At 41.7% G+C, this 273,810-nt stretch overlaps 1 protein-coding gene and 1 pseudogene across 3 annotated transcripts; both read right to left on the bottom strand.

The window, feature by feature from the left end:
- Window positions 1–41,306: 41,306 nt before the first annotated feature.
- On the bottom strand, window positions 41,307–43,813 carry LOC114205844 (small ribosomal subunit protein uS13 pseudogene; annotated as a pseudogene).
- Window positions 43,814–59,432: 15,619 nt separating this feature from the next.
- LCLAT1 (lysocardiolipin acyltransferase 1) lies at window positions 59,433–245,208 on the bottom strand. Of its 3 annotated transcripts, none has more exons than XM_028099439.2 (6): window positions 245,071–245,208; window positions 178,372–178,540; window positions 171,137–171,335; window positions 138,343–138,489; window positions 132,933–133,049; window positions 59,433–64,314 (listed from the first exon to the last, which is right to left on the bottom strand). In XM_028099439.2, the coding sequence occupies exons 2-6, from the start codon at window positions 178,534–178,536 to the stop codon at window positions 63,812–63,814; spliced, it is 1,131 nt and encodes a 376-aa protein (XP_027955240.1). In that variant the 5' UTR covers window positions 178,537–178,540; window positions 245,071–245,208; the 3' UTR covers window positions 59,433–63,811. The 3 variants fall into 3 exon arrangements, with proteins under 3 accessions (XP_027955240.1, XP_027955239.1, XP_087882509.1); XM_028099438.2 differs by lacking the exon at window positions 245,071–245,208 and adding an exon at window positions 236,963–237,053; XM_088026383.1 differs by lacking the exon at window positions 245,071–245,208 and adding an exon at window positions 188,988–189,128.
- Window positions 245,209–273,810: the final 28,602 nt, after the last annotated feature.

The raw sequence follows: 273,810 nt of genomic DNA, 5'->3' as shown, positions 1-273,810 counted from the left end.
ATGTAGATCTACCCTCAATATGATATCAAAGTGCCTTACTCTAACAAAGTCATTATTTATAACAATTTACCACCATTTGGAAGTAAACTGTCCTGAGGAATGGGCCACTTTCTCCCACTCAGCTTGGAAGGTGACACATGAGCAGCAGTGGTCCTAGTCTTGCTGACCTACCAACAGCAGTTTTCTCCCATCCTAGGAAATCCGCCTCTCCTATCCTGCAGATCAAAGACATTCTTTTTGAGAGTTGGGAGTCTGGATTTGCCTCTAGAGGGGCGAAACTCCCTACTTGCTTTAGCCAACATACACCTGGTGACTACTATAGAACCCAGGGTATCCAGCCTTCCAGATATGGCTTTTAAAGAGAACTGTATCCAACTAGAAAAACTGACTTGGGTACTCCAAGGGCATAAACCAAGAAGGAGGAAGAGTTGGCATCCAGGAAACAAGATCCAGCACTGGATCTTCCCTTCGCTAGCTAGGGAAGCTAGGGAAGCCCCGCAGAAAGAGGAAGAAGACCAACAGGGAGCAGGAAGAGTAATCTTTGGGAAAAATGGAACCAGTAGTTTATCTGATTGCTTAATCATGGGTAAAATTGTGCTCAGAAGGACTTTAAAATTTTGCTGGAGAGTTTTGGAAGAATTATTAGGATAATGACATAGACTAAGCAGATTTTTTAAATGAGGCAATTATTAACTCCTGGAAGAACAAAGAGTTATAGAAGAAAAAAAAAGGAGAAGTGATCCTAGAGTATTTTTTCACTCAGCAGTGAACAGTACATACATAATCATAATAAAATAAAAATTGAATATTGATTTAACAAAAAAGATGTGACATAAATATATTGGAGAAAGGAGGAGAGAAGTGCAGGTATGGAATGTGTTAGGAGCATGCCAGCCCTATCTTCCAGCATAAGAAGTCAGGCATTTAACATTGACAAGTCCAGAGATAACTGTGCAGGCACATCACTTGGAAATATGGGGGTAGACATCAAAAGAAAGAATCTGGAGAGAGGAATTTAGGGCATGAATGGGACAGGAGACTGCTGTTTTTTCTTCCAGCCTTGTTATCCTATTCAAGTTTTTAAATTTTATATATTAGGCTGGACTTTTATGAAAAATAAGCAAACTAGTAAATAGAGTAAGACAAGAGTTTAAGACTCAAGAGAAGAGGAGGGAGATAAAGAAGAAGAATTAAGTCTTTACCTCGTGGCCGGGAAAGTTAGCTGATTATAGTTGTAGAAAAAAATGTCCATGCAAGAATATCACTTGAATCCAAGAGATGTGCACTTGAAAAAAGCCACCCTTCTACAGGAATCCACAGCCAGCAGACCAGCACTCTGCTGGAACAGGGGACAGAGCTGTTGTCATTCTAGCTGCTCCTGGTCTCAGCCCTTACAACCTGCCCAGGGGGTCAGAAGAACATCTCCCAAACTTACCCCCTACTTTGCCACAGGCATTCAGGTGCTCAACGGGCTGCAGTTTGGACTAAGGGCAGAGTAAGTGTGTAGGCTGCCTCAGAAGAATTTTGGAGAATGAGGTGGAGATATTCCTGTCCACTGGGGAACAATGGGTGTGATGGAACTGGTCACGCTTCCTCTGTTGTCTGCGGGTCCCAAACTGTATGCGTGGGAATGGGTCCAGGTCTCTGTGGTCCCTCAAAGGAAGGAAAGGAAAAGCTTCTTTACTCTCCTCTGGCCTTCTGCATTTGAGCATCTGTGTCTTTCTCTAGGACAAGCTCCCAGTGATCACTCAAGAATCTGGCTCTCCTTGCAACGGGCAGTGCCGCCCCCATGACTGGCATACATTAAAACCTGGCCAGCCTAAAATGTAGTCAAAGCTGCCTTTGAGGAACCTGGGCCAGGTCCTCAGCTGGGTCAGGCTCAAGTAAGCCCAACGTCACAGAGCAAGTCCTCTGACCACTTCGGGACACCAGCCTGGGACGCTTTGGAAGATGAAGCAGGAGATGTTCCACTGTAGGAAAGAAGGGGAGAAGCTTCATCTTGGTCCCCTCCCTCCAATCCAATTCATTTCTAGGAAAAGCCAGAATGAACCAGTCTGCCCACCCACAGGGTGCTGGGGGTGACCTGGGAGCGGTCCTCTGGGTGTTGCAAAATAATCATACTTCCCACTGTCTGTATCCTGATTGTTTCATAGCCAAATGGCAAAATAAAACACGGTTCCCATAAAGGTCTTGGACTCTGTGATAAGTAGGATCATAATTCTGGATTTAAAAAAAAAATATTTGGGGAAGGAGAAATCCAGCCAGCAAGGCAGGTATCTCCCTCCCTCTTTATCCATAAAGGTATCTCCAGAAGAGCATGGTCCCCTACAGCATAGAAGAGTTTCCAGAGAGTGACCAGGCCAGATGCCACTCAGGAGAATTTGTGGTTTCAGAACGCATTCCCGGAAGCATACCCCAGTGGGAGAATCCTTACAAATACGTGTGTCAAGAGGACAGTAGGGTGGAGACTTTCTGAGCGGACCCCATCAGAAGGCAGATGGTATGGGGCGGGGGTACGCCATTGCAAACACCTGTGCTTGGGAACAAGGTCAGCCTTTGGAAGTGGACACATCCTGGCAAGAAGAACAAAGGCAGCCAACTAACCTGTGTCCCACAGGGACTGCTGCGAAGGGTTTATGATAATTTCAGCAACTGTAGCAGGGACAGACCACACAGCAAACCTTGGGCCAGGTCATTTTGCCTCCGGGCCCTCTGCTTAGTTAACCAGGATGGATGGCCACGATGCTCAGCATGGACTTAGGAGGCAGACACAGAGAATGCCTGAGGACCCGGAGTCCTGGGCTGTCAGCCTGCTCTCTCACGTAAGGTTTTCTGCATGCAAGACACTGGTACCAACAGATCAACACAGACTCTGCTAAAAAAGAAACGGGGTAGGGGGGACTGGTGCCCAGAGGAATGAATGAGCCCCCTCTCGCAGGAATTCACCTGAACGTCCAGGTGGAAAACCCAGCAGACCTGCCTACTTTGCTGGCCCAACTGAATCACTCCAGACTTCTTCCGGAAGGAATTTTGCAGCCCTAGGCTTGGTGGCGAGCAGCCCAGGGGCGGGCGTGGTCCCTCAGCACTGCTGGAGAGCTGTCCACAGGATGCAGAGTAGTCTCCTCCCTCACAGTGCTTTGCTCAAGAATCAGTCTTTAATTTTCTCTTTAACAGGATAGAAGGGGAGAGTTGACTCAATTGATTAATTGAAAAGCTGGCCCTCACGGCCACACCGGGGCTGGAGGGCTTTCATGGCCTCCTTTCTGCGTGGAGCTGGGGGGACTTTGTCCCCATCTCCCCATGGGAGGGAAGGGCCTGGATCCTTAGCCCCGGCTCAGGGCAGACCAGGCTGCTTGTCCCCAGGCTGTACCTTCTCAGGGTCCCCCACATCCTTCAGCCAAGGTCAAGAAAGTCCCCCCCCCCGGGGGCGCCTGGGTGGCTCAGTCGTTAAGCGTCTGCCTTCGGCTCAGGTCATGATCCCAGGGTCCTGGGATCGAGCCCCGCATCAGGCTCCCTGCTCGGCGGGAAGCCTGCTTCTCCCTCTCCCACTCCCCCTGCTTGTGTTCCCTCTTTCTCTGTGTCTCTCTCTGTCAAATAAATAAATAAAATCCTAAAAAAAAAAAAAAAAGTCCCTCACCCCCCTCCAAGCAGGGCTGAAGACATCCTGGCTCTTCTAGCTTCTCCCCGTGGGTCCTGGGAGCAGGTTAGGTTGGTTCTGGAGACGCAGCAGTGGGCATGGAGCCCAGCTGGGGCCAGACAGAGGGCCAGGGAGGGGCGGAAGCCCTCAGGGAACGAATGGGGTGGCCTCCGACTCCCAGAGCCTCCACAGTGGCAGCCACTCGGTGAGAGAAGCAGTGTGGCCAGGCTCTCCTTGCCATTCCATAGATGAGACCCCCGAGGCCCAGAGAAGAGGTATCCGCCCTGTTGCAGGGGGCAGATACCAGACTGAAACCCTCGTCCCTCCACTCAGCGGCTGTGCCCGCGGCAACAGCTGGGCCAGGGCTGGTCCGGCCTGTCGGGGGAGGACAGCCTGGCTCCTCGGTGCTGGGGCTTAGCCCAGTGAGGGGGCACACTGGACTGTGGGTGCATGTGCGTGCGCACACACACACACACCAGGGACGCCCAGCCCCAGAAAGCAGCTCCTCACGCACACCCAGTGGCTTGGGGTGGTGTCAACCTTGCTTCTATCTAGAGCAGAAATGGGCCCCTTTGCCGACTTGCTTCTTGCCACCTCCAGGCCCCAGGGGGACAGAGGCAGGATTTAGGGCGGGAACTCACAGGGGACTTGTCATGGCTGTGCTCTGCCTCTTCCCCGCCCTGCTCCTTCCCTGTTGCTCCCTCAAGGGCCCTGAACTCCTCAGATAGAATCCTTGGAGAAGCTCCGATTTCGGCAGCTCAGTTCAGTGGGGAGTTCTCGACCTTGAATGGTCAACTTGCCCATGTTTGACAGTAAGAATGGAAATAATATAACTTATCCAGAACTAAGCATTTTAAACTTTCCATTCCATAGACCAGCCGGTTGGGGGGGAAGGGGTGGGACTAGGAAAAGGCGCGAGGCCTGGAATAGAGGTTAAATGGCAAGAACAGAGTGTAACAGGCGGCGTCAAGCAGGAAAAGGGGAACCAGTCTGTTCCTGTTTTAACAGGATTTAACCCAGGGACGGAGGTGCTCACAAAGCTGCTGGAGTGGCCAGAGGAGCAATGACCAGAGAAGGGGGCCAGTGACTCCCAGGCTTACCACTGGCTCTCAGTGCACGGGGACCTGCTGCCGCCCCCGGAGCCAGACACGGCAGGGAACGGCTGCCCACAGCCCTCGGTGGGGGACTTGCCCAACAGAAGCTCACATCTCCCGAAGCCTGCGTGCCTGCCCGCCCTGCTGGAGGCAGAGGAATAAACTTCTGCCCCTCCTCTGCCTTCCAAATGGCACATAAGTGCATCTCACTGGGGGGACTTGACATGTCTCAGGACCTCTCACGCTTCCAGCCCCTTCCAGACAGGAGAGGATACAGAAGCGGGTGTAAGGAGTGCAGGCACCAACAGAAGAGAGAGATGGGAGGAGAGAAGAAAGACCAGCGGATGGATATGGAGAGCTGGCAGAAGACGGGCGATTCCGGGAGTGGAGCCGACGGAGGGGGCGTGGCAGGAAGCGATAGTGACAGCTGAGTGAGATGGGGGAGGCAGAGGGCAAGACAGAAATCGGGAGGTTAGAACAAAGGACGAGGACCAGGGCGCACGGTTGCGGACGGGGGTGTGGACGGAGGTGTGGACCGATGGAGCCCAGTCACTGGAAGCCGACTACCAGCAGAAAGGACTTGCCTAATACTGATCAGCGTTAGGCCTGTAACTCTCAAACTTTATTGTGCATAGAAATCACCTGGAGTAACTCTGTTTAAAAAAGATTTATTTGAGAGAAAGAGAGAGTGCAAGCAGGGGGAGGGGCAGAGGGAGAGGGAATCTCAAGCAGGCTCTGCGCTGAGCACAGAGCCGGAGGCAGGGCTTGATCCCACGACCCCAAAATCACAACTGAAAGTCACTTAACCGACTGTGCCACCCAGGCGCCCCACCTGGAATAAATTTTTTAAAAAGCTTCAGAGATTCTGATCCAGAAAGTCTGGGGCTAGGCCTGGGAATCTGCTTTTATTGAAAGCTCCCAGAGCGACGATGCCTGTGGTCCTTGGACGACCCTTCAGATGTCACTGCTTTTGTGACAAGTGCTCTTGGCCACATCATCTGCGGTATAGCTGTGAGATGCCTCATGAATCCCAGCTTCAGAGCTCCCCCTTGCAACACCCCAGCCACACTCTGCACCCCGGGTATCTGCCGGAGGCCTTCCTCCCCGAGTCCTTCCTCCCCTTCCTCCCCGCTCCCAGAGAACTGAAGTCCTGGATTATTTTTACCTCCAAACAAGCTAATTAAGCAATAATCCTAGAAGAATCCATCACTCTGACAGGGTTGTTGATTAACCATCCCCCAGCCAAGCCAAAAGTGCTTAATATCCCCGCGGAATGGTCAATAATGGTAGGGCAGCCCCGGGCTGCCTCAGAGCAGGTCATGGCTGAATCTGAGAAGACAGAGGCAGACGGGCAATTGGACCCGACTTTGCAGCCTGGAGACGCTCAGAGGAGAGGCAGGGGGACTGGCTTGACGCTCCACAGGCTGGGGCATCGCTAACAAGATTCCATGCCATTCTTTCTGAGACCGCCAAATGCCCCCAGAGGGTGCCTCGGGTTATGAACAACTCTGGACCACGGGAGAAGAGCCTGCGGAAAGGGAGTTGGACCCCCGAGACATAATTCTCCAGCTTTAGAGCCGTGTCAAATGTAAAGCTGCGGGCGTGAGACCAGAGACAGGCAGAACGATGAAATCACTTTGAGAGATCATTTCAAGTCCAGACGATATATCTTACTCTTTTCCACACTTAGACTCTTATTGTAAACACCCCTCTCTTCCCCTAAAAGATTCACTTTCTTCCATCCTGGGAAAATAGGCTCTCTGCCGGCCCAGGAGGTGATGAAACACTGCCCCCTGGCGGCCACAGTGGTCGCAGCGTCTAAGCATCCACCTTACAAAGGCTCTTTCCCACCCAAGCGGCCGCGCCGGGCCTGCAGCCAGCCCCACCCGAGCAGGCATCACCTGCGTGAGCTGCCACATCTGTGGACTGCGTCTGTCCGACTCCGTTTTTGTCTGAATTCTGGTCTCCTTTCGGCCGTGTTTTGCAAAAAGGGTAGATGATGTTGGCAAATTCTCTGGACCAAGGGGAAGGAAACGACCCCCAGCTGGGCCACCCTGCTTTAGTCACTGACATGCCAGGTCATCTTACATCTTTAAGGGTATCCAGTTCTGTTCAGCCACAAAAAAAAAAAGAAAAAGAGAAAAGGAAAGAAAGAAGAAAGAAAGAAAAAGAAAGAAAGAAAGAAAGAAAAGAGAGAAAGAAAGAAGGAAGGAAATAACATCTAGTAAGTGCTCAGTAAATGCTAAAGAGAATGAACAAGTGAGCCTATGTAAAGACATGGAGGGTAGTGGAGGGGACAGAGCACTGGAAAAGGAATCCCGAGTGTAAGGCTCCCGGTTCAGCCTCCAGCCAGCTGTGTGTGTCTGTGTGCTTCAGGGAATGGCCTTCTCTTTCTGGGCCTCCTTCTCTAAAGTGAAGGACCTGAAGCTGGAGGTCTCTAAGGTCCCTTCCACATCACAGACTCAAGGACCCGGGTCCTAAGGATTCCAATCCATCATCATCTTTCAGGGGGCAGCAAATAGCCAGGAAAAAAGAGGCCCCAGCAGCAACAGCTTTTCCTGGGACACACCCTCTGGAGAAAGAAACCCAACAGTGCTCTCCTCCATCGGCCTGGGAGTCACTGCTCTTCTGACAACTTGGTGAGCATGGACATTCAAGAACCCCTTCTCCCACCCCGCGTTGGCCATTGACCTTGGTATTGTTCTGGACAGGTAGAATCAGGCCCCAGTGGGGCCGCTGATGGTGGTGGAATGGTGACACCCGGTGGCCAACTCCAGGACTCACAGCCCGGGTCTGCAGCTCAGCACTTGCCAAATCCCCACCTCTAAATGGGCAGCAGTGACCCCCAGCGTGAGTAGAGCAATGCCCCTGAACTGTCTCTCCATCTGACCTTAGTCAGAAGTTTGGCCTTTACGTCCTTCTTCCAACACTCTTGTCCTCTGAGACTGAGACCCCATGGCTATGGCTTATACTCAGGGATCCCAGGCCCCCCGTGATGGGCAGGCCATCCCCACTGGCAAGGCACAGCCCAGAGTTCACCACTGGAACCCTGGAGCTCCATCCGCGTGGTCATGCCCAGTCCTGCCACACACCCACCTCCATCCCCAGCCATGAGATAGGACAGCACAACCAGGCTGCAGATGCTCCGTGCCCAGGACTTCTCCATCCCGACCTGCAGCTGCCGAGGTGAGGGATAGTAACAGAACCAGCCAGAAGGAAGCTTCACTGAGCTCACTTTCTTTCCTGTTGGGGCTGGAGGGCAGTTCAGCTGGCTTTGCCCACTTTGGGTGCCAGAATCTTGCCCTATTGGTGGGGTCCATAAGGGTCATGTATCCCCAAAGAACAATGCAGATGGGTTTTTTTTTAACACACCTTCCTCCCTACACTAACTCCACAGTCCACAAAGAGCAGGAAGTGCGTTGTGTGCAGAGACACTCCGCAGGGCCCAGGTGTCACCCCATTGGGGCACGGCTGAGGACAATGAGACTGAGCTGGTTGGGTCTTTCCTGAGTCCCATATCATTCTGGTCCTGAAAGAGCTAGGCTCCCTGCCTCTTGAGTCATGGCCCTTAATCACCCATTTTTGGTCTTTGGTTTATTCGTTTTTCTCAAAGTATAATCTTTAAGTGGTACATGATTTCCACAGAAGACCTTGGGTTTTTTTTTTTTTTTTTTCGATATGCAAACTGCAAAAATGCTGGACGAGGCTGTCCCTTTACTCCTCGTGGTTTCCCCCATGCCGTCCCCAGGAAGTATAATGTGGTAGCACTCCACAGTCCTTAGAAGAAGGAAGTTCACATTGGGGATGCAATTTCTAGGGTTGTCACAGCTTCTGGTGGTGTGTGGTAATCTTCCCTTGTCACGTAAAAACGCTTTGTTGGAGATGGAGAGCAGACGAACTGTCATTTTACGACACCTACTTCTAGATATTAGTCAGGGTCCAGTCAGGAGACAAAAATCACACCAGCTGTTTGCATAGGGAAAACTTAATACAGCGAATTATTAGCTAGTGAAAGGTGGTTAACTACTAACAGGGACCACAGAGCTCTAAGGAAGACAGGTGTCGAAGATGCAGGAATCAGCTGCCGCCTCCAGGGCTGAGGGACAGTACCCAAAGAAGGAACGAACAAGTTGGATGAGATTCAGACCATGTTGGAGAGAGTGCAGCCCATTGGGTGGTGAAGTTCACCGGGGCACCAGCGTGCCGGAGTGGAGCGCAGGAGGCCCCCCTGCTGGGTGGCGGGAAAACTCGGTGGAGAGAGCACCTCTGGGTGTGGGAGCCCAGATGCCACCTGCAGTCATCCCGGAAGGAAGAGAAAGGCAGAAGGGGGAGCTCTTGCTCCGTATGCCTTGCAGTGTCCCTCTATCACCCTCTTCTGGCCATGACTGGCATTGCACCAGCTGACAAAGAAGACACCTTTTAGAGAGTCCAGAGTTACGAAGTAGGGCCAAGAAGCTGGGATTTGGAGTTAAACACCTACTCTGTGCCAGGCCCCTGTGTTGTGCATTTCCCTCAGGAACTTCATATACTCTCAAGCATAATTCCTTGAAATAGATATTATCATTCCTATGTTAATGTTGAAGGCACTAAAAGCTAGGAGGAATCTGAGAAGGATATGCTCCCAGCATAGGTGTGGGAGCTGGTGTTTAACCTGATGTGTGTGTGGTTCTGGAGTCTGTGTTTCTCCACCACGCTAACAGGACCTGTTTCTGTAAAGGGTAACGGACCGTAAGATCCTGTTCTCCTCCTCCATGAGCTCACCTCGCAGCCATTGCTTCTCCGACTGTCTCCTTAGGGAGGCAGGTGCCCAGCGGATGCTCTGAGGCAGAGATTCCCAAACCGGAGACACGGGGAGGGCTGGTAAGAATGGAGGCTCTAGGACCTACCTCTGCACTTTCCAATTTAATAGACTGGGGGAGGCTGGACTCTACAGCCAGCGAACTCCCCGGAAGTCCGATGCAGTCCAAGAGAGGAGCGCCACCTCCACTGGGCTGGAGGGGGAAAGAGAGGAACTGCCTGGCCTTTGATGGGGTGGGGGGGCCTTCATGCTAACAAGCTCCTCCCAGCCCCAGCACCCCGTGGAGAGGTCACTACTGATACCTCGTTTCTGAAATGAAAATCAAATACCGCTCATGGATCCGCGGCATAGGTGATGGAGTTGTCATCGGCTGTAACCAAGACGGAATTGATTCCGATTTGTCAGCTGGATAATTGAAGGCCGGGCTCCGGGCCCCCTTGGCCCCTTTGTCTAGCAGCCCCTTTGGGCATCTTTTCTAGACAGGAGGTATTTCAGAGCTAGAGCTGGCCAGAGGTATCCCATCTGGCTCGGGAATAGGACCACCGGCTTTGGAGCACCTGCCGCCTGCCGGGAACTCTGCACCACCACCTCCCATCCTTACGCCTGGCTGGGAGGAGCAATGCCACAACAGTCGGCTGGGAGACCGGAACGTCTCGCCCAAGGCCACATGGACACAAGAGGCAGGGCTGAGATTGAGACGCTGGGGGGGTGTCACTCCAGAGCCGTGCTCTTTCCGTGGACTCACCTGGCCTCGGGAGAGGAGGCAGCTCCGGGGTCGGGGTCCTGCGGGGCGGGGCGGGTGGGGGGGTGAGCCAGGCCAGTCCCAAGAGGGGGCCGAGTGTTTGCTGCCCTGGGAAGGCTGGTCCGGGCCACTGCAGGAGGCCCGGAAGTACCCCAGTGGGGAGAAGGGAGGCCTACCCAGACACCCCGGCAGTGAAAGAGGTGGAGAGGAAGCTGGGGAAGGAGGCTCCTTAGGGAACAGTAACTCAGTTCAGCAGAAAGTGGGGCCCATGGATGTTACATCTGGTCGGTCCTTCTGAGTCACTGTAGAAATGGCCACCTGTGGAATCACCTCCAGGAAGGGGGACAGTTCAGACACATCTCAGGTGCCAGCCTGTTGAATCCCACAAAAGGGTGAGAACAGCTTAAACCCGACCGCGTCACACTGCCCTACCAGTGAGATAAAAGAAACTCAGTATGGGCTGACTGAGGTCTTGTGACTGCAAGGAAGGCTAGCTTTGGTGCCTCTGGGGCTCCCCCCTCCCATCTCCTTCCCCTCCTTCCCTCCCCCACCCCTTCCCCACCAGCTCAGCCTGCTTTGGAGCTCCCCCTGCTCAGGCTTCTCGCCAGTGGCCGGCTCTGCCACACAGCAGCTCTCTGCAAGAAGTCCTGTGGCCCCGTATCGAGTGGGACAGACCAGGCCCAGATTCCTGAGGCCTCTCGTCTATGCGGCCTGACCCTCACTCTCTGGGCCCAGCTGCCCTCCTCTGGAAACAGGTGCTCACAAGTACCACCTCTGGTCCAAACTCAGAATGAACGACACCAAGAGTGGACCCTCATGTCAACCTTGGACCCTGGGGGATGATGACACATCAGGGTAGGTTCCTCGACCGTAACAAAGGTCCCACTCTGGTGGGGGGTGTTGCCGGTGGGGAGGAGGGGCGCACATGGGGCAAGGGTATGGGGGAACTCTCTGTACTTCCCCTTCAATTTTCCTGTGAACCTAAAGCTGCTCAAAAAACTGAAGTCTGTTTGAAAGGGGGGAAAAAATACTTCCCCTTAAGCCTGTGGTAAGAATGAAGTAAGGTAGTGACGTCGGAGGGTACGGACCGTGGGGCCCACAGTGGGGTGAAGCCTGAAGTCCGGTGCAGACCAGGAGGACCCTGATGCTCATCTCCGTCACCCCCTCAGCTCCCTCGGGGAGCCCTCCGGGGGCTGGGGACAGGTGTAGGAATCGAGAACCAGATTGGGCCAAATGACCTTGTTAATAAATCAGGAAACAGAGCAGCAAGTGTAGCCCAGGGCTGGACCTAATGACAGGCCCGGGCCCTAGGATTTGTAAGATCAGTTCCTCCCTCCCTCTCGCCTGAAAAAGTTTTCTCATAGCCAAATGAAAGAACAGGAAAGGACTTGGCTATCTGGCAAAAGCATAGTTCTGGCTGGCTACTCCACTGCTCTAAAACCCTCACTTGCTCCCTAGTGCCTTCGCCTGGCACACCAGCCTTCCCTCCACCTGCTTGACCCTGCGTCCACTCTGGGTACCATTCAGGGGGTGGAAAGAGAACGGGCAGGTATCAGGAGACCCAACTCTGTGGTAGCTCTGTGACCTTGGAAACATCTCTCTCCCTCTCTGCGCCTCAGTTTCCCTGGATCCCTTCCTTCCTTCTTTCACTGAACACACTACTGAGTGCTGACTCTCAGCCAATCTCTGAGGTCTTTGCTGGTGGTATTATTTTCCATATGATGCCGTTCAGATGCTCTGGGAGAAATATCACACACAGAGAGACACAAAGCATAAACAGGAAAACTAAAAGGTTTCCTTAATCACGGTTCCCGGAGATGTGCATTTCTTTCCAGGCTGTGCCTTGGAATCCACATTTCTGTGCCCACCGTGTGTACTTGGGATGCTTGTTTGGAAACTGCCCCGCTGACTTTGGAGATTGTAGGGCTGTGACCTCGAGCTCAGTCTCTGTCCAGGGCTGATCGCGGACAAAAGCAGATGCTTCCCGACCACAGCTCTTGAATCCCCTTGAGTCTCTATCATGGTGGGACCTGTCCTCCCTGCCAGACCCCCCGCCCGCCTGGCCTAGAGCCCGCGAGAGGATCAGGAGACTCTCTGGGGAAAGCATGCGGCGCCCAAACAAACATGAGCTTGGCTCCAAACAGAGAATGGTGCTGGTCCTAGCTCTGCCATTTCCTTGCTGTGTGATCTTAGGAAGTTACTTAACATCTCTGAACCTTGCTGCCCTGTCTTTGGTGGAGAGACTAAATCTTTACCCGACAGGGTTGTAGTGAGGATTAAGTAAAAGAACAAGAGTGATGTTTCTGGCCACAAATAGCAGCACTTTATTCGCTATGAGATGTTGGGGGTCTTGTCCTCAGACGAGATGCTCGTGGAAAGCATTATGGGATGGTGTGCAGGGGGGAGCTCCACATCTGATAGCCTTATCATTTCATCCTCTTGGATCACCGTCATGGCCTTCCCTGTGACCACCAGGTGGCAGCATGGGGTCGCGGAACCTCAGGCTGTCCCTTCCCAGAGTGTGTGCGGCAGCCTTGACAACAGTCACGACAGGGCTGTTGATTGAGCTCTTACCGTGCTGGGCGCAGGGGAGCCGAAGGGACACATGGAGGGGCACAGGTGTCTGCCTCGCGCAGAGAGGGGACAGTGGGCGCAGGTGGGGGGGTCTGCAACGGGGGCCGAGCTGGGGGCAGACGAGCGCTGTGAGGCTCAAGGAGGGAAGGGAAGAGGAGCCAGGGCCCCGACGCCCCGAAGGTGCCCTGTGCGCAGAGCCCCGTCTCCAGCAAGTGTCAAGGCTCCCACTGCCCTGAGGCCCAGCCTGGGCCCCGTGAGGGGTGCTGAGGACCCCAGGAAAGCAATGTCCTCTTGTCTCTGACCCATCCAACAAGACCTCTTCCGATCCCCGAGTCATCTTTGCCACCGGCAGCCGCAGTGATTTGTGGGAAACTTCCTCCCAATCCCCAGCTAATCCTCCTTTGACTGAACTCCTTTAGCAATTACATTTGGGCTGGGCTGCCTCTAATCCCTTCGTCCCCAAATGTCCCCGGGAAGGCACGTGTGCAGACGTGTGTCCTGCTGGGGCCTGGTGGCCAGTGCGTCTGGGCCAGAGCATGCCTGGGGCCACCAGCTTGCCCCCCACAGAGTCTACCTTCTTTCCTCCCTCCTGTGGCCCAGTTGACAGCAGACTGAGGAGAAGCCGCATGTGCCTGTGGTGTCTGGACTGGGCAGCAGCCGAGAAGCCGGGCCCCCCACCCTCCACGCTGAGCGACTGTCAGGGAGATGCTCTTGTTTGAAGTTAGGGCCTCGGTTTCCTCCTCTCTGACATGGGACTGAAAACAGTCCTGCCTCGTAGGGATGCTTATGACGACTTACTAAGGTCATTTACGTAATGAGCTTAAATCAGAGCCTGGAGCCCAACGGACGATCAGAACTAGTTAGCTCTGGTTGACCCGGGGTGTCCACCTGCCACCCCACCCCCTTCAGGGACGACCCCGGCCCTTGTCTCTTCCCCGCCGCTGGAGGTGTGGACCCCAGAGGGACAGCAGGTCTTCACAGAGCCACCAACATGGGAAACCTCTTTCCGTTGATCAGGAAAAAGTCTCTGAAACATATATTGCCAGGTGCAAACAGCAAAACAATAGAGCGGTATTGCAGAATGCATTATCACTTGTGCAACAACGAGCAGGGAAAGAGTAGAGTCATTCTCTTGGGGTCACATAAAATACTCCTGAAAGGTTGTAACACTGGCTTCCTAGAGAGAGAATTTGAGTGGGGGCAAGGAGGATAGGGAAGGGAGGGAGACTTGTTATTGTCTGCTACTGAAGAGTGACCCACAGGGTAGTGTATCCTATTCAGAACTGAAATTAAGTAGCTATACAAGAACAAAGAACAAAACGAAAACAGTCGCATGAGATAAAAGCTAAGACCTGTACTGGTTTATTGCTTTAACGACACAGAGAGAGATTTGTACTCTTGAAGAACACAAAACATCCAGTCATCCATTCCATTTTTAAAAGATCTCCCCACATCACTCAACAAATTAAACTTCTAGCCTCTTAATCTCAAAAGGCTGGAGGAGTGCTGGCTTTTGCTTAGGGTCAGAATTCTGCAAAGCGCATCGGTCTGACCCTTATCAAAAGAAAGGCCAGATACTCTCTAAGATGACCCCTTTCCTTGAACTCATCCAGGAGCTGAGGTGGAGGACAATACACTAAGCTGGAATCTTAGGGAAAGCACGTCCCTCTGAGAGACAACACGGGTACTCGCTTACCTGGTACAGGTGTTGGACACCACACGAGTGGGAAAGAAGAATCCAACCAAACTTCTGAGCAGATTGCTAAAGGCCAAGTGTGGGGCCTGCAGGAGGGTGCAGCCCCGTTGCGCGGTGCAGACAGGAAGCCAGTACAGAGCTGCAGGCACTTCCTTCGCCCTGGACCACCCCGGGCGCCACAAGAAGGACTGGGGGGAGCGGGGGGGCGGCAAGCAAACCTCCTGCCCCATCTGGGGCAGGAATGGTTCCTTTAGGAAAAGCACAAAGCCTGCCCAGATCCTTCTCCCTGTCTCCCTTAGAGGAAGAATATAGGCCATTGGGAAAAGGACAGCAAGCACTGTTGCCCTTGGGGCACAGGTGAGGACCCCCTGCAGCTGGGAGAAGGGAAAGTAAACCCTGGGGAGAGGGTGGAAACACAGGGACCAGTAATCTCTGCTGGGGGACGGGCAGGGTCACGGAAGCAGCCCCCCTCCAAGACAGGGATGCGGCACCTGCCTAAGGCTGAGCTGAGCAGAGCAGAGAACATCTCCCCATCTCCACCGGCAGCCTTAGAAGTGGTGAATACCAACCAACAGCAAGCAATTGTGAGGGGGGATCAAGAGCAGGAAGAGAAACTTTCTCTGAGATACAGGCAGGAGGAGAAGTCCAAAGGTGGGGGTTTGTGAAGATGGTGGATCACCCCAAGACGATGTGTAGGTTTAATGCAATTTCAGTAAGAACCCCCCCTGCAAAATTGTAACTATAGATGGACAAGCTAATGCTAACATTTCTATGGGAACACAAAGGAACTTGAATGGCCAAACCAATTTTGAACAAGAAAAGCAAAGTTGGAGAAAACACATGATCTGGTTTCAAGGCTTCCTAGACTTACCGTAAAGCTACAGCAATGGGAAATAGGATATCCTGTTGAATGCATGAGGCTGAAACAATGGAATATCCATATGCAGGGAAAAAAAAAGAGCAAACCTCAAGCCAAAGCTCCCACTTTATGCAAAAATCCCCTCAAAATGGATCAGAGACCTAAGTGTAAAACCAAAAATTTTAAGACTTCTAGAAGGAACGGAGAAGAAAACCTCGTGACTTCGCTCTCCGGAGACAGCACCCCGGACCAGTCCACGATGTAGCTACAGAAGCTGGATCATGTGTCCAGGCTCCTACCTCCCTGATTTACTTCCTGGTTGTTGGTTATTTGAATTTAAAAGCAGAACTGAAGGTGTCACCCTTATAACAGGGCAACATTGTATTTCTCAAGCTAGCTGGGCCATCCTGGGTCTTCCTGCAGATTTCTCACTCAGTGCTTGGCTTTGGGTCAGCTGCAAGCGTGGGACATCCGTCTGCTCAGCAGCCTCACCGAAGCCAGAAAGCGAATTGCTCACTGAGACCTGACGCCTCCTGCCTGCCTTACCCCATCCCCTACCCCCCAGCCTGACAGGTGGCTCTTGGGGCCTTCTCTCCTGCCCTTGGCCCATTTCCCTCATCCTGAGTGAGTGTGCAGTCAAGTTGGAAGAAACAAATAAATTAATGATCAAACCCACAATTTTTCCCATGCTTTTCTCTCCATTCCGTCTCTCTGCCTTTCTGTCTGTCATGCTAGATAGGCATGAGTCAACCACAGAGAGTCCTAGGATAGTAGTTGTTGAACCAAGGGTCTGCGTTTCTCGTGTGTGTGTGTGTGTGTGTGTGTGTGTGTGCGCGCGCGCGCGTGTGTCTGGGGGCAAGCATATCCGTGTGTGCATGTATGTGTTTATACAGAAGTGTGCGAGAAGCAGAGGCAGAGAGAGATGAATAGGAATGAGAACTTTCTTTTTGAGGGAAAGAGCCAGAAATGACATCCACTCAAAAATATCCCGTCTCTCTCACCGATAAATGTAGCCCCACGAGTCGATGTGTCACCAGACGCAACTTTCCGAACAGATCCTTGAAGAGACTACCAGGGCTGGCTGCCCCCTCCTTGCCCAGGGCTTCCTGGGGGCAGGGACACCTGTGCCCGGCCTCCCCGAGCGTTCTGGCAAAGTGGAGGAGCAGGAACAATGTGCTCTTTTCTAAAGGGCTGCTGGCCAGAGATCCCCACGGCGAGGAACCTCTCGAGAGGCTACGTCTCTTGTTGGAGGGGGATGGAGGCTCAGCACGGCAGGGAAGGCCCACGGAGGCACATGTACCAGCTGTTGTGGCTGGAGCAGGTAATTGGAGCTAAGATCATGTGACTTGGACCCTCCACTTGGGTGCCATCAGGATCATTTGGCCACCGGTACAACAGAGGCACCAACCAGCCGGAATGGACTCCGGCGCCTGACAAAAGGAGGCCCAAGGCCACAGGACTGCACACCAGCTGCGACTCGGCTCCCCTTCGACCCACGTGCAACCGGCCCTTCCGGCAGCCCTGGGTACACATTGTCTTCCCGTTTTTCCGACCACGAAGCTGAGGACAGGCGCCCCTGGGTGATTTATCCCAGGTCCCGTGGTTGGCCACGCAGAGCCGGGCTTTGCTCTTTGGAGAGTGTCAGGGAGGGCCACCGTGCTTCTCGGCTGTTCCAGAAGCCGTGCTGTTGGCCCCTGCAGCCAGCACTGGGCACGGTGGGGCAGCACCTGAGTCCTAATCCCTGTGGGAACACAGAGTTGCAAGTCCCCTAGGAGGGCACTACTGGAAGTTGGGAGCGTCTCTGGTCTAACAGCGTCTCACATCCTGACTCAGCCTGGAGCCCCCTCCAGGGCCTCAAGCATCTGTCCCTCCACCTCGGCTGCAGGCCCGGCCGCCTCCCTGACCTGGCCAAGCAAGAGCCCCTTCGGCTCCTGGGCTCCAGCCTGTGATGAAGAGTTTCTTGGCATCTTTTGAACCTGCGGAGACAGACAGACCTGGATTCAAATGCCACCTCTGCCACTTCCAGCTCTGTGGCCTGGGGGAAGGCAATGCCTTGTAGGTTCTCGTTTTTTATTGCTACTGAAACAAATGACCTCAAACTTTGTGCCTTCAACAACACAAACGCATCACCTGATAGTTCTAGAGGAAAGGCATCAAAATCAGTCTCAATGGGCTAAGATCAAGGTGTCTGCAGGACTGTGGTCCTTCTGGCCTTAGGGGACGATCCATTTCCGTGTCTTCTCCTGCTTCTAGAGGCTGCCCATGTTCCCTGGCTGGTGGCCTGGCATCACGGGGACATCTGTTTCCATCACTGAGCCTCTCCCTCTGACTCTGGCCTCCTGCCTCCCTCTTATAAGGATGCCTGTGATGCCATGGGGTCCATCTGTATAATCCAGGATAATCTCCCCATCCTGAAATCCTTCATCACGGACGCAAAGCACCTTTTGCTAAGTGTGGGAAACTATTCACAGGTTTCGTGGATTAAGACATGGACATCTTTGAGGGGAGGGAGCATTATTCAGCCTTCTGCACCTCAGCTTCTTCATTTGTAAAACAGGGCGACGATCTGTACCTCGAGGGTCTGCTGGAGGACCAGTCGTGTTGCAAAGTGTCAGCTCCATCCCTGACAGCAACGGTGGCCTCTGCCCTTCCCGCCGGAGTGTCGGCTTTCTGTGGGACCCCCGGTGTCTGTCCCCAGGCCTGACTCTCAGTGGGGACTCAAAGAATCCCTGTTGAAATAAACCCCCCGTCGGTGGATGGCTCTGACCTCCCCGATGCTGGGCAGGGCAGCTTGCAGAGATAGAGGCTTCAGGCAGCCAGAGAAGGATTTGAGCAGAGACATGGAACCGTATGTTCAGGGACATAAATTCCAAGTGGTTTTTGTTGGGAAAGCTGAACTGAAAACCATTCCATCTGCTCTCACCGTCAACTGCTGTCCCGCATTGGTTCGTCTGAGACACCTTCCGGCCACCGAGCTCCTCTCCCTGGGGGCTGAGTGAGGCTCTCCTCGAGGGAGCGGGCTAGCCTGAGAGCTCCGTGCCCACTCACCGCCCGGGCCTGGGAGGGCGACGACTCTGCTGACAGGGGCTGGAGCCCAGACTGAGCGTCCCCATCTTCTGGGAAGGCAGTCAGAGCATGGGGGAGGGGGCTGTGTCCTTCACGGGAAAGGCGTGAGGCAGGGAGGGGAGCAGATGCCCGGGAAGCCCTCCTAGCATTCCCTCCAGCAGGAGGCTGTCACTCAGTGCAGTTTAAACCCATCTTCATTCAATACTCTCATTCCTGAAACATCTTGCAGCATGCCCTCCCATAAATGCATATTTATTTCTAAATTAGATGGCATAAATTCCTGTACAAATCACTTATGCACATCCAAACTTCCAGGAAGTAGAAACAGTGAAGTAAAAGGCTATAAATACACATAAATGGAAAAGCAACATTTTGCTCCCACATCGTAGAACAAACGAACAGGTGGACACACGTGCTCTGGAGGCTGCCAGTAACAGAGAGGACACTCCCACGAGCTGCTCTTCTTTCTTTTTGAATCTTGTTTATTCATGTGTCTGATTCAGTGAGCACATCCCCTGCCAGGCAGGGCTGGTATCCTGCTTCTCTACCTGGCTTATAGAGCTGCCAAAGACAGGACATTTATGCTTTAGACGGTGCAGAGTGCATGGTACACAGCTGGTGCGTAATAAAGTCATCCAATCAATATTTTCTTAACACCTACTTTGAGCCCAGCTCTGTGGCATGTGCAGGGGGTTCAAAGAGCCGGACGGGGTCCCGCCCTCGTGGAGGGAGCCCAACAGAGTAGCCGGTGTTTGAACCAGGCTGGGGATGGCTAGGCCATTTGAGGCAGATGAGCAAAGGAACAGCATTGAGCCGGGGAGGCGTGTGTGTGAAGGCCCACAGTCCTGCAGGGGCCTGGTGTGCCGGGGCGGGGGGGGGGGGGGACTGTCGCTGGGCAGTTATGGCCAGAACCCCTGAGGGAACGAATGGAATGGTGAGTGAAGAGGCGAGGAACTGGGAGGAGGTGGGTCTGGAAGCTTCTAGGTGGGAAGTGTGCGGTCAGTCTTGCCTCTCTGGCTTTCCCACCTGGGGGCCCACTCGAAGCACACTTCCTGCCATGTATCTCCAGCCCAAGAGGAAGAGGACCGGATGGCTGGTGCGGAGGCATCTGGAACCACATAGGAAGGGAGAGGGCCAACCCTCTGTCCTCACCCAGTGCAAAGGCAGGCGTGGACCCAGGCCAAGGCCAGAGGATCTGGAGGTCAGGGCTTCATTCGGAGCCCGGCCCACAGCCTCCACAAAGCCTCCACTCACTACCCTGTGAAGCCGCCAGGCCTCTAGGTTTGAACGTGGGGCTTTGTGTGGCTCTAGTAGGGGTTTCCCTCATGGAAGGCCTGCTTCAGGGCCAGTGAGCCCCACCCCCCACCCTCTGGTGAGTCCATGGCTCCAAACCCCTTCCCTGCTCCCCAAGGTTGGGGGCTTATGTTCTTTCCATTTTCCTCAGACCCCTGGGCAGCCTCCCAGAGCCGGGGGAGCTCCGAGCACAGCTGGTCATGTCTGCTTTGGGCGAGGGAGCTTTAAATGCTTTCCTGGGAACAAATCTCACAGGCCAGGGGGGCGGTGTGTAGATACTGGACGTCTAGAGTTGGTGGTTGGGGGTTGCATAAGGGAAAGATCCATAAAGAGGGAGTCAGGGGCGTCACACAATCCTCCCTGACACAGTACATGGCCTTGGGCCTGGAGAACTTGTGTGACCACCCGCCGCAGGCCCCAGACCTCAGTGGTTTCAGGCCTCAGAGTCCGGACGTGTGGCCGGAAGTGGACATGAGGCATCAGACTGAGCCTCACTCCAGAGGCTGGGGGGAGTTGGGAGAAAGGTGGTTTACTCTCTACTCCCACGTGTCCATGCAGAGTCTGGAGGAGCATGGAGAGGGCAGGAGAGGAGGTCTGGAGGAGCCGCCAGGGTGGTCAGTATAAGCAGCCGGTTCTGGTCTCAGGGAGCTGAGCAGACTTGCAGACATTTGCAGGTGGCCCAAAATGGAGGGCTGGAGAAGGAGGTCTTGTTTGAGAGCCATCTGGAGCCAGGGTCGGTATGATCCACGCAAACTCAAAGAACACAGGACGGTGGGGCCCATGCTGGACACCCCCAAACTATAAAGCCCCCGGGCAAAGTCACCTTGGCAGTGGGGGTGGTTTGGGCACTGGCTCTGGCCGGTGCTGGGACAGGGTGGGAGCGCCTCTGGCATGACCACAGGAAGACCGTTACTCCAGCACCGGCCCCGGCACCTGAGGCAGGGAGAGCTGAGGGCTAGAGGTCTGTGGCCCCTGTACTGAGAGCCTCAGGGTGAGCGGGAGCTACTACACAGCCCAGAGGGTTCGCACAGCCCTCGGGGGTGGGAGCCACCAGACGATCGGGCCAGGTCAGGCCAGAGGAGAGGGCGTCAAGGCTGCCAGTGTTGGCTCTGCCCGTGACCCACCGGCACCCAGCTTCCGACTTATCTGGTCAACGAGGAGAGTGCAGCCCTCTGGGATTCCTTCCAAGTCTGCCATTCTTGACACCAGCTGGGCTTCTCCAGGCCCTGCTCGGCCCTTTTCCATCTTCCAGCCTGAGCCACAGCCCGTCGAATGGTGGGCCACCCTCTGGTGTATCCGGCACTACCGTGGGTTTTCCAAGAAACTGCTAACAACTGGCAGTTTCCTTCCTGAGAAGTAGGGGAAACATGCGGAACCCTGTTCCCCTACCTCACCCTACCACGGGCCCTGGGGAGGAGGCACCACCCCTCCTTGACTTCTGAGGCCCCTGTGGCGTTCTGTGAATGAGCCTGGAAACAAACCGTCAGAGGAGAGAAAATAAGCCACTCATCACAAAATAGCTCCCCGAAGCTCTGCCGGCTGTCTAACCCCACGCCTTTGCAGCAGAGGTGTTCTGGTATTTTGATAGAGCAGAGAGGGCCCACCTGATGGATCCTTCTGGAGTCTCTCTCTCATGGGGAATGAGTTTGCGGTGTGTGCGTGAAAACAGGCTAGGGCAGGAGTGAGTGTTCTGGTCTTGGGGCGATGGGTCAAGTTCCGCAGACCTCTCGCAGCTTTCCCTGGTGGAGAGACGGATTAAGGGGCAGGCTCAGGGCCAGAGGCATGCGGATCAGAATCCAGGGAGGAAAAGTTGGAGAAATGTTCCTCCGCACTGGTCACTAGGGCTTTGAGCACAGAGTAAGCACTAAGGGCCCAGCTGAGCCAGAAGAAAATACCAACCCCCCCACACCCCATAATTAAGGGTAAGAATTTGAATAGCTAACATATCCTGTGCTGACAGGTTTACTTCAGGGCCCATGGGCAGAATTCAAAGAGTCGGTGAATTTGGGTGGGAAAGGTTTTTACATCTTTATTTTCACTAACTCAGCCAAAATGTAGCTTTCCCTGCTGTTATGAAGGTTCGCAAGGGACCTCAGACATTTTAGCAGCGTCTAGGATTTGTCACCAGTAGAAATCCCAGAGACAAGTACCCTTGTTGCAGATAGCTGAAATGATTGTTTAAGCTCATCATGGCTTCAGAATTACGGCGGTTGCTAGACCTGTCACTCAATCTTGCTGACGTGTTAACAAAGAAGCACGTGTGATACAGTATCACAGATTTGAGGTTTTAAAAAATATTTTGATAACTGCATTTCAATATAATCGGTTTCCTTTGTAATCTGATGTATTCTCTTCTATGCATTTAAAAATTTGACTCTGCAGAGGGGTTCATAAACTTCACCAGATTGCCTTAAGAAAGAAGCTAAGGACCTACTTCCCCCAGATAACCTGGCATCACCCTCCCACCCAACCAGCCAGTGTGGTGGGTGCAGGGCTGATAGGACCCACATGGATGTACAAATGTTTTGGGGGCACAGAACCCTCTATTCAAACTAAAGTGTGTCAGAAAACCCAGGCCATCCTGTGAGGGTGGAGCTAGCTGCTGGATTGGATTGGAGGGAGGTTTCTTGAGCTGCCTTCCATCCACCCCTCATCGGCATGTGTCCTTCCTTTCCTTTCCCTGTTCCAGAAAGCTCCTTGGACATCCTAGGTTTGCACAGAGCACACCTGCAAACCATCACCCTCATGCAACCTCTCTCTGGAGGCCAGAAGAACATCACTACGGTGTCGTCTTGTGGGTGGCATGCGCACCTCGTCCTGCCATACTGCCCTGCCCAATGGAAGTCCTGCCTGAAGGCAAGTCTGGGGTGCAGTCGGGGGGTGTCATTTATCAATGCCAAGTGAGGACTCTGCGCGCACGCATGCATGAAAGAAACAGGAGAGAGAGGGCATCCTATCCCAGGGCGCTCTGGGATGGAACACAGGCTCCACCCCTTACTAGCCGTGGGGTCGCAGTATTCACATGGTAATCAGTAATAATAACCCCCACTTTATTTTTTTAATTGTTTTTTAAAGATTTTATTTATTTATTTGACAGAGAGACACAGCGAGAGAGGGAACACAAGCAGGGGGAGTGGGAGAGGGAGAAGCAGGCTTCCCGCTGAGCAAGGAGCCCCATGCGGGGCTCGATCCCAGGACCCTGGGATCATGACCTGAGCCGAAGGCAGATGCCTAACGACTGAGCCACCCACGTGCCCCAATAACCCTCACTTTAAAAGGTTGTTTGGGGATTAGAGGAAGCAATGCATGCAAAGAGCTGAGCTGGCTCCATAAACTCCCACCGCTATGCTTTCTCTGGGGAAGAGGTCTGTACCTGCCCTGGTCTCCTCCAGCCATGGCCACAGCCTCCTCCAGCCATGGCCACGGCCTCCTCTGGCCACAGCCACAGCCTCCCTCCCTTCCTCTGCCTCTGAGGCAGCTCCCTGACCGTAGTGAGCTCAGAGCTGGTTTTTACTATCCAGGCCCGAAACCCTTCGTTCTCCCCCTCTTTGCACGCCCGTCCCTTGGCCTCCCCGGGTGTTCTGGCGGTGGCCAGGCTCACCCAAAAAGCACACACTGGCGCCACTGTCTTATCATCTAATAATTGGTTTGACATGTAGAATGGTCCTTGAGGGCTCTGGGATGATGGTGCTGTTTTCAAATGCAAAGATACTGTAATTTTGCATCTGTGCTAGGCAAGATGCAAGCAGAAAGGTAAAGGGAGACAATGAAGTCTCATCGCAGGGGACCACATCGCAGTCCCCTGTTTTCTGTGAAATTTGCAAGAGTAATACATGTTTTCCATAAAGACACTCTTCAAAATTGTATAAATTTCAGGCTCCACAAAACCTAACCCAGCCCTGGGTTCTCCCCTGGGTCTGTCCTGCCTGGAAGTGGACCTCTCCTACTGTTGCCATTCGGGACTGGCAGATAGATTTGGGGGTGAAAGTCACAGAGAGCATTGCACTTTGGGTGAAGGAATTTGATGATTTGCTGGAGCAGAAGGGGGCGCCATCCTCAGGGGAGCAGAGTTTCCCTCCCTGCTCTGCCTGTGGCTCTGAGCCTAGGAGTACCCCCTCTGTAGAATGCCGCTGAGAAGCCTGACCCACCCACAGCGCACAAGATGGGTAGAAAGAGCAAAATGTACCCATTATCTGTCAGTGTGCTGAGGTGCCAATGTCCGTGATGATTGCAAAAACACACAAGACATTAATTTAAGGATGAAAAGGCCAGAGGTGAATCCCCCACCTCAGCCCCTGACAAATCATGGAACAAGGTGCGCAGCCTGTGTGTGCTTCACTCAATTAAGAAATAAAACGGGGAAACATGCAACAGGTCCCTCATGGTTATCAGTGAGAGTCCAGGGGCTGGGAGGGGAAAACAGTCATCTCCCGTTTCTGCAGGCTCAGACCTCTTGGAGTAGCGCCTGGAACAGATGACCAGGGAAGAGCATGTGGGCTCAGGCAGGACATGGAGGAGAAAGGTGAGAAGTGAAGGACAGCTCCCTCAGCAACAAGGCTGGGCTTTGTCATTACTTCTGTCCGTGGCCCAATGTCCCATCTGGGCTCACACCCCACAGCCCTCTGACACATTCCCTTCTTTGTTCCGCACATCTAATCAGTTGTTAAAATCTAAAATCCCTACCCTCGATCTGCTCTGCGTGGTCCCCTGCTCCTACATCCTACAGGCCACCATTCTTTCTTATCTGGACAAGCGCCACAGACATCTCATGCAGGGCTTCCAAACAAACGGGCCACGGGTATGCTGTGAGTTCCATCTCCTCAGCCCTCAGGGTGCCCGACCAGGGCTGGGAAGACAAGAGCCTCCAGACCAGTACTTTACAGCCACAGGAAATCTCATTTGTTAATCTCACTGTGCAATTCGAATGTTGTCGTTTTTTTGTGTGTGTTGCTTCCATGGGGGGAAACCGGGGGAAGCATCCATCTCCCAAGGGCTTCCCTCTGCCCACTCAGACCCACGCTTGGCACTGTGGTCAGATTCATTCATCTCTGTGGGGTCCAACTTCAATAGCGTAGCTTGCCTTCAGCGTGGCCATCAAGATTCTGAACGATATGAAAGTTATTGAAAGCTACAAGAGTGGGCCAGAAGACCCAACCCCAGCTTGAGATGTGTGGAGAAAGGCAGCCTGGGAGGACATTTGGAAAGGTCACACCTGCTCCTTCAACTGGGATGGTAGTTCTCAGACTCCACAGTGTACAGGTATCGCCTGCTCTACCTGTGAAAAATGCAGATTGCAAGGCCTCCTCCTGCCCCACCAGAATTTTCATTCATTGTATTTGCAACCAGACCCAGAGGTCTGCATTTTTAGAAAGCACGCTGATTGTGCACACAGGGGTTGCACAGACCTTACTTTGAGAAACCGAATGGTCTCAGCTAACCGACACACTTCACCCAGTCAGCTCATATGTAAGATAAAACAATAGCATATGGGCAGGAATTCGTAGTAAAAACCTGGGTTTCAGCCTAAAACCCCAAATCAAATGTATCACTTTGAAAATATATATGTATATATATATATCTACGAATAAGGGATCATTAAAATATGGAAAGCAGTTGAAAGGAAGACCATCTGGGCAAACCAAAGTTACTCATCCCTGAGAACATTCTCCCAGAAAGGCAAACTGCATGGAAAATATTAAATGTAAACCCAAAGAAAAAAGAAAGTCTTGCAATTCTGGAAAGAAATTTTTTATCATCTATAACTCAGGCACCCATCGGGCAGATGAACACCGTAAAGTGCTCTCTAAAAGGTACCAACACGGAAGTTGTACCAAAGACAAGGAGTACGTATGTGGCTGAAAGCTGGCTGGGGGGACGTGCACATGTTCCTTTAGGTTTCCAGAACGGAGAGAACTTTCTTCATGGCATCATTATCTTCAGCGTGGGTGATGCCGCAGGAACAGTTCCAGCCAGCTCAGGAACCTGTCCCCTCACTCAGCTGGATGGTTCTACAGGTCGTCATGACTTTTTCTGATTCCCAGATGGAGGCATGGTAAGGCTTATAAGCATGCCAGGAACTCATCAGGCAAGTGGCACCGAATGTTTGAAATCCAGACGGACTTGAAAACATAGCTTGCCTTGTCACCATGATTTTGGAGAGAGGTTTGGATTTTTCCACCCCTGCTGCCTCCTCTGCCTCCTTGGCATACCTCTAAAACCATTTCCTGACAGGTCAAGACTCTGCTTAGAGTATGGAGTGGAGCGGAAGACTCAGGAACTATTCTGAGTTGCTGATAGGTGATGGTAAAATCAAGACCCGGGAGTCACTGCTGGCTTCCTTCACCCAGGACAAGAGGTGTGGTCCTTCCTCTTTGCTGGAGGAAGACAAGGAGGTGGTTCTGGATGGGGCAGCATCATCTGGCTTCATAGACCTGATTTGGGCTGGCTGGACAGCAAAGGAACAGGCACCCGCGACTGTTTCCCCAGAGGAAGCGTGGGATTTCTTGGCTTGCCCCTCCAAGAGATCTCGGTGAACTGGCTCAGGGATGATGATTCAGGAGGAGGCTGAGAACCAGCGTGAGGAAGTGCTCAGAGAAGAAGCCTGTTCTCAGCTCTTGTGTGAAGAGCTATTTTTAACTGGGGTAAAATATCTGTCAAGGAAAGAAACACAAAAGGCTCAATTAGATCCTTTTAGAGGTGCCCCGCATCCTCATCTTGGCCAAATGCAGAATGGCCAAGTATTAAAAACATTGAGCTGGGGCCAAGTGTTGCCATTATAAATACCCTGTGGGATACAATCACAAATAGGAAATGTTATTTTAAATGTGTAATTGGTGCTGTGCTTTTGTTACAAAAAGCGTTTAATGTCCAGATTTCTAGTTTGACTCTAGAGGGCAGGAACAGCAATGCGGCCGCGCCGTCTGCTGCAAGATGACTCTGACCTTCACACTGTGATGCCCACTTAAAACCCTCAGCAGACACACTCGTCGGAGCCCGTGATGGCCATGTCGGCCGGCCTGCCGAGCTAGCCTTTTTCTTCACCTTTAACTGGCGAAGGACAATTCCTCTTCCAACTCCTGGATGTAAAGAAGTCTCAACCAGGACTTCTTGAAAAATTCATGGTACATACAAAATTAAATATCAAAAATTTAATTAATGGAGCTTTTAAGGGCTAATTTGTTTATTATTTTACCAAAGAATTCTACCAGGATTAGAATTGTAATCTGATCTACTATTCTGCCTTGTGTTGTTAGTGTATTTGTTCAAAGGGCTCTACAGGTGGCCACAATCAGATCCACCAGTCAAGATCATTTCACCACGTGGGGACTCAGGGAGGGGCAGAGGGTGAGGCCTCAGGGGTCAGTCCTGCGAGGGCTTGGAGCACAGAGCCCAGCCCCCAGGGGGCTGCCTGCCACTGAGCGGGCCTTCGGCACCCACTTGCTGAATGGCTCACTGGCTAAGTGAATGAATAAGTTAAGGAATGGAAAGAGATACGAGCAGGAGCCAAGGGAAGAGGGGTCTGCACGTGAAGGCTATGCATGCACTAGGTAAGGTGAGGTCAAGGGGCAGACCTAGAGCCGGCAGGAGGATAAGGGCAATGCTGTTGGGAAGCCAGGATGCATACGGAGAAGACAGGACAGGAGGGAGGCTGTGACAGGGCAGTGTGGCCACAGGTGGGGGGTGAGTCAGCGTCCTGGTAGGCAGGTCAGTAGGCATCCCGAGAGCAGGAGACATGGGCCTCGAGAGCAGTACTCCCTCCAGGCCCCAGCCAGGGTGAGTTGTAGAAGGAACAGAACTTGGGCCAGCTGTCAAGACCCAGAGCCCCCAGATGGCACCTAGACCAGGAGCTGGAGGCAGGGCTTGGCCACGGGAAGACAGCCTGTTAGTAGACCTGAGACCCAGGCCAGCAGAGGAACCTGGCCAGGCCGGCTCCAGGGCAAATCCCCTGAGCCACTCAGCTTTCATTTCTCCCCAACTTAGGAAAGAATCCACCAAGGGAGCACCGCAGGGATGGGCCCACACAAAGGTGATCCAGCGTTCCCGGGGAAGGAGTCTGGGAGGCTAGAAAAGCAAGGAGCCAACAGGCCACGGCACTCCGCAGAGAAGGTAAGCCTAAGCTTTGCAAGTTACTTTAGGCTTTGATTTGAACATGTGACCGGCTGTCCTGAGCCCCGAATGCTTTAACTGATAATCAACGGACCAACAGTGATTTGGTGAGACCTGCAAGGTGGCTAGCTTTGTGCTTCCCCTGTTAGGGGACTGGAGGCGTGAAACAGTCATGGAACGGATGAGTGTATACTAAGTAGGCATAGTATGTCGCCATACACAGAGAAGGAAACAAGGGTGCAAGAGGGTTACAAAAAATGCCGCAGATGAGCATGATCAGGGAGAGCTTTCGGGAGGAGGTGCTGGTGCCTTGGGCCTGCACTGGCTGAATTCCATTTTGCAGGTGAAAACCCTGAGGCACAACAAGGTCAGGGCTAGGAGCATCCAATGAGCGAGGGCAAGCCAATCCTGGAGGCCCCAGGATCTTTCCTAACACAAAAGAGCTGCATTCCTTTCTCCTGCTAATTGGAGAGCTGGCTTTGGCTTTAGGGTGAAGGTTTTAGTTAGTTGGGTTTGTTTGGGCTTTTCCTTTGTTTTGTTTTGTAGGGGTTACAGAAGGAAGGAAAGGGGAGGAGATGACTTTTCTTCCTTCAGTGGTAGGACCGGTTCTGTGCTTAGGCACCGCATGAGAAGGCCCGGCTCTGGGCCATGCCAGTGAGCAGGGCGAGACAGGTAGCCTCTGGCTGTGCCCCTCCCCACAGGCCAACACGGCGTGACGGTGGTACCGGTTTCCTGTGGCTCTAGCCCGTGGTCGCAACTCAGTGCCTGCAACTGACGCAGATTTATCGTCTTAGATCCTAGGCCAGAGTCTGACTGGGTGTCGACAGGGCTGTGTTCCTTTCTGGAGGCTCACAGGGAGAATCTGTTTCCTTGCCTTCTCCAGCTTCTAAGGGCCACCAACGTCCCCAGAGCCAATAGCAGCCGGTCGGGTGTTTCTCACGCGGCACCACTCTGCCTTTCCCTTCTGAGGACCCTGTGGCCCCACGGGGCCCACCAGATCATCTATCCTACAGTCTCCCTGTCCTAAAGTCAGCTCGTGAGCAACCTTAACTCTGTCTGCAACACTGATGCAACTAACCTGTTCCCCGGTTTCTGGGATTCAAACGTGGGCCTCTTCGGAGAGCCACTGTTCCGCCTCCACCTTGCCAAGGTCAGAGGATCGAATATATTCTATTTCACAATCTGCTGGCTGGGCTTATAATTGTCAGTATCTGGAGATCTGGTGTGTGTCGGCTTCTGTTCGTGCTCTTCTCCTGGCCCCAAACACCAGTCCTGCTCTGGGGGAAGCGGTAGCTGTCTGAGGCCCTCAGCGCCCAGGGGAAGCACCCAGTACACCCAGTACTTGCCTCTGGCCGGCGGCCGGCAGCCGCCCCCCTCCCCCGGGGGCACAGCGTCCAAGCCCCGCCCCCTCCCCCCCCGCCCCCGCCTGTGAGTCTCCAGGGAAATGCGTCACCTTCCTCATCTTACCTCTGAATCCCAACACTGCTCTCCTTACAAAAGCATTCCTCCCAGCACAGCTCAATCTCCAGCTCTTTCTGCCTTTTACATAAGAAGGGCAGAAGCAAGGGAAGCAACCTCCTAATCATCTGGGCTCCAGGAGCAGACACATCAAAGGACTCCAAGCCCTCAGGAAACAGGAGCGGAGCCCCGCTTACATCATCCTGCAGCACATCGCTAAGCAACTGTGGGATCCACACCGGTTTCCATGGAGATGTCACTTCATCGCCATTCTCCAGGCCAAGCGGAGAAGTGCATCCAGGGGGAATGAGTACGCTGGGCTGGACCAGAGAAGGACAAAATCTGGTAGCACAAACCTATCAAGGTGGAAGGTTGATGCGAGAGAGCTCTTCAATGAGAAGAGGAAGGAGGATGAGCACCGGATGGGTCCTGGAATCAGCCCCCGGTGCACCTCACCTGGCCCACCCCTCTCAGCACAGGCAGCAGCCGAGAGAGGCCCTAGACTCCTGCCCAGTCCTGCACAGTGGTTCAGAGGCCAAGCTGAGGCCAGAACCCAAGCCTCCCCGTGCAGGGCCCAGCCTCCATGAAGGAAGGCACCAGGGAGCAGGAATAGCCTTTCTCTTGTTGGCTCAGGCAAGCAAAGATGGTCTTGCCCCTTCTGCTTCCTGTCTAGCTCTGGCCTGCCTAGCACCGACCGTGGCTTCCAGGGACACGGCCCCCCTCAGCAAACCCTAAGGCTGCGAGGGGTGGCCGTGGGAAATGACCACAGTGGAGGGGAGCGGGAGGGAATTCATGTTGACTGAGCGCTCACCGTGCGCCAGGCTTGCGCCTCGTGCTTCTTCTGGGCAACCCCCGCTAACGCTCAGATTCCACCCATGGAGCGGGAGAGCCGCCTTCACAGTTCGGGGCGGTGGGGTGGCTTATTCAATGTGATGATAAGAGCAGACTTTCAGAAGCCACTTACTGCGTGCCAGGCATTGTTTTAAGTTCTTTGTAAATATTAACTCATTTTGTCCTTATACCAAACCTAGCGGGGACGGGGGCAGATGATTATCTACCGGCTAATAAGTGACAGAGCCAGGCTCTGAAGCCTGGGGTGGCGTTTCCACTGCGTGTGTGACCCCACTATTGACACTAAAGGTAACAGTTCAGGAGGTGCAGGGGCAAGCACGCAGAGATGAGCCGGCCATAGATGGGTTGCTGAAACAGGATGCCCAGGGGGATTTGTCTTCATGTTCCAGAATTGCAGCCGAAGGCCAATGCCAAGGGTAAAAGGCACTAAGGATCCCATGTTCTCGGGTCAGAAATCCACCTGCAGTGGTGCCAACCCCTCCCTCAGACTCGGGGACAGAACTGTCTCCCACCAAACACCAAGTGCTCTGCCCACCCAACCTGCTGGAGGTTCCAGAAGGTGTAGGAAGAGGCCTGGGGGAGGACAGGGGAGGCAGGGCCTCTGGGGGTGGGCGGAGGAACCTCATGGTGAGAGTTTCCTCTCCTGCAACCTGGCGAGAGGATTGTCAGACACTCCCTGGTTCCTTGAGTGTCTGCGTCAAGGGGAGGATGCTGGCCTGTTCCGAGGCTGGGCTGATGCTCGCTGAGCTGCAGATCCCAAGCCATCCCTGACTCTGCTGCTGGAGTCCTGCAACAAGAGGAGTGTTGGGCTGTGTTCTGGGAACACTTGTCCGATGTAGATCCTCCCCTACTGTGGGGGAGCAGGAGGGTGCATGGCAGGTTACTCTTACCCCCAAGATTAGTGCCAACCTTTGTCAAGATTTCCAAAGGCAGAGTCCTTGTAACTTTCAAAGTTTCCCCATTCTACTTTGTAATTCCTCCTCCCTGCCTTCCCTAATTCCTATCTCCAAGAACATTTCCCCATTGATCTGTTTTTTTAATCACTATACATTTAGCTTGTGCTTTCTAGAATTTTTTGTAAATGTAGTCATAGATTGTATACTTGATATTGTTTAGCTTCTTTCATTCCACATAATTATTTTGAGATACACTCATATCTGTTCCTTTTCCTTGCTGAGTAGTAGTCCATCATGTGGATATACTTTCCTTATCCATTCACTTGTTGATGGGCATTTATTACAAATAAAGCCACTGTACATATTTGTATACAAGTCTTTGTTGTGGACATATGTCTTAATTTCTCTTGCTAAGCACCTGAAAGTAAAATGGTTGAATCACATAGTAACTGTAGGTTTAACATCCTAAGAAACTGTCGAACTGTTTTCCAAAGTAGTTATACTCTCTTATATTCCTACTACTAGTATCCCAGTTTCTCCATTTTTTCACCAAAACTTGATATGATCAGTCTTTTTTTCTTTTCAGCCGTTTGAATAGATGTGTAGTAGTTTCTTGGTGTAGTGGTTTTCATTTCCATTTTAATGTAGTTTTAATTTTCATTTACCTAATGACTTATGATGTTGAACACGTCTTCATGTGTTTATTTGCCCTCCATGTGTCTTCTTTGTTGAAGTGTGCAAGTCTCTAGCCCATTTTTAAATTAGGTTGTTTGTTTTCTTATTACTGGTTTTGAGAGTTCTTTTCATATTTTGTATACAAGTCCTTTATCAGATCTATGCTTTGCAAATATTTTCTCCCAGTCTTTGGTTTGCCTTTTTAGTCTCTTAACAGTATTTGATTTTGATGAAGTCAAATGTATCAATTCTTTTGTTCATGGGTCGTGTTTTTAGTGTCATATTTTTAAAAATTTTTGCCAAAGGCGCCTGGGTGGCTCAGTCGTTAAGCGTCTGCCTTCGGCTCAGGTCATGATCCCAGGTTCCTGGGATCGAGTCCCACATGGGGCTCCCTGCTCCGCGGGAAGCCTGCTTCTCCCTCTCCCACTCCCCCTGCTTGTGTTCCTGCTCTCGCTATCTCTCTCTGTCAAATAAATAAAATCTTTAAAAAAAAAAAAAATTTTTGCCAAACCCAAATTTACAAAGATTTCCTCCTGTTTTCCTCTAGAAACACAACAGTTTTAGGTTTTAGTTTAGTTCTATGATCTATTTTGAGTTAATTTTCAGATACAGTATGGATTAGAGTTTGTTTTCTGCATATGGATATCTGATTATTCCAACACCATTGAAAAATAGAGTCTTTATTCTGTATTTAATCTTGTATACTTTCTATTGCTAAGTCTTGAAGTACTCACATGCTCTTTACCATGACCCTCCACTGGCTGCTTTCAGAAAGACTAGGGGGCAGGCAGAAGACCTTATGTTGGTAGCAATAGGCTTGAAACCCAGGTAATCTGCTGCTGCCATAGAGGACTGGCACGAAACCCCATTCTTATCCTGGACTCTTTTACAAGGAGAGAGCCTTAAGCCACTGGAAAGGCAGGTAACTAAATATTCTAGGCAAAAAATCCATGACCTTTGGAAGAAGATAGAAACAAAGCCATTTGACATTGGAGAAAGGGTAGGAAAACTGTCTTTCCCCTGTCTAGTGCTGGTGAGTAGCAAGAGACCACTGAGTTCCAGGACCCTGCTGTCAGTGGGGGTGGGGCAAGGGGTGGGTGACGCAGGAAGCCCTTCCCTGCCCAAGATGTCCCACAAGTACAGGCAGGGTTTGGTTTCCACAAAAGTGAGAGGCAGCAATACTGAGGGCCAAAGGCACACAGTCTGCCAAGGACAAAGGCAAGATCAGAAACCTGGGAATGCCATCTGCCCCAACAGGAGCCTCACACCCAGCACTGAGGAATTACCGTCTATAGCTGGGGAAGAATGTAGAGAGTCTCCCTCTATGATTCAGGCATGCAGGACCCCCTGAGATATTGGCTGGTAGGAACACTGAGAACAAGTTTATAGCACACAGACATCCTACTAAATGCAAGGTAGCAGGTGGTCCACCACTGGAGGAATTTGAAGTCTGTGCAGCAATGAGGTAAACTATAACAATTACAAAACTAAAACTCAACACAACTGCTGATTATAATTGGTTCACCCTCCCACACACACTAACAGCCTGACAGAAAAAGAGGGACACCTACTTCCTGTCATAAATTCTGTTTACCTTGGTCTTTACTGTTACTCGATACAGTGTTTGAAATACATTTAAAAATTATAAATGCACACACACATAATTATGAGACACAAAAGCCAGAAAAAGATACCAGCCTATTATCAAGAGGTAATAATAATAATTCACAGAAGCAGACGCTAAGATGACACTAAAGTTGGGACTATCAGAGGCTTTAAAGTAATTATGATTATTTTGTGGAAAAATATCTAGTAGAAAAGGTGGATAACATATGTGAACAAATGGAGAATTCCAGGAGAAAGATATAAATTATAAATAAATAGAGTCCAACAGAAATATTAAAAAAAAGATGAAGAATTCCTCTGGTAGCTTATAATGGGACTATATATGATAAAGGAAAGAAACAGTGAACTTAAAGAACTTAAAGATAGCTCAATCAATAGATATTATCCAAACTGAAACACAAATTAGCAAAATAATGGAAACAACAAATGAGGAAAGCATCCAACAGCTGTGGGCAATGTCAATATCAATGATTCAAAATCGGTGTTTCAGAAGAGAGAGAAAATGGGGCAGAAGAGGTATTTGAATATATAATGTCCAAGGATTTTCCTAAATTAGGTAAAAGCAACAAACCATAGTTCATAATTCTGTGAAACTCAGAGAACAAATGGCTAAATTTAAAAACAAAACAAAATGAACAACAACAACAACAACAAACACCTAAGCCCATCAGTCAAACTGCTGAAACCCAAAGATAAAGAGAAAATGGTGTAGGCAAACACAGGGGAGACATACAACACATACAGGAGGGGAAGATTCAAATTACAGCTGACTTGTCTTCATAAATTCTGCAAAACCAGAGGCTGGTAAACCATCTTCAAAGTAGTGGGTCGGCGGGCGGGGGGTGGGCACCTGAGTGGCTCAGTCAATTGAGCCTCCGGCTCTTGGTTTCAGCTCCGGTCATGATCTCAGGGTTGTGAGATGGAGTCCCACATCAGACTCTGTGCTGGGCATAGAGTGTGATTAAGATTCTCTCCCTTCCTCTCCCTCCGCTCCTCCCCCATCTCTCTCTAAAAAGAAAAAAATAATAAAGTACTGGGTGGGGAACAGAAACTGTCAACTCATAATTTTATATCAGTGAAAATATCTTTTGAAAACTAAGGCAAAATAAAGACTCTTTGAGGCAAACTTGAGCAAGTTCATTATCAGCAGATCTACACTACAAAAAACGTTTAAGGAAGATTCACAGATCGAAGAAATATGATATCAGATGGAAGTTTACATCTCAATAAATAAATGAAGATTCCTGGGAGTGGTGAAAACAAGGGTAAATACAAAAGACTTTCAGTTCTCATTTTTAATATCTTCACAACAAGTAACATGCATGAGAACAATAGCACAAGGATGGGAAAGGGGAAAGAAAGTATCCTGTGACCCTCTACACTCTATGTGTAATGCTGTGTTACTTGAAAGCTATTTATGATAAACCCTAGAGCAATCGCTATTTCACAAAACTGGAGATATGAGTCAAAAATCAAAATTTAAGTAATACATACCCAATATACAGCTGATATGATTATTTTAAGTAAAGGGGAAGGGTTCAAAAGACTGAAAGAGTAAGTTTGCTCATAGCCTCCTCTGTCACCTGTGGTCAGTAGAAGTCTGTGCATAATGAACGTGGCAAAGATAAATTCAAAAAGATACTTTTAAAACTCCACTCCTGGGGATATACTCAAAGGAAACCAAAACACCAACTTAAAGAGAAATCTGCACCCCCGTGTTCATAGCAGCATTATTTACAAGAGCCAAGACGTGTGGAACAACCTAGGTGTCCACTGATGGATGAATGGATAAAGAAGTTGTGGTTTATAAATACAATGAGGGGCGCCTGGGTGGCTCAGTCGGTGAAGAGTCTGTCTTCGGCTCAAGTCGTGATCCCAGGGTCCTGGGATCGAGCCCCAAGATGGGCTTCCTGCTCAGCGGGGAGCCTGCTTTTCCTTCTCCCTCTGCCCCTTCCCCTGCCCGTGCTGTCTCTTCTCTCGCTTGCTCTCAAATAAATAAATAAAATCTTCAAAAAAAAGAAAAAAGAAATACAATGAAATATTATTCAGACTTTAAAAAACAAGGACATCCTACCATTTGCAACAACATGGATGGACCTTGAAGGCATTACACGAAGTAAAATAAGTCAAACAGAAAAAGACAAATCCCATACAGTCACTATTATATATGGAACCTAATTAAAGAAAAAAGACCAGACTTGGGATTCCTGGAGGTGGAGGTTGGGAAAAGAGGAAACTGGAGGAAGGTGGCCCAAAGGAACACACTTCCAGTTACAAGACGAAGAAGCATCAGGGCTAAGACGTAGCACCCGATGAGCACTAGACACCACAGCTGTTAAGAGATTCAATCCTAAGAGTTCTCATCATGAGGAGAACTTTATTTACTTATTTTTTCTTTCTATTGCATCTATATGAGATGATGGATGCTAATTAACTAAACCCATTGTGGCATCATTTCACAATATGTGTAAATTAAACCATCATGCTGTACGCCTTCTCCAATGATGTGTGTCAGTCATTTCTCAATAAAACTGGGGGGATGATGCTCTTTTTAAAGATTTTATTTTATTTATTTGTCAGGGGGAGAGAGAGCATAAGCAGGAGGGAGCTGTGGGCAGAGGGAGAAGCAGGCTCCTCGCTGAACAAGGAGCCGGACACGTGACTCGATCCCAGGACCCTGTGATCATGACCTGAGCCGAAGGAAGACACTTAACCGACTGAGCCACCCAAGTGCCCCAGGAAGATGCTCTTATTAACCAATGCAGTGTGGCAGAGGAAAGGGAGGGTGGGAAGGAAGAGGAAGCCTGATGGTTTTGTTCTTGTTTATAGAAGTAGATTAATATATTCTGTCTAAAGAAAGCTAAGGAAGTTATATAAAGTTTTAATCATAAAGATAAACACTAGAGAAACAAATCACCTTTCTTACGTGAGAAGAATGACACAGAAAAAAAACAAGGCCAAGAAAAAAAAGGAAGCTAGTGTGTGAAAGACCAGAAGATAGATAAATAAAATGGAAAAGAAAAAATGAGAAATGTGACATAAAATTGCATGACAAAACTTGGAGCAATTATATTGTCATGTCCATAAAAGCAAACACACTAAATTCACCTCTTAAAAATATTTTCAAATAGGTGCACAAAACAAAACCCAATTCGGTGCCACATACAGAAGACACACCTAAAACAAAGTGGTTCCGGAAGGCTGAAAACAAAAAAATGGGTGATGTTATGCCAGGCACATGCCAATATGAAGAAATCAAGAGTCACAAAGCCAAAACAAAGGTCAAATAAATCATCAAATAAGTCAAGAAAGCCAGTTCATAATGCTAAAGGTTATAATTCACTCAGATTAATTATGAATATTTATATGCTAGTCCACATACCAGAAAATTTCATACAGAAAAACTCACAGAGACTAGGAGAAATTGACAACAACACAGGAGGATATTTTTATCTCAATCCTGGGCAGATTAAGAAAACAATGAAAAGAAATAGATCCAGTTACAGTCAACCTTAGGTAAATAATAGGGCAAACTCTGTACCCTGATAATAGAGAACAGACCTTCTTTTCCGATACTCAAGCAAGTATGAACACTCATGAAAATCTTACATAAAGCCACAAACATCAATATATAGAATAGGTGATATTCTCTAATCCCAGTGTAACAAAACTAAGAATTTATAGCAATATCAGGAAAAAAATCCTTTTCATCTGGAAATTCACAAACTCCTTTTAAAACTACTCGGAGGTTAAAGGTGAAAATACAAATGGAATTTCTATAAAAGCCATGAAAAAGCACATTTATTAAATCCAATGGAGTCACAAATAGAGCAGATCTCTGCTCACTCAAACAATGAATAATGTTTGATCGATATACCAGTTAAAAATAATTAAAATAGATGAATTAAGAGCCAACTCAGAAAGAGAAAAAGAATAAAAGATAAAGCAGAAGAAAGGAAAATCTAAAAACCTGAAAGTAATTTGATGACAGAGAAACATAGAACTCATCCATGAATCCAAAAGTTGGTGTTTTGAAAAGAACAAATGAAATACATAAGTATTAGCTAACCTAATTGCAAAATTAAAAAGAAGGCACAAAAAAGCAAAAAAGAAAGATGGTAATAAATATAGAAGAGAATATTAAAACAATCATGTGAAACTGCTTTGCATAACTATTAAGTAAATATGTCTTAAAACTTTGTAAAATGGAAGTCGGCTCTGGCTTGGAGGGATTGCGTGAGTAACGGGTAGAGCGAAAATGGTCCCCCAGTCTTGTGACTCCCAAGTCAGGGCTTTGTTAACACATCCACTGCCCCCTGCCTCCTACTTGGAACTCTTGGGCCAGAGGCTGTCCAGCCTCTGCAGGAGGGACGATTGGCAGGAAGGGGTGGCTCTGGATTTGTAGAGCCAGTGAAATAAAATCATGCATTATTGTCCCAGGGGACCCAAAGACCCAGCCAGGCAGGGTCCCCCTTCTTTATGGCAGCCCCAGTCCTGTCCACTAGGATCAGCCAGCACGCTGGCAATAGAAGACGCCACAGGTCACAGTGCACCCCGTCTGACAGCCTTCACTGCATCCTCCCTCTGCCTGGGGTCCTCCCTCAGGCACAGCCCTCACCCTGCTACTTCCTCCGGCCTCCCACTTCGAGGGTTAGGTCCCAGCTGGCTGCCAGGCAGACCTTGGTCTCCCCCAAGAACCGGACCCAATAGGTGAGGGGTGAGGGGTCCCACCAGCATTCCCAAATCCAGTGTGGAGTCCACCCCACAGACAGCAGGCTCCAAGAGAGCCTGGATCAAGGCTGTGTAGACAGACACCAAACATGTTCCCCATATGTTACTCCGTGGAAGGGAAAGCTGGAATAATGTGATTAAGATGACCCGCTTTGTAAACTCTTCTCCCGCTCCTTGTAAAAGCAAAATGGGGAGAGAGACACTGAGGAGGGAGAGAAATAAAAGTATAAAGTGAAAATGAATTTTCTTATCACCCCAGGTTCCTATCCCCAGCCCGTGTGTCCAGGAAGCAAGCTCTTGTATGAATGTCGCATGTGTCCTCACTTTTTCCAAAGATATTCCATACATAAAACAGCATGTACACTTATATCAACAGGTTACACACAGAGAGACACATTCTATTAAGTGTTAACACCAAATGGAGCCATTCATTCATTCATTCATTCATTCATTCATTCATTCATTCATTCATTCATTTCAAGCAGATGAGATGCTAAGGATACTGCGTGCCCAAAACCAGCCCAGCCCCTGGCTGTCACAGAGTCCAGGCGCTAATGCACACAATCCCCAAATAACCATGCAAATAAAGGCATGATTAGGAACTAAGACCCAACGAGGAAATGCACATGATGACTGAACTGAGAAGCCCCGCAGGTGACAGCCACGGCTGTCATTGTTTAAGGGACGGTCACCAGCGAGCTGGACGCCCGGACCTGGCCGCGGGCACATTCTCTTCAGGGCTCTACTACGCTTCCGATTAAGAAGCAGAGCTGTGACTCACTGCCCTTGGCCATCTGCTGCGCAGGACTCACATGACTCATGCCCCTGTCCCACCCTGTCCCCCAGGAGTGCTGCAGAGGGGACAAGAGACAGAATTATTCCATGTGACTCAGGCAGAGAAAGGCACAGCCTGTCCTGGCTCCCGCCCACTGCTCCCTCCCTGCCTGGGAAAAAAACAAAAAAACAAAAAAACTGGGCAGTGGGCATTGCTCTGCCTGGGCCTCCCAGTGACACGTTTTCCGCATGGTGCTGATGGAGGGACCGTCCCATCCCAGCAGGGGTCCTCAGAACGCAGGTCGTGATGAGTTTTCCAGCCCCGGAGCTGATCTGGCCGGGAGAGAAGGGAGGGATCCTGGCTCCCGGCCACCTCCTGCCGCTGCAGGACCTTCCCTGGACCACGCCCTTCAGCCGAGAGTCCCCCATCTGGGGCTCGGCTCTGCTGGCCCGCCAGGCCCAGGCTGGTGCAGCCGTGCGTTTTCACCGGACTGCCCCTGCCCCAGCACCTCAAACTCCAGACACCCCAGCAGAGCTCACCATCCTCTCCTCTGCCTCCTGCCTTACTCCACCTTCCGTCCCGGATCCTGGGTCCTGCACGTACCTCCTCACTCCCTCACTCCCGGTCAGCCCTTCCTCCCATTCTCCTGCTTCTGCCCTCGTTCGTGCCCTGCCCTCTCCATGGACTCTTTCAGGAGCCCCCTCACTGACTCCAGGCTACAGACTTCTCTTTGCTGGCCTCAACATACTTTCCTGAACACATTCGGTGGCAATCCCCCACCCTCCACTGGCAGGCAGGTCACACGGGAGGGAAGCGGACAAAGGGCCACACGGTAGGGAGTGGTGAGGACTGGGGCAGACAGGAGAATACTTGTCCTGGTGAGGGGCAGCCACCACCCAGTCATAGGTAAACGTGGCCACAAGAGAGCCAAGGTTTCAAGATACCAGACCTTCCAGGCTTTCATGAGAACCCAGATTTGCTCATGAAATCCCTGGATTTATCAAAGTTGGTACCTAAATAACATTTGAAACACTCTTAATGATTTGCCTATTCCTGTACTTCAGACCTTCCTCTGTCTTGGTCCCACCTACTCGTCCAGAACCATCTCCCATGGCGGCTGTCCTCCCTGCTCATGGAACAACCATACCGTGCTCCAAGACGCGCCTTGCCCGTCACACCAACGCTGTTCCTCACGTTGTCGTCTGCTTCCCCTTTGCTGTCCATCCTAAACCTCTCCACCTAGGAAGGCCAGCTTGTTGCCACCCCTTAGCAGAGTCTGATGACTCTGTCCCTCTCTGCTTTGGTGTCTCCCCTGCGTGTTATAGCTCCGTCCTTGCATAAGACAAGTGTTACCTGTGTTACCAGCTGTGTGTACATCCATCGTCCACCAGATTCACAATTTTCCGATATAGACATGGTCCCAGTCACAGAACCAGTATGCGTCAGGCGCAGAGAGACGTTTCAGGAACTGTGACAATTAGAAGTGACGGACAACATAATGTGGGTCTGGGCATTTGGGGATTCGGTGTCCTAAACCCATTGCACACCCAGGGTCTCCTTCCTTGGCACAACGTCCTGGGCACACACCCAGTTTCTCTGAGGCCTCGCGGCCTTAGCCCCAGCCTTGAGCTTGAGCGTGGAGGCCTTGTCATTAGTAACCTGCACACACCTTGCTTTGCCATCCCCCGAGTTTATGGCGAAAAACATCTTATGAAAACGGGCCTCTCCAGAGTGTTTGCTCCTGCTCCCCACCCCTCCTCCTGCACCGGAAGTCCCGGTCCCCTTCGGGCTGTTTACAACTGCTTGCTGTGGCCCAGGAGGGAGCAGGTGCAGAGGAACAGGGAGAGCACATGAGTCCCTGCAAGTCAAAGAGCCTACTTCTCGTTCTGACCCTGAGGAGGAGCGGAGAACGTGGGCCCGAGCAGCCAAGGGAGGATGTGGAACACAATAAAATGTGGGCTGGTTTACCAGGAGGTGTGAGCTGGATGTGAAATGGCCTCCAGATGTGGGTCTGAGAGGTCCCCTGAAGTTTGCAGCAGGGCTTTCAGCAGTCTCCCTTCGGGGAACCAGAGAGCCCTCAAGAAGCAGCAGCTTTGTTTCTTTGTGCACAGACCAGGTGCCACGCTCTCCGCTGTTGTGTGCCGCTGCCGGGCCCTGAGTCCTCGCCATTCACACAGGCCTTGGTCTTTGAGACACTGGCATCTAGAAGGACACAGAGACGTCCCACCCCCCCCCATCAGCTCCCCTGCAGGGGTCCCTTTTGCCCCTGGGTTTGGTTCACATTGACATTAGAGAAAAGATGGTGTGGGGACCAAGTGAAAGGCTTGATGGGCACTGGGGGCCACTGTTTCTTTTTTCTTTTCTTTTCTTTCCTTTTTTCTTTTTTTAGGTGTATAAACTATTTTATTAACAGACAAGGCCTACAGATTTATTTCTTCTTGGACACACCCATGGTGCGGCCACGGCGCCCTGTGGTCTTGGTGTGCTGGCCTCGGACACGAAGTCCCCAGAAGTGGCGCAGACCTCTGTGGGCCCTAATTTTCTTCAGTCTCTCCAGGTCTTCACGAAGTTTGTTGTCCAGACCATTGGCCAGGACCTGGCTGTACTTTCCATCCTTCACGTCCTTTTGTCTGTTCAAAAACCAGTCTGGGATCTTATACTGGCAAAGATTCCGCATAATGGTGATCACACGTTCCACCTCATCGTCAGTGAGCTCTCCGGCCCTTTTGGTGAGATCGATGTCTGCTTTCCTCAACACTACATGAGCATATCTTCACCCCACACCCTTAATTGCAGTGATGGCAAAGGCTATTTTCCGCCGCCCATCGATATTGGTGTTGAGTACTCGCAAAATGTGCTGGAACTTCTCAGGGATCACTAGAGACACGGCGGCGGCCCCAGCGGCGGCGTGTAGGCCTCCTATGGAAGAGAGCTTCTTTGCTTTTTTTTTTTAAGATTTTATTTATTTGTTTATTTAATTGACAGAGAGAGAGAGAGAGAGACAGTGAGAGAGGGAACACAAGCAGGGAGAGGGTCAGAGGGAGAAGCAGGCTTCCCGCTGAGCAGGGAGCCCGATGTGGGGCTCGATCCCAGGACCCTGAGATCATGACCTGAGCTGAAGGCAGCCGCTTAACCAACTGAGCCACCCAGGTGCCCCTGGGGCCACTGTTTCTTATTGGTGGTGTTATTCATAGGCCAAGGAGCTACCAAGGAGAGAAAGGGACCAGGGCCCACTAGCAAACGCTCTTATTCCAAGTAGTATTCAGATCTTTCACTCAACAGGCTCTTTTCAAGTTGCTCCTGCATGCTAAGCCCAGTACTAAGCTCTGCAGGAGACAAGGTACCAGCCAGGGTCCTCATCCTAGGTGCTTACAATCCCTTAGGGGAGATAAACCGGACACATCACTGCAAGTGCTGCAGGCCCTAAGAGAACTCAGGGTGGGGAGGAGAGTATCTACAAGGACGGCAGACACAGAGTTGGAGCCTCATGTGCAGGTGCTGGGCAGGGGTGCCAGCAAGCAGGGTGCCCAATGGCAGGGGGTAGGATGGGAACAGAGGTTGAGCACATGAAAAAGGCCCTGAGAAGTCTGCCTTTTCAAGCCCACCTGGCCAGTGGCTTTGTCTCTTTGGGAACTGGGAGGAGTCCTGCTTTGTGGGGTTCCCTGAATAGTCACAGGAGCTTGTGGTCAGTAGAGTTGGTTGATGAAAATGGGGGTCTCCTTCTTTCGGGCCAAGAGGCCGTTTCATTGTTACCATGAAATCACAACCCAGTCATGGGCAAACGAAGGACTCCAGTCCCACCAGGAATATCTGCTCTAGGACTCCAACACCATCAGTCCCTTGAGACCAGGGCACTGAGATCAAGGCAAGGCCCTGCAGCTTTCTCCTTAAGGAGATGCTCAGCTGCCAGGCTCTGCTCCCACGACTTTGGCCCCAACATTGCCGGTTCTTTCTGCTTTAAGAGGAAGGTTTTCCCTCCAAGCAAATAATCCCCTGGTCTCCATAGTTAGAGCCTCTGTAACTTCACAGAGTCATACCCTTCCTATATGGGAACTGTGCATCTGCCTGGATTGTTTCAAGGTCAAGGCTTTAGTTACACAATAAGGACTTAATCAATTTCTTATTGGTAGTTAGGAGTCATTACCTTGAACAAGGGGAGACACTTGTCTTTAGCTATGCCCCACTCCCCACACCCTCACACCTTCATGGTAAGTTCCTTGTCTTTTCTGAAGTACTCTTTCCCCAGATGTTGAGGGGCTAACTTCTGTTGGGGGTAGGTGGGGATTCCTAATCATGACATTAGAGGGCTTGATTACTGCTTCAAAGGCTCCTTACCATGAGTTCCCATAAGGCCTAGGAGGTTTATGCAAATTTGCTCTCCCTCCAATTCCCAGCCCTCACCACATGCCAGAGTCCTCAGGCAGGTTGGCAGATCAGGTGTGACTCTGACCCAAGGCCACATGTCTAAGGAGGAGTAGCTTCATGATTCAAACAGCATTTGTGTTCCTTGACTTAATGTCTCCCAGCCAGGCTAATAAAAGCTCTACCCAAAGAGGAGCCTCACGTGTCCTGAACTCACTCACCCAGCACAACAACTATCAGGTCAGAGGAAGACGATATTCTATGCAGATTTCTTACTTCAAGCTAACAATATTCTAGATCTTGATTAGCTGCTTTTGTTATCAACTGCATACTTTAGCGCAAGCTCTCAGTGGGAGTGATTAACTGCATGGAGCGTTCACATCAGAGGGAAGCCAGGTGTTTTTCAGAACAATCCCTCCTACCTTCAGGGAGGTGAGTAACATTAAGGTCTGTGCCCCACATAGAGCTGTGAATGACCAAGATTCTGGGAGGGTCAGCATGCCGCCCATGACCATTGCATGAGCCAAAGGAGTCATGGACATCATCAGCCACACCTCTCCGCCTTCTTGCCATTTCGTATTCTTTGCCAGGTGCCCTTTTTCAGATCTGGAGCTGTACTACAATTCCATTAAACCAGGACCATAGATTAAAAGAACCGCAGGCCTGGGCTGGACCTTTCTTTGGAAGGATACCAAAGGATGATTGTCAAACACCGTGGGGCCTCAAATAAAAGGAGTTGTTCCTCATTTCTTTTCATAAAAAGCCAACATTCTCTTTCTGGGAGCACTCAGAGTTGGAGCCTCGTTGACCAGATGGTATAATGGGCTCCATAATTTTATTTCCCAGACATGGAAAAGAGCCTTTTATTTTCTCTCCCTCCTACTTTCCAGGCTCTACTGGTGAGCAAGTTCACATCCACCCTATCCAACCATACCTTTCATGATTTTTTGTGCACCTTAACCATCTTCCCCCTCGTCCTTCATCTTCTTGTCACTAAGGCCCTACGTTCTCGAGCTCAGAAGGTACCAGCAGGAAATGCTGAGTATACGCTGCCAGCCTCCCTACCAAGGCATGCTGAGCTCAGAGTGGCTGGGTTAGGAATCGTCTCTACGGCTTGATGCAATGGATGCCTTCCTGCCATTGAGGCCTAACTGATTCTTCCTGGGTTTCTGGAAGTCCTCCAACTCCAAGGAGACATTGGCTACTGTCTTCTGGCTCTGTGCCTTGTCCCTTCCTGGAGGATGATGCCAGAACCTGGGGTCCCCAGTTCACGCCAGTCTAACCTGGGGGAAGCAGGATGGATGTGCCCGGGCCATGACTCTTGGGAATCCACGTGAGCCCAGTTGGCACATCCCTTCGGGAGCCTGGCTTCCATCTTCTAGCCTCTCTTCCACCCTGGCTTTGGGGAGTTTGTTGCCCTGTTACTCCGGGGGCTTTTGCACTGGGCCCCCAGAGGTCTGGGCTTCAGCACAGGGGCTTTCTCCTCTGCTACGGAGGCAGGGCTGAAGGACCCGGGGCTTTGGGTCATTATGAAACCAAAGTTTCTTCCAGAGGTGATCCCATGCCACAACCTAAAATATAATGATCACAGTGTGCACCTTTGCATTTCCCCTGTGGCAGTGGTTAGCGAGGCACCTTAACTCCTCTGAGGTCTCTGAGCCTCCCAGAAGGCCTTTCAAGTGATATTCGTGTCTTCGCAGGCTTATTCTTTCCTCTCCCTGAATCCTGTCTCTACCCCTTCAACTCCACCTCCTCCCCAACACTCCTCCACCCGGAAAACGCCTCCTCACCTTTCAAGACCCAACTGGAATCTGTCACCACATCTTCTGCCTCCAGAAGGCATGAGCAGTGACCGCCTCCTCTGTGGCCCCTCGGGGGTCTGTGCCCACCCTCTCCAAAAACCCTTACCATGCACTGATCAGTGTGTGTGTCAGCCGGGCTCCAAAGATGGCCACAAACAATCCTGCCTCTTCCTGCGCACACTTTCCCTTGCCCCCACCAAGAACTAGGGCCTATGTCCTCTCTCCTTGAATTGTGGCTAGGCCTGTGGCCACCTTGAGGAAAAGACCCATTCCAGGATGGGCACCTTCTCCTCCTTCCCTCTTGGCACCTTTGCTGTGGGGGCGCTTCTTGGAATCCAGCCACCATGCCTCAAGAAGCCCAAACTGTGGAGCAGGCCACAAGTGGGCCCTCTAGTTGACCATCCCTGTCCCATTCTCTGCTGCCAGCCATGCGAGCGAGTATCTCGGACTTCCCCAGTCTGGCCCCCAGAGGACCAAAGACCCAGCCAACATCATGTTGGAGCAAAAGAGGGACGGGGCTGAGCCCAGGCAATCCACACAATCATGAGAGATAATAAAACAATTGTTCACACCCACTGAGTCTGGGGTGGTTTGTCATGGGCCATGGATAAGTGAGACATTGTGTCTCTATCATCTATGAGATTGTAAACCCCGTGAGGACAGGAGCTGGGGTCTTGGTCATATTCGTATGCCCAGCACCCAGAACAGTGGTCTAGCTGAATGGTTAGGAGCTCAGAATCCATGTTCAAGGGGCCTGCGGTTGAACCCCTTCTCCAGCCCTTACCGGTTAGAAGGCTGTTATCAGTCAGGGTTCAGGTGGGGCAGCAGAGCCACTAAAATGATTAGAGGACAAAGGGACTTATTATAGGGATTGGGCCTGAAACGAACACGAACTGGTGAGACGGAGGTCTGGAAGGCAGTCAGAGATCAGAATAACTACCCCGTCTGCCTGAGGGGCCAGCCAGGACTTCCCAGGAAACCCGCGCCGCCCCACACACCCAGCCCCTATGCTGGATGCCGACATATGCAGAGGTCTGTTGAAAACTGCCTCCTCTGTCTAGCTGCCACCTCTGGTTGAGAGGGTGGGGCCTCTCTTGGTCAGGACGATCCAAAGCCAGAGTGACAAGCCTGATAGGAAGCCGAGGAGAATGAGAACAAGCTGGGACCTGCTAGATAGCTTTGCATCGGTCCAACACCACAGCCATCATGACAGCCTTCAGAGATCAGTGGCCACTGCCCCCCTTCCGCCTTCCCAATCTCACACAGGTTGCTCTTCTGGTCAACTCTCTCTGGCTCCTCTAAGCTAGAGCCGTACAGGGAACGGAATTCACCTGACACAGCACCAGGCTGCACAATTGCCTTCAGCAAATGATGTTCCTCTGAGCTTTGATTCCTTGTCTCAACAGAATAGGGAAATTAACACTTCCCAAATTCAGATTGTTGGAAAGATTAAATGAGAAATAGAGGCATGGTTCATCAGATTCTAAATTCTCAACGCATGTTAGCTATGCTGCTTGTCATGGAAGGGTGTGTTTGTGCTGATGCTTGTCAGAGGAATGAATCGGAACTCTTTGGAGGCGCACAGGGGGCAGGAAACACGGCATGGCCCAGAACTTCAAGGCCAAGCTGAAGAAGTCTGGACCTCTCCTGGGAAGCTTCACTTTGTATCTTTAGTGGCTTGAGGAAGGAGAAGGGGGAAGAAGGTAAGCACTGAGGTGGCTTTGTGGTCCCCCCAGGGCTGTCCTGCAGGCTTTGCTCTATAATGGGAAGTTTGGCCAATATGGAATACATCCTCCCCTGTAATGCTCCAAGCCTGCCCAGAGTTTCCGACATGCTGGCTACGGTGTGTCACCCCCAGGGTATCTACCAGCAATGGATGAGGTGGAGGACAGCTGTGGGTGTGAAGGCAGGGGCTCTGCCTTTGCCTGGGTCTGCACAAAGCCGATGTTTGCCACATAGCAGGGAGTTATCTGGGTGGCTGGGAGAATGGGTGAAGTCACCAGGCCACAGACTATCTAAGGGTGAGAGCTCAGAGCACGTTTGGCAGGGGATGGGGGGATGTGGGATGCTGGTGCTCCTTTTTATATGGAAAAGAGATGCCTTAGCCCAGTGGCCTCCCCTGAATTGATAAGCTGCTCACCCTAGTTCTACTCTTAACCCCTAGAACCCATCCTTCATAGAGGGCTAATATGAGCTCTCTATTTAAAACATAAGCCAGAGGTGCCTGGGTGGCTCGGTTGTTAAGCGTCTGCCTTCGGCTCAGGTCATGGTCCCAAGGTCCTGGGATCGAGCCCCGCATCGGGCTCCGGGCTCGGCTGGAGGCCTGCTTCTCCCTCTCCCACTCCCCCTGCCTGTGTTGCCTCTCTCGCTGTGTCTCTCTCTGTCAAATAAATAAATAAAATCTTAAAAAAAAAAAAAAGCCAGACCATGTTACTCGCCATGCCAACTCTCCGATGCACATACGATATACCATGGGCAGCCTATGCGGTGGCCTGCAAATCCTGTGTGAAGTGGCCTTACCCCCCTTGCCTCCTACTACGCTACACCTCAGTTTCACGCTGCAGAGCTGCTGCCCCTGCTCCCCCGTCCCCCAGCCCAGAGTAGACTATACAAATGCAGGTGGAAGGGGGGAGTGAGCACGCACACCTGAGCTGCTGACTGGATCCACGTCTGCCCCTTCCTTCTTTTCTTTTCTTCTGGCTATATTGGAATATGATTAACATACAAAACATGTAAGTTTAAGGTGTACAACATAATGATCAGACACATGTATATATCACGGAACGATTGCCACAGTAGGTGAGTTAACACCTCCATCCCTTCGGGGCAGCCCCGGGGGGACCACAAAGCCGCCTCAGTGCTTACCTTCTTCCCCCTTCTCCTTCCTTGATTTTGTGTGATGTATATTTACCATCTACTCTCTTAACAATTACTAAGTATATAAGGCAATGCTCTTCCTTATAGTCACCACACTGCACATTAGATCCCCGAAGTTATTTATCTTATAGCTGGGAGTTTGTACCCTTTGAACCAACGTCCCCCTATGTCCCCCAGCCCCGGCCTCTGGCAACCACCAGTCGAGTCTCTATTTCGATGAGTTCAGCTTTTAGATTTTCATATAAGTGAGATCATACTGTATTTGTCTTTCTCTGTCTGACTTACTTCACTTCGCATAATGGCCTTAAGTTGCCTCCATGTTGAAAATGGCAGGATTTCCTTCTTTCTGATGGCTGGGTAAATTCCACTGTAGATATACCACATGTCCTGTATCCATTCATCCATTGATGGACACTTGGGTTGCTCTCACCTCTTGGCTATTGTGAATAATGCTGCCGTGAAGAGTAGAAACTATCCATCTATGTGGGAGTGTGGATATCTATTCGAGGTGGTGTTTTTATTTCCTTTGCATATATATCTAAAAGTGAGAATGCAAATTCAAATGGCAATTCTATTTTAAATTTTTTGAAGATTCTCCCCCATACTGTTTTACACGGTGGCTGCACCAACTTACACGCCCAGCAAGGGGTCCCTTTCCTCCGCCTCCTCACCAACACTTGTCAGCTCTTGTCTTCTTGGTGACAGCTGTTCTGACAGGTGTGAGGTGATATCTCACTGTGGTTTTGATTTGCATTTCCCTGATGAGGAGTGAGATCAAGCATCTTTTCATTACCTGTGAGCCATCTGTGTGTGTTCTGTGGAAAAAATGTCTATTCAGGTCCTCTGCCCATTTTTAGTCAGATTGGTGGGGGGTTTGTTCGGTTTTGCGGTTTGTGTTGAATGAGTTCCTTGTGTATTTTGCTTATTAACCCCTTGTCAGATAGATAGTTTATTTTCTCCCATTTGGGAGGTTGCCTTTTTATTTTGCTGATTTCCTTTTGCAGGAGCTCCTCAATCTTTTCCATCCCCTTCCTTCTGAGCAAAGGGACCTGACCTTGGGGATGTCCAGTTCTCCGCTATTCTCTGACTAGGTTTGACCAAACTCCCACTCACTCCTCCCAGCACCTAGAAGTTCTTAGAGAGGCTCATCCAGCCCAATCTCTGTCACAATACAGTGAGCGTTTGAGTGCTAGAGCCAGAAAGTGAATTGGCCAGGGTTAGGGAGAGGCAACGCTGCCCCTGGTCCTGGCTGCCGCCTGGAGGGCCATGCCCCCCTGCCGCCTCCTGGGCTTTAGGGCCTGGGCTGCAAGATCTGGGGAACAGCTCCTCGTCATTCCTCGGGCCCCCTGGCAGGCCATGACCCCGCCTGGGCTGCAGTCTGGCCTCTGCATGGCCTGGTTGCTGCAAGACTGCCTCTTGGCTGACCCTGAACCCCTGCTGCCACGTGGGGCTTCTGGGAACATCTCGAGTCAGCCCCAAGCAGGATGGCCTTACTGTTCGAGGAGCAAGAGGGGAGCAGGAAGGAAGCTGAGGAGGATGCTGGTGAGGGGAGGGCAGCTGAGCTCCCTGTGAAGGGGGAGAGAAAGTGGTTCCAGCGGGAGCATTTCACAGCCAACCGGAGAGACGGTGTGGGGTGGGGGGTGAGGGAAGGGGATGCAGCCGCAGAACGGAAGCTTGCAGGCAGCGCACTATTCACACCCCACCAGTCCAGATATGAGGGGGTAAAGCGGGGCCCTGGAGCCAGATCTGCCAAGCCTTCCAGCCTCAGTGAGTAAGTCAGGGATCTTGGCCAAGTTACTTGGCCCCTCTCAACTCCTTTCCTCCCTGGAAATGGTACCTAGACTGGAAAGTCAGCGCGGCAGTGGTAACCGGGGCTAGAGTAGACCGTTATTCGGTGAGCCGGGCTCCTCCCCTGGTGAAATCCCCTTCCATGCTGACTCGGGGGTGGCTCTGTGAGGAGCTCTGTCCAAAGGCGCTGCCACAGGGCGTTGCACATGGAGGTCGGCTGAGCTCCTGCACATCGGAGCTCATCCCCTTGGAACAGTTCTCCGTCGGGCCCAACCGCCAGGCCGGGAGGGAGCTCAGGCAGGCATGCCGAGAGGCCCACGTGCCGGAGAGGCAAGATCCTGACCGACAGCCCCACTGGGCTCCCAGCCGGCGGCCAGCACCACCTGCCAGCCCTGTGACCACGCCCCACTGAACAGCACGTGAGGCAGAAGAAACGCCTCGGCAGCCTCCGGAACCATGAGAGCCTGTGCATGTTGTGTCTAGGGCTGGGGAGGTTTGTTACACAGCACTGGAAACCCAAACACCATCTTGTGGAGTTACACTGCGGACAGCAAGTACGCAGCAAGCACTCCATAAATGTCACTGTTACTGGTCCCGGGGCCTACGCTCATCCTAGCAAGCCATGAAGTGTGAACCCTTGCTGCTGTCCACACACACACACTAATAAGTAGCGGGCGTCATAGTTTGCAGTTTGCAAAGCACTTTCTCAGACTTGATCCCCATTATGACAACATGAGCCCCAGCGGGATGAAGGGCCATGCCCAGAATGACTCAGCTCCTGAAGGGCTGAGCCGGGACCAAAACGCAATCTCCACATTCCAAGTACAGCGCCATTTAACACAGGAACTTCCTCACAGGCGGCAACAACAGGTCTTGGCAAGAGATACGACAGCGCAGAGACTTAGCAGTTCCCTAGAAAAAGTGGACCTGGGACCACTTCCCACCTGTGTGGTCTTAAGCAAAATACTTAAGGCCAGGTTAGGTCCCACATCTGGGAGATGGAGGTAATCCCATGGTCTGGCTTTGCCCCACCAAGGAACGCCATGAGAATCACAGCAAAGAATGGGTGAGAAGGGGCGATGGGTTTTCTGCAGTTTCTGTAGAATTCTTTGACAGGTTCCGGTCCCCTCCCATCCCTTCAGTGGTCATGCATCTCTCACAGGACAGTTTGGGGTGCACAGTACACCGTGCCCTCTGAGCGCTTGGAGCCTGGGAACTTCTGACCCCTGCTGGTGGCAGGGGAAGGGTGCTGTTGGCCTCAGTCACTGACGGGGCCTGCTTCTGGCCCTGGGCCCTGAGCAGGAGGAGTGATGAGCAGAAGCTGCCCTCTGTTCCGCCTGATAACACCCCGTTTGGACATTTGCAGGCCGCACTCAAGACTACTAACCCTTGACCTTCTTTTTATCCAGTCAAGAAAGATGACGCCCTGGCCCAGCCTCTCCCACCCTTGATATTTTCCTTCCCTGTCTCAGTAGGAAGATTGTGGGGATGTTTCCTGAAAAGTGGATGGGGCGCTCATGGCTTGGTTGAATGGCACTCTCCCACGGTGCAAATCTGACGACATCTCGAGCCTCGGCCTGTCTGCGTCAAGACCAGAAGGGCATGAATGGACAGGCCATGTGGCTATCAGGGGAAAGAGCTGTCTCGGCAGAAGGAACCATGAGAAGGATCCAGGCCTCCTCCAGCTAACCCCCCCCCCCCGCCGCCCCAGCTTACCATCTCACATGACCAGGACACAGGCATTGAACCTAGGAACTGAACATGGCTGCGAGGATGTTAATGGATTCACAGCACATATTCAGAATTGGCTGGGATCCAATCCATGATCCCACCTTGTGTTTAGTTGTCTCCAGTTCCCCAACCTGCAGCCGCTTTCAGTCTTGCCTCTCATGACCTTGACACTGGCCGGTTAGTTTGTAAAATGTCTCTCAACATGAGGTGGTCTCCAGTTTGCTCATGATTAGATTAAGGTGGTGCATTTGTGGCAAAAACGACGCGCTGCCCTTCTCAGGGGGCGCATGATGTCAGTATGTCTTATAGTACCCTAGACCACCTGGCTAAGGTGAGGTTTTCTGGACTTCTCTGCTACAAAGTCAGTATTTTTCCCCCTGTAATTACTGTCTTATGGGGAGAGACTGTGAGGCTCTATGGATTTTCCATTTCTCATCACATATGTTTTACTCAGTGCATTTAGTATCCATCAGTGATCCTCACCTGCTTAGGGGCTGTGGTGTTTGCTGGATGGTGATTTGCTTTTCCCATCATTTCTTCCACATTTACTCACTGGAGTGCCACCCTAAGGGAGCGAGGCCCGCTCTCCTATTTATGTGCATATTCAATTATTTATTTATACCAGGATGAACTTGGGAGCAAACCTTGACTCTGTGGGTTATCACCCATTTCTATCGGTTTCTCTGTTGCTCAAATCATTCCAGCTTTGACGTCTGGGCGCTCCAGGAGGCCGGCTCCTGTGTGCTTTCCCCTGCCATGTGGGAACATGTGGCAGACCTCCTGGTGTCATGGTTCTGGAGTGGGGCCTGTCTGTCCTATGTTCTTGCTGCTCTCCAGGCGGCCCTACCGTGCAGCCTGGGTTGAGATCCGCTGATGGAGGGCAAGGCATCATTCACAGACGAGGAAGCTAAGGCTCAGAGTGGGGAAAGCACTTGCTCCGAGTTAAGCGGTTGTCAGGGGGCCCCTGGGACCACAGGCCTGGGTCTGCCCACTTCTCCCTGGCTGCCGAATCACATGCCAGAGCAATCAGACATTCTGGGCAGTGGTGCCTATATCCGGAGACCCCGTCAGTCATTTCAGAGAGTCCATCAGGTCAAGGCGGTGTTGCTCCGTGAATGCCCCGCCCCCGATCGGGTGCCATCTTGGAACAGCGCTAAGCCGCTCTTCATCGTTTTCGCTCCCCCTCTTGCTCACACACGCAAGTGTACAGTGGGGTTTCCCAGAGACTACATGACAGGTGATATTCAACAGACTGGCTACAGCAGCAGATAGGGAAATTCAGACGTGAAAGGGATTCGAACAATAAAACAACACCATGCTGGGGCGCCTGGGTGGCTCCGTTGGTTAAGCAACTGCCTTCGGCTCGGGTCATGATCCTGGAGTCCCGGGATCGAGTCCCACATCGGGTTCCCTGCTCAGCAGGGAGTCTGCTTCTCCCTCCGACCCTCTTCCCTCTCGTGCTTTCTATCTCATTCTCTCTCTCTCTCTCTCAAATAAATAAATAAAATCTTTAAAAAAAAAATAAATAAAACAACACCATGCTTCTCACTGATTTCTGTTTTGGAAAATACAGTTATCTGTCATAAGAAATGCATTATATAGGTTTATTATTTTAATGAATGAATATGTGAACATCTTAAGTATCTGTCACAGTAAATATAGATAGAGCCCATACAAAGTACTTTGGGCTTATCAATTTTTAAAGAGTATAGAGGTCTCAAGACCAAAATGGTGTTCTAGAGTATTCTAGAAAGGGTTTTCTACTTTTCTAGAATATTCCAATCAAATCGGCTATAACATTAAAAAAAAGGTGGTACCCTCTACCACCATCAAATTCTCTAAGCACTGGTGGAATGTCAAGGGCTTTCTTGTCACCTGCCTCACCACATTGTCAGGGATGTAGGCTCCTTCTCTGTGACTTCCACAGAAATAAACATAGAACTTCCCAGAACACACCCAAGCAAAGGGCAGCATGCCTCATGCATTGTGAAAATAATGGAGATTTCAAGAATAAATGACAATTTTTACGAAAAATAGGATAACTAAAATATCTGCTAAGGAGTTAGTCTTTGAAGGGACCGTGATGCAGATGGAATTCCAGAGTTGTAGCTGGATCCCAGGGAGAATGGAGAAATCCAGCCAGAAGCCCGAGGCCTCCTTTATTGCCCTGTACTCTGGAGGCAGGAGCAGCATGCACCGGGGAGTCTGTGGTGTCTTAGCCCCAAGGTTTCAAGAGGCAGTGATCACAGTGGAGATGGCATGTGGATTCTTAGTTCAAAGGATTTCAGGGGAAGAGGTGTTTGAGCACCAGCTGTGGTCGGTGCAAAGATTAACGAGACCCAGTCTCTGCCTTCAGGTATGTGTGGTGTCCGGGGAGATGGAAAGGGTGAGGCTTTCATCGTGTGGTGATGCTGCAGGGCTGCAGAGACCCTCCATGAGAGGAGGTGCTCACGTCTCAGCTGGGACTTCCTAGGGGCTGCGGGCCTGGGTGAGCTGTCCTCCCGGTCTGCCTTCTGGGTTGCCTGGCTGTGCATGAAAACCACCCAGTGAATCCAATGCTGATGCCCGTGCCATGCCCATTCTGGGGAGGACTGGCTGCCTGTAGTTCTTAAAAAGCATCTGGTGCTTTCTATGTGCAGCCAGGGCTGAGGACCATGATTCGGACTTTCCCGGGTCTGCTTATGGCCTCCAGCAAGGACTGGCCGCAACATTGATGGGGCCCAGTGCAAAAGGAAAATGTGAGGCCCCTTGTTCAAGAAACTAGTAAGAGCTTCCAGAGGGTGACAGCAGAGCACTGAACCAAGTGTGGGACCCTCCCAAGTCCAGGATTCCCTGCAAGTGCCCGGGGTGCACGCCTACAAAGCCACACCTGTCTCTGCCTATTGCTTCCCTAGCAACCTCCTTAGAGGGACCCATAGCTGACTTGCCATCCTCAGTGACTGTCCTGAGTAGAATCAGGGGCTGGCTCTTCAAGGCAGCTGGCCCTCCAGTCCCGTGTATCCTCAGAACAAATGAAGTCACCCCCAAAGCCTGAGGCAGGCGGGGAAGCGCTGGGCTCCGTTGTCCACCCACTCTCTTTCTCAGAATGACCTCATTCTTCCTCAGAGCCCTGTGCACGGTGGCATCTGGCTGCAGCCCCAAGCATGTGTCTGTCACTGTGCCCTCATACCCTCTGAGCAGCCCGGCCCCTTCCTTGGCCCACTCCCTGGACCCAGAGGGGACAACCAAGGGAGCCGAGTCTGCGGCTGGAGTCCCTGGCAAGGGCCGGCCACTAATGGCTATTTCCCAGAGTGCAGAGATTAAGAGAAGATGGGCTCTTTTTCCAGTTAGGCCATGGGATGGAAAGTTCCCATTGTGGGCTGTGGCTGTCAGTTCACCAGAGTCTCTGGAAACTGAACTACCAGCTGCTGTGCGAATCACCTGCTGGGGCCTATGCAGTGGACAGAGTGCTCACAGGGCTGGTGCCTTCTGTTTGCCAGCTGTGTTCAGGGAGCCTCCAGTCCCGTGTGTGCCCAAACTTTGGCACCAGGGACAGGGCTATGCCTTGGACAGGGTGCCTTCTCTTATTTACCCTCTTCATTTCTGTCTGGTTGGCTTCACACGTGGAAGGTGGTGCTTCATAAACAGTGGTTTTGGGGAAAGAAAGAAAGCAAACATGCATGTGGTCAGGAAGGGCAAAGAATAAAGTTTATTTATCTTGGCTCCCTCCCCAGTCCTAAGCCTGGGCTCTACATCCAGTAAGTAGTTAATAAATATTTACTGACTTAAATCACCTCATAAATCATCCCAGATCTCCAGAACATCTAAGACCCAATGCTCATTTTTTGGAGGAGGGCACTGGGGCCTAGAGAGTGGATGCCCTCAGTCTGAGCTCGAAAGGTGGATGCACTCATTTCAGTCACCTGGGGGGCTTTGACAGCTCCTAATGCTCAGGCTGCACCCCTGAACGATTAAATCAGAGTCTCAGGGGGTGGGGCCTGGGTACAGGTATTAAAGCTCTGCAGGGATCCAGGCAGCCTGGTTGGAGAGGCCTGGCCTCAGAGGGAAGCCAAGGCAGAGCCTATGCCTGGGGACCCAGCCAGAGGGAGCACTGTCCATGTGCCTGCATGCTCCTAGTGAGCAGGGGTGCCTGGGAGGCCATTGCAAGGGGACTTCCAGGGAGAGTGTGCAGGTAGACATCTTGAGGCAGAAGAGCTGGGTATATTAACGCACGCTCATCCTGTACCTAGCCGGCATTTTGGCTGGAAGGACCAGAACAGGCTGAGGGGCAGCCACTTGCCCTGGCACAGGCCCTGAGCCTTAGAGTAGGGGGTGTGCTGAGAGCCCCCTGCCATGAGGAAGCTTGTACTAGATGGGGGCCCTGCAGGCTGCGCCCTGTTTTCTTCTTTAGACTCATGCTGCTTTCTTCGGTCAGCCAAGGAAGCTGAAACAGGTATGGATCTCTTGAGGTGGATTATCTAGCAGCAATTTCTTTTAATCATCTATATTCAAAGTGGACACAATTTAGAGGGACCAGACAGATGCACACTCGTACACCCATCACGAGATACACGACCATCCGCTCAGGACTCTGCTGATCCATTCATCATTAATTCATTCTGATTATTTTCTGTTCAAATTTAGAATTATGGGGATTTCAGTTAAAATTAAAATTTTTATATTTATATATCTTTTTCTTTTACAGTGAAAATTTTGGTTCTGAGCAATAGCATCATAATTATGCATATGATTTATCTTAAAATAAATGCAATAACTTCAGAAAATAGATATCTCATTACTACCAATATGATGATGACAACAATTTGAGATTTCTTTGTAATTCTTTTGTCCTTAAGATATATTCTATTAAGGATATACACCATAATTACCCGAAGTAATTCCTCTCTGCAAAATTAATCCACAAACTTAATATGTTAAGTTCATTTGCTTCATGTTCCTTTTGATTTTTAGAAATTGCTTTCTTATTTTTTAGTTTAATTCTGTAATTATGTAAGACGTCAACTTGGTTCCCAAGTCAAGCACACCGTATCAGATACAATTTAGTCAAAGAAGTCTAGTGTCTACTGCAGTCCTACCCATCATATTTCCTCCTTCCTTCTGTACATTGCCATTTTACTTCCATGATTTATATTTTTAAATTATTTAGTAACTAGTTTTTAACATAAGCATATGTGTGTATATCTGTGCGGTCTCACTTTCTTCAATAAAAGGCAGCATGACTATACACATTGATCTCTACCTTTCTTTTTTTCACTTAACAGAACATTCTAGAGAAAAGTCCCCTATCAGTGTCTACAGATGTTCATCATGCTGCTGTACAGCTCCACAGAACTCAGTCATATAATCACGCTCTACTCAGTCATTCCCAACTACGGGCATATAGGTCGTTTCCAGTATTTTATTCCCACAAATGGAACTACCATGAAAGTTTTGTGCATGCATCTTACCATTCCTTTTGGCCAGTATTTTTGGGATAGATTTCTCAAAGTGGGATTGTGGGACAAGTGTAAATGCGTAATCATTATGTTAGATGTTGGGAAAGTTTCCTCCATAGGTGTAGTTGGAGGAAGATAAGATTAGTTGGACATCTTCTTGAGGATGTTACAAGTTTCTACTTTTAAGAGTTAACATGCTAATATATTTTGGTAAATCATATCCTCAATCAAAATGATTTGATTCTTGTTAAAAAAAAAAAGAAGTGGACAGGTTTGCATTTCAATTTTTTTGTTATTTTAAGTTTGTAAATTTTTGCACCCAGCTTTAGTTTAGAACAGGATCCTTTCTGAATGACTTCCAAGCAATCACCAGTAAGAATTTACTGTGCAAGAAGAATGGATAAGGTGCTGGGCTAAACGCTGTTTGGGGTAAGAGAAATGTGAAGCATCCTTATCTTGGCTTTCCAGAAGCTTATACTCTGGCTGAGGTGATAAGGCTGAAAAATAACTATAACAAAAGACAGACTGTAGTGGAGTCAAGTGCGAGTTGCAGAGAAATGACTCCGTGGCAGGAGGACATGTCAAGCTAGATTGGGAAAAACTTCAGAGAAAAACTGGGATTTGACTGGCTGTGGGCTGATGACAGAAGCAGCTCTCACATGGGAGGGCTCTGTGCAAAGCTGGGAGAGGGCAAGGGGCTCCTGAGGTGTGGGCAACCAGCACATTCATGTGGAAAGGTTCATGCCTGGGAACCGGCTGGCTAGGTTGGGAGGAATTGGGAGAGGCTGTTTGGGCAGTCAGCCGGAAGCTACTGGGGGCTGTGTGGAGCAGGTTCCATGATCAAACTGGGTCGGGTGTTCTGAGGTCGGTGTGTGGAGAACTTGGAGCAGGGAGAGCTGGGAGCTGGTCCCTGGATTTGCCCAATCTAATGCCCCAGGAAGGAAGGGCACACACGGAGGCAGGTGAGGGAGGGATGAGTCACTGCAGGGGCAGGTGCAGTGCCGGGAGACAGAGAGATGGGAAGGCTGCAGTGCTGATACTTCAGCAGATCCTGATGGAAAGAAAAACGTTGTCAACACTGTGTTGCTTGAGTCTGGGTACTCTGTGTGGAAGCAGTGACTGGAGAATTCAGATGGACCATTTTTGATGAGATGGTCTATGCACCACTATGGAGAACACCTGGGTTCCCAAATATCCCCTGTGTTGATGGAGAAGGCTCCCATGGTGCGGGGCTCGGAACCCTGTCTGGAAACCACGCTGACCTGCTCCATTTGCACTGGGAGGTGTGGGAGGTTTCACAGTTGGGGTGGACGTCCCACCATCCAGCATCATTCCATCCTAACAGTCCTCTTCAAATCTGTCCTTCCTCAACACTGGTCCCGGGGACCAGGGAACAAACTCCATCCCTGCTCCAGGAAGGAGGTGGCAAACAACCAGGGACACAACCCACATAGTATTTCTGGGCAAGTATGTGGTTCAGGAATGAGCACCGAAACCTGGTTTAGGGTTTTTGTTGAGCCACTGGGGAAACGGTCCCCTTCCTTGGCTCTTTCCCACTGGGGTTGCACCTGAGAAGGTATAGGGATGAAGGAACTGCAGGCATCAAATCATCATGGGGACCCTGTGAACCAAGTCAAACAGCCAGGAGAGCGTAGACTGCCTCTTCGTAATTTATTTTAAAAAATGTTTTGGCATGAATAGTGCATTGCACATGTGTAGATAAGCTTCTGTGCACATCCTAGGGCTTACTAGCTGGCATTCGAAATGCATCAGAAAGCCACACTTCACAGGGAGTTTCTTAAACCCTTTCTACAATTTATCAGTGACGTGAGCAATGTGGAAGACAAGTGGGCATCTACAGAGACTATGCTCTCCTCGCTCCCCTTTGCATAAACAGAGTATAGAAATCCCACCAGCCTCCTGGCCCAGTCTTTGAAGCCAGCTCTCATGGCCTGGGCTCCTTGGGCCCTGCATGCCCCTTTCCCAGAGAATGACATTGTGGGCTCCCCTCAGAGTGAATCCTTCAAGCAAAGTGCTTGTAGAACCTGAAGACAGAGTGGGGTGGGGGGGGAAGGCAGAGCATACAAAGATAGATTCTGCAGGGGAGGAGAAATAATTTCCCCTCTACCCCTCTGCGTTCTTGTAGCTGAGACCCTGGTAATAAAAGATTAACAAAAGGAAGACAATCAGAAATTTATTAACATGTATTCCTCAGGTATACATAGAGATAGCCAAGGAAAAATGAGTAACTCCCAGAGGTGGTTTAGAATTCAGGATTAGAAAACACCTTCCTTGGGAAGGGAGAGGGGAGGGAGGCCTCTTAGGGGAGAGTAAATGACTTTGAGGAAAGATGAACTGGCCTTTAGAAAAATAGATGGGAAGTATGATGCTTTGTGACATTTATCTGGGTGTGGTGTTGATTTTTATCTTCTCTCCTGGGACAGGAATCTATCCTCACTGGTTGATGAAACTCCCAGGGAAGGAATTTATGGTCATTGAGTCTTTTTTTTTTAAAACATTTTTTTATTTAAATTCAATTAATTAACATATATTATTGGTTTCAGAGGTACAGGCCTGTGACTGATTCATCAGTCTTATATAATACCCAGTGCTCATTATATCACATGCCCTCCTTAATGCCCATCACCCAGTTACCCCATTCCCTCCAGCAACCCTCAGTTTGTTTCCTGTGATTAAGAGTCTCTTATGGTTTGTCTCCCTCTCTGGTTTCATCTTGTTTTTTTCCTCTCTTCCCTGATGATCACCTGCTTTGTTTCTTAAACTCCACATATCAATGAGGTCATATGATAATTGTCCTGAATGACTTATTTAGTTTAGCATAATATGGCCATTGAGTCTTTTTGGAGAACTGGTCTTCAGGCAGTTCAGAGAAAGCCTTTCCCTCCAATTGCTGCTTTTCAAGTGCCTACAGCTCAAAACCAATACACCAACGTGGTCTATTTTGGGTGGCACGTGCTTAACTAGTCATATTTTGGGGTGGCATATTCTGCTACCCTTCAGTTCCATGATTTTCATGTGCGTGCGTGTGTATGTATTTGCTAAGCACATTTTCATGCATCTGTCAAGCTTTGCTAGAAGATTTGCTTTCACAGTTACATACTCCCTAACAGTGATGGGGGACGCATAGAGTTCCATTTACCTCTTAAATCTGGTGGTGCTGGTATTTGCCATTACAACCCCACAAGTGTGAAATGACCAAATTGCCCTCAGGGCTGAATTGACAGAAATGGAAGAAAACCAAGTTCTCATGACATTCACTGAGGCCTGAATTCAACTGTGGCCCCTAGACTTTTTCAATTATGGAAGCGGTATATTCCCTTTTTGTATGTGCATTTGTTTTTTTTAAACATCTGTGAAAGAGTCCTAACTGATGAGCTCCTCCTTAATACTACATACAGTAAGGCTGTAACAATATGGGAAAACACAGGAGCACACAGTCATTTGGGCAAAACCAGAAACAGGATACATGGGCAAACTCGATCTGATTCATACCACTTTATTCTGGGATGTAAATTACAGATAACACGACTCTTAAACATACTAGTGGACATTGAAAACTAAGGCCATTCTGTGAGTTATTTTTAAAATTTGTTTTGTACATAATCTTTTAAAAAATAAATTACCAAAACCGAGATTCTCTTCTGAAATAAAAGCTTAAGGTTGGTACAAGACAACTTTTGGGCCATCTCCAATCTGAAGCTCATCGTGTGACAAGACCGTGTTTGTTTCCTACAGCATAAATAATAGCTCTAAGGCAAAGGCTACCTCAGCATCAAGCTCTCCTCTCCAGATGTCCCCACAAAGTAGTGTTTACCACAGTGACCAGTGTTTACAAACCATTTTCCTCCCAGTCAATAGCAAAAAGACTTTTACCTAAGAAACACATTGTAGAATTCTTGGAACAAGAAAAAGAAAGGGACCCATAACTAAGGCACTGAAAGCACGTTATTTATACAAAGAAATGTAAACAATTTAATACCAACAGGCTCCCTCCATTTGAGTCTCTATTATAAAAGTGCACAGGGGCATCACGGTTGGGCCCAGAGCCTGCAGGCCAGGTGCAATGGGCACGTCACCCTTTCTGCAGAATTCAGTCTTGGCCTCCAACGTCCAGCTCCTGACGTGGTGCTGGGAAGTGACTAATGTCAAAGTGATGTGAGTGGAAGCTGGTATTTCTCCCTAATCTGTGTGTTAGTAGTGTTACAAACAAGGAAGGATTTTAATAGGAGTTTGAAATTATGGGCTCTGCTTAACATTTTCCTCTGGTCCTTTACCACGTTCGTCTACTGATTTGGGCCTCTCATCAGAGCTTTCTGGTGGAAGAACCTGTGACCACATCAGCGCCCTTCCCCATAGTTTCCTATTTTAAGCATAATGGTTCACATCCCATACAAACCACATTTGCTTGTTTACAACGTTTCTGAATGGTAAAGACTGAACAGTTGGAGAGATGGTACTGTAAACGTTTTGCAGCCCACTGAGCTGATCTTCAAAGGACTGAAAGAGCATCCAGTGGGAAGCGTGGGCTAGACTCAGCAGCACACGCAGCTGCTCTGAGTGCAGAGAGATGAGGTGGGAGGGGGTGGAGGTCTCATTCCTGAAGCAGATCACGACATGAAAGTTAATTTCTACTTAGCATTTTTTTTTACCAATTTTACAAAGCTCTAAGTTCCAAATCATTCGCTGAATATTTCTTTAAAATTTTTTAAAAGAAAAAGGCAAATATGTAGGAACATAAAGAATTACGACTTTAAAAGAAGCCTTACTGCAAAAACACAAGACCCCAAAAAACAAAACCAGAAAAAAAAACAAAAAGAAGCAACTTTTTTCTCTTTGAAGTTATCACTTTTGATTCTGAAAGCAGGTACGATGTCTGTATTCCCAAGTTTGGGTACATATGAATTTTGGGTAGTAAAACAAAGTTTGCATTTTATCTTAAACATGTCTTTTATGATCCAAAGAAAACATTTTTTTAAAAAGGAAAGAAAAGAGCTTTCCTCTTGTACAGGTTTCACGCCATCCTATGGAGGTTACCTCGAACAAGGAGTCGAGAAGCGGCCAGGTGGGCTCCAGTATAAACACGTGTGGGGGTAGAAGATGCGGCTTTTCTCCATTGCCCAGGACAAATGCAGGGCTGACTGTAAAACTCTGTGTGTTTCCAGATATAACCAAAAGGCGGTCTGAGAGAGACCTCAATTAGAAACCTCTTTTATTCAGGAAAAAAAAAAAAGGTTAAAAAAGAAAAACACCTTAAAAGCCACGGGATTAGCCCACTGGGTCCGGAGCAGATGTGCGTAATAACTACTGAATAGCTCCTGGCAGGCGTGGAAACGGCCTGGGGGGAGCGGTTAAATACAGGCCGGTGCCTGCCTGCCCGCGCGCGCGCGCTCATTAGTGACGTGTCAACGGTGTTTTGCGCGCAACCTGGACCTTCTCTGTAAGTTCGGCTCACAGTGTGCTTACCTCTCCTGGCAATGCACGTTTCAACTGTTGGGTAAAAGTCACCGTTGAGCAAAAATGGGTTGTAATTAAGGAGAAGGCATTCATGCCAAAAGGGTACATATAGCAATAGCTTTTGAGGCCATTTGAAGGCAGGAATAAAGCAGACAGGTCTGCGAACAGCTCAAGACTTTTAACTGCTTCGTGTTTCCTGCCGCTCTGACCAGCGTCCCCATCATAGGACAGAAACATTAGTGCACAGCTCCAGCAGGGTGGAAACCATGACCACGCATTTCTTCCACCTCAGAAGGAGACTGGTGCTGTTGGTTTGCTGGATTTTCCATGGACTCCAAATGCCGGGAATATTTAGGCAAACAATTGGTCAAAGGTGGATTTAAATTTTAGTACTGAAACAGGAAGGCTGGAACTAAAAAGAGAGAGCGAGAGCCCTCATTATCATTAAAAAGGCGTTCATTTTCCTGTTATCAAATCTGTGAGGCTGCGAGGGCTGAGTGCTGCCAGTGTTGCTTTAACACAGATGTTAGATACCCATGCACCTACAGAAAATACAATAACCTTCCTTTTGGGGCAGGTTTTAAAGAACTATTTCAAAGGACACCACTTCAAGAATTTCTGACTGCAGTAACAGGACCTTCCACGCATTCCTTTAGAAAGGTAAGTGACATGATGTCACGCGGAAAAAGCTACCCCTGCCAACGAGCGGTAAGGAAACCAGCTGGGAGCATGCAAGAGTAAGTAGAAGTGAACTAAACTCTCTGCGTTCCTATCTGTACAAATCCAAACTAAGGTTTCCAAGTGGAGAGCCTGTGGTTGCTCCCTGAGAAATGTCCAGGTCTTACTACCCATGGGAAGAAAGGGCACAGGTGGTCTTCTGATGTCTCGGTGAGTGCAAGGCTGAGTGCCAAGGTTTTATGAATAAGGAAGGGCTTCCTATCAAAATGGGTGGTTGGTTGAAGGACAGGGATTTCTGTTTCCTGGCCTTAATGCAGGATGCAGTGGTTTGATTGGCAGAGAAATGAGCCTGGGGAGGGAACCGGGAGGAAGGGCTCTCACCTCCACAGTCAAGTGCCAGCACTTGATCTGAGCCCCTGCTCCCAAGCCCCGGATCTGCCTCTTGTCTGGGGAGTTTGTTAGGAAATAGGATTGGGCCTCTAGGAAAATCTTGTGTGTCCCTTGTCTGCTAACAGCCTGGTGGTTGCTTAGGAATACTCTGGCCCGAGTTATTTTACAGCGATCGCTCCCTGCTATGCGTATTGAAATTACATTCAGAGATTAAAAAAAAAAAAAAATCGTGTGTAGCAATATTTTCCCACAAAACTAAGTGCAAAATATCTTTAACAAATAATGATGGTAGTAGAAATATTTGACATGGTCATGCAAAAATGCATCTCTGTTTACAAAGGCTTGACACATTTCCAAAACATCCCCTTGGTTGTTACACTGTGAACCTTATGATCTCACTCATTTTTCCGTATATTTAAGTGTGACTGTTTGTGCAAAAACCGGTAACATGCAAGTTCAACGATCTCCAGTCCACCAAATATTCTCTCTAACAGCACAAAGATAACCATGGTGATTATAAAATACCACCGAACAGGACTGTACAGATATAGGAGTAGGCACATTGCAGGGCTGAACAGGGTCCAGTAAAGTATGGAGAGCAATTTGAGCACAAGGACCCTGAGCTCAGACTTGCAAGGTGGAATTACAGTCTCTCCCGTAAACTGAAAATTCTTCTCCCCTTGGTAGAAGGAGCGCAGCCTCTCTTCCTTTTCCTCCCAGCGCCTGTGGCACCAGAGCTGGAGGTCCTCCCTGGACTCAGGGAGGGTGTCTACTGGGTACCGGTGCACGTGGAAGTGGATCTCCTTGGGGAAGTCCCCGAGGAGGAGGTGCTTCTCTGTCTGAGGAATATTGTGCGGGTACGCCACCGTGATGTCGTGGACAGCGTCGAGGTTCTTACCTAGGTTTTGGAAAAGATAAAAATATGGACTAAGGATCAATGGGGGCAATAAGGCTGATTCAAACGACAAGGCAGAACCAAAACCAGGAAAAAAATCAGGACAGAGTGAGCCACAGTGAACAAGCAAGGGCTATACATACTGGTGTTCCTAGGCATTTGAGTCAATATTTTCCAGTTATTTTTAGTTTATTTGCTTGCTAATTAGCGCAAAGACCTTTAGAAAGAAATTATCTTCATTCATAGAAACAGTAACTTGCCATTCTAGGACTGATAAGCACATTAAGTCAGGTTTGAGATAGAAATAAATTTTAATTTAAATTCAATTTAACATATAGTGTACAATTAGTTTCTGAGGTAGAACTTAAAGATTCATTAGTTGCATATAACACCCAGTGCTCATTCCACCAAGTGCCCTCCTTAATGCCCATCACCCACCTCCCCTCCAGCAACCCTCAGTTTGTTTCCTAGAGTTAAGAGTCTGTTTTTATTTTATTTTTCCTTCCCTTTCTTAATTCCATATGAATGAAATCATATGATATTTGTCTTTCTCTGACTTAGTTCACTTAGCATAATACCTCTAGTTCCATCCACGTCGTTGCAAATGGCAAGATTTCATTCTTTTTGATGGCCGAGTAATATTCCATTGTATATCTATACCACATCTTCTTTATCCATTCATCTGTCAATGGACATCTGGGCTCTTTCCATAGTTTGGCTCTTGTGAACACTGCTGCTATAAACATTGGGGTGCATGTGCCCCTTCGAATCACTGTGTTTGTATCCTCTGGATAAATACCTAGTAGTACAATTGCTGGGTCGTAGGATAATTCTATTTTTAACTTTTTGAGGAACCTCCATACTGTTTCCCAGAGTGGCTGCACCAGTTTGCATTCCCACCAGTGGCATAAAAGGGTTCCCCTTTCTCTGCATCCTGGCCAACATCTGTTGCTTCCTGAGTTAATTTTAGCCATTCTGACTGGTGTGAGGTGCTATCTCACTGTGGTTTTGATTTGTATTTCCCTGATGCTGAGTGATAGAGAACATTTTTTTTTTTCATGTGTCTGGTGGCCATTTGTATATCTTCTTTGGAGAAATGTCTGTTCATGTCTTCTGCCTATTTCTTGCTGGATTTTTTTGTTCTTGGGTGTTGAGTTTGATATTTTTTTAATAGATTTTTGGATACTAACCCTTTATCTGATAAGACATTTGCAAATATCTTCTGCCATTCTGTTGGTTGTCTTTTAGTTTTGTCGACTGTTTCCTTTGCTGTGCAAAAGCTTTTTATCTTGATGAAGTCCCAATAGTTCATTTTTGCTTTTGTTTCCCTTACCTTTGGAGACGTATCTACCAAGAAGTTGCTGTGGCTGAGGTCACAGGGGTTGTTGCCTGTGTTTTCCCCTAGGATTTTGATGGATTCCTGTCTCACATTTAGGTCTTTCATCCATTCTGAGTTTATTTTTGTGTATGGTGTAAGAAAGTCCAGTTTCATTCTTCTGCATGTGGCTGTCCAATTTTCCCAACACCATCGGTTGAAGAGACTGTCTTTTTTCCACTGGATATTCTTTCCTGCTTTGTCGAAGATTCGTTGACCGTAGAGCTGAGGATCCATTTTTGGCTTCTCTATTTCATTCCATTGATCTGTGTGTGTGTGTGTTTGTGCCAGTACCATATTGTCTTGATGATTACAGCTTTATAATAGAGCTTGAAGTCCGGAATTGTGATGCCACCAGCTTTGGTTTTCTTTTTCAACATTCCTTTGGCTATTTGGGATCTCTTCTGGTTCCATACAAATTTAGGATTGTTTGTTCTAGCTCTGTGGAAAAACGTTGATGGATTTTTAAAGAGATTGCATTGAATGTGTAGATTGTGCTGGGTAGCATAGATATTTTCACGATATTTGTTCTTCCAATCCATGAACATGGAATGTTTTTTCCATTTCTTTGTGTCTTCCTCAATTTCTTTCATAAGTGTTCTACAGTTTTCAGAGTACAGATCCTTTGCCTCTTTGGTTAGGTTGGTTGTGCTCCTTTTTTAATGATTTTAAGTCTTCTGCAAATGTCCACTGCTTGTCTCCTTTACTCTGTGATTTACTTCAGTCCAGGTTTCAATTTGTTTTCATAACTGTCTTATAAATATAATCAGCTCTTGATGAGGACTGTAGTCTGAAAAATGAAAGTACCTATGTCAACAAGGCTTAGATTCAGAATTGGAGGGACAGTCTGGTTGGGATGCTGAGCCTTGTTTACATGAGAGTGGAGGTAGACAAAAGGTCCATGTGGGATGGCTGTAGTGGAGGTGGATCCGAAGCCCTCGAGGAAAGGTGAGGCTGGACCTCTCGGACTCGAGCAGGGAGTCCACTTTGTCTCACAGTGGAGGAAATGTCACTTCCTGTCACTTGTCATGCCGCTTAGCCTCTTATTCAGAACTGAGTGCTCGTTTCATTTACTTTCAAAACTCCCCTGCAGTCAACATTTCTGCTTCACCTTCTGCCTGGACCCTTCTCGGAAAGGGCTGCGGGTCTCCTCAGACTTGCTGGTCCACAGCCTGGAATCAACCCCTTCCCCAGGCAGCTCCCACCATCCTCCTCAGTCACAGCACCTTCACACAGCTCCTCCTCAGCAGCTGCTCATGGGAGCCGGCCTTCTTCCACAGGTGGTTCTTAATGTTCACAAACTGCTATCAAAAAGGTTAGGGCTGTTCTAGTAAGAAACCAAACTGCTTTTGCTTTCCACTTTCTTCTGGACAACCCATAGGGGAGAGCGGTATGTATAAACACGTGTCTGTTCACGATAGAAATGGCAAGTTTTGAGACTGTGTCAGTACCACTTAGGAACATTTCTTTAAGTGAAAAATTCTAGAAACATTGCTGTGTGGAGCATGGAGGGCTGTGGAAGCAGACTGCCCACGTTCAAATCCTAGCTTCTGCCTCTTACTGACTGACTTGTCTCTGTCACTTGCTTGGTTCCTGTACTTATAAACTACCTCACAGAGTTGTTGTGAACATTCAATGAAATAGTATGTATAAAAACACATGAAATAGGGTCTGATATATAGTAAGTACTCAATAAATGTTAGCTGCTAACATTGCTTACTGAATCAAAATACTAGCATGTTGGGTTCTAATCTGTCCCTCTAACTTTAGCTCATATTAGCCCACCGATGTGAGCATGGTATTTGCGGAGGGGGGAGGGATGGGAACAATGTTAACTGCATTCACATACCATCTCTATACTACTGTCCAGAGTGTTATAAGCCTGAGCCCCGATGACGCCAATGAGGGACCTCATGCCTTCTACATGAGACAACTATTCAAATTGCTATTTCACAAAATTGCCAAGAATATTCCCTTTGCTTTAAATATACAGGCTGTTTCCCTGAAATCTTTTCTCTCCACTCTCTTCAAAGTCTAAGTCCAATCTCGAGGAGACTGCATTCTAAGAACAGCTTTCTTTGAGTATCCAGCGCATAGCGGTCTTGCCCCCTGACATGCTCAGGACACATGTTGTGTGTGTGTGTGTTTGGGTACTCATCTGCCATCCTGTCCTCTATTACTGTAAGCTCACGGAAACCCAGTCTCCCAGGGCATCATAAGTACCTGAAAGGGAAAGGATCATGTTTCTGCTTTAGATCCTTAGTAGCTAGCACAATGCCCTGCACTTAAAAGTCTCCAGAAATGCTTGCTTGACCAATACTTTTACAGTCTGATATCCTCTCACCTAAAAATACGGGAGGGAATTATAATGCCTTCTACATGAGGTTGTCATAAAGCAGTGAACTAACGTACGTAAAGCTCTTTGCATAGTGCTGGGCAAAAAGAAAGTTCTTAACGTTAGCATGACTACAACTTCTATATTGGGTTAATGAGACCTACCTACTGCATGGGATTTTTTTTTTTTTTTAATTTGTATGCTATAGATTCTTGTTCTGAAAGATATACAACAATCTTGGGTAGTGGGGTGTCACCTTACAAAAAGGCAGTATTCCAAAAAATTTCCAATAGATTGCCTTTTTGTTTTTTTTGGAATTTACAACTTTGGAATGACAGAACTCAACTAAAATACTATTTATATTACAAACAAGAGCAATACTGTAATGTGAGAAACTAAAGGCAATGAAGTGTGAAAGAACGAACAGGGGAGGGGGAAGGAGACACAGCTTACACCTTGTTTCTCACTGCCCTGAGCTGTACTGGATCCTTAAGCATTAGAGGGACTCAGAAATGCATTCAAACCAGAGCAAGAGAGGAGGAAAGGGACAAAGGCTTTTATGCCCTGAGGTATCTTGAAACTTGTAAACTTTATATTGTTTGTCTCCAGACAACCCAAGGCCACACAGAACTCTTTATTGCTAAGAGAGGAGCTGACTTTTCACATCACCCTCTCAAGACTTCCTGGCTTCATGGCCTCTAGCCTAGAGGAGCCGTTCCTACCAGAAAGTTAGTTTGCTCTTAGAAGGTAACAGGAAAGGGTGAGCAGGGCTTGCTTCATTCCCAAGTGACGGTAATGAAATGGATATTCAGAAGTTGAAATGTGCCTTTATTTTCACTTACCAGCTTGTAAGAGGGCTAAAATAGTGCAACAGAATTAGAATAAGAATAAGAGAAGTTCCTTCAAGGACACAGGAGTTGTAGTCTTGAAATCTTTTGGTATGAAAACAACATCCTCTTAAACATGCAAAGTAAGATGGCTGCCATCAGTAAAAGCCATTTTTAAAAGATCTCATTGCTTTTTAGATAGTTGAGATTACAAATCTAGATGCTATCTAGCCACCTGTCATCTGCCTGTATGGTGCTTAGAAAATGATCTGTTCCCAATTCTGTGTCTTCTGGAAAGTTTCAAACTTTATTATGTTAAGCTACCAGTATGTTATTTATTTGTTTATTATGCTAGTCACCATACAGTACATCATTAGTTTTTGACGTAGTGCTCCATGCAATACATGCCCTCCTTAATACCCATCACTGGGCTAACCCATCCCCCAACCCCCTCCCCTCTAAAACCCTCAGTTTATTTCTCGGAGTCCAGTCTCTCACAGTTCCTCTTCCCCTCCAATTTCCCCCCCCTTCTCTTAATGTCCTCCGTGCTCTTCCTTATGTTCCACAAATAAGCGAAATCATGATAATTGACTTTCTCTGCTGGACTTATTTCACTTAGCATAATCTCTTCCAGTCCCATCCATGTTGATGCAAAAGTTGGGTATTCCACTATGTTAGAACAACCACACTCATGTGGGCCCATAAATGTTTCTTTTTTTCCCCCTGGAAGAAGAGGACAGAAACTTATTATGTCACATCTTAATTTTTAGTCTAAGACTGAGACGAAGGGAATTTTTAATACTTCTGTCAGGTTTAAGTAACCAACAGAGGCTTAAAAGATACGACTGGAATTTACAAATATAATATGCAGAAGGGAGTGTCTTCAAGCACAAGTTGAGCCCATGATTATTACAAGAGGCCTAGTCAATATGAAAAGCTCACTGGGAGTGGGAGAGAACCAATTCTTTACACATTTGTATGTTTCAAATGAAAGAACTGCATGAAGAAATCCTGGTTTGCCCAAAGCTGCTAAAGAACACACATCCAATTATATAGTTCAGTGGCAGAAAAACAGAAACACAAACTTTTTCTATTTCACCCAAAGTGGTCTTAAATTTCAATTATCAACTCTATTTTCTTTCCCCATTCTACAGTAAGACATATGCAAATACACAAATATAATTTATTTTGATTTCAACTTTAATACTTTAAAAAAATTAAAAATACACATAAGCCTATTTTCTGTTAGCCAGATCTAAATCCATAAATCTACATATATTGGAGGGTTTTAAATAAAGTAGCTTGTCATCTAAGATGCATTTGTGTTAAAAGGAAATGCTGAGGCGGCCGGATTTGTGCACTGTTTCTCAGATTAAAAAAAAAATTACCCCGAAGTGATAAAAGTTGGATTTAGTAACTCAACAATCACTCACTGTGTCACTTTAACACTGACCTATACTAGTACATGGCTAATAATAAGCATGACAAATTGGCACTCGTCAGTACACTTTGAAGAATGATTCGGAATGGACAGATTTAGATAGACCAAAAACCAATGAGTAAGACACCTTTCAGCTCCAAAATAAAAGGGTATGCATGAACCACTTAAAATCAGCTGGTATTAGGACTCAGAACCATTTTCTTAGGGGAAAAAACTGCTTCCTACTGAGAACATTATTCATTTGTCCCTCCGTATAAGAAACAAAGTAGAGGCAGACCACTGCTGGTCCTGCCCCGCATCAGCTCTCTGACCTTAGCATGTTCACCATAAGCCTCATTTATAAATGCAGATAATAACACTACCTACCCTCCTAGGGTTTTGTAAAGATCAACTAGGAGAAGGGCTGTAAAATGCTCGGAGAAGTGCCTGGCATATGGTATGTGCTCTGATTCTTGTTCTTATTCCTCCAGGTGGGTGATCACCTATAGCGCCTGTAGGGAGTTGAGGTTTGACCTTCCTTCCTCTGTCTCTGGACTTGCTCTTCCTCTGGGGGAGACTCCGTCTGCTGTGGCACACCTTGTGGTTCATTCTCTGACTGCACTCACGCCTCTCCCATAGCACAGAAGCATAACGTTGAGGAGACTGGCCTTGGCTCTAGGGGTAGGCTCTAATTCATCACCTGATACACATTTCTCTCCACCCCTACCAACTCATCCTCAGGCATTTTCAGCTAAATGTAGATATTAATCCTTTGATGGCATTCAGAATTAGAAGGTGATGATCTGTGCTCTCAGACTGTTGGCCTCCTGCCCCATCTTGCTTTTATTTTTTTAAAAGTCAAAATTAGTACCTCCTCTTTTTCTAAGAAAGAACCATCCATCCTGCACTTAAAAATCAACTTTCAGCTGGAAAGGTGAAACTAAAAATGGCATATTTGTGAACAGTCTTGCTTATCCAACCTGAATTTGGTTCTTACAGGTAATTTCAGGGACATACATTTTCACATTCCTATCTTAAATCTGTTGAACTTTTGGTGTTTTGTATAATTTCATGAATCTTTTCAGTTCTGAAAATCTCTCCTGATGGGCATCAATTCTCTGAGTCTTGAAAATAATTTTCTAGATAGAATGAAAACATGTTGACATTTCCCACAATTTACAATATTGGTGTATTAATAGATCATCAAAGGCAGGATCAGAATAGTATATACTTGTTGAGGCCAGATTCACATATATATACACACACACATATGCATATAAAACATGTCTAGAAAAGGAGATCTATAAACTTTTAACAAATTAGACCACATTATACGTACTCTTTGATAACTTGTTTTTTCACGCATCTTTCCATACATGCCATTAAAGATTTTCTAAAATGTCACTTTATGGATGCATAATATTTGCCTATATAGAACTCTTAAAAATTCCTTTGTTTTGAGATTAAGTTGTTTCCATATAAACAACATTTGATCTATTTGTAACTAATCATAGTGATTTTTCTAGGATAAATTCCAATAAATTGAATTGCTGGATCCAAAGATATGAACACCATAACAGACTTTTTGCTACATAAAGAAAACTGCCCCCTGGAATGTTCAATTTAAACACAAGAAATGTATGACAGGGGCGCCTGGGTGGCTCAGTCGTTAAGCGTCTGCCTTCGGCTCAGGTCATGATCCCAGGGTCCTGGGATCAAGCCGGCATCGGCATCGGGCTCCCTGCTCAGCGGGAAGCCTGCTTCTCCCTCTCCCACTCCCCCTGCTTGTGTTCTCTCTCTCGCTGTCTCTCTCTGTCAAATAAATAAAATCTTAAAAAAAAAAAAAAAAAAGTGTGGAAGGGCTTTCCTTTCACACTTACTAATGCTTGGTGTTATAATTTTTACGAAGTTGCCAAAGTATACCATTTTTGTCTTAATTTGTAGGTCTTTGATTAACAAGTCCACTCGAAGTATATACTGGTAGATTGCCTCGCCTGGTTTGAAAATTCAGTTTTTTACCTTATGGTTTGTAAAAACTCTACCATATGGTATACATCTCCCCCAGTGATTTTTTTTATCAGCTGGTCACTAGTGTTTCCCTGGCCACAGTGAATTGATTTTGTTGGATTTGCTGCTTTATGAAAGCAGCCTTATTCTATCCAGTCCCTATGTGCTGTTTCTCTTTTTAGTCAATTTGCAAAGCTCCTTTATCATGAATTATTAATCCTCTATATTTTTTTGTTGCAAATATGTTTACAAATCCATGACTATTGCCTTTATATATGGCATCTTTTCCAATACTTGCATGTGTGTCTGTGTCTGTACAAGGTTCATTTCTTTTTCCATTATAGCTTTTGGATGCCTATTTTTATCTCCCCCGCCTCTAGATTGTATGTATAGTTTTTATTTTTCTGCAAGATGAAAAACGCTTTTCCATTTAATTTTATAATTTTATTTTCTTTCGGTGGATGTCAGTTTTTCTAGCATCCTTTATTAAATGACTCCTCTTTTCGCCACAGTTTTGAAACATCAACTTGATCATACATTAAATTCTCAAATATGGAAACCTCTAATTTCCCTTCTCCTGTCTGTCCCACTTATCTGTGTTGATTTCTGCTCCAAGATCAAACTGATGTCCTTAGTGATTTATATCTGGTAAAGCAAATCTGCCTCTTTTCTTTTTCATACTATACTTGATTCCTGCTGGCAACTATTTTTGCAAGATAAACTTACCATTTAATTCAATTCTAAAATAACCACCCCCCCCAACTTATCCTGAAATTGCATTTGCATTATATTTACATTATAACTTTGAAAGAATGGACGCTTTTATATTGTCTTTTCCTCTAAGAAAAAAGTATGCTTTTCCATTTGCTCAAATCTTATTTTAGGTCTTTCAATAAGATTTCAGTTTTCTTCACACAGCTTCTGTGACTTCCTTTTAAAATTTATTCCTAAATAATTTAAGAATTTTTGCCATTGTGAATGGAGTATGTATTCTTCTGCTTTTAGGCAATCACTGCTTCAGTAGAGAAAAATCTGTTTACTGAATATTTATATGTAGCCATCTTAACACACTTTCTTATCTGGTTGTTTCTTTTTGACTTTTTAGATTTTACATCAGCAACAAAAATTTTATGTTCAATGTTCTCTTCAAGGTAGTCTTGGTGCTTTCACTAGCATTTACTTTTAATAAAAAGGACAGTGGGTTTAGGTCTTGAGTAGGGGATCCTTGTTGTTGAGTTTTGGTTAAAACAGTAGTCTGTTTTATTAGTTAATTTCTATTAGGAATTAGCCAGGCTTAAAGTTTATCAAACATCTTTTCAGCATCTACGGATAAGATCAAACTTCTTCTTTGTTAAAGAAAATACTGGTCAAACATCTCTATGAACCAAAGTCATAGATATTATTAAGAGGAAAAATAGAAATGCAAAGAGAATTTAAAATTATAGTGTAGGCTTCTGTGCCTTTCATAATAGGTCATCAGTAATAAAAATCAATTACATAAAATAATTGAATAACTATTGATAAATGTGATTTAATAAGATTATATAGATCTATGTCTTTCAAAAATATTTGAGGAGGGTAGTATCCATGGAACACTAATAAATATTTGATTATTGGTGACAAGATTTAGACACATTTTGTAAAAGTTGAGATATAATCTACATTCTCACATCAAAATCCCAAAAATGTGTGTGTATAAAAATAAGTGTCCCCCTTTAGGAGAACACTTTTAGATAACCCTTGAAAGGTGAAATCAATAAGAAAATTATGAACTACTTTTAAAAGAATGAAAAATGGAATCAATGGGATAGAGTGAAGGCTATACTCGATAATAAATGCTTCCTTATTAAAGAGGAGAAGTGAAAACGAAAAAGAAATTACTGATCTTGGAAATGGCAGGGGGCCGGTGCAGGGGGGTGTGCCACAGGGAGAATCCAAAGGGAAATATAGAGAAAAAAATTATTACAGATAAAAAGCAATAGTTAATGAAACAAAACTAAGAAATAGTGAAAATAAATAAGTACAAAAGCTAGTTATTTGAGATCAATAAAATACTAAACTCTATGAATGTGATTAAGGGGGGAAAAGAGCACACATATTTAAGCTTACAGATAGCAAAGGAAACAGAATCATAATACAGAAGAGATTAAAAGTGATGTGAATCGACACATGACAAAACTGCATAGATTTGCCTACTATATACACACAAACTAGAGTATGCATGTGTGAATGTACTGTGCTTGATATATAGTATAGTGCTTGATAAAATTTTGTGTTCAATGAAAATTATCAAATATCATTATCAAGTCTACTTTCACCAGAACTGCAAATATTATGTCATTATTGTGTAAGAGCGACAAAGGGCACAGGTGCTAGATTTATAGGCAGGCCAACCTAGCAGCTGTCCTCACGTGCCACGCCTCCTCAAGCACAAGGATTTTAGTGCAGAAATTACAAAGCAAAAATAGCAAGGAACAAAACAATCTGCTATGAAGTAAAGGAACAAGAATCCTAGTTCCAAATTCATTCCAGGACCTATTAAGCATGACTGCCACTTACACTTGTGCATCTGTAAATTGTGTTATTGATGACATGAACTTATTTTGACTATTCTTTGAAAAATTCATGCTGTTCATTACTCTTCAAAAGAAAAATATGTGCTAAAATGATGAGAGAAACCATTCAAAATGCAATGGGAAAAACGAGCAATAACAAAATAAAATTTGTCATTGCTGAACTCAACAAATTTTAGATGTTCCAAAACCACAGGACAGTAACAGATTAAAAAATCCAGTGTCAGCACATGCACACTCTATTAATTTGCTGGTCTTCAAATTAGACCAAAGACCACACATTATTAGTCTCCACGCTCTGATATTAGGGTTGAAGAGGACTGATAATGCACGTGGATGTTACTATTTATTGAGTGCCTTTTAAGTGCCAGGCATTTTTAATTCAACAACTTCTCTTTTGAGCACATACTCACTATACCAGACACAGCTGTAGGCTTTGGGGTTACACTGGTGAACAAAAACGAAGATCTCTGCCCTTGTGGAGCTTATCAGGATACAGTCACTTTAAAATATCATGATCTTTAACAACCCTTGTGATATTATCCCTCTTTTATAGCTGTAGAGACTGAGGCACAGAGAAGTTCAGTCACTTGCTGAAGATCACATTTAATCAGCAATCAGTTGTGTTTGACTCAAAGCCTTTCCATTACCCTACTCTACCTTCTAAGAACTGCATTTTATTTTCTTTTTAAGATTTTATTTATTTATTTGACAGAGACACAGCGAGAGAGGGAACAGAAGCAGGGGGAGTGGGAGAGGGAGAAGCAGGCCTCCAGCCGTGCAGGGCGCCCGATGCAGGGCTCGATCCCAGGACCCTGGGATCATGACCTGAGCCAAAGGCAGATGCTTAATGACTGAGCCACCCAGGTGCCCCTAAGAACTGCATTTTAAAAACAGGAGCTACAGACCTGGTTTTATACCTAGGCACAGTGACTTATTAACCATGTGACCTTAGGGAAGTTATTTAACCTCCCTGGGCCCTCAGGCTCCTCATCTTCAATCTGGGAATAAGACCTCCCTTGGAGAGCTAACAGAAGTAAGAGAAGGTGTGTCGGTCAGCAGTTTATAAAGGCAGTCTACTGTACTCAGTAATGAAATCAATATTAAGCAAATGAAATCTTCAAGATTTTATTTAAGTTTCTTTGAATATTGCACTATTTTCATCTTTTAAGCACATCATATACATGTTTTGATGAAGAGTTTTGCTATGGTTTTATTCAAAGTAGAAACAATTGGATCTTATGTGAAATTCTGTGATGTACTCCTGGAATAAGTTCAATTGACTGATCCACCCAATCACAGGCCAGGCCCTACCCCCCACTCTGTGGCAGCTAGCGAAACTACAGTGGAGTACCTAAGTTACAATCTTGTAAATCTTTAAACATTTATGATAACAATACAGCTCAACTTGGGGGAAAAAAAGATGCCCATAAAGCAAAGGCTAATGTTACTACTCTCCCTAAGTCTTCATTGTGTAGGTGATTTTGCATAGAACAGAGTCTTCTCTGCAATTTCATACTTCTCTGAGAGAAAAGTTTGGCTAAGGATGGGGTATTATTAATGGGGTGTAGGGCAAGTTGCTGTCTTCAAGAGCAAGACAAATCTTAGAGTAGAAGGTGAAGGTCTCTGGTTGCAGATGAGTTCTGTACTTTCCCTGGCCCTGGGCTCTGCGTCTGGAGTCACACTGGTCTGTCAGAGGTGTCTGGGAAAGTACCTTAGCCTTGCGCTACACCTCCTGTGTCACACCTTCTCCTTAGATGAGCCAAGAACTAGATTACCTTGTTTTTAATCCCTTAGGAATCTGAATTCCCATTCAGTGAGCTTGACTTCAGTCTAAGGTTTAGGGATCTCAGTAAAACAAGACTTCCCTGATCAACCAGGAGTGATCCAACCACAGCTGTCTGCACGCCACAGTAGGGGCTTATTAAACCACAAGACCCCTGGCTGATGGAAGGCATGTGGGGAGAGATTTCTGAGCACAGGGCTATGCCTGTGCCTGTTCTGAAAGCTGTTTCCCCACTTCTTCACTCCACCACAGACTGCTCATACTGTGTTCTCCCAAATTAAATATTACACCAAGGAATATATTTTATGGTCTTGTGCTTTTCAGTAGAAATAGTCATAATTTGTTCTTTCTTGTCTTTGTACTTTAAGTCCTGTAAGGTAAAGTATAAAGCAAGGTGGCGGTGGTGGTGGTGGTGAAGAAAATGGATCAATATGGGGAATACCTGGGGCACTTGGGTGGCTTAATTGGTTAAGCATCTGACTCTTGGTTTCAGCTCAGGTCCTGATCGCAGGGTTGTGAGATCGAGTCCTCTGTGTCGGGCTCTGGGCTGGGTGTGGAGCCTACTTAAGATTCTCTCTCCTCCCCCCACTCCCGCCTCTCGCCCTCTACCCCCCTCAAAAAAAAAAAAATGGAATACTCAAAACTTCAAAAAGATGAATTCTCAACTATAGGTCTTCTGTATGCCCAGTTCCTCACTTGTGCAAAGGGTACCACTACTGGGATGCAGGGGTAATCTGACAGGACTGTAACCTCCTTTCTACTGAGAGGATAAAGAATCAGGCTGTGTGTAGCTCAACCAAAGAACAAAAGTCTCAGGTTCTTCCAAGATGGCAAAAGAACAGGAGGCTCTATTCTTACACAGTATATGGAGTATCTTTTGAAGTTTAAAACAAAATAAAAAGTCAGTAGATTTTTATGTAGTTCAGAAGGATGTGTTTCAAAGGAGAGCTGACCTACTGATAACATTGTATACCATTTTGATACTTCTGGCCAAAAGAGATTAAATTTTTCTCTTTGGCATATGCTGTCTTCCTTTTTGTACTTTCTTTTTTAATTATATGTGGATAAAGCTCAAAGACAGATGGTAACATTACACAGAATTGCACACTAACCCAAGTACTCTACGCCTTTTTAAATGATCAGAATACCATATAGGTGGCAGTCTACATCTGTAGACTTACATTCTTGGTTTTGAATAACTATGGCTTGCTATGTGCTCTGCCAGGCAGAAAACTCATTTGCTTGCATCCCATGGAGTCTGCTAGAATCAACTGCTGATTGGAGAAGGGAATATTCCATGTAACAATGTTCTTTCTCTGGATTTTATGCCTTAGATGAGACAGGATCAAAGATTCTTCTAAATATTCCCCAAACTTCAACCAGAACTTCCTTAGTGTTGACCAAATTCTCAAAGCAATATTCTCCAAAGCATCAATGAGGACTGGGGGTAGGGAAGAGATATTAAGGGCAAATTTATTTTCTAGTAAACTTTGTTGAGTTTCATCAGAAAGCAGAGGTCAGGGCTGATAATCAAGCCCAGTTGTGAGACAAATCTATTACATTTGAGCAGCAGAGGGCGGAAATCAAGACTGGGGGCCAACAAGGTAAACCAAGTATTAAGAAGCACATGCTTTCTTTGGAAACAGTCATCAGGAGACAGGAATTAGAGGGAGAAAAGGGTTTCTACCTGGGATCAATTCCTATGAATCAGCATAAAAACAGTCACTGGAATAATAACTGGACTTTCTGTTTAAGTCAGTTATAAACACACTCATCACCAGGGAATTTAAGTCAAAACTACAATGAGATCACCTCACACCTGTGGAAATGACTAAAATAAAAAAATACCAGAAACACCAAGTGTTAGCGAGGATGTGGAGTAAAGGAACCCTCATGCTCTGATGGTGGGAATGTAAATTGGTGCAGCCACTGTGGAAAACAGTATGAAGGTTCCTCAAAAGAATCAAAAATAGAAATATCGTATGACCCAGTAATTCCACTACTGGATATTTACCCAGAAAAAGTGAAAACACTAATTCAAAAGGTTATATGCATCTCTGTTTATTGCAGTATTATATACAAGAGTCAAGATATGGAAGCAACCTAAGTGTCCATCGATAGATGAATGCATAAAGATGTAGTGTATTTATATACACAATGGAATATTATTCAGCCACAAAAAATGAGAACTTGCCATTCATGATAACATGGATGGACCTAGAGCATATTATGCTAAGTGAAATAAATCAAAGACAAATATCATATGATTTCACTTTTATGTGGAATCTAAAAACAAAGAAGAAACAGACCCATAAATATAGAACTAGTGATTACCAGAGGGGAGAGGGATGGAGGATGGGCAAAATGGGTGAAGGGTAATTGGATGATACAGACTTCTAGGTAGGAAATGAATCAAGTCATGGGAATAAAAGGTGCAGCATGGGGAATATGGTCAATGGTACTGTAACAGAATTATATGGTGACAAATGTCAGCTACACCTGTGGTGAACACACCATAAGGTAGAGAGCTATCAACTCACTGCTGTACACCTGAAACTGATATAACATTGTGTGTTGACCATACTTCAATAAAGTTGAAGAGTCAATATCTGGATAAATAGCTACCAATCCTGAAATTTAAACTGGGAGAATAACAATATATTAGGGAAGCAAATAAATATATGTAGTGGGATGAATAGTGTCTCCCTGAAAACTCACATCCACCAGAACTTCAAACATTCTTATTTAGAAATAGGGTCTTGGCATCTTGGCAGACATAATTAAGGACTGAGATGAGATCATGCTGGATTCATTTTTTTTTTAAAGATTTATTTATTTGAGAGAGAGGGAATGAGAGATAGAGAGCACGAGAGGGAAGAGGATCAGAGGGAGAAGCAGACTCCGCGCTGAGCAGGGAGCCCGACGCGGGACTCGATCCCGGGACTCCAGGATCATGACCTGAGCCGAAGGCAGTCGCTTAACCAACTGAGCCACCCATGCTGGATTCAGATGAGACTTAAATTCCAATGGGAATGTCCTTAGAGACAGAAAAGGACACAGAGATACGGAGAAGATTTTCATGTGAAGATGGAGTTATGTAGCCACAGGCTAAGGAACACCAGGCATGAAGAAAGTTGGCAGATGGAAGGAAGAATTCTCCTATGGAGCTCTGGGAGAGGGGTGGTCCTGCCAGCATTTGATTCCGGGCTTCTGGCCTCCAGAACTGTGAGACAATAAAGTTTCAGGGTTTTTTTTAAGCCACCAAGTTTGTGGTGATTTTATTAATGGCAGCCTAGGAAACTAACATAGTATACATTAAGAAATATCAAATGTCAAGGGTTATTTTTTTCATTTAAAGTTTTATTTTTATTTAAGTAATCTCTATACCTAGTGACCCCAGATCAAGAGTCATATGCTCCTCTGCCTGAGCCAGACAGGTGCCCTTGTTTTTTTTTTTTAAATCTTCATTTTGGGGAGGAAAAAATTTTTGTCTAAAGTTTCATTCGCGTTCTGAGTTATGAAGTAGCATTTTGAGAATAAAGAGCAAAGTCACCTAACTGTTAGAAACAGATGCACAGAAAAGGAAGACTTTCTTTTCTAAATTTATCTGAATAGGTTGACTGCAGGTTCCTATGGAGAATGCAGAGTTAAAATTTTATGGCAGTTCTTATAAACTGCAGAGACGCATTCCTTAGTCAAGGAAGAGAGGCCATGACAGTGGTTCTCTACCTTCAGTGGTCTAAGAATCACCTGGGAAACTAGGTGAAAATGAAGAGTCCTGGGCTTCATTCCCAAAGATTCTCATTTAGCATGTATGGGCGAGATGAAGAAATCCACATTTTACCAGGCACCCCAGGAGTCTGGCCTGACGGAGAGGGTTGGAGGACCACACTCTGGAAAACACTGGGTTATAGGGATGGTTCTAAGCAGAGGAGGCCATGGGGAATTGTATTCAAGAGCTGGGTTCTAGAATCAGATAAGACTGTGGGTTCTTGGTCTAATTACACTCCTTGTTAAACATGTGGCCTTTGAAACATACACTACCTCTGGGAGGATTAGTTGAGGTCGTCCTTAGTGATCAGTGAATGTTGTTTATTAGTTATTTTTAAGTTTACTTAGGATGAAACAGTTTACTCTAATTCACATTACACAGTGACTGACTTATAACAGTAACTGCCTTAAGTTGTGTCCCTAAAGGAGATTTAATTAGGGTACTGAGAAGAGTTTATTCCTCCTTTGGGGCACTGGAGAAAGATCTTGCTTGATTAGGGGACAGTGAGAGTGCACAAAATGACTGGGACTGGGCAGAAAGAATTTTGAAGGGAAGAAGGCAAAGACCAGCTCTGCCCAACATTGCAATTTTGCCTAAAAACTCTGGTGCCTCCTAAATTTACCACAGAAAATCCTTTCTCACTGCAGTTGACCCAGTGAGGCAGTTATGAACCTGGCTGGACTGGAGAGAGTAGCCTGCCTGAACTCTAATTCAACCGAGTTTCTCAGTCAATCCCAATACCTTCACATACCAGGAAAAGAACAGGAATTTTTTTAAACAGGTGCCTGAGAAAAGTCCTTTTCATTAGTAGAACACCTAAGTCTATTTGTAGAAATCAGCAGTGGGATAATGGGGGCTAGGGGGCGCTCGCTGCTGAACTTGAGTGAGAATGCAGAGGCCTAATAGAGGCTTCCTAATTATGGCACGGTGCACTGAACTGCTGCTGGTCTGCACCCTCAGGCTAAGCAGAAAGCTGTGGCCCGAGTCTTAGAGCCATGAGCTAGACTAACAGATTACCACTTTCCAACACCAGTATTCACTCAGGTGACGCTATACTTAATAGCGGGGTCTGGCTTTTTTACATTCCAGTGCTTTTAAGTAGTATGTAAAGACCTAAAGTTTTAACGTATGATAAAAACCAGTGGTTCTCACCTGTTTTCCTAGACCTAGCTAGAAGCTCACCAGCACAAAGAGGCTCAACAAGGGGTTAGGTAGGGAGGGCTGTTTGAAAAATCAACCCAAGTTATTAGAATATTCCTGGTCTCTCAACTGCACATACCTAAAATAATACTAAGTAGGTACATATCTGTACTTCGTTCCTATGATAGCACTTATTACCACACATGTGGTATTAGAGGTCCTAATCATTGCAATAGGCAAAAAAGAAAAGGCATACAGCTTGAAAAGAAAAAACAAACCCTATAGGCAATAGAAAAGACTGTAGAATATCTTTAGGAATCTACAAAACTACTGGAATAAGTGGATTTAGCAAAGTGGCAGGATACAAGTTCAATATAAAAAATTATTTGTCCATACTGCAATGAACTATTAGAAATTCAAATTATAAAGATTGCCACTTATAACATCAAAAATATGAAACACGTAGAAGTAAACTTAACAAAATAGGTGCAAGACTGCAAACTATAAAACATCGTAGAAATTAAAAAGACCTAAGTAATTGGAGAGATATACCATGTTCACAGATTAAAGATTCAATGTTGTTAAGATAATGTTTCTCCTCCAAACTGACCTATAGATTCAAAGCAATTTAATTAAAACGCCTAGTATGCAACAATTGATTCTAAATGTTATAAAGATATGCAAAAGAACTAGAAAAACAAAACAATTGTGAAGAAGAAGAACAAAGCTGGAGCCTTCCACTAACTGATGTCGGGACTCGACTCTAACGGTTTGGTGAGGTACTGGAAGAGGGTTAGATGGACAGATCAGTACAAGAGCACAGAGTCCAGGAAGGGAGTCACACTTACACTGTCAATTTCATTTTCAACAAAGTTGCTTGGGTGACTCAATGGGGAAAAGATGGTCTTTTCAACAAATGGTGCTGGAACAAGTGGTATCTATGCGCAAAGGCAAACAAATCTGATGCTTACCTGACACATACATAAAAAGTAACTCAAAATGCATCATAGGCCTAAGTGTAAAAGCTAAAACTATAAAATCTCTGTAAGAAAAAATAGAAAATCACTGACTTGGGGTAGGAAACAGTTTTAGGATTAAAAAAAAACCCCAAAAATTTAAAAATGGAGAAACTGTACTTCATCAAAATTAAACACTTTAGCCCTCCATAAGACAACCTTAAGAAAATGAAAAGGCAAGTCACAGATTGGGAGAAAAATATCTGCAAACTATATATATGAGAAAGGACTTATCCAAAATATATGAAGAACACTTACAACTCAACAAGAAGACAATCTGGTTTTTAAGAATGGGTAAAAAGACTGAATTTGACACCTCTCCAAAGAAGACACATGAAAGGCAAATAAGTCCAAGAAAAGCTACTTAAACATCTTTAGTTATTAGGGAAGTACAAACTAAAACCACAATAAGACACCACTGCACGTTTATTAGAATGGCCAGAATTAAAAAGGCTTTTTTTGGTGAGGTTTTGGTGAGGGTGCCAAACAACTGGAACTCTCTGGTTCTGCTGATGAGAATGGAGGAGAGCACAGCCGCTTTGGAAGAGAGTTTGGTAGTGGCCTAACTATCACACTCCTAGGTTTCTACTCAGGGAAACATAAGCCCACACAAATTCTTATACACAAATGTTCACAGCAATTTTATACATAATATTCTAAAAGTGGAAGCAACCCAAATGTCTGTCAGTCCATCAATGGGTAAACAAATTGTGGTATATTCTATATAGCAGAATACCACTCAGCCATAAAAAGGAGTAAACTGATAAATGCTGAGTGAAAGAAGCCAGACACAGGACACTACATACTACTTAATTCCACTTATATAAAAATCTAGACAAGGCAAAACCAGTGACAGAAAGCAGATAAGCAGTTTCAAGCAACTGGGGTTCAGGGGAGATGTCTGATTGTAAAGGGGGGGAGGGCATATGAAAGAACTTTTGGGAGTGATGGAATGTTCTAAAATTTGACTATAATGGTAGTTATGTGGGACTCTACATTTATCTAATGCATCTAATTGCACGCTTAAAGTGTACTTGCCATTTTACAGCAAGTAAATTGTACCCCTAAAAGCCGTTATTTTTTAAAGCTTCTCAAATATGTGCCCTAAAAAATACTTGAAGTGATAATATATTATAAATTTGTAATATTAGTCCAAATAAAGTCTAAACAGAACTTTAGGCTAGTTGGATTCTAACCAAAATGTTAGAAAACAAATTATTTAAAGTTTGAAACTTGCCCAAAATTTATTCTCATGTACTAATTTTTAATGATTTTTTTTTGTATTAGCATTTTGTTGGAAGCAGAACATTTTCCTATTCATTCAAATGAACATTAACATATCCATATGCTTTGCATTATTGTTTTGTACCATTTTTTCCTTTCCTGGCTAATACAAGATATAATTTCCTAATTAAAAGATTACTCTAAGTGCAACCTGACATTTTAAAATTTCTACCACCCTAATTTCTTTCCAGTCCACAAATAATACCTAACATGTTTTCTTGCTGCTATCTAGAAAGGAAAAAGATCAAATCAACATGCCTCTGAAAAAGTCACAGATAATTAGGATTGACAAAGAAAAAAAAATAAAGATAACAGAGGAAGACAATGTGTCTTGAGATCAGTATTTTAGAAGCAGATCTAATTCATTAGATTACCACAACAGCAGGTTTATTAGATGAAACACACACATCCTTGTACCCTTCAATATTATAGTAACAGTATAGCATCTAATCTACTTAACAGCTCAGAGTTGGGAGGATATACTTCTGCTTTTAATACTATGACATAGACTTATAAAACATTTGGGAACTAGTTTAACACACCCCCTGTAACCTGCCCCCACTCCCCAAATACTCCCTCCTCCACGACCCAGAATAACATTCCCTTCACATCCCACAGCAACTCAGTAGCAGCGTTCTCTCGGCTGTGCGCACAGTGTGAGACCTGTGTCAAGATGACCTTGCACAGCTTCAAGGACTCTTGCAGGGTGGCTGTGGATGAGGCTGGACAGACTGAAGAAGCCTCCTGCTCTGTAACTAGCGCCTTCCCTCTACTACACAGCGACGGTCTCCTTTCAGTCCTTTATACAGTGATCAAGGACTGATTGTATTTTGTTATGAGTAGATTTTAAGAAGTCCTAACCATTCACTTAGTCTTAAGACCTAGCCAGAAAGTAATCTGATATTGTCCCTCTGATACATAATTTACCATTCTTTCCCTGGTGAAAATTCTCCACTGTACCTCCGCAAAGCAAATAAATGAAACGGAACTGGGACGCCCAGTTCCTAAAGTTTTATCTCCTTTCACTTCACCCATTTCTGTAACCCCTCTGGCTGCTAAAGGTTTTTGAGTTTGCTGCCTCCCCCCTCCGCCCAGAAATTCACTTGAGCCCATCAGACAGGCCCATGTTTCGGTGGGTGTACTTTATTTGATTTTTTGGCTGGGAATGGAGACTAGTGGAAGGAAGTCCTTGGTAGATTACTGATGACTGGCCAGAGGCGGGCCCCCAGGACTGCTTGGCAATCATACACATTTCCGTAGACCATTCTGTGTTCTATCTGCCCAGATTTGAAGAAAAGCCTTAGCTTTTCTCTCAAACCTCCATTACTTCCTCACCATCTCTCATTCTCATCCTATTTCTCTGAGAAAATAATTAAGAAACTTCTACAGGCTCTTACCACTCCATCTACTCACCTACTTGCACATAAGTCCATGTACTTACTTTGCCTTCTTTTCCTTGTATGGATGATGACACTTGTGTTTAGGCCCAATCCCTTCCCCTATATGCTTGATCTTATCCCCTCTTGTCTACTCGATGATACTGCTCCAGCAAATTTCCCTCTCTCCTACATCATCAATTTCCCCTTTAATCAGTCATTCCTGTCTTACTTATTAACAAGCTCCTATTTTCTCCCATCATTCACACGATGCACATCTCCTCCCAGCTACCACTCATTTCTCTGCTCGTCCACACAGCTAAGCTTCTTGTTGTCTATACTCCCTGTTTTCAATCCTCCTCTCTCATTTCTCTCTTAAATCCAAGCCAGTTCAGCTTCTCTCACCACTCCACCAAAACCAATCAGTAACCTACCAAGGACTTCCTTCCACTAGTCTCCATTCCCAGCCAAAAAATCAAAGTACCGCCCACCGAAACATGGGCCTGTCTGATAGGCTCAAGTGAATTTCTGGGCGGAGCGGGGAGGCAGCAAACCCAAAACCTTCAGCAGCCAGAGGGGTTACAGAAATGGGTGAAGTGAAAGGAGATAAAACTTTAGGAACTGGGCGTCCCAGTTCCGTTTCGTTTATTTGCTTTGTGGGGGTACAGTGGAGAATTTTTACCAGGGAAAGAATGGTAAACTATTTATCAGGGGGACAATATCAATTACTTTCTGGCTAGGTTAGGACTTCATATAACCAAACCCAATGACTCCTTCCCTCCTTGAAAGACCTCTTTCCTTGGCTTACTGCCCACATTACTCTTGGTGCCTTTCCAGCCTCACTGGCCACTCTCCAGTCTCCTGTGCAGGCTGATCTCTAAATACTGGAGCACCTCAGGGCTTGGGTTTTACTTCTTTCTCCACACTCCTTCCCTAGGCTACCTTACAGCTTTAAATTTCAAATGTGTGCTGATGCCTCCCAAATCTGTACCTCCAGCCTGTCTCCCTCCCTTGCAGACTCACATCTGTGACTACTACATCTCTTCTTGGATGTCTAATTAGTATCTCAAGTCTAACAGGGCCTAAACTGAACTTCTTCTTGGTCTTTCCCCCCAAACCTGTGCTTCCCACAGTCTTTGCCTTAAGGGCAAAGCTGTCCTTCCTCCAGTTCAGGCCAACAACCCCGCAGTCATCCTTGTTTCCTCCCTGAAGCTCCACATCCAATCCATCAGAAAGTCCTGTTGGTTCTATCTTAAAATATACCCAGGATCCAGCCAATTCTTATCACCTTACCAACTCTACCTCAAGCCACCCCCTCTCTCACCTGGCTTATTACAAAAACCCTTCTATAATTGTTTCCCTGTTGGCCCACTCTCCCCTCTACAGACTTTTTCAACATAACAGCAGAAAACAGCAATCCTTTTATGATGTTATCACTGCATTATAACCCCCTTCGTCCCCTCACCCCAAAGGCTGACACCTCACCCAGAGAGAATGCCAAAGTCCTTACCATGCTCGACGCTGCACCAAGCCGTACACTCCCTGGTCACCTGTTACCTTTCTGCCCCTCCTTTTCTATGACCATGTACCTACCTCCCTCTGCTCTAGCCACACAGAGTTTTGTGTCCTTGTTTGAACACACCAGGCATATTCCCATCTCAAGACCTGTGCTGTTCCTGTACCAGAGATGTTCTTCTGTCAAATTCACCTTTTCAGGGAGGCCGAAGTACCCCACTGAAAATGGCAGGCTTTCAGAGCGCCTGGGTGACTCAGTTGGTTAAGTGGCCAACTCTTGATTTTGGCTCAGGTCATGATCTCAGGGTCCTGGGATCGAGCCCTGCATTTGCTCATCAAGTTTAATTAAACCCAAGCCAGTTCACTGGCAAATAAATTTCATTGGCAAATCAAATTTATTTGAGGGGGAGGGGCAGAAGGAGGGGGAGTGAGAGAATCTCAGGGAGCCTGCTTGAGATTCTCTTTCTCCCTCTCCTTCTGCCCCTCCCCCCCTCAAATAAATAAATCTTTAAAATGGCAGGCTTTCCTCTTTCCTGATTTATTTTTCTCTATAGGCTTTGTCACCATCTGACATACTATATATTTCACTTGTTTATTGTCTGTGTTTCTCCTGCTAAAACGAAAATGTCACAGGGTAGTAATTCTTGTCTATTTTATTCACTGATATATCCCCAGTGCTTCCTCAATGTGTTCAGTAAATACCTGTTTACTAAATAAACTGAATAAGCAAAAAATAGAGAAACTGAGCTGATTCCCTCTCTGGCAGATTTCCGCTTGGAAGAGAGCCTGAGACTAGAGCCTTTGCTTACCAGGTACAGGAGAGGGGCACTGTGAGAGACTGTGGCTGGAGAGTATTGTGACTAATGGTCCTCCAGAGCATAGAAGGCAGACCGGAATCTATGCTTCTGTTCTTCAAACATCAGACATTGTTAGGCCTCAGACACTGTGCTTCCGCCGTCCTCTAGCTCTGTCTGTGCAACCGCTATCTTATTGTTAGAGCACCGGGGCGCATGAGCTTTTCATGAGTTCTTAGGCATATCTCATTATCATGAGATAATGAAAGGTTACAAGTGATATATCGAGAAGTCAAGGTCATGAGTGTGCTAACAATAGGTCAAGGGAGATTAGCGACCAAAAGCAGGACTCCTAGAGGGTGCCACAAGGATAAGAAGCTAGGGAATCTATGCAATGTGGACAGGTGCCTACTGCACGTTTGAAGAGCTAAGTGAATTTGATACCCCCCCCCCACTACCTTCAAACTCCCAGATGAATATTTTCTAGATGATGGCATATTTGACAGTGTTAAATCCATGCTGTTTTTAAACTGAAATTCTTTTCCTGAAATTTGGAATGCACTGCTGAGTGCTTTCTGTATCATTTCTCCCTAATAACAAAAGACCCTTTGTTGAGCAGTCTCTTCATTAAATGAGGTTATTATGATAGAAGTATGTTTCCTAATCAATTCTCAAAAATAGGTCTTGAAATAGAAGCACCAACCTCCTCAAAGAAAGCCTTGAAATTCTCTACTGTGCTGTTTTTCTTTCTGTCCATGAGACACATGGGGTTCCCACTAGCTTGAAAATTCTGAGAGGGCGCCTGGGCGGCTCAGTTGGTTAACCAACTGCCTTCGGCTCAGGTCATGATCCTGGAGTCCCGGGATCGAGTCCTGCATCGGGCTCCCTGCTCAGCGGGGAGTCGGCTTCTCCCTCTGACCCTCCCCCCTCTCATGTGCTCTTTCTCTCTCACTCTCTCTCAAATAGATAAAAAAATCTTAAAAAAAAAAAAAAAAACTCTGAGAGACGGCAACTGTATCAGTGCTGACATTCTTCTTAACTAGTATTGCTGACTTACTTACAGGATGCTCTGTTTCTACGTTGACCATTAACCCGTTCCAGGGTGGAGGCAGGGGGTTCTTTGCAAATGACCAGAGTATTTCAGCAGTTACAGTTTATCATTCTATTAGTTCATGTGGTGTGCTAACCGGTTCATAACCACCTCCCTCTGCTGACTCAGACAAGGTGACCCCTTTGCTGCTGCTGAGCGGCTCAGAGCTGTTCAAACCATGCCCAGACCTGTAAGAATCTTAGCCACACTTGGTCTGAGATCCCTCAGCTTCAGTCCTGACTCTAAAGCACCTCCCATCATCCTTTGCCCTACTGACTCAGGTTCCTCCTTGCCACTGTTTTCAAAGGGGGCAGAGTAAGGGGAGGGGGAAAGGAAGAATCAGCCACTCTCAGGATGCTGAGGGCTGAGGGACAAGCCGGAAATGGGACCTCAGAAAGTTCAGGATGCGGAATGCCTTTCTTTTCCTTTCATGGCATTCCTTCTGCCCCTCCACTGATACTGTGTACACTCACATATTTTCTCTCTCTCTCTCTGCCCCCCACCCCCAGGATTTCCAAAAACTGGAGCGAAATTGTGATCAGAACACATCATTTAGTTTGCTTCATAATGGACTTTCTTGATAACACCAAAAAAGACCATATTTTCAGGATTTTTTTTGACTGCAACAAATTAGAATCTATGCTTTGGCTCCCTCTGATTAGTTACTATAGCTGTAGTCTATTCACATGCAGACAACGGTGCAGACTTTTTCCTGCTCACACAGCAGGGAAGGAGGAAGGACTAAAATAACAAAAATAAAAATAAGTTGGACAAAGGGATCAGAAGAAAAAGGCTAAAAGTGTAAGAGTGAATGGTGAGGTTAGACTTGAATAAAGTATGGGGGAATGTTGGGGGAAAATGGTTAAGAAAGAAGTAAAAAAAAAAAAAACCCAAACAAAATTAAATTCAATACTTAATATCTATTAAATATTCATTGGAAAATAGAGGAAAAGCTGAAGAAAGGTAAAAGGCAAGGAAGCAATAAGGAGTCCAAGTAGTTACCACAAAACAAGTTGCATTCATGTCCATGGAGGCCCTTCATTAAGCATATTTAACGATGGTGTGCTTGTTTCTAATTAGCTAACCCCGAAGTTCTGGTGAAACCGAAAAGGCATACTTGATATGTCGAACCAGCTAGTTGGAATGAAAATTGAGTCCCAAACCAAAGAACACAAGAATGTCCTAAGTCTATGTGCAATATTTTAATACACAATAGAACCAGTGTACTGTTTTCAGTAGTGGCCCATTACAGCACTTGTGACACACGAGAATTTATTAGCCGAGACATCTGACCTAGGTGGACAGAACAACTCAAACAGCAAGGCCTTAAATACTTGAGAGACCTGTGAATATCAAGATGATCTTAATATTCTTAATCCTCTGGTGTTAGAAACAATTTCCACCAGACCCTGATACACAAATGGATAAATCACATTAAATTAAATCAGTCTGTACTTGGGGAGCTATCTTAATCAGAAAGAGATTTAATGAAAAGCCTTAGCTTTGATGAATTCTCTAATTATTACAGGCTAATATTTGCCCACAAAAAAAGATTTTGTTTCAGGATTAGTCAGAAACCAGGAGAAGCCAGCCAGAGACACCAATTTAATAATGGAATGCCTAATTAAATGATAATGGAATTCTAATTATAATGTATTGTTCTCCCTTGCACATGATTTATTTACCACAACTGCTTTTTGCTCAGTTCATTAAGGAAAACTAAATAAAATGCAATTACTAAAAATAAAGGGGGGGAGAAAAAAGAATTGGTAAATTAAAACTTTTTTAATATGGAGAAATTGAGATATAACAAAAAATCTAACGTTGGAAAAATCCTGCCACAGAAGATACGGTATATTCAATTAGTGATGTCGACACTGTATATTTGTGCTCTGTCCTTCATAAGTCAGTCCCTGCCTCTATATGCTTATGGTTCTTTTTAAGAAGACACACATCCAGGCGCCTGGGTGACTCAGTTGTTAAACATCTGCATTCGGCTCAGGTCATGGTCCCAGGGTCCTGGGATCGAGTCCCACATTGGGCTCTCTGCTCAGCAGGGAGTCTACTTCTCCCTCTCCCACTACCCCCTGCTTGTGTTCCCTCTCTTAACTGTGTCTCTCTCTGTCAAATAAATAAGATCGTTAAAAAAAAAGGACACATCCATCAAATCAAAAGTACTGATGTAAAGTCCAGTGATTACAGATCCTATGCTAGTTACAACTACGATAGGAGGTAGAAAGACGTGTAAGCAATCCTTGCCTTTTGGAAGTTTATAATCTAGTTGGAATATGTGAAAGCATATGAGAAGTTAAGTAATAACACAGGAAATAAAAGTTAATACAAGGGGGTGTGAGGGTGGCTCAGTTAAGCGGCTGCCTTTGGCTCAGGTCATGATCTTGGGGTCCTGGGATCAAGCCCCACGTTGGACTCCCTGCTTGGCGGGGAGTCTGCTTCTGCCACTCCCGCCGCCCCTGATCACTTGTGCTCTCTCTCCCTCAAATAAATAAATAACTTTTATATTAAAAAAAGTTAATGTAAAATTTTAACTGAAGTGAGTGTAACAGAAAAGGAGTATTGCGAGTTCAGAGGACAAGATCACTGTGGGCTGAAATGCCTAAACAGCGAAAGCAAGGAGGCTATTCTGGTTTAATACATTCATAAACTAGTTCCCTGAGAAGATACAGGGTCTTTAACAAGGAAAATACATTCTAAAAGAATCCATTAGGTAGGAAAAAACAAACACCAGATATCTCTTGAAAAAGGACAAACTAATGCAACAGAATAGAGTTCAAAGCCATTCTGTGGATGTCTGGGAACTTACACAACAAAGGTGACATCACAAAGCAATGGGGGACCCATTGCTTAATACATGGTGTTGAAGAAAAATAAAACTCGGTCCTCATCAACAATAATGGAGGTTTCAAGATGGATAAAAACTAAATGTAAAAGGTAGTTCCATAATTAATAGAGAATAGAAACTGTTTTTATCAGAAACGTAAAAGGTAGTTCTATAATTAAGAGAAACTAGAGACTTTTTCTGATAAGTAGCGAGGAAGATTTTCTTAAACTTCAAGAGCATAACTTGTAAAAAAAACATGATTTTGATTACATTAAGAATTTCTGTTCAATGAATATGTAAATGGAGAACATGTTTGCAATGTCTCAAACTGAACACAGAATTAATATCTAGAACATAAGAATTCGTACAAATCAGTAAATCACTATGGTAATCTCAAAAGAAAAACAGGAGTTATAAACCTAGAAGAGGAAACCCAGAAACTTAATAGGCACATGAAAATCCTCTGTAATCCCAATAAAAGCAAATCAAAACAACAGGGTACCCACTTTATACATATTCAACTGGCAAAAAGGAGAAAGCGGGATAACACCAAATGTCTGTAGGAGTGAGAGCACACAGGCACTCGCACAGATGGCCAGTGGAGTTCAGAGGGCAGGAACTCATCAGGTTGGACAGCAATCTGGAGCCAGCCAAATTAGGGTCTCAAAGTCCTAGGACTCAGCAATTCCACTCCTGGGCATCTATCCCTAAAGAAATTCCCACATGGACATCTAAGAGAGCCTTTATAAGATACTCACTGTGGTGCTCTTGTGATAGTGAGAACCGGGGGCTTCCTGGGGGTATGTCTTTGGGATTCTTGTAAATGAGATGTGCAAAGGACATGCCATGGAGAAGGTGGCCAAGGATTAGACACACACGTAACAACCTGAATGTATTTTAACAGCAAAATGCTAAGTGAAAAAGTAAACAGAATGAGATTTAGAAGAGTCCTAAAAATATAGGAACATAAAACAAACAGTAAGAAACAGAATGAGATTTATGAGTCCTTAAAAATATAGGCACATAAAACAAAGTTTTATAGGAACATTTAGAAGCAAAAGATACAAATTAAATATACCAGAATGATTGCCTATGAAATGAATGAAGAAATGGGAGTAGGGTACAGGGATAAAGTGGAATAAATAACAGAAGAGAAGCTTTGCCCAAGACCAATGATAAAGCCTCATAAATTGAGTATGATTAAATCAATCATCTGAACCTGAGGTCTTCATTAAGTAATACAAGTAATCTTAAATAGTTAACAGATACTAGAAAATACAAATCTGGCCCTTTAAAATAACACCACCCCCCAAATCTTTAAACTAGCTACCCTATCCGATCAAACAATAGCTAGCAAAACATTTTTGAAGCAGAATATAAAGGTCAATCCTCATTGCCATGGAATGCTCTAATTTTAATACACATCATGGGATGGGGAGGAGGGGATGGTTTGTCTTGGCGGGTAAAACCTGTTCTAAACTGGAATACTACAAATTCTGAGAACAAGATTATTTAGATCTCTTCGGTTTTTATGTGCATCATTTTATTTTTCTGGTCGTGGGTCAAATGAAACCTGTCAAAAAAATTTTTAATTTAGGAACAGCTTTGCTGTGACTGCTCGGCTTCTCTTAATCCTCCTGTATAAATCTAAAACAGATCTTTACTTGAGCTATGTGAATCTGCAAAGGATTTATACTATGAGGATCCATTACCTTTTCTTTTTTAATTTATTTTGAAATAAATTCAAGTTTATAAAAAATATTATGAAATACTAAAAAGACTTCCAGTAAATTTGACCTTATATACCTTCTATATGTTAACATCTTCTACAACCATAATTATAATTAAGCAAAATGAGATTATCACTGAGACTTTACCAGTAGCTAATCTAGAGGTCAAATTTTATTCAGATTTTGCCCATTGTTCCACTATTGTCCTTTTTCTGCCTAAGAATCCAATCCAGGAACCAACGTTGGTAGTTATTTTGTGGACTCTCAGTTTGGTTTGTCTGATGTTTCCTTGTGACTAAATCAAAGGTATGCATTTTGGCACAAATACTTCAGAAGTGATTATATGCTCTTCTCAGTGAATCATGTCAGGATCCATTATCTTTTGAGTATTGATGCAGCTCAGGATGGGCAATATCCACCTCTTAGGTGCTCATCGCCATGGTCTGGGTTAATAACCACAACATCAAAGACCATGCTTTATTTCCTCACACTCCTCTAATCTCTGGGATTTCATGGTATTGTATATATTGTCTTCCTTCTCTAAACCCCACGGCTCTTTATGTGGCCTTCTCCCACAGCCACTTACCATTTTTCTAGTTTACACTAAGTGTTTATTCAAAACCAGAGGTCTTAGGTTAGGTGATCTACACCGTAAGAGCAGGCTGCATGTCTTTCTTGTCTTTGTATTCTCCACATTGCTTTGAACATACTCTTCATACAAATACCTGTTAGAAAAATGGTTCCTCTGTATTACAGAGACTTAAAAAAAAAAAATCCCACTGAATGCCAAATGCTGGGTACTATCCGGTATTATTCAACACTCATAATAACCCCATGAAGTGGGTCTTGAGACTCAGGTTACCTGAGTAATTTGTCCAAGGTTAAAAGCCAGTAAGGGACAAGATGATGGTTCTAACCTAGATCAGTCGGATTCTAAAGCCCCAGGGTTGGGGTTAGGAGTTAATATTGGGAGACAGTTGAGAATTTCTCATTGTCAGTTTGGTAAACAGAAGATATGAGAAATTAAGTAAATGTTCAAATAGGCTTAGAGTTGGCTGAATAAATGGACTACATTTGGGCGCGCCTGGGTGGCTCAGTCGGTTAAGCATCTGCCTTTAGCTCAGGTCCTAATCCCGGAGTCCTGGGATTGAGTCCTGTGTCGGGCTCCCTGCTGAGAGGGAAGTCTGCTTCTCCCTCTCCCTCTGACCTCCCCGCCCCCCCCTCCCCGCTCATGCTCTCGCTCAATGTCTCTCTCAAATGAATAAATAAAAAATCTTAAAAGAACTACATTTAGAAGCCTGGTTTCCTGCCTCCCAGCTGTAGTTAGTGTTTTCCACTGCATAAAAGGACTGGAGTGAAGGCCCGAAAATTGTACTTTGGTATTCTCAATAAGCACAGGTTTTAAAATCTGAGAGAATACAATTGGTCTTTACATTATCTTTTTAAAAGTCTCTTAAAATGTTAAGTTTGGCAGCAAAAGCCCTTTAAATAAACTTAAATATCTTAATTTTATTACACTGCAAATATAACTGAAATTCTTTCCATTTCTGAAACCTATTACAAACAAAACATCAATTAATCAACATTTACCCACAGCAGAAAAAACATACTGTTCTAATTGAGAATGTGTCCAATGGAAAAGGACAGGGCTATGGTATGCTTTCTTGCATGCGGTACTGAAATGGCAAAGTTTTCCATTACTCTTCTAGGTATGATTATGAATACCTAATTCAACTTGAAAGAATAATGGGCTCACATGTAAATTTTTAAATGCTTCCTTCATTGACCTGTAATAAACTAAGAAATGGTACGGTCTATCACATTCCTAGGGTGAACCAGGGCTAGCTTTTATTTCAGTGAATTTACTTTGCTTGAAGTACTTGTTACTTTACTAAAAGGTTTATTCATATTATCTTTTATATCCAGCCTGAAAGAGAAAACTATAAGTTGGAGGGTGACCATATAAATGAATATTCTCTTGTGGATCATTTATCTCGGTCTATAGTTTTATCTTTATGGTGCTATACTACCATCCATCATTCTCATGAAAATCTGTCAGTGACTCCTGGGCCAACACTCCCTTTTCTCTGTGCAGACCTAGCAACAGGCCTACTCTCTTGTAGCTGCGCTACGGCGGGCTCAGCTACAGTCACAGTGTGACTTCAGGTCTCTCTGACTTGACTCACCCCAAGACCCTCCCAGACGTAGCCTTCACCTTTCTAAACCACAGGTGTATAGGTACAAAACTATTGCCCACACTAAGAAAGTCAGGCAAACCAACTAGATAACAGAAGTACATTCAATAGCACTCCCTCAGAAACACTAGCTTGCACATTTAAAATGAAGGCTAACTTAGGCTCTGGTATATTTGTCAGTCTAGAAAAACAGTTCAGTCACTGTAAGGCTATTTGCCTCATATACTGCTGCGGGTACAGCTTTTAGAGGGTGTGTGTGTGTGTGTATCTCTCTCTCTCAGGGGGATCATGCAGCTTTTAGAGGGGGTGTGTGTGTGTGTGTGTGTGTGTGTGTGTGTGTGTGTGTGTGTGTGTGTGTGTGTGTGTGTGTCTCAGGGGGATCATGCCCTAAGTTGCAAGGTCAAAGTTCATTTCCAAGTCAAACTAAGCTGTCCCTGTTCTAGGGTGGGGAGGGGCTAAGAAAACATCATTCCTGATCCTATTAGTGTTTAGAATGGCTTAAAAGTAGCTCTTCAACAGATGAATGGATAAAGAAGATGTGGTCCATATATACAATGGACTATTACTCAGCCATCAGAAAGGATGAACACCCAACGTTTACATTAACATGGATGGGACTGGAGGAGATTATGCTAAGTGAAATCAGTCAAGCGGAGAAAGTGAATTATCATATGGTTTCACTCATATGTGAAACATAAGGAATAGTGTGGAGGCCCACAAGGGAAGGGAGGGAAAACAGAAGGGGAAGAAATCAGAGAGGGAGACAAACCATGAGAGACTCTGGACTCTGGGAACCAAACTGAGGGTTACAGAAGGGAGGGGGGTGAGGGGATGGGGTAGCTGGGTGATAGGTGTTAAGGAGGGTACATGTGGTGATGAGCACTGGGTGTTATATGCAACTAATGAATTGTTGAACACTGCATCAAAAACTAATGATGTACTATATGCTGGCTAACTGAACATAAAAATAAATTAATTTAAAAAAAATGCCAACTTGGCGCGCACCTGGGTGGCTCAGTCGTTAAGTGTCTGCCTTTGGCTCCGATCATGATCCCAGGGTCCTGGGATCGAGCCCCACATCGGGCTCCCTGCTCCGTGGGAAGCCTGCTTCGCCCTCTCCCACTCCCCCTGCTTGTGTTCCCTCTCTCACTGTGTCTCTCTGTCAAATAAATAGAATCTTAAAAAAATAAATAAATAAATGCCAACTTGCCAAATGGCATATAAAGGTAAAAAAACTGAAAAAATAAAATCTTAAAAAAAAAAAGATAGCCCTACAATCAGCTCTCAACCCCTATAAATATACCTAAGTGAGGATTAACACAGGAGACTTCCAAAAATTGTCACAGGTTATAGGAATTCATCACTGAATCATCTGGAAGCAGGAAGCTTTTAATCTCATTGTTTGTTTTTTTAACTCACCAATTCAATCAGTAATTTTACTAAATTGTATAGGTTCCTCAAGAGAGTAATGTCTGAATATTATAATGCCTTTAGATGTCATATATCACTTAGTTCAATGCTATCTCATTTTAGACATTCAATAAATACTTGTTGAATGAATGGATAACTGTTATAATTGGTCTAATAAAAGTCTCAGTCTTAACTTTTCATTGAAGTATCAGTGAGAGAAGTTAAATTATATCTTAAAATAATGGCTTTAAATTCATGACTTGTATGTCCCGGTCATCTGGGACAATCACTGATAATGATGTCAGATGGACCAGAAAATTGGGTATACTCACTCTTCTTACTGAATCTGTATTATAAACCCAGTTGTATTTGATCCTCAGTCATGTACTGAGAAAAGAGATGCATGAATCACTCATCCAAGAAACAGAGTGAAATGTCACTTACTAAACTCCTATTTTAGAAAGTAACTAGGGGAGATCTGTTTATAGCCAGTAAGTAGCCAATAGCTCTGGACCGATGCTTTGGGCCACCCTTCATCTTATGATGCTTGAAAACAGTGTAATTTCAGGACCCTCTGGGAATTTTGTTCATTTTAATTAAAACTTCAAATGACTTAGAAACTCTTGATCAAATTAAATCTCTATCCTCCATGCCTAATGACAAGCACCATGAATCTCTGCGTGGTGGCCGTGGTGGAAGTTGAGGGTACCTGACTGAGGGCTAACTATAATTTCACTGGGTCATTATTAATGGAATAGATACTCATGGGTATGCTTGGGCTGAGAAGAACTTAATTCTATTCAATTGGCCTTCAACAAGACAAATTTTTGGCATTCCTCAAGAGGAACAGATGAACTAGTCTTTGCTTTTCTACATTAAATCTTTGTGGGCCACCTCCTAGAACACTTCTAGCTTGAGAGGATATGAGAACGGTGGCACTGTTGAAGAGAAATGAAGATGATGGGGAAAAAATGAGTTTGGCATTAGACATTTTGTGATAGTGACATATCTAAATAAAATTATCCAATCCACTTACTGGAGACACAGGTAAATCAGACCCAGGAGACCAGTTAGCCAGAAACATAAATTTGGAAATTGTTAGCTAACAGATAATGGTGGTAGTCACAAGCATAAAGGTATATTCTAAGGGAGACACTACAATGAGAGAAGAGCCAAAGTGGACAAAACTTTGGTGAATGGTTTTTCCACTGGAGACCAGAAAAGGAAAGGGAAACAGCAAAAGAGGCCTAAAAGGATAAAACTGTTATGAGGAAAATCAGCAAAATGTAAAGGTACGGGCAAGTAGGTGAAAGAAAGGTCCAAGATACCCTCAGGATCTAGGCTGTAACTGGTTTAGGGGCACTGATTGGGAGAGCCTTAGTTTGTGTCAGGGCAGCAGTGGATTCTAGGTTTTCTCTTTTTTAAGATTTTTTTTTTTTTAATTCATTTGGGAGAGTGAGTGAGAGTGAGTGCTCAAGTGGGGGGGAGGGGCAGAGGGAGGAGGAGAAGCAGACTCCCCGCCGAGTGGGGAGCCTGATGTGGGACTCCATCCCAGGACCCCGGGATCATGACCTGAGCTGAAGGCAGAGCCCAGCTGACTGAGCCACCCAGGTGCCCCTAGGTTATCTCTTTTGATTAATCTCCTTTGGTGGCAGATCAGTCAGAATTCAAGATTCTGACCAAACGTGAACTTGGTGTTTAAACTGGCACTTTCAAAACATAAAAAATAATTTAGAGGACTTCATATGACATAAAAGATTTTGTTCATCAATTTCTGGAACTATCTAAATTCATTCTGATCATTCACTAAAACTGCTACTGCACCTTTCTTTCTCTAAAGGTGGAGCTTTGGGGGCGCCTGGGTCAGTAAACCAACTGACTCTAGGTTTCAGCTCAGGTTGTGAACTCGGGTCAGGCTCTGTGCTCAGGTGGAGTCTGCTTGGGAATCTCTCTCCCTCTCCCTCTGCTCCCTTACCCCCCACCCCCCAAAATAAATAAATCTTAAAAAAAAAAAATAAAGGTGGAGCTTCAGAACTATAGGGGGAAAAGGGGAGGTATATTTCACTCAAAGTAGGAATTATGTCACTGATAAAACCGCTTTCAGAATATTTTAAAATAAATTTTGCTAGGCTGAAATTGCCTTAAATATCTAAATATTGTAGATATTTGAACACTTTTTAAAAGCCAAAGCAATTCCTAAGAATAGCAATACACTGAGAAATCTGGAGAAATAAATACACTAAAATGCGACATGTAAATTGGTCTAGTTTAGAATAAATCTGCATATAGAGTCCTGCAGTGGTACATTTTACAAAAGGAATTAAAGCCATGAAATTATCATTTTAATGAAGCAGGCAGACTATTGACGTCAAGACTACTCACTGATTGCAGCTTCCAGGTGGCCTAATGAGATGAAAATGAAGTTTATACCTTCCGCTAGTCTAGGCTAGGGCTGTTTGGAGATTATGATTGAATTTAAATTAGAAAATACTGCTGTGTACAAACATGTTTAGGCTAGCAAGTAGTCTCTGCAAACCTTGGCACCATAAATGCTTAATTTAAAATACTTAAGAACGCACACACATACACAGACATAACTTTTTCTAAGAACTGTCCTAAAACCCATGGGAAGTGTCTATACTTTGGAAAACATTAAAACAGCTTTATCAGAATGATTGCTCTGAATTGTGTTATAGGGCCATGAAATGCAAGAATTAAAAGGGAGCTGAGCGGTCATCTAATGCAACCTCCCACCTCTGTATGAACATTTCAAGCCCAGAGACACCCTGAGGCAGGCTTTTTCATTGCAGGCAGCTCCAATTTGTAGAAATGCTCTCATTATGCGGGGAAATTTGAGGCAGAAACTGATGCCCCTGGGACTCCCACTCCTTAGTTTGTTTTGTCCTATAAAAAACAACAGTTGTGATACTGTTAGATTTCGTGAATAATCCTTCGAATATTTAAAGTGGGTCAGCCAAATTCTACCTGTGTTTGTGTAGCCTGTAGGCTAGTAAGAATGGTTTCCCCCATTTTTAAATGGCTGAAAAAAACCCCAATATATTTTATGGCACATGAAAGCTATATGAAATTCAAATTTCAGTGTCCATAAATAAAAGTTTTACTGAAACACCCACTTCTTCATTTTCACCGCAATGAATTCATATTTATTATCTGGCCCTCTATGGAAAAGTTTGCCAAATCTTCTTAGTCTTCTCTAAGCTAAGAAGTTAAAGTTATAAAAAAAAAAAAATCGTAGGAAAGATTTCCAGAACACTGGATATATTCCAGTCTGTCCCTGTTCCCTCCAGGTTGCTGAGGCATGGGAAGGAGGAGCTGAAGGGTCACGCTGTCACAGTGCTCTGTCTAGGCCAGAGCTAGTCATATGACCCTAACTAGTCAGAAGGGTGCTTAGACACTTACATGCTTCCATTTGCCCTAGAGAAGAACCACATTGATAGGAGTATTAGTAATGTTTGCTGTTGCTTATAATCAACACAAGAAGCAATCACCTGCTTGATGCCTCTAATCTGTAATGTCACTCTCCAAAGATAAGCATTTCCAACATTTTAAGCTTTTTTCCCTCAGGTTTACCTCCATATGGCTAAACGCCAACAATGACTTTTTTTTTTCCCCAGTCTTCCTGTTTTCAACTTCTTACTATGAAAAATAGGGATTTTGCTCTCACAGCATTTTCTTCCCATACCTCCCCTCCATGGCTCCAATATAGTTAATCATAATTCTTGGTAAGGTTAGTATTTAGTATTTACATTATATAACGGGACAGATATTCAGTGTAGTTGTTAGCAGCTACTACATTTCTTTCTTGTGCTACTAATCATTTTCACTGGAGTTAATAATATCCTCATTTTTCTCTTTGCTTACTTTTCTAGAAACCTGCCACTAGTTCATCCCCAAACTCAGCTAGAAGCACAAATCTCTTTCCAGTACATTCATACACATCAGACCATCTAGCAGTTTCATCCTCCTGGAGATGTTCTTCCTGGTACCCTCCATGTGGGCCCTGCTCTGATCAGGAGTACAGTCCACAAGGCCTGTTGCACAGCCTTCATCCTGGAGACACCCTTCCTCTACTATTTGCCTGGTTTCCCGAATCCACAATCCTCGTCTTTTTTCTTTACTTCTTTGTTAAACACCTCCTTCAGTAGCCCCCTAAGAAAGGTGCATGAGAGGTAAATTTTGAGATCTTGAATGTTTAAAAACGATCATTCTGTTTTCACACTTGGTTGAGGATTCGGATATATCAGAATTCTTAGTTGGAAACGAGTTTCCTTCAATAAAAAATTGAAGGACTTCCTCCACTTTTCCCACCAGTGTTGCTTTGGACAACATGATGCCATTCTAATTTTTTATCTTTTGAATGTTATTTCTCCTCTTTGGAAGCTTATAGGATCTTTGTTTTATTGTAGGTGTTCTGAAATTTAATATTATGATTATGTTTTGTGGTAGGTCTTTTTCTTTTCATTGTATTGTGTACTCACTGGGCTTTCTCCATCTAGATAGTCATGTTTAAAAAACCTGGGATCATTTCTTGAATAATTTCTTTGATAATTTCCTGTGGCAAAGACTGCAACATTCAGGAAGCAATTTTTGGAGTGATTACTCTGTGCCAAGTACTATTTCTTAAAAACTTTGTTTCTTCTATATTTTGCATGATATATTAATGTTAAGCTTCTTAAATATATTTTACTGAAGCGGCACAAGTAAATCTTAGGCAAAGCTTTATTATCCTCATTTACCAATGAAATGTTAAATAAATCACCAGGATCACACGGCTAGGAAGATATCAAATTGCAATTCGCGCCCAATTCTTTCCTTACTGAAATGCTCTCAATTATTATGTTTGACTGTCTCTGAAAGAAAGATGAGACCTCATCTTTAAATTTATGTGTGATCAATCTAAAGACAAGAGATGGGAAACCAGGGCTGACCTTACGCTGAGGGAGTATGGCTGGAAGAGCACCACTCAAGGACCAACAGGCTGTCTAAGCCTCCCGAGTAGATGGCCATGATGCTTAAACTTTGCACCACTCTTTTATTTCAGAGCATTAAAATAAAAAGCTCTCTGTTATTGGAAGTGAATAATACATAGGGACAAAAAGACAGGCTTTTAAAAGGAATAGCTGATTAGATGAAATGGTCTGAAAAAAACTTTTAAAGAAAAGAGAACTGATGCTTTTGGACAAGTCCAGGGGCCAGAACAATCCACAGTGCATGTGTGTCCAGGTAGAAGCCTCAGATGGCCAAAGAACAGTAGGATCTCAGTCAAGGATGTGGAGTACAGAAAGGCTAGGCAATGCCCTCTGAAACAAATCTCCACTCCTTAACCATTTTACCAAAGGCTGGCTTTATGAAATAACTTCTCAAGGCTCTCTTTAACTGTCGGAGTTGAAATACTTTGGACCTGGCTGCCTGCAGGAGGAATGAACTATACAGTCTTTTGAGGGGAATTTTCCAAGTTGCTGATAAGGTCCAGTAAGATCTATAGTACCAGAAAGTGTTCAGGATCTTAAAAGCTCAGCAATCTACTCTGCTGTACTGTTAACAGCTGCAAGGATAATCTCTCTCGAGCATACTTATCAACCTGTTACTTCCTAGTCAAAGCCCTACAGGTCATCCACTTGTCTGTTTGATGAACTCTAACTATCACAGCCTGGCACTGGAAATCCTTTTGAGAAAGAAGCTGGGTGGATGACAACCAACCAGTCCCCTTGACCTAAAAAGAGAGGTCTGCCAGGTGCCTCCTGCCCCCATCACTTCTAGTCACCCTAACAGCCCAATGCTGGTGTATGCCCAAATTTGTCTTGTTCTCAACTTCATGCTATTCCTTTCTTCTGTATTTAAAAAAATTTATATAGTTAAATCACTTTATATTTATACACCAATTATACTATTTATAAATCACTTATATGCAACATTCATATCACTTTGTTGGTATGTCTCTGGCACTGCATTAAAAAAAAAAAAAACCCAAATAACAAAAGCTTTCATTAAAATGTATTATTTTCTGCATCTGTTAACGTTGGGATATGAAGCTTGCACCACTGACCATGATAAATGGGTCTGTGCTAAACTAGCCCTATTCATGTGAATACTGAAAAGTATTTGCTTGTGGGAAGTTAACTGGCCCACATGGGATTAAACCCACAATCTTGGTCTTATTGGTCTTTAACCCAAAGAAATAATATACTGAAGTGAAGTTAGTGTTCTGCTTTGGTTGTTTTACCACTTCAACAATTATCTTCACTCATGGCAACTTAAGTGTTGAAAAGTCGCCCAGAAATATTACAACATTTCTTGGCGCATAATAAAAATATTTGAAAAGTGATAGCATACCATATTCAAACTCAGAATCCCAAAACTCAGGCTCTCTTCTGGAAAACTATGCAGACCTATTATTTGAAACCTTTGGTATAAATATCACCTTGATATAAATAAATGAGCCTTTCTAACATACTATTTTTAAATGTACCTCTTAAGGTCAGCAGAAGCTCAAAGTAGCTGGGTCCTCATGGGTGCTGTTTAAGAATGAAACAGGGTAGATGGATTAGAATGGCACTGCAAACACGGGTAAATGTGCTGGGTGGGAAAGGACACAGTGTGTGCAGGACACACCGAGAATCTAAGCTGAGCAGAATAGGGAGATAGAGTGGAGGCATCTTTGTGGCTACAGTTAGTCCTGGCACATAATTACTCAATGTATTAGTGATTTGAAGGAATGACTAAAGCTTGAGAGAAGAAAAATTCTGGATCTATAAAAACCAGAAAGAAGGTACGCCTGAGAGAAAAATAAGGAATGGGAAAGCTGACAAGAAGGGGAAAGATCAGAGGGCTGCTGTACACCAGTAATAAAGTATTACACAGAACAGTATCTAGAAAGAAAAAGAAAAAGATGGGAGAAATTCTGAGAGAACAAATGGGTGTATAACAGACAACACAATGAAAACTGATACTCTTTAAGTTTCAGGGAATAAAAGAAACATAATAAACCTCATTTTCAAAAAGGCAATGATTAAAATTGAAGGAACATAAAAAGAAAAAAGATCAAAGGCAAACCAATAAAATCTATAGGCAATCATTTCTGAAAATTAGCGTAATCAAGGTGAGAGCTTTTAGGTTCACAATTTATGGAGGAAATATAGATTATATAATGCTTTTATGCTTGATTAAAATAGGATTATATAACAAGATTTCTATACGGTATAAACTTTGTAGACAAATTTAAAAATATCCAATAAAATCTGCTTCATTGCTTTTTTTCCTAGGGAAGTATTATTATATACTGTTTCATTTCAACTAAAATAAAATTCCTGAGACAAGAGTAGAAAGAGGAGAGATCACAATTTTATACACTGTGCTAAAAAATAAGAGATGTTCCTACATGATGGTTAATCCAGGAGAAATAACTGGTCACCTTGGTGGGAACTCTGGCTCTGAGAATGTGTGCATTCACCCAAAAATACACACACACATGATCAAAGTAAATTAGTAAATAAGGCTAAATGAAACAATACAGCCTGATGCAAATCAAGAAAAAAGCCAAAAAAAAAAAAAAAAAAGAATTCATAAAAGAGCACTAATCAGGGGTTACACTCAACTAACCAGGTGTCTAACAGATTATCTAACAGGTATGTGATCAAGTAGAGTAAGATGTTTGAGGTAGAATCTTGATGGTGCTGTATGGGTGTTCACTGTAAATTTTTCTGCAACTTTGCATGTTTGAAATCTGTCATAATAAAATGTTGGACCAAAACCAACTAGGTGAATCTGCAGGACTATTTGAATACAGAGGAAAAAAAACATGTATTCTGGCAAGAACAGGTTTATGAAAGTTTTGATTATTTTCCCTTAATGTTCATTAGAATAACATATATACATGGATTAAAATATCAAATAGCACAGTAAGGCTTATAATGAAAAACAGCAGGCCTCTACTATATCCCTGAGTTCCAAGTCCTAAAGACACTAGTGTGAAACTATAATTTCTTATATAAGTTGTTTTGAAAATGAGTATGTGTGGCAAATAAAATGAACTGGAGAGTCACAAAATTATAAAAATTTTAGAATTAAAATTTTACACACTCTGATGAAACTTGCAGGAAGTTGTCTTCTAAAATGTCACAGAAATGTCTTCTGCATGTAACTGGAGGGAGTGAAAAATCACAGGGAGCCTACTATGGCAGGAGTTCCTTAGTGGGGCTTATTCCTTATACAAGAGAAAGAAGAAAGCTCAGCTGATTAAGAAGACACACAATGACTTCAATATTGAGACCTGAACATTTCATCATTGCCCAACCCACTGATTAAAAGCCCCGCCTGAATGAAATGCTCCATGAGAGGAATGGATTGGTATATTTCCTTGAAATTAGTTTCAGGCAAAAATTTCTACTCTCTAGATAGATGCCAGGATCAATTCCAGGTAAAATATAAGATTGATATGCCATTTTGCCAGATTTTAAAAAAATTTTCATATGGAGTTTGCAGACTTAATACTAGGATTTAAGTCATATGCCCAAATTCTTGATTAGCTAGTCAGGGTCACTCTTTTTAAAAAGTGATGTTTAAATTCTAATTCATTCATTCTGCCAATAATTAAAATGAACAGTTTACCAAGCATAGAAGTATTTTCTTGAATGTGACTAATTCCCTGAAGTTTCAGTATTTTTAAGCTTAAGACTTACTGCATTTTGCCTTAAGTAATTTTAAAAAACTGGAAAGAGCAATGGATTTCTTATAACTTATAAGAGCTGAAAGAGTTCAAGAAGATAGCAAAGAGGATGGGCAGGCAGGGAGACTACTATGCAGTTAAATAACATCAACGGAAACCTAGGAGATCCAAAATAGATTCCAGTCTATCAGTTTTTTTTAATCTAGTCCAACTCTGACATATAAAAACACCATTTTAGTATAAATGTGAAATAACCTTAGTTTACAAGTAACAAATATAGCCGACCAGGAAAAACTTCCTAAAGACTTAGAACATTACCCTAAAATATTTTGGTAATGTAGAATCATAGAAAGGGCAACATTAAAACAAAAATCAGTGTTAAGTAGTAAATGTAATTCTTCTTGCTTAAAGGAATCATAGGTCTAGCTCATTATCTAGTTGCATCCCCAAAACGTGGACTTTCAAGTGTTGAGAATGATTTTTAAATACTAACAGTTTTATGATACATACCTACTAAAATCCTTATAGATAAAGCATTCATTGGTGGTTAATTTTATCATAAATACTGAATATTGATTTTGAAGGGATATATAGAATTTATGATCCATATGCCAGAATATACTTACTGATCTGTATTTGACTTTAAATTATGAAAGTCCTTCAACTAAGCATTTATTCTACAGCCACTCAACACTGAGGGTAGGAAGTTCAAAAGCACTTTAACTTGGATTAACTGGGAAGATGAGGAACTATTTTCCAGTTCAGACTTCTTCAAAAATGGCATTTTTGTTGCTTCAAGTGTATTTTGCTAAAGGAAACTGCAAATAATAGTTCCTATTGGATGTACTGAAATAGGCAACTCTTTCATTATCATTTGTAATCAACGTAGTAACTGAATATAATCAAATGAGTGCTACTAAAATGTATGAAATGGATTAAACAATCATCCAGCAGTTTTATTCACACTGTTCTCTGCTTGGCACCTCCTTCATCATACATGAAAAAATGATTTATTTTGGACCTGTTCTATAAACAACATAACTCATTCTGAATTGAGAAAGTCATATTAACAGGGCTTCATCATATATGAATACAACTATTAAGCTAGGAAAGAAAATTTTATTCAATTTCATTATTTAATATTCCTTTCTACTAATGAGTTTTGGTTCATTTTTTTGATGTTTCATCACTTCTTTTCAAGGTGCATGGTGGAATATGGGAAAGGGACTGGAGAGGGGAAGAAGAGTAGATAGTATCCATTCATCCACATTTATGGAGTGCTTGGTAGGTGCTAAGCGCTGTGCTAGGAGCCGGGATCACTGAGATAAATGAGAACTCTCATGATGTTAACAGTTCAGTAAAAGAGATAGGCATGGAAATAAACAAATTACTATCCTACTGATGTAAGAATGTATGAGCTACAGAGACATTTAAAGAAAGGAATGAGTAACTATGGTGGAGGGTAAGGCAGGAAAATTTCTACAAAGAGCAACGGTCAAGCCCCATTTTCAAGGTGTATAGGTATTTACCTCTAGACTAGAGGGAGTATTTAAGTCAAAGAGAAAGAAAGGTGAAATGGTGTACAGTATTATTGTTCAGATGTTTGTTTCCCTTAACAGCCTGTGGGCTTTAGGCTATTAGTGAAGACAAGTCTACGTTTTACTATTATAGTTTCAGGGCCTGATTATAGGAGGGGCTTAATAAAACTTTGTAGGATTATTTCCTCTATCAGTTACAATAACATTCCAAGTATAACACATAAATTATAAAACATTTGTTTTCAACATTTGTAGACAATGATAACCTAAATTTAAAAATTGAAAAAATATATTCTTTAACTTCATACAATAAAAATAGTTCCAGAAGGACTTCCATTTGTTGACCTTAAAGGATGTAACACAAATATTCTATTTCTTAAGTTCAATGCTAAACTCAAAGCTCAGCAGCTGAAACCTGTACTTGAACAGATAATTAGTAATAATTATGATGATGTATTTATAGAACACCAAGCATAGTCCAAGTACTGAGCCAAGCTTTTTACAGAGATTATGTCATTTATTCCTGACAATAATACCAAGAGGCAGGTATCCTCATTTTACAGATGTGAGGGGGATAGTTTAGCCAATTGATCATCACATCCTAGTTTGGAAAGTAACATGTTTTTCTCCTGTGGTTGTGATCAATACATTTCAGTTATACAAACTGTTTTTACAATGCCCTAAACTGTGACAGTAGCATGCTTTCATGTGCTGATTGACAAATGCAGAGTAAACTGCATATCAGCTATCCAATTTTACTTCTAAGTTAAAGGACTGAAAAGAGAGGAAAATTTTAGCATATTAAACCTGTAACATCACAGCATGCTTTGATGTTACAAATCATACAGTGTATTGCATCAGTGATATCTAGACAAGTAATGGGTGACATACTAATTAGCCTTGGCTAGGCATATCCTTGCTGGTTTATTAGTACTATTTTTTCTTGTTTTAATATGTTATCTGGCATCTTTGAATCTTGTTTTATTTGTGTAAAAATAAACTGACCTGGCCCTTTTGCATGCTTGAGTATCTCAGTTTTCTATGTATATGTATTTCCATGTTACTACCTGCTGCTATATAATTAGTTCCTGGAACTCTTACTGAATTTCAAACAGTAAAACCCAGATGATCTGTTTCAATGTCAAGTTTCCATTGCAAAGAAAATTTGTAATTTGCCTATTAATTTCCCTACTCTGTGTAGGAGTCATGCCTCATCACTCCCAGAATAGAGATGAGGCCCACCTTCACATAAGAGTAGGTAAAAAAACAGGTTTATTGCCTCTTTGTAGGGCAAATCAAATCGCTCATTCTTTCTAATGATTCTTCACTTCTTTTTAGAGACCAAGTGATTTCCTTGCCACCTATAAAACTGCTTCATCTAAAGAATAAGCAACTTTTTTTTTCCTATTTAAAAAGCAATCTCTCAAATGCCTTCATTATAGTGTTTTAAGGTCAATAATGGAAGTTTAAAGAGCTGGCAAAAAGCTATTTTTAAGTGATGTTTTAGGCCATATCTTCACCTCCAAAAGTTCTAGAATCTCTAGGAGTTTATTTGGACAAAAGCCTTTCCTATGCAGAAAGATCCAGAATTCTTATAGACACAGCAGGTTCCAAAAATCTTCTCTAAAGTCTAAGAGTAGAACAATTATAAGTGAAATCAAATGCACCAGAAGGCCAGAACTGAAGGCAGATGTCCTTGAACTCTTGCTCATGAGGAAACATAATTATCACCTCTGCTTCAAAACAAACAATTCAATAAAATAAAATTGAAAATGCTGTACAGAAGGCAAAAAACTTAAGTTTGAATTGCCTTTTGGATGCTGAGTTTTATTACAAGGGACCTTTTTCAAATGCTGAATGAACAAAAAAAGAATCCTGGCCCTACTAAATATCTGCCAAGATAACAAAGGGGACACAAACGCATGGAAGAACAGCAGCAGACCCAAACGAAACTACAAAATTACTGGGTGAAAGTTCATCCCTCACCACTGGATGCTTTAATAAGCTTGCAATAAAACACCAACAACAAAACACACATGCACAACACACACACACACACACACACACACACACGTGTGTATATATGTATCTAAAATAGCTTTTTGTTTATAGTTGTACCTATGTATGTGTATACACAGTTGTGTTTTGTTTTATTGCTTTGTGGGTTTTTTTTTTGCAGTGTTAATATACAAATTCAATTTGCTCTAATACTAGCTTAAACAGACATCAGTTGTTCTATAATTTAGGAATTAGGTGAACAGAAGAAAAAATATACTCTTACTCAATTGTAGGTCAAATTAAAATCTTTAGCAGATGGTAGGACACTGTGCTTTTTCTCTACCTTTTCTCCTTCACATGGTACCCCTCAGTTACGCTTCGAACTTAGGATAAATACATTCCAACTATCACCCTTTCCTCAGTTGGTCCAATTAAAAATAAATGAATATAAGCTCAGCATCCAGCATCCAGCTTATGCTGCAGAGTACTCTAACTCTGTATCCTGGAAGAACTGCTGTAATTGGGTTGCAAACACCGATTATAAACCCCAGGGTGATGACAACATTTTGTTCTCAATAAAACTAAATGTGGAACAACATTTCAATTGGAAGACATTACATAATATTTAAAAAGGGTTCTGAAGCCCACTGTCATGAAAGAGCTATGGCAGGAGGAAGTCCCAAGTGAACCTGAGATTTAATATCTGATGCACTGGAAAGCAGGCCAATTTGCTAAAGGATCAATTTGCCAAATAACCAATTTGCAGAATTTACAAAATGTACTGTTTACCAAAATCTTGTTTAGCTATCAAGTTTATAGTAATTCATACTGGAAAGGAAAGATATATTTGACTAGATTTCTTTGGGTGTTTCATTAATTTGCTACAGCTGGACAAAATGGGGGTTGGCAGACTAAAAGGGGAGAGTCTGAAGCCTCAGAACCCTGGAGTTGTCAGGCTCTCAAGAGCTCTAGCAAAGTCTCCAACAGGATTTTCCCTCCACTCCCCTGCCCCTTGCACCTCCACTTATGTGCATGGCAGTGCCAAGAGGACTCTGCAGTGGATGTTTGGGGCCCAGCCACAGAGCAGAAGCTGCTAAAAAGAAGGCAGAAAGGACGGCAAGGTGTTTTCCCCCAAGGATTAGGGGTCTGAGTCCTAGAGGGAGAGAGGATGCTAACTAAAAGCTGAGAGAACTCTTTCCAGGAGGGCCTTGGGTCAGATCTGAGGGAGTACAGGGCCATGCTGCCCTTGCCGAGCGGTCAGGATGGGGAGCTCTAGGCATAGAAGCCATATCCATGGCCCTTGTCAGCCGTGAGATGACCTTGTCAAGCAACTTCCTTGAGTGGACTGCAGAACGGACTTCCACCAAGAAGTCAGACCCAGGAGAAATATTTGGAATTATTGGTGAGAAATACCTGGAGAGAAATGCCGAGGTTTGGCAGCCAGGCTGGAGGGGCTCTAGGACAGGGCTTTGTAGGTATTTATTAACAGGTTCTCATCTGCATCTTTAGGCTAAAAAGACTGACACATTTAGAATAACTACAATGCCATAAAGACTGGCCAGTTATCTTTTAAGCACTGCTCTTGGGTAAAAATCAAATTGCTCCATTTTTTTTTTAAGATTTTATTTATTTATTTGATAGAGACAGATAGTGACAGAGATAGTGAGAAAGAGCACAAGCAGGGGGAGAGGCAAAGGGAGACGGAGAAGCAGGCTCCCTGCTGAGCAGGGAACCAGACATGGGGCTTGATCCCAGGACCCTGGGATCATGACCTGAGCTGAAAACGCTTAACAACTGAGCCACCCAAGCACCCCAAATTGCTCCATTTCTAATAGAGTCAAATGGTTTGTCTAAGGGGAGAAAGCTATTAAAAAAAAAAAAGTTTACCATAAACAACACAGTTCTTCATACTATAGATATTCTTAGGAAGAGAGGAAATTCTAAACTATTCAAGTTTTGCTGAACTCTTTTACCACACTTAGCTTCCATTTTATATTACTTTGTCATTCTACTCTCTTCAAAAAATTAGATAATAAACTTATTTTTATAGATATAAAAACCTTATATTACAAGAGAACCTTTCAGACTTCAGAACTTCAAAAGATAACTTAATACATCAAAGTCTCTATCTTCAGATCTTAGTTTTAAATTCAGTAGTTTCTATTTAAAGTTTCTCTAGTGTGTTTTCTATTTCTGAGAAATTTTATAACAACAAATACAGTTACTAAAAATAATCTCTTTGAAATTACAGTAACCACATGAGACGGATGTTGCATTCTGTAGTCTCAACTTTTTTAAAAGCACTACCAAGTTTAAATAACCACAAACTGACTAGAAGTTCTATAAACAGAGAACTGAAGATTCCTAAAATCTCAGAAATCATCAAATCTTAGAATTGGAAGAGATCTCAGAAGTCTTGTAGTTCTAGCTGTGAATGGGGGAAGAGAATAAAGGCATTAAGTGAAGGGGGATCTTAATGAGAACAGCTATGGTAGCAGTAACTTTAGACAGTTATAATATAACAAACTATGGCCAGAAAATGAGGTGATATTTTAAAAAAATTTTTAATTTAAATTCAATTTAGTTAATGTATGGTGTATTATTAGTTTCAGGGGTAGAATTTAGAAATGTATCAGTTGCATGTAACACCCAATGCCTAGTCCATCAAGTGCCCTCCTTAATGCCCATTACCCAGTACCCCATTCCCCAACGCCTCTCCCCTCCAGCAACCTTCAGTTTGTTTCCTAGAGTTCAGTGCCTCTTCTGGTTTGCCTCCCTCTCTACTTTCATCTTATTTTTCCTTCCCTTCCCCTGTGTTCATCTGTCTTGTTTCTTAAATTCCACATACGAGTGAAATCATATGGTATTTATCTTTCTCTGACTTATTTTGCTTAGCATAATACCCTCTAGTTCCACCCATGTTGTTGCAAATGGCAAGATTTCATTCTTTTTGATGGCTAATATTCCTGTGTGTGTGTGTGTGCGCGCGTGTGTGTGTACACACCACACCTTCTTTGTCCATTCATCTGTTGGTGGACATCTGGGCTCTTTTCATATTTTGACTATTGTGGACACTGCTGCTATAAACACTGGGGTGCACATGTCCCTTCAAATCACTGTTTGTATCCTTTGGATAAATGCCTAGTAGTGCAACTGCTGGGTCATACGGTAGTTCTATTTTTAACTTTTTGAGGAACTGACATACTGTTTTCCAGAGTGGCTGTACCAGTTTGCATTCCCACCAAGAATGTAAGAGAGGGTTCCCCTTTTTCAGCATCCTCGCCAACATCTGTTTTCTCAGAAAAATTAGGTGTTCAAATGTAATGTTTCATAGGTGGAGCAGCTCCAAAAGACAAAATCCGAAGTATGAACTAGTGTGGCTAAGCGGGGGGGGGGGGGGCAGGAGATGGAGTTAAGAGTGCCATGTGTGGATGGGGAGGTTGACTGAGAGGATGGCTAGACCAGAGGTGGGAGGAAGCTGAGCCAGGTGCTAAGTCTCTTCCCTCCAGTGAAGTGAGGCCTGAGGCAGCAGATGGAGGGAAAGGCTGACTACTATCTGAGAAGAGTAAAAATTGCTGTATTTAGATACAAAAGCTCAAATCAGAATTTTTTTTTCTTTAATTCCAAGATGCATAAGTCAGAGGTGAAGAAAACATTGTAAGGTAGACAAGGAACAGCTTTCACTTGAGAGGGCACCAGGACAGAGCATGAGATCAGGAGATGGCTATGTTTTAATGAAGGCAGTAAGGCAAACAGAATGGCTAACACGAAGATGATTATTAAAAAAATGACCATCCCCCTGATGACTGAGATTCTTATTTACCTCATATTTCTTTTATACAGATTATAACGTGGCTATTAGGAAGTCATTGTGATATCTGAAACTTTACTTTTATTCATGTCCTGTCAGGAAGCCTAGAGTTTCTGAAATACAGTGATGTTAGTTCCTTAACTGGGTAGCAGTTGGTTTTTCCTTTTCCAATCCCTAGTTTATGGGCACCAAATGAGAAGCAAAAGATATCACTGAAGTCACGCGTTCTTTTTTTTTAAGATTTATTTATTTTAGAGAGCATGCATGAGCAGGGTGGCAAGGGTCAAGAATCTCAAGTAGACTTCCGGCTGAGCGGAGAGCCTGACCTGGGACTCAATCCCACAATCATGAGACTGTGACCTGAGTGGAAATCAAGAGGTGGATGCTTAAATGACTAACCCACCCAAGGGCACCACAAGATTTACCTTTCTTTTCTTTTTTAAGATTCTATGTATTTGAGAGAGAGAGCATGAGCAGGGGGAAGAGGGAGAAGCAGGCTCCCTGCTGAGCAGGGAACCCAACATGGGGCTCTATCCCAGGACTCTGGGATCATGACCTGAGCCAAAGGCAGATGCTTAACCGACAGAGCCACCCAGGTGCCCCAGAAAGGTTTTTTCTAAGCTGCATCAGCAACTACTGCTACTTGAAAAGGACACAGTCCAAATAAAGACAATGAACTAGACAATTAAAACAAGAAATCCAGAGAACCTTCCAGAATACCATCAGTATGGCCATATGCCAAAAATCTCTACACCATACAAAGTAGTGATCTCCTGTGGCATCTGTACCTACAAAACATTATGTCCTGAATGGATTCATTAATAATATTAAAGCCACTCTAGATATGAATTGGCCAACCAAAATAATTAACAACAAAACAACATAGCTATTGTTGGCTGTATGTCTTGAAGGCTGGAAAAAAGCAAGCAAGCACAAGGTAACCAATGGGCTAGTAGCATAGAAGAGAGGTTTATGTATGCAAGTATGTTACAAATTCAAGTGTCTTAACAGAAATAGTTAAAAATGCTATAGGAATTGAAGAAAGGTAAAAACTATTTCCAGCTGACAGTATCAGGAAGCTTCATGGAAGAGGTGGCCACTACTAGTTATGACCCTCTTCTTCTCATCTTCAGATATCCCAACATAAGAATTTCAGTAGGAAGAAAACCAAAGCTAAAATCCTGAGCAATTTTCCAAACAAAGCACTATGAATGATCTGTATTTATATACCAATACATAGCAGCCTAAAAAATCTGACGAGTGGAAATTTAACAGTATAGGCAGAAACTGCCACAAAAATGATGGCAGTTGGCTTGGGAAGATTTCTTTTCCTCTTTTTTCTGCATTTTCTTCTCTTCACGTGATGACACATTGGCCCACCCTGGACAATTCCTGCAGAGAGATGTAGAATTTGAGGGTTTGACCTGTTTTGGCCACCCTTCCCTGAGGTAAGAATATAATGTTTTAGCAGTATCTTGCCAGAGACCGCACTGGGGGTTGATATGGATGTAAGTGGGTGGACCAGGATCATGAAATAAGGAAAACTTCAAGTGCATGCTGTCCTGGCCTTGAAGGGGCAAGAGCGGTCGGAGGAAAATGCTAACTGCAGTGGTGATGTCGAAGGCTACTTTCATTCCACCTCAATGAAACAATGAAGCCCACAATCTTGGAATTTACAGAAATGGAATCTGAGTTATGATTGCTATCTGAATCTCTATATCCAAAATGGCAAAAGAGGCATTAGAAGCCTCTGAGAAACTTTTGTTGGTTTCACTCCTCAAATAAATAATGCCAAATACAGCTCTGTAATGTAAATTAAGCTCTAAATACAGTTGACACTTAACAACACATGTTTGAACTGAGCGAGTCCGTTTACACATGGATTTTTTTTTTTTTTGGATACAGTACTATAAATGTATTTTCTGTATGGTTTTCTTAACATTTGCTTTTCTCTAGCTTTATGGAATACAGTATATAATACATGTAATATACAAAACATGTGTTAATTGACTGTATGTTATTGGTAAGGTTTCCAGTGGCTATCAGGTGGTTAAGTTTTTCAGAAGTCAAAGTTATATGTGTTTTTTTTTTCTTTTTTACTATGCAAGGGGGATGGGGGTAGGGTGGGGGGATGGTGGCGCCCCTAACCCCTGTGCTGTTCAAGGGTCAACTATACTGAGCTTTATTTTAACAATAGGTCACAATAATGTCCTTCCAATTAATACCCAATAAATAGCGAATCATATCTGTTGGCTAACTTAGCTATATCTTAAATTTGTGTAGGCCAACACTTAAGATAAAAACGCCAAACAGCTAATAAAAGCATAAAATAAAATGAACTGGTTTATAGGGCGGGGAAAAATGGTCAGCAGAATGCAAAGATCTGAATTATTAAAATTTCTGAAGTGATATAAAAGAGGATGACCTTTATGTGATAGTAACAACGTGCTTCAATTTATGAAAATGTTATGAGTGCCTAGCCAATGGGAATCAAGGCTTCATAAAAGCAAAGAATTCTCAGGCATGCTCCATCATCCTTTGCTCTCTCTAACGTTTGCCATTTTCTGTAATTGCTGCCTCTTTGTTTTCAGCGTGAGTGTCCCTCTCCTAGCCAAACTCTGTAAAATGCTCAAGTTAGTATACAAAGTTCCTTCAGCATAGTACAGCGAATCACTGAGTGAGAAACTAAAAAGGAATTTAAAAAGGAAGCCTAATCTTTGGATGGGTGGTATATTATGGCATTAGCACCCTTACCAATAGAAAAGGCAAGGTAAAAGCTGCATAATCAACAGTGCTGGACACATTAGAGATTGGGGAGAATAGAGATAATACAGGAGAATACAAATAATCTAAACACTAAATAACCTGAGCCACCAAGTTAATCACCTACAACTAGAACATACTTTGCTGTTAGTGTGAGAGGGAAAGTAAAAATCTCGAGGAAATAGCACTCTCCAAGTTGATTAGCCTGGTAAAGAATTCTGACAAACTGTCTTTCTATAAAAGGCCACCATTCTCTTAGACTATTTGGTTGTAGTGGATCTGCCTTAATTTAGTCATTCAATATTTACTGAACAGTACAGTAGCACTGCAAGAGAGAGAAAGAGGGTGACAGAAAGAGAGAGGGAGGGAGGGAAAGGGGTGCATGCGGAAGGCTGACAAACCCATGATTCTTACTCCAAAGGAACTTACAATCGAGGAAAGAGGATAAAATATATTTGCAAATTATGTGATTCTTAAGAGTGGTTCAACTGTTGTAGAAGACTGGAGGGATCGGTCTTCCAGCTGGAGAGCTCAAGAAACGATCTATCTGCACTAGACATAAAAGAACTGGCGGATCTGATCAGAGGCAGAAGAGACGGAAGTGTTGCAGGAGGTGGGGAGGAGTGAGGCCGGTGCAGACAACGCGAGCCCCCACTTTGGATGGAACTAAAAGCCGTGGTGGGAAGTCAGATGGGGCCTGTAGCCTGCGGTCAGAGAGCTCAGCAGCGCTTTCACTTGTTTTTATCAACTTCCTTTTCTCATTTTCCACAGCAACTATTCCAAGACTCTCATTAATCACCTCTGTGTCCTACACACCCGACCAGCCTCATCAGATTACCTAACCTCTGATCTGATGGAGAGAACCGTCTTCCATCAAAACACGGCTCCCTGTCTTGCCACCTATCCCCTAAACCAAATATATATTCAAGTTCAGCCCTGCCTCCTGCCTTAGCAAATGAGGAATCCCTTTATCTTTGTTTCTGTTCCTGTCCCCTTGTGATTTCTGAGAAAATCTGCCCCATCACGAATCCATTTCACTTTTAGCTTTTGCTCTACTGAATTTTCTCCACCTTTGAAACTATTTCCCTAGTCATCCTTGATGCAGCCTCCCCCCCTTGTGACCACTCCAGCTCGGCCCTCTCCTTTAGCAGCAACCTCCCAGGAGGAGTCACCTAAACTTGCTGTTTCCATTCACATTCATCTTCACTCCACTCAAATCTGGCTTCTGGAACCCCCATTACTGAGAAACTACTCTCACCAAGGCCAACAAACACCACCTAGTTGTTGCACCCAAAGGCTCTTCTCAGACTCTGCAAATAAAGTGTCTATTGGCACCTAGAATTTCAGAGAAGTTGCAGATGTTTCAGAGAATGAATCCATTAAAGTCCATGAGCATCTCATCCTGCTAGTAAGGTCAATTACTGCTGAAAAAGACTTATTTAGATAAATCAATATTTGCAAATATAAAATTATGTCCTTTTACAGCTATATACAGAAAAGCCAATATGGTTTTTAAAATCTCAAAACCATTTGTAAAGACACAAACAAGACATTTGTCCAGTGATTCTTTCTTAGGAAACAGCTTTGTAATTGGGATGAGTCATATTTTTTTCCTACTATATGTCATCATGCAGCCTGTAAATACCTCACTCATGGATCAAAAGAGATGTAAAAAAAAAAAAATGAAATGCAATTTTACTGAGTCTTCCTTTAAACTGCACATAATTAATGCAGAAAGCTCAAAATAGGACTCTTTGGCGATGACTATGATGACAAAGCCAACAGATCTTACTTTACTGAGAACAAGTAATAAACTGCTTTCCAAGATAATCAATTCTTTCAGAATACTGAGAAGAGAACCATTTACTCCCCAGCCCCCAAGTATTTATAAAGTTATAAATACTACTTTGAAACTCTCACTATTTGATTCCCTTTAGTTTCTACTCTGTGAGAAGTGAGGCTTCATGACAACTAAGACAACCTTTCTAACTTCAGATCTTACCACTTAGATGAACTCTGGCTTCCAGTCAGACCAGTCTCCACTGTTGGATCTCCAACGCTGACTGTTCTTTCAATTTCTTTACCAAATCAAACCCTGCTATTCCTCAAGATCTAATTCAAGGTCCAGTTCCCTAAACTCTCCCCCTTACTCTGCCAGCTCACTACAACCCTTCTCTACACTCATAAATTGTTTCTGTGGTACTTGATCATACACTGATTTTCCAAATGTGAGCATAGGGATGTGCTCATAATTTTTTATTCCGGTGCTGTCACAGCATGCCTTGATCACATAGTATTAAATATAAAACACAGGCCTTACCTAAGATTCAGGTTACATACACTTAACAAAAAAGGACACTTTCTTTAGAATATTTAAATATAAACACCTTTAGTCACAATTTTAATAGTACATTACAGGACAAACTTTTTATGTTTCTCTTTGCCTGAACTCTATTCGTCTGTCAAGTCTAAACAAAAATCAGCATTTCCTATCCAGTCTTTCCTAACTTCAGCTCTTACCAATGTCCATTCCTAACTTATTAAAATAGAAGCCTTCATTATGACTGATTCAGTAACATAAGTGGTGGCTACGGTCTACCTGAATTACTAAGGAAACTAGTATTGGGATCAACATATTATGTTTTTACTGATAAAGAAAGTTTATTAATTTCTTGAACAAAAATTATTGGTAAACTATTTGGAAACTTCATCTGGATCTATTACGAACCTAGTGTGCTTGTTAAAATTTTATACTAGAGGAAAGCAAGTAAGTCTTGGGACACAGAAATGAATGGGCAAAGTAATTTCCATGTACTCCCACCAACAGTGTGAAGTTCCTCTCTTGAGCAGAAGCACAGCATGGCCAAGTGGTAGTCCTTCTATAACAATGACATCTAAAAGTGTGCAAAAATGGGGTAGCTGGTTGTCCAGCTTTGAGGAGTGCTGGTTAACTGGTTGAGGAACTCAGATCTGCCAGCCAGGAGCAGTGATAACTATGGCTAGAACAGACACTGTCTAACACTTCTTCTTCTGCTACAAATTAGTTCATGACCATTATAAATCACCAAGAACTTCACCCCCTCATGAGTAAGGTGTAGGAAGGCCCCTTGTGCCTTGACTTTTAAGAAGGTCACTGCTAAGGTTCATGTTTGACGAGAGCAGTTTTTCTCAGTTTGGGTAATAATATGCCTTCCCTTCAAGGCCTATGCACACATATCCTCTAATACCTGACTTTGGCACCGGAGGCCATGTTTTACTATTTGATCCTCTGCTAAAGGCCATTTCAAATATGTGAGGAAATGGGAAATACAAATCGCAAACTATGAATATAGGATTTCAAAACTTTTGTACAACAGCCTCAAAAGTTCTATCAAAAGTGTCCACATGAAACCCCAAACTACTTTCAGACTACCTTTATACAGTGCAAAATTAATCCAAAGAATGAACAGTGTTTGGCAATATAATCTATCACTTCAAAGAAAGCAGCTATTAACCTACAAATAAGACAAGCAACTCTCAACACAAATATCTCACATTATCTAAGAAATTGTAAAACACCCTCACAGTATCAAAGGTTAGTTGTTTAGGATAAATAAGGAATCACAGACAGATGTTTACTTAACTGTACTGAAGTATTTATTTGCTGGAGAAGTATTTTAGTCCCCATAACAGGGCTGTAACACGAACAAGAGAACAATGATGACAAAAAAGTGCACAAACAGGACGCTTGCTGTCCAAAGATTTAAGACAGCTATTTTTCCCATGTAACTATTAGAATGAAAAGAAACTAGCATATCGTGGATTACTGTTAGTTTATACATTCAAATAAGATTATAACTGGAAGAGGTACTTAATAAAACAAATTGAGAAATGTAAGTCAGTGGTTACTTTAGTTTCTCTTTCAATTATCATTTCCTATGAAAAAGATGACTAAGCCATGATGAAAAATATTTGCCTGAAGTTATTATCACAAAATAAGCACACTAAAATGGGCATGTGGAGTGTACATGCGTGCTCTAACAGATTCTCCAGGGCAATAATCTTACCAAGTAGCAGAATACTTGGCATTTCCTTTATGTGGTCAAATGTAATATGCAGAGGGAATGAAAGCCACTGAGGACACATATGCTTTCTCTCCTACATAGCTTTGTTAGGAGAAAGCAACTTAATTTTAGAAAGTTACTAACATACTTTCATCTTACCTTCCTGCAGTGCAGAGGAACCGCCTTATAATAACTGTAGCAGGACAGGGCGCCTGGGTGGCTCTGTCAGTTAAGCATCTGCCTTCAGCTCAGGTCATGACCCCCCAGTGTCCTGGGATCGAGCCCGGCAGCGGCACCGGGGCCCCCTGCTCCTCCCTCTCCTCCCTGCTTGTGCTCTTTGTCACTATCTCTGTCTCTGTCTCTCTCTCAAATAAAATCTTAAAAAAAAAATAACTGCACACCAGGGCTTGTTTTGCTCAGTCCAGATTCTATGACAAAGTGAATTCGGGTGTTCTGAGCAACTGGATGATAAGTACAGGGTGGCTATGTTATAATATATAATGACATTATATATAATTTATATCACATATAAAAATATAATCTATGCAGAAAAAAGGGAGAAAGCTGCCTAGACATTTTTCAACATTACTAAGTAAACAATTTCTGTATTTAGTTCCATGTTCTTGTGGAACTGATTTTTGATCAGAATCTATTTTTAAAAAGTGAAGGCACATGAACTTGGTTTGCATGTGCACATGCATAGCGCGCGCGCGCGCACACACACACACACACACACACACACACAGTGTTGTTTTAACAATACCTTTGCATTACTCAAAACAAACATCAAAGTATTTAAAAACAAAAGGTCCTAACAAGTGGAAAAAAACACAGAAAATACTTTTAATAAGAAAGAAAAAAAAAATCTATAAAGCTAAAAGAGAAAAGGTACAACTTTTTATAAATAATGCAATGGACACATGCCCAGAATAAAGGAGAAACAAGGTAAAGCTTTTTTGGACAAACCCAAAAAAGAAATATAACACATCCGCAAAGAAATTACATACTACATAAAACCAAAAGGCAGTCATAAGTTCCTGTTAAAATACATTTCTCGATTCAAGGATCCCAGAAGGTTTATAGATTCAGGCCAACAATTGAACTTCCAGGATAATAAATTTGATTTTCACATGAACAGGAAACAAAAGCATATTGTTACATCCATAATATATTTGCATTGAAATTCTTCTCATCTGCTTCAATACAACATGATAAGGACATGCATATGTCGTCTGTAGCTGCCACCCGGTGACAGACGGAACTACCGTGTCCTCGACTGTTGCTCTGTGTCTCTTCCCTCTGCCTTCAGAGGGAAAACCGACAGAACATTTTAATGTATGTAACAATATTCTTCGCAATCGGGGTACAGTCTGCAGAAAGTTCTCACTCAAAGGCAATTCCATAATTTTACTTACCCAGCGTCTTTCACCATGGTGAATTTTAAAATAAACATTTTGTAAGTGTCATAGTTATCAGCATTTTTCAGCATGTTACTCTTGAGAAAACAATATAAACATTGTAACAGAGCATCAATATTTAGGCAAAGATAAGCCTTCTGAATGAGTAAAATATACCACTGTATATAATTTTCACTCACCTATGAAAATAACCTAACCAATACTAAGAATATATATTTCGATAATCTTTATTAGTGGTGCCATAAGATATGTACTCATTATCATCCTGGCCTACCTTCAACACTAGCAAGCATTTATCACAGCTGGCTGGTGTTAGAGAAATAGTAGATAGCCCCAGGCCAAGATTTTCCCCCTACTTAAGTCAAACAGAGAGGCTCTAGGCTGCAGTGACTGTCTCCTTAGCACCATCTCAGAATCTGAAACTCACTGAGGAGAGAAATACTAATAAACTGGGAAACCCTACTTAACCCCAATTCCATACTGATTTTTACATGATCAAATGCCAAGACCTTGTTCAGTTAAAAATAACATGCTCTTATGTCCCTTATAAAAGTATAAGTTATCTAAACAGAACAATAACAAAAAAATCAGCCTTACTTTTGTTCTTTGGTAATTAAAAGAGAAAACTGTCTTAAGACAGCATTTATTACTGTACACCTGCTTATGTGGCCCTCTAGCACTGTCATAAATCTCTATGGCAATGAAAGGGTCCATGTGAGTTAATATCTGCTGAGTGTCTGATCACCAGCCTGAAGGTGGTATGGGCATTACTAATCAGATGTGCATAGATAAGCATACGCAATGCATATGTATGTGTAAGATGCTGAAAACAGATCATCTAAAAAATCTGTACAAACCATAAATTTACTGAGTACCTGTAATATTCATGACCGCACACAAGGAGCTCAAATAGAGAAATAAATGAGACAGTTATCTACCCTAAAGGAGCTCAGAGTCCAAGGGGGAGAGAGACAAAACAAAAAACCTGGTTATAAAAGAGAATGAAAGAAGTGATTAAGACAAATGCATAAATGAGAGTAAGAAGAGGGAACCCCAATAACTTGGAGAAGTCAGGGGACTGTGTGAAGTTGAAAAGTCATTTGAACTATCTTGAAGAATCAACAGGAGATACCCAGATGACTGGGACAGTTTAGGAAAAGGAACAGCATGAGAAAAGTATGTTCCATATGGCTGGACTGAAGAGAGGGCAAGGAATCACACAGCAAGAAACAAGTCCAGAAAGGCCAGATAGGGACTGAGTTTTGGACAATGGTCCACTGATGTGCAAGGCACCATTTTGTTAAGCACTGCAGAGGACACAAAAAAACCTAAATCCCAGCGGTCTTGTGAGAAACACACTGGCCCACCTCAGTTCAGAGGTGAGGTTGCCTTTACTTCACATAGGAGGCTTCACTCAGTAGGCTCCTCAATGTCCCTAAGAGAATCCTACTAGTAAAAGCCCCTGGCCCCACACATCAACTCGAACTACAAGGTATCTGTAGAACAGATGTTTAGGAAGAGTAATCAAACTGCAATGTGAACTATTTCTCACCTGAATCTCAGTGAAATCCCATTCATGGAGAATGGGTTGAAGATGTGCAGGCTCTCCCAACCTTTAGAGTTGAGACACTCTAAATCATACATAGCCTGATGTTCTGGCCTCTTAGGAGACTGCGCTGAACTGCTCTTTCTCATTCTCCTGTCAGCCATTGTGGATGGATGCCCTGAGGCTATGTGGGACGTTTTTTTTTGTTTTGTTTTGTTTTTAAGATTTTATTTATTTGAGAGAGAGAGAGCACGCACACAAGCAAGGGGAGTGGCAGGCAGAGGGAGAAGGAGAAGCAGGCTTCCGCTGAGCAGGGAGCCCGATGTGGGGCTCAATCCCAGGACCCTGAGATCACCGGAGCCAAAGGCAGACACTAAACCGACTGAGCCACCCAAGCGCCCCTATGTGGGACATTTAACAAAGATGCAGTAAGGGCACTGGTCACAATAGTGCACAATGTCCTCTGTGAGGAACCACAGGAGATCCTTCTCCCAAGTCCTTCAGAAATGGTCATACTTTTTCTGAGCATGTGATTTGCTTTAATCTTATGGATCTTGTCAATGATACCATTCAGTTTCCCTCTAGAGAAGATGCCAGAAAGCTCAGGGCCAATTTATGGACCCGTATTTTATAGGAACATAGAATCCTATATATTTTGTATATTAACCTTATAAACATATTTTGTATACCAACCTCACACACTTATTGACCCTTTAATTCTCTAATATTGTGGTGCTGCTGTCATTGTAGCATACATACTTAAGTGGGCCACTTTAAATCTTCGTGGGAACATAGGGTATAAAAATACATCAGCCAGTTAGCTGATAGGTTCAAAAAATTTAAAGAGGATTATATGCTAGGCCTATGCTGAAGCCTGGAGATAAAAATGGTCAATGAGACAGACTGGATTCTAAAGGTCAGGAAACAAAGTTAATAGATGAAAGAGACAATTAAACAAGAATAAGACAGTAGCGAAAACATTTATACAGGGCAAGTATAGGAGAGAAAGCATTCATATGGGGAACACAGAAGTCTAAGACAGCTGGGAAGGCTTCCTGAACGAACTGCTAGCTAAGCTGTGACCTACAGGCTAGTAGGAGGGGCTATGCCCTGGGAAGGTTCCAGAGTACTGTGCACTCTGGGAGTGGGAAGCAGTTCAGGAAGGCGAGGACAAAAGGGACAACAAAGGAGATGAGAGGCCAGAAGGGGTAAGCAAGGGCTGGGTCATGAAGGCCTGGTAAACCATGTTAAAGTAAATTTAACCTTGGAGCACTGTGAAACCCGGGACAAGTTTCATCCAGAAGCTGACACAATCAGATTTGCACTATAACATTTACTGAGTGCTTGTTCTTTTCCAGGCACTGTGTTAAGTGCTTTATATATTGCACTGAATCCTTACAAGAGTCCTATAAAGTAAGCATTGTTGTTATTCCATTTTACAGATGATGAAACTAAGGCTCACTGAGGGACACGCTGCTCATTCTGGCGTTGCCAGGATTCTAACCCAGGTCTTTGGACTCCAGAGCCTGAGCACCTAACTTAGCATGCTGCCACCCTCATTTAGAAAAAGGCTTGACATTCCAGTTCAATGTGTAGAAAGGACTGGTTAAGGCAAGCCCAGAACTAGGAAGATCAGCTGAACCACTGTATGATAGTTTAGGGGAGATATCATGGCAGTGAGAAGGAAAAGAATGAACCTGAGAGACAATGAAGAGACAGAACCCAAAGGCACTGGTTGGGATTTCACTGTCTGCGAGAAAAGCGAGGGGGTTGATCCAAGAATGACACCCAAATTATAAATGGAGTGAGTCAATGATACATATTGTTTAAGGCAAAGGTTCCACAGCTGGATTCCCAGCTCTGCCATTTCAAAGGTGGAAACCCTGGACTATTATTTAGCTTCTCTGTATCTCGGTTTCCTTATGCATAAAATGAAGATGATAATAAAACCTCCTTTAAGAATTAAATGACTGAGTTCATGTGAAGCACTTAGAACACTCCTGGCATGTAAGTACTCCATCTTAGCCATTATTATCATTATCATCATAACACCACCAGCATTCTACAGTGTGGGGAATATAGGAGGAAAAGCAGTTTAGGGGGAAATGACAAGTTCATTTTCAACACTGAAAATGAAGTGCCGACAGCACCTCCAAAGAGCTAAAGGTCACATGTATAGCTCTGCACTAAGGAAGGGCTTTATGAACAGAAGATTTAGACTCAGGAGCCATGAGCATGTGGATGATCATTTAAGCTACCAACCTGAGTGACACGGCCGGGGAGAATGTGTGGAGTGAGAGAACAAAGGAACCCAGGAGAGCCTTAATGAAGAACTCAGACACAGAACGGAGACCTAGGTAGGAAGAACCTGCATAAGAGTCTTGAAAAGTGGCCAGAGATGTAGGAGAAAAAATGAGAAGCCCAGAGGGGGAGAGGATTTCAACAAGAATCAACAGTGTCAGCTATTGCTAACAGGGGAGGTAAGATACGGACGGAAGGGTATTCAGTGGATTGAGAAATAAAATCTTTGCCCTAATGGTCTAGGTGACATGGCCACTGCTGTCCTTTTAAGAAGCTAAGAAATAAAAATGTATTAGAGCAACTATTAGTAAAAGGTCCTCTATGTTGAGCCCTACTAGAGAGGAAAATGAAAGATGCTCAGTTCAGATGACTGCCAGCCAGGGGAAATAGGAATGGACACTTAGAAGAAGATCATTAAAGGAAGAAGAGTATTCAGAGGTTAAAGAAAAGAGCAAAACACTGCAGGTTTTAGCCTGGACGGACTTAACCAGAGGCAAAATTCAGAAAGCATAAGGCACAGTCAAGAATAGTCAATTAATTCATATAGGTTGGCTCACATGGCCTGAAGGGGGGGGGGGGGGTCTGAGTGGTAAAATTTAAAAAGCAGATTGGAACCATATTATAGAAAGTTTTGACCAAGGAATATGGAAGTAAAGCAAATATTTAAATGCCTTTCCTCCCTGGAAAATGCCAATTATTATGTAATTCTCAGCTCATATGCCACCTCTTCAGTGTCACTATAGGTAAAGAGAGACTAACCTTTCTTTATGTCCTCAAGATAGTTTCTATTCATCTCTCTTATGACACTGCATTATGATTGTTTTCTATACCTTATGATACTCACAGGAATGGGCTGTCTTGGTATCTCAGCAGGCCAAACAACGTATGTACCCAAAAAACATTTTCTGAACAAGTAAGCACATACACAGTTACGTTAGAGTGATACTTTATGAAGAATGACTGAAAGCTGAGTGCAATATGGATTAGGAAAGAAACCAGAGGCAGAACAGTCAGAAAGCAAGCAAGTAAAAAGGAGAAGTAATGGGAGCCCATTCATCCAGGCCCCTGTGAAAACAGAGGAAGGGGGATGTCTCTCTAGAAGGCAACATCAATAGAATTTGGTGGCCGACTGAAATAGGACAGAGTAGGAATAAAATTTTTTAAAACCCTTAAAAAATGTGTACTCTTTGACTCAGTAATTAGACTTGGAAATATATCCCAAGGGAAGAATTACAGAGATTTATGCATACTCTGGTATTATTTATAAGGGTGGTAAATTGGAAGCGGTTTTAACTTTGAATAGACAACTAATTTAATAAATAGTGGTCCTTCTATCTGATATATGCATATATTAACATATACTTATAAAAATTATTTAAGGATAATGAGAACACATGAACATAAGTTAAAACTTTCTAAAACAAAATATTCTGATTTTAATTTGGTTTGCTATACATGAATACATGTGGAAAAACACAAGAGTTTCTGTCAAAAGATATGCACCAGTATTTCTAAGAAGTAACTGACCAGACTATGGGTACCTTTTTCTTCTTCATAATTAATTTTCCAATTTTTTATAAAAAATATATTTTTATAATATCCTGTTTTTTATAGGAAGTGAGCTAGTACCAAGAAAAATCAGGTCATCAGGGTATTTTTTTGAGACTTGGTGGCAAAAAAAAGAAAAAACGGAACCACAATTTGAAAGGACAGATAGTATGAGTGTCATGTTTCTTTGTTTTAAGGATTAGAGAAATGGAGGAGGAGCCAGTAAATATAGGAGCCAGAAAAATAAAGGACGTGCTTTACAAAAAGGAAACCCTTGATATATTTTTCCGTCTAAACAAAATACACAGTATAGCCAAGGGTACCAGAGAGAAGTCTTGGAAGGAGAAGAAAAAAAAAAAAAAAACCCTACAAAGATTACATTTTTGTAGCATTTGGCATAGAAAAACTGTTAACTTACTACATAGTGGGAAGAACATGGGCTTTGGCATCAAATAGAGCTGAGCTGAAACCCTGTACCACTCAGTAGCCATGTGACCCTGGCCAAGTTGCTAAAGTGAGTCTGTCTCCTCAGGGCTGGCATGGGGCAAAGCATTGCCTAGTGCAGTCACAAAAATGAAGTGGTCTGTAGGACAGTGACTAGTGGGGTAGCTATGAGCTCAGGACCCCACCTTCACACTTTGATTCATTCAGCAGGTCTGAGCCCAGACCTCAGCATCTATGTTCTAAATAGCTCCCTGGGTGTTACCACTGCATGGGCAGAGTAGAGAAACACGTGAACGACTCAGTGCCTGGCACATGGTAGGTACTTGTTAGATGGTTGTTTTTATGTACAGAACATAGGGCTTCTGTCACTTTTCATTAAGGCTGTCATGACTTGTTTTCATTAACACAATGCCAAGATCTGTCCTAAATGAGCAGCTCATTTTTTGCTATGAAAGAGAACTAAAATGAATAAAGAAAACAACAGAAATGCAATTAAACATCTAAAGGCATACTATGGCATTCAGAGATTCCACCTGAGAGGCTCCAAAGGTCTCTGACATGTAATCATGTATAATTTTGCTGAGGCAAATTTAAATCCTTTCTGCTTCGTGATGTGTGGGACCAAGACACTTAGTTGATCCATGTGCTTTCCTACTGATCACTATCCAAATTTAATTTAGGTTTGTCGTATTCTATTCATCACCATAAATAGATAAAAGCTTCGTTCTCTGTAAAACAGTCTCAAAAGAGAGTCAACTGCTATGCTACAGAGATTTGCAAATTTGGGGAAACGGAAAAGGTTTCAGAAAATATTCTAGCAAATGTCAAAGAGCTACTGTATAATTACATTTTTTTAAACAAGGGAAAGGTCTTACCCTTTTTCATAGTTTTCGGCAATAAAAAGTCACAAGAAAAAGTCAGAGTGCATGGCATTTAATGCACCCAATATTTCAATAGTTTGTCTGCCTTTCTTCCTGGCCTCCTAGAATATGCTAGCTGTTAGGAAGGGTCACTGAAATGCAATCCTGGGGGAGGCTCATCAACTAGGATAAATGCAGTGTGTGCCACAGAGAGTGATGGCTCCTACTGGCCATCTTTGGTCCCTCACTATAACATTTGTTACAGGCAAGTCATGCTTAGTTGTGCACTAAGCAGAAAGTCCAAGAAATTAAAACAGTCTGAAAACACTGAAGACTGAGCTATCTATGACTGGCATACTGCTTTTACTTTCTAGGCAACTGCCAACTTTCTTGGAGCAAATAAGAACTGTAGACCAAAATGAGGGAGCCAAACATAGGACTGCCAGATACTATATAGGTAATCTGGGGGTTCAGTAAGCAATTCTCTCTCCCTGAATACAGACTGAAGAGTTTGATCAGATGTGCTAATCCAAATTACCTAGTGGGAGTTTTTTTTCCCTTAGTGACTAACCCTGTATCCTAGATTAGTAGAAAGAAGGCATCTTTCATATTTAGACTTTAGGCATACGAGCTAAACATAGATTAAAATATGGATTATTTTAGGGGCGCCTGGGTGGCTGAGTCGGTTAAGCGTCTGCCTTTCGCTCAGGTCATGATCTCAGGATCCTGCTCAGCAGGGAGTCTGCTTCTCTCTCTCCCTCTGCCCCTCCCCGCCTGCTCATATGTGCTAATAAAATCTTTAAAAAAAATAAATAAAAATAAAATATGGATTATTTTACTTGGAATTAAAAAACCAAAACTTAAATATATCTATATGATGTTTCAGAGCCTTAACATATGAGGTGATTTGCCTGAAATGACTTCAGCTAGAAATATATGACTAAAAACATGATTTTTTTGTGGGCAGGAGTTAAGTTTTTCAGCAATGGCTCCAAACAGCCTTCTGAACTATTACCCGTTAATCTACAGTACAAGTCTTCAGTTCGATCACATTCATTGGGCCTGTTTACTGCTCAGCCTCCTACCGGCCCAAAGTTCATGCCCTCTTGTACTCTTCCTATCCTGCCCGCAGCCATCCTTGTTTCTGCCTGTCCAAATCACACATAGTCTTCAGGGTCCAAGGGAGATGCAGCTTCTTAAAGAAGTGAAGTGTTTCAACACCGTATGATCTCTCTTTACCGAATACTCCTATAATTATTCAGCAAAACATTTATATATGACATACTATAAAATTTAGCATGTAGTTATATTGTATAATATTTTTTTTTTTACTTTTTCCATGTGTATTCTTATCTACCCACGAAGACTATAAACTTCTTGTAGGCAAGGTCACATTTTAAACAACAAATATGAAGTGTTTTATTCTCACCCCCAACTACTTCAACCTAACTTCAGATTGTTCGAAATGTACACATTTGTGCCGCCTAATGGTGAAAGTAATTATTGCATGGTTATAGCTCAGTAATTGCTTACAAAACATTTAACAAAATCAAATAATGGTGGGACCAAATCTTTATTTATTTAAAATCAAGGAAGAGTAAAGCTATCGTTAAAAATGATGAAGCACCAGTGATGATGATGATGATATTACTAATTTTTGGTGAGAATGAATTACAAGTTTAAAATTTTGACAAATTTATTATAGCTGTCAATTAAAAAAAAAAAACTTTCTCATATAAAAGCCTTTCTTCCTCTAAGTTAGAAAATTCCTCTTGGGGGGCACCTGGGTGGCTTAGTCGGTTAAGCATCTGCTCAGGTCATGATGTCAGGGTCCTGGAATCGAGCCCTGTATTGGGCTCCCAGCTCAGCAGGGAGTCGGCTTCTCCCTCTGCCTCTCCCCCTGGTTCGTGTTCCCTCTCTCACTCACTCTGTCTCTCAAATAAATAAAATCTTAAAAGAAAAACAAAGAAAATTCCTTTTGGGTGTGGATTAATCTAGTACTGAAAAAACTTACATAGTCATACTGAAAGGTTGTGATTAGAGGTACACCTGAAATCATCCATGACTGAGATCTATCAGTGTTAATATATACTGAGGAGAACATGCTAGGACACTATGCTTGTCTTATTTTTCAGATAAAAGAAAAAATATTTAACTCAACTCATACTGATTGAGTCACTATGTGCAGAACATTCCATACCTTCAAGAAGGTTGTGATCTAATAAAAGTATAAAGCAAGCAGATTAATGGTGAAATTTAAGGTACTCGGTAAATTTCTTGCAGTTACTACTATAGAAATGACACATCTATATAACGTTATATAATGCATGCTATGTTTCAGGATAAGTGTGTGTTTTCTAAATGTTCTTAATCTCAGTGAAATATATTCTGAACAGAGGCGCAGAAGCTACTTTCCTCGTTTTGCATTTTCATTTATTCAGTTCTTCTTGGTAAGACTTCATCCTTAGCTTCTTGATGTCCTAAACTTCTCATGCGCCTATTAGTGCTGATTGCCAAACAGATGTCAGCAACACTGAATTTAGTTATATTCGTGAGCAGCGAAGATGATACTTTATGATAATTCATTTTAATACATGGTCTCTAGGATTCCACTGGAATAATTTATTTACAATGGTCATTTAACAGAGAGCTTCTTTTTCCCATAACTGATTATCAAAAGCAGATCTCAGGGACCTAAAGGTCAGAAAGTTGGGTTTAGTCCTTTCTAAGGTTTCAATTTCTTTTCTCGGAAGGGTACTCTGGACTAGATGGTTTCTAAGGTCCTCTTCACCTCTGATCCTTGATGTAACTGTGTTCACTTGACACCACCCCCTGCTCCCTGAGAGTGGAGCTGACTTTGACTCTCCACCTGTTGCCTCCTTAGGTGTGCCTGCTACCCTTATCTTAGGCAGAACAATAATCTCCTCCTTTGGGACCACCATCCCTCCATGATCGGGCCATTTCACTTTTTTTTTTTTCTTTTTAAAACTCTTTTTTGAGGAAAACCATCCAGTTCACTATTGTTACCAAAGTGCTTTATGATTTGGAGATTCTGTTAACTAAAATCATACTACAAATACAAGAGGTACCAAGTCATAGTAGAAAGAGCACTGGATATTCAGTCAGAGGAACCAGATTCCAGTAACTCTGACAAGCTTTTTCACCTGTTTCTGCTTCAGTTTTGCCCTACAAGTTATTAGTAACAGTAACTACCATGTATGGTTATTGTTAGGATTAACTGACCTTATGCATACAAGATACTTAGCACAATGCCTGGTACTTAGTAAATGCTCAATAAATGTTAGCTGCTATTACTATTATAATCATAATCATATTTATTATTATAGTGTATAATATATCCTACTTTTATAACTGAAGTAAACAGAAACATCTAACTGGTTCTCTTTTTTTTACTGATATGGGGGGGGGAATCAGCTGCCAGTTCTAGCAGGAAAAATTACACACTGTGGTTGTTGACTAGTGCTTTGAGTGATGACTAAGTAACACACATTCCCCAAAGTTATAAATCAGCTCACTAAAATATCTTCCAGATTTCAGAACAGAGAGCTCTACAGATAACATCCTTATCCACTATAAGATAATCTATTATCCTGCCTACATTTAGGAAGATCTTTATTAGTAAAAGATGTGTTCCAACAGCATGCTTGTGTTTACAGAGAAATCTAGTAGATGAATGTGTTCCATGATGTCAGAAATACCTTTACAGAAATCATTAAGTACTATAAGCTGTCAGATTAGTGAGCAAATAGAAAACGTATTGTTGAATGAGAAGGGTGAGCATAAGCTGGATGCCACAGTTAAGCGGTACCACATTCAAAAAAAAAAAAATCACCACTTGAATGTCTCAGTGCCTCTCTGACCCATTCCACAGTCATAAAGAATTGTGTTCTGCAGGGGCTTCATTGGGTAGATGGATACTTACTATTCATGTGCAATAAGACCATCAAGCCCACGAGTCCATTTCATATCAATTATGACCACAGAATTTCAAGAGCAAGCCAAACTAATAGGGAAAACATTTTTAGTTTACCAACGTAATTTTGGATTGACTATACATTTTTTTTTTAAGTCATGGGTACTTAGTTGTAAAGGTGCTTCATCCTGGCAGAGTTCATTAACTGAGGTTATACTTTGTACTTTAAAGTACATTAAACCCTAAAGGAACAACAGTGATGCTATTTAGGGAAAGATGCAAGAACTTTATACCTTTTCTTACATAATGGGGTTCAACATCTTTCATGTTAACCACAAGCAGTTTTATGACAATGTAGAAATTATCAGATGAGGGTGATAATTTGTCATGATGTCATCATCATACAGTATGGCTTGGTAGAAATCAGAGTGGAAAGCAGAAACATGCAAACAAGATTTTTCCTGCACTAGGTGACTCGGCTTTAAATCATTCTTGTAAAATTAGTAACACTTCAGCATGTTTCTGTATAGTTCCTTTTCCATATATATTCATATGTGTTATTTGTCTCAACATATGTATGTATCAATATATAAACAAACAAATAAGATGTATAATTGTTTTTTTTACATAAAAATATGAAAATGTACACATTTAAATGGATGTGATACCATCAATGGAATCACCTTGTCCTGATATGCCCATCAATAGACACGGCTCTTGAGGAAGCGTGAGGTAGTAGTATAAGCTACAAACTAGGAAGCAGAAGAATGCCATTCTATCCCTAACCTCCCTGGATGCCAGTTCTACTTAACTACAAAATGGAGGTAGTATTTGCCTTCCTACTAACCAGAATCATCTGTTGGAGTCAGTGGAATAATAAATGCAAAAATACTTCTTAAGCTATAAAGAACAATAGTGTAAGTGTTAAGATACTTTCAAGACAGTTTTGGTGCTTTGAGAAAAATTTGAAAATAGAATGATAGTCTAATTGTATTATTTTCTGTCTATTCTGAGAGGACAAAAAATTTAATAAAGTTATCTCTGATATATTTTTTTATCTCTGATATTTCTAAAGAATACATAATAAGACATGTTAGCGCATGGGGTCAACTGAGTATAAAAACAGTATCTTTTATCTTCAGAAAAAACATGAAAAGTGCTTTGTAAATTCTGAAGGGCTACATACAAAGTTTAACAATTGTTGCCACTTACATAAAAAAACATAGCCTTTTGAGATGGGTGCTTACCTTCTCTTAGACGTTCTACCACAAAAGTAAAGCCTGTAGTTCTTGGGTGTAAGACATACTCATACTTCTGAAGTCCATTCTTTTCAGCAAAATCATTACTTCGAGCCTTGCTGTTTTCTAAACAAAACAAAAGACTGTTAGAAGCAATAAAATAAAGGAATACAAGTGAGATAAGGAAATAGTGGAGGATTTTTTTGATAAAATGGCAGTTAATTCATCTGTAATTACTGAATATAGCATATATGAGTCGAATGAGAAGATACAAACACTTTAGTCCCTGACAAAAGATGGTAGAGTTTTTGGAATTTTGAAATTTTTATAATAAGGTATTAATAGGACTTTTTATAACTGTTTACTGAAATTCATATTGAGATCTTTTAAAATTATTTAAGGGATTTTATAAAGTAGTCAATGTACAACAAAAATGAAAATACAAATAAAATACGAATAAGCTAAAATTTTCATAAAATAGTCTTTACATAATAAAAACTAAAATAACAAAAGATGCTAATATAACTAAGATACTAATAAAATATAAGGACCGAGACATCCAGAAAAAACAAGTAGCCAGTACGTCAAATATATCAACTCAACATTTTTTTTTAACCTAGTAATTTAGGGCTTCATTGCAAAGTGAAATGTCTGCCTTGCTCAAGCATAGAGCATGCTAATATTACTAACCAAAACCACTCCCCAACAGAATGGGCATATGATTAACACATCATGTTCAAACATCTGAACATGGTTTGGCTGAATATAGTTACAGAGTCAAGTATATGTTCCAATTATTGGCAAAAACTTCTTTTTCCATTCCATGAGGTAACTTTATAAGTTCCAAGAAGAACCAAACCCATTATTCAGCAAATATATTTGGAAAAAGTAGTGTTCAGAATTTTGGCCTCAACTGCTGGGAGAGATCATGAAATACCTTCTGATGACAGCAGATGTTAGAATCTGCAACTCTCAGCTGCATCCTGAAATTTACAGACTATTCCAAGTCACAAAAAAAACTTTCTCTATATAAACCCATACTTCTTAGGAATAAATTTAAGATCACGGAGTCCTCAAACCTCAAAAAACCGTATATGGATTCCACAACACTAAAATATTCAAAGAATATGCCTCTAAAAAGTATCACACTATTTTTTAATCGAGGAACCGAATTAAAGAGCTAAATATTCACAGTCCCCAGCAAGACAAAAGTATAGGCTATAAACATGAAAAGGAATAAGCTCCTCTCATGTTCATTTGAGGAGAATATCCTGGGCATGGGACTCCAAAACAGTGTTTGATAGACAGCTAGAAGGCCCTTCCATGGAATGAGGAATCCTAGGGACACTACAAAGATAAGTTGTTAACTACTCTTCAGTTTCCTCTTCCATTTCATCACAGACTTTGGGGATCTGAGGACAAAGTTGAACTCTGCTACAGAATGGGAATACAAGTAGTTCTAAAAACATAGTCACAATGTGGGGAGGTAGAGATAATAATCAGAGACACAAAGAAATACAGATTCCTCCTTCTATCCCCACTTCATCTACCCATCCCCGGACTCTGATTATTAGTAACTGCACTAGCTTCCCTCTTTCTGACCACAGCCTCCTGTCTTGTCAGCGCACTGCTGGTAACACTCCAGTGCCAACACTCCTTCCACTCTGAAGAGAGTACGGGCTATTCTGTGTTCTCAAACCAGCTAGGCATGTTTTCACTTCAGGGTCTGTGCAGATGTTCTTTCCCCTACCCAGAATGCCTTGTACCCAGACACCTGCAACGTTTTCTGCTTTGTTCAGTTAGTCTCTACTTACACAGAAATTAAGGGACTTCTTTTAACCACCTTATATAAAAGAGTACTCTGCCCTATCTACTCCTCTCCCTGTCCTTATCTTGCTTTATTTCTCTGCACAACATTTATGAATACTTGACGTATTTTGTTAACCGACTGGTTTTTTTATTCTGTCTTTCCTCATAGAATGTAAGCTTCATGAAAGTAGGGGCTTTGTATTGTATATAAAGCTTCAGGGCACTCATTTATTAAATGGAGTTTTATGTAAAAGAGTGTTTAATTACATGTAATATTATAATTGTTAAAAACTAGAAAAGCTTTCTTTTCCAAATCATGGAAACAGAACTCAAAATTACAGTATACCAATTGTTATGATTATGTATCAAACTGGCCTAGCCAGAGTACCCAAATAGTTGGTCAAACATTATTCTAGATGTTTTGTGAAGGTATTTTTCAATGAGATTATTTATATCAGAAGACTTTATATAAACAGATTACTCTCCATAATGTGAGTGAGCCATATCTGATCACTTGAAGGCTTTAATAAAAAAAAGACTAACCACCTCAAGCAAGAAAGAATTCTGTCAGCAGACTGCCTCTGGACTTGAACTGCAACTCTTCCCTGGGTCTCCAGCCTGCTAACTTACCCTGCAGATTTTTGACTTGCCAAGCCTCCACAATCATGTGAGCCAACTCCTTAAAATAAATCCCCAACTCCCATCTCATTTTCTCTCAAGCTCAATCTCCACACACACGCACACACATCTCAGTGGCTCTGTTTTTCTGGACAACCCTACTTAATAAACCAATATAATATAAAACTGCCCAACCTTTGAAACACATGTTTTCAAAGAATAAATAATGATAAGAGAGATAATATAACATTAAGTGCGAAGAAATGTGTAACTCCATTTTTACAATTGTTTAAAACTGTGTTTATGCACATATATTTGTGCGTGCACGTGTGCATCTGTAACCAAATAATCCAAAAGCAATGGACCAAAATTACACTAGTGTTTGTTTATGGGCAGTGGGATTATAGCAACTTTTGTGCTCTATGTTTTTAAATTTCCCAAGTTCACATATATGATTTCCATAGGCAAAAAAAAAAAGTTATAACCAACAATAGCATATGAAGAGAAAATATATGTAAAGTTATATCTAGGGGCACCTGGGTGGTTTGGTCGTTAAGTGTCTGCCTTCAGCTCAGGTCATGATCCCAGGGTCTTGGGATCAAGACCCACATGGGGCTCCCTGCTCAGCAGGAAGCCTACTTCTCCCTCTCCCACTCCCCCTGCTTGTGTTCCCTCTCTCGCTGTCTCTCTGTCAAAAAATAAAATGTTTAAAAATAAAAAAATAGTTATATTTAAACACACTAATTTGAAAATGTGTAAGCAGGTTGGACTCAGAACTTAAAGAGGGTTATAGAACATTCCCCTTGGGCTTAAAAATCCCAAGTTTCAAGTTAACTGTGGTAACTAAAAAGACCCTTGAATTAACACTTTTTCAAAGATGATCATTTATCCCAGATCAAAACTACCTGTATAATCCTGTTTAAAAAAACAAAAACCTTTTGAAGGCTTCAGGATCTCTTTTCTCTATTTGGCAAATACTCTAGCTTTTGAAAGTTGGCTTTAAAATGTAAATACCATTTTAACTTAAAAAATATGCAACTACATCATGTAATGGTGAGTACTCTGGACCCTGAAAATATGCCACTAGATGTTAAGTTCATCACATAAAAAAGACACTTGAGAAAAAAAATACAGACTGAAAAAAGTTTTAAATATATATTTCATAGGCTCTGAAGATCTAATGTATAAACATTTTAACACTAAGATACCAGAAAGTAGCAGCAATCCCAGAGCTTTTTTTCCATTAGCTTTTAATTACTAAATAACTTCCAAAGTTGCCATTCTTTAGTGTCTGCTTTGACATTCACAAATATCAATTTATCATCTCAGTAAATTACTTTCTATAATACAGCTAGTATTTCAACACCCAAATTTAAGTATTATACATTCTTAAGTAATATAAGATTTAAATACGGCTATCTGTCCATCAGAACTTCCTAATGATAGTGTAGCTCTGGGAATCAATTTACAGTCTATATTTTTAAGCTTAAACAATATGCAGCCAATATTATCCTCAGTATTATCCTCTATGATCCAACTACTTTTAGAATCTTCACTATAAAAATCAAACCTAAATAGTAAGCATATATTTTAGTACATAATACTATTCAATAAAACTTGTCATGGTTCATTTAGTTCAGTTCCATCTGTAACGGGTAAGTCAAAGAGCTCTTCCTTGGTATCAATGGTAAATGTTTCCCAAAATACCTGAATTTCCCTCAGCACAGTATGGCTTAGCTACCCATTCACTTAAATAATTGTGTAGTTTGTATTTTTCATCTTGAACTCTTTGTAGGTACTGGGTTCCATGATTTCTTATGTCCACATAGTGAACTAGTATGTTCTCCCCTCTGAAGCTCTGAGGGTTGTCCTTCTCAGTAGCTCTCAGTTGCCTCCAACTAGTATTGAGGATTTGGAAGATAAGTTCATGTTCTAGCCCTCCATACTATGTGATTTTTAGACTTCAGTTCTACCCTGCTTCAGTCTGTCTTCTCTTGTACAGCAGACCTTTATCTACCGGATCCTTCTCAAATTCTGCTGTATCTTTCTTGAAGTAACCAGGGAATTAGCAGTTTTAAAATTTTGCTCTTTTGAGTTGGATTCCACAGAACTGCTTCCTGTCCAAGCTTATCCCTCCCTGCCAATATTCAATCACAACACTTCTTCAATCTGTCTTAAATCCCAGACTGTAATAGGCAGCTTCATCTGCAAAAATGACCTGTGCTTTAAAAAAGTGTGAGAATCACTGATTTAGTAAGGAAAAAAGACTGTATTTCATTTTTAATCTTTTAAAGAATTCCTTGAGATCCACTGGCATTCTTGGCCTCCGTATGTAGTTTAGTATCTGGGAAGACAGAAAAGTTCTAAATATGTCCTCCTGTGTCCCCCTCCACAACTCAGTGGTGGCTGAATTTTCTTGAGGACAGGACAAAGCTTTTCCTGTTTAATTAGGGATAAGGCTTTAAAATACCCAGAGAAAGGCAACATATCAACTTAAAACAACAATAAATGAAACTCTTATAAAAAAAAAAGTTGAGAAAAAGGGGCCTAATGGATAAATATGTATCTTGAAAGAGGACAGAGAATATACAGAACAGGAAGGGGATTTTAAAATTAGGTTTTGTTATTCTTAAGATTTCACTGGCTACGTGGGGGTTTTTATTTTGTGATTCCATAAAAATTATTTAAAAGTTATATAAAAATAAAAGGCTGATATTTAAAATATATAATGCAACTTAAAATATAAAGCTCTAGGATGGCAAGTATGAATAATAATGACTTCTTGGGGTTGCCCATCATAAATTCTATGGTCTGGAAACCAGGAATTCTAGGTTCTGATGTGCTACGGATTTACTAAGTGAATGACCATAGTGGTGGGCCATTAATCTTACTGGTGTTCAGTTATTTCATCTTAAGAATAGAAGTTTAGGCTAAGTGATTTCTAAATTCCTTCAGGTTTTAAAATTTTGTGATTCAATCCCAGGCTACCTACCTGTGAGATCGGTTCCTTCTGGGAATATGAGGAGTTGAAGTGGTTCACGGATATCACAAAAATAATCAATAATGTCTTCAAAATGGCTCTGGTCATCCTTCCATTTCCTATGAATGAAGATATAGGCAGCAGCCTGCATGGCCCAACCTAGAATCAATTTAACAAGCATTTACATACAATTGTATTGCTAATATCCACAATTTTTTATCATGAATTGTTTACTATCCTAATAAGCATCTCATGATATACCTTGAATTCAGCACTGATCTTAGGTTAAGTAATGCATATACCGGAGAATATTCTTAAAGGAGTTTGCTAAGTTCATGGGTTTGCAAAATTCTCAAAAACCTCTTTTCACAAGTCAAACCTAGCTATTAAAACAGCAAGGGAAAAAACTTCCCTAATATTTATCAGTAACTCCTCCAAAGTTTTAATAATCCTAACCAGACATTTTAAACAAGCTATCTACAACAGATATACAACATGTTATCAGCTTACAGAACAGTAAGCAAGGGATTGTTTTCAGGTCATGTACAACAAGCATTCCCTTCAGTATTTCCCCCTTCTGTACCACTCAATCTCTAAATTCAACTATTTTCAAAGCTAGCCACTTTAGATTTTATTTAAAAGGGAAAAGGTGTAGTGGGTACTAAACACATTAACCAGAATATATACTGTGATCACATTTCCTTTATATTTAGGGCAAATCAACCGTCCTACTGAAGGAGGTAGCTTTAGATGAGCCATGTTTTACCTAACCAGGCATCCCTCCATGGCCAAAAATGACTAGAACTACCATGGTAAAGTAGACTCAGCCAATCTATAGTCTGTTCAATAGTCTATAAAGCATGAAACACTTGGCCCAAACACAGAAACTACCATGGCCAATCAAATGTTCTGTCAGAAATTTTACCTGGGACTATGGAGAAAATACGCCAGCAATATAAAGGTAAATAGATGGACAGAACAGCAGATAATATAACAGCAGCAGTTCAGGGAAGATAGAAAATGACACATTGTAGTAAAGATTTAAAATCTTGCTGCTGAGATGCCTCTAACTGATTTTAATCTGGAACAGAAGACATTTCTAGTCTCCACAAATGCTGGCCAGTATATGGATCCACCTCTTGGATAGCCACAGGAGTCCATCTCCCTTACGGCCACGTGTATCTTCACAATATACTTCCACTATTTCAACTAGAGGGAATAAGTGCTAGCTCCTTGCAAACAATGAACACAGCTAAAACAATAGCTATCATTTGGTAAATACAATGGCACCCTGGGAATATATAAAATTATCATTAAATCATTTGCTAATGACTTAAAAAATTTTAAGACTATTTGGTTTGAGTAAGTCCAAACTAGAATACTGTAGTCTACAAGTTTAAATGAACATACACTCAACAAAAAATCCACTTCAGTATAGGTCTTGCTCCTATATACCTAAGTACTACTCACCCACTGTACTGTCAGTCATATCCATCAGTGCTAGACTTGATCCCATACTTGGCCTTCCTACATGTCTCTTCTCCTTCACCTGAGGACACCTAGGCCCACGGTGTAGTGTTTGTAGGCAGGGTAGCTCTGGAGTGAGACTGCCTGGGTTAGAATCATACCTCTGCCACAAAACAGCTGTTCAGTCTTAGTCCCTCACTGACCCCAAATGTAAAAATGAGCATAATGCTGTGATAGTATTTACCTGATAGGGATTGTTGTAAGAAATAAGACTGCTTAGCACAAAGTGTCAATAAATAATAACTATTATGGTTACTGAGATTAAGAAGTTATAATAATACTTCAAGGAACATAAAAATGTAACGAAAAAAGTTCCCATTCACAATAGCAAAACAAAAATGTACAAAAGTAAAAATAACCTGTAGGAGCCACATGAAGACAACTACAGAATTGGGAGGAAATAGTGAAAAACACAATGTTTCTGAACTTTGACCCACATACCAATGATGTCCAAATTTACAATTTATTAGTTTCATGTAATTACAATCAAAATTCCAATGGCATGATGGTGTGTGAGAATTTGGCTATCTGATTCTAAAAATTATCTGTAATAATAAAGAAGTGAAAATATACAAGATAATTTTGAAATAGAAGTAGGAAAGACTCACACCATTAAACATTAAATGTATTATAAAGCAATGATGATTAAACCAGAACAATGCATCTACAAAAATAGACAAATGGAAAAGAATGTAAGACCTAGAAAAAAAGCCCTTGAATACGTTAAAAATGTGGCATATGATAATGACACAATTTCATATCAGAAGGTAAAACATGAGTTGGGGTTTTCTTTTTTAAACATTTTTTTAAAGACTTATTTATTTGAGACAGAGAAGGAAAGAATCCCAAGCAGACTCCCCGATGACTGTGAAGCCTAGCATGGGGCTCAGTTCCACGACCTTAAGATCATGACCTGAGCCAAAATCAAGACTCGGACACTTAACTGACTGAGCCACTCAGGTGCCCCTTTTTTTAAACATTTTTATTGAAATATAACTTACAGTAAAATATGCAGATATTAAATGTGTAGGTGTAGAGCTTGATGCTATGTGGCCACCATCCAGATTAAGGTGTTGAACATTTCCAGCATCCCAGAATATTCCCATTTGCCCCCCCTGCCAGTCAGTTACCACCTCTGGTGCCCCCTCCCCTCCAAGGAAACCATTATTTTAACTTCTTTCACCATAAAGTATATAAATGAAATCACACGGTAGGTATTCTTTCATCTTTGGCTCCTTTTGCTCAATTTTGGGTCCATGAGATTCATCCATGTAGTTATAGGTAGCAGTATTTTCTTTTTGCTGTACAACAGTCAATTAGATGAATATACCACAACTTATTTATATTCTTGATTGAGAGATTTCTTAGCTATTAGGAATAAAGTTAATATGGGTATTCTGTCTTTTGTTGAACATAAGCACGCAGTTCTCTTAAGTGAATACTCGGGAGTGGAGCGGCTACAGCACAGGATTTATATATGCCCAGCCTTAGTACAGTTTTTGTTTTTGTTTTTTTTTGAAGTGATTATACCAATTGACACCCCCTAAGGCAATGGATGAGTTTCTAAACTGATCTATCTATGCCTTGCCAACACTAGGTCTTATGGGTCCTTTTAATTTTAGCCATTTTCTTTAAAGATTTTATTTATTCATTTGACAGAGAGAGAGAGAGCACAAGCAGGGGGAGCAGCAGGCAGAGGGAGAGGGAGAAGCAGGCTCCCCGCAGGGAGCCCGATGCGGGGCTCAATCCTGGGACCCCGGGATCATGACCTGAGCCTCAGGTAGATGCTTAACCAGTGGGAGCCACCCAGGCGCCCCAATTTAGCCTTTCTAATCCACGTATAATAGTGTCAGTTTGCCTTTCTCTTATGATTAATAATGTTGACTGAGAGCCTTTTCATATGCAAAACAGCCATTGATGTCTTTTTGTGAAGCGCCTCTCCAAACTTTCTGCACACACAGATACAGAAAATATATATAATTCTAGGTTTCAAAGACATAATATGCCGAATATCATCTCTCGGTCTGTAGCTTGCATTTTCTCTCCCTTAATACTGTCTTGTTATGAACCTAACATCTAATACTAATTAGGCTTAATTTACAAGTCTTGTCCTTGTGGCTGGTGCTTTTCATGTCTTGCTTAAGAAATTTTTGCCTCGGTACGCCTGGGTGGCTCAGTCTGTTAAGCATCTGCGTTCAGCTCAGGTCATGATCCCGGGGTCCTGGGACTGAGTCCCGCATCGGGCTCCTTGCTCAGAGGGGAGCCTGCTTCTCCCTCTGCCTGCAGCTCCCCCTGCTTGTGCTCACGTTCTCTCTGACAAATAAAATCTTAAAAAAAAAAAAAATTTGCCTACTCCAAAGTTTCTAAGATACTATTCCATGTATTCTTCTAGAAGCTTTACTGTTTTAACTTTTACATTTGGCTTATAACCCATCTAAAAATAATTTTTGTATATCGTGTGAGGTAGAGGTTAAAGATCCTTGTTTGCCATATGGATATTCAATTACCAAGTATTGAAAGGACCATGAGATCACTAATTTAAATAATAAAATATTTAAAAAACATTACACAATAAACGAAAACATACTGCTGTTAAAAAATGTCAATACAAGACTATGTAGAGTCAAACAAGAAAACACTCCATGTCCTTCAACCCCAGGTCCAACAATCGTAACTTCTGTTTCGTTGAACCACGGTTAATGGTTTGATGTGAATTGTTCCACATTTTAAAAAAATCATTACATACACGATTGGTATTTAAAAAAAAAACTTAAAATCATACCTTGTATACTGTTTTGTGATTTGCTTTTTTCCTTTATCATATATACATATGGATCTACTTGATCTTTTGATACCTGCATTGTATTCTCTACTAGTGCTTCTCAAAGCAGTTTTAATTTCTAAACCATTATTGACTAACAGTTTTGTAAAATGCAATAAAACGAATTACTAGAACTAGAATCACACACTTGGAGGTTGTAACAATGTCACAACATTCTAAAAGTTTCCAAGTACTCTTCTTCCCTGCTCCCTCATCTCAAGGCGGTCGTTGTTGGGTTTGCTAATTGGCACTGTTACAGGAATGATACTTCAAGTAGCACAGTTCCGTAGAGCTCTACCATGACCTATTATCATTTAGGATGTACCCAATCTGAGAATCTGCCTTTACTGGAAAGGTTTACTCCATTCACATTTTTTAGGGGAACTGTTGTTTCTTTTACTGACATCATCGTTTATGTTTCATGTTTGTTAGACTTCATGATTTCTGCCCACCTTTGTCCCCTTTTCTGCCTTTAGTTAAAGTTATTTTCTCCGCCCCCTTCCCTCGTTCTCTGATGCAGAGGTCAACAAACTATGGACCAAACCCAGCTCACTGTCTTTGAATGGCCCACAAGTCAAGAATATTTTACAATTTATGAAAACTATATGAAATTCAAATTTCACGTTTATGAACAAAGTTTGATCGGAGCTCAGCCACACGTACTTGCTTACAGAGAGGTCTATGGCTGCTTCCGTGCTGCAGCGGCAGAGGGGCACGGGCTGCCCCCAGAGCCTAAAGTATTTGCTACCTACCCCTTTATCGAGTAGTTTGCTAACTCCTACCCCAGTGGTTTGGAAATTATATACCCTGTTTTGTTCTTTTAATGGTCATCCTTAAAATTTTTTTCAACTTTCCATTTTTAACATTTAAACTTCTATAATTGTATCAACATTGAGTTAAACAATAATCCTCCCCCCCAAAAAAACTATGCTTTCCTCTTGTGCTTTTTCAAAATCTGTATAAATCATCCAATAGTTCCCCAAAGTTGCTATTAGTATTAATACATTCCTTATGCCTCACAGAAACAATTTTAATTGCTTAGACTTGACTCTAAGTTCAAGGGCTTCCTTATCACTGTTTCTTTTATCTTGTGTCCTTCTGTTAGTTCTCCTGAAGGAATTCCTTTCAAAACATGTTTGAGTCTTCACATTCCTAAAATGTATTTATTTGTTCTCAATTTTTTGGAGGCTAGTTTGGCTAAAAACAAAACTTAAAATTCCAATTTTCCCTTGAGAATTTCAAAGCTATTTTTCCACGGTCTTCCATCATATAATATGGCTGCTAAGACATCTGACATCAATCTGATCTGTGTAGATAACCTAATCTTTTTTCCCCTCTGGAAGCTTTCATGGTTTACTCTTGGTTTCATGGAATGTTCCCCGTGTGAGTCTTGGTATGGGATTCTTTTTGTTAATTCTGCTCAGCAGTTGCTACATCCTTCCAATATGAGTCCTTCTCTAACACTGGGGATATTCCTTCAGTTAGTTAAGAAAATACAGTGTCCTCTTCATTCTCTCTAACTTTCTATCTGGAACTTACGTTAGCTAGCTAGCTGTTTACTTCTGGACCTGTCCTCTCATATTTTTCATCTCCTTTCAACTGACATTGTGCTCAAGGAAAATCCACTGGTTTGATCATCCACCTTACTAATTTGACTCTCAGTCTGGTCTACGAACAGTTTATTTCAGCAATCGTCTCTTTAATTTTTAGGATTTACAATTTTTTTTTTTAAGATTTATTTATTTCAGAGACAGAGAGAAAGAGCGCACACAGTGTGAGGGGGGAGTGGCAGGAGAGAGAGAATCTCATGCAGACTCCCCGCTAAGTGCAGAGCCCAATGTGGGGCTCCATCTCACGACCCTGAGATCATGACCTGAGCCAAAATCAAGAGTCAGACACTCAACCAACTGAGCCACGCAGGCATCCCCAATTGGTTCTTTTTATAGCAGCCAACTGTTACGGACAAACAACAAAAAAATATAAGTTATGACAAATGCGAAGAGTAACAATTTCAATAAAAATGCTTACTGATGGTTGCTATGTGCCTGATACTATTCTAAGCATTTTTCATTAATTCAATGAATTCTCAAGACAACCTTATGAATTAGGTAAATTATCCTATTTTATGGATGAGGAAACTGAGGCACACTGAGACTCAAAGAGCTAATCAGTGGTAAAACCCAGTTTCAGACACAAGCAGTTTGGCTGGCTCCAAAGTTGATGTTTTTAACCAGTGCACTAAATAGCCTCTCTGCAATATGTACTTGAATCTCTCTAAAAGTAGTAGGTAAACATAGTTTAAGTTCTCCTAGGGGAATTATGTATTCCTTGGAAGTTAGACTTTCCATTTTTTTATATTAGACTCTCTTTAAAGCAGTGCATTTTCCACAAATGTTAATTCTAGATTATCTTCATATGTATAAAGAATGTTCTAGACCGAACAATACTGAGAGGTAGAAGGTATTTCTCCATTCCAAGTGAGAACACCTGTTGCTCCCCTGGGGGAAGGGAGCTATAGTAGCAAGACCTCTGGGGTTGTGCCGTGTAACTTTTTCGAATAGTCTGTATGTTTCAGAAATCGCAGAAAGGGAAATAAAATGGCTTCATCAGTCTAGCTCTTGGACCTCTCCTCTGAAGATGACTCTTCCCCTCTGTGCCTCTGTCTTCTCATATCCATTGATATATCACTTATGCTTCTGAATCTTTACTCCCTTGACCTTAAACATTTTTCTCTTCCTCATAAAAATCACAGGAACAAATTCACAGTGAATTTCTTTTTCCATGCCATTGCCATCAACGCACACTTTGTGTTTAAAGCAATATCCAGAGTTTTCTTAACATTCTGGAGATCTTCAAACATACATTTTTGTGACTTTTATTTCATACATCTATGGCTGGATAAATAACTGTGCAACCGATCCTGTCCTCTGAAATTCATCTGTATTACTTGTCTTTTTCAAACTTTTCCATTCGAGGGCATTCCATCTATCACCTGAATTTCTCAGACAAGGGCTGGGCATCTGGCAGGTTTATAAAGGCAGATTCTGCGGATGCTGGCATGGCTCTGTTACCACTGTCTTCTTTCTAAAACCCCACTGAAGGTACAGACAGCAGTAATCTCTGAGCATACTGTATTGTTGAAAACTACTGCATAATTTTAGAATCTGGTTTTTCTTGGCTTAAATTCTCTTTTACCGAGTTCTTGAGTTCTCTAAAAAGAAAAAAAAACCTAATTGTATTTTTGACATTATACATTCTTTCTAATAAAAAAAAAAGTAAGCTCTGGGGTGCTTGGGTGGCTCAGTCGGTTAAGCGTCTGCCTTTGGGTTAGGTCATGATCCCAGGGTCCTGGGATTGAGCCCCATGTTGGGCTCCCTGCTGAGCAGGGAGCCTGCTTCTCCCTCTCTCTGCCCTCCCCCATGCTTGGCTCTCTTGCTCTCTCTCTCATAATAAATAAAATCTTTAAAAAAACAAAAAAAAAGTAAGCTCTTGGGGGCACCTGAGTGGTATAGTTGGTTAAGAGTCTGACTCTTGGTTTAGAATCAGGTCTGCTCTCAGGGTCATGAGATCAAGCCCTGTGGTGGGCTCTGCGCTCAGCGAGGAGTCTATTTGGGTTTCTCTCTTCCTCTCCTTCTACCTCCTCCCCCCACCAAATAAATAAAATCTTAAAAAAAAAAAAAAACTCTTCACACAATTTTTTTCCTTTTATCCTTTTAGTGTAAATGTGTATCGTTAAGGGAATCATAAAAATATCTGTACTACTCACCTAGTGCCCTAAAAACTGGATTTCAAAGATAAATTGATCTGATGTATCACTGTTGTCCATATATTCATTAATTTATTATGGTATCTACCATGGGACTATAAATGCAACACCAGAAACCCAATGCAACATGGCATAGACAAATTGTTCTCTTTATCTGCAATCCTGAATAGAGGGAATGGATGCAATCAAGGAAATGCTATCCATAGGCCTCTATTAAATGAGAATGAGTGATATAAACAGATGCAAATTTTTGTATAAACTTAAATCACAGCAATCATGAGCAAATACTGTATTTACTGAGGGTGTAGTTATGCATAACAATAATTTACATATAAATCCCAAACAAGTAGTTATTCCTCAAAATTTCAACCTCGGTCAGAGTGCTAAACACTACACAAAGTTAGGGAAGCTCTATCTCCTTTGAACTCAACATTTTATATTATGTAATGCTGTCTACATCCCTCTTCTAAGTTGATTAACTCCCAAGATAAAATCTACCTTCACTGCAAATTTCATACTCCACAAAGAGATTATCATACCTACCTGCAGAGAGTAGAAAGTCCTGCTTGACACTGAAGAAATACCTAATTACTGATGGCTTTTGTTGCCAAGATAAGGCTCCTTGGTTATGATTTTTGGGTTCACACTATTGTGGAACTAAAATCTGTCTTTCATACTGTGCAAGATTTGCCATTTATTGAATTTTCTAGATGAAGTGCCATCTAAGAAATCCATTCCTATGGAAAATGAATTTCCAAGATAAGTACATTACTAGTTCTGTACACTGAGAGGACCGGTAGCAACTAGCATGTGGTAGGCAAAATAATGTCCCCCACAAAAGAGGTCTACATCCTAATTCCCAAAACTGAATATGTGACATGGCAAAAAAGAATCAGCTAAATTTAAGACAGAAGATTATCCCAGATTAGTCTACAGGGCCCAATGTAATCACAAGGGTCCTTAAAGGAGGAAAAGGGAAACAGAAAAAGACTCATGTTAAAGTGAGAGGGATTCAACTGGTCCTTGCTGGCTTTAAAGGTGGAGGAAGGAGGCCAAGAGCCAAGGACTGAGCATCCAACTGAAGCTGGAAAAGTCAAGGAAAGAGATTCTATTCAGAGCTTAGAGAAAGAAACCAGTCCTGCCAATGCCTTAATTTTAGCCCAATGGGCACCACCTCAGACTTGTGACCTCCAGAACTGCAAGATGATAAATGTGTACTGTTTAAGCCACTCCAATAATGGTACAATCACTAATAGGAAACTACTACAGAGCACCATCAATGCCGAGATCTTAGTTTCTTTAATTTTTTTATTGTTATGTTAATCACCATACATTACATCATTAGTTTTTGATGTAGTGTTCCATGATTCACTGTTTGTGCATAACACCCAGTGCTCCATGCAGAATGTGCCCTCTTTAATACCCATCACCAGGCTAACCCATCCCCCTACCCTCCTCCCCTCTAGAGCCCTCAATTTGTTTTTCAGAGTCCATCGAGATCTTAGTTTTTAATAGCATTCTTTAAGAAATGGAACTAGGATTCCTTAGAGAAATGCTGAGTCAAGGACTGAGGCAGGGAAAATAGAAGAATCTTGTACCACTAGAAAGTTAAAGGGGGGGGGGGAAGATGGAGGCCCAAAAGGACATAGGAGCCAACCTACAAGACATCCCACTGGCCAAAGTCACACAATGTCAACAACAAAATAAATAATACTGAATTATAACTCAAAGAAAATAATATCAGCAAGTTAATACTGGTATAATTAAGTGAATAAATAAATGAGAAGGGACAAATCTTCTTTACAGAATTACAAATAAAATATGTAGATATGTCTCATTCTAGGAGGTAAAGCTTAGTGCCCCCTCCCCGGCCATTGTATGTGGGCTGTTGTTAGTGAATAAAAAATAATAAAAAGGAAAAATAGCAACTTTATAGTGGAGAAAGCTGGCAGGCACCACCTTAAACCAAATGATTACAGTTAACATCACCAGTGATAAGCCATGTTGATATCATGGATCTCCCTGATGAGATGAGAAGAGCACTGCATTTCTGTGGTGCTTTTCCCTAAAACCCATAAGCCCCATCTAATCATGAGAAAATATACAAACCAAATTGAAGAACATCCTATGAAACAGCCAACCAGTACTCTTCAAAAGCATCAAAAGAAGGAGACTGTCACAGAATGAAGACTAAGGAAACATGGTGACTAAAAGAAATTACAGGATCTTCAATTGGATCCTGGAACAGAAAAAGGGCATCTGAAATCTGAATGAGGTCCACAGTCAATCGTATTGTACCCATGTTAATCTCTTGTTTTGACACATGTCCCATGGAATGTGGGTGAAGAAAATAGAAAAATTTTTTGTGCTATCTTTGCAAATTTTCTATAAATCTAAAATTATTCCATATGAAAAGGTATTTAAGAACCAACTATTTGTTGATCCAAACTTTTGCTTCATTTAAAAAAAGTGTGTATATATGTATATATAAATAAATAAATAAATAATGGCCACTTTGCATTCTAAACTCAAAGACCTTAATATTCTTAAGATTCACTTACTATACCATAATAGTTAAAGATTATCAGTAATAACATTTCTAAGATATAGTTTTGGCATCATTTTTATTGTGGAAGAACATTCTAATTCTTGGCTACATCATATGTCCCTGCCTGGTGTTCATTACACAATAGTATAACACTCAGAAATATCTGACTTCAAGCACAAGGGAAATATTTTCTGTATGATTTATGATAAGGAATAAACAAGGGAAAAAACAGGTTTTTCTTAACTCCCTTAATGATGACATATATAATAAATCTAACAGCCAATTCATTTTTTCCTTATTGCAAAGTTGCCTTTCTCTATAAAAAAAAACAAAAAACAAACATTTGCAATTGAGGGATACCTCATTTAGCCACAAGTGAAAGGACAACTGAAGGCACTGGAATCAAATTATCTATTGACATTAAGGTAAAAACACAAACTATAGGGTCCACTGGGTCCATCTCTCCTATCTTTTTACCATTATTACAAAGTACCCTTTTCAAAGTTGGCTCAAACTGATCACTGAAAGATTTATTTTGTCTGTACTTCTCCACTAAATGCAAAACAGACACAAAACCCTAAAGCTCCCCCCAAATTCTTTTACTGCTCTCTCCTAAAAATCACTGTCATAAAAGCATTCTTTTTAGATAATTTTTAAAGCCTACTTATTAATTTAAGCAAAGGAATTCCTTCATTTTCAGTAGACCTAGGGGTACTAAAAGGTCTAAGAATCAAAATATGCTTCATAACTTACATTTGGGATGCCAAGCAGCCTGAAGCAATGCAATCAGACTGGGGTGTTAGAGACAGTGTACATCAATGGGATAATCCAATTTAGGTAACCAATTTTTTTTATTAACTTCAGTAAGTGATTGAGTGGATGACCTTAAAGCCCAGAGCAATTTCTCTCACCCAAAGAAACTGTAAACTTCCAGACAGCACAGGGCTTGAGTTTTGTTGAGAAGTCAGCTAACAAATTCAAAAAAAAAAAAACCTTCATTTAAATTACTTAGATCTCAATGCAATCCTAAAAAATTACTTAGTTCTCAGTGTAATCCTAGAAAGGAGTATAATCCTAGTATACCGACTGGCACATGATTTAACTGAGTTGAACCTTTGTTCCCAATGCGTTTCCCTCCCTCCCCAACAACAAAAGCATCAAAACTCATCTCAGCCAAGCAACTCCGGCAAGTGAAACTATAAAATCAACAATTATAAGAACTTATTTTGCAACTAGCAGAATTGCAAAGATGAAACTGATCTTCACCTTGTATCTGAAAATACACAGATATGAATGTGGTATCTAGCCACAGAACTAAAATATGTTTAACATACTCTATTTCATTTGATGGTTTTTATAAAGATCTTGATTCATGATAAGCATTTAATAAAACTTACTGAATGAGTAAATCAATCATTGGGTACTTTTCTTTAAGAGCTTGGTGAAATGAGGAAAGCAAGTTTTTGGCTGTAAATAACAGAATACTAATCTGGAAGTCATATAAACAATCAGGATTTATGTTTCTCACATAAAATAAAGCTGGCCTCAAGACTGGTTCAGAGGCCAGGCTCTTACATTCTACTCCACCATCCTCTTGGACACAAGACAGATGCAGCAGCTCCAAGTATGATGTGCTCTAACAGTAATGTCCCAAGTAGGAAAGGGGCAGCTCCAACCTCCCTTCATCAACTCTTGCCCTTTGATGAAGGAGGAAATTTTCCCCAGAGCCTCCTGACAGATTCTCTCCCTTTGGTCTCGAGATTGGCTATTAGGAGGCAGAGAAAGCCAGTATCAGGTACTTTTATCCTGTCACGGGATATGTAGATAAAAAACAATTCACTGTCAAAATTAGTGAAACATCATCTCTGGCCTTTAGGTGTTTAGTAATAAATGCAACAATACAGGGAAGAAGGTCGATGCTGTGATATCTTTTATCATTTAGATACAACAGGAAGCCAGACACTAATCAATTTCTGTGGCTAAGCCACAAGGAAGTTTGCTATGAGAGTACCAGCTACAGTATAGTTATTAAGTGCTAGGGATCCTTGACTAGAAGCGTCCTTTGAAGAAAAGGTCACAGAGGGAGCTTCAAATATGCTCACTGAAGAGATTTCTTCTAGGAAGGCCCAAGCAGTTGTTAGCCCAGATGATGAGCACACTTATCTAATATAGGTAATAAAACTGACGTCTTGGTTGTACCAAAGAAACTAGTGGGACTGGAGTGTTAGTGATACCAAATCTTGTGAGAGACTTCTCCAATGAGAAATTTATTCCTCTTCTGAGTCATGAAGCAACATTAATAATTTTGTTAAGTATAGTTGACACACATTATTACATGAGTTTCACAGTGACTTGACAATTCTGTTATGCTGTGCTCACCGCAAGTGTAGCTACCACCTGTCACTGTACAGTGCTATTACAATACAACTGACTATTTTACCAATGCTATACTTTTCATCCCTGTGACTTACTCATTCCGTAATGGGAAACCTACACCTCCCACTCCCCTTCCCCATTTTCACCATTTAGTATGATGTTAGCTGTGGGTTTTTCACATACGGCCTTTATTAGTTGACCTCTAACCTACATCGTTCAGAGTTTTTATCGTGAACGGATGTTTAATTTTGTCAAGTGCTTTTTCTGCATCTATTGAGATGATTGTATGATTTTTATCCTTCATTTTGTTAATGTAGTGTATCACATTGATTGATTTGTGGAGACTGAACCATCCTTGCATCCCTGGAATAAATCTGACTTGATCATGGCAAATGATACTTTCGACATATAGCATGAAATTGGTAAAATAGAGAGTCCAGCAAACTGGATGAAGTCAAAGACACTCATGGCTTAAAGATGATTTTAGTTTTAGAGAATGTCAAATTAAAGTAGGAGGAAGCTGGGTAAGAGAGAAGAATTTTCCCTCTCTTAGGAGATAAAGTTTGGTATTAATAAACTATAAATATCTCAGTAGGAAAATACCCATTCTTTGTGCTTAATATAGAATAGTTATAAAAGCTAAGGTGACAACAATTTAGTAATTCTTAAAACTACAGGAGCAACATCTTTTTCAACAAAATATACTTTACTAATCCTTAAAATACATTAATGAAAAACAGTTAAAATGAAAAACTTGACCACATAAAATGATTATCTTTGCATCAATACAAAGGTGTTGCAGCACCTCCATGTTTACTAGTAAGGTACGCTATAATTATTGTTGCTATAGTGCACTGGCGAGGTGTACAATAGATTTTAACCGACTGTTTTTATTCAGGATCTTCAAAAACAGAAATGCTTTTATAACACCAAGGACATTTAAAATAAAATTGCAGTTAAAAAAAGAAAGTAAACAAAATAATTTAATTAAATTGCAGTTATTTCTGTAAATCAAATCGAGCAAAAAATATTTAATGTTTTAGCAAACTGATTAATATTCTAGGAGCCGAACTTATGAGTACCCTCCTACTCAGTTTCAATTATTCTGTTAAAGCAGACCACCACAGGAGCTTCAGACATACACTCACAGTCTCCGCACGCCTTTAACAAACTGAATGCATAAAAGCATTCATCAGAGGCTAACCTGTCACTTCTACTTCTCCCTGATCTCATTCCAAACAATCACATTTCACAATTTTACATATTTCCTAAAAGTCTGTCACAATTTGTGATTTTCCCAGTTTTCACCATTCTATTATGCTGCAGTTTTGGAATTAACGAACTGTATGACAATTTACTTTGAAACTAATGTCAGGTCAGGAAGATTTTAAATTTAATACACAACATGGCCACTTGTTAAATCACTATCTCTTTAATAGTTATTCCTCTTTATACTTTGGAAAGACCTCAAACTCTTATGCCACTCAAGTATAATTAATAACCCAGAAAAATCAAGAAGTCATGAGTTGTGTGGGCACAAATGGAACAAAAAGTCCATTTGCCTGGTGATTCTGTACCAGGCAAAAGGACTTTTTATGACATCTTCTGGTTAATATTTCATTAATTGTTAGTGGTTACAAAGTTGGCTAAAAATAAAAACCTTTGGATATACCACCGTTACAAACCGCTGAAATCTAACTACAGGACTTTTTTTTTTTTTTGGTTAAAATTTAATTTCTTATATCTTAGCAAACTCTAAACTCTTTAGTTAACTTTACCAAAGCTCTTTATAATCTGACCTGGAATCTAAACACTGTTAGTGATTTCTTTCCTAGCCTGTTACATTAGTCTATTACTTTTGGACTCTAGGAAAAGAACTTCCAAATTCCAAACTCTCATTCATTCTCCAACCTAGCACCACAGATATAAAATATCGTTTTTCTTTAGTCATCTGCAAATGAACTAAATAGACCAGAAAATTCTAAACATCTGGCAAGCAAACATTTATTTTAGAAATAATAATTATAAAGAGCAATATTAAATACTCCCTGAAGTCATGCCCAACTGTTAACAAGCTAAGTCTAGCACAGTCTGAAGCAGGAGATAGGTGACCACTAAGATGTTTCCATTCTTTTCCCTTTCTTTTATTTACTCCTGCAAACTCCAGCTTTAATACTCTCATTTGCAAACTGCTCTGTTGGGGGTTTGGTTTGTATTTTGTGTTTTGTTTTGGTTTCTTGCTGCCTACATTTTTGCCTTGCGTAATTTTCTTTGCACTTCTTTACAGGTTCTAAAATCTTTTTTCTCTAATCCAAAATCAGTTGTCATTAAATTTTGCATTTTCATGAAATCTCATCAAGTCTACAAATTTTTAAGAGCTAACAATGTGAAAGACCCTCTATAAGGAGCTTATAACTCATGTGGGGGGAAAATGTGCAAATGGAAAAGCTAAGAAGAAATACTTAAATAGGAACTCATGACAAGAGAAGAGAAAGGTTTGTGATGATAAAAATGACTATACCAGTGTAGAGGAGGAGGAAATAAAGGTTAGGTGGTGGGAGAACAGGTCTCTGAGACACTGGAAAAATGAGAGGTCTAACATGGACCTCTATACGGCAAGAGGTGGAAGGGTCGATGTTCTGAATGGAACTACAAAAGTAACAAGCAGCAGCAAATAACACTCTACTGGAGCTTAATCCTCATAACTACCCAATAAAGCAGTACTACTTTTTAAAACTGAAATGTAACTGATATATGACATTCATTTCAGGTATAAAACAAACTGATTCCATATAAAACAAACTGATTCCATATGTATATGTATTGGGAAAGGATCACTACAATATGTCTAGTTAACATCATTACAAATAGATACAACTGTTTTTCTGATGAGAACTTTATTCTCTCAGCAACTTTTAAGTGTTCAATACAGTATTGTTAACTATAGTCACCATGCTGTACATTTCATCCCCATAACTTATTTATTTTATGACTGGAAGTTTGTGCCTTTTGACCACCTTCAGGTATTTTGCTCGATCCCCAATCCCCAGGCTCTGGCAACCACCAATGTCTTCTCTGTATCTGAGGTTCAGTTTTTGCTAGTTTTTGTTGTTTTATTTTGTTTTTAGATTCCACATATAAGTGAGATAATATATTTGTCTTCCTCTGATTTACTTCACTTAGCATAATACCCTCAAGGTGCATCCATGTTGTCTCAAAGGCAGGGTTTACTTTATTTATGGCTAAATAATATTTCTCTGTGTGTATGTAACTCACACCATTTGTTTTTGTGGGGTTTTTTTAGTTTTAATTCCAGTGTAAACATACAGTATTCTCTTCATTTCAGGTGTACATTACAGTGATTCAACAATTCCATATATTTCGCAGTGCTCATCATGGTAAGTGTGCTCTTAGTCCCCGTCACCTATTTCACCTGTCCCCACCCTCCTCCTCTCTGGTAACCATCTGTTTGTTCTCTATAGTTAAAGAGTCTGTTTCTTGGTTTGTCTCTCTTTTCTTTCCCCTTTGTTCATTTGGGTTTTTGTGAAATCATGGTATTTGTCTTTCTCTGACTTGTTTCACTTAGCATTATATCCTCTAGAATCCATCCATATTGTTGCAAATGGCAAGATTTCATTCTTTTTATGGCTGAATAATATTCCATGATATATATACACACACGCAATGGAATATTACTCAGCCATCAAAAAGTAAAAATGGAATTGTTGAACAGATTTCTACACACATATCATGTGACTTTAACAGTCCTAGTAGTTTTTTGGTGGAATCTTTAGGGTTTTCTCTATATAGAATGAAAATGGTGAGAGTGGACATCCCTATCTTGTTCCTGACCTTAGTGGGAAAGCTCTCAGTTTTTCCCATTCTACACATTTTCATATTTTCTTATGGTCCTTTGTATTTTTGTGATATTGGGTTATTTCTCCACTTTCATGTCTGATTTTATTTGAATCCTTTTTTTTTTTTTTTTTTTTGATGAGTCTGGATTAAGATTTGTCAACTTTGTTGATCGTTTCAAAGAACCAACTCCTGGCATCATTGATTTGTTCTACTGTTTATTTCTGCTCTAATCTTTTATTACTGCCTTCCTTCTACGGGTTTTGGATTTTGTTTATTCTTCCTTTTTCTAGTTCCTTTAGGTGTCACGGGTTATGGGTGTTTTTTGTTTTTTTCCAGGTTTTTCTTGCTTCTTGAGGTAGGCCCATATTGCTATAAATTTCCCTCTTAAAGCCATTTTTGCTATGTCCCAAAGATTTTGGACTGTTGTGTTTTCCTTTTCATTTGTCTCCACATGTTTTTTTTATTTCCTCTTTGATTTTTGGTTGACCCATTCATTATTCAATAGCTTCCAGATATTTTCTTGTGGCTGATTTCTAGTTTCAGAGTGTTGTGGTCAGAAAAGATGCATGGTATGATTTTCATTTTTTTTTAATTTGTTGAGATTTGTTTTGTGGTCCAATATGTGATCTGTTCTGGAGAATGTTCCATGTGCACTTTAAAAAAGATGTGCAGGGGTACCTGGGTGGCTCAGTCAGTTAAGCATCTGCCTTCAGCTCAGGTCATGATCCCAGGGTTCTGGGATCAAGCCCCGCATTGGGCTCCCTACTCAGCGAGCAGTCTGCTTCTCTCTCCCTCTGCTGCTCCCCCTGCTTGTGTGTGCGTGCTCTCTGTCATATAAATAAAATTTAAAAGAAAGAAAGAGGATGTGAAGTCCACTGTTTCAGAAATGGAATGTTCTGAATATATCTGTTAAATCACCTGGTACAAGGTATCATTCAAAGTCACTGTTTCCTTCTTGATATTCCATTTGGATGATCTGTCCATTGATGTAAGTGGGGTTTTAAAGTCCCCTACTGTTATTGTATTACTATCAATTAGCTCCTTTATGTTTGTTATTAACTAACTGTTTCATGTATTTGGGTGCTCCCATGTTAGATGCACAAATATTTACAATGTTATATCTTCTTGGATTGTCCTCTTCATGATTATAGAGTATCTGTCTCTTGTTACACTCTTTGTTTTTGTTTTTTAAGATTTATTTATTTGACAGAGACACAGAGAGAGAGGGAACACAAGCAGGGGGAGTGGGAGAGGGAGAAGCAGGCTTCCCGCTGAGCAGGGAGCCCAATGTGGGGCTCGATCCCAGGACCCTGGGATCATGACCTGAGCTGAAGGCAGACGCTTAACGACTGAGCCACCCAGGCGCCCCTACATTCTTAAAGTCTCTTTTGTCTAAGTATTGCTACCCCTACTTTCTTTTCACATCCACTTGCATGACAAATGTTTCTTCATCCCCTCACTTTCATCTGTATGTGTCTTTAGGTCTAAAATGAGTTTCTTATAGGCAGCCTATAAGATGGGTCTTATTTTTTTAACCAATCCATCGCCTTGTATCTTTTGCCTGGAGCAATAGGTCCATTTACACTCAAAATAATTATTAATAGGTATGTATTATCATTTTGTTACTTGTTTTATGGTTATTTTTATAGTTCTTCTCTGGTCCTTTCTTCCCTTGCTCCCTTCTCCCCTTGCTCCCTTCTCTCATAAGTTGGCTTTCTTTGGTGATATTCTTGGATTCCTTTCTCTTTATTTTTTATATATCTATTACTGGTTTTTGGTTTGTGATTGCCACTAGGTTTGCAGATAACATCTTCTGCATATAGCAGTCTAAGTTAATAGTCCCTTAAGTTTGAACCTATTCTTTACTCCTCTCCCCCCTACATTTTAGGTATATAGAGTCATACTTTACCTCCTTTTTATTTTGTGAGTCACGTGACTGATTTTTTCAGGTATACTTACTTTTACCGCTTCTGTGCTTTCTACTTTTATTACTCTTACTTATGGTCTTTATTTTCCACTCTAAGAGTCCCCTTTAACATTTCTTGTATGACTGGTTTATTGGTGATGAATTCCTTTATCTTTTGTTTGTCTAGAAAACTCTCTCCTTGTATTCTGAATGATAGTCTGGCTAGACAGAGTATTCTCAGTTGCAGATCTTTTTCCTTTCAGCCCTATGAATATATTATGCCACTTTCTTCTAACCTGCAAAGTTTCTGCTGAAAAATCTACAGATAGCCTTGAGGTTTCCCTTGTATATAACTCGTTTTTTTCTTGCTGCTTTTAAAATTCTTTATCTCAGCTTTCTGACATTTTAATTGCTATGTGTCTTGGTGTGGACGTCCTTGGGTTGATTCTGTAGGGGGATCTCTATACCTCCTGCATCTGAATTTCTGTTTCCTACCCCAGATTCAGTAAGTTTTCAGCTATTATTTCTTCAGTAAATTTTCTGCCTCCTTTTCTCTTCCACTTCTGGGATCCCTATAATGCAAATGTTACTACGCTTGATGGAGTCACTGAGTTCCCTAGGTCTATCTATTTGCATAAACGTTTTTCTCTCACGTGTTCATCTTGGTTACTTTCTATTACTCTGTCCTCCAGGTCACTGATTCATCTGTTTCCTCTAGCCTGCTATTTATTCCATCTAGTGTATTCTTAATTTCATTTACTGTGTTCTTCATCTCTAATTACTTTTTTTTAAATCTCTTTGTTAAGGGTCTCACTGATGTCCTCCACTCCTCTCTCAAGTCCAGTAAATATCTTTTTGACTATTACTTACCTCCATTTCACTTAGGTCTCTTGCTGTGGTTTTGTCCTGCCCTTTCATTTGGGACATATTCCTATCTCCTCATTTTGTTACCTGTGTCTGTTTCTATGTGTTAGGAAAGTCAGCTATGTCTCCTGCTCTTGAAAGTAGTGGCCTTATGAAGAAGAGGTCCTGTAGTGCCCTACAGTACAGGGTCCCATTTACTGGAAACTGGTGACTCAGGGGCGGCTCCTATATGTGGTATGTGTGCTCTGCTGTTTTGAATAAGCTGCTTTTTCCTTCAGTCATCTGCAGTGGCTCTCTGCCAGTTTGGTCCCTGTGGTGTTAATGGGCCAGTCTAAGGCTACCTTGGGCTTGAGCTGAGTGAGACTAGGCATTTGTCAGAGATGCAGTGGCACCAAACTGCAGGGTGATATCCCCCATGTTGTCCCCTGAAAAGCTTTTGTTGGTGGGCAGGGCCTGCAATCAGACCACCTGTTGGCCCCCAGCTTGCTGCTGGGGCTGCAATCTGAGTAGTGTCAGGGAGGGCAGGAGTCACTTTGGAGTGATGGTGGCCCCTGTTGTGGCTGTTTGCACACTGCCAGGCTTGTGGCCCTGGTCTGAATGGGCTCCAGTCAAAAGTGTATTAGATAGGGTGGATATGCAATATGCTGGGGGTGGGGCACACAGTTTTAACAAGGTTTACGCACCAGTCCTCCCTAAGAGGGAACCCACTACTGCGGAGGGTACCAAGGTCCCACAAACTGTGGGATCAGGAGAGAGGTAATGGCAAGGTTTGTGCTGTCTTCTGGGGGAGGGAAAGAGCAGTTGACTTGGGAACTGAGGCAAGTCTAGCTGGAAGGGGAAGATCCGCAAAGCTAAGCAAGCTAGGCAGTAAATTTCTGCACTGCAAGTGGTCATGTGTTTATGCTGGGAGATGAGAAAGGGAAATAACTCCTGCCCACCCCTTTGTATCTGGAGGAGTCTCCCAGTGATCTCTGTCCCTCAGGGATCCTATCTGAGATTAGTAAATAATACTCCATCCCATACACCCAAGGCATTTTTCAAACTACTGCTTCTACACTCTCTCTCTCTCTCCAGGCTATTTGTTATGCTGTCTCTTTAAGGGCATGGACTCTGTTTTCTCTCACCTTCTGCCCTCCCAGTTCTCCAAGAGCTGACCCACTGATTTTTGAAATTCCAGGCTTTAAGCCCTGCTGGTTATCAGAACTCACAAAATTAGGCCCCTCTGGTTTTCAAAGCCAAATGTTATAGGGATTCATCTTCCTTGTGAGGGCTTCCTGGTGTGACAATTTCTTTCTCTCCCCTCTCTGTGCCCACAGGTCCCTCCCTCTCTCAGAGAGTCCTGTGGTTTCCCTCCCCACTGCGTCTCTGCCCTTCCTACCCTCTTCAATGTAACCTCTTCTCTCCATTTAGTTATAGAGTTTGTTCTGTCAGTCTTTGGGTTATTTTCTGGGTTATTTACCCTAATGTGAGTGTTATCTAGTTGTATTAGTGGGACAAATTGAGCTTAGGGTCCTCTTACTTCCCCATCTTCCCAGCAATCTCCTATCTCACATCTTTATCATTCATCCACTGGTGAGGATGGTATGTTGCTTCCATATCTTGACTCCTGTAAATAATACTGCGATGAACATGGGGGTGCATATATTTTTTCAAGTTAGTGTCTTCTTTTCCTTCAGATAAATACCCAAAAGTGGACTTGTGGGATCATATGGTAGCTCTGTTTTTAATTTTTTGAGGACTCTCCATATGGCTTTGCATAGCGGCTGAATGAATTTAAATTTCCACCAACTGTGCACAGGGGTTCCCTTTCTTCCATATCCTCACCAACACTATTTTTCATTTTTGACAGTAGCTACTCTAATAGGTGTTTAATGATGTATCATTATGGTTTTGATTTACATTTCCCTGATTAGTGATGTTGAGCACCTTTTCATGTACCAGTCAGCCATCTGTATGTCTTCTTTCAAAAAATGTTGACTCAGATCCTCTGCCCATTTTTTATTTTTTTTTAAGATTTTATTTATTTATTTGACAGAGACACAGCGAGACAGGGAACACAAGCAGGGGGAGTGAGAGAGGGAGAAGCAGGCTCTCCACCGAGCAGGGAGCCCAATGTGGGGCTCGATCCCAGGACCCTGGGATCATGACCTGAGCTGAAGGCAGACGCTTAATGACTGAGCCACCCAGGCGCCCCTCTGCCCATTTTTTAAATCAGATTTGCTGGGGGTTTCTTGGTGTGTTTTTGTTTGTTTTTACTTTGCTACTGAGTTACAGTTCTTTACATATTTTGTATACTAACCCACTGTCAGACATATGATTTGCAGATGTTTTCTCCCATTTGGTAGATTGCTTTTTCATTTTTTGATGGTTTCCGTCACCTGTACAGAAGATTTTCAGTTTGATGTCGTCCTTCTTTATTTTTGTTTTGTTGTCAAATCCATAAAATCATTACCAAGCAATGTTCAGGAGCTTAACGCCTATGTTTTCTTCTAGAAGTTTCATGGTTTCAGGTCTTACATTCAACTTTAATCCACTTTGAGTTAATCTTTGTGTATGTTGTAAGATAGTGGTCCAGTTTAACTCTTGCATGTGGCTGTCCAGTTTTCCCAACACCATTTATTCTTCAGTAATGTGTATTATATATTCTGCACTCCTGTCATAAATTAATTGACCATATTTGCATAGCTTTAGTTCTAGGTTCTCCATTCTGTTCTACTTATCTGTGTCTGTTTTTATGCAAATACTGCTCTGCTAACCATAGACTTGTAATATACTGTGAGACAAGGAAGTGTAATGCCTCCAGGTTTGTTCTTTCTCATGATTTTGCTTTGGCTATTTGGGGTCTTTTTTTTGGCTCCATACAAATTTTAGGATTGCTTATTTCTGTGAAAAATACCATTGAAATTTTGATAGAGATTGCACTGAATCCGTACATTGCTTTGAGTAGTATGGACATTTTAACAACGTTAATTATTCCAATCCATGAGGACCAAATACCTTTCCCTTTGTTTCTTTTCAATTTCTTTCACCATTATCTTATAGTTTTCAGTGTACAGGTTATCTCACCTCTTTGTTAAATGTATTACAAAGTGTTTTATTCTCTTTAATACAGTTATAAATGGGATAATTTTAATGTGTCTGATAGTTTATTATACAGAAATGCAAAAAAGAAATGTGACAGGTATTTGTAAAATGATTTTGTATCCTACAATTTTACTAAATTCAAGGTTTTCTACATATAATATCATGTAATCAGCAAATAGTAACCGTTTTCTTCCTTTAATTCAGATGCCATCCAATGCATCCATTGATCCTGCTGTGGCTAGGATTTCCAGTATTATGTTGAATAAAGGTGATGAGAGTGGGCATTCTTGTCTTATTCCTGATTTTAGAGGAAAAGTCTCAAGCTTCCAGCATTTGGTAACTATGATGTTAGGTATGGGCTTATCATATATGGCCTTTATGGTATTGAGATACATTCCCTCAATACCCACTTTGTTGAGAATTTTTATCATAAATGGATGCTGAATTCTGTCAAATGCTTTTTGGCATCTATTGAGATGATCTTATGATTTGTATCCCTCATTTTGTTAATGTGGTATATCACATTGGTTGATTTGCAGATGGTGTACCAACCTTGCATCCCCCAGAATAAATCCTACTTGATTATAGTGTATGAGTTCTTTAATTTTTTTTTTTTTTAATTCTCAGACTGTGGCATTTATTGAGGACAAAACTCTCATCCAAAGGTAAAATGATCACCAAAGGAATTTGTTTTATAAGCATGACTCTTAATGTAAAGTCTAGTGAATACTGGAGAAGAATATTTTGCTTTGAGAAATAAGCAGTGCATTAAAGTAGCCTGAGGATAAACGCCACTTTCTTCATGTCATGTATTCTTTTAATTTATTCCTAAGCTCACTTTGTTCATATTTTGTTGCAGATTTTCACGTGTGTTCATCAGGTATACTGGCATGTCCTTTCCTTGAGGCATCCTTACCTGGTTTTGTATGAAGGTAATGCTGGCCTCGTAAAATGACTTTGGAAGTGTTCCCTCCTATCTTCTGTTTGGAAGAGACTGAGAAGAATTGGTATTAATTCTTTAAATGTTTAGTAGAACTTACCAGTGAAGCCATCTGGTCCTGAACCTTTGTTTAATGGGAGGTTTTGGATTACCAATGAAATCTTACTGGTCTGTTCAGATTTTCTATTTCTTCATGATTCAGTCTTGCCAAGTTTTACACTTCTAGGAATTTATTTCTTCTAAGTTGTCCAATTTGGCATATAACTGTTCATAGCAGTCTCTTCTGATCCTTTGTATTTCTGTGGTATCAGTTTTTACATCTCTTCTTTCATTTCTAATTTTATTTGTGATTTCTTTTTTCTTGGGTGATTCTAGCTAAAGGTTTGTCCATTTTGATTACATTTTCCAAAAAAGTTGATTGCATTTCCAAATTGTCTTTTTACTCGGTTTCATTATTTGCACCTGATCCTTGTCATTTTCTTTCTGTACTAACTTTGGGCTTCACTTATTCCTCCTCTTCTACTTCCTTGAGGTGTAAAGTTAGGTTATTTGACATCTTTCTTTTGTCTTCATGTAGGCATTTATCACCATGAACTTCCCTCTTAGAACTGCTCTTTCCACAGCCTGGAACTCTGTTTTGTGGTATGTTATATTTCCATTTGCCTCAAGGTATTTTTTTATCTTTTGATTTCTTCTTTAAACAACATACTACTGAAGAACCGATTTGTCAATCTCCACAAATTTGCAAATTTTCCAGTTTTCTTCTTGTAATGGCTTTTAGTTTCATACTGTTGGGATCAGAAAAGATGCTTCATATGATGTCAATCTTCTTAAATTTATTGAGAGGCAAACCAAACAAGAGACTCTTAAATATAGAGAACTGGTTACCAGAGGGGATGTAAGTGGGGGGGGGGGGGGGGGGATGGGTGAAGTAGGTGATGAGGATTAAGGACTGCACTTGTGAGGAGCACCAAATGTTGTATGCAAGTGCTGAATCACTAAACTGTGTACCTGAAACTAATATTACACTGTGTTGACTAACTGGAATTTATTTATTTTTTTAAATTTTATTATGTTAGTCACCATACAATATATCATTAGTTTTTGATGTGGTGATCCACATTCCATTGTTTTCGTATAACACCCAGTGCTCCATGCAATACGTGCTCCTTAATACCCATCACTGGGCTAACCAATTTCCCCCTCCCCTCTAAAACCCTGTTTGTTTCTCAGAGTCTATAGTCTCTCATGGTTCATTTCTCCCTCCAATTCTGCCCCCCTTCATTTTTCCCTCCCTTCCCCTGTGGTCCTCCACGCTATTCCTTATGTTCCACATATGAGTGAAACCATATGATAATTGACTCTCTGCTTGACTTCTTTCACTTAGCATAATCCCCTCCAGTCCCAACCATGTTGATGTAAAAGTTGGGTATTCATCCTTTCTGATGGCTGAGTAATATTCCATTGTACATATGGACATCTTCTTTCTTTAATTTTTTATTGTTATGTTAATCACCATATATTACATCATTTGTTTTGGTGTAGTGTTCCATGATTCATTGTTTGTTCATAACACCCAGTGCTCCATGCAGAATGCGCCCTCCTTAATACCCATCACCAGGCTAACCCATCCCCCCACCCTCCTCCCCTCCAGAACCCTCAGTTTGTTTTTCAGAGTCCATCATATCTCCTGGTTCGTCTTCCCCTCTGACTTACTCCCCTTCATTCTTCCTCTCCTGCTATCTTCTTCTTTTTCTTTTTTCTTAAAATATGTTGCGTTATTTGTTTCAGAAGTACAGATCTGTGATTCAACAGTCTTGCACAATTCACAGCACTCACCGTAGCACATACCCTCCCCAATGTCTATCACCCAGCCACCCCATCCCTCCCACCCCCGACCACTCCAGTAACACTCAGTTTGTTCCTGAGATTAAGAATTCCTCATATCAGTGAGGTCATATGATACATGTCTTTCTCTGATTGACTTATTTCACTAAGCATAACACCTTCCAGTTCCATCCACGTCGTTGCAAATGGCAAGATCTCATTCCTTTTGATGGCTGCATAATATTCCATTGTGTATGTATACCACATCTTCTTTATCCATTCATCTGTCGATGGACATCTTGGCTCTTTCCACAGTTTGGTTATTGTGGACATTGCTGCTATAAACATTGGGGTGCACGTACCCCTTCGGCGGACCACATCTTCTTTATCCATTCATCTGTTGAAGGGCATCTCAGCTCTTCCCACAGTTTGGCTATTGCGGACATTGCCGCTGGGAACATTGGGGTGCATATAACCCTTCTTTTCACTACATCTGTGTCTTTGGGGTAAATACCCAGGAATGCAATTGCTGGGTCATAGGGTAACTCTATTTTTAAATTTTTGAGGAACGTCCACACTGTTTTCCTAAGTGGCTGTACCAACTTGCATTCCCACCAACAGTGTAAGAGGGTTCCCCTTTCTCCACAACCTCTCCAACATTTGTTGTTTCTTTCCCTGTCCATTTTTGCCATTCTAACTGGTGTAAGGTGGTATCTCAATGTGGTTTTGATTTGAATTTCCCTGATGGATAATGTTTTTCATGTGTCTGTTAGGCATTTGTATGTCTTCTTCAGAGAAGTGTCTTTTCATATCTTCCCATTTTTTGACTTCATGATTTGTTTTTTGGGTGTTGAGTTTGAGAAGTTCTTTATAGATCTTGGATACCAGCCATTTATCTGTAGTGTCATTTGCAAATATCTTCTACCATTTTGTTTTCTTGACTGTTTCCTTTGCTGTGCAGAAGCTTTTATCTTGATGAAATCCCAAAAGTTCATTTTTGCTTTTGTTTCACTAGCTTTTGGAGATGTATCTTGAAAGAAGTTGCTGTGGCCGATGTCAAAGAGGTTACTGCCTATGTTCTCCTCTAGGATTTTGATGGATTCCTGTCTCACATTGAGGTCTTTCATTCATTTTGAGTTTATCTTTGCGTATGGTGTTAGAGAATGGTCGAGTTTCATTCTTCTGCCTGTGGCTGTCCAATTTTCCCAGCATCATTTATTGTAGAGACTGTCTTTTTTCCATTGCATGTTTTCTCCTGCTTTGTCGAAGATTCTTTGACCATAGAGTTGAGGGTCCATATCTGGGTTCTCCATTCTGTTCCATTGGTCTATATGTCTGCTTTTGTGCCAGTACCATGCTGTCTTGGTGATCACAGCTTTGTAATAAAGCTTGAAATAGGGCAACGTGATGCCCCCAGCATTTTCTTTTCCAACATTTCCTTGGCGATTTGGGGTCTTTTCTGATTCCATACAAACTTTAGGATTGTTTGTTCCAGCACTTTGAAAAATGTCATTGGAATTTTGATCGGGATGGCATTGAAGGTATAGATTGCTCTGGGTAGCATAGACATTTTAACAATGTTTATTCTTCCGATCTATGAGCATGAAATATTTTTCCATCTTTTTGTGTCATCTTCAATTTCTTTCATGAGTGTTCTGTAGTTCCTAGATTATAGATCCTTTACCTCTTGGGTTAGGTTTATTCCGAGGTATCTTATGGTTTTTGGTGCTATTGTAAATGGAATCATTTCTCTAATTTCTCTTTCTACAGTTGGCGTTGTTAGTGTGTAAGAAAGCAACTGATTTCTGTGCACTGATTTTGTATCCTGCCACATTACTGAATTGTATGAGTTCTAGTAATTTGGGGGTGGAGTCTTTTGGGTTTTCCACATAAAGTATCATGTCATCTGCGAAAAGAGGGAGTTTGACTTCTTTGCCAATTTGAATACCTTGTATTTCTTTTTGTTGTCTGATTGCTGTTGCCAAGACTTCTGGTACTATGTTGAACAATAGTGGTGAGAGTGTGCATCCTTGACGTGTTCCTGATCATAAGGAAAAGGCTCTCAGCTTTTCCCCATTGAGGATGATATTTGCTGTGGGTTTTTCATAGATGGATTTTATGAACTTGAGGAATGTTCCCTCTATCCCTATACTCTGAAGAGTTTTAATCAGGAGAGGATGTTGTATTTTGTCAAAGGCTTTTTCTGCATCAATTGAGAGGACCATATCGTTCTTCTCCCTCCTCTTATTAATGTGTTCTATCACATTGATTGATTTGCGAATGTTGAGCCACCCTTGCATCCCGGGGATAAATCCCACTTGGTCGTGGTGGATGATCCTTTTAATGTATTGTTGGATCCTATTGGCTAGGATTTTGTTGAGGATTTTGGAATCCATATTCATCAGGGATATCGGTCTGAAATTCTTTTTGATGGGGTCTTTGCCTGGTTTGGGGATTAAGGTAATGCTGGCCTCATTGAATGAGTTTGGAAGTTTTCCTTCTGTTTCTATTTTTTGAAACAGCTTCAGTAGAATAGGTATTGTTTCTTCTTTGAATGTTTGGTAGAATTCTCCAGGGAATCCATCAGGCCCTGGACTCTTGTTTTTTGGGAGGTTTTTGATCACTGCTTCAATCTCGTTACTGGTTATTGGCCTATTCGGGTTGTCAATTTCTTCCTGTTTCAGTCTTGGCAGCTTATAGGTTTCCAGGAAGGCCTCCATTTCATCCAGATTGCTCAGTTTATTGGCATAGAGTTGTTGATAATAATTTCTAACAATTGTTTCTACTTCCTTGGTGTTAGTCGTGATCTCTCCCCTTTCATTCATAATTTTATTAATTTGGGTCCTTTCTCTTTTCTTTTGGATAAGTCTGGCCAGTAATTTATCGATCTTACTAATTCTTTCAAAGAAATAGCTTTTAGTTTTGTTGATCTGATCTACTGTGTTTCTGGTTTCTAATTCATTGATCTCTGCTTTAATTTTAATTATTTCTCTTCTAATTCGTGGCTTAGGCATCGTTTGTTGCTTTTTCTCTAGTTCTTTAAGATGTAGAGTTAGTTGGTGAATTTGGGATTTTTCTATTTTTTTGAGTGAGGCTTGGATGGCTATGTATTCCCCCCTTACGACCGCCTTTGCAGTATCCCATAGGTTTTGGACCAATGTGTTTTCGTTCTCATTGTTTTCCATGAATTGTTTAAGTTCTTCTTTGATTTCCTGGTTGACCCAAACATTCTTGAGCAGAGTGGTCTTTAGCTTCCAAGTGTTTGAATTTCTGCCAAATTTTTTCTTGTGATTGAGTTCCAGTTTTAAAGCATTGTGGTCTGAGAATATGCAGGGAATAATCTCAGTCTTTTGGTGTCGGTTGAGACCTGATTTGTCACCCAGTATGTGATCTATTCCGGAGAAAGTTCCATGTGTACTCGAGAAGAATGAGTATTCCGTTGTTTTAGGCTGGAATGTTCTGTATATATCTATGAGGTCCATCTGGTCCAGTGTGTCATTCAAAGCTCTTGTTTCTTTGTTGATTTTCTGCTTAGATGATCTGTCCATTGCTGCGAGTGGAGTATTGAGGTCTCCTACAATTAATGTATTGTTATCAATATGACTCTTTATTTTGGTTAACAGTTGGCTTATGTAGATGGCTGCTCCCATGTTGGGGGCATAGATATTTACAATTGTTAGATCTTCTTGTTGGATAAACCCTTTAAGAATGATATAGTGTCCTTCTGTGTCTCTAACTACAGACTTTAGTTTAAAATCTAATTTGTCTGATATAAGAAATGCTACCCAGCTTTCTTTTGAAGTCCGCTGGCATGGAAGATGGATCTCCATCCCTTCACTTTCAGTCTGGATGTATCTTTAGGTTCAAAAGGAGTCTCTTTTGGACAGCATATGGATGGGTCCTGTCTTTTTATCCAATCTGCAACCCTGTGCCGTTTTATGGGAGCATTTAGGCCATTCACGTTGAGAGTGATTATTGAAAGGTATGAATTGTCATCATGTGGCCCTGTGAAGACGTTGTTTATATAGATTGTCTCTGTAAATTTCTGTTGTATATCACTCTTGGGGTCTTTCTCCTTTTATAGACCCCTTAATATTTCTTGCAGGGCCGGCTTAGTGGTCACATATTCTTTCAGTTTCTGCCGGTCTTGGAAGCTCTGCATCTCTCCATTCTAAATGACAGCCTTACCGGATAAAGTATTCTTGGTTGTATGTTCTTCTCGTTTACTACCCTGAATATGTCTTGTCAGGTCTCTGTGGATAAGTCTGACGTTATTCTGATGTTCCTCCCTCTGTACGTAAGGAATCTCTTCCCCCTAACTGCCCTTAAGATGGTTTCCTTGGTTCTAAGATTTGCAAGTTTTACTATTACATGCCAGGGTGTTGTTTTCCTTGATCTTGGGAGGGGTCCTCTCTGCCTCTAGGACACGAATGTTTGTTTCATTCCCCAGATTAGGGAAGTTATCAGCTACGATTTGCTCAAATATATCTTCTAGGCCTCTCTCTCCACTCCCTCCAGGATTCCAATAATTCTGACATTGGAACGCTTCATGGTGTCACTTATTTCTCTGATTCTATTTTCATGGATTCTGAGTTGTTCTTCCCTGGCCTCCCCTTTTCCCTTTTTATCTATTAAATTGTCTTCCAGGGCACTTATTCGTTCTTCTGCCTCACTCACCCTAGCAGTTAGAGTATCTAGATTAGATTGGATCTCATTGATAGCATTTTTAAGTTCTGCCAATTCAGCTTTCATTTCTGCCCTTAGAGACTCTATGCTGCCATTAATTGATTTCTCCATTCTAGCTATTGTCTTCACAATTGCTAGCCTGAATTTCATCTCCGACATCTTGGTTATATCTGCATCCATTTGTAAATCTGATGCATAAGTCATTATCTCTGAGTCTTCTCTATTTTGGGGGTTCCTAGTCATTCTGTTGATGGTGGTCTTGGACTAAGAAATAGCACAAGCAAAAGCATCTTCAAAAAGTCTAATACTAAGTTCCAGAATACTGAACACAGGTCAGGACATACTGGTTCACAGCACATGCTATAGGGAAATGATATAGAAAGATAGTGTGACTTGAAGATGCAACCTCAGAGAAGCATTGCTTTTGAAGGAGAAGCAGATACAAAGAGAAGAGTTAGCTCCCCATAGAGGTGTGGCAGTGAGGAAAACAAGGAAATTAAAGATCCTGCAGGAAGAAAAAGAGGGGCAAAAAATAATAGCCTTTCCTCACCCCTCCCCCAATAAACCTACAAAAAACTGCCATACAATAATTGTATATCTATAAAAGAAATCTCTTAAGGGCAGAACTGAAAAATCCAAAACCTACACTGTAACATGACACTCTTCAACTGCATGAAATGTCCTCAAATAAACATTTGGGAGTATGGGGGCAAAAAACCACTTTGAGAAATACAAAGAACAATAGTGGTCAAGAAGACAAGAAAAAAACATAAGGGGAATGGATTGAATTAAAAAAAAAAAAGGACAAGAAGGCAAAATCCTACCAGAAATGTATAGGAAAAGAGAATTAAAATGAGGAAAAAAAAATCAAAGTAGTTGAAATGGAAGGTAGTCAAAGGAGGTCTGACATATATATAATTAGAGCCCCTAAAGAAGACAATTGGAAGTATAACCCAAGAAAATATTTTGGGCAAAAATGAGGACATGAGAGACACTTCCAGGATGACAGCATGAGTAGCTCCACAGACCAGCTGCCCAGTGAAATGGTGAAAATCCTAAAACAACAGTCATTTAGAGTCTCTGGAAATTCAAGAAAGTTTACCAAGATTTGTTAAGAACAATGAGAATCTGTAGCATTTGAAACAACACATTTTCTTTTCCTTCCATCCCCCAGTTTAGTCAGACAGAAACTTCACTCCAGACTGGCACAGCCAAAAAAAAAACAGGCCTCCCTCCCTCTCTGGCTCCTCATTGGATGGCTTTCTTCCCCAAGTCCTCACTATCTTCACTGGAATAACTTCATATTGATTATACAATGACTGGGCTCTGTGGTTTTCAGGGAAGCAAATTAAGCTAGAAGTCTGTGGTAAAGTAAAAATTTTACATCTGTATATGAAGGAACAACGAATTTGAAGTACAAGAAAAATGGCTGCATTATCACTTAATGCCAAAGTTTTATTTCCATTTAATATAGTACGTATTTAAAGCCTGCATTCTCCAGTTAGGTATTACTTTGACTTGAACCTAAATACAGAATATTTATGTCCTATTGTGAAATTAACTTTAGAGCCAACATGTTGAGGCAGGATCTAGGAACCATTAAATTTTCTCTTTTAATGTCATATATACTATTTAACAGGCTTGGCGGGTCCACATTTAATTTATTTGAGCTTATATTAAAAAACATATAACAAAAAATGAACATGATGAGCATGTGTGGGTCATGCTACAGCATCGCGGGGAGGAGTAAATATGTGGAGATTTAGAATGTGTTCTAACTTAAGTTGCTACTAACTTAAAATAAGACTACTTGCAGTTTCATGCTAGTTTTATGGGGATGTTAACCCTAAAGGAAGTTGCCTAAGAAATCGGGAGTGTCCGGGGAGTATAAACCTCCTTACTAGTCCATCCTGAGGAAAACACCTACCTTTTTGCCCTCACAAATCCTCAACCATTTCAGTACACTGATAAGGGCATAGTTTAGAAGGCAAAGAATTCAAATAATCAATGTTACAGTGGAAACCACAGAAGTAGAGATGTAATAGATAAAGCTGTCAGGGAGTTTTCATATACCCATATGTGAATAGCTGGTTTAATACATATATAGTCTGCTCCCCACCCCATTTCACATTAAGGGGAGGAAGATTAAGTTGTAACATGCAATGCTGAAATATCCCTACCTGTCTACCATATGAAATGTTGCACTGCTAAGAATTCTTCCAAAAAAAAAAAAAAAAAACTGGATTAGGAAAGTTCAGAAAATACCAGCAACTAGTAGTGTCCAATTAATATTTGTTAGATGAATGTGAATGAGTCAGTTCATTTTTTTCTGGCCGAAATTACCAGAAGCATGATATGCAATACTGAACTATTAATTCATATTCTTCAAAGTGTCGGTCTCTCTGGGACCATATCTTGAGAGGAGCTTATTTTCTCAACATTAAATATTTCAAAAAAGATTAAAATAATCTGTTGTGATCCATGTTTTTAGGCTAGTGAGAAAAAAATGGGAATGACTTTAATATTCTGTAGTTTTAGGGTGGGGGTCGGGGAGTAACATATTAAATGAATGAACAACTTAAAATGATTTGTGAATAACCTACCAAATCCAGGAACACTTTTGAGACTAGCTTTGAGGCAAATTTTCTCCAATCTGAGGTAGCTATATCTCATCAGACAGTTCCACAGGAACAGCCAGTCCATTCTTGTCCGATGATTCATGATAATGACACTTCTTTCCCCAGGAACAAACGCATCACCTGTTATAATCACTTTTATACCAAAAATGGTCTCCAGCAATGCCTAAGGAATAAATAATACAGACATGTAACAATTGAAAATAGTGTTTCTCAAGATTACTGCTTCTATAATCTGGAAGAATGAGAATACAAAGGCCCTGTTTCTATTTTTAGTTTTATTTACGTTTCTGACAGTTTCCTAATTAAATGCTAACTTTCACTGAAATCTTCAGGATATATTTTTAACTTAAAAAGTGTAAAAGACATGCAAGAAGATTCCACTGTGTAATTTTTTAAGGTTATAGATATATAAGATTATTACTTTCTAGAAAGGATAATTAACACCGAGTATAGGGCTGAGGGAACAGAAAGTCAAAATTTTCATTTTATACCTTTCTGTATTACCTTTTTAAACACATATACATATCTAACAATATATAAAGAATAAAATATATGTTTATAAAGTTCTGCAGCCTGGCATCTTCTAGGTAGAAGATGCTCAAGTATTTGTTGAATTTAACTTTTCTGATAACCAGACATGTAATATATAGAAGAAAATAGAAGAAAACTGATTTCAATCCCTTATTGCAAATAATTTTTAGGTGAAAAATTTACTAGTTAAAATATGACTTCACTATTAACGAGAGAAAACTGGTCCAAGGCAGAGAAGACATCATGAAAACCTTTATAGAAGTGTAGAGCCGTACAATGGAATATGAAGCAACAATGAAAGTAAATGAACTACAACAACACGGATGGCACCCAACCAGCATAATGCTGAGAGAAGCAAAAATTCTAAAGAACAGCAAGGAAATGACTATCTTCTCAGCCCTCCAGCAAACCACCTGCCTTCTGATACTCTAGTTCTTGACCTGTTTGATAGTTACACTTTAATAGATCATTTTAAAGTGTGCATTTGTTTTACTAACTTTGGATACATATGACACAGATGAGTAGAACTTCAAAACAAACATAGGACCAAGGGAAAAAAAAAGGTTAAAAGGAGTATTAGCTAAGGAAAAGTCAGGAATGTTTTATGTCCAAAGAATTACGGAATTACTTTCCCAGAGCTGAGATTCACTTTAGGGCATGAGTGTTTAACCTAACATCAAGTCCCTGAAGGATGGCCTTCAAGGGGTAAATATGAACACCTCTTGAAAATGTATACACGGGTACTTTGCTAAATGCCTGCACTTTTCATCAGATTTTCATAAGGGTCCGTAACCACTCAATTATAACCCCCGCTCCAAAGTCTTGGGAAGCCAAGTCTCTATGTAGAAAGACTTCCTGACAGGGAGGATCATGGCAGAGTCCTCTAGGATTGGACCCGCAGCAGGAAATGTCTCTAAGTATATAGGACTATCACCTCCCAAAGTGAATCACTGAATTATGTATGTCAGCCCAGAAGATGTGTGAAGTCACCATCTAGGGCTTATTAATTTGGATCTGCTCCATTCCACTTTCCAAATGATACAGTTTTTACAAAGAACTGAAATGCACGATGCCCTTCCCTTAACCAGTAGGAAGATAAATTTGCTAACTGTGTGTTGTACCACAGAAAAGAGTTAAAAATCTTAAAAGCCTATAAATCACAAACCTTAACCTTCACCTTTTAAGTGCAATTTCTAATATGTCTATCCCGTGGGTCCCAAATGTCAAAATAAATCCAGACTGTTTGTCCAGGAGCATATCGTATGGCGTTCTCTCCCTTGCCATCCAGCACTTCATCAGAATGTGCCTGAAAGTTATATATAACCTTTTGGACAGCCTAAATCTGAAACTCACATTAATCATTTGTAATACCAGACAAGACCTATCTAGTCAATTTATAGCTCCTGCAAAGGCAGAACTACAAATATTTACTACACAGAGATAAGGCTGTAACGTCTCTAAATTGCAGAAATCAAATAAACATTAAAAGCTGTTATAGAAAAAATGAGAACAGTGTTTTTTCTAGTCTAGAACATAACCTAGTATGTTATGAAGAAAAACTAATCTTATAAAATTTAATAATGCTTTACAGAAGCAATTTCTGAGAATCTTATATAGACCACTCATTACTACCTCCAAGTGTTCTACCGTGTCTGAAAACACAAAGATGAGAGGTTCCCCCTCAGGATCACAGAGAATCAGTTTTGCCATCACGCCCCAAGCTCTCACTTATCATTCCAGTGAATATTTAGTCTGAGGTAAAACCAACTCTCTGGCGCTCCCCATCTCCCAATCTGCTTAGGCTTTTCAGACTCCACTTAGGCCCAGCTCCTCAAATCCTTAGCTATTTAAAGCCTTGAAATCCCAAGTCATTCATCAAACACGGTACCCCTTCTCTTAGCGGCAGTCTAGGCAGAAATGGCAGAAATTATACTCTCTGTTGAACACCTGTTTTGTTCTAGGATTGGACTGGAATCAGCAGGCTGTGGAAGAGACTTGTGTCCTAGGTGGGGAGTTAGCAAATGATCTCTCAATTCCTGAGTCATGACTAGGGTGAAAGGACAGAACTCCAAATAATTTTCATAATCCCAGGTTATTAGCTAACAACTGGACTGTTGGAAAGACTCCAAATTTTGAGACGCAAAAAGTGCACTGGGCACATGCAAAGTCTGACCTTGACAATATTGATTATGCTGAACAGAACTGTCCTAAAATGAAATGAATAAAGACCTACACTCCCCACTGTAGTTATGTACCAAGAGAGACTGGTCACTCTGCAGACTGTTCTGGAAGGAATTCTTACACAGATAGGTTAGACTAGGTGGCCTCCAACTCTAAGATTCTAGAAGATTTTACTGTGGTACCGCATTTAACACACAAAATGTGCTCCTTAAAAATGGTAAGAGAAGAAAAATCTTGCCAATGAAATAATTTTAATGCACAAGAGATGCTTACAAAAGAGATCACGTTATGATTATTTCTGTGAAGTAATTAGTTTAAGTGCATTTACCTAATCTATTATTAGTGAACATTTTTTTAACTGGGATTGCTTAAAATAAACTATGTGTATAGCAAAGACTAAATTCTCACTGAGTAAAAAAAATTATTTGCTTCTAATTAAAACTCCTTTAGCATCCTGTAAAAGTGTGAAATAAAAGGTCATAAAAGACACCCTGACAATTTTTTGTAACCTAGTTATAAGGCATTCAACTTCTATAAATTTCTTAGCTGAAAGACTCTGCTTGATATACCCTTACTCAGAATCAAGGCAGTGAGTTAAACAGGTAATAGAAGTTTTTTCAAATATACACTAATTTAATACTACAGTGGTGGTTGAATTTTGCGTATGTATTATGTTCTGAGCTCAGGTAATAAAGCAAAAGTCAGGAAGAGCTGAAACTTAACCCTTGAAAATCTCTCAGAAAGGTATCTCAGGGAGACCAGTACACTAAATAAATCCAGCTCAGCCAGTTTTTTCTGAAGACTGTTGCAACAGCTTTCTCCAGCTGACCATCAGATGAAGTGACTGGTATACATGCTGTTTGAAACACAAGAATTATACTCAGTACAGCACCCCTCACATTTCCCATTTCCTCTCATTTTCAGTGGAGGTGGGGGCAACCCTAGATTTAAAAAAACAAACAAAAAAACGGCATTCTTATCTTTCCACTCTTCCCTCATCCACCTTAGTGCGTGTAATTGGGAGTTGTATAAAGACTTGTACCATAGTGTATGGTGTAATGCTGTGTGATAGTAACAGTACGAAGAGTAATAGCAGAAGCAGCTATGGCAGAATTTGTCTGGTGAAGTCCAGCATTTCCTCCAGAGTAATAGATTTTAGTTATGTACCTAGCTGCCCAGAGGAAAGACCATATTTCCCAGATGTTATTACAGCCATTCGCTGTTCCCTCCAACGCGGTGAGCAAGAGAGATAGCTGCTATTTGTAATTCACTGATTTAAAAGAAAGCACTTGCTCTGGACTTCCTCCCAGACCCACCTCCTGCAGAGTGGGGCAAAAAAGTGGTAGTGACCAGTCCTGACCATATAAGAGAGTATTATGCCAGGCTGGGTGGAAAGAATCTGAGTCCCTGAATGACATCAGGGAGAGAGCTACCCTGCCAATTACTCAAGCCACTGTATTCTGAAAAGGCTATATTGACTACCTCATTTCATCATCAGAATAACTGTCTGAGATAAGTAGGTAGTATTAGAACCCCCGTTTTTCAAATGAAAAGAGAAGTTTAGGGAGGCTAAGTAGCTCCGCCAAGTTCAAACGACTACAAAGTGGTAAGGCCAAGAGTGAAACCAAATGTCTGTACCAATAAGCACTCTACTTACATTGGCTCTGCAAGGAAAATAGACTGATTGTGGACACTAAAGCATTGCAATTGCAATGATTCCTACCAATGTAGTAACTACAAGAAAATTTTCAAAACCCTTCAGGTTTTCGTAGAGAGAAGTAGCCAAAAATGTGATTCATATTCAAAAGATTACACACTGGAAAATTTAAGACATTAAATAAAATGAAATGTAAAACAATGTATGATTACTACCAAAAAATCATTTACCTCTCAATGTTTGCCTTAGGATCAGATACACAATGCTGAATCTGGAATGGCTCACTCCGATTTCATTTTACAGATGATAAAATAAAAATCTTAAGAAAGTTATGTAATTGACTTGAAAAAAGTTAAAAGTTTTCTAAATGAAATGTCTGGTTTTATAATGACTATAAATAGCTTATAGAGGACTTTTTAGAAATATCTACTTTTGACAGTTAACCTTATGTGAACTGGGCATTATGTGCTTATTTTACTTAATATAAGTATGATATTTTATGGAAAAATACTCATTTTGTAAATAAGTCAGTCCTAGTGGGTAAGCAACACCACAAAACAAATAATCCCTATTAAATGGCCTGTTTGAAGGCTGCAATGAAACAATGGACTTCATATCTTTAAAGCTAATTTAAAAATCTACCTCTAAAAACTTCATGGTCTGAGAAGTCACCTTCTGTCCTCTAACAAAGGAGGCAGTCTCTCAGGCGAATGAAAGAAACTAGTCAAGCTGTGTATATCTACAAGTAGGCAGAACACTATTACCTCCACGAGGCCAAAAGTCCTATCTGTCCTGTTTGTCATTACCTTCTAGCAATATGCTTGGCACATGGTAGACACTTAATAAATAGTTGCTGGATGCATGTTCCAGGACCCTGCTGATTACTTTTGCCATAAACAACAGTTAACAAAACTTACCAAAAAATCCTTCCTTCTATTATGAAAGGAAAAAGAATTTTTGTAAAAATGTATAAGGAAGATCCATACTGAAAATGTAAGAATATTACAAATATTCAAAGTACTTCCTACAGGAAAAAAAACAAGATGAGGAAGCTCAGAACATAATGAAACCAACAAAGAACCCAATATAAATTCTAGAACTTGAAAGTACGGTATTTTAAATAGAGGTAGCAGAAGAGAGGGTCAGTGAACCTGGTGACTTGTCAGAAATCATCATGCCACTGAGACTGATTTTACTAGTAGTTAGCAGTTTCTCAAATTTTTTTCCCTCGGGGCATTCCCTGGCTTGAAAGAACTCCAAACTTTCTTCTTTTGAAACAATCATAAGGTCCCAATGCACTTCTTACCACCGGAAGTTAAAGTGCCATGTGACCCTGACCAATCCTTCAAGGTTTTCCTATCACCTAAAGCTCTAATGGCAGCAAACTGAGTTTAAGCTCAGCTCTGCTTAAATAATTTGCTTATGCATCTGACCTCCAGCAAATTATTTAATTTCTCAAAGCTTCTACTTCTTCTGTAAGTTGGGGATAATGGTAGTGCCTGGGAGGAAGGCATCCTAAAGTACTTATTAGCACAGTATCTGCCTCATAAGTGCTTAACAGCTATGACCATCATTACCCTTTAACAAAATCTTGTAATTCTTCTCCTTAATCTGGATTAAATATGCAACCATAAGCAGTTATAGTTATTTATCATCTACCAGTTAGGCTATAGTCCCTTTCTTTGTGCTTACAGATTAAGTGCAAAAGCAGAAAAGAAAGGGGGAAGAGGAGAGAAGGGAGGGACAGACGGAGAGAGGGGACTACTTTTAGTTTAACGTGATCACATTTCATAAAACAGTTATCTGAATATTTTTTTAAAAAAATTAACCTTTGACAAAGGACAAATGCAATTCTTAAAATTAGTCACCACAGGAATCCTTTTTAAAATATGAAGAGGGTGCACTGTAATAGCTCCCCACAACATTAGCATACTTTCCTCTCTGCAGATATAACAAGGGCAGGCTGCCTGAGGGGAAAAGCGCAACGCAGTTCAAAAGACACAGGTGGAAAAAGATCCTTCAGCAACTGAAGGACAAGGACTCCCTCCTTATTTTCCTGGTCAGGTATATCCTCATCACCCCCACCATGACTGCTCCATAAACCCAGTAAGATTAAGTTCTAGCTGTGCTCAGAAAAAAGAAAGAACAGAACAGTCTCAGGAAATATAAGCTATTCAAGGTAAAGGCAGTGCATGGGTGTCACTCCATTTTTGGAGAAGGCATTACTGACTAACAGCAACATGGAAGGGCCGAAGCAGCTTTAGTCCAGACGAGGGAGGAGGCTGGACTGGAATCCTACAGGATGTTGCCAACTCAGAATCAGGGAGATGTATGCACTGACCTTGCAGAGAATACCTGTCTGTTCCAAGAATCTACTACACGTTTACCTTACAGATGCTGTCACTCTAGCCCAGAGATGGGAAACCACTTTATTCCTAAATTCTGTGGTTACTGGGAAGAATTAAATCAATCACATCAATATCAAGAGTTCAAAAAAAGTTTACCTCAACCTTAATTTTTGCCATTATCTTGTAAAATAAATGGAAACACAAAATTAATGATGTAAAAATTCTTCAAAGTATATGTTGATGAAGGAAAATAAACTTCATGAGGAATATAAAAGAAACTCTTAATTTTGGAATATGGCTCTTAAGATATTTTACTTCAAGGACATGAATTATATTTCTCTAGTTCCTGTATTTCCTCCAGAAAGGATCCAGAAAGGCTTTATAGGTTTCTTCTAACATTTGACTAAATCTGACTCTAACAAAATAAAAATTGGTCAGCTGGGCCACTTTGGTCCAGTCTCCTTATCAGGCGTGTAACTTACCACAGGCAGTGTGAGCCAGGTTGCCACAAGGCGGTTGTTGATCCAGCGATACCAAGATGGGCTTACAAACATCAAAGGTAAAAAGGGGCCGAGCATAAAAATGCTTCCGAAAAAACTTCCGCAAAATAGAGTGAGTATAAAGTAAATCCCTTTCCATGACACCATGATTCTGAAAGATATAAAAAATATATATATATTTTGTTACTATACATATATCTGCCCAAATTGAAAATGCATAAAATAATCTTTCATTACAGGGCTACAGAAAAGCCTCGGACAAAGAATGTAAGAGCTTGAATACCATAAAGGTAACCCTCTTACATGTCCTACAGGTCTAACAAATTTCTAGTACATTAGAAATCAATATTCTCAGACTAAATGTCTAACCTAAAAAAAAAAAGGCTGTCTCATTTAAGAAGGCTTTGTTTTTGTTTTTTTTTTAAGATTTTATTTATTTATTTGCAGAGAGAGACACAGCAAGAGAGGGAACACAAGCAGGGGGAGGGGGAGAGGGAGAGGGAGAAGGAGGCTTCCCGCTGAGCAGGGAGCCTGATGCGGGGCTCGATCCCAGGACCCTGGGATCATGACCTGAGCCAAAGGCAGTCGCTCAACCAACTGAGCCACCCAGGCGTCCCAGAAGGCTTTGTTTTTTTAACTGGTTATTAGTATTAACATAAACCTGTAGAAGTTACCCAGCACAAAACCTTAAAATATTCCAGAGGTTTTTTTTTTTTTTTTGTATCCTACTATAAAAAGTAGACTTAATGGACCAAGAATTACAGAACAGCTTCCTAAGAGTGACTATGCCTAAAAGTGTTGGCAATTTTAGCGTGCACTAAATTTTTTTTAAAAACCTAGAAATGTTAATTCTTCACATTAGAACCTGAAAGTTGTACCTTTGGGCAACTTATCTTAAACTGGCTTTTTCTTTATGAGCTGAAAGATTAAGTAGAAGTCAGATTCCTCACTTTCCTAAACTATTTGCCAAAAGATTACTTTCAGGGGTCCTCATAACCAGAAACACTTAATATTGACATTTTTAAATAAACTGCTGGAAACACAGTTTAAAATGAATAATCAAACATTTGATTTTATTACCTAAACAAGAGCAAAAATATGGGTTGCCTCAGGATAATAAAACTGTTAGAATCATTAAAATTATGAAAACAATGGCCTTAAAATTTTTAAATTACAAAAGGTATTCCAGTGATCAAGAGCTGTGATTCTTTTTAAATATTCAGAACAGGAAACAAAATTTCAAATGTCAAAGTGCTTTAATAAATGTCAGACAAACAATAAAACAGGTCAAATCCCTTACACAGACTCCAGTTTATCTGGTTGTGGAGTAGGTTTTTAAATCTCTACCAGTACTTGACAGTATGTATACAAAATCCTTGCACAGAGAATGAGTGTCTGAGAACTGGTTTTTTGCTAAACTCGTGATCTGAACTTCGAAGTAAGGGCAGAGAGAAAGACCACCGAAGAGCAGAAGCGGAATACCTGGCGGGCCCAGGACGGTATGTGTTCCTCCGCACCCTCAGCCTCGCTTTCTGAGGCCCAAGCTCTCCTCTTTGCACTGAAAGAAGACACTTAGGCAGCTTATCTCCAGTCTTTACAGGAAAGTTTTTTCAAAAGAGGAAAAAGAAAAAGACAATCCGCAGCGCTGCTCCTCTACCTGAAACCCTCTAAGGACCCTCTGTGGCTCTGTTTGTTTCTGCCCACGAGCCATTTGCTAGCTGTCTACACATTTACCCCTAAATTCCCTGAGGAGCTAGGCTTCACACTCTATCTACACATATCCATCAAAGCCTCAGACATGCTTTTTCCTCGCTTATTAAACTATTTCTCATTTGATGTGATTAAGCTCCTTTATGTATATTTTTTTCTTTTAGATATTGGTATCATCTAATAAAATCTTTTCATTTTACATTGATCAAGCGAAGAACCAGAAGAGTTACGATGACTTACTTTCGTAAGTCCCCATAACCAGCTGGTAGCACCAAGTCTTTTCTGCCTTTTACTTCCTTCCAGGATATTTGGCCACCTCCCTCCCACTGAGGGGCTGGGAATCAGAGACCTGAATCAGCTTCTAACCACGTGTTTGTAAACACAGACTCAGATATAAAAGGATGTGTCCCATGAACTTACTGGGGTTACTCAGGCCAAGTCTAATCTAAAATTACTTTTCCATCAAGCTCCTGCCTTTTCCTTAACCTCTTGATCATTTGTTCAATGACTCAATAAACATACAAAAAGATTCCTGTGTGCGCAAGGCCCTGTGTTAGTTACTTGGGGACACCACCGTGAGTATGACAGACATAAAAAGCTCTTGTAAATCTGAGCCGTTCTACTGCCTCCTCAGGAACTCTTCCCTGGCTCTGTATTTAATCCAGCTCCATTCTGCCTACTTCCAAGTCTCATGGGTTTCACAGACAAAATGGTTAACAATTATGACAGCTACACACTTATTTAGAATCGCTAAAATTGAAAAAGACAAAACAAACCTGGCGAGGGACGCCTGGGTGGCTCAGTCGGTTAAGCGTCTGCCTTCAGCTCAGGTCATGATCCCAGGGTCCTGGGATCGAGTCCCACATTGGGCTCCCTGCTCAGCAGGGAGCCTGCTTCTCCCTCTGCCTGCCGCTCCCCCTACTTGTGCTCTTTCTGTCTCTCTCTCTGACAAATAAATAACATCTTTAAAAAACAAAACAAAAACCTGGCGATACCATGTACTGATGAGGATGCAGAAGAGTAAGAACTCAAACATACTGCTGGTGGCAAGGCAAAGTAAAGTATTATGTATGCTTACCGGATAACCCAACAATCCTACTACTGAATATCTGGGACAAATGAAAATTTCCGACAACACAAAAACCTGTATACCACTGTTCACAGCAGCATTATTCATACTGCCCAAAACTGGAAGCACCCCCAAACAGGGGGCAGGGGGAGATGGGTAAACAAATCCATAGACCAGATGCCTTTAGTTTCTTGCTCAGGAAGGAAACCTCTTTTCCTTCATAAAATGTCCTATATTTAATCACCTCACAATTGAAATGTTAACTAGCATTGCTCCCATAGTCTAATAGGTATACTAAGAAGTAACTGCAATTCAATGTGATGTATGCTACAATAGAGGATATAATGGAGCATGCAGTGTGTGTTAAGGATAGATCAAAGTAAGGCAGGATGAACTCTGCTAAAAGGGATTAAAAAATGCACTAGACTCTTGGACGATGTGAGGTTGGGGAAGGGAAAGATAATGCCAAGTAGTAAAACAGAACAGGCAAAGTCATAGAAATCTGAAACAGCATCGCTTAAGCAGGGAACTGTAACTCATCAGATACTACTGAGGTATAGTGTACACAGTGGGGAGCTGCAAGAATCACAAGAGCACAGGTCCTAGGACAAAGTACACACACCCAGGCCAGCCAAAAATACCATCGTTGACATGTCACCAAGAAAAAACCTAAGGCCTCTGACTCAGATTTTGGGATAAGTGGTAATGGTGCATATAAGCATCAATGCAATGAGTGAATGGATTGGTTTTGTTTAAAAACCTTAAGAGCAAAGAGCTTCTTTTTAAAACAGGCAGGTACATGGAACTTGTTGGCAAAAATCCTAGCATTGACAGATGCTGGTATCAGAGCAGTCTATGAGCCCAGAGCATCCGACCCAGCTCCACAACGCAAGAGCTGATGATCACGACCACGTCACTTAACCTGGATGCTTACAGATGGGGAGGTTGGAGAAAATTCTCAAAGGCCTACCTTTTGAGCACCTAATAGTTGCCAGGCGCTTTACAGAAGGCTCGTGGTAGTTACATATTCAACACCTACAGATTCAATTATTCATGAGCAACTAAAAGGTCCTTAACATGTAAATACTCCAAAATTTTGATGAAACTCAAAATTTGATTACTCCAAGGCTGGGGTCAAAGAAAGAAGTCATTTAGGTAATAATAATTATCTGGTCAAACTGTCCAGTATCCTAATCTCAGCGGCCCTTTATTCTGTTTTACTTACCTCATAAGCACGTGGTGGGGCAAGTCAGATGCATAGTGGATTTGTAAATTTGAGATTTTAAAAGAACCTTACTCTCTACTTTGATAATGTCAAGTGTGTCTTAAAATAGGCACTTTACATTCTCATATAATCCAAACATGAGCCTCAAAAGTAAGGTAGCAATAACATCCGTGGTATTTCCAGCTAAAGAAATAAGGGACTTGGTTCCGTAACGCTGTTCATACTGACAGAGGTGAGATAAAGCACCTCTAACCAGGGGCACTCCCAGAAAATGCGGTGGAGAGTGTGGAACCGGTACCAGACAGATTTAAAGGGCCAAAAAGTAAATAATGAGCAATAAAGTAACAGAGTTAATTAAGCACATTGTTTAAGCCTTGTCTTCTCTGAAGAAAGTAAAACTAGGCTTCTGGGCGAGGGGGTACGCAGAGAATCCTGACTCGGAGACCTAGTCTGTCCTCCCTGGGCTTTCCAGTGGCTGGGAACGCGCTGCCAGTCCCACCCCAGCATTCTCCACTGAAACTTCCTGCAGCGATGGGTATGTTCAGTGGCTGTGCTGTCCAGTATGACAGCCAGGCCGTATGTGGCTATTGTGCACTTGAAATGTGCCTAATTCAACCGAGGAACCATTCATTCGACATGGTGAGTGGCTACCGGACAGAACAGCATGGCTCTAGGCAGACTACTGGAGCATCAGTAGATCTTGTGGATCTGGGGATCTCACCAGACTGTGAAGAAAGATCAAATATAGAAGCACTGAGGGCTCCTTAATAAATGGTCCACCTAAATCACCCTACAGTGAGGCCCAAAGTTCATGGAAGCCTCACCTACATACAAGCTCCTAAATTGGCTTTTTAAGTCCCCTATTTTTTATTGTGAGCAGATAATGAGCCATCTGAGAAAAGCCTTTAACATGACATTAAAGACTAAGAAAAAAGTATACTTGAGGGAAACTATTCAAGAAGAAGAAAACTATCTTTAACATTTCAGAAAGACAAATACTGCATCTAGTAAACAAAAACATGTTCTTTGTTAAATAAAACAAAGGAAACATTCAGGGAATAAACGAGCTATTGGAAGTTCGCAACATAGCAATGTTCAGCAAAAATTAAACAACTCAAGAGTTGGAAAATAAAGCTGAGGCAATCCCCCCAAAAGTCAAGAAGATAAAGAGGTGGGAAGTAGAGAGAGTATTAGAGGATCAAGACAGGAGGTCCCATATGCAAACCATACGAGTGCAAAACAGAGAGAAGCAAGGAACTGAAGAAATCAGCAATAAAATAATTCAAAAAATTTCTCCAAATTCCACATTAACGGGGCCTGCTGAAAGCTAGGATAATGGATGAAAACAGATGCTCACCAAGGCACAGCACTGTCACTTTCAGGACAGAGGAGACAAAATGACATTTTAACAAAACTTCTAGAGAGGACATAAACAGGTCACAAAAGATCAAAAATTAGATTGGCTTTGGACTTCTCAGTAGAAATAGATCTCAACAGCAATACCAGAAGCAGGATGAAAACAGAACAATGCCTACAAAATTCTCAAGAAAATTATTCCATCTGGTCATCAATCAATCAAATGTAAGGATAGTAGAACATCATCATCATACATGCAGAACCTCAAAATAACCTCCCATACAATCTTTTTTCAAGAAACTATTTGAAGATGGGCTTCCTAAAACAAAAGAGTAAATAAAGACTAATGGAGATGAAATATGGGAAAGAAGAGATCCCACCTAGGTGAGAGGTCAAGTGAATCTCCAAGATGATCATGAAGGAAGATCCTAGGATGATAATCATGCACAAGACAGAGAAGGTGTCCAGTCCAAATTAGGGATGGGTGACTCAAAAGAAAGACCCTTTGGAAGCTGTATCACCAAATTCCTTGCTCCTAAACAAATTATCTTTTTGAGCCAAGGACAGAATGACCATATGAACCTTGGCACAGATTCTAATCTACACTTGGCTTCTTGAACACATTCTGATAAAATTCCTGCAGGCCAGCTGATGACACTCATTTTATCTATTTTAAGTACTCTGCTTTGACCTACTCCTAAGAGACAAAGGGAAGGCATGGAGAACTTAGGAGCAGAAAATATATTCCTACCAGAGAGCCAGTATCTGCCAAGTCCAGCCAGAAGCCATGACTGTGGTGAGCCGTGGACTGTGATTTTTTCAGGACTCATTATGCATGAATTTGCCCACAACCTTACCCAGAAATGGATCTGGTCAATGCTCTGGGATGCTCAGGTAAGACCCAGAGATTCTGCACCTCTAGGAGCCTTCATCTAATGATAGATTATGCTTACTTCTCAAGTTTTCACCAGGGGGCTCTCAAGTTATGTATATATACATATATATACACACATATGTACATATATATATTGAGGAATATATACACAGGTGACAAAAGTTTAAAGAAAAATAATGACTAACACAAAAGGATAATAGTTGTCATGGGGAGAGCAGGGGAGACTTCTAATACTGACAATATTCTATTTCTTAAGCATGGTGGCTACTTATATGTTCACCAACAATGACATTTAGAATAATGTTCTTTATGCACTACTCTTGCAAGCTAGATGAATAAATACTTCACACCCAGATACAATCACACTGATTTAGTTCTTTCATAAACATAAGTGAAATATGTATGAGCTGATTAATTTCTTTTAAATCCAACAAAATTTTTAAATCCCTGGATGCTTGTTAATTTGCATGACCTGATTCTAGTGAACATTTCTGCATTTTTCAGAATTTAGTAACATACACACATCTGTCCTGCCTGATGAAATGGTTTGCTGCTTAGTTCCCCAATGAGAACCGTATTTGTTCTCTTTTCCAGTCTCAAAAGACAGAGGCTCATGGCTAAATTTAACATTCAATTCTAGAAACAAAGATTTGTGTTATTATCTCTTTCTCCTCTTATAATCTTTTTATTCTTACTGGTATTATCATGTATGTCTTTTATTGTAAATCACTTTAAATTCTTTTAGGAAGTAGACTACTAACTAAAAATAAATTTAAAAGACTATCACCATTGGTAACCTTATTCACCTTTACTGATTTTACTTAAAAAAAATAGTGTCTACTATAGTGTCAAGAAATCACTAGAAAATTTAAGAATTTATGTTCAAGATACTCTGAAAACAAAAAGGTATACTACTTTAATAAGCAAATTACCAAAAGACACAAATTAACAAAAATAAGCTGAAGAGACAGAATGTAAAAAACACCTTTCCGTATCACCTAAGCATTCATGAGGCAGGAAGAGGAAGCTGAAAGGATAACGTATGAAGTTTGCTCTGGCACCTTTACCTGTTTCGGAAAAGGATACAGACAATAACAGGAAAGAGACAACTACAGCTTCATTCTTCCTAAAGCAGCTCAAGACAATAATACTCCCCAAGATACTAGAAGAAGGTACAAGGTAAGGAAGCATTCTAGTTAAGATCATTTAGTTAGATGAAATAAAACCACAGTTTACCAATTCTAATTAACACAACAGACAGTTCAAGAGCAGAATGGGGTCAAACCTCAGTTAGATCTACCCAAAATGAAGCAAGAAAAACTTTCAACAATCAACTGATTTCAATAAACAAGTCTGCTAACTCCCTTTGGTGGGGAGAGGGTCCACTGAGAGTTCTTAGCACTGTACAAGGACATCTAGTTAAAATGGCACAATTTTCTCTTATTAAAGTTTAGTGAGAAGAAATTATCTGTGTAAATAAACACAGTTTTCTAAATCCTGATGCAATTCTTTTACTTAAAATGTATTTAAAAGTTAATACCTAGAAAGAAGCAAAGAGTATATACTGTATGATTCTCTATGTCTAAGATTCAAAAACAGAAAAAATAATTTATAAGATTAGAAGTAACATTAATGGTTATCCGGGAGATGTAGAGCCAAGAGTAATGACTGGAAGGGACATGAGGGGGCTTCAAGAGTTTTAGTAATACTCTGTTTCTTGATTTGGGTGCTGGTTATATGTGATGTATTCACTTTACAAAAATTTAGTGAGCTATACATTTGTGATTTATGTACTTTTCTATATGTATATTTTAATAATATTTACCAAGAAATATTTACCAAAAACTGTTATATATGCAGTAATTTAAACTAGATACCTTGTAAGTAATCATTTATATGTATGCAGTGCTCAGGAAGAAAATACAAATGGTCGATACACATAAAGAAATGCTCAGGGCCCCTGGGTGGCTCAGTCAGTTGAGCGTCCGACTCTTGGTTTCAGCTGGGATTGTGATCTCTGGGTCGTGGGATCGAACCCCACGTGGGGCTCCATGCTCAGCAGGGAGTCTGCTTGAGATTCTCTCTCTCTTCCCCTCCCTCTCTGCCCCTCCCCCAGCTTGTGCATGTGCACGAGTGCTCTCTAAAATAAACAAATTAAAAAAAAAAGAAATGCTCAACCTATTCTCAGGAAAATGTAAATTAAAATAAACAAAACACCATTTTTTCTCACCAGATTGGCAAAAATGTCTAAGTTTTGCCTCTGATATTCTAAAAATCATTTGTTGGTGTCTTTGCTTTCACAGCTGGAAGAAGTATAAGTTTTAGAGGGCAAAATGATAGGTGAGTTATAATAATACGTACAAGCTATAATAATTTTGAATACGCCTGCCATCATGAATTCCTTCTCAGTATTTACCCTAGAGAAATACTCAACTGCATGTACAAAGATGCTTCACCACAGCATTGTCTGTAACCAAAATATCAGAAACATAAATGTCCACTATGGGGGAGGGGCTAAACCGTGGTGGAGCCAACATTATGAAACATTATGCAGCAGGTAGAAAGAATGAGGTCAAACTGTATTTTCTTAAAATGAACAGTTCTCCAAGATGTACTGCTAATGAAAAAGAGTGTGATACCATTTCTGAAAGGTACCACACCCCTAGAACAAAAACCCCTAGGTTATATGGTTTATATAAATAAATGTAAATACACTTAAGTCTATCTATAAGGACACACAACGTTTCCATCACCATCTCCATGAAGATGAAGAGGCTGTGACTAAGGATGGTAGTCAAAGAGAAACAGACCTTTCTGTAATTTTTTTTTTCTTTAAGATTTTATTTATTGATTGAAGAGGCACAGAGAGAGAGAGCTAGAGAGCACAAGTCGGGGAGAAGGAGAAGCAGTCCCCCCACAGAGCAGGGAGCCTGATGCGGGGCTTGATCTCAGGACCCTGGGATCATGACCTGAGCAGAAGGCAGATGCTTAACCAACTGAGCAACTCAGACCTTTCTGTAATGTTTTAAAGAGAGACATTTCCATTTGATACTTATATACAAAAAGGGAAGAAGGGGGAAAGGGAGACAGAAGAGGAGGAAGGAAAAAAGCAGCAACGTCAACGTCACTGTAGCCAAAGTTAAGTCAGCTTGTCAGTAATGTCAGTAATGCGTGTTGCTGCATGATCCTGTAATGAAAGTAAAACCGATTAAATGTTGAGGTAGAAATACCTCTTAGCATTACTGCTTGTCATACTTCAAACTCAAATTTTCACAAATTAAAAGCCACAATTAAAAACATACATTGAGACAGGAATGATAAAGTACCCCAGGTAAACTAAAACGACATAGGCACCCCCCCAAAGGTCACTCAAAACCACCATTCAATTTATTTTATAGCATTTATCTCTGTTAACTTGAAGTTTAAGCTGTTTTGTCTTTATCTTCACAAGACACAGAGCTAACCAGTAAAATGTGCAAAGAACTAAGCGATGGAGGTACACAGACTGTCAGAAAGCAAGCAAGAAGTTTCCTGAAACTCTTCATATACACAAAATATGAGCCCATGAATATATGTGCATAAAAGTCTCATAAGGATAAAGTTCTAGCAGAAAGCAGCTATTTTAAAAGTTCCTAAAAACAGAATGTTCATTTCTGACTTTCCACCATGGTTACTTCAATCAAAAGCATACTCTTAAAAAGACAGAAAAGGGAAAAAGTTAAAATAGCTGTCTAAATTTACCAAGTTATTTTGACCATTTACTTCTGATCATTTAAACAGAGAATAAGTACCAATTAGAGTCATTCCACAGTCAATAAAAACTCATATAATAATATATGCACTATTTATTAAACACTAACCACGGAGTCTTTACCCACCTCGGCCATATCATCTAGGTTGAGAGAGAACACATTTGAAAAGGAGGGAAGGAGGCGATACAAGGAAGTATATATTAAATGCCAAATTCATGAAAAATCAGTAAATTTGACAACCAGTTTGTAAAATCTTAGAAGTCTAGAGCTAGACTTAAGATCACTAAGCTTTAAAGATATCTTTCAATCTCACAGATGGTTCTCTCATTATACCGATGAAGAAAGTGGGGAGCAGAAAGGTTGAGGGACCTGACTTGCACTCACACCGGCACAGCCAGTGGTGTTGGAGCTAGGCCACGACCTTCCATCTCCAGTTACCAGCTCAGTGTTCTTTGCATTAGAAGAGAATCATAGATGGCTAAGGCAACCAACTAAAACATGAAGAAGGAATTAAGATGCAAACGAGGTCTGGGCTTAGAGGAAGGATAGCAGTCAGTCAGGCTAGGACAAAAAGAAAGGCAAAGAGGCTACCTCTTAACAATACTCTTCGTGGTGCACACTGTGCAGAGATTGGGTTAGTCATGAGAATGTTCTTCCAAGGTCTCAGGATTTCTGTTGGGTTTTGTTTCTTCCAAATTATTTCAAACAAAATTAATTAACAGCAAGCATTTTTTTTTATGAAGATGCCACTAATTCTTTTTCTGCATAAATGGCAAGCACACTCACTATATTTCAACAATTTCCTGTTGTTACATAAGGTTTCCTTATAAGATGTAAAAGTTAAAACCACATACACCCACACTAAGTGGAACACTACTATATGAAACCATTTCAAAAGACTGGTTAGTACAACTCTCTTATACCTCCTACCTGATATTCAAGAGAGTACCTTCTGTTCAAATTACTTATTACAGTCCTCAGAATGTTAGAGTACCACATAACCCAGCAACTCCACTCCTAGATATATATACCTAAGTGCAATGAAAATACACATCCACATAAAAACATATGCATGAATGTCCATAGCAGTGCCATTCATAAGTCAAAAAGTGGAAACAACCCAAATGTGTTCATTTGATAAAGGGATTAAACAAAAGGGGTTTAGCCATTAACAAGAAAAGAAATGAAGTACTTGATACATGCTACATCACAGACAACCTTGAAAATATTAATGCTCAGTGAAAGAAGCCAGTCACAAAAGTTCACATATTATATGATTTCATTTATATGAAATGTCCAGAAGAGGCAAATCTAGAGATAAAGTAGATCAGTGGTTCCCTAGGGCTGAAGGCAGGTGTCATGGGAGTGACTGCTAATGAGTATGAAGTTTGTTTGGGGGGGCGGTAAAAGAATGTTCTGAACTTAGTGGTGATGGCTGCACAACTGAACAGTCTAAAACCACTGCTTGTACACTACTCTTGAAATGGGTGAACTGGATGGTGTGTGGATTCTATCTCAAAATAAAAAATGTTCATAGCTGGGAGATTACCAAGACACGAATAACTCCAACCATTTTACCCTGGCAGCCGTGAATGGATGGGAAAGGAAAAGAGAAATTATAAGAATAACTACCACCTCAAAAATCAGAAAAAGCATACACAAGCAAAGCCGGAGTACAAAAGGGAACCAAAATCTAGACAGAGGGCATGCAATCACTGAACAGAAAAAAGCCTCGACAGACACACAACAAAATGTTACCAATGACTATCCTTGCGTAGTGAGACTATGATTTTTCTTCCAAATTGTACACAGTCTTATTTTCGCACTATGAAAAAAAATCCCAGTAACAATAATTTCAAAAGGAAAAATGAGGAACCAGGATTTCTTATACTAAGGGTCTGGAGAGGTCCCATTAATAATAAACCATTGAAGATAGAGTCAGCCACTAATAAGAAGCATCAATTGGGGATTTCATAATATTGAAACACTGGCTCAGTGCTTTTCATATGTAAAAATTACTGATTTTCTGACATCAGTAACTTGTCTTTTCTAACGTAAATTACTGGTATTCACTAGAAGGTATAAAATACCACTGTTTCAGGGCAGCATCTAACACGTGTTTTGACTGGACAAGGAATAAGATGTTTTTCTTCCTGTTTCACACATTACAGTTCTTCAAAACAACACAAACCGATCACATTATTTTTAAAATGTGTAGTTACATTATCATCTTTAATAAAAGACTTTTTACAAATTAATATACACTGAATAAAAACACTACCATTTTGTCAAATAAAGTCAACTATCATTCACAGTAATTTTCTTTCAATAGATAAAAGCAAAATGAAAAAAAAATTAAATGTTTCCTTTCTATAATTTATTCTTCACACAACAAAGGGTAGTTTACCCAAAGATGGTTCATGGAATGTATTCAAAGGTTCATAAACCCCCTAAAATTGTATGCTAATTTACGTATGTGTGTTTTTCTTCAGATAGGATCCCGAATTTGTCTTAGAGGGGATTGTAATTCAGAGAAGGTTAAGACACTACTGGTTTAGAGAAACAACTGAACAGCAGCCTAAAATGGTCTTCTGTTGTAAAGGAATTCTGGAGACATTCTTTTTTTTTTTCTCATTAAACTTTTGTTTTAATGGGTCTCAAACTTCTGTGACAGATTTTTGGTCAAGTTGTTTCCATTAAAAAGTACTGATTTTAAAAACTAATAACTTAAAACTGCCACACACACACACACACACACACACACACACACACCATGGTCCACAAAACATTCTCCTTTCCTTCTGAAGGTTTTACGATGCATTCTTATCATTAACCAGTCTTTTACTATTAAACTTAAATGGCCAATTGACACAAACAGTTCTGAGACCGTTCTTCCACCCCTGATTAAGACTGGGGTGGCAGGTATTGGGGATAATATTCATTTAGCCTTCTGAGCTTTCTGGGCAGACTCGGTGACCTTGCCAGCTCCAGCTGCCTTCTTGTCCACTGCTTTGATGACACCCACAGCAACCGTCTGTCTCATGTCACGAACAGCAAAACGGCCCAGAGGAGGATAGTCAGAGAAGCTCTGAACACACATAGGCTTGCCAGGAACCATATCAACAATGGCAGCATCACCAGATTTAAAGAACTTGGGACCATCTTCCAGCTTTTTTCCAGATTGACGATCTATTTTCTCCTTCAGCTGAGCAAACTTGCAAGCAATGTGAGGGGTGTGACAATCCAGCACAGGTGCATATCCAGCACTGATTTGGCCTGGATGGTTCAGGATAATCACCGGAGCCGTGAAGCCAGCTGCTTCCATTGGTGGGTCATTTTTGCTGTCGCCAGCCACACTGCCACGACGAACATCTTTGACAGATACGTTCTTGACATTGAAGCCCACATTGTCCCGAGGAAGAGCCTCACTCAAAGCTTCATGGTGCATTTCAACAGACTTTACTTCCGTTGTAACATTGACTGGAGCAAAGGTGACCACCATCCCAGGTTTAAGAACACCAGTCTCGATTCAGCCCACAGGGACAGTACCAATACCACCAATTTTGTAGAAGTCCTGGAGAGGCAGACGCAAGGGCTCGTCAGTTGGACGAGTTGGTGGCAGGATGCAATCCACAGCTTCAAGCAGTGTGGTTCCACTGGCCTTCCCATCTTTACGGGTGACTTTCCATCCCTTGAACCAAGGCATGTTAGCACTTGGCTCCAGCGTTCCAACCAGAAATCGGCACAAATGCTACTGTGTCAGGGTTGTAGCCAATTTTCTTAATGTAGGTGCTGACTTCCTTAACGATTTCCTCGTATCTCTTCTGGCTGTAGGGTGGCTCAGTGGAATAATCCACCTTGTTAACACCAACAATTAGTTGTTTTACACCCAGTGTGTAAGCCAGAAGGGCATGCTCACGGGTCTGCCCATTCTTGGAGATACCGGCTTCAAATTCACCAACACCAGCAGCAACAATCAGGACAGCACAGTCAGCCTGAGATGTGCCTGTAATCTGTTTTTGATAAAGTCTCTGTGTCCTGGGGCATCAATGATGGTCACGTAATACTTGCTGGTCTCGAATTTCCACAGGGAGATATCAATGGTGATACCACGTTCACGTTCAGCTTTCAGTTTATCCAAGACCCAGGCATACTTGAAGGAGCCCTTTCCCATCTCAGTAGCCTCCTTCTCAAATTTTTCGATAGTTCTTTTGTCGATCCCACCACATTTGTAGATCAGATGACCAGTAGTGGTAGACTTGCCCAAATCTACGTGTCCAATGACGACGATGTTGATGTGAGTCTTTTCCTTTCCCATTTTGGTTTAGGTTGAGCAGTGGTTTTCACACCTGTGTTCTTGCGGCAAACCCGTTGCGAAAAAAGCTGGAGACATTCTTAACTCTCAAGAAACTATACTGTGTAATTTTCATTCATGAAACACATTTATCAAGTATCTGGGCAATGAGGTAGGACCAAGGATAAATCATATCCTATAACAACACTACTCTAGAAAAAAAGTTTAAGTTGTTAAGTCAAGAAACCCAGAAAATATTGTAAGCAAAGGCACAAATACTACATATTATAATATTTTATTTGTATTTATTTATACCAGGCTTTGTTTTAAAAATATTTGAGATATCTTTATTATTAAATACCTTATAATATGAATGGAATTAAATAATCTTGATTCAAGGTATTTCAGACTGAATTTCATAAACATGGCTGTTATTCATATGTCATGGAATTCTGAGTGAATGCTACAAATGTATAAAACATTTTTTCTAACTTCTTCTGCAAGAAAATGACGGGGATTTGCTTCATGTGTAAAAGTCTATTTTGTACAAATAACAACCGGGTTAATATCTGGAACATCTGTTTTGCTATTAAAACATTACTTCTGTGACCTTTTTTTCCCTAGACTTGCAAAAATCAAAATAAATAACAGATGGAGAATGACCTTGGAACTCTCTCCATGTATTTTAAAGTGTTTCATGTAGCATGTTCTTGCCATTAATAAAAACACAGGTGGAGAAATTAGTATGAATGCCAATAAAAATATCTGATAACAGAAGCTCATGAAGACTTAAGATCAGCAATTAATATTTATAGAATTTTTAAAATTATTTCTAGAACTTACAAAAGTAACTTTGATGAGGAAGGAGGTAATTTTCAGAACAGTACAATGCATAAAATAATACTGAAAGACATCTCTGAAAACTCAATTTAAAAACCACACCACCTATAAAATCACCTATCATGGAAAGTCAGAGTTGTCAGAGGCTTTAGAAATCATTTAGTATACTGGTTTAGAAACTTTTTGGCCATAGGGCCCTTCATTCAAAAATCTCACCAAAAGGTCCTATGTAAAACACAGCAGAACAGCTGTGGTTCAGGGCTGTCCCCACCCCCCAGGCCCCCCAGACCTCACTCCTCACCTTCATCTGGACCTCTCTGTTCTAAAGGATATTAAAGAACATTTGGAACCAGTGGCCCAACCAAACCCTTATCTCAGATGAGGCAACAGGGATCCAGATCACTTTTCCTTAGTGCTAAGCAAACTCCCTATCTATACTGCCTAATGGTTTATTTTCTCTTCAGACGACCTTAGTCAGTCACAGACTTCACATAATCTTCGAGACAAAAGGGGCCTTAGGTCAGGCCAGGACTTCTCACTCTCAGTTTGGTCTTTCCTCTATTCCACTCTGCCTCTTTTTTCAGAGACTATTAAAAGACACAGGACAGAAATACTCTAATAAATGCTTTACATACAATATTCCTTATCTCATAATTCTGAAAAGTAGGTAAAAGTATACCCTTTTTACAGTTAAAGAAAGTGAGCTCAGAAACATTCAAACATGCCCAAATTTAACTGGCAGGTAGCAGAGCTAGGATTTAAACCTACATCCATTTAACCCTAAAGTGTGTGCTCTTTCCAATTAACCACTTTACATTTGCATAGGACAAATGCAGACTATAAAAGAAAGGGGAAAATCTACGGTCCAGGCAGAGAAAAACACCTATAAAGTCTCCAAAATAGTATCAAGGTAATAGATACTAACATGAGCACCCTAAGTTAGCAGCACTGAAATGGGGTTGTGAAGAATATGGTCAACAAGGCTTTAAGAAAAAGGAGAAACAAAATAAGCATAAGAGCAACAAAACAAAGCCAGATTTAAATTAATGAGGCATAGCTGCTGAGTGTAAGGAAAAATTCATGAACACATATTCAGGAAATCAACAATAAGAAATGAAATTGTTGCACTTAAGCACAAGCATGGAGTCCAAAAAAGAAAAAAGAAAAAAATTACAAAGTCCGAAGGCTGCCAGGAAAGAGTAAGTTACACTCTACTTAAAACAAAAATATGCACAGAAGAGTAATATGCCTTTCAGATGCTTAACCAAACTCTACCAAAGTATTAGTTCTTAATGCAAAGCCTACCACGAAATAAACAAAATCTCGGTTTTTCCTCTGTAACATAATTACCAGATTACCTGCAATCTTGATGAAAAAAGAACTCATTGTATAGTCTAAAGTCAAAAGTATCAGTTTAATTACTACAGAATTCCACATGATACTTCAGAAGCAACATTCTAGAAGTTACAGGGGACACTGCTCCCTCAAGAAATTAAATGACACAGAGGCGCCTGTATAGTGCAGCTGGTTAAGCATCCAACTCTTGATTTCTGCTCATGAGATCCAGCCCTGCACTTAGCTTGAGATTTTCTCTCTCCCTCTCTTCCTCTCTCTGTCCCTATCCCCACTCATGCTCTCTCTAAAATAAATAAATAAATAAAATCTTAAAAAAAACAAAAAGAAAGAAAGAAAAGAAAAGAAACTAAATGCCACAGTACAAAGAAACTTGAACTAGTTGGTGCTGGGACTGCTTCCTATCGTGTTCTACTGCAAGCACCTCTGGAAACACCAGATTATTTTAGAGAGGGTTGAGACTGGAGAATAAAGACAACACATCTTCCCTGAGTGTCAATTTGACTATATTTTGGAAATATCACTTTTACCTACAACACAAGCTCATAGGGCAGAATACAAAATTCTCATGGAACCCACAATCCAGTGGGGGAATCAATACTCAAAAAAGTAAACAAATGATATTGTAAATAATATTTAAATTATTTTCCTTTATATTACAGTTAGGGAATTATATTGATTTATTCTAATTATGTGAGTAAAAAACTCATTAACTATTAATTTTATCTCAGGACACTAAAGAGTATTACAAAATATTTATTATGAAAAAGCGGGCTTTGGGTTAGACAGAATTAGGAATTAATTGACTAGAAGATCTCAAAGGTTCTTTCCAATTCTATAATTCACTGATTCTATTAATATTTTGAACACTAATAATGAGACAAAGAATAGTGATAAAGACAGCATACATGAGGATTTGTGGGCAAGAACAGAAACTTCTAAATCTGCTTCTGCGCTTGGTTAAATAATTAAATTTGTAGAAAAGCAATTATATCCTACTGCCCAGGATGTTATATATCAGAATACTATGTACTTCACTTTTAAGAAAAAGATTAAAACATCTCCAAAAGTCACTATTGCATTAGGGGCTTAGAAATATGAATTCAAAAGGAAGTCCTGCGGTTTAGCAAAGATTCGGCCCATACGTCCCAATCATCAATTTCAAAAATCACATTTTATGAAGTGAGCATAATGTGAAATGAACCCTGAAATATTATGATAAAGTTAAATAGATTTGGGTACTCCTCCCTCCAAACCAAAAGAGAGAAATTGCTGACACATTTCCAAAAAACAGAAAGATAATGCTTTGAGAATCAACCTTCCCACTCTAAAAGCTTTGGTTGAGGGGGTGGATGGAGCATCTATATATCAAGACGACATGATATTTCATTACCAAACTATCCTAAAAGTAACTGTGAAGTATATTATTTATAAAATATAATCTTAAAAAATTGACAGGGAAACCTACTTTGGGCCAAGTCACACATAAATACACGCATGCCTATGTATTTATATTCATATATATCATCACATTTTAACAACTCTTCAAGGTAGATATTATTGTTCACTTTTTCCCTGAGGAACAGGAGGTTAAAAGACATTAAATAACAGAGATTTCCAGCAATCAGGATGCTATGGAACAAAGCCTTTCAAAAACAAGCCTAAAAGCCTCTAAGCAAGGACAAAAAAAGTTGTTAAAGATTACACAAAGTTGACTCTATAGAAGACTCCAGTTAAGCCTCACCTATTGACCTAATATTCTGTATGAAGCGATTTTTTATTAAGTACCTGATGCCTCTATCTGCCAAGCACTTTCACATACCTTATCTTACTTGATGTTTCTCATATTTTATTAGTTGATATCATATTTGATAAGATATTTATCATGTGATAGCCTCCACTAATCTATCCATTAAGGAAGAAATGGAAAAGAGAGCAGTGGTTGCCAGGGGTGAGGGAAAGGATGTGACTATAAAGGGGTAGCACAAGGGAGTTTTTTGGGGTGATGGAATTCTTCTGTTTCCTAATTGTGATGGGGGTTACACAAATCTAGACATACATTAACATCCATATATGTACACCAAAAGAAAAAAGGGCAACTTAAAAAAAGTTTAACTGCATTTCCTTAACAACATGATGCAGAAAACGGTTGATAAAGAATATTTCTCCTGAACTGCATTTCCTTTCGTTTTTTTTGTTTGTTTTGTTTTCAATTTTTTTTAAAGTAGGCTCCATTCCCAGTGTGGAGCCCAACATGGGACTTGAACTCATGACCCTGAGATCAAGACCTGAGCTGAAATCAAGAGTCAGGTGCCAGGCACCCCCTTTTCTTTTGTTTTTGGGGGCTTTTTTGTTTTTATTCAAATTCCTGTTAGTTAACAATACAGTGTAATATTAGTTTCAGGTGTACAATGTAGTGATTCAACACTTTGATACATCACCTGGTGTTCCTCACAGCAAGTGCACTCCTGAATCCCCATCACCTATTTCACTGATCCCCCTACCCACCTCCCCTTTGGTGACCATAAGTGTGTTCTCTATAGTTATGAGTCTGTTTCTTGGTTTTTCCTCTCTTTTCCCTGTACTCATTTGTTTGGTTTCTTAAATTGCCATATGTAAAATTTAAGATGCATTTCCTTTCAATGCCACAGAGTATGCTTTTAGTTCATAAAATAACTTTGTAGAAACACCTTAGTCCTTTGATAGTTCAGGGTTTTATGGAGATTCTAATTAAACAACTACAAATTTATCTTTAATAAAACATCAGTAAGTTCTCTTGGTATATCAACTTTTTTTTTAAAAGATTTTATTTATTTTTTGACAGAGAGAGACAGCTTAGAAGGAACACAAGCAGGGAGAGTGGGAGAGGGAGAGAAGCAGGCTTCCCACTGAGCAGGGAGTCCGATGCGGGGCTCAATCCCAGGACCCTGGGATCATGACCTGAGCCGAAGTCAGACGCTTAACCAAATGAGCCACCCAGGTGCCCCACTATATCAATATTTTAAAAATTCAAGTTATTATAATAAAGTCAGATTTTACAAAAGTAAATGCCTTCCAAATTTCTTGGAATTCTGCTACACAAAGGCCTATATTTAAAGCATACATGTAATAAGAAATCTCTAGTCACAACCATTTCAAAATCAGGAAGGAGGGAAAGAAAATTTACTAAGTATATACATCCAATGTCTCCAAAGGTTACTGCATTCTCTTTATAAACTGTCTTATCTCACTGAACAATCTCCCCACCACTGAGAGACCGAGATCTTCCCAATTTTATGAAAAAAGAACATGGAGTCAGCAGGTTAAACAAAGCAGCCCGCAATTGCTGGGCTAACAGGACAATGGAGCCAAGATAAGCCAGAGCTTTAAAATAAGAGCACGTTTTAGTGCGCCTGTAATAAGGGTATAAATTCACAGCATATGGAAATTTATAAATGCAATTAACAGTCAGTGCAAAATACTGATTTGTCATCTCTAAAAACAGACAACTGTCAAGTATTTGCTATGTGAAACAAAATTTTTCCAACCAAGGAGTCTGAGATGGTGCTAACAAGCCAATTTGATACACTGGATTTGACTAGTAACCAAGAAAGCAAGCTCTTCAGTGTTTCTCGGTACCAACAACTAAAAACATCTAGCATGTTAAGTCAAGAATATAAATTAGGGATGTCTATCACATAATAGTAACTTAAGGATAAATGATCACATAGTCAAAGATTTCTATCTCCCCTAAAAGTCTGAACTTCTTAAGAAATTCAAATTCTTGGGGCGCCTGGGTGGCTCAGTCGTTAAGCGTCTGCCTTCGGCTCAGGTCATGATCCCAGTGTCCTGGGATCAAGCCCCGCGTCGGGCTCCCCGCTCCACGGGAAACCTGCTTCTCCCTCTCCCACTCCCCCTGCTCGTGTTTCCTCTCTCGCTGTCTCTCTGTGTCAAATAAATAAATAAAATCTTTGGGAAAAAAAAAAATTCAAATTCTTCCACCTAGAATTCAAGGTCTTTTCTGATCCGGCCCAAATTAATTTTTCAAAATTTCCCTGAGTATTCAGCTTCCTATATACTTCACTTGAGCCACAAGCTGAACACTCCCCATTCCCCTAAGCCCGTACCTCCTCGTGTCTAAATTACACCCTCTACACTCCATGTAAGGAAACGCGACTCCCCCTACAAGACCAGCTCAATTCTCTCCTCCTCCAGCAACACTTCCCAAACTACTAGTTCAAAACAGTTTCTGCCTTTCCTCAGAACTCCTATGAAACTTTTGTCCATTCATGATATACATACTGTTATTTTGTTTTGTTTTTTTTTAAAGATTTTATTTATTTACTAGAGAGACTGAGTGAACTGAAGGAGACATAAATGAGCATGACGGGGGGGGGGGGGGGACGGACAGAGGGAGAAGAGGAGGGAGAAGCAGGCTCCCTGCTGAGCAGGGAGCCTGATGCAGGGCTCCATCCCGGGACCCTGGGATCACGACCTGAGCCGAAGGCAGACGCTTAACCGACTGAGCCACCCAGGCGCCCCCATAGTGTTATTTTACTGAACTGGATTTACTTCTTTTTTGCATGTATGTCTTATTTCCACAGGACAGACTTGTGACATCTATGCTTGTATCATCCACAGCATCTCATTCCTAGTAGATAGCCAGAAAAAAAATATTTCTTTTTTATTTTAGGGTACAAGCTAACTTAGGATGATACTTAAATATATTTGTGACATATGTGATATAAATACCTAATGTATGTTTAGCCGAGACACAGTATTACACTTTTCCCTTGAGAATAAAAACTTTTAAAACATATTATCTTTCCTAAGGCTAACATCTCAATGATAGCTTCTAGGCAGAGAAAACCCAAATTCCTGTATTTCCTTTTGATAACACACATTTAAATTATTAAAAGCTTATTTTTTTTTAATTTGTCCATATACGTTTCTCCTCTGAAAGTCCAGGCAGATCTTTTATAATATACAAAACTTATGGAGCACTACCACAAATGCAATTAACAGGCTAAAATTAAGGTATAAACAACCTTGCAAGTGGAAAATGTAAACAAAAATCATTCACTTTTAGGAAATTAAAAAACAAATCTACAAAATATAAATACAAGCTGACACGAAGGCCACCTGCTAAGCTGGAAAAAAAATTCCAGTGGGTTATCCATGTACACACTACCACACTAAAGCATAAGATTAAAAAATACAGCAAATCATAAGGTCGTACAGCTTAAAGAGGCAATACAAGTCCCCCTCCCACACCTGAAAGTAGAACTTTCCTATGAAACCTTTCATAAGCCAAAACGGCATAAAGTGAAGAAGTAATTACCATTACTTCATTATGAAAATATTTTTGAGCATTCCTACAGCCAACAAATAACCTCTGTCAGGCTTTTTTGGTACCTCAAGACACATCTTGCTAACAGATGCGCAAAGTAAATCGAGAAAAAGCACAGATGCTCACAGACACACTTCAAAGCCATGGCGGCTTGAGACTGAGATGCTGAGTGTAGTTCCCTGGAAAGGAGCTTGGTGGCGCTACACTCACTGCTTGGGGGTGCCCGCTGCCTCTGTAAGGATGCACTGCCAAACAAATGCTGAACGCAAACTTCTTTTGATTTCTTTCAGCTAGCAAAAACAGGTACTAATGTAGGTCTTTGGTAAAAGTAAAGTGATATAACATGAACTTTCAAAAAGCAGGGGATACCGTTGCACCACAATGGTTAAGCCCACAGTCTCCGAAGTTAAATTGTATAGACTAGCACTAACTCCTTATGCACTATACTGTGTGGCCTTAAGCAAGTAGCTTAACCTCACTCACGGTGCTTCAGATCAGTAACAATAGTACCTGCCTGGTGGTGTCAGTACCGGTATTGAGTTAACATATGTCAAGTACTTAGACGAGTAGCTGGTATATTAAAACGCTCAATGGATATGCTACTGTATTATACGTGGTACAAACATATCTGTTCTTTCCATTCATTTTCTTTACCAAATATGATAAAGTTTAAGCTATAATAACAAATATATATTCATCATCCATAGCTAAGGGGGAGACAATATACTTACCAATGCACTTAGGTTTACCAGATATGCACTACCACTCCTGTCTACTTCACTAGTCAGTCTCCTACCCACAGTAACCACACCTTTCTCTCATTTAGGACTCTCTACAATAGTACTGCCTGATAGAAAAATAATGTGAGCCATGTGTGTAATTTGAAATCTTCTAGTAGCCACACTTAAAATGTAAAGAAAAACAGACAAAATTAATTTTAAAAGATTTAACCCAATATATACATAAATTATCATTTCAATGTGATCAATCTAAAATAAATGATTAAGAGGGGCGCCTGGGTGGCTCAGTCGTTAAGTGTCTGACTTCGGCTCAGGTCACAGTCCTGGGGTCCTGGGATGGAGCCCCGCATCAGGCTCCCTGCTCGGTGGGAAGCCTGCTTCTCCCTCTCCCACTCCCCCTGCTTGTGTTCCTGCTCTTGCTGTCTGTCAAATAAATAAATCTTTTAAAAAATAATAAAATAAATGATTAAGATACTCTGCACTCATTTTTTCATTCATTTTTGAGTCCTAGGCCTTCTACAATAAAACTTACTCCTCTTCTGCATCAGGCTTGCCCCTAAATTAACCGAAGCCTGTGGTCAGTCAGGCTGTGGGTTTGAATCCCAGCTTTGCCACTTAATAATTGTGAAACTTCCAACCTGTTACTTCCGCAATTGTAAAAATAGGGGTAATAGCAGTACGCACAGGTCAAAGGGATGTTGTTTAAAATCAGGTGAGTTACCACATGTAAAGTGCTTGCGGCAGCAACTGGTGCATAGCATACTTAGTAAAATACTGGTTGTTACTGTTGTTATTAAAAGCTGAGTGATGGTAGCCAGATTAAGATACATCTGTATGAATTTAGACACAAATGCTTCATCGGAAAGGTAAGTGTGTGACCACCTTTTTGCAATGTTTTGTTTTTTTTTTAAAGATTTTATTTATTTATTTGAGAGAGAGAGAATGAGAGACAGAGGGCATGAGAGGGAAGAGGGTCAGAGGGAGAAGCAGACTCCCTGCCGAGCAGGGAGCCCGATGCGGGACTCGATCCCGGGACTCCAGGATCATGACCTGAGCCGAAGGCAGTCGCTTAACCAACTGAGCCACCCAGGCGCCCCTTTTTGCAATGTTTTAAGAGCAACCGTGGGTTTCCCTGTACATAAGCAGCCAGAGCCTTGAATGGCTCTCTTCAGACCAGGCTGACTTTACAGAGCACCCCCTACCCGTGTCTTACAAAGACCTGTGGGGCAGAACTGCCCTTTCTACCTAAAGCCATTTGACACAGAGCTGGTTCTTTCCCCCACTGCACCCTGCTGTGCGGTAAGAAGCTGTGAAGGGCACTCCTTCTTGCAGTGGGGATCCCTCCCCTTCCTCCCTTCCTCCATACAGGGTCCTGGAAGGTAAAACACGTAACATTTCATTTGTTTTCTGTCATTTTACTCACACCTTGTAAGTTCTATTCTCTGCATAAAATCCCTTCATGGGGGGGGGGGCGGGGGGAGTCCTGCTTATCAAATCTACCATTTACCAAATCTACCTCTGAAATACAAGTTTTGTCTTTGGTCAGATTAAGCTACTTGCCAAGGTCATGGAGTGAGTTAATGTTACAGCCAGGCCTAGAACTACACGGGAGGTCAACTGTTCTCAACTCGACAACAGAATGATTTGATAATTTAATCAGCACAAAGGAAAACTGGTCCTCTGGCAAAGAGTAATTACACACTGAGAAAAATGATTTGATGATTTTTTTAATGATACAAATTTTAAGTCAATAATTTTAAACACTGTAACAGAATCTAAAGAATATCCTTAGGGTCAACAGAAGCTGCTTTATGAGCATTATTTGTTAATTCCTCATGGAAATAAACTCATGGTATTGGAAAAAGACCTCAAGGACAGAATTAAGGACTGGTAAGAATCTAATACAAGCTTTGCACTGACTATAGTTCTATTAACTTTCTAGCTCTAAGATTCTAAGTAAGAGGAAAGATCTAAATCCATGCTGCCTAGGTGGGTGGGATCTAGGTAACTTGTGATACAAAGGAAACAATATGTTAAAGATTATTTCCAGAGGAAAAAAAATAAAAGTATCTAAGAGCCAGGATCTGAAAAAGCAAGATCCAGGGAGACAGCCTACTTCAATCAGGCTGTTCTGAATATAAACCATCAAAAGCAAACAGAAAGCAAGCCTGATTCTAAAGGCAGAACTCTCAGGCAACTACCCTGCAAAGTCAGCATGGTCTCCATCCCAAATCGGTCATTACTGAGCACAAAGCCGACATTACCTTTTCCCCCCAAGTTATTAAAGGGACAATAATCAACTATTACTTTAGCAGCAAACCATAAAAGTACACATACATGACCAGATTTTAGTGTTGGGATTTTTTAAAAACTTATGGCCAAAGTACTCTGATACGAATTTACTAATATTCATAATGATTGTTGTGCTTCACACAGTATCTGGGTCTGACTGGAATGTAATTCGTGTGATTTACAGTAGTAACTACTACTCTACAATCGAACATTTCTAAAGAGAGCAGTAAGGAGAAGGGTTTCCCCCTGGGCTGATGGTGAAGACCTCTAAAACTCTGATGTTTTCCTTTTAACCACTTTACTGAGATATAATTCACATATACAACATTCACGCATACAGTGGTGCAATATCACACAGTCAATTTTAGAACAATTTCATCACTCTCACCCCAGGCTGAAGAGCACTTGTGGTCTATTCACTCGCTCTTTTTCCAGTTAGCCACATCATTTCTATTCACCTGGTGAATAGACCTTAAGTGTGACTTAAGACCTTAAGGGTTAAGTGACCTTAACCCAAAGGTCACTTTCCCAGAAAGGTCTTCCCTGACACCCAACTGAACACTATAACACCACGCCCATGCAACACACACTCATCATCATCATCTCACCTGCTGCCCGCACCCTCAGCCCCTACCCCCCACTTTGCTTTTTTCCAGATACTGATCACATTTAGCATTCCAAACGTTTGCTGTTTATTGTCTGTAAACTCCAAAGAGGGTAATGATTTTTGTCTTACTGGGCCTAGAACATGACCCTGCTGTGAAAGTTTAACGATTATAGAGGGAAAAAGGGAGGGAGAGGAGAGCAACGGAAGTAGCTTCACTACTACAAATTTCACTAGCTTGTAAGACCTTTGTTCTAATTTATTAAATTATGGGTTCTCTGTAACATTTTTCTCCTTTATTTTTTTTAAAGATTTTTATTTATTTATTTGACAGAAAGAGTGAGAGCACAAGCAGGCAGAGAGGCAGGCAGAGGGAGAGGGAGAAGCAGGCTCCCGGCTGAGCAGGGAGCCCGATGTGGGGCTCAATCCCAGGACCCTGAGATCATGACCTGAGCCAAAGGCAGCCGCTTAACCGACTGAGCCACCCAGGCGCCCCAACATTTTTCTCCTTTAAAATGAAAGTCTAACTAGGGAAGACTAAAATAAATGAAGTTAACTAAATTTAACACCACTGAAGATGCCAATATCTATGCCACATTTAAAGATTTGTTCTGAAGTTTTCATTCCTTGAGGTCTTTATTGAATGCCTAACCTGTGTACACGGAGAATACCAAAGAAATAAAAGACAGTTATTTTCTTCCAAAAGCCTACAGTATGTGTGAGCTAGTCGTGCACAAATTAAATACATGCTACCTTTGTTTTTCTGTTTTTGTTTCTCATTTTTTAAAAAATATGTGAATAGCAAACACCTTCAAAACACCACAGAATGTAGGGAGAAAAAACAATAATCTATGTGAACTGGAATAGTCAGAAACTGCCTCCTAGAGGAAGCAGGGTTATCAGAGTCCGTGAAACCAAGGTAACAACAGAACCAATGGCTTCCCACACTAGTTTATTTCTTCCATATATAGTAGTAACGAGGTAGGGAGGAAGGTTCAGGTTGGCAGACAACTCTCTTCCACACAGTCATTCAGGGATCCAGGCTGCTTCCACTGTGGCTCTGCATCCCCCTAGTTCCACATTATGGTACACATCCAGCCAGCAGAAGAGAAAAAGCACCAAGAACAGCAACACATCATTTCTACTCACATTCTAGTGGGGGAAACTCAGTCACACGGAACCAAGAGCTAGCTCTGGGCCCAGGAAGAGGGGAAGAACAAATTTTGGTGGACAGCCAAGAGTCTCTGCCACAAGGAGGATTTGAAATGAACCATGAAGGATAAGTGGCATGAAACCGGAAATGAAGGAACCACATGAACAAAAACAAGCAAGTCAAAACTAAGCAACGGTCAGGCCAGAAGAGCGAGAGGACAAGGCTGGCTATTTCTGAAGAGTGGTGACAGAAGACGAGGTTGGTTAGATCAATGGCTCCCAAATGTAAACTGAAGACAAATCCCAATAGATGTCAAAGTTTCTACCAGTCTACAGCGAAGTGAAAAAAAACAAGTACAAGAAGATAACACGTTAATAATGCTAAATTAATTACAGCATGTTTCTAATACAATTTTCTACAACTTACATAAAATGTGATATCAAAATTTCATGGTTTAATTTTTATATTAAAAAATGCTTTTAAACATGACAGTTAAGGCTATCAACAGTTCTTTCTAAGATAATGCCCTTTCCTGACTATAACAAATTCAGTCTCTGCCTTTTAGGCAATGGGGATTTTACTTGCACTTTCCAGTTCATTATATAATTTTAATGCTTAATATTTTCTAACAAACCTTTATTGCTTTGCAAATTAGAAAAGACTTATTACTCCTAAATAGCCATAAGAGTTTAAATATAAAAAACAAGAGTTACCTGAGAGTAGGGAGAAAGTCTTACATATATAAAATGTACTCAAAACACGTGCCCCAAAGATTGGGTGAAAAAAAAAATAGTTGACTCTTCTGGACCCAACTTCAAACTCTAATATATAAACATATAACATATATGACAACTATTAAACTCAAAAATGGGGGCTTAAGAAAGCATAAATTGGCAAACTAAAAAACAATCTACTATAGGAAAAAAATGGGGGCTTAAGAAAGTAATAAATTGGCAAACTAAAAAACAATCTATTATAGAATTAACTCAAAATTTCCTTTTCTAAAATAACTACTTTTAATCTAAAAATGATACAATACACTATTCTAATTATTTACCATAGATTGGGGGGGAATGTTAGATACCATTAAAAATAGCAATAAAGAAAGTAAAATTCTCTTTTTGCTAGAGAAATTCAAATGTCATCATTCAACTAGGAGATAAAAATAAGAATTTTATTTAGAATAAAAGAGTGTTCAACACTAAAGAAAGCAAACACTTAGAACTACTTATGACCAATGGAAATATGTGCTTATTAAGGACAGAAAGCTAATTTTTATTAGCTTATAATAAGCTAATAAAACCAATAAATAAAATAAAACCAAATAAATAAAAACCAAACTTCTATAAAAAATCACTTTTTCTACCTTATCCCCTATATACCACAAATGGCAAGGTTTGAAAAAAGATGACACTGCACAGCATGCCTCCTTAAAAATAAAGAGAAAAAAAAAAAACCTGTTAGAGAAATCTAAAAGGTGCAAATTCCATTTACTGGAAACCTGGTATAGTTTAGTAAGTAAACCTCAGTAAGTTCCAAACATGTGTGCAAATGTTAGCCATGCATCTTTCCAGTCAGTTTAGAATTATTAAGCTAAGGAGTGACCAAACTAAATGAAATCAACCATGCAAGGAAAACATCTGCTGATAATTTCTGAAGTTAATGGTTTCCAATAGTCATATATATCTCTTATCACAATGGTTTCCATGGAAAATATTCAAGTATTCACTGGAGAAAGATCAGCCTAAGTTGAATTATTATCAAAAAATACTTCTACCACATAGCAGTCTGTTAGTTTGGGTAATTTGTCAGGTTCTAAAGAACTTTCTGCTTAACTGAGTTACTGCTTTTTAAAAATTTAACACACACGTGCCATTACTGTGGCAAAATTATTTCTACAAATAGAATTTCAGCTTGCTAAAATTTAATTTACCACACATTTGAAAAAATGAAATCGTATTTGATAAATACTTCAGTTTAATTATTTAAAAATGAAATCACTTTTTAGAAAACTATCTGGCAAATATGTTACTCATATATACTTAGACATGCACATACTTAAACATGCTGATCATACCAGTTTTAGTCATATTAAAATTTGATGGCTGAGATTCATTCAATGTATGGGTAAGCTTTAGCTTTCCCTTAAGCTCGTGGACAAAGAAACAGAAACTAGATCTACACTAGGGATTTTATTCTGCACAACACAGCTCTTGCCTATCATACTCTTCTAGTGCTATCTTAAAATGACAGTAAAAAATATTGGTTATTAGAAAACCTAAGAGTTATATGACATTGAGTAAACACTGAAAATTTAAAATAGGAATCTCAAATCTAGGGTCACAGAGTACAATGGAAGTCCAATAAAGTAAATCAACTTAAAAAGAAATACGAGAAGTCATTATTTCCAAATGAGGCCTGTATGCTTCAAAAAGACGGACTTGGGAGGCTCTAATACTTATTCCAACAATGCTATACTTAAAATATTTTTCCAACTCCTTTTCAAGAAATCCCTACAGAACCTTTAGCGCATTCTAGTGATTATCCTCAACGAGTAGCAACAAATCTTCAAACTTGGAAAGCGGGTTTGAGATTTTAAAGCAATTAAGGAGTCACGTGGGGCCTGCTATAGAGAATATAATGAATCATCAGAGTAATATACAGTTGATTGAAAATGAGATGTAAACACAAGGCAAGGACAATTTTCTTGTGAGGCAACCCTGGAAGAGTAAAGCCTCCCAAAGAGCTCTGAGTGCACTTCTCAACTGAATGTCAATGTAAGTCAACTTCACAACTACAAATCATTTAGTCCAACTCTCTTATTTTACCAATTAGAAAACTAAGTTTCTAAAGGTAAAAGAAACTGCCCCAAACCTAACTATTTAAAGCCAGACTTGGGGCTAAAAGTGAGGTCTCCTAATTCCTTGTTCAATGTTCTTTCCCATGTCTATGGTCTTCCAGGCTTGAGAAAAGGAAAGCAGAATTGCCTTTAAAATCCATTAAGGGTTTCAGTTTTAAATTCAAATTAAAGCAACCGGAAATCTCCAAAATTCTGTAAGAATATGCAATTACATTTTAAAACACATGCACATTTAGTGTTGCCAATTCCAACTACTACATGGAGGAGGCAGGGACAAACTGCAGAAAAAATTAAGGATGGATGCTATAGTAGTTCAGGTTCAAAGTGGTTAGGCCTTAAATTAATTCTAATTTGGCAAAGCCAAACTTCTTCCAACTCCATCAAATATGAATATGCCTTTTTCTTATGCAGACATTTAAAAATTTTTTAAATGAGTTGTCATCATTCATTACTGTTTAATAGCATTTGTTGAGCATTTACCATGCCAGACAGTATGCCAGGCACTTGCATTACCTCATTTAATCCACACAACAACCCTATGGAGGGAAGTACTATCATAACCCCATTTTAAAGATAAGGAAACTGAGATCCACCAGAGTCCTAAAAGTGTGATGGGCTGTATTTTCCAACAATGTCTATAAAAATATTTCCTACCCCACGTTTTTTTAATAAACTTTTTGCTTTAGAAGTTTTAAATTTACACAATTATACTGATAGTATAGAACTCCCATATACCCTATAGCTAGTTTCCCCCATTATTAATATCTTATGTTAGTATGGTACATTTACCACAATTAATGAACCAATAGATACATTTTTATCAACTAAAATCTAGACTTTATTTAGATTTCCTTAGTATTTATCTAATGTCTTTCTTCTGTTTCAGGATCCCATCAGGATACCACATTATATTTAGTCATCATGTCTCCCTAGGCTCCTTCTGGCCATGACAGTTTTTTCAGACTTTCCTTATTTTTGATAACCCAGAGATTAAAAATCTGAGACCCCAGATGTATCTTACTCCAGAGAAGATGCTTCTTAACAAGTCTCCTGAACAATTTCCTATAATCCAAACTACCTGTTCTTAGAATTTAAGCAAGTCTATGTGTTGGTCAGTGCAGTGGGCCTGAATTGGCAGGACAATCACATTTGGAAAGTAGATCCTACAACAATAATTTTCATCCTGGTAACTGCATTAATGCATTCAAGAGAATTTATGAATGAGCTGTCATGTATATAAGATCATGTGACTGCAAAACATAAGTTTTATCATTCCCAGTGACAGGACCAGGCAGGCAACGTATTAACTTCTTTTTAAGTAGCCATACTAGCTTTTCCACAGTTATGAAAAAACAGTTTTTTAAACATTCAAATAATTTCTACTTGCTTTCATTTAATGGAAGGAGTGCTTATAAGATATTATTAAATTTCTCATACACATTTTAGGATTAAGTTGTAGCCAGTGCTAATTATAACATGCCTGGAAAAAATTTAACCTACATGGATTAAAATTCTATTTATAAAAGAAAAGTCTAAACCACAGAAACAGTGCTTAGTTTAGAACAAGAACATGTACATAACTGCCAAATGCAATCCCTGTTTAGATGTCTCTCTTACCGAAACACTGTAATTACAAAAAAACCAAAATGAATTTCTAAGTGTTTCAAGATGAAATAGTCCTTGCATAATTTCCAAGGCTTATAATTACTTTCCTGAAAAGGTAAATACTCCAAGTTTTAATTTAATACAATACTAACTCTACAAGTTAACACAGATTGAACATTTGATTTTACTCTAAAATGAAAGCCACCTATGAAATTCAGAAGCTTTTAAAAGTGAACAATCAAATGTTAACCAAAGGAAAATTACTGGGAGGCTAAAGGCCAATCTAACTTCCTACCGCCATTTATGGAGAAAGAAAGCAAACCCCCAAACTTACTGACTGGGTTTTTAAGATTCCTCATATACGTTTCATGACTACCCAACAGAGAAATGCACCACAACACACAGTCTCTCACTTCCTATTCCCTCTTCAGCCCAGCTTTTGGCCTCTACCATTCCACTGAAACCACTTCAGGAGAAAAGTCCACTTTCACGCTGCCAAATCCAATACTTCACTGTCCTCATGTCACTCTACCTCTTGGCAGCATTCCACATGAATGGCCACTTCACTTCTTCCTTGAAATGCTAGGCTCTCCTGGCTTTTGTGAACATCGCCCTCCTGGTTCGCCTCTGACCCCACTGACCCGGCCCTCCTGGTCTCCTCAGTTGGCTCCTGCCCCTCTCCTGGACCTCAAAATGCTGAGGCTGCCTAGCACTCAGACACTGGTTGTCTTCTCTCCATCTTTTTCCTCTTCCTTCCTCCCCATCATCCTCCTGCTGACCTTTCCAAAAGATATCTCCAACACAACCGTCCCCCCTGGGCTCCAGGCTCTCAGACTGAGCTGATGACCTTGGGTGTTTCAAAGTCCTATCAAACTGAACACGTGCAGAATAAATGTCATCATTTCCCTGGCCTTCCTCCACATCCACTCCACCCTCAGTTTTCTCCAGCTCCATAAACAACATCGGGGTCCACCCCCATTCTCTATGAGAAATCCAGGAGTCATCTTTCATTCTTTCCTTTCCCTCACACTCCCCAAGTCCAATAAAATCAGCAAGAGATCTGTCAACTCCATCTCCAATACCCATCCTAAATCCAACACGCTGCATCGACGGCTATTGCCACTACATGATTTAATCCATGCCATCATCATCTTGTGCTTGAACTGCCGTTACTGACTTCCTCTCTTTCACTCTTGGCCAAACCATACCCCCATCCACGGCCAGTCCTTTCACCATACTGTAGTGCAAAAAAAAAAAAAAAAAGTAAAACGTCAACCCGATTTATCATTTCCCTGTTTTAAGTCTCTTTAATGGCTTTCCACTGGGCATAGAGTAAAAATCAAATTCCCACCCAAATCTACAAGTCTTCTATGAGTTGGCACCCACCTCCCATCTTTCCAAGTATATCACCTCCCACTCCCCTTCACCCACATTCCAACCACTCTCTTCTGTCAGGTTCTCCTACAGGCTATTTCCTACCTCCGGGCTTTGTGCAAATTGTCCATGATGCCTAAAATGGTCCTCTCAGACTTGCTGCTTAACTACCTTCCTTTCTTCCTTTTAGGTGTCAGCTTAGCGTTGTCCCCTTAGAGGAGCATTCACTAAGGCTGACCACTACTTTCCCTTGGTAGAGCAAGTTCCCGTTGGTAGTTATTCTCCCACCTCAATCCTGATTGCTTCCTTTATGGCTCTCATTACAACCTGCAGTTATTTTGTTCCTTTATCTATTTTCCTGTTTTCGGCCCATCACTCCTTCCAGAATTTTAGGTTTACAGTTCTATGGTTGTGAGAACTATGCTGATATTGTTCACTATTATAGCCTCAGCATAAAACCCAGCACACTTGGAAAGAGCTCAGTTACTACTTGCTGAATGGCTTGGTATAAAAAATGAGGAAAGTCAGATGAATTGCTACTACTATTTTATGTTTTTTTTCAGGAATTCAAAAGCAGGCAGAAACAAATATAGTTCAGTTGATCACAGTATCTTTCAATTTTTGGTCCTTTTACCACTTCTGAATTTATATGGGGTCATTTCTATTTAAGAGTAACAATACAACACAAAAGTATAACACAAAAATAATATCACCTTACATTCAGAGAGCATTTTCTAGTCTCCAATGTGTTTTCAAATGTTTATTACCTCAACTGAAATTCAGAAAGCAGGTATTACTTCCATCTTATAGAATCATTAAGATTCAGGGAGGTCAATGAATTGCCTAAAATAATTTTTTAGTGGTATAGCTGAGATTCTGAACCTTGTTCAAACCTTGTTCCTTTTTTTTTAAGTTTTTTTTTTTTTTTAAGATTTTATTTATTTATTTGACAGAGAGAGAGAGATAGTGAGAGCAGGAACACAAGCAGGGGGAACAGGAGAGGGAGAACCAGGCTTCCCACCGAGTAGGGAGCCTGATGCGGGGCTTGATCCCAGGACCCTGGGACCATGATCTGAGCCGAAGGCAGACGCTTAACCGAATGAGCCACCCAGGCACCCCTCAAACCTTGTTTCTTTTACCTTTTTCTTTTTTGTGTTTTGTTGTAGTGCACAGTTTCAACCTTATTTTAACTGAAGCATACAGTAAAGCACACAGTGAAATGTACAAATCCCAAGTATATAGCTTGATGAATTTTTACAAAGTGAATATACCCAGATCAAGATAGAACATCACCTGCAACCCAAAAGCCTCCATCATAAATGCTCCCTCCCAATCATTAACTACTCCTAATCGGACTGTAACCACTATTTGACTCCTAGCACTATAGTTAGTTAGTGTGATCTGTTTTTTAACTTTACTAAAATGGAATCAACAAGTATATACTCTTCTGTATCTGGTTTCTTTAACTCAAAACTATGTTTGCAAGATTCATCCATATTAATAACTGTGGGAATGGTCTGTTCTTTTCTGTTACTGTATAGTATTTAACTGTAAAAATGTACCAAAATTTATCTATTCTGTTAGACATTAGAGTATTTTGCAGGTTTTAGCTATTATGAATAATGCTGTTAATGAACATTCTTATTTTGTAGATCAAGAAGCTAAGGCCCAGAAAGGGAAAATGACTTAGTCAAAGAAACACAGCAATGGGGCAACCCAAGTAGACCCCAGAAGGCTTGATTTCCCTTGCCTATGTAAAACAGTCAGCACTCAGAAGCCATCTGAATCTTCAGAGATTTTTTTTTAATGCTTGCATAATATAAAACCAAATCTTAAATTACAAATACTATGCCAAATATTATTGTAGTTTCTGGTTACCAAAGTTACTTCAGTAAAAATTTTTTAAACAAATGTAATCTTCTCTAATTTGTGGCATTCAACAAGATTATGATGTTTGGGGGTAGAAGTCATTTATTTTTATACATATCATTATTCCACAGGGGTTTATCTAATTTACAGTCAAATAAAATTTTGGTTCCCAGATTAGAAATGCCTCAAGTTGGGAATTCTATCAAAATATGGACAAATACAACAGTCCCAAATTATGAACAGGTAGCATTCCAAAACTTTGCATTTAAGTCAGAGGTTGAGAATTCAGAATGCACTTTCTCATAGAAATTGTATAATACATAGTGATCAAGTTTTCAGATCAGTATGCAAAAGCCAACTTGACCTAAACATACCTAAAAATAGCACAGTAGTACAACAGTCTTTAACTACTATGAACACACACCTAACTTGGAATAATAATCTATAAAACTCTATCTTAATACCACCAATCTCTTATGTTAACTCTCATAAACCATGAGACCCACTCCTATCTCCCTGTCTTTTCTTCCAAATGCCTCTATGACCAGTTTTTAATCCCTCACCAATACTCTTCACTTTATGTTCCCAGATCCTGAGCCACAGGATTCAAACCACAACTTATCCCATAATTTCTATCCCTTAAATAACCTAACCCTTGAGATTTTCAATGCTATAAAAACCCTTGGGAGGAGAAAGACAAAGAGAAATAGAGGGGGAAAGGGGGAAAATCATAAAATCTCAAGAAACTCCAAAAAGTAGGGGCGCCTGGGTGGCTCAATTGGTTAAGTGTCTGCCTTCAGTTCAGGTCATGGGGTTCGAGCCCTACCCTCTGGCTCCCTGCTCACCGGGGAGTCGGCTTCTCCCTCTGCCCCTCCACCCCGCTCATGCTCGCACTCGAGCACACTCTCTCTCGCAAATAAACAAAATCTTTAAAAAAAAAAAAAAAGAAAAGAAATCCTAAAAAGTAGTTCTTCTATCTTCACCAAAAGGCACATGGAGTCACATGGAATTTTTCTAAGTTCCTACATTCACTGAAATATTCTTTACTCGAGCCCTATTCAATCCTTCTAGCCTTCTTAAAGTCCTAGGCTGGGCACTTCTGAGCATCTCCCCTTGCATTAGGAAAGCTTCCTGTTTCATTCCTTCTCACATTCTCTCTCATTTCTCACTTAGACTCTAAATGGAAAGATAATGGGGCATGTTGATAACATCAAGTCTTTAGGTCACATAAAACTAAAATAAAGGAGAGATGTAGTCAGGAGTAGTCAGGCCATTAAGGTCACTATTAATCTATAACATGGTATATACAAGTTAGGAACTACATAAGAAAGCTTTGGAGCAAAGAAATAGTTTCATGAATGGACAACAAAGTTTCCAGAAATGAGAAAAATTTATCTTATACATTACAATATAACATTCCTTTGTTCTTGTGACTCACCTTATCTTTCTAATAATTACAGTGAAGATGTATGCTATATTGTCTCGGTACAACGAACACTGACCCCAGTATACCACAAAGAGGTAGAATCCAGGGTAATAAAAAGCCAGTTCCCAAACTGATGAAATTATTTACCAACAAATGCAGAAATCAATTTCTACTTAGTCTAGGTGATGAAAACCAAAGAGCTATATTAGCATGAAAATCCAATGAAGAAGATGGTAAATGACTCTGAAGGCCAAAAGAAACCTTAAAAGTAAAAACTGTCCTCAAAGAATTCTTAAGCACAAGAATGAGTAGTAGAGTCTCTAAACTTTGAAGAATGGATATTTTACAGAGCTGCCATCTTGCGTCCCCGCGTGTGTACACCTAATCTCAGCTGGTCTGCTCGGGACCCCCTGAGCGCCAACCCTAATCCCCCACGTGGTCCCATTTCTGCTCCAACAAGATGAAAGAAACAATCATGAACCAGGAGAAACTCGCCAAACAGCAAGCACAAGTGCGCATTGGTGGGAAAGGAACTGCCCGCTGAAAGAAGGTGGTTCATAGAACGGCTACAGCAGATGATAAAAAACTTCAGTTCTCCTTGAAGTTAGGGGTAAACAATATCTCTGGTATTGAAGAAGTGAATATGTTCACAAACCAAGGACCAGTGCTCCACTTTAACAACCCCAAAGTTCAGGCATTGCTGGCAGCGAACACTTTCACCATTCCAGGCCATGCTGAGACAAAGCAACTGACAGAAATGCTACCCAGGATCTTAAACCAACTTGGTGCAGACAGTCTGACTAGTTTAAGAAGAGACTGGCTGAAGCTCTGCCCAAACAGTCTGTGGATGGAAAAGCACCACTTGCTACCGGAGAGCATGATGATGATGAAGTTCCAGATCTTGTGGAGAATTTTGATGAAGCCTCCAAGCATGAAGCAAACTGAATTGAGTCAACTTCTGAAGAAGATAAAACTTGAAGAAGTTACTGGGAGCTGCTATTTTATATTATGACTGCTTTTTAAAATTTTGTTCATGGATCTGATAAAATCTAGATTTCTAATATTTTTAAGCCCAAGCCCCTTGGACACTGCAGCTCTTTTCAGTTTTTGCTTATACACAATTCATTCTTTGCAGCTAATTAAGCTGAAGAAGCCTGGGAACAAAGTTTGAAACAAGGTTAATAAAGTCCTTTGCCTAGGCTATGATTTTTTTAGGTCATTGACACTGATTTCTACACAAAAGCAAAGTTGTTTATAGAAAGCTAATCGTGGCATGTAATATGGCTGGTAACTGATGAAATTTGATTAAAGATTTTAAATGGCCATATAATAAAAAAAAAAAGAATGGATATTTTACAGAAAGTAAACTAGGAAGGTAAGATTGTACCATTCTGTCAAAAAAGTTTTTAAAATAAGTACATTATAGGCCAAAAAAATTTTTTTAAGATTTATTTATTTATTTGACAGAGAGAGATAGCGAGAGCAGGAACACAAACAGGGGGAGTGGGAGAGGGAGAAGCAGGCTTCCCGCCAAGCAGGGAACCTAATGTGGGGCTTGATCCCAGGACCCTGGGATCAAGACCTGAGCCAAAGGCAGACGCTCAAGGACTGAACCACCCAGGTGCCCCTAGGCCAAAAATCTTAAATGGACTGAAAAATTTAGGTACAAACTATAAAACTACCATTGAAGTTAACAAGAAACCACACACAAAAGTGTAGCAAAGATGTAAAGATACTGTACCCAAAAATAATCTGAGATAACTTGTTACAGACAACTAAATACCCCATCAGAGAGCTGCCAATCCATAAACAAAAATTTATCTTTACCTACCCACTATTATTTTATGTAAGCTGGTCCTGGTTCCACGACTTACTGTATGACTTTAGGCAAATTATTTAACCTCTCTGGGTCTCAATTTCTGCACTAGTAAAATAGAACTAAAGATGCTACCTACCTCATGATTATTGTGAGGATTAAATGACATAAAGTAAACTGCTGAGTAGCTCCAGGGACAAAACAAATATTCCATAGAGGTTAACTACTATTGTTTTCTCCAAACTGATGTGTTCAAAAGTTACCTGAAGTCACATCCATGACTTAACACTACCTTTAAAAACTTCACAACCCTCAGAACAGTGCTAAACACTATGTGGATGTTCAGTATTTATTGACTGACAACTAACAACACACATGGAATCTAGAACCTTGAAGCTGAAGTAGATTTTAGAAGTTATCTGGAACAATTTCACTTAATTCAACAATAAGAGTCTTGGGAAATTATCAAATCTTTGCTGAAACATTTCCAGGGACAGAAACCTGCCATATCAACAAGGCATACAGGAACAATTCTAATTACCAGAATATAAGATTTCATTGTACTGATTACTCTCATAAACTTCTTATCTGAAAGGCTGAATTCACTAGAGGGCATCACAATATTAGGAGAAATCATCTATCAGAAAAAAATCATTCAATATTTATTCTAAGAAACACTGCACCCAGCTGTATAATACACGTATGTTAATTTTTAAATTATTTGTTCAAATACACATTAAAATACATGTACAGGAAGAATTTTTTAAAAAGGTTATGAAATCATTACTTACATGTCCCTGTCAATAAGGTAAGTAATTCAGATTATCATAAAGCCTGGGTTCTTTCCGATCCCATAATAAGCCTCCTAACAATTTTAAGCAATTTTAATAATTATATGTCTATAAAAGAAAAGCATACAAAACCAAATTATATTTATTATTGCTCCTTGCAGCCATATTCCAAGTAACCACCAGCTTTCCATAAAAGGACCCAGTGCCAAAGAAAAAATTATCAACTTCTGTAAGAAATCCAAACCTGGACCCGTGTATAACCAATTATTTAAATAATCTAAAACCAAATTATTTTTAAATGTTCACATTCATTACCAAAATAATGGTACAACTCTAAAAGTTCATCAGGATCCAGGATGGTCCAAGAGAACCATCTTCAAATATCCTCTAACTCTCACTCGTAATTCACAGCACCTACCCGCTGTAATAGGTAGAAAGAAAAAACAAGGAATTCTCTATAGCACACCCTTCCACCTTATCATATTCCAATTGTATGTGACATTTTACAGCTCACATGCAGATTCTATCCTATCAGGTAGAGGGTTCAACTGACTTCCCTCACCCACAGACCACTAATGTCTCCACTTGCAATCCATTTCAACATTCCTTCACTTGATATATATTTGTGGGGCTTTTTTTTTTTATTTTTTCCTTTGAATCAGTTATACCATTTGCCTGATTCTCTCATTTATTATGAATTAAAATCTTTAGCGTAGGTTTATTTTTCTATCTGGGTAAGTCACTGTATTATCATTTAACACACTAGTCAACTTTTTTACTATTGGTAAGACACTGTTCAATACTTAGATGCTGTTTGGTACTTAGATTATCAACACAAAAAGATACTCTAAACAGTGAGTATAATCAGAGTGGAAAGGTCCATCTGCCCAGGTAAATTAATAAACAGGTCGTTGGCTTTTGAAAAATCAATCCCTTATGAAATTCACTGGCAGGAACGAAGTCATGAACCCTGGACGAAACAAGGAAATTGGGTTTCAGAACCTACAAAGCCTATCTTCAGCATGTGAAAAATGGTCAAGCCAAGCCAGGAAACCACCACCACAGCAAGCTGCTGTCCACTCACCTCCACTTCCATTTAATGATTCCCTTTAAAAAGTTAAAACAACCAAGAATTCATGTCAGAAGACAAATAAGTTTGACAGTCTGTGCTCTATAAAGGATTCTCAAAATTTGCCATCCCTTCGATGGTATCCACATTCATCTACCATCCATAAACGTAGGTAAATGTTTATATCACTTTAGCAAAAAAAAAAAAAAAATATATATATATATATATATCAACACAGAAGTCTTTTGTAAATTATCAAGAATTATGATACGAGAATGATAAAGGGAAGTAAAGGAATGAAAAACATACAGGTAACAGAGTCAAAGCAGATATTCCAGATGTAAGTGACCCAAATCAGGACAACTGGTGGTTTCTAAAGCCACCAGATTCTTCTCCATCTACCTGCTCCCTTTATATCCCAAAGATACTAACTAAAACAAAAAGGATCATAACAGATATCAATCCGTTCTACTAATAAGAAGCACAATGTGATGGCTAATTTTATATGTCAACTTGACTGGCCAGGGAGTACATTATTTCTGGATGTGTCTATGAAGGTGTTTCTAGACGAGATTAGGATTGAATTGGTGGACCTCAGTAATAACAGTAATAACAGATCACCCCCTCCAATGTGGGTAGGCAACATCTAATCTGTTGAGGGCCTGAATAAAACAAAATGCAGAGGAAGAAGAATTCACCCATTTTTTCCTACCTCACTGAGCTAGATGAGACATCTCATCTTCTCTGGCCCTAGGGACCGGAATTTACACCATCAGTTCCCCTGGTTCTCAGGCCTTCAGACTCAGACTGAATTAGGCCATTGGCTTTCCTGAGTCTCAGTCTTACAGACAGCAGATCATGGGAGTTCTCAAACTCCATAATCAGGAAAGCCAATTTCTCATAAATTTTCCCCCTCCCTCTCTCCTCTCTCTCTCTCCACACACACATATATGTATATACATATGTAATAATAAATAACATAACATTGTTAAATTATATATGTAATATGTAATATAAATAATATATATGTAATGTGTAATAATATAAATAATAAATATATACAAATACATTTTTTAAACAGAGATATATACATATATCTATCTCCTACTGGTTCTGTTTCTCTGGAGAAGCCTAAAACACACACATACAACTGATACAAAAAGAGACACAGATCAGTGGAACAGAATAGAGAACCCAGAAATTGACCCTCAACTCTATGGTCAACTAATCTTCAATAAAGCAGGAAAGAATATCCAGTGGAAAAAAGATGGTCTCTTCAACAAGTGATGTTGGGGAAATTGGGACAGCCACATGCAAAAGAATGAAACTGGACCACTTTCTTACACCATACACAAAAATAAACTCAAAATGGATGAAACACCTAAATGTGAAACAGGGGTCCATCAAAACCCTAGAGGAGAACACAGGCAGCAACCTCCTCAACCTCGGCCTCAGCAACTTCTTGCTAGATATGTCTCCAAAGGCAAGGGAAACAAAAGCTAAAATGAACTATTGGGACTTCATCGAGATAAAAAGCTTTTGCACAGCAAAGGAATCAACAAAACTAAAAGGCAACCTATGGAATTCGCAAATGACATATCAAATAAAGGGCTAGTATCCAAAATTTATTAAAAAACTTATCAAACTCAACAGCCAAAAAACAGAAAACCCAGTCACGAAATGGGCAGAAAACATGAACAGACATTTCTCCAAAGAAGACATATAGATAGCTACCAGACACATGAAAAAATGCTCAATATCACTCAGCACCAAGGAAATACACATCAAAATCACAATGAGATACCACCCCACACTGGTCAGAACGGCTAAAATGAACAACTCAGGAAACAACAGGTATTGGCAAGGATGCGGAGAAAGGGGAATCCTCTTACAGTGTTGGTGGGAATGCAAACTGGTATAGCCATGCTGGAAAAGAGTATGGAGGTTTCTCAAAAAAGAACTACCCTACAACCCAGCAGTTACACTAGTAGGTATTTATCCAAAGGATACAAACATAGTGATTCGAAGGGGCACATGCACCCCAATGTTTACAGCAGCAATGTCCACAATAGCCAAAATATGGAAAGACCCCAGATATCCACCGACAGATGAATGGATAAAGATGTGATGTGTATATATATACACACACAATGTGTGTGTGTGTGTGTGTGTGTGTGTGCACACAATGGAGTATTACTCAGCCATCAAAAAGAATGAAATCTTGCCATTTGCAACAATGTGGATGGAACGAGAAGTCAGTTAGAAAAAGATAAATACCATGATTTCAGTCATATATGGAATTTAAGAAACAAAACAGATGAACACAGGGGAAGGGAAAATAAGATAAGATAAAATCAGAGAGGGAGGCAAATCATAAAAGACTCTTAACTATAGGAAACAAACTGAGGGTTGCTGGAGGGGAGGGGAGTGGGGGGATAGGGTAATTGGGTGATGGGAATTAAGGAGAGCACTTGATGTAATGAGCACTGGGTGTTATATACAACTGATGAATCACTAAATTCTACCCCTGAAACTAATAATACACTATATGTTAACTAAATTGAATTTAAATAAAAAATTTTAAAAACAAATAAAATAAAAAATAAAAAAACACATACATCCTGCCCTTGTTCAGAACTTTCTCATACACACACACACCCCCGTATGCACATACATACACACCCATATGCATGTGTGTGTGTGTATGTGTGCATGTGTGTGTGTGGGGGTGTGTGTGTGTGGGGGGGGGGGTGTGTGTGTGTGTGTGCGCGCGCGCGCGCAAACTATTTTCCAAGAGGAAACACCTGTTCTCCGTTGACTGGTGAGGCCATGGATATACTGCACATCAAAATCAACTACATTCAGAGGCAACAAATCGTGACACTGTTTTTTTTAACTCCAGTGAGGATGGAGAGGATTAATGCAAAAATAGTTTTAGGCAACACACTGATCCACAGCCACAGCTAATCTTTTCCTCATCTCTGATTTAAAAGTCTCACTTGATGCATTAGCTTACAAAGGCACAAAAGATTTCAGAGGGTAGGGGAGTTGCTGGCAAGACTAAAAAAGCAAAATTATTCTAATAGGGTTCTTTTTTTCCAAAAAATATTTAAGAAAACTGAAAATATCTGAAATAAGTATGAAAGGTAATATCTCCTGACTCTCTGAAAAACAGTATTTCTAAGATCTGGCCTATCAAAAATATTTTGCACAAAACTTATCCGAATGCCCTTAAAATATCTATAGAGAATTCATGTATTAAGGCAATTTACCAAGTACAAGAACAATGTGTATTCTGACTCTAAGGGCATTTCCATTTTTATAACAAAACAAACAGGTTTCCATTTTTCTGAGCAATTTCTGATGCATCCATAGGTCCACGGTCCTTTCCTCCTGCGTAGGCCTTGGGGTCGGGGGGGGGGGGGAGAAACAACTAATATTTATAAACATTTATTTCAAATTAAGAAAAAAATTAACACATGAAAAACTTTTAAAAGTCTCAATCTTACTTTTTTACAAGCCAATAATAAAAGCAAAGCCTTAGAAGTAGATGTAATTGTCAACGGCAACAGCTCAGGGAGTAAAACCCTGTGGTCAGTGAGGTCTGAAGCTCCTGTCCCCTCTCTTCCTCTTTTCCATAAATATTTTCTGTATATTCCTGACCATGTAAGCACTGAATACAAAAATTATTAACATGTAAAAATTTCTTCTGTTCTCAATTTTGAGACTACCTCCCATAAACCGGCAAAACTTTTAAACAAGTTCAAAGTTTTACAAATAACTCCGTTTTGAAAAATTTGTTTAAAAGAAAAAAAAAGGGTATTTATGAGAAGCCCACAGCTAACATCATCCTTAAGAGTGAAAGACTGAAAACTTTCCCCCTAAGATAAATCTAGAGAGTTAATGCAGTTTCTATCAAAATTCCAATGGCTTTTTGCAGAAATAAAAAAGCTGATCCTCAAACTCACATAGAATTGCAAAGTGTCTCAAGTAGCCAAACTACTGAAAAGGAAGAACAAAGCTGAAGGATCACACTTCCCAACTTCAAATCTTACTACAAAGCTTACAATAATAAAAACACCGTGATACTGGCATAAGGAGAGACACGCAGATCAGTGGAAAAGAATTAAGAGAATCCAGAAATAGACCCATACATTTATGGCCAATTGGTTTTTTTTTTTAAGATTTTATTTATTTATTTGAGAGAGAGAGAATGAGAGACAGAGAGCACGAGAGGGAAGAGGGTCAGAGGGAGAAGCAGACTCCCCACTGAGCAGGGAGCCCGATGCGGGACTCGATCCCGGGACTCCAGGATCATGCCCTGAGCCGAAGGCAGCCACCCAACCAACTGAGCCACCCAGACGCCCCATATGGCCAATTGGTTTTTAACAAGGGTGCCAAAACCATTCAATGAGGAAAGAATAGTCTGCAACAAATGGTACTAAGTGGACACCCACATGCAAAAAACGAAATTGACCTCTGTAACATACCATAGACAAAATAAACGGATTAACAACTTGAATGCAAGAGCTAAAACTATAAAACTGTTAGAAGAAAACACGCAGATAAATCTTCATGACTACAGATTTGACAATGGATTCTTAACTATGACACTACAAGCCCTAGCAACAAAAGAAAAAAAGAGATAAATTGGACTTAATCAAAATTTTAAAACTTTTATACATCAAAGGGCACTATCAACAAAGTAAAAGACAACCCAGAGAATGAAGAAATTTTTGCAAATCAAGGGTCTAGTATCCAGAAAGTACGGAACTCTCACAACTCAAAAACAAAAAGACAAACAACTTTCTAAAATGGGCAAAGAATGGGGCACCTGGGTGGCTTAGTTGGTTGAGCGTCTGACTCTTGATTTCAGCTCGGGTCATGATCTCAGGGTTGTGAGACTGCACCCCGTGTCCGGCTCCACACTCAGCATGGAGTCAGTTTGAGATTGTCTCTCTCCCACTCCCTTCCCTCACCGCTGCTCATGCCCCCACCTCTTAAATAAATAATCTTTAACATGGGCAAACAATGTAAATAGACATTTCTCCAAAGACAATATACAAATGGTAATTAAGCACATGAAAAGATGCTCACAGTCATTGTCATTAGGGAGATGCTAATCAAACCACAGTGAGATAGCACTATATACCTAACAAGGATGGCCATAATTTAAAAATGGAAAATAACAAGTAATGGTGAAGTCATGGAAAATGTGGAATGCTTAAACACTGCTGGTGAAAATATAAACCACAGCTGCTGTGGAAAACAGGTTGGCAGTTCTCAAAAAGTTAAATATAGAATGACTAAATCACCCACAGCAATTCCACTCCTAGGTGTCTACCAAGAAGGACTGGAGAAACAGGTACTCAAATACTTGTCCACACATGTTTATAAAAGCAGCATTATTCACCACAGCCAAAAGGTAGAAACAACTCAAATGTCCATCAGTGGATGAACGGCAAAACAAATCGTGGTATATACATAGGAAATATTACTCAGCCTTAAAGATGAATCAAGTACTGATATATGCTACAATATGGATAAACCTCAAAAACTTTATGCTACGTAAAAAAAAAAAAAGCAGGAGTCAAAAGGTCACATATTATATGATTCTATTTATATGAAATATCCAGAATTGGCAAATCCACAGAGACCGAAAGCAGACTGTTGGTTGCCAGGGGCTGGGGAAAAAAGAGAAGTACCTGCTTAAAGGTATAGCTTCCTTTTGAGTTGAAGAAGTATTTTGGAACTAGACAGAGGTGGTGGTGGCACAACACTGTGAATGTACTAAATGCCACTATCCTAAAATGGTGAATTTTAGGATATGTGAATTTCACCTCAATTTAAAAAACATCAATAGACAGATACCAAATGTCACAGCCTATCTTTTTTCCAAGTATCCAGAGTGGAGGTCATTTATAAAAACTGATTGGTTTTTTTTTTAAGATTTTATTTATTTATTTGAGAGAGAGAGAGAGAGACCGAGAGGGGTGAGGGGCAGAGGGAGAAGCAGAGTCTCTGCTGAGTAGGGAGCCCGATGAGGGACTCAATCCCGGGACTCCAGATCATGACCTGAGCCAAAGGCGTTGGCTTAACCAACTGAGCCACCCAGGCGCCCTAAAAACTGATTGTTAAGCCATAATGGAAATCTCAATTTTACAGGACACATTTTCCAATTACTATACAATAAAACTAAGAATTAGTAATAAATTCAAAACAAAGAACCCTAATGATTTGGAATTTTTAAACTCTCCTAAGTAATGAAAAAAAATTAAGGATAAACAAAACTTGTAGTTCTCAAACACATATGGTGTGTATCCAAACTACCTGGGGAGCTTGTTTAAAATTCAGTTCTACATACACATGTATATATAGTTTCCTACAGCTGCTATAACAAATTACTTGATAGCTAAAAACACCAGAAATCTATTCTTTCACAGTTCTAGAGGCTAAAAGTCTGAAATCAGTATCAGTAGGCCAAAATCAAGGTGTCAGTGAGGCCACCTCCCTCCAAAGGCTCTAGGGGAGAATCCACCCCTTGCCTCCTCCAGCTTCTGGTGGCTGCCAGAAATCCTTGCCTTGTGGTCCCATCACTCCAGTCTGTCTCCTTGGTCATCACACTGCCTCCTACTCTTCTGCATTTGTGTATAATATGCTTCTGCCTCCCTCTTATAAGGATATTGGGTCACTAGGACCCAACCCAAATAATCCAGAATAACTTCTGCACCTTAAGATCCTCAACTTAATCATATCTGCAAAGACCCTTCTGGGCCATATAAGGTAACATTCACAGGTTCCAGGGATCAGAACTTAGATCTCTTTTTGGAGCCTACCACAGCACATCTCCTTAGAAACATATGCCAAACCTTTTGATCAGGTCTGCCTTCGGCTCAGGTCATGATCCCAGGGTCCTGGGATCGAGTACCGCATCGGGCTCCCTGCTCGGCGGGGAGCCTGCTTCTCCCTCTGCCTCTCTCTCTCTCTCTCTCATGAATAAATAAATAAAATCTTTAAAAAAAAAGGAATTAGATAATCTTATTAGTTTCTAGATTTTAAAATACAATATCACACACAGCCTTCTGACCCTCAGAACTACAAACACTATCTCTGAAATTAATTCAGGAATCTATCACCAGGTGTGCAGGAAACTATTACAGCAGCACCCATTTGTCTATCAAGAATATAAAAGAAGTCTTACATGTCTATTTTATTGTAAATATGAACAAATTATATGCAAATTTTGTACTCTCTCCTGAACAATCTACATGCATGCAGCTGGCATGCATACTCAACAATAAATTGAGTTTTCTCTCACTTCTATGTTGGTAAGGAGGGGTCTTTTTGTTGGCAAGACTTTCTTTATTTCCCCAACACACTTCATAGAGTTGTGTAATAATGAATTACGTTTTTTTAATTAATTTGAAATGAACTACTTTCCAAAAGCAGCAAAATATATTTTTATCTTCTAAATTTTTCCAGATACATGATTTCAAGGCCTACTAGCCCATGAAATCTCCTCCAGAATCAAGTAGTTTTCATTTCACAAAATCAAAATAAACCCCAGATGAATTAAAGAGTTATATGTAAAATATGAAAGCATTAAGAATTAGATCGAGCCCCGCATCAGGCTCCCTGCTACGTGGGAAGCCTGCTTCTCCCTCTGACCCTCCCCCTGCTTGTGTTCCCTCTCTCGCTGTCTCTCTCTCTCTCTGTCAATTAAATAAATAAATAAAATCTTTAAAAAAAAAATTAGAAAATATAATAGGATAAAATGAGCAAAGAATCAGTCACATATGAAAAGAAAAGAAAAAGAAAAAGAAATCAAATCAAAGCAATGTGATGCCCCATTTCCCACTACCACCTCTTCAGGTAGGACAGTGATAATACCAAGCAAAAGTGAAGGCATAGAGACACAGGGATCCTTAAAACATACTATTACCAAGAGTAAAACTGACAGAGCCCTTTTGAAAAGGCAAATACATTTTTACCCAATAATTCCATTTCTAATACTCTATCCTACATAAGTACTCATAAAAGTAAAAATACATATGAAAATATTCACTGAAGCACCATTTGTGGGTGAAAAGTCGAAAGAGTATAACTGTCCATCAATGGAGAAATGCCTACCTGAGGGTCTAGGCCTACAATGGAATATAGGCAGCCACTGAAAAGAATGATGTACACCAATCTAAGCTGTCATTTAGAAAGCTAGCCATTTTCACATTAAGTGAAAAAAGTTATTATTCTGGTTTTATTTAAAGAAAAAAAACAAAACTAATAAGATACATAATATGTTTACATATTAATAGAAGCTGTATTTTCAAAAAAATCTTATGACATGGGAAAATCCTCATAACATTAAGTGTAGACTACAAAATTGTATAAGCAACTACATAAGCAAAAGTAGTACAAAAGGATTTTGAGCTGTATTTTATACATTTCTTGTTTTCTAAAATGCATAAATATTACTTACAAAATTGAAACAATCAATTAACATTTTTCTATTTTAAATGGGGACCCAGATGACCAATAAATCATTAACTGGTCAGGAACCAACAGAACCAATTCAAACTCTACAGAATATAGGAAATTGAATGGAAAACGATGTAGTAAGTTCATGTACAAAGACACCTTTTAAAAACATAGTCACCCAAGCTTACCCAACATAAAGAATGCTATTTCCTTCGGACTGGTTATTTTTAATATATTTATTCTGGGGCGCCTGGGTGGCTCAGATGGTTAAGCGTCTGCCTTCGGCTCCAGGTCATGATCCCAGGGTCCTGGGATCGAGTCCCGCATCGGGCTCCCTGCTCCTTGGGAGCCTGCTTCTCCCTCTGCTTCTCTCTCTCTATGTCTCTCATGAATAAGTAAATAAAATCTTTTAAAAGAAAAAAAGAAATATATTTATTCTGATGTTGCACTACTAAATATACTTTCAAACTTGTATAGTCTGATATATCCTTGGTCAGCTCAGGTAACAGATAAAAAGGTAATTCTCAATTGTATTTACAACTTATTTTTAAGTAAAATTGGTATTAACCAACATGATCACCTGTCCTGATCACCTAGGTTGGCCTGAGGATGGTTAATTTCAAACAACTCTAGCTTCAAAGAACAAAGTTTTAGCACAAGTTCAGTTAGTTAAATCAATATGCTGAAGCTTTTGAAGACATATTTGAGACAGGTAGCAGATCCTGGCTTCAGAAAACGTTCCTCTCCAGATAAACTGACGTCTTCACTGCCATCAACACCACCTTTCAGTATATGTCCATCAACCTCCTCCATTCTTTTTTTACTCATAGGCTTCCTGCCTAGAAGGATACTCTTCCCCAGCCAATTATCAAAATCCTACCATCTCTTCAAGACCATACTCAAAATACATTTATAAACTGCTCTTTTGAATTCCAGAAGCATTTCATTATCTGTACTGCTCATTTGGTCATCATGTGCTATTTTTATACTGACATTCTTTTAATATATTCTGACTTCTGTATTACAGTTTATAAGGAACTGGAAGATATATCCTCTATTTCCAATGCAGTTCACTGGAGATACACACTGAGTGGCCAATCCAAGGAACACAAGACATGTTTGTTTTCTTTTGTTCTCTATAAAGACTGGGACAGTATTATTAGTTTGGAACTGATGAACTGTAGTGAATCTTGAACAGCTAGCTGCCTAAGGAGTGTGGGTTTCATCCTACCATAATGAAGAATTTCAAGTGCCTGAGCTCAAAAGTGATGTAGAAAAAGCAGTCCTCAGTCCACAGCTGCCAGACAGGAGAGATGGTTAAGGTTCCAACCCTCCAATTAAGAGGGGGCTCAGCATAAAGGGTTAAATATGGACTTTACAATCAGAAAGCACTGGGTTTCTTACTTCCAGCTCTGACTCTGGGCAAGTTATATGACTTTTTTTAAAACTTCACTTTATAAAACAAGGATGATAAAACCAGAACCCACCTAGCTATAGTGAGTATTACATAAAGTAACACATGTCACAATGCCTGACAAAGAATAAACACTGCATTCTGACACCAATTCTCTTGACATCAACTGGGTGTCCTACAGTTTAATTTAATTCTGGCATACTACCTGGAGTTAGCATCAGATCCCATAAGTTAAAGGGCAAGATACCCAACAAGACTGCCCTTGCATCACACGTCCCCAAGCTATCATAACTTCTGTCTAACCTGGCTACAGATTCAAGGGTTCCCACAACCCTCCTTCAAGTGCAATAATTTGCTAGAATGACTCATAGAACTTGTTGAAAACACTATACTTAAACAATTACAGTTTTATTATAAAGAGTACAATGCAGGAACAGCCAGGTAGAAGACTATGCACGATCTAGGGCAAGATCTAGGGGAAGAGAATGGAGGGATTCAGAACTTCCATGCCCTCTCCTGGAGAAATTCAGGTGTCATCCTTCCAGCACATCCATGTGTTCCCCAGCCTGGAAACTTCAGTGGTCCCAGTGTTTATATAAGGGGTTTCATTATGCAGGCATGGTTGATTAAATCATTTATGCGAGACTGAATGCAATCTCCAGTCCCTCTCCCCACCCCAGAGAGACCAAGAGGTGGTAAAGTTCCAACCCTCTAATTCAGAGCTAAGTCTTTCCCAGATCCTCCCCTGAAACTACCTTAAGGGCCCATCCTGAGTCACCTGATTAGCATAAAGTCAGGTAAGGTTAAAGGGGGCCCATTATGAATAACAAAAGATACTCCTGGTAACTCAGGAAATTCCAAGGGTTATTGAAACTCTACGTCTGGAACCAGGGACAAGAACCAAACACAGTCTTTATTATATCACATGCACAATAAACGGAAGCTCTTATTTTAGAAACCTAGTAGTAGGCTATTAAAATAATGCAAGGATAAAGACGGGGTGGGGGGGACACATCAAAAGCATTACAAAAAGAAGCAATAGAAAAAAGGGGGGGTGGGGCTGGGGTCAAATTGAGTATAATGATTCAAGCCTGGACGACCAAATAGACAGGAACAGATCCAGCAGGGAACTGAGAGTGGGACTGAGGATGAATTTAGTGTTAGCCAAGGTGAGACTGAAGGCAACAACCAGTGATTTCGAATGGACACAGACAGATGAACGTGTGCCTAGAGACAGAGGAAAACACAGTCAAATCAGTTTTCAGAGTTACCCACACAGAGAAGAAGCCCCACTCACCCCCCCAAAGGAAGCCCTCACTACTCAAGGGAGGATACCTGCTAGTGGTGTCACATAACCATCTACAGGAGTCAAAAGCAAGTTACTGCACTCAGCAGAAAAGGTAAGGGCTGAACTCTAGAACATATTCCATTTAATATTTTGGACTCAAAAATGGTACTTCATTTCTAACATAAAGATTCAAAAAGAATCACATGACCAAATACCAAACAGAAATGCTGGTCTTGTTCTTTGACAGAAGAGGACCATTTTATTACCTATCAACCGGAAACTTATCATGCATCTCACAGAAGGGTTTATTTTTTCAAAGAAAAGTTTATGGCACAACCATAGTACATTTCGACAACACAACATAAACAGAACAACTATAATCAGTTCAGAAAAGCTTCCTGTTCAGATACATGAAGCAGGATAAACACGGACACCATTACACAGACTTACTCAAAGCTTTTACAGTCCAGCTTTTAGAAAGTACATTTAATACCTGGAAACTGCCATGTTAATGGCCCATAGTTCAAAGGATCACAATTTATTCTTCCCCACAATGTACATATTGTAGAGGATGCTTTTAGACAACAAGCTTGAGCAACGGAAACTTGAACAAGGCAAAAGGGCCCACAGTGACCCCCTGGCTCAATACAGATGGGCCCATCATGGACCCACCTCAGAATATCCACAATATTCTAACTAACCGAGGGCTACTTACAACCAGATGGTTACCAAAAAAGGGAAATTTCCATTAAGTCCCCATACCTCCTCATCTTCCCTGGTTGGAAACAGCCCCCAGCCACCACCTAGTGGCAAGACAGCCTCTCTGCTGTCCTGCCCGCTGCTCCCTCAGGGTGTATTCAGTAAACTTCTATCTCCTTCGTTCTGTCTTGGGTGAATCCTTTCATTGCCAGTGCCACCAGCCCCCACCCAATCATTGCCCGACATTTGGGGGCCCCCATCGGATCCTGACAGACACCATACATCTCATCCTCTTGTTGCCAGCATCCCAGAAGAGAGTCCCAACTGACTTTCTGCCAGTGAGGGTGACAAATGGGCGAATAAAGGGAGAGCAGAGTTTGGGATCAGCATACGGGGGCTAGTCGGATGGTTCATGGTATCAAAAGGCTAAAATGGCCCTATGGAAGGGAGATATTCCAGTACTGATGAGATTAATGAACAGGCGTATTGACTCAGGAATCCGGGAGGACCGTGCTGGGTACAGTGCTAAGTAAGGATGGGAATGCCAGAAGAGTGCAGTAAGAGCCCAATGTGTCCCATGTCCCCAAGCTCCAGACAGAAAGGGAGGCAGCAATGTTACAATCCTCCAGGTTCTTGGAGCTTTGGTTTTTCCTAGATAGCAACACCCCCAGCCAGAATATGGACAGTGAGGGCAAAATCTAAGCCTAGATCCCAACCTCCAGAAGGAATGGGGTAAGGGGCAGCTCCCCTCCCCATACTCCACAACATTGGGTATATTCAAGTTCCAAAGATAGCTAGATCTTCCTAAATAAAGAAAGCAGGCATGACACAGTCTCCCCACTTCTTGGACTCTGAGTCTAAAGCCAAACTACAAGGACCATCTTATTTTGCATACAACTTTAAATTATGTTTGCATTAGGCAGACTGTTACTTTTGTTTATAGTAGTACTTAATTCCATTATAATATGTAAACCAATTATAACTATAGTTATCTACCTATGTATAAACTCCTTGTTCACAAGATAGGCATTTTGCATTGAGGCTTCTTTTCATTATCCTAAGCTAAAAAGTAGCTGAGGATGCCCTTGGCTTGAACTATCCCCCAACTTGCTCCAGTTACATAACCTACAGAAAACCAAGGTCTTCCCCCAAACCACTGCTAATTTCTAAGGAGCTTAAATTCTCTCAGTCTCTGAATATCCCCTCTTTTAACTCAACCAACTCACGAAGTCTACCCTGTTCCCACCACCTGAACCCCCAAAACCCAAAAAATTCTCAAGTAAAACATTTGTAAATACTGAGGATCAGAGGGAACAGTCAATTTAAATAAGAGATACCCTTGAGCCATCTTTCCAGCTCTTCTTCAAACATCTGGTGTCCCTATTCACCCAAAAATTACCTTTGAAACTCCAAATAGTTATCCCTAGGTTAAGCAAAATTCAGCCCTTCCCAGCTCTAGTCCCAGGCGAGCATGCCCACATCCATCATGGTGTTGAGCTCTAAATTTAGCCTTCCATCTATCGGGATCCATCCTCCACATTTTTTTAAAGCAAAAGGATAATATTTCTGTTACCTTGTTAAGCCACATTTCCAGCCCTAATGCTTCTTCCTAGTACAAAGGAGGGCAGAACAGAGTCTCCTCAATCAATGTTTACTGAATTGAATTACCAGGCCACGGTTCTAATTGCTCCCCAGATCAAACTGTACATTTCCCTTTCTCAGAGCAGCAAGGTCACTTGCATGTTAAAAGTATCCTCACTTCCAAAAGCAACTATTTCCAGTTGCTTTGTTGCGTTCTTTCCAATTATTGCCAGTGAAATCTATGACCTAACAACCAAGTAAAAAGTCCCCTCATTTTTTGTTACAAATTAAGAAATTAAGTCTCAGGGGCGCCCGGGTGGCACAGTCAGGCATCCAACGCTTGGGTTTCAGCTCAGGTCATGATCTGGGGGCCCTGGGATCGAGCCCTATGTTGGGCTCTGTGCTAGGTGCGGGGTCTGTTTGGGATTCTTTCTCCCTCCCTCTCCCTCCCTCACTGCTTCCCCTCCCTCTCTCTCTCTCAAGTAAATAAATAAAACAGTTTTTTTAAAAAAGAAATTAAGTCCCAAGGAAGTAAAACTAGTTGTCCACAGCCTTCTAATAACAAAAAGCAGAGTTCTGAAGATGGGGGAGGTACTGCGAGAAGTGTGTTACTTGCAACATCTCTTTTAACCCTCACACCTCCCAACCACCATAGCAAAAAAAACAGCACCATGACCCCTCTTTACAGTGGGTAGACAGGTTAAAAAATAAAATCCCCTGCTCCGAGTCACCATGACAGTAAGTGCTACCATGAGATTCAAGCCCAACAGGCTAAACTCAGAGTTCAAGCTGTTAATGGATAATTTAAACAAACAAAAACATAACACTGTATCTTCCCTACAAATATAAAATGAACACCTATGATTTTATTTAACTCATTAAGAACAAATAAGATGTTTCATTTGGTTCAAAAGCAACTCCAAAGAGCACAAATATATAGGCAATCAGAAATAGTGAAAAAAATTTGCTTCATAGATCCAAAACTGCTTCTTCCAGAAAAGAGGAAGAGAAATCAATTATATCACCAATCAAAAACAGTTAATTTGCATGTCTAAGGACAAGAATAATAACTTGCATTGCTGTCAATTATTCACAATTCTCGAAGTTGTAAAATAAATGAAAAAACAATAAAAGCTATAGACCACGTAGATTAGATCTACGGGAAGAATGCTCTAGATATCACCTAATTTCCAAAGAAGACCCCCAGTAATCCTTTTGGTTACTCAAAGACTTTCGAAGATTTTTCTTACATAGCTCTTAACCACTATGCATAATGCCTATTTCTCCTTTTAGAAGAGAATCCACAGCTTCAAGATCTATTGACAGCCTCTAGAAAAACTGAGGCTTCTCCAGAAAACTAATTTTTCACAAAAATATATTTTTCTCTTTCACATACTCAGCCAGAAGTTTAGATTCACTATGAATTTATATATAAATTTATATATATATACATACACATATTTGTCTATATAAATACAGAAATAATTCACTGGATTGTCAAGCTTCTTAAAACATCTAGAGGGACGCCTGGGTGGCTCAGTTAAGCATCTGCCTTCGGGTCGGGTCGTGATCCCAGGGTCCTGGGACCCAGTCCCAAGTCCTGCTCCCTGCTCAGCAGGGAGTCTGCTTCTCCCTCTCCCACTCCTGCTGCTTCTGCTTGTGTGTGCGCACGCTCTCGTGCTCTCTCTCTCTCTGACAAATAAACAAAAATCTTAAAAAAAAAACAAAAAAGATCTAGAACTATTGGGGGTTTGGTTTTACTGAACAATGACACAAAATTACTCGCTGGAGAAATAAAGACCAAGTTAAACTGTCACTTCCAAATAACTGACCTAAAATTAACTTCTTAAGTACCTTACTGGCCAGTTAATGTATCTTAATTTCCACCGTATATTTTCCTCCATAAAAAAACCAATCCCAGTCCAACTTCTACCTCTGGTAAAATCAATTAGATGTACTACCCCTACTATTCCAGCTAAGTGCAACTAAAAATCCTGGACATCACATAGAAGACAAACAGAAGAAAACTCTGAAGGTGGAGAGAGGAAGGAACACCAGTTGGGGACCCGGAACGCATGGAACAACAGGGTGCTGAGTCCCCTGGGTTTTCCTTTTGCCTCATATGGATGTGGAGATGAAGAAGCCAGTTATCCAGAAATGCCAAAGGGAGTTAGACAAAAAAAGTCTCTGCTCTTTCAAAGGACCAAGAAAAGAGCAGCACAGCAAAACAGAAAATTTTTAGACAATAACTACTGCACTTCAGCCAAAAATCACAGACAAAACTGTGGCCCATCCCAGCATAGGCCAGGTAGGGAGCCTAAACTTTCACTCTCACCAGGCTGTAATGTCGGGCCTCAACACAACTGTCCTTCCCTTACCCAACCCCTGACCCCTGCAGGGATGGTATCAACGGCTGAACTTTCTTCCCTGCCAGGTGGGTTTAAAGACTCCCTTCCCCACCCACACAGTGTCTATGGAGAGTGTCTAGAGAGTGTGGACGTATATTCCCATGACAGTTACAAGGCACTCCTTCCCATCCCCTTGCAGGTGGTATGAGGCAAGGCCTGGTAGAGAGGCAGGACTTTCACCACCCTTCCAGGTAGGAAGGCCATCCCCTCCCAGCAGTGTCGGCAGAGGCCCGTGGAAGGGGAGGGGAGGGGGGAAGAGACAGTTAAGGATGCAGAGAAGTATTCAGGGGAGGCCTAGAAGGGAGCTGAAATGCCCACCTCCGCCAGCAGCAATGAGGAGTCCCACTTTGTGTGTCAATGGACCGATTCCTGGAAAGCATACAATTCACCCAAAATGAAATAGATCATTTGAATAGCCCTGTAACTATTAAGGAAATTGAACTCATAATTAAAAACCTCCAGAAAAAGAAATCTCCTGGCCCAGATTGTTTCATCAGAGAATTATAACAAATTTTTAAAGAGGAATTAACACGATCACCTTCAGAAAACACAAGAATAGGGAATAATTTCCAACTGCATTTACAAAGCTAGTATTACCTTGATACTAAAACCAGAAAAAGTACAAAAAAATGAAACTACAGACCAATACATGAATATAGACACGAAAATCCTTAACAATGTATTAGCAAATAGAATTCAGCAGTATACAAAAAGTTGAATTTAATCAGAGATGCATGGTTAGTTCAATATTCAAGAATCAATCAATGTAATCCACAATACTAACAAACTGAAAAAAAAAATCCACCTTGCCATACTAATCTATACTGAAAAATCAACTGATAAAATTCAATACCTGTTCTTGAGAGAAACTCTCAGAAAAAAAATGGAATAAAGGAGAACTTCCTCAACTGGGTAATGAGCACCTACAAAAAACCTACAGTAAACATTATACACTTAATGATAGAAGACAAACTGCATAATCCCTATTACTGGGAACAAGGCAGGGATATCCACTCTCACCACTCTAATTCACCATAGTACTGGAAGTCCTAGTCAATGCAAGGAAGCAGAAAAAGGAAATAAAGGCCACACATAAGGAAGAAATAAAACTGTCCCTATTTGCAGACGACATGATGGTTTCCACAGAAAATCCCAAGAAAACTACTTTAAAAACCTCCCAGAACTAATAAGTGAGTTCAGCAAAGTTGAAGACACAAGATAAACATTTTTTCTTTTTTTTATTTATTGTTATGTTAATCACACAAGATAAACATTTTAAAAAGCAACTCCATTTCAAGTGAAAAGGCAACCTACCCAAAAACAATTTTTTGTAATTTATCATATATAGATAGATAGATAGATAGATAGATAAATAGATAGATAGATAGATATGGGGCTTGGATCTAGAATATATAAAGAACTTCTACTACTCAGTAGTGAAAAGGCAAATCCAATTTTAAAAATGGGAAAAGGATCTGAACAGACATTTCTCCAAGGAAAATATACAAAATGACTAATAAGCACACGAAAAGATAACCATTTGCCATCAGGCACATGCAAATCAAAACCACAATGAGCTATCACCTCACACCCACTAGGATGTTATAACTTCCCTAGAATGTCCCTATAATCAAAAAGACAGATAATAATAAGTGTTGGTGAGGCTGTAGAGAAATGGGAACACTCTCATACTGCTGATGGGACTGTAAAATGGTACAGCCCGGAAAAGAGTCTAGCAGATCCTCAAAAGAATAAAATAAGATGAAAATAGAGAAGGAGGCAAACGCTAAGAGACTCTTAACTATAGGGAACAAACCCAGGGTTGCAGGAGGGTGGGTGGGAGAAATGGGGTAACTGGGTTATCGGCATTAAGGAGGGCACTTGAAGTAATAAGCACTGGGTGTTATATGCAACTGATGAATCACTAAATTCTACCCCTGAAATTAATAATACACTATATGTTAAATAAATTGAAATTAAATAAAAATTTTTTTAAAAAGATTAAACATGTTTACCATATGACCCAGAAATTTAACTCCTAAGTATATAACAAAGAAAAATTAAAACACAGATCTACACAAAAACTTGTACTTGAATGATCATAGCAGCTATTATTCATAACAGCTAAGAAGTATTCATCAACTGATCAATGGATAGATAAAATGGGGCTTATTGGCCTATCCATACAATGGAATACCTCATGATTCAGCCCTAAGGAATGACACACTGATACATGCTACAACATGATGAACCCTGAAAACATGTTGAGTTAAAGAAGCCAATCACAAAAGACCACATACTGTATGATTCCACTTATAAGAAATGTCCAGAATAGGCAAATATATAAAGACAGAAAGTAGATTAGAACCTGTCTAGGGCCAAGGTTGGGGGAAAGGGGAGTGTCACTCCTAATGAACAGAGGGCTTCTTTTTGAGGTGATGGAAATGTTTTTGTTTTTTTTTTAAGATTTTATTTATTCATTTGACAGAGAAAGACACAGCGAGAGAGGGAACACAAGCGGGGGCGGCGGCAGGGACACAGAGAGGCAGGCTTCCTGCGGAGCAGGGAGCCCGACGCGGGGCCCGATCTCACGACCCTGGGATCATGACCCAAGCCAAAGGCAGACGCCCAACGACTGAGCCACCCAGGCGCCCTGAGGTGATGGAAATGTTCTAAAATTAATTGTGGTAATGGTTCTACAACTCAATGAACATATTAAAAATCACTACCAAATCCACGGCTGAATTCTTTGTAGAAAGTGACAAGCTGATTCTAAAATTCATATGGATTTGCTGGGGAACCAAGAATAGTCAACACAAACTTGAAAAAGAAGAACAAAGTAGGAGGACTCATACTTCCTGATTTCAAAACTTAACCACAAAGCAAACTGTAATTAAGACAGTGTGGCACTAGCGTAAGGACAGACATATAGATCAAATCAATAGAATTGGGAGTTCAGAAATAAACTCATTTGTCTACATAACCACGATATGACCCAGCAACCGCACTCCTGAGCATTTATCCCAGTGAAATGAAAACTTAAGTTCACACAAAAACCTGTACTTCAATGTTCTTAACAGCTTTATTTAAACAGCCAAACACTAGAAATCACCCAACATGTCCTTCAAAGGATACATCCACACCAAATACTAAGGATCATAAGGAATACCAAGCAAGAAAAAAGAACAAACTATTGATACCTACAACAACCTGAATGAACCTCTAGAGAAATATGCTAAGTGGAAAAAGAATCCCCAAAGGTTACATACTGTATAATTCCACTTACCTAACATTCTCGCAATGGCAGAATTCTAGAAATGGAGAACACATTAGTGGTTGTCAGAGAAGGGGGTGTGTGGCTATCAAAGGACCACATAAGGAAGGAACCCATATGGGGAAACTGTTCTGGATCTTGGCTGTATCGATGTCAATATTCTGGTTGTAATACTGTACTGGTTTTGCAAGATGTTACCATTGGGGAAAACTGGGTAAAAGGTTCATGGGTTCCTTTTGTACTATTTCTTACAACTTCAAGTAGCTCTACAATTACCTCAAAATAAACAGTTTTAAAAAGAAGGCAGAAGATCTGACCACAGACAGAAGAGGAAAAGGCAATGTGGCCACAGACACAAGGACTGGAGTGATGCGGCCACACGAACTGTGGCCTCCAGAACTGTGAAAATACAAACTGCTGCTGTATTAAGTCACCAAGTTTGTGGTAATTGTTACAGCAGCCACAAGAAACATATAAATACCCATCTCCTAGGTATGTAAAGAATTAACAAATATGTATGGGAAAGACCCTTGAGAAGTGTGAATTGCAATTGCAAAAGGAAACCAGATACAATTTTAGAGTTAATTCAAAATAAGAATATTAACACCCCTACTTTTGAGAGTTAAAGAAATCTGAAATAAAAAGAGAAATAAATATAGCTTTGGGAACAATTATGTCCAATGTAGACTGAGTTCCCTGAAGATTAGCCCACTCAATACACAAGAACTATTTATAACAGTAGTTCTAGGAAAGATTCAATGTTGATTAACTCTGACTTCTAAGGTATTTCTTTTCAGAAGGAAAGAGAAGGTAAACTGAGCTGGTTTCATTACAACCATAAATGATCTAAGGAAAATAAGGTTACTCTAGTACCCCCCAGACTACTCTAGATTATTTCAGTCCTGCTTCTACACTTCTCTTCCGTTCTCACAGAAAACAAAGCAAACATAATTCTCCCTTTAATTTCATCAATTGGCCCTAATTAACAGCCATGCTGAGATTACAAGTTTAAATTTGTAGTTATTCATATTAAAAGTATGTTACTCCAGTAATTCACAAACTCTCCAGTTTGAATACTACATCATAAAATATCATTATGTGTACGTTTATAAAACAAACAATAAAAACCAGTAATACATTTTTACCGAATTTCAGAGTGATATAATGACACATGCAGGAATATTATGAGTGCCAAAACAATCGCAGCACAGAAAAGGAGAAAAGGGCAAAAGGATGTCTCATTTAAAACGCCTACATCATAGGGGCACCTGCGTGGCTCAGTCAAGTGCCTGCCTCTTGATTTCGGCTCAGGTCAAGTCAGGGTCGTAAAACTGAACCCCACATAGGGCTCCTCAATGGGCATGGAGCCCACTGGAGATTCACTCTCTCCCTCTGCCCCTCTCACCCCTTCTTCCCCTCTCTAAAAAAGAAAAAACTCCCACATTATAGAGAGAATCACCCTAAGCAGCTACAGCAAATTATGTTCAACACGGAAACTTTGAGCATAACTTGTAATACAAGGCATAGTCTTATGCAAATAATAATCTCTTACACTTAAAGCCACATAAGTAGAGTGGCTTTAAGGTTTTTAAATTTAAATTTTTTATTTTAAATTTAAATTTAAACCTAAAGTTATTTTAAATTTAAACTGAATTAAAACAGGCATTACAGCAGACTCTGGAACTAGACTGCTCAAGTTCAAACCCATGTTACTTAATCTTTCTGGGCCTCAGTTTCCTCAAAGGTAAAATGAAGATTATAATAGTATTTACCTCATTGGAGAATTAAAGAATTTGCAAACTTAACACACTTGGAACTTAACCCAGTATGTAGTAAGCACTCAACAAATATTAACTGTCACGATTATTATTAATAGCTACTAGAAGAGACTGTCACCATGACTGCCTACGCACCTCATGTTTCAGAGCTGTCATGCTCATCTTTCATCATAGAAAACCTAGAGGTGACAAGAGGTGACAGAATCTCAGTGATCTTTACACAGAAGGCCCTGATTTATCCCCCTCTAGACAGTAAACTCAGGGACAGGAATCATGTCTTATTCAACTCTGTCCCCCTCACCAAGTTCATGGTAAGTGTCCAAAAATGTTTAGGGTAAGTAAATAAAATTTTGGTGTTCAAGCCGCTCCTAGTTACCATCATTTTCCTCTGTAAGCCCACACAGGCAATTTTTTATTTAAAGGTTACACAATAAAAAGAAAACATAATTCTAAGAAAACATCTGTATTAAAACAACAGGACGGCAGAAATAATAAGAGCCACAGACAAAGCTGGCTTCCCCAAGGTACCTAAACATTCCTGTGGGGAAAGAGTTGCTGTCTGAGCCAAAAACACCCTTTTCCCTCCATACTCCGGGTCACACAGAATCCTAGGAATGGCTGCCACCACTCACTTCTCCTCCTCCTCATTCTTTCATTCCTAACTTCTGTCGTCATTTGCTTTGTGACACCTGTAGATAGCAGCTCACCAACACTCAAAATTCCTGCTTCATGCATTCTCCCAAGGGGATTAACTATACACTTAAAACATAAGGTAGAAGTGAGCTCTTATTTGAAATGGAAAACTACGGGTAGCATAAGTCTTCCCTTTACTGTCCCCAGAGCAACAATCTACTTCCTGTGAGGAAGTGAACAATTTCAGTTTTCAGAAACCTCAACTGTGAAAGACTGCTGATAAAGTGGTTAATCACCCCTGGTCAGCTTTCACTGATGGTGCCCCTCAGAGAGCCCTTCCATTTGCCTCTGGGGTTATCACAGTAGGATCCTCGCGTTCCCAATGCCAGATAGAGAGGACTGGGTAAAGGTGCAATGAACACTTTCTGTCAAATCAGTTCACCAAGCCCTTTTGTGAGCTTTACCCCACAGCTACAGGGAACTCAACACGGGCTTTCCCCAGCTCCACTGTTACATCCAAAACCCTGCAGCCAAAGGGATCACAGTAGTCCTCCTAATCCAAGAGCAATTAGCACAGAATAGAAAAAAACCACACAGTGATTTCTCTTAAACAGGGACATTACACAAAGATGAAAAAGAGACTGGGTTAGAATTTCTCCCCCCAAAATGAAACACAATACAAATCAATTTATTTTCATTATGTATCTGATACTAACCAAAATTTAGGCTACACTTGCAACTATGCACCAATTCTCAGGACAAGGAATTAACAAGGAATTGGGACATAACTTTGCAGCCAAACTGTAAAACGGCAATAATATGAGAACCTTGATTTCACATTTGCCTTTTGCAAGACAATTATAACAAAAGAAAAATTCTAGGTTTCATCATTTATTCCTCTGAAGCCTCTCATGCTTTTTTAAATTCTTATAAAGCATCTCCCTTTCATCATCATTCCTGCTGGGTTTCCTCACCAAAAGTTAATTGGCCTAACATTGCCAAATTCTCACTAGCACCCCTTTAAAGTATAACAAAAGTACATAAATATTAGGTGTGCAACTTGAATTTTTACACATACATACACCCAAATAACCACCGCCCAACTCAACATACGGGACATTTCCAACACTCCAGAAGGTTCCCGAACGCACCACCATTCTGACTTCTATCACCAGGAAATAGTTGTACCCTATTTTTGGACTTCACTTAAATGGAATCATGTGGTATGCAATCTTTTGTCTGGCTCATTATGTCTATGAAACCTCTCCATGTGGATATATCAGTATTTCATTCTTTAACCGCTTTTGTAATGTTTCCTTTCATAAATATACCACAATTTACTCATCCATTCTGCTGCTAATGTACCTCAGGTTTTATCTAAATTTTAGCTATTATGAATAAAGGTTATATGAACATTCTTTTACCTTTTTTTTTTTTGGTAGACATATATATCCCTTCCTCTCAGGTATATATCTAGGAATGGAATTGATGGATCACAGGTAAGATGAGACACAGCCACAGTTTTCCAAAATGATTGTACATTCCCACCAACATATACGAGATTCAGTTGTTCCACAATATTGGCATTAACAATCTTTTCAATTTTAGCCATTCTGGAAGGTGTGTAGTAGCAGCTCACTATTTTGATTTCCATTTCTCCATTGGGAGTCTCCATTTGGGACTAATAATGTTGAACACCTTTTTATATGCATACAGACCATTCAGAGATCCTCTAGTAGAAAGTGTCCAGAACTTCTGTACATATTTTAAATTGTCTTTTTCTTACTAATTTTATACAAACATACACACACATATATTCTGGGTAGGAGTCCTTGGTCAGATATATGAATTGCAAATTTCTTCTAGTCTGTATTTTGCCATTCATTTTCTTAATGGTATCTTTAGATGGAGAGACGTTCTCAATTTTAATGAAGACCCCTGACATCAAATTTATCAATCATTGTTACGGTCATTGCTTTCAGAGTCCTTTTTAAGAAATTTACTCTAGTAGTACTAGAGTACTAGTTCTTTGACTTGTGCTTATGGTTTGAACAGTTCTCAACCTTGCTCTGAACATATGAAATCCTGCATCTCTGCAAGGTTTCCAGTTTCACCTTGCAATTTAGAATGCGTTTATTCATGTTATGTTGTCAGATGCTAGACAACTCTGGGGTTCTGAATGTTTGAGTGGAGATCAGTTTTACAACTAGAGAATTCATTTGATTACTTCCATATTATAATGGACTTCTGTACGAGTATGGTAAAAACCTAATGTAAAAATAAATGAAAAAATCCTCTAATACCTGTCATTCTAACATCTTACCCCAACATACATTAGATGATTCTTCCCACTCCTTTTGAGTGGCTTTGCTCCAGTGGAGTCACCTTTTCACTAGACCCTGCTGACTTGTACAATATAATTGAGTTTTCTGGAGTCTATGAAACCAGAAGCCTACAGGAAGGTATAAGCCTGGTTCTATTAAATCTTATTGACCCAATAACCTCAAAGGGTTTACAATTCTCCCAAAACCCAGTAACAAAGAACTTTCTACTCTATCCTTTTCTTAAATTAACAATATCTCCAATCTGCAACCATATTGTTCCCAAAAAACAAAGCAAAAAAACCACCTGATTCTTTACTTGCTTAGCAAGTGTTCCCCTCTCCCACCCTATTATTCTTCACACTTAATCAATCTTCCATTCTCCTTTCAAAATGTGTGTGGTGGACTCTGAACTCTGCTCTGCCAGTGAATGCCCTGGTTCACTCCCTCACCACCTCTTGTTTGGAGTATGGACACTGTCCTTAACTAGTCTCCTTACATTCTTTCACCCTGTCACTAGTCATCTCTCTCCAGAACATAAAGTTGATTGTATTACTGATTTGATTAAGATCTTTCTACAGGTCCCACTGCCCACAAGATAAAGTCAATCTCTCAGCTGAGAATTCACAATCTTTCCTGTGTTCTCTCTCAGCAACTTCTGCAAAACTATGGTCTCATCCCTGGACACCCATACACTCTCACTCGCCCTGACTCTCCACTGTTAACTCCTTTGGCTGGAAGCACTTTCTCCTTTACCCTGCAGTCAGCTCCCTTCCTATCTTGGCTAGGGCCACCCCAACAAAACCAACTGTTCCCTTGTATGTGTTCCCACAGCTCTCTGTACCCACCACAACTGTATCTGAAACCTTCTCAGACTGCACTAGTTAATTATTTATTTGTTTGTCTCATTCATTGGTCTACAAACTTCTGGACCTGGGACTTCTTCCTGGACTTCCTGGAGGATAAGGTCAGGAATTAATCTTTACACACCAAAGACTTGGCAGGGCAATTCCATAAAGGCTCAAAGAAAGAATGAGGGGCGCCTGGGTGGCTCAGTCAGTTAGGTGGCTGCCTTCAGCTTAGGTCATGATCCCAGGAAGCCCCACATCAGGCTCCCTACTCAGCAGGGAGCCTGCTTCTCCCTCTCCCTCTGCCTGCCTCTCTGCCTACTTGTGCTCTCTCTCTTTCTGTCAAATAAATAAATAAAATCTTTTAAAAAAAGGCATTAAAAAAGAAAAGAATGAATGTCCTAGCCACTTTTATTCATATCCTTTTTTTCTATAAAGACAGACTTGAATACTTTCTAAAAATACATCAAAGCCATGAGCCTACCATAAGTTTTCTTTCAAAAGTCACCCAGCAAGTTATTTTTTTGAGAGTTTAATAAAAACTAAAATCTTCCTTAATTATTGATTTGTACGTCCTGTTAGAAGTTAATCAACTCTTTGTTTTGAAATAATTTTTAAAATAAAGGGCATTAAAAGTAAAATGAATATACCACCTAACCAAAGTAACTGTAGTCATCACCATATAAATCACTATTGGATGCCAACGGAATGAAACATGGTTATTACTTACATAATACAACCAAAGGATCACAAACGAAATACTTCATTGAAAAATGTGTTCCTATATATCCCCCTTAACACATAACAAATCTGTATGATATAGGAAAATGGTATGCACGGTGGTTAAGAACACAGTTGTTCGATTTGGTGCCTCAGTTTCCTCATCAATAAAACAAAAGATGAGAAAGTACTCACTTCACCAAGTTGCTAGGTGACTAAATCAGCACACACAACGTCCTTGGCTGAGTAACCGTACAGTAAGAAATGTCAACTGTTATCCCTGTATTTTTCACCTTTGTAAACCCTTTCATATATACTGTCTTGGTTTTCTTCCTCACAGAAGTACAATGAGATTATTTGGACAAGAATTGCTTTGCCCATTTCAGAGATAAGATACTGACAAAGAGGTTATATGATTTCCCTAACATATTTTAAATGGCAGGGTAGAAACTAGAAACGCCACCTACCCCAGCGCCTGGTCATTCTGACCAAATCTCCAGGTAGCAGACTGGAAGAAAGTCTTTTGGGTTCCCCCCCATTGTTTCCTCTTGGTGGTGAGCAGCCAGCCTAAACACCTGGTGAGGGCAGATGAACTAACCCATTTGCTCTGATTAAAAGGTAGGAGATGCCTCACTTTCACAATGCCTGACACACAGTGAGCACTCCAAAGACAGGAACTACTGATGACTGAAATACAAAGTGCTACTGTGCTTTCTCAATGACAGAACAAGGCACTCCACAAAATCAAGCCTGCTATCAAATAAAAAGTCACTTGATATTATGCTTATCCGTCACATCAAAACACAATGTGGCAACAGAAACTTTTTTAAAAAATAACTTTTATAAAATCATTTTCTTTTATTCTCAAAAATCAACAGTTTTGCAAAAAGAACTTTCATTAAGAGACTTTTTGAAAACTAATTATATTTTATGACATATGTTTGCCCAAATAAGCAACATGAATAGACAATATTTCATCTCTGAAAGGCCTTCACCATATTTTTCATTACTTCCCTAGGCTTAAACGGAATCCCAAGCCTCAGCCTTATCTACAGCCACGTGCACACGAATACAATTAACGAGCTTCGAAGGCAGAGACAATATTCCAGGGAACCCATCTGAAGCAAGTTAAGTACAAGGAAGGAAAACGTCTCTAAGGCACTCGAATACCCTTTTGTTCTCTTCAGTGAGCAGGTAGAAGTTAAGATAGACCTATAACGATCAGACTTGATATCAGCTTCTGGCTGGGGCCTACCTTTCCTCTCGTGGCACTGCCACTCTGGCACCTGTGGGCAGGCATCTGGAGCCTGAAGGATACACAGATTAGGGCTCGAGAGCCCAAGTCCAAGTCTCGCACGTGGCGAACACTTTGGGACGTTTTGCACATATGATTTAACAGAAACAGAACTATGTTCGGGGCGAGGCAGCTCCCGAACCCGTCCAGATCTGGAGAAGGAAGGTCTTGATACTAATCTATACCACCCACTGGGCACCTGGCCCGCCAAGCCCCGCAACCGCCTCGCCCTCTCCTCCCTCGCGGAGCCGGCCCGCGCGGCCCCGCAGCCCCCCAACGCTTTCGCCTGCCTCTGGGAATCGCTTCCCCGCGCCTCCCCTAACCTGAGCCAGCGACGCCGCCACCTGCGTCGGGCCTCCAATTCCTGGCCAAGTGACCGTTACCAGGGCCGCAGCCAGGGGAGGCCCGTGGCTCAGGGGGAAGAGTCCGTGGGGCTGTTCCCCCTCCGCCAACTCGGGGATCCCCCGGCCGCCGCCGCCATTTTACCGGCGCTAAACCCCCCACCTGACAGTTCCCGGCCTCCCACCTGTGACCAGCAGAGGACGTCGCGCGTCGCCGTGGGGGTCGCGTGGACGAACTGGAGAATCCGTAGGGGGCACAACCTCCGAGCAAAACCCGCCGCTAATTCATCCCGAAGCGGGAGGCGTCCGGCCCGTCGCCCTAGTAATGCGTCCCGGCAGGCTTCATCCTGATTGGCTGCGAGCGCCGTGACGCGGCGGCGTCCCCGGCTGCGTGGGAAGCCCGGGTCCCTGGCGCCCCGCCCCTGCTCCCCAGCCGGGGGCACCCCGGGCGCCCGTGGTCGAGGGCTCCCTTAAAGGGCCCCGGCTCAGTTCCCCGTCTGGCCTCGTGGGGCCGGGGCGGTGTAGGGGCGAGAAACAATAGCAATAAGAAACCGAGGAGGGCATTGTCCCAGGGAACCTAATCGTCCAGTCGACCCTTAGACTTTCAGAGTGGAAAACAGAAATCTGAGGAATTTAATTTATAAGCCTAATTTATAGCCCGAAGTCCCGAGACAAATCAGTAGTAGAACCAGTTGTAGAACTCAGGTTTCTGATGCGCATACCAAGTTCTCCCTAGCAGGCACAGTATTTCCCCACTCCTAGAGAAAATTCCCCTCCTCTGAGTACCCACATCCCTTACATCACACCCCTTGTGAAAAGTGTTCATTGATGTAGGAAAGACCTTAGGGTTCCAAGCCAACTGCCAAGAAAGAATTCTTGATGTCTTTGGTACAAAAAGGTGATTTTATTAAAACACAGGGACTGGACCTGGGCAGAAAGAGCTACAATGGGGTCATGAGGGGTGGTGACTATATACCTACAAGGTGGGGGGGGGGGGGGTTGTAAGGATAGGGTAAATCTCTAAAGAATTTTGGAAATAAGGTTTCCAGGACTTTGAGGGGACTAGCTATTGTTAGGAAAAGGTCATTTATTACCATCTAGTAAAACCTTAGTCATGAGACCCTTCAGATATATATGGGTGGGCCATATACTTGGGGGATGATTGCCAACAGTGTCTTAGGGGGTTTAGAGAAAAAGGAAATTTCTAAGGACATTTTTATTTTTTTAAAGTAGACTTACAGGATCCTGGAGGAAGGGCTAAGATTTCCTTTTGCCCTTAGCGAAGTATTAATATCGAGGAAGTTGAGTCCCTAGAGGAATATCACTCTGCCTCTTTCAAATACTTGCCAATAGGCTGTAGATAGTATGGAAATTTAACAATTTTTCTTTTGCCTTTGTTTCCCACATTCTTCATCACTTTCTACTGTGGTGTATCTCCCCCCTAACCTACTAGAGTCTAAAGCTCCATAATGGTGGGGACTGTGATTAAACCTCTTTTCATTTCCTACACTGCACCTTCCTTCTATTGGCCTTCAACAAAGATTCATAGAATAAAAAATCTTAAAAATAATAAACATAGCCGTTTGTCACACACATAGCCACTCATAAGTCATTCACGCATGTTTATGTATTTTATTTGTTTACTCAACAAGGCATGGTGGGGGGGTGATTTTTCTTTTTTTAAATAGAAGATTCCTGTCCTCACAAAATTTACAGTGTAATAATAATGGACATCTAGATATGGGATGCATAGCTTCAATACAACTAAATTATCCACCCCCCCCATTTCTTTGTGAATCAAAAGTTCCTGAGCTCCTTTCTTTTTTTTTTATTATGTTATGTTAATCACCATACATTACATCATTAGTTTTTGATGTAGTGTTCCATGATTCATTGTTTGCATATAACACCCAGTGCTCCATTCAGTATGTGCCCTCTTTAATACCCACCACCAGGCTAACCCATCCCCCCACCCCCTCCCCTCTAGAACCCTCAGTTTGTTTCTCAGAATCCATAGTCTCTCATGGTTCATCTCCCCCTCTGATTCCCCCCTTCATTTTTCCCCTCCTGCTATCTTCTTTTTTTTTTTTAACATATAATGTATTATTTGTTTCAGAGGTACAGGTCTGTGATTCAACAGTCTTATACAATTCACAGCGCCTGAACTCCTTTCCTAAATCAGCTTCACAAACTCTCCAATATTGTTCAGAAATATTGAAATATTTAAGATGTGCTAAAATTGCTGCAGAAAATGATGGTAAACAGCAGAGGGAAACACCAATACAAAAGCTAGCTCTGCCAATTATCTCTATAATCTCAGGCCTCATTTTTATCTTTAAAACAAGATTGCTAGAATAAAAGATCTCAATTTTTTTTTTCCCACTCCAACAAGTTTTTAAGTTTCTTGGTGTCAGAGACCAGGGGAAAAACCCTGAACCTAGAGCTGGGTTTTGATAGCAGGGACTATTTAAATAGTTTATCTTTGCATCTCTGTAACTCCTAGAACTGAAGAACAGAATTCTATGTATTTGAATACAGCCCATGTTGCATAAAGATTAACTGACTTGAATGAATCATCTGGGTTTTTGGGGTTTTTTTTTCTCACTATTTCACCTTCTAGCCTTTGGCCTTTCTTGGGGGTGAAGGTGGGACCTAACGGAAAGGATAGAAACTGTGGAATCTGAGGGTATTCACTCTTTTTTACCCAAAATACTTCTGACACCCACCACATTTGTGAGTTTTCCACACCAACCAACTCTCCAATGCTCTGTGGACACCAACGGGGTGTCCTCCAGTATAACTCAATTCAATACTAACTCCTCGGGGTTAATGCAGACCCCAAAGTTTATAAGGGCTCAGTCCCACAAGACTGCTCCCCAGTTCAGACACCAATCAAAAGTTGGGGCCTCCAGTACCTCTGACCATCCAACTATTAACTTGGGATTCCCACAATCCCCCTGCTCTGGTTCTAATTTGCTAGCCCCCCCCCTTCCAATAAGCGGACTCCCACAGCATACAGTGACCTCCTGAAGTGTATATCTGCCAGAACTTTCCACACTGACCATTCTTGTACTGTGCACTTAACTCACTGCTTAAAACACATGAACTTTTAATACAGTTGGGCATCACTGATCATAAACTTTACAAGTTAGGTAAATACCAAGGAAGAAGAGAGTTCAAATTGTATAGAGGACACTTCTGTTCTACTTCGGGCTATAGCCCTATTAATAACTTATTAGTCTTGGTAAAGAAGGTCTTTTGCACTAGGAAGGAGGTCCACTAGGCTAAAACCGTTCTTGAACTCCAAGCCCTGATGAAATTACAGTTTTCTTAGTTTCTCCCCGTGGAGTTTTCCTAAAATGAATCTTATCACCAATCCTGCTCCCAGTAAAAGAACATGTAAGTAGTACAGAGAAAGCTCAAATACCGGCTTCTTCCCTTTACAAGTTACATGGCCTTAGTCGGGTCGTGCAATGTCTCTGACCACAGGGGAGTTCATCTGTAAAATAGGGAGAATAATCTTTCACTTTAGAATTGTCATAAAGGAAAGAGAGAATTCATCCAATAGCAAGCTCTTGTCTTGTATCTCACTTCTACGTGCAATTCCTCCAGTGCAGAGTGTTAAAGCCATCCATGGGCTTGGAAGCCAAAGAAATCTTAAATTTTTTTTTCATTTTTTTTAAAGATTTTATTTTATTTATTTGTCAGAGAGAGAGAGGGAACAAGCAGGGGGAGCAGCAGGCAGAGGGAGAAGCAGGCTCCCTGCTGAGCAGGGAGCCCTGGGCTTGATCCCAGGACCCTGAGATCATGACCTGAGCCGAAGGCAGAGGCTTAGCTGGCTGAGCCACCCAGGCACCCCAAGAAATCTTAATTTAAATTCCATTTCTGACACTTGGTAAACTGAAAATTTGGTTAAGTCACTTAAATTCCTTGGGCCGTTTTCTTACCTGATAAACTTGGCTATTGGTGCTTATTTCTTAGGATTGTTGAGCATATTGAATGAAATAGTAGCAATTATCGCCTCTTATTGAGTATTCTCAGCATGCCCTTCATGCACATCATTTAATTCTCAAAATGATGAAGGATAGTTGGAAGAAAGGCAGGCAGGGACAAGCCCCCCACCCTAAGAGGAAACCACCCTTAAAAGGATTTTACACCACCTGGAAGGAGCCTTCCACCCTTTCCCCCATGATAGGTAGATGACAAAAACCTAATTGGGTGACAGGCACAGGGAGCGTTAATCAGATTAAAACAGCCTGCCAACAAGCCCATAAAAACCCCTAGATCTAAACACCAAATCAGAAACCCTCTCGGGTCCCCTCCCGCTTTGGGATCTTTGTACAATCACTCAATAAACCTTGCTTTACTATCACCCAATAAACCTTGCTTTGCTGCCCACCACTGTCTGGTCTACCACTTTATTCTCCGATGCGGTGTGACCAAGAAACGAGGGCGCTGAAGGAAAAGAAATCCTGTAACAAAAACATCCTTTTGATGGGTGGGTATGATGAAACTCAGGAGGGTTAAGCCCCTTGCCCAGGGGCTCACAGCCAGTGGGGGTAGAGTTCAGGATTGGAGCCCAGGTCTCTCCGACACTGACGCCCTTGTTTCTAACTCTTCTTTCCACCTGTACTGAACATTCTTTGGGGATCACTAGCATATGATTCAAAGGTCCTCACAATTTGCCCTGACTACCTTAGGGGTCCACCCCAGTCTTTCAAGCTTGCTCCTTCCAGGCCCCTGACCAGACAGCTAAGCTGTTTGCTACTGCCTTTGTCCCTGTACATCCTCCTCTTGAGCCAGTTCTCTCCCCCACAACATAAATGACTAGGAACACGGGCCTCAACTGTGCCCATTGGGAAGATTACTCTCACCCGGAGTAGGTCTGCAGGGAAATAACAGTCCGTTTTCCTCTTGGCATCCGCAGACCAAGCCTATCAGCCTTCAATCACTCAGGGTTTTCCTCCTCTGTTATCTAGTCAAGGGAACTTCCCAGGGATGAAGGAAGAGGCCGTGGTCCAACATTAGTAGGAGAAATGAGGATCTGGGCCATCTGTTCATGCAGCTCACGTGTGTCCTCTGGGCCTGCTCATATTCAATTTTGGATGTACTGTTTCCTGTTTCCATTTTAAAAGACTGCTGCTAGGCCCCCACTTAAGAGCTGGTGGATCTGATATTGCCCAATTCATAATGGACACTTGGAGTTACAGTCATTTGCCCCATGGTCAGATGCTCAGATAGTCAGGGCTCAGTAGCACGCCAGGAGACGCTTTCTAAATATACGTGGCTCAGTCATTGAAGTGTCCACCTTTGGCTCTGGTCATGATCCCAGGGTCCTGAGATCGAGCCCCACATCGGGCTCCCTGCTCCGCGGGAAGCCTGCTTCTCCCTCTCCCACTCCCCCTGCTTGTGTTCCCCCTCTCGCTGTGTCTCTCTCTGTCAAATAAATAAATAAAATCTTTTTAAAAAATAAATTAATTAAATAAAATAAAAAATAAATAAATACACGTGGCTCTCTCCCGTAGTTGGCATGGCCATGCTCTAGAACCCTAGGGGGTTGCTGCACTGTGACTCCAGTTTTGGGACTTGCCAGAGGCTCCACATGGTCTTAACCCTACAGCAGATGCCTCTGATTTCATGAGATGTGTCAGGCGGTATGGACCAAGTGATGGGGCTGCTTGTACCATGGGCTGGACATTCTGCGGCATCCTTTCTTGATCTGAGCCCTACTTAAAACGAGCCACCTTCCACAATCTGAAGAGGTCTACCAAGTGTTATGCTTCTTTCTTAGTGGCAGAAGATACAAGGTGCAGTAAGTTGTCCTTGACTTTGGAGGAAATGTCCTGAGGTGCCCCAGACCAGTGGACCACTTCACTATCCAGATGAGGTCTGTACTTCAGATAATAGTGTTGTGTCAAAGTTATTTTCTTTGTTTTTATATATGTTCTACACTGATGTAAGATATTAATGTGAGGACAAGCTGGGTTAAAGGCATAGAGAAGTTTCAGTTCTCCCTTTGCATCTGTCCTATAAGTCTAAAGTTATGTCAAAAAATGGTTTTTTAAAATAATAACTGTTATTTAAATTTTTCATCAATATAGCAGGCTTCTGATTTTTCTGGGGTTTATCCACTCTCTTGAATGTATGCGCCTCAACAAGGCATCCAAAATATTTGCATTTCGGCTCATCAGATTTGACTAGCACAATATTTCCATATGCTAGAACAATGAGGTAGTGTGTAGAATGGCCAGATGGACCAGGTCTCTTTGGAATACAATATGACAGAAAACAGGAAAATGAACAGAGCTCTAGAGCAAGATAATAAAAGTGTAATATTAGGGACGCCTGGGGGGCTCAGTCAGTTGAGCATCTGGCTTTGGCTCAGGTCATGATCCTGGGATGGAGCCCTGTGCCAGGCTCCCTGCTCGGCCAGGCTCCCTGCTCAGTGGGGAGTCTGCTTCTCCCTCTCCCTTGCCCCCCCCGTCAAATAAATAAATAAAACCTTTTTTAAAAAAGCGTAATATTGTCTGTCTCATATGAATGTCATTTTCCCCTGAATGTGATACCGTTTTTGTTTATTTTCTTTTTTCTGGGATGGGGAGCAGTACCAGGGGCTTTGTTTGGCTTTTCCTGCTACAGTAGCTCCTACGCTATGGGTTAAAAACCAATATGAGGGTTCTGTCAGCTGCTAAATATGTCCATTCCAATTATACATTCAGAAATCAGGGAAATGATCACCAGGTTGGTAAGTGGACCCAGTGGACCCACTGTGAGACAGACCTGAGAAAAGACTTCATTTATTATCTGACTCCAATATGCCCCGACTTTAATGGGGGGCCCATGATGGTGCTTTGGACCCCTAGGTATACCCATCAACTTGGACCCTGAATCCAACATCTCTCAAAAGTTCAGGGTATTCCTCTTTCCCCAGTCAGTGGTTATCCAGGGAATAAGCATAAATCACTTTGGAGAAGGACTGAAGACATGTGAATATACTTGCTGTGCTGTTCTAGGTCCTTTCTCATGGACACCCAGCCTCCCCTTCAGTCCATGTGCTCTAGGTCTGAGAACAGGCTTAGTTCTTGAAACCAGACAAGAGATCATGACTTGTCATTGCAGTGAGATTGACTCCAGCCATCCACTCATGCTTTCTTAATCTTTTCTGATTATATATTAAGCAGTACCCTTTCTTGCTACTCATCTACTTCTTGTCCTTAGAAATACTGTGTTCTTGGGACACCTGGATGGCTCAGCGGTTAAGCATCTGCCTTCAGCTCAGGTCATGATCCCAGGGTCCTGGGACTGAGCCCCACATTGGGCTCCCTGCTCAGCGGAGAGCCTGCTTCTCCCTCTTCCCCTGCTGCCCCGCCCCCTGCTTGTGCTCTCTGTCTGTCTGTCAAATAAATAAATAAAATCTTTAAGAAAAAAAAAGAAATACTGTGTTCTCTTATTCATCTCCATAGATCAGCTCAGTCTCCCTGGCTGCCACAGGGGTCTCTGCTATTCTAGGATCCTGTTATCTCCATTGTACTGGGGGATCCTATTCTATTACAGCATCTTCCACCATCAGCCCTGGTCTACAGAATTCAAATACCACTGAGCTTCTCAATGATGCTGGTGCCCCCTCTGGAGCATTTGCTATTTGACCTCAAGCATAAGCATTTGACCTTAATAGCCATCCAGGCCCTCCTGAAGAACATAGTTGAAAGGTTTTCTGATCTTATTTGGTCAATGTATTTTAGCACACTTACTTCTCAAAGCTTTTTGATTCCTATGTCTGCCTTCTGCCATGATAGTTCTGGCATCTCTACTTTATTTAATGTAGTCGTTACTTTCCCCAGTTTACAAGAATCAGCCCAGCAGTGTATTAGAACTTGTTCCAAGAGCTCTTGCCACCATATTAAATACTGTCATGGGAATGTGCCTCTTATCAGCAAATTCCCCTAAACCAGCTTTATATTCCACCTCCCTTAATCCAATACAGCCAGGATCCCACACCTAGGCATAATCCCCCCTATCATTAGCTAGGTCCTGCAGCCCCTGTGGCATATAATCTTTTCTCTCCTTTATAGTCCCAAAACCTCCCCCATCAGATCAGGGTGAGATTTGACCCATTTTAAGTGAGATGAGCTTCTACGTTCCAAAAGGCCGAGAGGCCCACTTCTGCAGGTATAGATAGTTCAGGGAATCTGAGGGTTCAAGGTTCTCATGTGTGTCTACTCAGATATCCCAACCCTAAATCTCAAGTTTCCTCTTTTCCCCAGTTTCACTGATACATAATTGACATGTAATGTTGTGTAAATTTAGGATGTACATGATGATCTGATATACACATATGTTATGAAATGCTTACCACAATAAGGTTAGTTGATACATCTATCACTTCGAATAGTTGCCTTTTTGTATGTGTGTGTGGTACTCTGGAGCATAAATTATACCACAAGTTTATTCAACCTTGAGGCAAGGGGGCTAGCCACTTGTATTCCTATATCAGTCAGTGATTGACTGCAGGCTGCCTGAGGGTGGGGGGTGCATAACCAGCTGGGCAAGGCAGCTCCTACTTGGCCGAGAGGAATCCTTGCAGAAACAGGGAAGCTGTGAGCCATTAGGAATCAATGCCCACAGCAGCAGGGGGATGGGTGACTCATCTGGGATGGGCACCAACAGAATTCACTACAGATACAACATAAAAGCTAAGTCAGTGTTAGCCTTTTATTATTTTATTTATTTTATTTTATATAGGCTTCATGCTCAGTGTGGAGCCCAATGTGGGGCTTGAACTCACAACCCTGAGATCAAGAGTCAATACTCAACTGACTGAGCCACCCAGACCCCCCAGTGGTAGCTTTCTAAAAGTATACACATATGATCACACATGTCTAGAATATCAGGGAACCCATCGCAGTAGTTGCCTCCGGGAAGAAGACTTGAACACCATTGAACTGACACATCAATGTATTGCCTTTTGTACTGTCTGAATTTTAACCAGATGCATGTATTACCATTTTAATTTGGGAAGGGAAAAACTAAAAGCCCCTTTAATGTGCCTAGAAGATTAGGACATGCTATGAAGTTGCTGTACTGCCCCGAAGGTTAGTTTTCCCCAAGTTTCGGAATCCTTCCCGAAGCCTACACCGCAGTATCACAGCTGATGAATTACTCCAGCTCATGAGCCATTGATTTGATAGTCACATTTAATAGGGCACTCTCTGCAATGCTCAGGGAAACACTATGACAACCAGGAAATCCCAAGTCCTCATTCTTATTGTACTTTTATTTTGGGGGTACTCTCTATGCCCACGTAATTACTTCCTCCACTTCAAAATGGGATAGTAATGAGGTAGAATATGTACTCAGTCACAGATCTCATAAAGAGGCAAGGAAGCCTCAGCCAGTAAAACTGGAATAACTCTCCTCAGTGGTAACAAGTGGAAGGAACACACAGCCCAATGCGGGCAGAGGCCACAGTACCCAGCAGGAGGCTGAGAGCTACCCATTTCCTACAGCTCGGTTTCCCCGTTTGCAAAAATCACTGTGACTGAGACTTAGCATACTCTTAGTTACCCGGCGATATTCTGGAATTCAAAAGGTATTTGAAAGCAAAGGTTCTGACGTCCTGAGAAGGCACTGTGTCTTAGGGAGTTCAGGAGTCTCAGTGCTGGAATGAGTGGCTGGGAAGATGTGATACGTTGGTGGTAACACAAACCAGTGGTGGAATCTAATTCTAATTGTTCTCTTTTTGCTCCTCTAGCTCTAAAAGGGGTGTGTGTGTGTGTGTGTGTGTGTGTGTGTGTATCCCCCTACCGCACACACATACACTTTTTGCTGACTTGTCCTGCTTGCATCTCCTGGCTCCATGGCCCTTTGTCTCTGGTGGAGTTCAGCTAATGGGAGGCACCGACAGGATTCTGCAGGGTGGACTGAGAAAAAGATCAAGCCTTTGGTTCCCTGGGCTCCCTCCCTGTGGGGCTGTGGGTTGACAATGGCTTTATACTCCACCTAAGGCCATAGCTCCTCTCCTACAGCTCAGCTCTCCCTAAGTCCTGGCACCCATTCCCTCCCCCTATCCCTTAAGGATGTGTGGCCTGCCTAATTTATCAAAGCTAGCCCTGGGGTGCTTCATCATCCTCCATTAATCTCCCTTAATTCCACCTTTATAGTAATGCCTTTAACTCCTTCCAATCATCCCTTCTGAACATTCCATTTGTTTCTTGCCAATATCCTATGTGATACATCAATGGACGAAAATTTCACTTGGGCTAAAAAGATTAAAATGCCAGAAAGTAAATTTAGAACGCTGGTGATGATTCACTCATCCAACAAACATAAACATTTGTCCTCCTGCTTTTTAACACAAACCTTCTGGTATCAGTAAGAAATGCTTTCAGCTATAAGTAACAGCAAACTCAATTTACAATGGCTTAAACCACATGGGTATTTATTATTAATTACTCAAAGGACAGATGTAGGCAGTCTTAGAATTGGTTTTATAACTGAAGGAGGACAGCAAGGACCCTGGTTCTTACCATCCTTCTCCTTTGCCTTCCTTAGCATGTTGGTTTTAAATGTTCACACTTGTTGCCTCATAGCCACAAAATGGTTGCCACAACTCCAGTCATCAAAGGCAGGAAATAGTAAACAGAGTAAAAGGTGTTCTCCTTATGAGACTTTATCTTTTTAACCAGGAAGAAAAATCCTCTCCAGAAACTTCCCCACAAATGTCCCTGATTGTCCCATTGGCCAGAACTTAGTCACATGGCCACCTCTATCTGTAAAAGAAGTGTGGGAAAGCAAGCATCTGACTTTCCAGAATCTATAGGGGGAGGTGGCAAAAGAAAGGAGAGTTGGGAATAGAAATTTAGTAACCAACCAACACTGTTTATCACATCCTATGCTGCCAGTGAATCCCTCAGCCCAATTGTCCCTCTCTGAGAAGTCACTTATGCTGTCTCGCAATAAGAAATGTCTGTTACCTCTTCCCCACTATTTCTCTAAATGGTAATGAACTTTAAGGCCCAACTCCAATTCCTTCAGCATCTATTTATAACCTTCATTGAATCACCCTGACATCTACATAATCTGTCTGGAATGGCCATCCAGAAAACTGTACTAACTATATTTTCTTAATTTCTTATTCTTGCTGCTCTGGTATCTGGGGCCTCATTCCTAGAGAAAGCAAAAAATTTGCCTGGGAGCCTACCTTTCATATGTACACTAACCAATCCAGAGCACACACACACACACACACACACACACACACCCCGCCCCGCTTCTCTCTGGTTCTTCTATTCCAGGCTAATTTCCCTGCCCTAATCACCCCAAGGACCAGTACCAGACAACTTGGGACATCCCCTCTACCCCAGAGCCTGCTCCAGTTACTCAAACTAACCAATCCTAAACCTGCTTACTCTGCCTTACCTGTCCCTTCCCATGGAAACCACAGTAAAGCCTTTGCCCATGTTTTCTTCCCACTGCTTCACCTCCTGACTGAACCTGGTGCTTTCCCATATGGCCTCTGGGCTGGGCAGTGTCTCCTCCTCTTGGGAACTATGAATAACAGTTTTTTTCAATGGCAGTCCTATGTGTTGATCTCACCTTACCTGAATAATAATAAAAGGTACATTTTTAATGAGTTTTTTTAAGACGTTATTTATTCATTTACCTGAGAGAAACAAAACCCTTCTCCATAATCTACTCCCCTTGGTGGTTTCTTACCTATTGTCCTTTCTATCCAGGGACCAGCTCTGTAGGGTTATTGTTCCTGGACTGCAATTGGTCATGTCTTACTGTCCTTCCCTAGAATAGACACATATTCCCCATGGTCTTCCCACCACCGCTCCTACAAGACAGATCCATCTTTCCCTGCTAATGTTGCCACTGCTGGGAAGTATAATTTAAGGTAGGTCAAGGACCACATGCTTTCAGCATTGAGGAAAAAGACACAAGGGGCATTATAGGAAAAGAACACCACCTGCTACAAACTAAATTATTTAATTTTACTATAACCCCAGAAATGATATATTGTTCTCATTTTACAGATGTAAAAATGAGACTCAGTGTATAAGTTTCCTACTGCTGCTGCAACAAATTATCACTCACGTGGTGGCTTAAAACAGCAGGGATTTATTCTCGTACAGGTGTAGAGGTCAGAAGTCCAAAATCAGTTTCACTGGGCTAATGTCAAGGTGTTGGCAGTGCTGGTCCCTCCTGGAGGCTCTGAAGGGAGAGCCCACTTCCCTGCCTGTTTCAGCTTCAAGCGGCCATCGGCACTATTGGGTGTGTGGCCCTGTCTTCTATCTTCAAACATATCATTCACTGATCTCTGCTCTCCACATCTCATCACCTTCTCCTATTACTATGGAAACATAGTAAAATGTCCCTCTGCCTCCCTTTTACTTTTCTTCTTTTTAATCGAAGTGTAATTGACACACAATGTTACATTAGTCAGCTACAACATGGTGATTCCACAAGTCTATACGATATTCTGTGCTCACCACCAGCGTAGCTGCCGTCTGTCACCATATAACGCTTTTACATTGACTATATTCCCTGTGCTTGCCTCTCGTTGCCATGACTTATGCATTCCATAACTGGAAGCCTGTACCCCCCACTCCCCTTCACCCCTGCCTCCCTCTTTTAAGAACACTTGTGATTACATTTAAGGCCCACCCAAATAATCCTGGATAATCCTCCCATGTCAAAATTTGTAATTTAATTATAATTGCAAAAACCCTTTTGCTATCTAAGGCACTATTCATAGGTTACAGAAATTAGAACTGTATAGTTTTGAGGGCAATTATTCAGCCTATCACACTGAATTTCACTGAGCTGAAATCATAGTGTCAGCATTCCTGCATGCTGCAAGGACTGCATCATTCTGGAATGTCTAGGGGAGAATCCATCTCCTTACCTTTTCCAGCTTCTAACAGTCACTTGCACTCCTTGGCTTGCGGCTGCTTCCTCCTTCTTCAAGGCCAGCAGTGAAGCATCTTCAAATCTCTCACTGACTCCAACCCTGCTTCCTTCATCACTTCACCTTCTTTGACCTGACCCCCCTCCTCCCTCCCTTTTTCCCTTATAAGGACACTTGTTATTACACTGGGCCCGGGAAGACCTCACCTGCAAAGTCCCTTCACCATATAAGGTAACATATTCACACTTAGGGGTTTAGGACCTGGGCATCTTTGTCTTTTATGGGGCCGTTATTTCTGCCTCCCCCACTCAGGCAGAACGCAATTCAGGGGTTGCTGGGGACAGGGGTAGAGAGGAACAGAAGAGAGGGCCTACAAAGGAGCAGGAGAAAACTTTTGGGGGTGATGTTTGTGATCATCATGATTGGGTGATGGTTTCATGGGTGTACACATATGTTAAAACTTCTCAAATTGTATGCTTTAAAAAAGTATGTGCAGTATGTTCTCCGTCCATTATCCCTCAGTAAAGCTATTTAAAAATTAAATGTGGAAAAAAAACAAAAAGCAAACCTCAGAGGCTTTGGCTAAGCGTAGGAGCTAGACAGTCATGTAGCCAAGATGCATCCCCAGTCCATCTGATGTCAAACCCCGTGCCTGTGATAGAGCATCACTTCCTTTATCCTCTCTTCTGTATGTTTGGTACGATAATGTTTGCCCTTTAGGGCTATGAGTACATGGTACTTGCTCGATAAATGGTCACTTCCTTCCCTTTCTCCGTTTAGGCTTACTGACTGGTCAGAGTTTCTAAGTATCCTGGGCCATGTTCTATGTCAAAGAACCTGAAAGTTGACGTTTTCTTTATGAGAGAGAGAAAGGCATCTGAGAAAAAAAAGTCAAATGGAGCCAACAGGATGGTAAATAGGCCTTATCTTCAGGGACTCTCAGCCACAAATGCCCCAGACTCTAACATGCAAACCAATGCCCAGGATCCAGATGTAGTGTGTTATTTGAGTCTCTCAGAAATGTAGCCTGGTTCTTTTTGTTGCCTGGTAATGAGAGAGAATTCCCATGAACAAATAAGAGGCAGCAAGCATGTAGAAGGTGCCTGTGTTATAAACAAACAATGGCATGAATAATGCTTGCTGTGCCAAGATCAAAAAGTCCTCTATGCTTGGTCCATGGGGATGAAACACCACAGTCAAGATACCCAAACCTGTTTCCAAGGTTTCCTCAAAAGAAGAAAATGTATCCAACTTTCCATCAGTTATGTATTTATGTGTTTAGGACACAGTATCCTCAATTCCTAGATAAATGAAACCGTTTTTGAAAAAAAGGACCTATGTTTCCATTTTCCCCCGGAATTCTTCATGGAACACTATATACCCGAGGCTGCCCCATCCTTGATGGCACCTGTCATGGGCTTCAGATTCAGGTTGTAGATTTCACCTTGGATCCATTTCCTTAATCTCTGTATCTACCATTTCCACCCAAGGCCGTGCATGTCAGGTGATCATATTCACCTTATGTTGGTCATATCCATCAATGTAGGGAAATAGGAATAAATAAATGAAAAGAGTGATGGGAAAGAGAAGAGGGGAGGGAATAGGAGATCTGCAGTCCTCAGTTTACCACGGGGAAGGACTGTCCAGTTCACAGACCAGCAGGCAAGCTACTAACATGCAATGCATTTAATACAGATAGTCCTGGTTTCAACTTGATAAATACAGTAGAGAGCCAGACACGGTGACTGAGTTCCGCTGCCACTTGTCAACCCTACGATTTGAGGCAAATGAGTTTAACTTCTTTGAGCCTCAGTTTCCCCATCTGTTACATGAGAGTAATAAGTAGTTTTTGGCTGTGGAGCTGTTGCAAAGAGATGCTTAGCAGATAGAAGTTGCTTTCTCTTCCCTTCTTTTTCTTCTCTCTGCCTTTATCTAATTTAGCTTATGAATTTGTTCCAGCTAAATGCCTCTGGGGAGACAAAAATGTGAATGCCAATCAACCCAGAAAGAAAGTGCTAGTACACTGCGACCCACGGTGAACCATTACTCCTCAAAAGCACTGAGAGTAGGCAGTTCTGGCCGGCAGCCATGTTTTGGCACTGAATCATGTCCTGTTTTGCATTGTGCTCTAATTGTTTCAAGTCATTTCCCCTCTCTCAGAGTCAATTTCCTAGCCAGTTGAAGCCTGAGCGTGAATAAGATAATCCGTATGCCCTGTCTAGTTCTTCTCAGTTCCCTCTCCTACCCATCCACCTCTGCCTGCAGCATAAAAACCCTGCAAATAGTAATGGTGACAGAGAGCTAAGCAAAGCCCTTTACTCAGAGCAAGTTCTCTGCAGTGTAAGGCTGAGGCCATGCTCCAGGTCTCTGGTTGCTGCCCAGAACCCCGGCTATCCTGGCCCATCCTTGTAGAGTCATGACTCTCTACACTCAACTCAATGTGCACCCCTCCGAGAGCGTCTGATGACAGAAGAGGAAGCTCTGAGCTCAGGTAGCTGAAGACTAGCATTCGGAACAGTCCTGTTAGAATTTGGTGCTTGGCAGCTTCTGTTGCTTCCCCCCCAAGGAAGCTGAGATGATCATGCTTTGCCCTCACTCTCAAGAAGCACGGTTCTCAACTTTGGCTACACATTAGAACCTCTCCCTTCCCCCATCCCCCGCCCCGCCCCGGGGGAGCTTTTAAAACAGCAGAGATTATAATTGTATTGGTTTGGGATGGGGTCTGGGCCCTGGTATTTTTAAAAAGCTCCCCAGGCAATTCTAAATGGATTCAAGATTGAGAATCATTGATCTAGGTCAGAGACTGGAGTGTAATTATGGGGGCCAGTACCTGATTTTCTGAATACGTCTACAATAGGCTAGTGATAAGCCCAAAGTGGGATGGTTGAAAGAGTGAATGACTTTGTGTCTAAATTCCCAACACTTAGCATGGTGCCTCCCACATAGTAGGTGTTTGTTGGACAAATAAATGCGTGAAAGAACAAACAAGTTTGAGATAGTATAATGGAACGAGTATTGGACTACAGGCCAAAAAACCATGTTCCTTGCTGTGATATTGTGGTTCATAATAAGAAATATATATTTGGTCTTCTTCCCTGTCCCTGGTACAGAGTTCCTAAAACCCTTGGAATTTCCTAACCGATGATAGCAATCTTTTGTTATGTTAGTGAGGTGATTTTTGGAAAGCTCCTAGGTCACCTTTGGCTAGGGGCTGGCTGCCAGGGCAGCAAACCACAGTGTCAGAGAGTTGGAATTTTCGGTCCTAGCCTTCCCTCCTGCCCTACCTCTGGGGAGGAGAGAGGAGCTGGAGATTGAGTTCTATCACCACTGGCCAATTATTTAATCAATTAATGCCTGTGTAATGAAACCTCCCTAAAATCCCAAAAGGATGGGGTTTGGAGAGCTTCCAGATTGGTGAACACAGGGACATACGGACAGCGTGGCATATTTTGAGATCATGGAAGCTCTAAGTCCCTTCCCACACACCTTGCCCTCTGCTTCTCTTCCATCTTGCTGTTCCAGAGTTCTGTCTTGCAGCAGAGCTGTTCCTCTGGCCCCCAGTCTGATCCCGGCATGACAGCTCTTCTTAGGGATCTTGAAGCCATGCTGCCTGACCCACATCTCAGTCCTGCCAGCAAGCCCTGAACAGCAGGTCCTTGTCTGGGTCCTCCCTAGTTGCCCTTGCTCCCGACTCCATGATTCCCAGCACAGTACTGGCCCAAAGTGAGTGCTCAATGGGTAAATGAACGAACAAATGTGCCTGCATTTCTGCCTCTGAGTGCAGCTTTAACATATGCCTATGTCTCTTGTTTTGTCAGCTCTCTAGCCACCCATCTGATGGCTGTGGACTTGGTTTCTTGAAAGGGGTGTGAATGTGTTGGCTCCTCAGTTTGAACATCCCCCTGCTGCCACCTGGGAGAAGCATCCGCTCTACCACCCACAGCTCTTTGGGCCCCCCACCAGCCAAGCCAGACCTTGGCCCTTCATGTAGGGGTATTTGGAATTCAGACAAAACACATGGTGTTTGCCCAGGATCTTGCTGTTTTTATTTATGTTTTTAAATAACTTGTTTTTCTTATTATTACAAAATAACACATGTTCGTTTGAAAAAAAAAATTGGAAAAACCAGGCAAGCAAAAATTAAGAAAGTACAAATCTTTCATAAATCTCTCAGTCTCAGAGAATCACTGTTAAATGTTCCTAGTTGTGTATGCATGCACACACATGTGCGCACATGCATACATATTTAGAACAATGGGGTCATCCTGTACTTACTTAGTGATTCGTAACCTGCTCCTCTCACTTACCAATGTCTCACTGCTTTAAATTGTCATCTTGCACTATTATTTATCCCCACCCCCGAGGGTCTCCTTCTGCTGTCCTTAGTTGCTTACGGTTTTTTACAAAATGAGCAACCTAAGTCAGAACAACCCAAATCAATTGGCAATACGGAGGACTTTTCCAGCTAACTAACTGATGCCAGTGGTAATCTGCTTTGACCAGCGGTGTCTACTCAGAGAGAAACCTTACATCCTATAAAATGTTTGTTTCATCCAGAGCTCCGGGGCTCAGGCTTTAATAGAAACAAAGAGTTTACTGAGCAGCCATAACCTTAAAATTGCTACAGTTTCTATGAAACTGGAAAATTCCATCACCACAGCCAATGTCAACAGCACAGGCAAGAAAGGAATGTAGGAATTCAAAGGAGGGAAGAATTTGATTAAGAGCGACTACGGGTAACTGGCAAAAACTCTACAAAAATGACCAGAAGGCGCCGGCTTCCAGCATAGGCATCCAGAAATTAGATTATAGGCACTGGCCCTCCCTGAGGCGGGTAAGGTGGCAGACATGTAACACGCGTTTGTACAAAGAATGAACCTAGGCTGGATTTCAGGTTCTGGCAGATGTGCAACTGGGTCCCAGCATCCCAGGAAGCTCCTCCCCCTCGGGGGACTACAGGTCAGGGTCCCCTTGTGACTCCCACAAACGTTGTTTGAGAGAGCAGGATGGCTGGCAGGAGGGCGGGGGCAGGGGGGTTGCGGGGAGAGCACTAGGGTTCAGACTGAAAGAGAAGTGAGGAGGTGTAACTCGCATCACACATCAGACAAGAAGAGCTTAAAATGCTGTAGCTTCCAGGTCCGTCCTTCCCACCAAGAGTATTGCAGAGGACTCCAAACCGGGGTCCCTTCTTTTCTGATGCTGTTCCTACACGACCCGCTCACCACCATTCCGCCCAGGGTAATTTTCATAGTCTAAGTCTACAGTTGCGTGTCTTAAATGGTCTCTGTTCTCTTTTTTCAGTTACAAAAATATTTTCATATGAGGACGTTAAAGATTTACTCTATTCCCTTTCAAATATGCAATTCAGTATTATTAGCCATGCTGTACATGACATGCTCTCTCCTAATATTTATGAAAAGCAAGGAATACTTGCACACTGTTTACAAATTCAAGAGAACCAAAAGGCCCATGGTGGAAAACATTAGTCACTTGCTTCGGCTCCCTACCAGTTCCCTGCCGCCCTGCCCCCATTGTGGCCATTCTGTTGGAGCTGTGTTTCTCTTCTTTATTGTCTAATATTTTTGTAATGTAGTTATAGCGATAGGCAGCATTTTCTAATTTACCATGTGCCAAGAACCGTGGATTATTTAAATATTTTTTTTAAAGATTTTATTTATTTGCCAGAGAGAGCGGGCATAAAAGCAGGGGGAGCAGCAGGCCAAGGGAGAAGCAGACTCCCCGCTGAGCAAGGAGCCCAATGCAGGACTCTATCCCAGGACCCCAGGATCATGACCTGAGCTGAAGGCAGACGCTTGAACTGAGCTACCCAGGCATCCTGAACTGTGGATTATTTATTTATTTATTTAAGATTTTACTTATTTATTTGACAGAGAGAGAGACACAGCGAGAGAGGGAACACAAGCAGGGGGAGTGGGAGAGGGAGAAGCAGGCTTCCCCCAGAGCAGGGAGCGCGATGCGGGGCTCGATCCCAGGACCCTAGGACCATGACCTGAGCCAAAGGCAGACGCTTAACGACTGAGCCACCCAGGCGCCCCTGAACCGTGGATTATTTAAAGATTTATTTTTTAATTTATTTTAGAGACAGAGAGAGAGCTCATGCACATGAGTGGGGGGAGGGGTAGAGGGAGAGAATCTCCAAGCAGACTCCCTGCTGAGCATGGAGCCTAACACTGGGGCTCACTGGGCTGGATTTCACAACCCTGAGATCATGACCGGAGCTGAAATCAAGAGTTGGACACTTAGCCGACTGAGCCACCCAGGAGCCAAGAACTGTGGATCATTTAATTTAAATCTTATAAAACCTTACCAAGTAGGTACTGTTATTATTCCCATTTCACAGACAAGGAAACAGAATCAGAGAGGTTGAGTGACTTGCTCCAAATTGCACAGCTAGTATCTGGTGGACCTAGCATCACTTTATATTGCTTTTAGAATTTTAAGCCTGGACTCTGTGTGTGTGTTCTCCACATCTAATCACTCCAAGTTAAGCTTTATTAGGGCAAAATTTCTCTAACTGCACCCATCCTGCCAGGTAGCTCCAGCGGTCCTTAGATGAGAGAACCAGTGGAAGAAAAATTCAAGAAACTGAGGCAAGATTAGCTTTAAAAGACACTGTAGATCAGGTCTGTTTTGCCTGTAGAGGGGACCCCCTTGCCTTGGGGCCTGTAGTGTGGAAAGGTGGTTTCTTTTCTCTCTCGTTCTGGCAATTTTTTTCTTTCTCTTTTTATTTATGTATTTATGTTTTATGTATGTATGTATTTAGTGTTTTGGAGACAGCAGAATTAATAAGACTATTTTTGATTTGGGGGAACAAAAGAGAAGCTGCAGAGCAAAACTCTTCCCTTGCTGATGAAGGCCATGCGGAGCTGCGAGGTTACTACTATCTCTGAGGTTTTTAGAACACCTAACCCTGGAGATTGCTTCCCGGTGTCATTTTAATTCCACGAATCCCCTCTGCACTCCAGGGTCACTCCTGCAATCAAGCCAAGGAGACTGAAACAGAGTAAGATGACCTCCAGGGAGTCCTGGAAACAGAAACTCCTTGTATGGAGAGTGTGTTCTTTACAGAGTCAGTTTGAACATGCAAGCACAATCCTGCTCCTGAGAGTTACTGGTACACAGAAGTGCACCCTGCGCCCCAGCACACCAAGATTCAGGAAGGAGAGAGAGCATTTGGGGGCTGCTGAAATTTACCATGACTTCAATTTGATTTAGACAAATGGAAAGTTCCAGTCTGTGTCAGAACACCCTCATGGGGACAGGAAGATAGAACTGGAATTTTGCGTTCTGACATGATACAATTACTTCACAGATATTGTCTGGTACTCAGCTCTTGAGACCCTAGAGCTGGCTTCAGATTGAAAGGAGTACATAGAAAAAGGCAGGTTGGGACCCCTTGGAGATTTCAGGTGTACAAAAACAAAAGCATCAAGCATAACTTCTGACAATCAAATCAGAGAGGAGGCTGTGTGAAAGCAAGCAATGGAATTTCTCCATCATTTCTCATCATCCCCATTGATAGGTAAATAGCCAAACAGTTCTGTTCTGGTTCATCAGACTTTGAAGTGTACAAAAACAAAATTCCAAAAATCCTATCAGAGAGAATCTGAACATGAACAGGGCACTGAGCAGAAAGCAAAGCAATTCTACAAGGGATGAAGATGGAGGACTCAGATAGCATGTGCATGAGAGCTCAGCTCATCAGGCAGACAGCTCTGGATCGAGATAAAGGAGACAGGGTAGTTATTGCCTGGACTTGGCCATCAAGATAAAGACTGGTGGGGACACGAGGAAATTGCAAGCAAGATATTGCACCTCAGTGAGGGTCTCTGCTGGAAAGCAGGCAGGAGCTGAGTAAAGTAATAACCTTGTGACTCACATATCAGGGCCCGAGATGACAATGGCCTCTGAGGTTGAGTCTGAGGAGCAAGAGAAAAACTGGCACCAGCAGAGCAGGGATTGGCCCAATGGCAGGAAACAAAGGGGAGCAATAAAACCAAAGGTTTCAAGGTAGGAAGAGATCACTGGTGATGAATGACGGGAAGAGATTTGTAAGAGCATTTTATTACTTTTGGAGGCTGACAGCCAATGTATCATATTCAAGTTCCCTGATGGTAGAGTAACAACAAAGGCAAAGCAATAATAAAGGACAAGGCAATCAAAAAAAAAAAAAAAAAAGATTTCTTTTGCACAGTCACTAGGGTTGGCAAACACAGATGTAGTGCAATGCACATAAAGGGTAGAGACCAATGCCACTGGAGGCAAGGGGAAAGTGCGTGAGCCCGGTTGGAAATCCAGTTACTTGAAGCAGAAGGACAAAAGACAAGAGGTTAGAATGGGCAATTTGGGAAAAGAACAAGAACATTTTTGAGACATTGGAGAATTGGAAGCATTCAGGGGTCTTGGTCCTTTTCCAGGAAAGAACCCTATTGTTCTTTATTGCTCTGTCTGTGAACACAGGTGGGGCTCCCAAAGCCAGGGATGATGGCCCACAGGATCCAATCACAGCCGTGCCAAATGCCCACAGAGCACCTCAGCTTCTGAGGTCCCAAACCTTTATAGTTCCTGTGCAAGGACACGGAGGAACTGCTGGAGCAACCTCAACAGGGTGGAATTGAAGTTGGGCTTTTTTAATCCCCGGAAATTGAACATATGAGACTTCACATGGACTTGAACTCTCAATATATCTGACTTGGTGTTTTTTAGATTCTGCCCCCTCCTCCTCTTCATCTAGGTCATTGTTAGGCCCCTGGCTAGACACTGTATATGGCCTCCCCACACAGGCCCTGGACCCCATAATTCTAATCCTGCCTTCAGACTCCACTCTCCCTGGACCCACTGGTGATCCATCCTAGAGTACTCACTTCAGCATCTCCATCACCAATGAGTACTTACTGGGCAACCACAAGGTACAAGACCTTACTGTTTACACTCTGAGCTAGATGGCAAATGACTTAAGGTTAGGAAAAGGATATATTTGCAAACAGATACTTTTCCCCATGTTCTACAGAAAATCAAGGACTTCCCCCCTCTAAACCATTATCATTATCATCATCGTCATCATCAGCATCCAGATATTGAGCACTTGTGGCTCAACTGGGCCAAGAGCTTTATATTTAATGTATTATGTGATCTTTATCTCACCTCTACAAAGAAAGCACTGTTATCAATCCCATTGTTCAGATGAGGAAAGTGAGGTTTAGTTTGCCCAACTCAGCATCTGGGGGCTGGCAGTTCTGGCTATATCAAGAACTTGCACTGTATCCATTAGCTAACACTCCTGCTCATAATCTCCTTCTTCTCTGTATCATCTTCTTTTTCCTAGTGAAAAAATGTCACGAATTCCCCTATAGGTTTGGGCTAGGTATATAGTAGGTGCTCAATAAATGTTCAATTTAATTGAAACCAGTGAGCCCTGAGCTCATGGTACTCATGGTTGCATTATGAACCCACTGGCCCCACAGACCTTGCTTTGGAGGATTTTATCTTGATTACTTCACCCATTAGCTCATGCTTTTCAGTCGGCCAGCCAACTTTGTGTTTTGTGAAGTCACACTTTTCAAGCTTCAAGCCCTGGCCCACTGTGACCCAGTGAGGGGAGAAGGATAGGGTAAATTCTCATTACTGGCAGTTCAGTATTTTATCCAAAGTGGGAGGGGAATGCTAAGGCCCAGATGCTGGGAGGTGGCCAGATTGACTCGGTGTCTTGGCATCCTCAGTGATGGTCGTGGAAAAGCTGAATCCGGAATGAACATCTGCCCAGGCTAGTCAGAAAGGAAACAGCTTTTGGTTAGCTAATTAGCTTTTCATCTACATCAGATGATTCCATTTTAGCACTGTGGCTTGAACACAAGGGCCTGGGAGTCTGGACTCATTCTTTTTACATTTCCTAGGTAGTGCTAGTAGGTCATTGTGCTTCCCAGCCCACGTCTCCTCCTGTCTGGCTGGGGCCTTTAGAGGAGGACTTTGCATTGGTCTGGGCTGACTCCAGGGCTGACTTACTCTTCCCTAAAGGCGCGGGCATCAGACCTGGAGGCCTTTCTAAGAAGCCTAGAGTTTTGGGGAGTGAGGCCCACATGAGATGATTTCACTCATGATGTACCAGGCACACATCACACAATATACAGATACAATGGAGGTGCTCACTGCTCTTCAAGGGCTTACAACCCAGGTTGGTGTGTGTGTGTGTATGTATGGTTGGAGGTGGGGCATGGTGGATAGATTCATATACATGAAACAATGTATGATCAAGGGCTAAATTGCTCTACTCTTGTTCAGAAATAGGAGAATTCAGTTTGGATTGACAAGTCCTTGAAAGATGAAGGAAATTCAGAGAAGCCAAGAGGACCTTTCTGGAGGGACAATGTGTACAAAGGGATGGAGGTAGTGGTGAGAATCATGAGTGCAAGGAAGGTTCAACTCTATGGTATAGTCCAGGCAGTTAGAAGACCAGCTGCAACTGAGCGTGTGGTTCGTATCAGGGAATCTGGTTTCCTTCCTCCCGGCATCTTTCCAGAGCCCCTGAGATATTACTGAGCAGCACACCCATGTGCCCTGCACATAGCTCTCTCGAACTACTTCTGACACCTCGTTTTTATCTCTTTATACCTGTGTTCCCCATTTCTAGACAGCAATCTCTTCAAAGCTGAAGACTAGGCTTCTCTGTCTTTGTGTGGCACCTAAAACATGCTCAGTAAATTTGTGTTGAATAAAAGAATGAATGAAGACATCATTGGAGGTGAGCTTGAATAAGTGGGCTGGTTCTAGAATGAAATGGGCTCTAGGTGCCCCACATTCTAACTGATTCTGCCTTCAAAGGACTAGGTGTGGCGAGGTGGGCTTACATTAATTTTTTCACTCATTTATTTATTCAGCAAATATTTATTGAAAGTTTTCAATGTTCCAGGCACCATATAGAAGCTTGGATACAACAATGATCAACACAGACAAAATCCAGCCCAGGCACAGCTTACCTTCTAGTGTGGGAGACAGACAACTGGGTCTGGCAACATCATCTGTGAGGCCAGTGTAAATGTGGGATCTCTCCTCCAAACAGTAGGAAGAAGGTGCCCTTAGAGGTGCTCAAATATAAAGTTTTTCCCTTTTATTTCTGCATTCTCCCTCTCAACTTGTCATGGCATTTTTAATTTACCATTTAATATCATTCTAAGAAAAATGATCACTTAAAAATTATCAGCATGAATTTCACCATTCCTGTTTATCTTGTGCAGTGCCAACTGTAATCCCAGAGCGTTGAACTCGGGTGTGTAATCACGAAATCACATAATGTGTATTTCATACTCACACTTGCATATCTACTTAGTTCTTCCAGAACAGGGGAAATGTGGCATAACTCTAATTCAATTGTTTTTATTTTGTTTCTTGGTATATGACATTTTGCTAACATGCTCTCCCTTCAGCTTCCTGATGAGTAAGGAAGGACTCTAAGGAGAAAGAACTATGGGTTGCCCTAGGTATCTCTTTGTCAACTTGTGTGTTATGGGGTGGGGAGGGGGCACTAGCCCACCAGAGGCCACACCAGAACTTGCTTTGAATGCAGAAAGAGGCAATGGTGTCCTAACAAACACAAAAGACCAATAACCCTATCATATCCTTTCCTACTCATGTTACTTCCCTGTATTAAGGAAGTAACTATATTAGGATTGGGTTGGAATGTGCCTTTTTAGAAGTGTTGTATACTTAAAAAGAACCACAAAACCTTTGACCTTTTTTCTACTTTGTCTTTTCCATTATGCTTTCTCATAAAAGGGAGCCCTGTAAAGCTCATGACAGACTTGCAGATGTGCATCGGAAAAGCTTAGACCCAGAATATATTTGCTCACTCCCCTGGCTCAGTGGTACAGGAACTACAGAATTCTTGATTTAAAATAATGTTTGCTGGGCGCCCGGGTGGCTCAGTCGGTTAAGCGACTGCCTTCGGCTCAGGTCATGATCCTGGTGTCCCGGGATCGAGTCCCACATCGGGTTCCCTGCTCAGCAGGGAGTCTGCTTCTCCCTCTGACCCTCTTCCCTCTCGTGCTCTCTGTCTCTCATTCTCTCTTTCTCAAATAAATAAATAAAATCTTTAAAAAAAAATAAAATAAAATAATGTTTGCCTTTGTGGTGACACCTTTGGGGTGATGCTGGAGGATATGTGGTGATGTGTGGGTGGTGAGCGTGTGGTGTGTCTGTAAGGTTTAGAGGGGGTGGTCAATATGTGTGTATGTGTGTGCGGTCTTTGTGGCACATGTTTTGTGTGTGTGTGTGTGTGTGTGTGTGTGATTTGTATGTAGGGTCTGTGGCGTGTTTGTGTATGTGGGCAATGTGAAATGAATGTGAGTTTAAGTGTTCTCAGCAAACTTTTCCTCTGGGCTGTAGAGCACATATCTTCTGCTTTCCCCTGAAACACCAGTCTGTTCTCATGTTCTTCTAAGTAAAATAACATGCAGCTTTTTGACATTCACAAACAAAACCCAGTGGTTTTTATCTGAGTCAAGTGCTCCCTGGGGCTTTGTTTTTTTCCCCTCCTCCTTCCTGTAAATCCATTTTATGCGTTGGAGTCAGAAGATGACATCTTGTTACATCATGTTAGACAGTACCATAATTTTTTCCAGCAGACCATTTCCAATCTGGCAAAGCAGACAGAACTGAACAAAGACAGACAACCCAGCATAAATAAAGGATCAGTTCATGGCCCTGTGGGATGGACCCAGAGGAGTCTTGTCCCCGAACCCCAGGCCGACTTGCCATTTTAAGTTTTAACTCCTTGCACTGGAATGGAGAAATGAGTTGAGCCCGTTATGTTTCCAGTGAAACTCTGCAGTCCCCCTGCTGGAATGAGGGTGCCTGGGGGGGAGGGGTACTCAGCAGCAGGAGGGAGCCACAGAGGGATTGATGCTCTGCCTGAGGTCCTTTCTAGACTACTCACAGGTCAGGCCTGTCTTTTGCTTTCCAGCTGCAGCTGCTATTTTTAGTCCCCTCCCTGTTTGCCATTCTGCCTGTGACCTGTGGTCAGCTCAAGGCCTGTATTTAAACAGAGCTGCTCTATGCTCAAGTTCAAGTCCACCATTCTGACTTTCCTTTAGCAGTCTGCCATCTGAAACTCAACGATGAGGGCTACTCAGGTGCCCTCCCCAAGCCCTGGTATGTCGCCTATCAGACTGGGTGTCTGGCTTCCTTCAACCCTGCCACGTACCTATATCCACAGCTTGTGCTGTGGTCAGAACTAGTTCTGGGTGGGGAATGGTGCTCTCTCAGATCTTAGTGGGGGTGATCTGCCAGAATGTTCTTTCTAAGCATCTCATCATTGTCAGCCTTTGGCCAGAAAATACCGACTGGCTCACAGGCTGTACTGCCTAGGTAACTAAGGCACAAAACCCTAGGATCTATAAAATCAGGAAGTCGTAAGAATATTGGACTTAGAACAGGATGATTCAGATTTGAGTCACAATTCCAAGCTGTGTGACTCTGGGCAAGTGGGCGAAACTCTCTGAGCTTCCCCTTCCTCCACGGAAAGAGAATGCCTGCCTCTTGTGTTTGTTGTGAGAACCAAAATGTGATCCTGCATGTGAAGCCAATCTGGAAACGTGCCCGCTCTCATATTCTATTATTTCAACTTCTCACACTTCTCAAAAGAATGTGGCAAGAAATGAAGGTGGGAAGGAATCAAGATGCTCGGGAGATACTAGAGAAAAAGACTCTGCGGTGTCACTCAAGTCAGCCAGGAAAGAGAGGTAAAACTTGATTTTTCTTTAATTAAAAAAAATACTCTGGATTGAAATTTAGGATGGTGTTAGTATATAGTATAAATTTAATATGAATAAATATTAGTTGAACATACACTACATGCCGGTCAATATAGTTGGCACTGGCAATACTAAGAAATACAAATAATTACAACAGGGATTTTTATTGTTAAATAGGGAAAAGAGATAATACGGGAGAAAAGAGAAATCAGCACTCAATCTCACTATATAAATGTGATATGTGCTAAATAAGAGAGTAGAAAGAGCAACCCAGTAACTACTGTGGGTATCACTGATCATAAGTTTGGAAAATGCTGTATTTAGATCAGTACTTTATATCATATTGCATCATAAAGGAAACTCCAGTTGGGCTAAGAATTATATATAAATAGACAATTTATAGGGCAAAACTACACAAAAAAAATCAGCATAGATGCTTTGCTGAACCAATGGAGAAATAGCTTTCTCAATTTGGAAGCAATAAAGGAAATCATTAAGACACAAATAATTATTTTACAAGTTTTAAAATAATGAAAAAATTAAAAAATTAAAAAATAGAATAATGAAAAATGGTAACTGTAATATAAAATGCCATGAGAAGGCTGGAGAAATATTTTTAGCAATCATGGCAAAGAGTATATACTTTATAAGTATGTGACACTTTATGAGTAACTCATTAAAAATCTAAAACTAAACATTAAGATTTCACTAAGGGGAGAACAAGATGAACAATTAATTTACAAAAGAGAAACTATAGATTGCCTATAAACTGAAGGAAAAAGGTTTCTCTTTATAATTAAGTAAGCGTAGATCAAAGCAACATTGACTCAGCGGTTCACATTGTTAAATTGGGAGAAGTTAAAACGTGACATCCCATGCTGGTCAGGCTGTGAGTGACATTGGCAATTCGTACATTATTGGTGGCAGTGTAAACGGTTACAACCCATTTGGAAAATAATATGACAACGCATATCAAAACCTATAAAAATATTCATACCCCGTAAGCTAGATATTGCTCTCCTAGCAGTTTATCCTGAAGAAAGAAATCAGTAACAAAGAAGCTATATGATTGATGTTATTTCAGTTTTGTGCAATAATCAAAATTGATAATAAATATGATGATCATGAAACCTCAATGATACTACACAGGTATTAAAATAATGAAAATAAAAGATTGATGTATAGAAATGTTTGTGATAAAATGACAAAAATGAGAATATGAAATTTAACATCATATCAACAAAATGATTGAATTCATATAGTCAATTATACATTTTAACAAAACGAGAAGAAAATACGCAGAAGTTTGAAAATATTTGTTTTGGGGTATTAAGATTATGACTGTTTTTTTAATTAAAAAAGTGTTTTAGGCTTTGCTATATTGATTTTTGATTTGGAAAAACAGGTTAAAAAGAAGGGAAAAGCCCTCCCCGTGTTGATTTGAACTTTGGGTAGATTCCGATTATAGCGCTTTCTCCTTCTTCTTTGACCTGCTGCTTGTAGTCAGATCCCCCACCGCCCATGCCTAACTCTACTACAGGGCAAACTCCAAATACCTGGCTGCCTATCGGCTTTCTGATGTTGCTTTTTTTGTGGTTTTTTTTGTGTTGCCCCTTCTCTGGCAGGAAACAAGGAAGGAAATGTTTTCTTTCAATCCCAGCCCAGACTGCCCATTTCTATTCTAGAGCAGCATCCCCCTTGGCCCGACCTCGCCGCTGACGCACATGCATCTACTCCTTGTAATGCGCTCTACTGTCTCGCTATAGTGAGAGTAAAGCTCAGGCTAGCTGATTACAAGTCCGGTCTAGCATATACAGTTAGCTTGGAACAGGTTGAAAGAGAATACCAGAGCAAATTAAGTGCTTCCCTTCATTCCTCTCCCTTTCTAGTGTCTAGATCCCTTCTTAGGGCCGACCCCTCAGTCACTGTTCTTTTCTGTAGGCTGACTCTACATTCATTTGCAATTCCCTTTGGCAGTCTTTGAGTGTCATACACTGCTCTCAGTCCATGGCTTACAAAGATGAGTAAGACATGGCCCCTGGTCCCAAGGAGCTTACTATCCAGTGCAAAAACACACATTGAATCAAGAATGTTCCCTATATTAATGTGCTAAGTCCCAACTCTGACATCTGGCGGAATACTCTGGGAAACATAAAGAGAGTGCTAGCCCAATCTGGAAATTCAGAGATGCCATGGATGGGTTAGGTAGACAAGGAAGGATGAGGCGGGACCCAGGCGGTGGGGTG

This window comes from Eumetopias jubatus, unplaced genomic scaffold (genome assembly GCF_037043125.1).
Source record: "Eumetopias jubatus isolate StellerSeaLion01/CBP00866 unplaced genomic scaffold, mEumJub1_p1.0 scaffold_9, whole genome shotgun sequence".
In the NCBI taxonomy this organism is placed as follows: domain Eukaryota; kingdom Metazoa; phylum Chordata; class Mammalia; order Carnivora; family Otariidae; genus Eumetopias; species Eumetopias jubatus.
The sequence above is the reverse complement of the archived record's forward strand: the minus strand, read 5'-3'. Positions and strand labels throughout refer to the sequence as shown.

Coding starts and splice junctions, on each gene's coding strand:
- LCLAT1 (XM_028099438.2), bottom strand. CDS start 237,006: ATGTGTTCTCCATTTCTAGAATTCTGCCATTGCGAGAATGTTAG. Junction 171,336..178,371: donor CCTGGCTCACACTGCCTGTG/GTAAGTTACACG, acceptor TTTATTCCTTAG/GCATTGCTGGAGACCATTTT. Junction 138,490..171,136: donor CAAAAGTGTTCCTGGATTTG/GTAGGTTATTCA, acceptor AATTGATTCTAG/GTTGGGCCATGCAGGCTGCT.